Raw genomic sequence first — 255347 nt, 5'->3', positions numbered from 1 at the left:
ATGCTCCCTGTGGATTTTGACATATAGCTCTAAAATCAACAAAGCTAATGCTCCCTGCTGATTAGATAGTTTGATCTCTGAATCAGTAAAGGGAGCCTTCCAGAGAGAAACGTCTGTTGAGATTTAAAGTGCTTGTAAACCCTCACCTTGTAAAACGTATTCAGTTTAAAATAGAAATGAAAGGTAAAACATTTGTGTATAGATATAAAAATATTATATGCAGCTTTCCTCCCTTTTTTATAAGTGATCACATTCCTTATATTGTCTATTCTAAGCTGCATAAGAGTTGAGGGTGCTGGGGAGGAGAAACAGCAGGACACTGATCTTCCCAATGCGTGGCTGTGCAGGGGTGTGTGTCAGGACATGCCTGAGTTCACAGCACAGCTGGAGAACTGGCCATGGTGTGCTTTCCCACCTAGTGTGGTCAGTTTTTAATAGGAAAGCAGAGGGACTGGCAGGAAGACCAGGGATTTCACACAAAAGGAAGCAATACAACGAAAACAGGTTATGTTTCCATACGAGTACAAGGGATAGCAGGCACATATCAAAATGTGAAATGTTGGGTTCAAATATTCTTTAAGGGTTGGCAACTCATCATGTCATAGTCAGGTATCCTGTATATCAGGGGTATTGAATTAAAATTCAAGGAGGTCCAGTTACTAAAATTTTCTTCCGGCCGAGGTCCGAATCTCATGTTTATGCTATAACTCAAAAAGAGTGTAGTTATGCCTATCAAAAAATGATAAATGTACAATATCCATAGCAGCTCAACAATACAATATCTATTGTCCAGTTTCAGTTACGACATTAACCATGTGAACAGTTGGAACTAGGATGGCTTTACATTTGCTCATGTGTTTGTATGGAACACAATCAACTGTCTTTAATAGTAGTGATGGGCCAAACACCCCTCTGTCTGGTTCGCGGTCGAACATTCGAACCTAAAGAAAGTTTGACCGTGAACTTTGAACAGATGGGACAATTCACTAAGCAGTATCGTACCACATCTGAGTATGCAGTAAGATATCGCACACCTACTAAAAACATTCTTTAATGTTTCAGCTGTCAGCGGGCTTCCCCTCTGACAGCTGAATGTAAAAGAAATTGCTAGCATTGCCGGGCAATTACATTTTTTTTTAAATGCATGGGGTCCCCCCGTCTATACCAAGCCCTTCGGGTCTGGTCTGGATTTTGAGAGGTACCCTCATACCAAAATTTGTTTTTTAATTGTGTGGAGGTCCCCCTCAAAATCCATAACAGACCTTTTATCTGAGCATGCAGCCCAGCATGTCAGGAAAGGTGGAGGGGGGGGGGTTGACGAGCAAGCACCCACCCCCCTCCTGAACCATACAAGGCCACATGCTCTCAACATTAGGGGGTGCTCGGGGCAGGGGGTTTCCCCCCAAAGCATGGGGCTTAACAACCACTAAATATTTAATTGTTAAGGGGCAGATGGCATCACATCCTTAACCACCATGACTCATCTGCTTTCATGAATAACAGCTTTATTGACATTGTGATCATTTGATCACATAGGAATCACATGATCCTCCGTCTGCTCAATGTGGCTGGCTACCAGGAACCATAATTTACTGTGTCCTGTGGACACAGTGGCTACGGGAGTGGCAATCTGCTCACCCCAAGGGGCATGCCACTGAGCATGTACCAGGCAATGTATATTTACAATGCTGAGCCTGACCGTGTTGCCCGTCCACAGTAAAAGTACTGTGGGTGGGAGGGAAGTGGTTAATGTAATTGTAAACCCACACCTTGTAAAACAACCCATTCAATTAAAAATTGAAATGAAAGGCAAAAAATTTGTGTATAGATATAAAAAAATTGCATACTTTTTTCCCTCTTATTTAGGAGTGACCATATACCCTATGTTCTCAGCAGCACAGAGAGGTGAGGGAGGAAAAACAACAGCATGCCGATCTTTCCAGTGAAAGCCTGTCCGGGGGGGGGAAGGCAGTAGGCAGATCATTGGAGGAGATCACACCGAGTTCCCAGCATAGCTAGAATACTGACCACACAGTTCTCTCATGCCCAGTGTGATCAGTTTTTAATGGGAAAGCTGAGGGACTGGCAGGAACATCCGGGATGTCACACAAAGGAATGAATACAAAGAAAACAGGATACTTTTTATACAAGTACATGGTACAGCAGGTACTGTAGATATCAGGAATATTAAATGCTGGGTTTACATATGTATTTTTAAATAATCAGGAGGAATAGGTTAACTAGCAGGGTAGCCCCAGTTCACCATTAGAAGTACACAGCAGGTAGATAAAGGAAAGGAGCAAATATCATTGTAATCTCTGAGTTTATGAGCTTCACCTCAGATATACCTCTTGTAGTTACACCCTAGAATGCAATCCTGTAGAGGCATGCAGTAATAGGGAGGTTCCATCTAAGAAGGTTGCCAAGAACTATGCTACGTCCTTTCCTAAAGAGGATCATCCGTTCTGTTTATTTAACTTTCATCAATATGCTAGAGCTCACTGTTGTGTAATATTTAATCGTTTAAAAGTATGGAAAACATTCAGATAGGTTTGCTACTTAGAGCTTGTTGAGATGGCAGAACAAATACACCTTGAGAACTATTGCCAAGAATGAACATGTCGGCCTGTATTTTAACCAGTTCAATACTGAATACTTTTACCCCCCATCCCTTTTCAGATTTCACAACTGACACATTTTGAGTGACAATTACTCAGTCATGCAACACTGTACCTAAAAGAATTTTTAGCATATTTTGTTTAGACTGAAAAAGCTTTTGGTGGTATTTAATCCGCACTGGGCTTTTTATTTTGCTATATAAATAAAAAATACAGAACGTTTTGGAAAAAAAAAAAACATTTTTCTTAGTTTCTGTTATAAAATTTAGCAAATATATATATATATATATATAGTATCTCACAGAAGTGAGTTCATGCCTCACATTTTTGTAAATATTTGATTCTATCTTTTCATGTGACAACACTGAAGAAATGACACTTTGCTACAATGTGACGTAGTGAGCGTACAGCTTGTATAACAGTTTAAATTTGCTGTCCCCTCAAAATAACTCAACACATAGCCATTAATGTCTAAACCGCTGGCAACAAAAGTGAGTCCACCCCTAAGTGAAAATGTCCAAATTGGGCCCAAAAGGTCAATATTTTGTGTGGCCACCAGCTTGTATAACAGTGTAAAGGTCTCTAACATCCACCAGCTCCGTGATGTCGTCATGGAGGAGTGGAAGAGGACTCCAGTGGCAACCTCTGGTGACCTCCATGCCCAAGAGGGTTAAGGCAGTGCTGGAAAATAATGGTGGCCACACAAAATATTGACACTTTGGGCCCAATTTGGACATTGTCACTTAGGGGTGTACTCACTTTTCTTGCCAGCGGTTTAGACATTAATGGCTGTATGTTGAGTTATTTTGAGGGGACAGCACATTTACACTGTTATACAAGCTGTACACTCACTACTTTACATTGTAGCAAAGTGTCATTTCTTCAGTGTTGTCACATGAAAAGATATAATAAAATATTTACAAAAATGTGCGGGGTGTACTCACTTCTGTGAGATAATGTACAGTACATACACATACCATAATTTGTAGACCATTCACAGATATTGCACAGTAGTAAGCAAGGTGTCATGAATGATAGTCTTGCTTACTACTGTACCTGTGATCACTGTGATTGGTCACAGCAATCACATGGTACCAGGGATGCTCACAGCAACCCAGTACTGTGATCAGCTGTGTCCCAGGGACATACCTGTAGCAGTCAAAGATCACGGCGCTGCGTGAATAAGGGGGCATGCGCAGCACACTCATCGGGGAGGACTTACTAGTATGTTCCCCTGGAACAAAAGAGAACATGCCTGACCTTTTATGTACATTGGATGAGCAGGAAGTGGTTAAAGCAGTGGTATAGCCTTTCCACAGCAATACTGCTGCCTGAACAAAAAGGCTATTTACTGTATAAAGCACTGCAATGTGGGGAAGGAAGGAAGGAAGGAAGGAAGAAAGGAAGGAAGGAAGGACCTGAATTACTTTTATACTGACTTTTTAAAATAACAATTGCACTCCTTCCCTCCTCCGGCTTCTCGAGAGGTTTGGCTCACTCTCTGGCCTTGTAATCAATTCCCACAAATCTACGGCACTTAATATTTCCCTCCCCCCTAAAGAGCTGGCCCATCTGAAGCAGATCCTCCCATTTTCTTGGTCACAGCATGATATTCCTTTCTTGGGAATCAAACTTACCCCCAACATATCAGATCTTTATGCAGCTAACTATACTCCTATGCTAACTCATCTAACTGCTCTTATGACTAATTGGTCCTCTTCACCACTCGCATGGCTAGGCAGAATAGCAGTCATAAAGATGTCAATCCTTCCAAAGATTTTATATTTATTCAGAGTACTCCCAATCCCAGTGCCCTCCCATTATCTTCGCATACTACAACGTTGTATTTTCTCCTATGTATGGGGCACTGTCCACCCCCGTGTACCCCGCTCCACCCTTTACTGATCCAAGCTCAGCGGCGGTCTTGGTCTTCCCGATATCAGTAAATATTACCAGGCGGAACACTTAGCACAGTTACCAAAATACCATGCGACCTATGAAATTCCTCAATGGGTTGTTCTTGAATCCATAGAATGTGACCCCCTGTCCACAGCTAATTTACTTTGGCTAAGACCAATTGACCGCCGCTCAATAACAAATCCCCTCACCTCCCACTTTCTATCATTGTGGGACAAACTGAGGACTCACTATCTTCTCCAATGATTACATAACCCCTTATGTTCGCATCTCAAGAACCCAGCTTTTCCCCCAGCATGGTCATCGCCAACCTCATTCAAAATATGAACCTCTGCAAACCTTCTCCGCACCCATCATTTCCTGCAAAGGAACAAACTCAAATCCTTCACCTCCTTACAAGAAACACATAGCCTACCAGCATCTGAAATATTCAGATATTTACAATTACAACACTTTTACGCCCTTACACTATAACATCTAACCAAACTAATACCATGTCTCCCGTTGAACGGGCCTGTCATAAAGATCCCCATAGACGCGGCCTCATTTCAAGCCTACATTCCCTTCTCACAACTTCGGCCACCACATCCCCCCTCCATATACCCACAGATGGGAAACGGACCTAAACAGACAATTAGATCAATCTGATTGGGACCACATCTGGGCCAACACGAAATCATCTTCACAGAATATTGTAGCCTTGGAAACCAACTATAAAGTTTTAACTCGATGGTACTTGGTTCCAGCGAGAATTGCAAAATACACCCCTAACTACTCCCCTAACTGCAGACCCGGGAACACACTATCACATATGGTGGGACTGCTCAATAGCCCATACTTTCTGGGCTGAGGTCTTTAATATGATATCCAAACTTTGCGCAAACCCGCTTCAACCTACCCCGACAACAGCTCTTCTCAATCTACGTCCCCCCCTGGCGTAACTACATTGCAATTCAAACTCATCCTGCAAGTAACCACGGCAGCTAAGCAGGTTATTGCAAAATCCTGGAAATCCCCGACTCAGAGCATTGCTGCTGTTAAAACTAGAGTAACACAAGCCATGATACACGCAAAGGTGGAAGCCACAATCCTTGATACAGTCCCTAAGTTCCTGAATGTTTGGAATCCTTGGGTAGAATGTTTCCTCCCACATAATTTTGATGAATCACTTCTTCTTCCCTAATATGCAAACTGTATATTTTTAGCACTAATCTGGTGCCACTTCTAACTGAAGACGCAAATTACTACATTCTTCCCTGACAACCATGGAGTCAGCCCCGTTGCCACCCTCCCATCCCCCTCCCCTCCCTGGTCCTCCTCTGTCTGCCCCTAACCCCCCTTGCAGCACGGTAGAGTCATTACCCCCGCTGATCATTCTCATTCCGATATGTTAATTCCTCGTTAATAATTTTTGTTTACCTGACATCTTAAGCTGTGCTGCATTGTTTTCTTGACCCTTTCTCTCCCCCTCTATATAAGGACATCGACACTGTACATACTTTTCCCCTGTATCTTGCTGTCAATATAATGTCCAATGCCTACTGTTAATGTTTTTCTCCCTATGTTATAATGTCAATAAAACATTTGAACAAGAAAATACCAAATGCAATAATATAGAGGTTAGATGAAGAGTTTAGTGTAATTGCAGGAACAATGTACGAAGGGCTTCAGATGTTCCACAGAAAACATGACCACAAAAGAAAAAATCAATATTGTACAAAAAATATCTTTATTCATATGATTGTACCCTAAAACCCTAACCTACAACTAAAAACAATTAAAATGATAAGAACTGACCACATCCCGTGGGAGGAACTGATGAGCAGAGTTGTATTTAAAGAGCTATTACATCTGAAAGCAAACATTTACTACATTGCAGCTTACAAATTCTTAGATGAGATGGCTGCATTAGTTTTATTTTAAGACATTCTTTCATTTATTTTCACCCAGTGATCTGGGCAGTAAGCCTGTTTTTCAAAAAAACAAGCTCTCTTGCAAATGTACTGTAGCAATTAGAGGAATGATGTAAACCATTTACAACAGACAGGAGTGCTTACAATGGTCAGCCTTTAAGTATCTGTAAAACCTTTATCCTAAAAGGAAAGAAAAACTGTTGTTGTAACTGCTTATAAAGTACTGTATTAGCTGGAATGTGGCTTCAGTTTACTAGTACATCTAAATATTCTATCTAGTACATCTAACACTCACTACCCCCCTCCCCCCAGACTGACAATGTTGCTTTTCAAAGGTGCCCCCTGTGCTCCTTCATCCAGATTGGAGGCACTCTAATACAGCACTCTAATACAGCAGGTGTGTTACTGGCCAGATCACCAGGTAAAAACAGAAACTAAAAAAGAAAAACTAATGCAGCCACCACATCTAATGATTAGCAAACTGCAAAATATATTACATTTTTGGTTTGGGGTTTAATACCACTTTAACAAAGCAAAAATAAAAATAAAGAAATAAACTAATGAAATTACATAAAAATATTGTGACCTAAAAAAACGCTTACCATGCTGGGTTATGTTCAGGGCATAACTGAAAAATAATAACCAAAAAAAATGGACCATTCATAATCCTCACTGCAAAGAATACCAATAGGATTACAATGAAGCAATATAATGATCCTGCTGGAATATAATCCAAAAACAGTCTCAAAGAAACCAATAGCTTGATAGATTTTGAGCACTAAGTATAAATAAATGTTGCATTTAAAGTCAAGGGGGTGGAAATGAACTAGACCAGGGGTCTCCAAGCTGCGGCCTGAGGGCCAAATATGGCCCTTGGCTACCCTTTATCCGGCCCTTGGGGCACTGTTCTTCCCACTGAGACCAACAATGGGGCAGCACTTCTTGAAACCAATTATGGTTTACTATACTTCCCACTAATACCAATGATGGGGCACTACTCCTCCTACTGACCATCAACCCTGAGGCCATGTTTATTCTCACTGACGCTGGGGCCAGGACAATTTCTATCCTTACTGTCCCTAATCTGGCCCTCCTAAAGTCTAAAGGAATGTATACTGGCCCTTTGAAAAGTTTGGAGACCCCTGAATTATAGAACAATGGTGAATCAAACAAGCATTTATTTATTTAAATAAGTCCCTACAACTGGCACACTTGGCTTTTGGATCTTACAGATCGGGCCCAAGAGGGATAAACCACCTGCCATCCTCATGTACATGAGTAATTAAACATGCACCCATCGAAGTATACTCCAGAATGTTCAATGGAAAAAAACAAAAGGACATTAAATAGAAGACATCACAATGGGTTACCATTCCTTATGCTCTAAATATTGGGCCAAATGAACCCATATTGGTCAGCAAATACACCTCGTAGGGTTAGAGCTGTGTTGCAGCAGTATAGGAAGGAAAGAGTGTCCAGCAAAATCAATAATGAATCAGATCATGTACCTAGGAAAGGCCTCATGCTGCTGGGCATAAACATAAGGTATACCATTGGAATATACAGGAGTTGTTATACTTCATACTCTGTAATTGGAAAACATTCAACGCAAAGTGAACCACTTTACAGCCACCCTATAGCAATTTTACTGCTACAGGGTGGCTCTCCTGTGCAAAATCATATACATGATTTTGCACTTCTGCCTCACTGGGGCACATCACTTCTACTGTGAACTGTCACAGCAGAAGCCGATATGCGAGTCCAGGCAAATGGACCTTCCGGCAGGGAGGAAAAACAGAGCTGTGCCTTTGTTTACACAGTTCTGTTGTGACGGGGAAAGTGATCGATTGCGTGTCCCTGCAGAGCTGAGAACACAATAGATCACTTCCTCTTGTACCAGTGCCATCTAATGTACACCAAGCACATAGCTAGGCACACACAGCCCTTTGATCACCCTAGATGTTAACCCCTTCCCAACCAGTGTCATTAGTACAGTAATCACTATAAATGTTAGTTAGTTTAGAAATATCGCAATATTGACGTCCTGCTATGAGTTGCTGATCGCCGCCATTACTAGTATAAAATATGAATAAATAAAAAATTCCAGTATATGTCCCAAAATCACAAAAAATGGCCTGGTCAGGAAGGGGGGTAAATCTTCTGGAGCTGAAGTAGTCAGAGCCAGATGAATATACAGTATTGTACTTCACCCCATCCAAAGTAGAGACCATGTCCAGACTGTCCACTCATATAATAGGAAAGAATCAAGGAGAAAATCATATTTGTTCAGAAACTAAATCCAAAAAAGAGCAGCCTAATGGGTCTCAAAGGATACAGCCGCTACACCAGCCCAACAGAGAAAGTCACTGCATGGCTGACAAAACGTGTCACTGTTACTGAAGATTCCATCCTCAGCCAAAGCCTTTGGGATATACTTTGTATGCCAGTTGCAGGAACCTAATAACTTCTTAACACCAATGCGGGCTAACATACCTGTACATCAGCCCACATCAGAAGCTCCTGCGCAGTTTGCAGAGTGGGCACCTGGGAGCCCAGTGATCCATGTGTCACCAGGACACAACAGATCACATTACCACTGTGTTTGGGTGGTCACTTGGTATTTTACTATGTAATTGCTGTGTCCAATCACAGCAATCACATAGTAAAGAATACCAAGTGAAAGTAAAAATTGGTTCTCTCTGCTCTGTGAGAGCAGAGAGAAGCTATGCTGCGGCCTGTGAGTGTACAGCAGCCTGTCAGGTCGTAGGTACACTCACAGACTGCAGTGCCAGCCTTTTCTAGTGTCCTTGATCACTGAGGCAGTGTCAGGGGTGGACTGACCATTTCAAAACTCGGGCACTGCCCGAGGGCCCGGGGTCAGTAGGGGGCCCCGTGAGATGCCCCTGGTACCTTTTTCATTGGCTTTTTTGAGTTTGGGCAAGGACACAGGGGCCCCATGATCCCCCATTGCCCGGGGGCCCCATGAGTTGTCAGTCCGCCCCTGGGCAGTGTAGTCCCTAATAAAAAATGCAGCCAGTCCCTGTCAACTGTCCCAGTGCCCACAAAAACATTTCCATACACCATACCAATGTCCTGATCACCGCTGTACCCCATGCCAGTGCTATGATCACTGCCATATGCCATACCAGTGTTCTGATCATCACCATACCCCATACCAGCATCCTTATTGCCACCCTACAGCCATGATCACCGCCATAGCCCATACCAGCATTCTGGTCACCCCATATGTTATACCAGTGTCCAGGTCACCGCCATATACCGTACCAACGTCCTGATTGCCACCCTACACTATACCAGCGCCCTGATCACTGTCATAGCCCATATCAGCATCCTGATCACCACCATAGCCCATACCAGCGTTCTGGTCACCCCATATGTCATACCGGTGTCCAGATCACCGTCATACACTGTACCAATGTCCTGATCACCGCCATAGCCCATACCAACGTCCTGATCACTGCCATAGCCCATACCAACGTCCTGATCACAGCCATAGCCCATACCAATGTCCTGATCACTGCCATACGTCGTACGAGTGCCCAGAATTTTGGGGTCTCAACTGATCAATTTTCAGATATGTATACCATAGTCTGTAGACTCTGTAAGTTTTAAACAAACTAAATAATAGACGGCTTGGGTTTTACCCAAAAAATGTAGCAGAATACATTTTGGCTTAAATTTATGAAGAAAGATTTTTTTATTTGCAAAATTGTATAACAAAAACTGAGCAAAACAGGTTTTTTTTTTTCTAAATTGTCAGCATTTTTTCATTAATATAGCAAAAAATAAAAACCCAGTAGTGATCAAATAGAAAAAAAAATCTCTATTTCTGTGAAAAACATTATTTGGGCAAAGTATTGCATGACCACACAATTGTCTTTCAAAGTGTGACAGCGCTGAAAGCTGAAAATTGTCCTGGACTAGCATGGGGTGAAAGTGTCCAGCCTTGAAGTAGTTAGATAAATGCCTGTTTGATTCATCATTGATGTATAGTTCATTTCCACCACAAGACTTTATTATATGCAACATTTAGATATGCTGTATGCTCAGTAACTATTAGGCTATTGGTTCTTTTGAGACTATTTTTGGATTGTATCATTATATTGCTTTATTGTAATTCTATTTGGTTTTCTTTGCTATTTTATTTGGAGAGGAATTTATGAATAGTCTATCTTTTATAGATATTGTTTTTCAGTTCTGAACTCTACATAACCTGGCATGTTGAGTGATCTTATAGTTCACAATATTTTGATTTAATCTCAGTATTTTTTTTATCATGATTTTCTTGGTCTCCTGATTATAATTGTTCTACTCATCAGCTCCTTTTAGGGAATAAGGTCAATGTTTATCATTTTAATTGTTTTTAACTGTGGTTCAGGTTTTTGGGGTACAATCATGTGAATAACGATTTTTTTTTCATTATTTTCGTTTTTGTGTTCATATGTTTTCTGTGGAGCACCTGAAGCTTTTCATACATTGTTGAAAAATTCAGGAGGAAATAGAACGGATGGATTGGTTCCAAGTAGGGACAGTCTCACCAAACGGGACAGTTGGGAGCTATGAGCTTGAGAGACCCTGTGATCAAATCTACTTGGCATGCTGTAATGGACTTTGACTGATCTTGTGATCGCCACCATTATTAGTATAAAATTTTTTAAAAAATCCCAGTATCTTTCCCGCCATTTGTAAACGCTATAACTTTCATGTAAACCAATTAATTTACACGTTTTAGGATTTTTTTTTTTTTAGCAAAGACGTTGCAGAATGCATTTTGGACAAAATTTGTGACAGAATTTGATTTTTTTTATTTTTTTTACTGGACATGTTTTATAGCAAAAAGTCCAAAATATTTATTTTTTTTTTCTCAAAATTGTCAGCCTTTTTTTTTATAGCGCAAAAAATTAAAAACGCACAGGCAATCAAATACCACCGAAAGAAAGCTCAATTTGTGGGAAAAAAAGGATGTAAATTTAATTTGGGTGCGGTGTTGCATGACCGCGCAATTGTCAGTTAAAGTAACGCAGCGCCGTAACACAAACCTCTTCTGTAACCGCTTCCTGACTGCCCTATAGCAGAAATACAACTACAGGGCGGCATGGGTACGCAAAATCACACATATATATATATATATATATATATATACACACGTGAGTCGTGCTCCTGTGGTTTTCACACCCCTCCCAGACAGCGTCAGATTGCTCGTCAGTACACCAGTCATCACATTTAACCCCTCGATTGCCAGGAACACGCTCATGTACAATAATCCTCCATTGCTAGTATAGCGTCTGAACTGGTCAATATCTTTGATCAGGTCAGCACTATACCAGCGTTCACATTAGTATAGCGTCCCCAAAAACACAGCGTTAGCAGGATCAGCCCGGGCACCTGCCAGCACTTGCGTTTAGCCCCTACGCTTACCCCCCCTTCTCCCCCAGCAAGTGCAGTGTCAGTAGGACACTGTCACTTGATACATTGCACACAAAACCGCAGTGTTCGCAGAATCAGGCCTGATCTTTGTTAGCACTTGCCGGTAAATTTTGATGACATTCATATGCAGCAGAGTGCCAGTACTAGTACCGCTCTACCTTTTGGTGAACTGGCGAGTACCAGCGGTCTAGTACATCCTGGTCTTTCACATACCTCCTTGATTTTTGGAGCTGTTTTTCACGGAATATCTGTATGCGTTGATTGTGGATCAAAGCAATTTATATGCACAACAATTTATCGCCGCCAACCCAAATTCAAACCTTGCCAGACCATTCGCGTGGAAACTCATTACGGTTTTCAAATTTGCATTTTTTTTGGGCCTAACCCTCAACATGGGCATTACTAAAAGAAATGAATTGCGGTTGTATTGGTCCGCAGACCCGATTCATCATATACCGTGTTCTCTGCTGCCATGGCCAGGCATAGATATGAGAGTATAATGTGTTTTATGCATTTCAGCGACAATACACTCTGTCATCCTCGGGGTAACCCTGAATTTGACCGGCTCCACAAAATTCAGCCCCTCGCAAATCACCTTAACCTAAAATTTGCAGATGTCTATACTCCCCAGCAAAACATCTGCGTTGGTGAGTCCATTCATTTTTCTGGCCGCCTTGCATTCAAACAATTTCTCCCCTGCAAGCGTGCCAGATATGGGGTCAAGATGTAGAAGACCTGTGAGAGGACAACAGGCTATACTTATAAGTTTCGGATTTACGAGGGAAAAGATAGTCACATGGAGCCCGCCCGGATGCCCAGACTATATGGGGAGCAGTGGCAAGATAGTTTGGGACTTGGTGTCATCATTTCTCCATATGGGGTACCACTTATACATGGACAATTTTTATTCAAGTGTGCCACTATTTAGACATTTATTCAATCTTGGAACTGGCACTTGTGGCAAAGTGTGACCTAATGTGTGCCCACCATTAGAAGTGGGTGGATGCAGGGTAGTATATTCTAATGGTGGGCATACCACACACTTTTTCTGGCAGAGATTTCTTCTCATTTTTTCATTCATTCCACAGGCTGCATACAAAAAAAAAAGAACATAGCATATATAACCAACAAGGACCAGCGATGTACTGGTACATCACTGGATTTGAATGGTTATACCAGGATGATTCCTACAGATGCAGGCATCATCCTGATATCGTTTTTTTCAGCCGGTGATCGGCTTTCATGTAAAAGCAATCCTAGTGGCTAATTAGCTGCAAGATTGCTTTTACAAGCATTGGGAGATGATGTCCCCCCTCCCCCGCTGCCTTCCACGGCCTTCTCGGGCAGTCCTGTGCCATCAGGGGAACCTGAGCATGCAGCCGATGTTTCTGCCAGCTGACCATAGAGCTGATTGGAGACCAGAGTGGTGCCAATCATCTCTATATTCTAAGAATTTGGAAGCTACAAGCATTTCATCACTTCAGTTTCGCAGGATATAAACAGCGCCATTTGTAAATTGGGAAAGCATCTGATCACACTGATTTTGGTTTGATTAGATAATGTAAGGGCAGAGGAGATATCTAGAGTCTGATAGACCCCAGATTTCTCAAAAAAGAATATGACAATGCCCATTGAAGTTATAGGGGTTATTTGCATTCCCTGTTATAGCATTAAAAGTGATAAAAAAAAAAATGAAAGGTACAATGTAAAAATAATAATAAAAAAAAAAAAAAAATTGCCCCTCCCATGCGCGCACACCTGTGTGCACAAGCCTTGACCCTGTGCCGTTATGTAAACAGCGGTTGCACCATGCATGTGAGGTATTGCCGTGAACGTCAGATCAAGGGCAGTAATTCTAACACTAGACCTCCTCTGTAAATCTAAAATGGTAGCTTTTAAAGGCTTTTAAAGCTCTACCTATGGATATTAAAAAGTTTGTAGTTTGTCGCCATTGTACGGGGCATGCGCAGTTTAAAAGCATGTCATGCTTGGTATCTATATACTCGGCATACTATTATCTTTTATATTTTACCAAACAATTGGCCAATATATTGTGTTTTTGTGCATTAAAAGTAAAAAAAGTGTTTTTTTTTTTAATTTGCTTTTGAAAAATCGCTGCGCAAGTACTATTTGCCATATAAAATTATAGTACCCACCATTTTATTCACTAGGGTGTCTGCTTTAAAAAAAATATATAATGTTTGGGGGTTTAAATTAATTTCCTAGCAAAAAATACTGATTTTTTTCATGTGAACAAAAAGGCTTGGTCTTCAGGTGGTTAGAAGAGTGAGTGATGTGTGGCATAAACTTCTAATGCTGGGCATAAAACGCCCCCACCCCCCAAAATGACCCCTTTTTGGAAAGTAGTCACCCCAAACTATTTGCTGAGAGGAATGTTGATTCAATAGAAGAATTTATTTTTTTACCACAAGTTTTTGGAAAATGACAAAAATAAATATTTTTTTTTTTACACAAAATTGTCACTTAAATGATTTACTGCTCACACATGCCATGGGTATATGTGGAATTACTCCCCAAAATACATTTTGCTACTCCCGAGTATGGGGGTACCACATGTGAGAGACTTTTTGGCAGTCTAGCCAAGTACAGGACCTCATAATCCAATAAGCACCTTCAGGCTTAATGCCAAGGAGCAGACGTACAACGTTGGGCAGCAGGTGTATGTTCTGCTCCCCTTGCGGCAGAACAAATTGCAGGCTGCCTGGGAAGGTCCGTACCCCATCACCCAGCGCCTGAACAATGTAACCTATCTGGTTAGGTTGGGCGAAGGAAGCAGACGGCAGAAGGCCTTCCATGTTAATATGATCAAGGCCCACCACGAACGTACGGCTTACGTCATGCCAGTCTGCAGCCAACAAGAGACCGAGGAGGCTGATCCCCTCCTAGACCTACTCGCGGACACTAGGGAAGGGGAGTCAGCCCTCCCGATCAACCCCCTCCTTACCCCCACCCAGGTACCTGGGCTGGAGAGAGTGCTGGCAGGATATGGGGGTAGGTTTACTGGGAAGCCTGGGAGAACCCACCTCGCTACCCACAAAGTAAACACAGGGGCCTATCCTCCTATTAGACAATCCGCCTGTCTCGTTAGAGGTGCTGGCAGATATGAAAAGGGAGGTGGAGGAAATGCTGCAGTTGGGGGTGATTCAGAAGTCCCACAGCGCCTGGGCGTCCCCTGTAGTCCTGGTCCCCAAAAAAGACCGGACGACCAGGTTGTGTGGACTATCGGAAGCTGAACGCCATCACCGCTGCAGACGCCTACCCCATGCCCCAGATCGATGAATTGTTGGATAGGCTGGCGGCGGCCCGCTATCTCACAATAATGGATCTGAGCAGGGGGTACTGGAAAATTCCTCTAGCGCCCGAGGCCTGGGAAAAGTCGGCCGTCATCACCCCATTCGGCTTGTTCGAATTCGCGGTCATGCCCTTTGGGATGAAGAATGCCCCAGCTACCTTCCAGAGGGTCATGAATGACCTGTTGGAGGGACTGGAACAGTGCGCAGTAGCCTACCTGGACGACATCGCCGTGTTCAGTCCCACCTGGGAAGAACATCTGGTGCATCTGTCACAAGTTCTGGACAGGCTGACCGCCGCCAATCTGACAGTCAAACCCAGCACGTGTCAGATAGGCATGACAGATGTCCAGTATTTGGGATACCAGGTAGGAGGAGGCACCCTGAGGCCTGAAACAGGGAAGGTGGAGGCCATCCTGGCCTGGCCTACCCCACAAACCAAGAAGCAGGTCATGTCATTCCTGGGGACAGCTGGCTACTATCGGAAGTTTGTAGGTAACTATAGTAGCCTGGCGGAACCCTTGACTGACATGACGAAGAAGAAACTGCCCAAGGCAGTGTCGTGGACACCCGATTGTGAGAAGGCCTTCCAGGCCTTGAAGGAGGCGCTGGCCAGTGCGCCTGTGCTACAGGCTCCAGACTTCACCCGTCGTTTCCTAGTGCAGACGGATGCATCTGCATATGGATTGGGTGCAGTCCTGAGCCAGGTTGATGGTTCAGGAGAGGAACATCCCATCCTCTACCTGAGCCGGAAGCTGCTCTCGAGGGAGGTAGCATACGCCACGATCGAAAAGGAGTAGCAAACACAAATGCTCCTGCGCTTGGGGATGGACTCGATGCAGGTGTCAAGGTCCTACCTTTTCCCAGAGGTTATGTTACTCCATGTGCTAGCATCCATCTTGGATTTCTGCTGAGCATGATGGGAATCTTTTATGCCTTCAGGTCTCTGAGGTCCATCCCCCAGAGGGGTGTGGCTGAGTACATATAAGCCTGGGATCTGCACATGCTCTTTGCACTTGTGTCTTGTGTCTTTGTCTTGCTACAGCTCTGTGTATACGCTCGTGACTCTTCTGGTATTCTGACTCGGCTTGTGACTAAGACCATTCTCTGCGTTTCCCTTTGATCTGACCTTCCGTTGCTGAACCCGGCCCGTGACCTGTGATTCTCTGTCTACTGTTCTGTACTGTTTTGTCCCGTTGTTATTGACCCGGCTTGTCTGACTACGCTATTGTCATTCTCACCAACTACACGCCATTGGCGGCGGCCATTACCGCAGCTGGGGTGTCTCGGGGGCCGCGACCTGGTCCCTGGTTGCGTCAAGTCCATCCCCACCATCAGGGGCCCTGGTGAAGGGCAGCCTGGGACTTAGACTCCGCGCCCTGAGGGACTTCAGTCTGTTGGTGGTGGTTGTCGTCAGCCAGTGCGTTACCCTGCCACTAGGCCTACCTGTCCGTTCCACAGCCCTGCCCTGACAGCAGGCTACAACCACATAAGGAATGTCCTGGAACATGCACACCTTGCTGCCCTCAAATGGACCGGGGAAATCCAAATATACTGAATGAGGAAAGAAAAAAGAGTGCCTGGCGATCGTGTGGGCGCTCCAGAAATTACAAACGTACCTTTATGGGCGGCACTTCACCGTGATCACTGATCACAATCCCCTGAGCTGGCTAAATCGTGTGGCTGGGGAGAATGGCAAACTACTACGGTGGAGCCTAATTCTCCAGCAATACGATTTCACCATACAGCATAAGAAGGGCAGCACCCATGGCAATGCGGATGGGTTATCGCGACAGGTCGAGCCAGCAGAAGTCGGTTGCGTCAGGAGGGAACCTGTAGTTCCCTCCCTGGCAACCACCTGAGGGGGAGGTGTAGCAAACTAGCTCATCAGAGTTGGACGCGGAGTTCCCCTTTTTCTTTTAGTGGAAGTATTCCTCAGCCCTCATTCCCTACCCCCCTCCCTTCCTGAGAGGCAAACGTTATCTCCTGAGTGACAGATGGTGGGGGGTCAACACAGGTGAAGGCATCCCTGGTTTGGTTCCAGCAGTCTGGGGAAAATGTAACCTTTCTCACCTGCGTTCTGATAAGGCCAGCATTTCTCAGAGAATTGGGAAGCACAGACCCAAAACTGTGTAAGCCCCCACATCATAAAACTGACCAGCAGTAATTGAACATTCCTCAGGTCAACTGTATGTTTTATCTCATGGAGTATGAAGCTGGTAGTTTAATTCAGAGTTCCCCTGACCCCTCCCAACACAGCGTAGTGAGAGCAACCCCCCTTTCAGAGGGATTTTTAAAAAGGACAGGCTGCAAGCCTGAAAGTTGAGTTTTAACAGATCTCCTCAGCTGAACATCGTAACAAAAGGAGATCAACGAATCATCCTGCTCTGCAACTTGGATCTGCTACCAAGGCATATGGGCAAGTAACTTAACCCTGTAATTTCCTTCCTATTATCTCTTCGCTGTACCTTTATATACATATATAAATACATTTTAGTGACATCCCTTTGTAAATATTTTATTGCACCTGTTTAACTCTTTTAGTAATAAATCTTTCTTTCTGAAAGTGTTAAACTGGTTTTAAGCGCCTATTTGCAATTCACGAATTCCTTCCATTTGAAGAGACGCTACTGTGTTTGTTTTCTCCCTGCACAATTGGCCTGTAGTTGACCATATTGGACAGGTGACTTTTCAATCATTATAGTGTATTTCTGACAGAGTTTCCGTCTTCTCTGTACCAAAGACGGATGGTGGCAGTTTGAAAGGGTTAGTTCCGTAATTAACCCGACCCAGTAACAAGAGCATTCAGGCTGCAGGCACCGATTGTAGCCCATTAGCCGGACAATCGCTGTGCAGGGTGCAGCTGGGTGGGGCCTTGTTACGCGTGTCAAACTGCGGTTTTAGATCGGCCGGTCCTTCGGTCACGAGTTGGTGAGAAGGTCTGGGGTCTGACGCCGCGGGACGTATTACTGTTAGTCGCGGTCGTGCGATTGTCGCATATTGGTGGCGGCGACTGTGCGATCGTGACAGGGCCGGCCTTCATTTCCACTGCAAACTGCTTATCGGCACAGTTGTGCACATTCTTCTTTCCAAGGCATTTCCACAGATTCTTGAGCGCCACCACAAAATGGGTGAGGCTTTCATCTTTTTGTTGTCTGTGAACAAAGAACCTCTGCCTCAGCTTGGGGACTGTAATTTTTTTCCCCAAACAGATCCTCCAGGCACGCCACAATCTGTTCCAGGCTAGACCAGGCATCTTCCAGAAGCACCATCACCGCTCTGTGGGCATCATCCTCTAAGGAGTTGATGACCAGCTCCGCGATCAATCAGGCAGAAACCTTGAATAGGCGGTCAGCACTCACTAGTCTCTCCTCCTATTTTGAAAGAAATGTTGGACCCCAACTTAGGTACCAAGACCAGAGCAACTCCTAATGGTGCCATAAAGGTCCACGTTCCAGCTGCGAATAGGGGCATACCCTGTCAACTGGCCCCAAGTGTTGGATAAGTGCAGCTGCAGTAGTCACACAGAGGTTCGGAATGCAGTATATGATGTATTGAAGAACTTGTAACAGTACAACAACTTCGTGGGTAAGCCCACCAGACTGGGAACTTACAGTCAATAGAACTGTTTAGCCCCAAATACAGAAACTGTCCTCACTCTGAAAAGCGAGTGGCCATGCTTTTGCAGCACAAAAGGCCACAAATTAGCAGATCCTTTTGTCAATACATAATTATATAGGGCGAAAGAGAATACACTATAGCAATTAACAGAAACCAAAAAAGCAAAACACCATAATACAATCTCACAGGGGGAGATTCACACATCTGTTAAATATCAACCCAAAATGCCCCACGTCACCACCACCATAGCCTAAACCCCCCATGTGAGTAATTTTTAAGGGTAAGTGTTATCTATATCTGTATACTGATTGTATGCTTTCAGTACACATACGTTAATGTGTGCCTCTTTTTTTATCAGCTGTACCCCCTGAAGAAGCTCAACTTGCAAAACGTGTTGGGATATTACACCTCTTCACAATCTCTTAGTATGCTATATGTCCATGTGGTTAAAATGTACCTTCTGTATGAATATTAGCACATTAGAGGAAGATATATAGGGTTTTTTATTCTATTATTATTATATTTTTTAGATCTGGTTTTTATTGCTTTGTGTTACTTTACCCATTTTTAATATGTGATGCTTTAATAAAAATCTGTGATTTTATACATACAATGTCTGTGTGTAATTTCTTGAGGGTGATATACATACACCTCTAAAGTCCCATATATCCATTTTCTTTTTGTACTATGTTCTATTTGGGATGTGGTGCTGGACGTTATCAGTCATACCTGTTTTTTTCCATTTTAATTGTATTGTTGCATGGTACCTGTGGCACCTGTAGTAGCATAAGTAATCTCTTACTAACACGTCACTTTTGGTGAATCAAACCCATACTGGGCAGCAGAAAAAAGGTGATGGTTGGAAATACTTTCCTTTTGGTGATTTTGTGTATTAGACTAATAACGGAACTAAGGGAAATTCTGCTTTGAGTTAATCGTCCACAGTTTGAGCTCCATGCACGTTTTTTGGCTTTTGCTAACTAAAGGGCACAGGTTGAGTTCATGTCCCATGCTGAACACATAAAAAGGCAGTCCTTGTTTGTACCCACAGAGAGCAGACATGTGGCTCTACAGTGCGGTGCTCTTCATTGTTCTGCTGTGTCTCATTTTTATACCATGGAAGAAAGAGAACAGCAAGGATGAAACTCTTCTGCCACCCGGTCCTCCCCCACTACCACTGATAGGCAACCTTCTCCAAATAAGGCCAGATAAGGTGCTGGTAACACTGCAAAAGGTAAGCAAAATTTATAATCATACCAATACTGAAAGTATAGAGTTACCTGGGTGATATTTTTTATCTATATCCATTTGTCCTGAGAGCTTACAGTCTCATATCCCAACCAGAGCTGTACAAGCATACTTCCACTAGGAAGAAGGAGAAATCAATCATTTTGTTTAGTAGCATGTTTGAGGAAGCCAGAGCACAAGGCTACCCATACAAACTCCATGCAAGCACAGTCCCTGGTGGGAAACAAACTAGGTATTTACCATTACATGTTAAGAGGGTTGATCACCTAACAATCTAGGATCAGTATGACTCTCCTCCCTACTAACACTCCCAGCTGTATTTTACCTTTTTTTAAATTACAGCTGAAATGATTTTTAACTGTTTAATTATATGTAAACTAAAGAAGCTTATGTACATTTAAACTGCTTGTAAACTCAAGAAAGAAAATGTAATATAACCAGTTCATTAGTGTTTAAATATAGAGGTAGGCTGCATAGCACATGGCCACAGAGAGCAGTCAAGCCAACCCTCAATGTCGCTGCAACAGTCCAAACTCTGCACACTCAGCCAAGGTGCTCCTCATAGTCTCAGTCAGGGCTGCTGTTAGAAACCATGGGGCCCCATACAGCCACCTGACAGGGCCCCATCCCCCCAAAAAAAACACTTTACTATACTTCAGTTATGAATGAACACAATGAGTGATTGTTACCAATCACTCATTGTGCTCATTCAGGAAAGGGGCTGGTAAATGTGACATTTACTGGACCCTTCCCCCACTCTCCATCCTGAAGGATCCTATTGTGTGCTTGCAGCTGCTGGTAGAAAGAAGAGGAAGGAAGCTGGCAGCACTGTGGGAGTGGGGGCATGCAGGGGGGCCTGGACAGTGGGGGAAACGTATGGTGCACAGGAAGGATGATGGGTGCGGTGGGGGGGGCAATTACTGGAACCGATCCCCTGTATGGCTCTCTCTAAAGCAGCTGAAAGCAGGTGTGAGGGAGAGGAGAAGAAGCCAGCTTACAGCTGCTGCAGAGAGAGCCATACAGGGGATCGGTTCCAGTAACTGCCCACCTCGCTGTGCCGATCACCTTCACTGTTCATACCGATTCACCCAGTGCTCACTCAATGCAGCTCTCTTCAGACTGAGTAATCTTCAAAAAAACAGAAAAAAATGCACAAAAGGCTCAAACACCTAGCGCATTACAACCTGTCAGAACTGTTTTATAAAGAAATATACATATTTTATCATTTTTCATTTTGGACTATAGGAATATTATAACCAAGATAGAGACATGGTCCTATTGACGTTTAACCAGGTTTCAAACAAGTCAAGGGACAGTGTGAGCTTAAGCCTGGCTTTACCAAGAGGCAGAAACTAAACTAATTTAGACTGTAAACAAGCTTGCTTACAGAACAAATTCTCTGGACCATGGGTCACTGTTATCCACACACCTGAAGCCTAGGAGAAACTCTTCTTATTGTTCTCTGTTTGGCAAGCTTTGGACCTAGCAAACATAGGCCAACATCCAGGGGTGTATGTACCACAAGGCAAACAAGGCACTTGCCTAGGGCAGCATTTTTCACGGGGGCAGCACCTTCCCGCAGAAGAAGGGATGAAAGAAGGGACACTTGCGCCATGGTAAGCAGGTGGGATCCGAGAGAGGCTGTGGGCTGATTGATGGTGTATTTAGAGCCTGACTCTTGTTCCCGGGGATTTCCAGAGCTGTGAAGATGAGTGGTGGGGGGTGGTAGTCAAAGGCTCCCTGGGTGGGGGGCAGGGGTCAATGTCAGGCTCCGTGGGAGGGGGAAAGAGGGGGTGGTGTTGGTCAGTGTCAGTAGATGAATTTTGTGTTGCATAGGGCAGCACAAAACCTACATACATCACTGCTAACATCCTATGGCAAGATGCACATAGGAGTTTATTTACTAAAGCTTGAGAGTGCAAAGCTAGGTTTACTTCTGCATAGAAACCAACCAGCTTCCAGGTTTTATTGCAAAAGATTAATTGAATAAGCTGAGTTTAGAAGCTGATTGTTTTCTATGCAGAAGTCAGCCTGATTTTGTACTCTCCAGCTTTAGTAAATAAACCCTAGACTGTCTTTCTCTCTATTGTACTGATTAGCAGGACAAACAAACCTTGCATACATAGCTGGCAATTGATCACTGAAATGAAAGACACTGAGAGAATATGTTAACCATTATCAGTTTGCAAGCAACTTTTTGGTAGGGGCTTGAAACCAAATTAAAAAAAAGGGAATTACATTTTTCAGAATTATTTAAAAATAAAACTTGACACTTCTGGGACAGTATTTAGGAAACGACTAAAATAAATATAAGTATCAAGACACTTATCTATATGTGTATATGTATATATATATATATATATACAGTTGCAAGAAAAAGTATGTGAACCCCTTGGGATTACGTGGAGTTTTGCATGAATTGGGCATAAAATGTGCTCTGAACGTCATCTAAGTCACAACAATAGAAGAACACAGTCTGCTGAACATAATGCTACACAAGCATTAGATGTTGCCATGGTTTAATTGCACATAACATGTAAACATTCACAGTGCAGGGAGGAAAAAGTATGTGAACCTTTGGACTTAATAACTGGTTGACCCTCCTTTGGCAGCAATAACCTCAACCAAACGGTTCCTGTAGTTGCAGATCAGACTTGCACAACGATCTGGAGTAATTTTGGACCACTCCTCTTCACAAAACTGTTTCAGTGTAGCAATATTCTTGGGATGTCTGGTGTGAATCGCTCTCTTAAGGTCATGCCACAGCATTTCAATCGGGTTGAGGTCAGGACTCTGACTGGGCCACTCCAGAAGGCGTATTCTGTGCTGTTGCAGCCATTGTTTTGTTGAAATACTTGTATGCTTTGGGTCATTGTCCTGTTGCATCACCCATCCTCTGCGGAGCTTCAGTTGGCGGACAGATTGTCGTACGTTTTCCTGCAAAATGTCTTGATAAACTCTGGAATTCATTTTCCCATCAATGACAACAATCCATCCAGGCCCTGAGGCAACAAAGCAGCCCCAAACCATGATGCTCCCTCCGCCATGTTTCACAGTGGGGATGAGGTTTTGATGTTGGTGTGCTGTGCCTTTTTTTCTCCACACATAGTGTTGTGTGTTCTTCCCAAACAACTCAATCTTGGTTTCATATGTCCACAGTATATTTTGCCAGTAGTGCTGTGGAACATCCAGGTGCTCTTTTGCAAACTTCAAACGTGCTGCAATATTCTTTTTGGACAGGAATGGCTTCCTCCGTGGTGTCCTCCCATGTACTCCATTCTTGTTTAATGTTTTCTTTATTGTAGATGTGTCAACAAAAATGTTAGCATGTGCCAGAGATTTCTGTAGGTCTTTAGCTGACACTCTGGGATTCTTCTTTGCCTCATGCAGCATTCTGCACTGTGCTCTTGCAGTCATTTTTACAGGATGATCACGCCTAGGGAGAGTAGCAACAGTGCTAAACTTTCTCCATTTGTAGACAGTCTGTCTTACCGTGGACACATGAACATCAAGGCTTTTGGAGATACTTTTGTAACCCTTTCCAGCTTCATGCAAGTCAACAATTCTTGATGGTAGGTCTTCTGAGAGCTCTTTTCTGCGAGGCATGGTTCACATCAGACAGTGCTTCTTGAAACCAGTAAACCCAAAACAGGTGTGTGTTTTTTAAGGGCAGGACAGCTGTCAGCAACACATCCAATATCATCACACTGATTGGAGTCAAGGTTGGCTCACTCCTGGCTCCAATTAGCTCTGGGAGAAGTCATTAAGCTAGGGCCTCACATACTTTTTCCTCCCTGCACTGTGAATGTTTACATGTTATGTGCAATTAAACCATGGCAACATCTAATGTTTGTGTAGTATTATGTTCAGCAGACTGTGTTCTTCTATTGTTGTGACTTAGATGACGTTCAGAGCACATTTTATGCCCAATTCATGCAAAACGCCACGTAATCCCAAGGGGTTCACATACTTTTTCTTGCAACTGTATATATATATTATATATATATTCAGGGCGAAATAGCACATTATCTTAAAATAATCTATTATCTATTAAGCTTACTAGTTATGGTTGTTTATTTGTAATCATTATTTTAGAAATATGTGCTTTATAATGTAGTCATATCCAAATAAAAAGTATATGTAGTATAGGAATTTTATGTACATCATTAATATTTGATTATAAAATCATGCCATTTCTGTAGTTAGAAGAGCACATTTGAATTTTTAAGTTATTGTAGCAGTGCACATTTGAATACTGCTACACTGAAAGAGTAATGATCATAAAGTAGAAATCACCAGACTCTCCTAGCCATTTTATATATTTTAGATAGAATTACCTAGTCCAGCTTGTTATAGTAAAATAATAATTTGCCCTATAACAGATTATTTTATAAAATACATAGCTACGGGAAAACTGAAATAGTAATTTCTGGTAGCCAAGTGAGTTAATACATATGCAAACACAGGGTTGATGATTAGATTGACCCACCAATCATAGAGGAGGGTACACCTTCTTGGGCAGTTTAATAAAATGTTATGAGTGTATTGTTTGCCGCTCAATAAAATTGCAAGTCAAGTAGACAGGAGACATGTCACCTCATCTGTTCACCACATCTGGACATGACCATCACACATCATCAGATTTCACCATCAAGGGGGACACACAGACATCATCTGACCACTGAAGCTGGACACATAGCTTCAACCTAACTAGACACCATTTTGGTGAAGATCAACTCTGCCCATTAATCGGCAGCCATTTTAGGAGAGTCTGGCCAAAAAGCGATTTTGAAGGGTAACTATTGTATGTTTTTCATGCTTATTGATTTGTGGAAGTACGTCATGTTAATTGATTTGCTACCTCATTAGGTCTCCTAACATGTCACAATTTGGTCATTCTAATTTGCCTTATTAGCATAACTTTAGAAAACTTCAACCAGTAATTCTACTTCAGCGGATTCAGGGGTCAAGTTAGTCAAACACACATTATTATCTGCCAAATTTTATCCAGTTGGTTAGGATATCTACAATAGGGGAAATTACATATTTAGTTCAATCCAACAGATTTACCATGGCTTTAGCAATTCATTGTCAGTTATAGTATCTGTGTCAACCTATTAATTAAACTGTTAGTGGTGTTTGTAAGTGACATATTATAAATAAATATTGATTTATATTTTATATTATTATTAATAATAATATTTTATATCGTGCAGTCTATACTTACATTGATCTTATTGGTTTATTCAAAGATTACTGCTTGGCAAAACTAACTCAAAATAATTAGCTGAGTCAGTTAAATTGTTTTAAATTATTTTGTATTGGAAGCAACGTGGTTTGTTCGATTTAGCTGTCTAAATTAATTGTTCAGGCATTCCTGGACACACCATTAAAATGTATGTGAAAATATTATATTATAATCACAAACATGAATGTAAACAGACATATCAAACGACAACATCTCCAGCCAAGGGAACCCTTGGCTGTAATTGCTGCTGTTTAATATGCCTGCTTTTCATTCATGTTTGTGAGTATAATCTAATTTTTGTCAACTACATTTTAATGGTGGTAATACACTATGCGTTTGCACCCTTTTGTGAATTTTTTTAAAACCTAGAAAGTAGAATTGACCTTCAGGGCAATATGATTCCTTTTCCAACAACTCTCCCCACTGTGTGGGTGGTGGGCAGAGACCGACCCCTGATCCACCCTCCTGGTTGTGTGGCTTTGTCCCCTCACTCCCAGGGGTTCCAAACGCAGGCCTACCTTTTCCAAACCTGACAGCCAGGGAACACCAGTAAAACTTTCTCTCACATTCTTCACAGCTGCATTCGGACCAGTAAAGGCACCATGAGCCTGGATGTGGTTCATGTCTTTACTTGAAAGCCTCAATTATAAGCATGGCTTCAATGGGTCTCAGACCCCAACACATTTCCAACAAAAACAAAGACTCTTGGTCCCAGGCCTGGTGGTGGCTGCTCATCACCCTGTAGGCCTGTTGTTTGTCCTGGGCTAAGGAGGGAAGGTACAGAGGGGTAGTCTAACTTTTAAAGTCCTCTCCTAGGTGTGCACTGACCCACTGTCACTGTCTCTACTTCTCTCCACAGGCTAGGATGGTGAGCCACAGGCACCCCCATGAGGGGGAAGACCAGAAGTACAGCAGATAGATGTTGCCTCTTTCTTTTTCCTCTGCAATCTGCCTCACCTCCCTCCCTGTCTACATGCTGCATTTGTTTATTTTTATCACACTTTTCTTTTCTTTGTTTTCTGCTAGTAACACACTTCCTGTCCTAGGGTGACAATGTTCACTTTCTGTTCTGTGTCTTTGAAGGAACAGCATTGTTACTCAAGGATAGGCGTAAAGGACCTCAATTGGACAGTAGTTCTTGTTAAGCTGGTCCAGGTCCTGCCCTGCTTCTTCTCCAGATGGGATATGTACATGCAGTACCTCTCTTTATGTAGATACTCCACCATATTGCATCAATCACACTCCAGATCTGAATACCACTGTCATGTATCATGGTAGGAGGCCCTGAAGGTGGTGACTTAAGTATAAGGCTCAAAGAAACACAGGTGCTGCTATCTTGGGAGCAGGTAACTTCCAGGGTCAGATGCTTAATCAGGGTGAGCCTGGGTCATACACAATCAGGCAGAAGCGTGGTCAGATAGCAGGCCGGGGTCAATATCAAAGAAGCAGGCAGAGTGAGGTCCAGTAGCAGGCTGAGGTCAGAACAAGGGAAGCAGGCAGAGAATAGTCAGAGGCAAGCCGATGTCAGTATCCAAGTCCACAGAGTAAGGTCAGGAGTTGGCCGGGTCAGCAACGAGAGATGAGTCAGCATTAGCAGGAACACAGGTCATAGGGGAGCTGAAGAACATCCAGCAATTAGCACACACCAGAGTGTCCTTCAAATAGACAGCTTGGCGCCAATGCATGGTGGCACGCACAGCTGCATCTATGTTTCAGTGCACGCTGGGTATTAGCCTAAGTTTGTTTGTGTGCTGATACATGTGCATGAGCATTAGCTGCATGGGAGTGAGCATTAGCTGCACAAGAAGGAGCATTAGTTGTGCTAGTATTAGTCCTCTGACAACCATCTTTTTACATACTCCCAGTCAGAGGCCTGTTTCCTGGAATAAAGAATGTCCACTCAGAATGCTTTTCAAGGCTTTACTATGAAATAATTGAGGCACACCATATCACACCTCCCTCATTGAATGCAGTCTTAGTGCAGAACACTTCAATGCCATAACACAGAACATCAGATTCCAGCCATTTTTGCAGCAATCGCTTGTTGGTCCCCCCAGCTTTGGTTTCTCAAGACCCAAGCCCCGAAGGCCTACAATACTCCAAGTAAAAGACCTGCTATACAAAGGTCAGGGGTTTTCTGTTCCAAACTTCCCTGGAAGCTCTGTGCCATGTGACCTGTTTGCCACATGGCCATTAACAGAAAGTGGGGATAGAAGACTTCACCACTCTGCTGCATGGTTGTTTTGATGGTTAGAGGTCTGCTCTAGTTGCTGAATTGAGCATGTCACCACCTAGCTTTAGGACTTTGGAAATTAGTTCAAATCCCATGGATATTTAAACAGCTGGGAGGTATGTCTCCTGGCTGGTGAAACTCATACATACTACTGATCTCTGCAATCTGCATTTACTCCTGATCCCTGTACTCTGTGTTACATACTGCTGACCTCTGAACTCTACAACTACTCACCTTTAAACCCTGCATTACTACCTATGCTCCCTGCATTACATACTATTGACCTCTGAACTCTGTGTTACATACTACGGACGGCTACTCTAGGCAAAGCAATGTACCCTTATGTCACTGCTCTCTTCCAGGTATAGGGCACGTTCATTCGTGCCCCCCGCCGGCATCTGCTGTGTTGTACACTAAGAGAACATGTTAACAAGTCCCAGCTAATGATTCACAGTTGGGAGCTGCCGAGCTCTGTAGAGCTCTCTACATAGGGAACAATCTCTCTGTTTCTCATCCCTAAAAAACAGGAATGAGAAACTGAGAGATTATTAAAAAGCAGCAAACGCTGCACATAGTAAACATTGTTAGGCACACATTTAACCCCTTGAACGCCCTAGATGTTAACCCCCTCCCAGCCAGTGTCATTAGTACAGTGACAATGTATAATGTTATCACTGATCAATGTATTAATGTCATTGGTGATGTCAGTGGTAGTTAGACAATACCCCCTAGTGTCAGTTAGTGCCAGATTGCCTGCCACAGTATCGCAGTCCCGTTATAAGTTGCTGATCACCGCCATTAGTGGTATAAAATAAATAAGTAAATAAATAAAAATTCCAATATATCCCATTGTTTGTGGACACTATAACTTTCACACAAATCAATCAATATACACTTATTGGGATTATTTTACCAAAGACATGTAACAGAATACATTTTGGCCAAAATATATAAATAATTTTATTTTTTTTATTAGGTATGTTTTAAAGTTGTTCTGTCTCTCCAATCTAAGCATTCATAATGTGAACTCTGTAACTTACAGTTGTGATGAGATAGCAATAACTTCAACCTCAGTTGGATACCACAGTCAGTGATTCAATCGATAAGACATCTTGTAGATCTTGTGAAGTTTATTCCATAAACTGAGAGAATCTTACAACAATGAACATTCGATAGGGCAAAAGATCATAATGTTTCCTGCTTCATGACATGAGGCTAGAGCTGCAATGCATTTCTGGGAAAGGGGGAGGGCTATCTATACAGCATTAACTAAACCAAAGGAAAAGGAGAAGCAGAAACAAAATATAGAAAACACTTAAATGCATATGACAGTCAATATGACAGTCATGTAAAACATGACAACAGCAGAAAGTAAAAAATATTTTTTTTTCAAAATTTCTTGTCTTTTTTTGTTTATATTGAAAAAATAAAAAACCCAGTGGAAAGCAAATACCACCAACTGAAAGATCTATTTGTGCAAAAAAAAAATAATATAAATTTTGTTTCACTGTAGCATTGCATGACTGCGCAATTAGCAGTTAAAGTAGTATCAGTAGCAGTGCTAAATAGCAAAATTGGTCTGGTCATGAAGGGGGTAAAATCTTCCGGAGCTGAAGTGGTTTCAGACTCTGTAAGTACAAAAAAATTGCCAGAAAAATCCTCAGCTTCTTAATTTCTCTGTAGACTTAAAGTGCCAGAATTGGTGTCAGGGCGCGGGTGTTCTGTAGCATCGTGCCGGGCGGCGCATGCGCAGAACACCGACACGCTCTAGCCGGCGGGCGACAGGACCTGGACGAGCGTGGCTGCAGCGATGGCCATGCATGCGCACTCGCGATCGCGGACACGCGCCTGGCACCAATGACATCTCAGGGCAGGCTATTTAAACAGAACAGAGGTATGTCAAAATTGCCGTTTGGTCTTATCTGCTCTGTTCCTGATTCCTGATCCTGTGATTATTCCGTTGCCGACCTCTGCATTGTACCTAACCCTGCTGACTTCTCCTGATTAACCCCTGGCTTGCCTGACCATCCTTCTGCCTGATCCTTCGTACTAATTGCTGAACCTGGCTTGTGACTCCGACCATCCTCTGCTTACTCCTCTGGTACCTCGCTGCCCGCACATTACTGACCTGGCCTGCCTGACTACGCCTCACGCTACCCAGACGATCCATCCATCCATCCCGCATGGATCGCTCCCTGTCAGTAAGTCTGCCAGCCTCTTCACATCAAACTCCGTTTCTCGCACACCCCTGACGGTGCTCTCTACCATTGCCGGACATACTCAGGGGTCGCGACCTGGTCTCAGTCTGCACCAAGTCCATCCCCACCATCAGGGGCCCTGGTGAATAGCAGATTGGGACTTAGACCCCGTGCCCTGAGGAACTCCGCGATGTGGGCTGCTAGAGACACCGCCTGGCGGATCATAACAATTGGTGTCAGCCCTGCCCTGTTTTCTACTGCTAAATTATGTAATCTAGCCTATTCTCCACAGGATAAGAACTAATTGTTCTATAGTGCAAGATAAAAACTGGGCGATCCCCTTAAGGTAACAGGAGAGGTTTAATATACCATTAATATATATAACAGCTAAGAGTAGCTCATTGTTAGAGTTTACATTTAGTTTACGTTACTAATGTTAATTGTATAATAGACATCCTATAAACTGCTCCTTCTCTTCTCTTCACCTCTTTCTTTTTCTTTCTCTTTCTCTTCTCTCACTTACCTGCAGTTTCAAAAGAAATATGGTCCAATATTTACTGTACATTTTGGAACTCGGTGTACAGTAATATTATGTGGATATGATGTTATCAAAGAGGCTCTGATTGACCAAAAATATGTATTCAGCGGAAGAGGGAAGATGTCATTATCTGAATATGTTCTGAAGGGATATGGTAAGATCATTTTTTTTCTTTGTGCCATTTGTACATTTATTATTTTCGGCTCTTTGACATAGAATGTTGAATTTCAGAAATTTGCACACTCTTCACTTGTTTCTTTTACTGACTTGCACTCTCTCTATGCAAATTGGCAACAAGTGAGATAGGAAACATTATGCCTTGATGCACCTAATGTGATCATGTATCTCCTAGGCATTACAGCTAGTAGTGGAGAACGCTGGCAACAAATGCGAAGGTTTGCTATTACTACGCTGAGGAATTTTGGGATGGGGAAGAGGTCAATCGAGGAGAGAATGCAGGAGGAAGCTCGGATTCTAGTGAAGGAATTTGGCAAAACTCAAGGTACAAAAAGAATTTGAATATTTTGTTTTATTCAGTAGTCAGTGCATCAATGGTGATGATCAAAAAAAATGTGGCAAACCAGAGGAAAAATTCTGATTTACATTTACTCATGTCAAACAAGTTAAAGATGAGCTTTATCTTGTTCTATAGATTTCTGCTCTTTGATCTTTACTCTGCTAAAGCCCACTCCTATTTTATAGTGTTTTTTCCATCTTTGTTACCCTGCTTTGGGAGAGACATACTCTATTTGCATCAATAAAATGAGATGTGCAAAGTGCAGTGGCTCATAGAAAGTAGTCAGCAATCATTTTTCATTGTTCTGATGCCTCTAAGAGTGTAGTCTGATGTGGCACTTTGCTTGCCCTTAAAAAAAGCTTGTAGCATAAATTTTCCCACTGACAGTAACAATTCCTCTTGCCACCAATGATAAGGCACAATTCCTCCCACTGAAATAAACTCTGAGGCACTATTCCTCCCACCGATGCCAACAAACAGCAATGATGGGGCACTATTCCTTCCTCTGACACCAAAATCAGACATTATACATTTCAATTGCACAAAGGGACATGATTCTTTTCCGGACACCAACAATAGGGCACTATTCCTTTAATTAACATCAAATGAAAAAGCACACCGACGATGTGGCATAATTCATTCAACCAACACCAAAGGATGAGGCAATATTACTTTCACTGAAATCAGCTATGGGGCACTATTCTTCATCCCACTGACTACGGGCACTAGGCAATTTTTTTTAATGCCAATGACCACATATACTGGCGAATTTGCAACTTACACTATATACAGTATGGTCCCTCTAAAGTTTGAAGGACGGTACACTGGCCCCTTATTTAAAATGTTTGAAGACTTCTGTTCTCAGCAGATAAACAATTTAAATATTATTGACTGTTATAGACTACTGCAGGTTCTACATCATTATTGCCCTTTGCACTATAGCATCAAAATAACACTCTACTTCATGTTCTTTTTATCTTCTATTTATCTATTTATTTTTTAATTTTTTTATTTAATTTTTTCTTTGAAAGAGGCATCTCTCATTAATGGGTCAATAGTCATCGTTTAAGGATTGAGATTCTATTTCTTTGTAATTAAGTGAAAATATGACGACATATGCCTAACTGCTGAAGTAATAATGTTCAGTTTACTGCTGTTAGGATATAAGAATGCCTATTTTTTTTAATTTATTTTCTCTTGATCTATTTTTTTTATATTTTTTTTTTCACTTTGTTATCTCCGAATGGATTTGAGAAGTCCATTCTGTTATATTTTGTTTACTTATATTGAAAATGAATAAAAAAAACAAAAAAAAAAACATATATATATATATATATATATAAAATAACACTCTATTCAAGCATTAATACCTAACATTTAAAGTAAATAATTAAAAGTCCTCCTGCGCTTCTATGGATAACCCCCCTCCTAATAAATAAGCTGCTGACACTCAAACCAATAACCTAATCAGTGTAAATATTATATATGAATTAGTGTAGCGCTTGATTATAAATGAAACAAAACCATTAATAATAAAATATATAATAATAATAAATGTGACTCGTGCTGTGATCTTCTCAGTGCTCTTATACCACTATTAGCACTTAAAACAAAATGAAACAAAGACCCTAAATAGTATAATACTAATAATAATATTTGTGACAAGTGCTGTGATCTTCTCTTATACCACTAAATGACACTCAATTATAAATGAGATCATCAATCAAAAAATATTTTGTGATAGTGTCACTTCAAACAATAAATAAATAAATAAATAAATAACGGGTGACGGTGCCACTTCAACTTCATTCAATGTCCAATATTCCTATTGACATCCATCTATTCAAAGTGTTCTTTATAACCATGCATAGTGTATGTATGTAGATAGTGCCACTCGTGAACCAACACACTTCTATCCACTTCGGCTGCAATGCCTGCTCACCTCCTTCCTGCGACCCCAAGGGGCCCACAAGCCTTTAGGATCACCCTGGATCCTCAAGATTCCTGGTTTTGGCGCCTTCCTGATATTCCTCCTATCAGGCCTCCTCCACTGCTATGCCTCCCAGGTTCCTCACCAGCGGTTGTCTGCACGCTCTCTCTCACAAAGATAGTGAGTGAAAAAACAGATCCTCCATTGTGTAGTATTTCCAATCAGTAGGGTTTATTCATAAATAGCAACAAAAGGTGACTTACATACGGTTGTACAGTCTTAGTGCGTCCCTCTCTGGGTAAACTGCAACCTCTGATAGTAACTTCCTGATAACCAGGAAAATGGCGTCCCACACCGGAAGTGCGACACTCCGGATACCGGAAGTAGCGTCTACGTTTTGCCTACGCGTTACGTCACGTACCTCGTGACTTCTTCTGGGACCCAGAAGAAGTCACGAGGTACGTGACGTAACGCGTAGGCAAAACGTAGACTCTACTTCCGGTATCCGGAGTGTCGCACTTCCGGTGTGGGACGCCATTTTCCTGATTATCAGGAAGTTACTATCAGAGGTTGCAGTTTACCCAGAGAGGGACGCACTAAGACTGTACAACCGTATGTAAGTCACCTTTTGTTGCTATTTATGAATAAACCCTACTGATTGGAAATACTACACAATGGAGGATCTGTTTTTTCACTCACTATCTTTGTGAGAGAGAGCGTGCAGACAACCGCTGGAGAGGAACCTGGGAGGCATAGCAGTGGAGGAGGCCTGATAGGAGGAATATCAGGAAGGCTCCAAAACCAGGAATCTTGAGGATCCAGGGTGATCCTAAAGGCTTGTGGGCCCCTTGGGGTCGCAGGAAGGAGGTGAGCAGGCATTGCAGCCGAAGTGGATAGAAGTGTGTTGGTTCACGAGTGGCACTATCTACATACACTATGCATGGTTATAAAGAACACTTTGAATAGATGGATGTCAATAGGAATATTGGACATTGAATGAAGTTGAAGTGGCACCGTCACCCGTTATTTATTTATTTATTGTTTGAAGTGACACTATCACCAAATATTTTTTGATTGATGATCTCATTTATAATTGAGTGTCATTTAGTGGTATAAGAGAAGATCACAGCACTTGTCACAAATATTATTATTAGTATTATACTATTTAGGGTCTTTGTTTCATTTTGTTTTAAGTGCTAATAGTGGTATAAGAGCACTGAGAAGATCACAGCACGAGTCACATTTATTATTATTATATATTTTATTATTAATGGTTTTGTTTCATTTATAATCAAGCGCTACACTAATTCATATATAACATTTAAAGTAAACCTTCAACTTCAGACATGAAATAGGAATGAAGCATATCCTGCTATAGTGTGTCTTAGATAAGGGCACTAAACAGGGGCGGACTGACCATTTGGAAACTGTGGCACTGCCCGAGGGCCTGGGGTCAGTAGAGGGCCCCATGAGATGCCCCTAGTACCTTTTTCATAGGCTTTTTTGAGTTTGGCAAGGACACAGGGGCCCCATGATCACCTATTGCCCGGGGGCCCCATGAGTTGTCAGTCCGCCCCTGGCACTAATTATCATTCCTGTCTGCTGCCCCATTCTCTTCTATCTGTATGAGTCACTTCTGACATGTTTTCCTGACACCAAGATAAAAATGGTGACAGGGAGGGACCTCCAGCAGATTGAAAGGCTCAGGTGTATTCCTGTGAGCTCTGTGTTGGGTGTGTGTCTCTTACCTCCACTCAGCTCTCAGAGCTCCACTGAGTTCTGCAGTGTGTAGTTTCAGCTCTCTGCCCTCATTTGTCTGAACTCTCAGACACAAATTCAGCACTTTGAAAGGCTGTAAAAAAGAGAAGACTGCAGATAAACATTTACAACACATGTAGGAGGATTTGTTTTATTTATGTGAATCATCTGAGACCAGTCACTTCACTGGGTATATGAAAGGGTTACTACTTTGTGTCTTGAAAAGGTCATAAGACAGTGCCAGTATAGACTTTAGCTGCAGTATTGATTAAGGGCTTGAACCCCCCCCCCACACACACACCTCCTGCACTTCAAGTGCAAGACGTAGGAAGGGCATAGCCAGGCTTCACCTTTATTATATCTTAAAGCGGAGCTCCACCCAAAAGGGTAAGTTCCGCTTTAAGGACTGCTCCCCCGCACCCCATTAAGGGTTGGCAACTTTGGGGGGTGGGGGGGGGGAGTGGGTACCCGAATTTGACCCGCTCCCACTTCCGGTCTGATTGCCCTAGGCCAGTGGTCGGCAAGCCGCGGCTCGCGAGCCACATGCGGCTTTTTACACGCTTTAATGCGGCTCTTGTGTGCCGGGCGGCAGGGACTCTGCAGCGTGATCCAAAAGAAAAACAGCCAGGGCAGCGCGCTCAAATGCAATGATTGGCCAGTCTCGCTGCCACTCACATCCTGATAGCCAGTGATTGGCTGTCAGGATGTGTGTAGGCGGGGCAGCATGACGAACGTGAGAGGAGCTAGGCTCCTCTCACAGTCCGCCCTGAAGACCGGAACGATGCGGGAACACGGCGAGAGGAACGCGCGGAGCAAAGGTAAGTGAATTGACACAGGTGGGACTTGGCTTACTACTTGCTACTTACTTACTACTACTATATGAGGGATGAATTAATATGGGGGATGAATTACTATGGGGGATGAATTAATATGGGGGATGAATTACTATGGGGGATGAATTACTATAGGGGGGATGAATTACTATGGGGGATGAATTACTATATGGGGGATGAATTACTATGGGGGATGAATTACTATGGGGGATGAATTACTATATGGGGGATGAATTACTATTGGGGGATGAATTACTATATGGGGGATGAATTACTATGGGGGATGAATTACTATGGGGGATGAATTACTATGGGGGATGAATTACTATATGGGGGATGAATTACTATGGGGGATGAATTACTATATGGGGGATGAATTACTATATGGGGGATGAATTACTATGGGGGATGAATTACTATATGGGGGATGAATTACTATATGGGGGATGAATTACTATGGGGGATGAATTACTATATGGGGGATGAATTACTATGGGGGATGAATTACTATATGGGGGATGAATTACTATGGGGGATGAATTACTATGGGGGATGAATTACTATATGGGGGATGAATTACTATGGGGGATGAATTACTATATGGGGGATGAATTACTATATGGGGGATGAATTACTATGGGGGATGAATTACTATAAAAACTTATTGAAACTAAAAACAGTGTACCATCCTATGTATTTTCAGTTTTAAAAATGTGGCTCTCAAAATAAATTTCAATCGTGGTTTTGGCGAGATTTGGCTCAGTTGAAAAAAAAGGTTGCCCACCACTGCCCTAGGTGATCAGAGACAGAAGGTGTCCTCCCTCCCTCCCTCCCTGTAGTCTTTTGGGACACATGACAGGTCCCAGAAGACTACAGGACCCTTCATGAAGCGCAGAGCTACTCACGCATGCGCAGTGGGTACCCAGCTGTGAAGCAGCCGGGTGCCCACACTGAAGATGCCGGACTCAAGCAGGAATACAAGAAGGTTGGTGAAACGGACTGCAGGGGACACACCGCGGTACCGAGGGACAGGTAAGTGATTGTTTTTTAAAAGTCAGCAGCTACAGTTTTTGTAGCTGCTGACTTTTATTTTTTGACAGGGTGAGCGGAACTCCACTTTAAAGAAGCTGGTTACACAGCACATGCTCATGTTAACAAGTGGCCATAGCTCTACCAAATAGAGCTGTAAAAGCCATCTGAATTTGCTATGGATTATATAAGAAACAGATTAAAGTAAATTGAGAGAGATTTCAAAGTTTTATTATTTTCTGGATACAATCAGCAATTTACTTTTCACTTTTGTTTTTCTGGAGACATTTTTAAAGAATGCTTTTAATACTTTCATTATCCTTTACAATTTAAGATAATATTTTGTTTTTTGATAGGAAAGCCATTTAACCCTACTTTCCTGGTGAGCTGTGCTGTATCCAACATCATCTGCTCCATCGCATTTGGGAAACATTTTAAATACAATGATGAACATTTCTTAAAACTTCTTCATAATATCAATATGATCATGCGATTTATGAACTCTGCATGGAGTGCGGTGAGTGTATACGTGAAAACATCTGATACCATGAATGCCTGGTGCCCCTAAACACACCATACCACCATTTCACCCTATTCCTAATCCGGCCCTTTAACACTTTATCTGATAACTAACAACAGTTAACCCCCATCCAACATTTTATCATATAGTCAAACTATTTTACTTTAGTTGGCTTCCCTCTTCGAATTCCTGTCAAGTTTGTATTGCTATCTGTGTCCTTACTGAGTAGATTCACCTTCTTGATAATTGTAAAAGGAGACAGAAAGTGAAGAGAAATCCAAAATGTTATGTCACCAGAATAAGAAGTAAGGTTATATCTTCCAATCAAAACACTTGTCCCGGTGACAGTTATCAAAAGGGGAATTCCATTCACTTTGATTTTCCCTTACTTCTTATTGCATCTCAAGGGCAAGAAGTAAAGTTTAATTTTGCCAACAGGACACAGACTTGCAGGAGTTTCACCCCCCAATCTATCCAAAACAAAAAAACGAGAGGTTTTGACTAAACATGCACTTTAACCCTTCACCTAATTCTTGATAGCCTGGCCCATCAATTGTAGATACCTTTGCCATGCTCCATCCTTGATCTGCTGCTGGAACCCTTGAAAATACCTCAATGTGTGGGGAAGCCTTCTCTTTTTTTTCTGACTACGGTAGCTGAGTTTCCAAACACAAGGCCCAAGCATTGTCATATGCGTATGGAAAGGTCATTACAGATTGCAAGGGAGTTTAAATAGGGCTACCCTCTTGGTTCCCTGGCAGACAATTAGGGTTTAAGGGAAAATGGGAAGGTTAGTATCAATAACATAGTAGTGTTGGGAAGAAAAATGTAATGACCATCAAATCTGTTGTTGCTTCTTCACCAATCACCAAACTGTGCTACTTTACTGCAGCAGAGAAAATCAAAGTCACCGTCAATGTACTGGTTTGGCTGTATAATTTTCTGTACAATGTATGCATTTCATCTGTGTGTGCTTTATGTCTGCTTGGAATCCTCACTGAATACGTTTTCTAATATTTTAGTTTCTTTACAACTTCGTTTGGCTCATGCCGTATATGATAGGACCTCCCAAGCGTGGGGCACAATATCTGTCTGAGCTCAAGGCGTTTGTTGATGAGAAGGTAGAAGAAAGTCAAAGGACCCTGGATCCAACATCTCCTCGACATTTTATTGATTGTTTTCTAATAAAGATGCAGGAGGTAATGGAATCAATATGCCCACCCACAAGTAAATAATTTGTTTTTCTGTTTAATGTGTTTTTTATGACAGTTCTTTGGTGTGGTGTTATAAGGCTTTTAAAAAGACCATTAGAATCAAAGTTTCCTGAAAATGGCAACCCCCCCAGAAAAAAAAAAAAAAATAAAGTGTGGAAGAAATTCTTTTTAACCACTTTACCCAGTTAAATAATGTCCAGTCAGACATGAGAGTATTGCATTCATAGGATAAGTTAATTAAAAAAAAAAAAAAAACTGCACCTCCCTTCCTAGCTCCCCAAACATTTATTCATTACAGGTACTAGTGTCAGTTTACGTAGTGCCAGGGGCGGACTGACAACTCATGGGGCCCCCGGGCAATAGGGGATCATGGGGCCCCTGTGTCCTTGCCCAAACTCAAAAAAGCCTATGAAAAAGGTACCAGGGGCATCTCATGGGGCCCCCTACTGACCCCGGGCCCTCGGGCAGTGCCCGAGTTTCCAAATGGTCAGTCCGCCCCTGCGTAGTGCTTTACAAATGTATTATACATTCACATCAGTCCCTGCCCTCAAGAAGTTTGCAATCTAAGGTTCCTATCTCACATTCATACATACACATACTAGGGCCAATTTTACCAGCATCTCTTTGTAGCGTGGAAAGAAAACCGGAGTAACCGGAGGAAACCCAAGCAGGAACAGGGAGAACATGCAATCTGAGACATCCTTCACGAGTGCCTGTTTACTTCAGCCAATGGAATTGTCTGCAGCCCAGCCAGTACAAATCTACTGTGATCTATTCCTGCACACTAATATCCAATAGACTTGTCTTCAACAGGGAAACAGACAAAACAGATTTTTAGCAGTTTGAGGAAAGATTAAAACTTCTGACAATGCTTTTATTGTTGTCTCTTCCTTCCCGGTAACAACTGTTCCACCCATTTCTGGTTCATAGTTCCTGTACACATCTCTTGCCCCCATTTCTTGGAAGATAGAGTGTTTACTGTGAGTGATATGCCTGTTTACCTTGAGTGGTATGCCCATGTGACACCATTGTAGCTAAACTTCACTGGAGAAATAATACATATTTCTATGCTTTTTGTACACATTTCTCACATGATATGGGCAGCACAATGGCTAAGTAATTAACACTTCTGCCTAATAGCACTAGCACCATTGGTTTGAATCCCAACCATGGCACTACCTGCCAGGAGGCTGCATGTTCTCCCTTTGCCTGTGTGGGTTTCCTCTGGGTAGTCCGGTTTCCTTCTTCACTCCAAAGACATGCAGGTAGGTTAATTGGTTCCTGTCCAAATTTGCCATAGTATGTGTCTGTATGTGAGTTAGGGACCTTAGATTGTAAGGTTCTTGAGGGCAGGGGCTGATGTGAATGTACAATATATGTGGAAAGCACTGCATGAGTTGACGGTTCTATATACGTACCTATAATAAATAAACAGAGCAAACTTAAAATGGATTGTACTATGTAAGTTAAAATATTTATATATTCCTAAAAATCAGTAATTGCAATTTGAAACAAGCCCTAATTTACCTCTGTAGCTCTAAGCAATATGAAGAAATTTATTTTCAAAGTTCACAACAGAAACAATGAAATATCAGCTACTGAGAGCAGATCTTTGTATCCTGGCAGCCATCTTATGTAAACAAACACCAGGTGCTTGTACAATGGTAGAAAAGGACTGAAACTTGATTTAGAGTTTTTTTTGTTATGTTTTAGGAATATTCCACAGTACAAGCAGCTAGAGGGGTCAATGAGGGTTTGTTTTAAAGCTCTTTTACTGCTGGTAAAGGTTATGGATGTTTTTGTTTCCCAATACCCATATGATATTTGGTCCAACTTTTATATTCAACTGCAACCATGGTAAGCCATGTAAATGCTTTTAATATGTGTTACCATAGAAATCTTGCTGGGTCTATTTGAATAGCAAACTATACACTTATCACTAAAAGGCAGCTAAATAAAAACCTGGTCTGCAATCAACAAATATAAATAATTTGTCAATGGTATTATACTGTACAATACCGTGCTGCTGTGTTTTCTTGCAGGAAAAAGAAAATCCTAACACAGAGTTTCACATGCAGAACCTTGTGGCTTCGGCTTCAAACTTGTTATTTGCTGGAACCGAAACTATCAGCACAACTGTTCGCTACGGCTTACTCATCCTGCTCAAATATCCAGAAGTTCAAGGTACAGTGGAAATCATATGTTAGATTGTACACCTGGAGCCTGGTGATGTTTCAGGAGATTTACCCCTATATGGGGGGGAGTTGTTGATAGGGAGGTCTGTTTCTTGTGGGGTGGCTATTGTTGCTGAGGAGGGGTCTTTTGCTGCTGGCTTCACTGGTATCTACTTCACTGCTTTTCTTGTTATCATGAACAAATTCCATAGCACCACAAAATCAATGGTTCTGTATTCTCTAAAAGGAGCAGTTCTTGGAGGTGGGCAACCAAGGGATGGTGCTTAGAGGTGGGTAGGGGGGCGGAGACAAGGGGTGACTTGGAAGGAGGGAGTACCCGCTCCTATTCTCTGAGATAAAAAGCTCTGCTTTCAGGTGATAGGCACAGTAAAATTGCATCCCCTCCACGGAACTTGTTGATGTGCTACTTCTGCTTTGGCAGAAGACTCTTACTGGAGTGTAGGATTTTACATTGTTTGGCTCTTTTTTCAGAGTCACTGGTTGTGTGGGAGTTACAGTACAGGTAGTGTCAGAACAAGGTGACAAGCCATAAAGTAGAGACAAGGCCAGAACAAGCTGGAGGTCAGGGCTAGTAGTAGATAAGCATGGTCGATAAACAAGCTGAAGATCAGGGCACGTAGGCTGGTGAGCATTAACCAAAATTAGTCCAAGCTGTAATCAGAGGAAACCAGGACTACCAGATACCAAAAATGAGCCAAGAGACACATGCTTAGAACAGGCCCAGTTGTACCAGATAATCAGAATTACATACGTAATAGCAGCCTTGCAGGTCAGGATTTAGACACACTGACCAAGTGCTCTGTTTCCAATTTAAACTTCTCTGATTGAGACCAGATGTGGTGCTGTAGCATGACTTTTACAGTGCTGAATATCATTAAGCAGATGGTTAGGGCAAGCAAGTCCAGCAGGTTTGAACACCTCTGCAAAACTGATAATAAATACACAACTGTGGATAGATTTTCACAAAATCTGTCATAAATTGCCACAATGCACTGCTTCATTTAAGGGAACCATAGACAATGAAGTCAAGCTGGAAATACAAGCACAATTCTGCCTCCACCAGCCACTTGAGTCTGTGGAGTTAGACCAGCCTCTTGGTGCGAAACCTGCACCCCAAGGACCACATGCAGTCCTTTGGTTCTTGTTGTAAAGGGGTAATAACAATGATTTTTACAATCCTTACACAGCATATACCAAGTCTCTTGCTGTCTTCTGCAGCATGGCAGGAACCAAAACCTTTACCACAGTCTCAGACCATCATTTCCTCTTGGACGTCCACAGCTGAACAGGATGTCCAATCTCTGAACATCAATAGGGGCAGATCCGCCCAACTTTGCTTACCTTTGTTATGCTGGTGCTGGAAGTATAAATAAGGGAAGATAAGTTCTCAGTCCTAAATTCCATGTTATCATAAAAGCAAATGAAAAATATAAAGTCATATAGTAATCAACTACTTGGACACAGTGGAGAGAGAAAAGCTGTGGATGTTTACTGTCCTTATACCCATACTATATGCCTTAATTACAGTAGCATCGGTGAGAGTCTCAAAGATACACATAAAGCTCAAGACAAACTTCCAATTTATACAGTATATAGGTTTCTACGTCTTGAGATTTATGTGTATCTTTGAGACTCTCACCGATGCCATGGTATCTAAGGCATATATTGTGGGTATAAGGACAGTAAATATTCGCAGATTTTCTCTCTCCACTGTGTCCAAGTAGTTGGTTACTAGATGACTTTATATTTTTAATTTGCTTTTATGATAACATGGAATTCAGGACTGAAAACTTATGGGTAGAAAGATAGTAAACTTCCAATATACACTCACTGGCCACTTTATAAGGTACACCTGTTCGATTGCTTGGTAATTGTTAATCAGCCAATCACATAGCAGCAACTCAATGCATTTATGCATCTAGATGTGGTGAAAAGGACTTGAAGTTCAAACAGAGCATTAGAATAGGGAAGAAAGGGGATTTAAGTGATTTTGAACGTGGCATGGTTGTTGGTACCAGAAGGGCTGGTCTGAGTATTTAAAAAACTGCTGATGTACTGGGATTTTCACACACAACCATCGCTAGGATTTACAGAAAATGGTCCAAAAAAAGAAAATATTCAGTGAGCGGCAGTTGTGTGGATGAAAATGCCTTGTTAATGTCAGAGGTCAAAGGAGAATGGGTAGACAAATGTTGCGAAATTCAGATTCAGGTAGGGTCAGAATTTGGCATAAACATAAAAGCATGGAACATGAAGGCTGCAGGAAGTGTACTTTGCCTTGGTGTTTGTCCATGTCTTCCTGACCTGGGTCTCTGCATCCTAATCCTGACCTGCTCTTTGTGATGATCTCCCATATATGACCCTGGCTTTCCATGATTCTCTGGTTTGATTAATGCAGTTCTGATATATTAGAGGTGTGTTTATAGTTCTGTTATTCACCTATTCTTAATTAATTACATTATTTTACATTATACATGTGCCTGGTGTTCTCTGTGAAAGTCCACACATGTCTGTTTCACAGGATACCAACACTTGGTATCCCTGACATAGCACCAAGGCCAGGAAAGACCAGAAGTGGCTGCACAGGGAAGCCATCTTGGCTCTGCTGTTTTTTGCTGCAAGATGCATCCTGAGGAGGTATATTATGCTTTTGCTAGTGACAGAGGAAAGGGAATATTGCTGCCAAATACTAAAGGAGTGGACCAGGGATCACCCGTTAGACTACATTTGTCTGGCTCATTCCCTATTTGATCATGGCAGGATGTTGTTTTGTGATGTTCAGCCTTTGATTCATGTTTGTACAGAGCTGGCTTTGTGCCGTATTCCTAAGGATAGTGATGACTTTTCTCCTCCCTTTAGTATGGCTCAGGCGAAATCGATGGTTGGAGGATGATTCAGATAATTTCTGTAAACAGTATTCAACATGTTCCCAACAGGTGCTAGTGGATTGTATTAATACAGTGCAGTCTTGAGTCAGATAAGAGAGTGTAAACTGAGTTTTGTTCAACCATCACTTCAAGCCTGGTCAGATCTATTGCACTTTAGTCGCTTGCAGTAACCTACTCCTGCTGCTAGACACCCGCTTTCTTAAGTATCTCCCTCTTTGTCACCCACAGCAACCACCCTTGTAGCCCAGTATACTCTGCTTCCAACTTTTTGTCAGTACTATGTTTCCACTCGCTGCACCTTCCCTGCCCACGACAACCCCTCAGAAATCCTACTTAGCAACTGCTCCCTCTTTTTTCACCATCCCTCAGTTCTGCTCTTTCATCGGCTGCACCCTCTGCTCACAGCCCTACTATCACATGTAAAACATCAGTGGCTAAACCCAAGAAGAAATGAAAGTTTTTCCTGACACACACAATTCTACCACTATCCATGCCTGCCTCCACACCAGCAGATCTGGTCGAGCCTGCCTCTACTCTGGCCGAATCGGTCCAGCCTGCCTCTATGCCAGCCGATCCAATCCAGCCCGCCTCTATGTCAGCTGATCTGGTCCAGCCTGCCACCATGCTAGTGGCTCTTGTCCATCCCATGCCAATCATGCCTTCTGGCTTTTCATACTTGGAACTCTCAGTAACCAAGCCTCACCCTACTGCAATTATATTTGTTCAAGCCTGTGTTAGGTGTTTTATCCCTCCTTGGGACAGACTGACTCATTTGGCCAAGTGGCTACTATGCATCAAACCCATATTCCAGCTTCCCAGTCTGATTCTTCAACCTGCTACCCAAATCCAGGCTGATTTCGTTGATCCTTTGCCTGACCTTGCTGACCCTCTGACCACTGTCCAGCCTGGAGGTCCTGTTCTTGATGTCTAGCCTGGTAGTCCTGTTTCTGATGCCCGGCCTGGTGGTCTGCTGCCTGTTGCCCAACCAGAGAGTCCTGTGCCTTTTGCCCAGCCAGTGGGTCCTGTGCCTATTGCCCAGCAGGACGGTCCTGTGCTTGATGTCCCATCCACCTCTGATGGTCCTGTGCCTGATGACCTGAGTGCCTCTGACAGTCTTGTGCCCGATGAGCAGCCTGCCTCGGACGGGCTGCTTTGCCTGTTACCCAGCCTGGTTTTACTGGTTTTACTGACTTTGCATCTACTGCCCAGCTAGATTCCATTAATTCTATGCCTGCTACTCAGCTGGATTTTAATGCAAAGGATGAGTGTCCACCTGCTTATGGGTCTGAATTCCTTGAGTCTTCACATGCCTTATATGAATTACCTGCTTGGCCTGAGATTATTTTTATGGTTGCCTCGGTTGAGCAGTGTGTTGCTCCTAGGGTGCCAAAGCTTGCTGGTCCGGACACACCCTAATAACTGGTAGCAGCATTTCCCTTCATGGTCCTGGTAGTGGTGAGCTTTCGGAGAATGTGCCCTGTTATGATCTGTATGTGATTGTCACAACTCTGGGGGCACTAGGGGACCAGGGTTGGGTAGCTAGTGCCTTGGAGAGACCTAGGGGGCTGTTGATATGCAGAGCAAGTCTGGGAAACCAGGAAAGCTACATGATTATGACAAGATATTTCAGTGTCAGAGTTCTGGTATTGTCATATGACCCCAGGGCAAGGCTTGCAGATAACCCATGGGACCCCAGTATTGGAGTACCTGCTGTTTTGAGGGATTCAAAGTATCAAATGTTGTACCTCTCCAATAATCTGGCCAACAGGACACCCAGTCGGTTGCTTGACCCCAGCGGTGGAGTACCCATTAAGTCACTTTACCCAGGGCGTGGGACACTTTGTCTATTGGTTGATCTTGGCAGCAGGGCATCTCACTTGGAACCCAGCACTTCTTCAGCCTATGAGGAACTTTTTCTCTGGACTTGTTAAACAGATGGTTATCTTTCATGGACTCATTCAGCTATGGCTGGTTGGAGAATCCAGAGGCCACTCCTTAGAGAGGGGGAACTGTCAGGAAAGTGGTTCCCCTGCTGGTGACACTGTGGCTCTGAGTCCGGTGTCCACCAGTGGCTGTCTCTCAGCAGCCAGAAGCTCATGGTAATTAGGCATCACCTGCTGCTTGCTGCAGGAAGTGTATTTAAACCTTCCCTGGGCTTCTCCTCTTTGCTTTGGTGTTCACCCATGTTCCCCCGACATGTGTTCCTGCATCCTGATCCTGATCCTGGTTCTGAGCCTGCAACCTGATCCCTTACCTGCCTGCTTGTTCTTTCTCCTGTTTACCCTCTCCCTGTCCTGGCTTGCTCCCTGCTCCTTTTGCCTGATCTCCCATGTATGACCCTGGCTCTGACACTGACTGTGCTTCTCGTATCTTGCTGTTTGTATATATTTGGATTGGGCAGTTGCCCATTGTTTGCTCATTCACTTATTACATTCTCTGGTTTGATTTACACAGTTCTGATACATTGGAGGTGTGCTTATATTTCTTTTATTCACTTTTTCTTAATAAATTACATTATTTTACATTATACTTGTGCTTGGTGTTCTATGTGCAAGTCCAGACATTTCTGGTCACCCCTGCTTCACAGGATACCAACACTCGGTATTCCTGACAGCTTTAGGAGGCTGTTCATTTCACTGGGTATAAGTAAGGGTTTACAACCACCTTAAAGTGGAATATCATTAAAATAGATGAGGTCTGGGGACAACTTGCCACCAATAACTGTTGAAAAAATTAACACACATGGCAAACATGTATATAATGCACAGCACAGTTTGAGTGCATTAACCAAGATTATGTTACATACAGTACAACGTAACCTACAGAATGCAGTGTTCAGGAGTAGTGATTATCACTTGGATGGCTTGGGTGTACCACCAGCAAAAGCAAAAGTACAGTCAGGTCCAAAAATATTGGGACATCGACACAATTCTAACATTTTTGGCTCTATACACCACCACAATGGATTTGAAATGAAACAAACAAGATGTGCTTTAACTGCGGTGAACGGTGTAGGAATTACAACAGTTTGCATATGTGCCTCCCACTTGTTAAGGGATCAAAAGTAATGGGAGAGAATAATAATCATAAATCAAACTTTCTCTTTTTAATACTTGGTTGAAAATCCTTTGCAGTCAATTACAGCCTGAAGTCTGGAATGCATAGACATCACCAGACACTGGGTTTCATCCCTGGTGATGCTCTGCCAGGCCTCTACTGCAACTGTCTTCAGTTCCTGCTTGTTCTTGGGGCATTTTCCCTTCAGTTTTGTCTTCAGCAAGTGAAATGCATGCTCAATCGGATTCAGGTCAGGTGATTGACTTGGCCATTGCATAACATTCCACTTCTTTCCCTTAAAAAACTCTTTGGTTGCTTTTGCAGTATGCTTTGGGTCATTGTCCATCTGCACTGTGAAGTGGCGTCCAATGATTTCTGAAGCATTTGGCTGAATATGAGCAGATAATATTGCCCGAAACACTTCAGAATTCATCCTGCTGTTTTGTCAGCAGTCACATCATCAATAAATACAAGAGAACCTGTTCCATTGGCAGCCATACATGCCCACGCCAAGACACTACCACCACCATGCTTCACTGATGAGGTGGTATGCTTAGGATCATGAGCAGTTCCTTTCCTTCTCCATACTCTTCTCTTCCCATCACTCTGGTACAAGTTGATCTTGGTCTCATCTTTCCATAGGATGTTGTTCCAGAACTGTGAAGGCTTTTTTAGATGTCGTTTGGCAAACCCTAATCTGACCTTCCTGGTTTTGAGGCTCACCAATGGTTTACATCTTGTGGTGAACCCTCTGTTTTCACTCTGGTGAAGTCTTCTCTTGATTGTTGACTTTGACACACATACACCTACCTCCTGGAGAGTGTTCTTGATCTGGCTAACTGTTGTGAAGGGTGTTTTCTTCACCAGGTAAAGAATTCTTCAGTCATCCAGGTCTTTTGGTGTTGCTGAGCTCACCGGTGCGTTCCTTCTTTTTAAGAATGTTCCAAACAGTTGTTTTGGCCACGCCTAATGTTTTTGCTATCTCTCTGATAGGTTTGTTTTGTTTTTACAGCCTAATGATGGCTTGCTTCACTGATAGTGACAGCTCTTTGGATCTCATCTTGAGAGTTGACAGCAACAGATTCCAAATGCAAATAGCACACTTGAAATGAACTCTGGACCTTTTATCTGCTCATTGTAATTGGGATAATGAGGGAATAACACACACCTGGCCATGGAACAGCTGAGAAGCCAATTGTCCCATTACTTTTGGTCCCTTAACAAGTGGGAGGCACATACGCAAACTGTTGTAATTCCTACACCGTTCACCTGATTTGGATGTAAATACCCTCAAATTAAAGCTGACAGTCTGCAGTTAAAGCACATCTTGTTTGTTTCATTTCAAATCCATTGTGGTGGTGTATAGAGCCAAAAATGTTAGAATTGTGTAGATGTCCCAATATTTATAGACTTGACTGTACCAGCTTAACAAATTAGGACAGCCAATGTATATTAGGGCTGAAACAACTAATCAACATAATCGATTATGAAAATAGTTTTCAACTTCTTAGGCACAAAAAAAATAAACCCAACAAAAAGCTCTGAAAGAACAGATCATAGGCTATATACTCTTATCTTCTGAACAATTAAAAAACACAGTCTTTGTAAGGAGCACTTGGTCCCCTTAAATGAACCTTTTCAGACCCCAGATGAAAATCTCCTCAACCACCTGCCTGTATTGAGAGTATCCCAGGGCAAGGGATTCTGAGATACACAAGGAATGTAGTCCCAGGGAGAACTAGTTGAGTATTGCACCTTACCACCCTCTTTCTTCTTTGGTCTGGGGGGTGTAAAAGTACTCACACTGTCATGTTCCTGAAGATTTAAAGGTTGAAGATGCATTTAGGCCTTATACTGGGCTGGCTACTTTCCTGCAGACAGGCTGTCTTTCCCCGATAGACTGTGGGACAGTGGAGTTCCTTGTGTCCAGCTTCAGCCTGTAGGCACACCTCCCTCCTCTGAGGCCCCCTCCCAGGCTCCACAGCAGCAGCACTTCCTCACTCCATCTTCCACCCGACTCCCCTGCTGACCAGGCTCTCTCATATTTAAGGGCTGACCTAGACACCATGCCAGGCCTCCTGCCTGAGGATCGGCTAGATTAAGAAGATGTAAGAAAATGGAAAAGCACACTGGAAAGATACACAGAAATGTGACAGAAAGGCTTCAACTCTACCTCCTCCCAAGCCAAGTCCCACTAACGCATTTTTCTCACTCGTGGACTTAGTTGTAGAGGCTCATAGACCTCTATAACTAAGCCCATGAGCTGGTGAAAAGTGTTAGAGCGGAGTGACTTGGGAGGAGGTAAAGCTGAAGCCTTTCTATCACATTGGAAACTAGGCACCTTTCCGTGGGCTCTTCTAGCTCTTTTCTCTCATAATAAGGTTTGCAAACATATACAACTACAGAAAACCTGGCTACAGATCATTAAAAATGAAGACAAAACCTTTCTTTTAAGAAAAGGTGGGTATGTGGTGTTGGTAAAAAATAATGGGAAATAATAAGAAAAATAATGTTTTGGTCTGGATTAGAGATGAGCGAATCGAACCAGGCGAACCGGAATTCGATACGAATTTCAGGAAAAATTCGATTCGCTTCGAATCCGAAAATTTGCCTACTTCGGGTGCGCGAATCAAATTTTTCCCGATCAGCCGGCAAAAGTGTCCCTGCAGAGAGCTCCGCTATTTCTGACATTTCTCTGACAGTTCCTTCACATGTACAGCGGTTGAAACATTGTATCTATTAGTTTCCATTTAGGATACAGATGTTTCAACCGCTGTACATGTGAAGGAGCTGTCAGAGAACTGTCAGAAATAGAGGAACTCTGCACATACACTTTTTGCCGGTTTGGAATTCTTATTTTCATCCTACTTCTTCTTCTTCTTCTTCATCCTCATCCTCATCCTCAGAAGAAGAAGAAGAGGATGAGGATGAAGAAGAAGAAGAAGTAGGATGAAAATAAGAATAATTCCAAGCCGGCAAAAAGTGTATCTGCAGAGCTCCTCTAAGTGTATCTGCAGAATAGAGGAGCTCTGCAGATACACTTTTTGCCGGCTTGGAATTAATCTTATTTTCATCCTACTTCTTCTTCTTCTTCTTCTTCTTCTTCTTCCTCTTCATCCTCATCCTCTTCTTCTTCTTCTTCTGAGGATGAGGATGAAGAAGAAGAAGAAGTAGGATGAAAATAAGAATAATTCCAAGCCGGCAAAAAGTGTATCTGCAGAGCTCCTCTATTCTGCAGATACACTTAGAGGAGCTCTGCAGATACACTTTTTGCCGGCTTGGAATTGTTCTTATTTTCATCCTACTTCTTCTTCTTCTTCTTCATCCTCATCCTCATCCTCAGAAGAAGAAGAAGAGGATGAGGATGAAGAAGAAGAAGAAGAAGAAGAAGTAGGATGAAAATAAGAATAATTCCAAGCCGGCAAAAAGTGTATCTGCAGAGCTCCTCTATTCTGCAGATACACTTAGAGGAGCTCTGCAGATACACTTTTTGCCGGCTTGGAATTAATCTTATTTTCATCCTACTTCTTCTTCTTCTTCTTCATCCTCATCCTCATCCTCAGAAGAAGAGGATGAGGATGAGGATGAAGAAGAAGAAGAAGAAGTAGGATGAAAATAAGAATAATTCCAAGCCGGCAAAAAGTGTATCTGCAGAGCTCCTCTAAGTGTATCTGCAGAATGTCATTTATAGAAACAAATAGATACAATGTTTCAACCGCTGTATGGAGTGAATGTCCCAGAACTGTCAGAAATAGACTATTTCTGACAGTTCTGTGACATTCACTCCATACAGCGGTTTCAACCGCTGTATGGAGGGAATGTCCCAGAACTGTCAGAAATAGACTATTTCTGACAGTTCTGTGACATTCACTCCATACAGCGGTTTCAACCGCTGTATGGAGGGAATGTCATAGAACTGTCAGAAATAGTCTATTTCTGACAGTTCTGGGACATTCACTCCATACAGCGGTTGAAACATTGTATCTATTTGTTTCCATAAATGGATCCATTTATGGAAACAAATAGATACAATGTTTCAACCGCTGTATGGAGTGAATGTCCCAGAACTGTCAGAAATAGACTATTTCTGACAGTTCTATGACATTCCCTCCATACAGCGGTTGAAACATTGTATCTATTTGTTTCCATAAATGGATCCATTTATGGAAACAAATAGATACAATGTTTCAACCGCTGTACGGAGTAAATGTCCCAGAACTGTCAGAAATAGTCTATTTCTGACAGTTCTGGGACATTCACTGCATACAGCGGTTGAAACATTGTATCTATTTGTTTCCATAAATGGATCCATTTATGGAAACAAATAGATACAATGTTTCAACCGCTGTATGGAGTGAATGTCCCAGAACTGTCAGAAATAGCCTATTTCTGACAGTTCTATGACATTCCCTCCATACAGCGGTTGAAACCCTTTTTATAAGTTATCTTCGTAGCGAATAAATTCGCATCGAATCGAATTTCTTCCTGAAATTCGCCGAATCAGCCGAATCGAATTTTTGAATACTTCGCTCATCTCTAGTCTGGATGTTTTAGTTTATGCTAAGGATGCTTTAGGTACCAATAATTTGGTGACATGTAAAAAAAAGCACCAAAAATTGTATCAATTGACATTGATGCTAAAACAACTTTATCACTGCAATAATGTTCATATCTGTAACAACCGATGATGTTAAAATGATTGTGCTGGAATTTATGTGGCATAACTTCTGGTGCCAAGACAACTAAGCTTTCTAAAGTTGAATATATATTCTACCAAAACATTTCTTTCATTTTGGAAAGATGTTTTCATAAAAAGAATGAAGAAAAGCAGAAGTAGAAGAAAGTAAGATGAGCACTTGGATCTTTTTGAGTGTACATTGGAAGCAACAGCAATAGAACAAAGTATGGTTGAAATGATCAGCTGTTTTCCCCTCTGTTGGTGGTTGGTGAGGGGTGCCATTGGTAGACATGAGAATCCTCAACTAAACTGCCTGAAACTGCACAGACTGAACATTGATTGTTTCATACAGTATCTATATGTACTTTTACTACTGCATTGAATTCCAATCCACTTGGTGGAATAATATCTTAATTGTATTGTTCAGTTAAGGTCCAGCTTGAGATCGATCAAGTGATAGGTTCACACACTCCATCAGCAGAAGACCGAACCAAGATGCCTTACACTGAAGCTGTAATCCATGAGATACAGAGATTTTCTGATATTATCCCAACTGGACTTCCACACCGTACAACAGAAGACACATTCTTGAGAGGCTACTTCATCCCCAAGGTAAAAACCATGAGATCATGTAAATAAAAGCAAAGCACCAGTGGCGTCACTAGGGTTGGTGTCACCTGGTGTGGTAAAACATGGTGTCACTCCCCCCCTCATAATTAATTTTCATATAACACTGCAATTAAAGGCAATGGTTGTGGTGTTAACAACTCTCAAGGAGTATGGTGGTGATCAGGATGCTGGTATGGCATATGGGGTCATCAGGACACTGGAATGGGGCATGGTGGTGATCAGAGCACTGGTATGGCATATGGCAGTGATCAGGACATTGGTATGGGGTATGGCAGTAATCAGGATGCTAGAATGGGGTATGGCAGTGATCAGGATGCTGGTATGAGATATGGCGGTGATCAGGACACTGGTATGGGGTATGGCTGAGATCAGCATGCTGGTATGGTGTATGGCGGAGATCAGGATACTGGTATAGGGTATGGCGGTGATCAGGAGAGCTGGAGCAGCTATGAGGGAATCAGGGAGACATCGGAGATGGGAAAACAGTCAGCTGACAATACTAAGTATGGTGTTCTTGGAGCAGACAATGCAATGTATAGGTGATCTGGATGGGATCAGAACTGACTTGAAGATGGTTTGTCTGTGGAAATCTGGATCTTGATAGGATCATGATGGCCCAGGAAGATGCTATGGGTGCGAACCCATGATGCTGTGGATCTAAGCAAACAGCCTGGCAACACGCCTGGATGGATGGCTGCCTGGCATCAGTGATGTCATTGGCCTCCCGTATCCTCAATAGACAACTGTTAGCAATCATGGGGCTCTCTACAGACTACCTGATTAGGCCCCCTCAACCCCACCCCTGACCCCGCCCACTTCCTAATATGCATTTAGGGACCCTGCCACACCCATATTACATATTGGGACACCATGGCTGTGTCCCAATAGAAATGGATGGGACACTGACATGGGGATGCATGCAACACTTTCTGCATCTCTGTGCTGGTTAAAGACAGCCCTGCACAGGAGATGCATATATGTAACGCCATGTGTGAATGGGCCCTAAATGAGGCCAAAGGATGCATTTCACTGTTCTTATATGATCATCATTATTATCATCATGATAATCACACAATACTATGGTGCTATGGTTCAATGCACCGCCAGTGTGTGATTATTAAGATGATAATGATGATCAATCTTAGCTGTATCAATCATGGGCAACAGGGACATAACATAGGTGTGAAGGGGGTGTGTTTCTACTCGCTTTACCTTTTATGAAGACAAGATGACTGCAGACTTGCCTGAAGTGTGGGATGGGTGGGAACCTTGGTGAACCACAGTAGCCGGGATTCCTAAACTGGAGCCACCGCAAACTCCTCTTTGTAGCACCACTAAGAACTCTCAGGAGCACCCTCTGGTGGTCAGAGGGTGGCAGTGCAGGCTGTGCTGGCTCACTCTGCCTGCCACCAACCCTTACTACACGACTCGGCTCCTAGAAAGCCACGGTCCACGGCCTGGAGGTTGTGGACCCTTGATTTAGACCACCTGGGACAATGGTGATATCTTCTTATCGGCGACTCTGCCTCCACATCACACAAGCTCAGTCAGCCTCAGCTGAACCCGGGTGGGGAGGATTCAGTGCAGACTTGGGGGAGAAGTTCTGGCACACAGGGGTATATAAACTCCAATTCAGAAGAGGCGGAGAGGGCAGGGAAACAAATAGTTAATGGAGTATAAATATCACAAATATGCAAGTCTATGAAGGATAATGGTTCGGGTGCATATCGCAACAGCACATGATAAATACATATATAATATATAAGTGGAATGAATAAAGTCTGATAACAAAATCTCTGGGGCCGGCGTGATGGTAGCAGCAGCCGTGCTTAGGAGCAGGGCCAGCTCCGTGTGAAAAGATCTCTCCTGATCTTTTCAGTGCAGGCTCAGCCATGGTGCCCGGAGAGTTGAGCTGTCACTTCTAAATACAGAAGCTTCTGTATTTACTGTAGAAGTAACAGCAGTACGAGGAAAACACAGGGCTAGCGTCAGAGAACCTGTGAGCGGGCCTCAGGATGGTGTCACCCCTCCAGCGGGTGACACCCCCATAGCGACACCACTGCAAAGCACCTATTTCAACCATAAGTATGTTCAGTACAGTAAAAAGTTACTTGAGACAACGTTTGTTTTTTTCTTAATGTACCATTTGGAAAAAGAGAAATATTCTCTTAATTAAAGTAGTGGGAAAAGAAGTTTCCCTCAGATGGTATCCTACTTCACTGGATTTCAGACAACAGTTACTCACTGGGGTTTATTTAACAAAGGTGCATAAAGTGTTCATTTTGAATACAGGCAGCTGGAGCATCAACAAAACACTTTCCAAGCTACCTTGTAGCACTCCTAGTTGGGGTTTATCTTCTTTCTGCCACCACTCCTGTCTGCCCTCTAGGTAGTAGAGAGACAGGACTGATCTTCCACCTATATAGTATAAATATACAGTGGGGATCGAAAGTTTGGGCACCCCAGCTAAAAATTTGTATTAATGTGCATAAAAAAGCCAAGGAAAGATGGAAAAATCTCCAAAAGGCATCAAATTACAGATTAGACATTCTTATAATATGTCAACAAAAGTTAGATTTTATTTCCGTCATTTACACTTTCAAAATAACAGAAAACAAAAAAATGGCGTCTGCAAAAGTTTGGGCACCCTGCAGAATTTATAGCATGCACTGCCCCCTTTGCCAAGCTGAGACCTGCCAGTGTCATGGATTGTTCTCAATCATCGTCTGGGAAGACCAGGTGATGTCAATCTCAAAGGTTTTAAATGCCCAGACTCATCTGACCATGCCCCAACAATCAGCACCATGGGTTCTTCTAAGCAGTTGTCTAGAAAACTGAAACTGAAAATAGTTGACGCTCACAAAGCTGCAGAAGGCTATAAGAAGATAGCAAGGCGTTTTCAGATGTCAATATCCTCTGTTCGGAATGTAATTAAGAAATGGCAGTCATCAGGAACAGTGGAAGTTAAAGCAAGATCTGAAAGACCAAGAAAAATATCAGACAGAACAGCTCGCAGGATTGTGAGAAAAACAATTCAAAACCCACGTTTGACTGCACGATCCCTCCAGAAAGATCTGGCAGACACTGGAGTTGTGGTACACTATTCCACTATAAAGAGATACTTGTACAAATATGGTCTTCATGGAAGAGTCATCAGAAGAAAACCTCTTCTACGTCCTCACCACAAAAATCATCGTTTGAACTTTGCAAATGAACATATAGACAAGTCTGATGCATTTTGGAAACAAGTTCTGTGGACCAATGAGGTTAAAATTGAACTTTTTGGCCGGAATGAGCAAAGGTACGTTTGGAGAAGAAGGGGCACAGAATTTAATGAAAAGAACCTCTGTCCAACTGTTAAGCATGAAGTTGGATCAATCATGCTTTGGGGTTGTGTTGCAGCCAGTGGCGCAGGGAACATCTCACGAGTAGAAGGAAAAAAGGATTCAATAAAATTTCAGCAAATTTTGGATGGTAACTTGATGCCATCTGTGAAAAAGCTGAAGTTAAAGAGAGGATGGCTTCTACAAATGGATAATGATCCTAAACACACCTCAAAATCCACGGGGGATTACATCAAGAGGCGTAAACTGAAGGTTTTGCCATGACCTTCACAATCTCCTGACCTCAACATAATTGAAAATCTATGGATAGACCTTAAAAGAGCAGTGCGTGACAGACAGCCCAGAAATCTCAAAGAACTGGAAGACTTTTGTAAGGAAGAATGGGCAAAGATACCTCAAACAAGAATTGAAAGACTCTTGGCTGGCTACAAAAAGCGTTTACAAGCTGTGATACTTGCCAAAGGGGGCAGTACAATATATTAACTCTGCAGGGTGCCCAAACTTTTGCAGACACCATTTTTTTGTTTTCTGTTATTTTGAAAGTGTAAATGATGGAAATAAAGTCTAACTTTTGTTGACATATAATAAGAATGTCTAATCTGTAATTTGATGCCTTTTGGAGATTTTTCCATCTTTCCTTGGCTTCTTTATGCACATTAATACAAATTTTTAGCTGGGGTGCCCAAACTTTCGATCCCCACTGTATATACACATGATGCAACCCGTACATATCACCTTCCTAGATACTGTAGGTGCTAGGTTTGGTTAGTTGTAGTTCTGTTTTGGTATTTAAACGCATATTTAGCTCACTGTATCAGTGATGCCGGGTTCTACTGGAGAGGTTTGGTCAGTGTGTTCTGCTGCTGGCAGGCTGGTATAGCTCCCTCTGCATTCAGAAGTCTTGAAGTTTCTGAATAGTAGGTGTGGAGCTATACAGGTGCGAACATGAATATTGATACAGCCCCAGCCAATTCCAGGGATCTGGGCCCTGAGGCATGTTGGGTAACTATATATTTAGCTCTGGCTCTGGGTCTTTCCTGCCCAGGATTGTTCCAGCTTAGGAAAGGACATGTTGCCCTTCCAGGCATCTGCCGCCATAGGCCTCAGGTGGGCAACCTGAGGGCCTGAATGCTTAGATCCAGGTTCTACTAAAGCTGACTGAGGGGATGCCTACTGGAGATCTGGTCTGCCATCTGCTCTTGGGTCTTGTGAGCAAAGACACCCTAAAGGATCTTAGAGACTACAGTATATGCTATTTAACCAGCGCCGGTGCTAGACTATTTTGCAACCTAGACAAGACCAGCTACTTGCGCCCCCCCAAAAAAAAATAAATCAAAAATAAATGAAAACTTAAAAAATTTAAAAACAGTAGAAAATATGAAATCAACAAAACATGAAACTGCTAGACTGGTCATTGAAGGAAACACGCAAATTGTGGCACAGCGGGAACCTTTCTTCTGATGACAAATGTCTGACCATCTGGGTTTTCCTTACTTTATAGAGATTTCCTTTTACTTCTTGTTGTCTCTCAGGGACAGGAAGTGAAGCAAAATCTCAATGGAACACAGAATGCAAAGGTTCTGATCCATCCCTGCTCTATCCTAAACTGAACAAAAAGTTTTGCCTATATACAGGTGAAACTTGAAAAACTGGAATATCTTGTAAAAGTTCATTTATTTCAGTAATGCAGCTTAAAAGGTGAAACTAATATATGAGATAGACTCATTACATGCAAAGCAAGATAGTTCAAGCCGTAATTTGTCATAATTGTGATGATAATGGCTCCCTGTTCCCATTACACTACGTCACTGACAGCAGCTGCCAACCACAGCCTGCTGGTATGTACAATGACAGCACTGAGGTTGTGTTGAGGACACCGTGCTGTCATACTACATATTCTGAGGTTACTATGTACCTGTGTATCAAGACTTGCCTGCAGTTAGGATCACAGTTTGCTGACATTGCTTTTATCTCTAAATTACCTCAGGGCACAGATGTGTTCCCATTACTGACCACCTTACTAAAGGACCCGGAGCAATTTCAAGATCCAGATGTGTTCTCCCCCAACAGGTTTCTGGACAATAATGGAGACCTAAAAAAGTATCCTGCCTTGCTGCCTTTTTCTACAGGTACCAAGTTTACTTTATTTTGCACCATGGGAATTTATGCAAATCGTGTTGTCTAATTATAGTACAGTGGACATGTGGCTTAAGACAGTGTCCCAAGGTGCAGACCCTAGCTCGCCACCACGTAACATGCATATGGAAGAAGGACTGGCCACACACCAGAGGAATGATAAAATACGTGCATATGATTTATTGATCCATAGGACACCAAAAGCACCAGGACATGTGCATGGATGTTCACACATTTCACACGATCACGTGCTTAGTCATAACCACCTATAAAGGAAAAAAAAAGCAAAACCAGCGCTCAGGTCCTTAACCACTTCCCGACCGGCCGTTGTATATAAACGACCAGACGGTGGCACTGCAGGGTCGAGTGGCCGTTTATAAACGGCCTCCCCGCACCCTGCTTGTGCGTGCTCCATGGGAGCACGCAGCACCGCGATCCAGTGCCCGCTGTGTCCTCTGGATCGTTGGACGGAACCTCTGTATGAGGTCCCAATCATGTGATCACTGATTGGCCAATCAGTGATCACATGATCAGGAGTAAGCAAGATGTCACTTCTGACATCATTGCTTACTATGTGTGAAATCTGTGAATGATCACAGAGGTCACATGGTACAAGGCTATTCACAACAGCCTTGTACCATGTGACAAGCTGTGACCAATCACAGCTCACTCAGTAGTTCTCAATGGCTGCAAGAATGCAGACAGAGAGAAAGAGAAATGATTGCTTTTACATCCTATATGGGTTTAAAAGCAATCAGTGTAAAAGAAAAAAATCTCCATCACCCCCCAAAAGTAGTACAGTGTCACCATAGTGACACTGTACTGCTAGGGTGACAGTATGTTAAAAAATAAATAAATAAATAAATAATAATATAAAAGAAAAATAAAAATGTAAACAAAAATGTTTAAAAATTATAATTTTTTGGTTATAAACTAATTTGGCTTATTTTTTCTTTTACTAAAAAGATAACGGAATAAATTTTGGCCAAGATTTATGATGAAATATTATTTATTTGCAAACTTTTATAAGAAAAACACTTTTTTTTCAAAATTTTTGGACATTTTCATTTACATAGCAAAAACAATAAAAATCCCAGCGGTGAATAAATACCACCAAAATAAAGTTTTATCTGTCTCAAAAAAATGGTAAAAAATTCATATGGGTACAGTGTTGCATGACCGCGCAATTGTCATTCAAAATGTGATAACGCTGAAAGCTGAAAATTGCCCTGGCCAGGAAGGGGGTAAAAGTATCCGGACTTGAAGTGGTTAAGCATCCCAGGAACACGGTTACAGTCACTCACTGAGGTGCGGCCCTCTAAAGATCAGGGAATCTTGATACTACTGGAAGAAAGCAAAAAAGGGTGCACTCTCCTCGCGCATTACCGTGAAAAAATAGGATTTATTGAAAGTGACAAAAGTATATACTCACAAACCAAGGGTCATGTAAACAAACAAGGAACCAATGTGACAGTCCCAGGAAATAGTAATCTTGCGACAGGGTATGCTAACGCGTTTTGGGAGATAAACTCCCTTCCTCAGAGCTCAGAGGAAGGGAGTTTGTCTCCCGAAATGCGGTAGAAACCCTTTTGTATGTATATATGACCCTTGGTTTGTGAGTATATGCTTTTGTCATTTTCAATAAATCCTTTTTATCACGGTAATGCACGAGGAGAGTGCTTTCTTCCAGTCATAACCACCTATGACTAAGCATGTGATTGTGTGAAATGTGTTAACATCCATGCACATGTCCTGGTGCTTTTGGTGTCCTATGGATTAATAAATCACATGCATGTATTTCATCTTTCCTCTGGTGTGCAGTCAGTCCTTCTTCCATATGCTTAACTGAGTGCAACATGTTTTAGGGCACTGTGGAGTTTCTGGAACTAAGCTGAAGATGTGTTTTAAACACTTAGAGGTTTCTTCCCTGGACTCCAGAAACTAGTTTAACTCACATTGGGGCTGACTTACTAAAGGCAAATAGACTGTGCACTTTGTAAGTGCAGCAGTTACTCCAGAGCTTAGTAATTGAGGGGAAGCTCTGCTGATTTACATCCACCAATCATGTGCAAGCAAAATGCTGTTTTTTTTATTTTCCTTGCATGTGATTAGATATTCTTTGCAAAGTGAAGCTTCATCTTATTTACTAAGCTCTGGAGCAATTGCACTTGCAAAGTGAGCAATCTATGTGTCTTTAGTAAATCAAACCCAATGACTCACAAATTTCTTTATAGTATAACTGCCCTTCTCCAAATACTAGGTCTAGTACTCACGTGTTTGAAGTTTCTTCAACCTCTTTGGGGCTGCATAGCTCTTCTTAAAATCATACTTTTTTGGTCTGTTTATGTGCGTCATGATTTTTATTCAATCTTAAGAAGAGTTGCCAACACTGAGAAAACACTGGCATCTAGATGTTTTGCTCAGGAAATGTTTCTTATAACTTCTTTCCCTACATGTAATCCTTAAACTCAACCTAGCCTCATAACCCAACCTCATTTCCTAATAGTTATTGATATAAAAACTATTATAATAACTGTGTTCACTATATTGCCAGATATTTTTTTAACAGTTCCTGATTAAGACCACTTTCGCAAAGGGTGGACTCCGGTTTGCTTGAATCTGTCAACTGTCCATTTATGAAAAATAGACACAGCCCGCTCCGCACTATGGGCAGCCAGGTGTAAATGGACCAACTGTCTGTTTACACCCAACTGCCCTCCAATTTGCTAGATGGAAGAAGAATGGGTACCCTTCCATTTTTTTTATCCAATTGGAGGTAGGTGGGTGTAAATGGACACAAGTCTGTTTATATCCACTGCTCCACAGAAGTGAGTGGAGGGTCTGATCAGGTCTGCCTGAAAAACGGACAAGCGGATCCAATCGGACCAATCGTGTGAAAGGGGCCAGTCTAAAGCTTGTTACCTTCTGCCTTACACACTTTCAAAGTAGTCCATCACTGGGATACATAGGTGATCAAGGTAGGAGGGGTGAGGCTTATTCAGGATAATATCCTGTAGTTAAATACAGTTGGTGTTGTTACGTAGAACTACTAAGTACTGTGAGGGCCCAGGTACCCAGCACACTGCAAAGTATGTCAGATGCTGAAGATTCTAAAGCCACCTTGGCTTTTGAAGACAGAAAAGATCAGTGCCATGGATAGCAGGACTGGTAAGTAATAACTCTTTTCTTTGCTGGAAAGCCTTCCTTTAAAATTAAATTTAATATCAGAGGCGTTTTGAAAGAGAAGTATTGCAAAAGCCATTTCAGCCATACTTCTCATCTGGGTCACAAGAGTCACAGAGCAGATCATGGCTCTGAAAGGATCTCGACTTTAAGGTGAAGATCCATCCAGATGCCTGACTGGGAGCTGACTCAGCCTCTCAGCACACTGCTGAGAGGCTGAGCCAGCCACTCTCTTCCCTTCCACAGAGGGGCGCTCCAGGGAGTGCTGAAGGGGCAGAGCAGACAGCCAGTGATTGACAGTCACTGCTCAGTGAACACCGAGGCCTGAGCAAGCAATGGTCATGTCATCACTCAGTTCTTGGTCTTAGAGCCGGCAGGGAACAGCTGCAACATCAGATTAATGCTGCAGCCATATAGGTGAGTATGTAGGTTTGTCTTTTTTATGTCCTGCACTTCTCCTTTAAGGTTTACCTATAGACTGTCTGTTGCTAGCATCCACCAACTTTATTTTCATTTGAACGCCACCATGTTAGTTACAATTAAAAATACTTTATATTCCTTTCAAATTATTTTTTTGTGTCAATTTCCAATTTCATATGGTGTCTTTTACCCCCACAGGAAGGAGGATGTGCCCAGGAGAAAGTCTGGCTCGAATGGAGCTCTTTCTGTTTTTTACTACCCTCTTGCAGAAGTTCACCTTGACCACGACAGTGCCCCGAGAAGATCTGGACCTAACCCCCGAGGTCAGCAGTGCTGGACACCTGCCTCGCTCCTACAAAATGTGTGTTATTCCCCGTAATGGCAATTTATTGTCTGAAAGTTCAAACTAAATTTTTACTTTTTTTTTATAGTCTTGCAATAAACTAAATTAAACTTTTACTGTTTTTAACTGACTGTAATGTGATTTGTATAAATACAGTTTCAAAAATAAATATGTCATCATGCTATATTTTACTTATGTATCCCATTTTAAAGGCAGAGGTATAGACAGTGATCTGGAAGGGTGGCTACCACCTCCTGATAATTCACCATTGCACAACCTAAGGTTTAAAAATGGCACACCAGTTCTTAAAAATATTCAAAATAAAGATAACGATAAACTTGCAAAGGTATATCTACCTTTATATCTATAATGTTAATAGATCCACGTGCCAGTGGGAAGAAGGACTGGACACTGCATAGCTTGCACAGGCAAAGCTATGAAGCAGCTGAGCAGTCTTTGCTTCATATGTATATAAAAATGCAGCTCTATCTGGTATTACTATATCATAAATGGTGATATTAATAACTATAGGCCACAGTCCAGTAAAAAGGTGCTCATTGATTCCCAGTGCAGATGGTAGAAATGTGTACTAACCAGAAGCGTATTGGTAATACGCATGTGAGTAAATATCCTGAAGATTCCCCTCTCTTTTCTGGTCTGATCACGGGTAAAAACTGGAAAAAAGTGAAGATGAAGCGCCCTCGAGTGGTGAAGATTTGGTCCAGCAGGTCAGAGAAATCTTTGCCAAGATGTAGTTCCCCCTCTCAGGAGCTGACACAGGAATCACTCTGGGGCTGTAAAATTGAAAGAGCTCCTCGCAGGAGACACAAGGAAAAACTCATAGTGTAGTAGGTAACTGACTTTATTAGAAAAGCAAGGGTGTATAGTAAAACCGCAATGGTGCCAGATATGGGTGAACAGACTGACCCTTTGAATACAAAGATAGCCGCCGGGCCTCCATGTGGCACCGGCGGCGTGGTGTCAACAGCGTCCTGGGCTCCAACTGATGCGTTTCGTGAGCACGCACTTCTTCAGAGGTAGAGCTCTCTGCTCTACCGTCAAATCTTGGGTGAGAACCTTCTTCCCTCAGCCAAGGCATTGAAAATGGGTCGTGCATGAGTGTTCCAGCATGACAATGACCCAAAACACACGGCCAAGGCAACAAAGGAGTGGCTCAAGAAGAAGCACATTAAGGTCCTGGAGTGGCCTAGCCATTCTGCAGACCTTAATCCGATTAAAAATCTGTGGAGGGAGCTGAAAGTTCGAGTTGCCAAACGTCAGCCACCAAACCTTAATGACTTGGACAGGATCTGCCAAGAGGAGTGGGCTAAAATCCCTCCTGAGATGTGTGCAAACGTGATGGCCAACTATAGGAAATGTCTAAACTCTGTGATTGCCAACAAGGGATTTGCCACCAAGTACTAAGTCATGTTTTGTGAAGGGGATCAAATACTTACTGTATTTCCCTCATGAACATGCAAATCAGTGCATCATTTGTTAGACATGCATTTATTTTGAATTTTCTGTTGCTATTCTGTCTCTCAGTGTTATAATACACCTACCATTTGATTTTTAGACTGATCATTTATTTGTGAGTGGGCAAACATTCAAAATCAGCAGGGGATCAAATACATTTCCTTCACTGTAGGTCAGAATTGTGAGATAACAACACAGAAATCTGACATATTATCTCTGACTTTTACGATTCATCTCAGAATGACTGAAGTTTTTTTTTTTTTTTGACCCCAGTGCTCTTCCGTACAAAAGACTTTAAAGGAGATGGTTTTAATAACCGGAAGAAGTAATATAGAGGGGACAAGGAGCAGAGGGTGGAACAGTAGAGATAAGATACTACTATATATTATTATACACAATAAGGCAGATTCACAATAGCAACCTGTCAAATAATAACACATCAGATATCCTAGGCATATAATTACAGCACAGTGACAGACTAAGGGTTAAGAGAGGGTGTGACAACTTGTAGGAAATACTCCTCCATGCTCTAGCCCTGGTCTGCTGTATATATATACTTCCTGAGTGCACAGCCCTGCCTTGCAGTGTGTGGTATGTGAACACACAAATATGGCGTGGACCCTGTACTTCCTTATAGTTGTACTGCTACTGTTGCTTGTCAGGAAGGTGTTTGGTAGACGAGGGAATCTCCCTCCAGGCCCCACACCTCTACCTGTCCTGGGAAACCTTCTACATCTGAAGAGCCGAGAGACACACAAGCCTATACTAGAGGTGAGTTATGACAAAACTAATTGGTTAATAGGTAACCTAGAGCATGCACTTTCTGATTTAATACACTGGGGCCAACTTGTTTGAAAAAGTGAAAAATTATATCCTGAATGTAATGGGTGGCTATGCACAGCCTAAACATTATTCCCCAGTTTATATGTATACTGCATGCACGTTAGAATATGTTTTTCAAAGTAAAAGAGTTTACAGAACTAGAGTGTGACAAAGGCAGCCCATACATTCATTTTTATTTTCATTCAGCCATTGGGTTGAACCTGTCAGGGACCATCGCGACGCATGGGTCTGCACATGCGTAGGTGTCTGTAAAGACATGCAGGCATCAGGGCACTAGGACCCAGGCGCACCTGTCGCCTATGACGGTGCTGGGCAGGCACTAGGACCTAGGCTGTGCCTGTCAGGTGCAGGGCGGGCTACTTAAATCAGCCCTGCACAGACACAAGTTGCCGTATGGTCTGATCTGGTTCCCGTGTTCCTGTTGTTTGAGATTCGTTGCTGACCTGCCTGGACCTGACCTCTGCTGACTTCTCCTGCTCTGACCCCTGGCTAAGTTTTACCTCTCTTTTGGATATCCCTACCTGATCTGAACTACTGGTACTGACCCCGGTGAGTGACCTGACTATTCTTCTGCCTGCTGCCTTGTACCTTGCTGACCCCTCTGTTACCGACCTGGCCCGTTTGACCACGCTATTGCTCAACCATCCATCCGACCCGCACAGATTAGCTGCTACTCTCCAGACCTTTCTGCCTCTTCACGTCAGGCTCTCTACCTGTCATTACCTCTGGTGATTCCTCTACCTCAGGTGGGTGTACTCAGGGGCCGCGACCTGGTCACTGTCCGCTCCAAGCCCATCCCCACCATCAGGGGCTCTGGTGAACAAGCGGACTGGGGCTTAGACTCCGCGCCCTGGGGAATCCTGTCCTGGGGACTGCTAGAGTACACCAGGTGGTCCATAACAGAACCAAAAAAATGACTTAATTCTCCTAGCTACACATTCTATTTGGCTGGATTTCAATTCCCAGCCATCAGAATACACTTACAGTACCTTGAAAAAGTATTCACACATACTGCAAAAGACTTGAGACCAGAGGTTCACCTTCCAGCAGGACAACGACCCTAAACATACAACCAGAGCTACAATGGAATGTTTCAGATTAAAGCATATTCATGTGTTAGAATGGCCCAGTCAAAGTCCAGACCTAAATCCAATTGAGAATCTGTGGCAAGACTTGAACATTGCTGTTCACAGACGCTCTCCATCCAATCTGACAGAGCTTGTGCTATTTTGCAAAGAAGAACGGGCAAAGATTTCACTCTCTAGATGTACAAATCTGGTAGAGACATCCCCAAAAAGACTTGCAGCTGTAATTGCAGTGAAAGGGGGTTCTACAAAGTATTGACTCTGGGGCGCTGAATACAAATGTACGACATACTTTTCAGATATTTATTTGTAAAAAAATTTTGAAAATCAATTATCATTTTCCTTCCACTTTATAACTATGTGCCACTTTGTGTTGGTCTATCACATAAAATCCCCCAAAAATACATTTACGTTTTTGGTTGTAATGTGACAAAATGTGGAAAATGTCAAGGGGTATTAATACTTTTTCAAGACACTGATTGAGCGGAATTTTTCAATCGGTAGATTGACTTCTGTACAATGTGCCTGCCCAAACATGGATCAAAATTCGGCTGAACCAAACAAATTTTGATACTGAATCTGTATCCTGCTGCTACTAATGGCCTGTACGCACATTAGGAAAATTGTAAAATAATTTCCGTATGAGGAACAATCTGCAGATTATCTTGTTAGTATAGTGCTTTCAACAGCCGATTCTATAAAATTCCAGAAAATGTTTATCATACGCGAACACAACATCCACTATTAGTTTAATGTGTACAGTAATTGTATGGAAATAATCGAATAGGAAAAAATTTGCATGATCAGAAGCATAACCCTACACTTCCTCTTCTATTAGGCGGGGTGCTTAGAGGTGGGATGGACTCTCCTATTGGCTAATCTTGCAAGTACTATGTCACGGATCAAGCCGCATGCCCACAGTGACTAGCTAACCGAGGCGTGGTCCGTGACTAGGGTAAAGAGGGAATGAGGGGTACTTTGAGCAAATAAGACTAGGCGTCATACACTTTCACGTCCTGTACTACCTCTGGTCACCACTACAGGGACACTCTACTCCAATCCATCTGGCTGAACACACACAGGCAGATTCAAATCTTACATACAATCTGGTGTACTCTAAGGGTTGGGGAGCAGCCTAGCAATTAGCACACCCTTCTAGGATTGCTCCAGCTATCCTGCAAGCTAGAACCCCAGTGTTAATCACTCTTCCACTGTCCACACCCCCCCCCCCCCCCACACACACACACAGCCACCACACAACAAATGGTAGCTTGCCATCACCCAACAGTTTTTCTGCAAACTGGTCTGCTGGGCCACCACACACACAGATCTTTACCTGGCATATCTGCTACTTTACAATCTGCATGCAATCTGCCAACACACAGTGCAATTGCATACAGATTGGAAATCTCTAGACTGAGCACATAGACACTACAACAATCTCTCTGGAGATATGAGCCCAAACTTAAGTTCACAGAAGTCACTTATTAATTTTATGATTTAATATCCCGAAACTGGGCAGTGCATAAAATATGTACAAAGAAAAAACGGTTGCAGAAAATACAAAAAGACACACAATTGGCTATTCCCTATGAAATAAAAAGGGAATAAAAACAGAAATAAAAGCTTTACCAAGATTTATCCTGTGACTAGAGCAAGTCAAAGATTTGCCAGTCATATGGAACCGGCTCCGTACGAATCACCCCATCCATATCTCAGTGTCCTCAATTTATTGAAATATGAATGTGGGCTTGACTTTAGCCCTTGGCCAATCAACCCTGGGGGGTGTTCCTGTACCAGCCCACAGGATGTTCTGTGTAATGAAGTGCCCAATCTCGAATATGCCAGAAAGGTTCTCATCACTGGGTCAGGGATAGGATTTTCGACACCAGTGCATCAGTTCGATTGCGACAGTACCAGTTACTTTTCAGCTGTCGCAATCAGGTGCTATATAACCATTTTGGGCATTTCTCTGGGATTCCACAGAGGCTACAAATACACTTTTACATGTAGATGTAGCCTAAAATGTGTCCAATCAGAAGAAAGTATTTTCATCTCTCAACTAATATTTTAGCTTTTATGAGAGATGAAATTGATTCCTCTGATCTGTGGATATAAATCTGGCAGACATTTCGGAGCCCTCTCCCGGTCCCCTGTGGTTTCTTGAAGCCAAAATGGCTAGAGCTCTTCTTTTAGATTTCAAGAAGTTGGTAAACTCTGGCTACATAGATGACGTTTTATTGGCATCTAGGTATCATCTCTAGCCTAGAAGCTGCTCTGTCCTTTCAGATGCTAATTGGTGAACATATGTCTCTGACTGAATACTGAAAACTTATCTTTCATTAAATGGAATGAAACTAGATCTACAATTACATATTTCTAAAGATCACATTACATCTCAACTAATTAACTCTTACATTTACGTTACATACTACACACAAAAGATCTTGCTACCCTCTTAGGACTGTGGGTATCCTTTTACAAGCTACAAAACAATAAGAAAGAGGGAACACCGACCTAGTGCATCACCATAGCTAATTTTTATTAAAATATATAAAAACAAGTACTCACAAACATATGTTGTACACGTGCATATCAAAAGACACAGATGAGACCACCTCCAAGTCCACCATACACGGCTGATGGCATGGGAAGACCTCTAAACGACCTTAGATGGCTAATGGGTTTGAATGCTCAAGCCCTCTTCATCAGGGCTCTGTTTTTATACATTTTAATAAAAATGTAGTTATGGTAATGCTCTAGGTTGGGGGTTCTTATTGTTTTGTGACTAGAGATTGCATCCTGGAGCCTAACTTTTTGTCAGTCGTCTGCTGCCAGGCACTGGGACACCGCTTCACTGATCCAAGGGATTTGAAATCCCCATGGCTTAATTTCCTATCTGTACCTCTCAGTGTATGGACAAAAGGCAAATACAAGGACTAAAAAAGGTTAACCAAAGGGATGGAACAGCCGATATAGAAGGGATTAAATTCAAGATCACCCAGTATTAATATCGGCTACCATATGATCGCTGACTCACCCATGAAAAACACAAATAAAACTTAATGGGTGTGGTCACCGAAACTCATACTCCATACATGTTTTCATAGGAAAAAGCGTTCCCCGAACAAAGATAGTGTCATGTGGAACCATGCAGCTTTATCAAAGGGCTTTTATTAGAAAAAAACAAAACAAATGTGCATTGCACAAGTGTACACACAGAAACTGAACACACCACCACCGTAACTCCACCAAACTAAAAAGACAACGTTTGTCTCGTCACCTTAGCAGCTGCTCATACAACCTCCAACATACACACTTAGGGGAAGAGGGCGAGAAAGGCTAAAGGTGCAACTTGGGAACATATGGGACAAGAACCCTGTATGGAATGTAAGAGTTGGATGATAGTCATTCAGTAGTGTCCCATATAATAGAGATAGGAGTCAAGTAGAAGACCGGTTGTCCCATAACCAGATATAATGAATAATAGGACGCCTGAGAATCCATTTGCAAGTGAGGCTTGCCAGTCATAATCTGGATATGAATGTCCCATTAGTTGGCCAGTTTAGGCCACATAATGTGCCACCGTCCACTCCATTAATACATAGTTACCAAGTAGCCAGATTCATGTTTCACCCAATGAGCTTGGGCTTCTTCCATCCCTGAATTACCTCTTGTGAATAAACATATCACGGTGTAGGAGTTATTGGAACAGGGATTACTGATAAGCTAGTGATCTTATCTTGATTGTAAAATTACACCTCTTGCTTCCACACACAATGAAAGCTTCACCCTTCATTATTACATTTATATCAAGGTGACTGTTCAGGTCCTTGGACATCACTGGAGATTATATAATTGCATGGTTTAAGCTTTAATGCTCTCTATGATTTGTGTTGGGTTCTGTTGCTTTATTAGGTGTTTCTAAAGTAATTTCAACTACTGCTGGAGCACACAACGAAAGTCGAACTGTACCACCACATCACAAGCAGTGTATATTAGAGACAACCATTCGAGGGGTTGTGCATTCACCTCTTCCCTCAGTTTAGCCATTCACAAAGCCCATGTTGTGATGACATAACCCATCACTGGAGCAGCAGGACGCACCACAATACTCATTTGGTGGCCACAGCAGCAAACACACATGACTATGCTCTATCACTCCTCTACATATTAGAATGAAGAACTAAGCTCACTCTCAAGAAGATTTAACCAACGGGCACTTCCAACCAAAATTTAAACAAAGGCACCTTCAGTCTTCAACAGATATTATTATTATTATTAATAATAATAATATACAGGATTTATATATCTCCAACAGATTGCCCAGCCCGTTACAAAATACAGGTGGATAGTACAGTTACAATACAATTCAAAACAGAATGGTTAGGAGGGCCACAGGAGCTTACAATCTAAAGTGAGGAGCAAGCGATACAAAGGGCATTAATATTGAGGGATGTGCTGATGTAGAAATAGATGTTCCATTTTGGGTGGAGGCAGGATAGGGTTCACCTGAAGAGATGGGTTTTCAAGAAGGTGGATAGGTAAGAAGATAGGAAGACAGATTGGGGTTGGGGGTTCTAGAAAATGAGAGAGGCTCCAGAGGCTGGAGGTGACGAGGTGGGTGGAGATTGAGAGGTCTTGAGAGAAACAGAGAGAACCATTTGGGTAATATTTTGAGATTAGGTTGGTGATGTAGGAAGAAAGTGTTGATGCCGCTGGCTTTGTTTGTTATTTTTAGCATCCTGAATTTTATTTCTTGAGCGATTAAAAGCCAGTGGGGCAGTACCAAACATTTGTTAAGGGAAATCATTCAGATACACTCAAGTGATAGTCTTTCAGTGAAAAAGTCTATCAGACCTTTTGAATTATGTTGATTACTAGAATATTGTTCAGCTATAAATGCTAAATATTTGGCATTGCATTCTAAAGATTCCATTTGGAGACAAATTTCTCCATCTACAATACAACATTTTGAAAATTAGAATTGTAAATGGATATGTAGCTAATGTTTCCCTTCTTCCAGCTCAGTAAGAAGTATGGACCTGTCTACACGTTGTACATCGGGCCACAGCCTGCAGTGGTGTTGGTTGGATACAAAGCCGTGAAGGAAGCTCTAGTTGACCATGCAGAGAATTTCAGTGGCAGAGCAGAGGTCCCAATTGTGGATATTACCAGCAAAGGATATGGTCAGTTCTTTTCCAAGGCAATCATTTTCCTGAGCTCTTTATTGATTACAATGTGATATAAGAAAAATTGTATTTATTGCCTTTTCCTGTGCATGCCTTCTTATTTAATTCCTTTAAAGTATGTGTGTGTATATATATATATATATATATATATATATATATCATTAAAAATTCAACAGGAAACCTTAAAGTGATTGTAAGTGCTAAATTTTTTATTAAAATAACAAACCTTCTCGACTTACTCATTGTTCATTGACATACAGATCGTGGCTCAACACCCCCCCCCCCCATGCTTCCCCCTCACTGGCTGTGATTGACATCAGCCAATGGCTACAATAGCATGGTAGGGGAGGTCCCTGCATCATACATTATTTGTTTTGCTGGGAAACTTTTCTTTTTTTGTTCAATCCGGTGATTGAGCAGAAAAAATTGAACATGTATACCCTGTTTTATAATTGCTAGGGTTGACTATTTTTTTTTTGCTTTGTGCTAGGAATTGCTTTTAGCAATGGTGAACGCTGGAAGGAACTCAGGCGGTTCACTTTGATTACCTTGCGCAACTTTGGAATGGGTAAAAGGAGCATTGAGGAACGTATACAAGAAGAAGTCCAGCATCTTTTGGATTTTTTTCAGGAAACCAAAGGTGGGCAGACAGCTTTCACACAAGCTTAAGTGTAAAGCTCAAATGCAGGCAATATGTGGTAGGCAGTGCCTGGTGATTTACACTTAGTATGATGTCAGAATTACACTTTCATTGATTTAAGACTTGGTCCACCCATGATGGCTGTGGGAGCCTCAATCTGCATCAGATATGAGTGTTCCAGGTAGGAGAAAATCACCTGTATCTTTAGTAATGACAACAGAAATAGTTGGTTAAGGGCCCTGTAAACATTCTGATGCAGCTCTTAAAAAAATTCCATGCAATATATGATCTAAGCAAAGAACAAGCATGTCTTAATTGAGCCTCTAAGGAGTCCTTACAAAATTTGGCCATGGCTTGTCCAATTAGACAAAGGGGTTTCTGTTGCAAAGTGATTCCACAGAGGCTTTAAAAGCAGCAGATTCATCCTACGTAAGAGCATGTTGGTGAACCAAACGTTCTTTGGAGATCTCCATTCAAAGTTTATAAGACCTTATGGTCTGGAAAAGTTTAAATGGTGTTGAAATGGATTATGCTGTATACTATATGTGCTAAGCATCTGAAAGAAATATTGCTATATTGAATAATGACACTGTAATCCATCTAGTTTTTACACAAAATTAGAAACTAACTTCGAACGGTGTCTCCAAAGAACCTTTTTAGCTGGGTAATAGCGATTACCTTCCAATTACCTACCCATGTGTGGCTGCCTGCTATCATAGCTAGTAATATAGATCAAAATGTTTACATTTGTAATGACAAGACAATTGGATTGGCCTATAATATTACTGGCTAAGAAATTTAACTAGATACAATAATAAATGGAAAAAAAAAACATGACTTGAATCCGATGCTTGGTGAAAGGTAAATGTGAAGTCTGATTACTGCTTACATTCTCTGCCATGAGAAGATGCCTACCACTGGTGATGCAGAAGATTCATAAATATCCAGTGGTGCTGCTAGGATTGTGAAAGACTGTGGAGACTTATGGGCACTTAGAAGATAAAGAAAGAGCCATGTCAACTATTAGGCGTGGCCAACCTGTGCTAAAAAAAAACAAGCCACTCACTATATGCACATATGCTATAGTTCTTGTATCCACAAAATATGCTTTAATTGCCATAAGCAAGAGTCTAAGTGACTTGTACAAACCTAAAAAAAACAACAACAAAACTCTTCCATTACTTTTCTGCACACAGCCCACCTTAAAGAAGAAATGTATTAACATAGTCAGTAACTGTTTAGCATCAGTTGAAATCATAAACACCTCTGTCAGTTATATGTAATATACAATAATATAGCATAGAGAATGCAGAGGTCAGGAGTATATAATTTACTTAGAATGCAGTGGTCAGGAGCATGGCGTACACAGCCCATCATACAGAGTGCATTGGTCAGGAGTATGTAATGTACAACAGTGTATATAGTGTTGGGTTCAGGAGTGTGTAACACAAAAGCACAGGAGTACCTAAGCCACAGAGCAGAGGGCTCAAGAGTTTGTTTTGCACAACATGCAGGGCTCTAGAGTATGTCATGCAAAGGCCAGTATACAGAGTATACAGTATACAGAATACAATCAAATTCCCTCCCTCCTACAAGTACAAATCCCCTTCAAGCCCAAATCCCTCCAGTACAGATCTTCCCCCTACAGCCCCAAATCCTTACCCATTTCAAACTTTCCCTCATCCCTAAACCTCCAGCACATCCTGCCCTCCTTAGTTATAGCTGTTATTCTTACAGTTTTCATTCTGAAGATTGATATATATATATATATACAGTTGCAAAAAAAGTATGTGAACCCATTGGGGTTATGTGGAGTTTTGCATGAAATGGGCATAAAATGTGCTCTGAACGTCATCTAAGTCACAACAATAGAAGAACACAGTCTGCTAAACATAATACTACACAAACATTAGATGTTGCCATGCTTTAATTGCACATAACATGTAAACATTCACAGTGCAGGGAGGAAAAAGTATGTGAACCTTTGGACTTAATAACTGGTTGACCCTCCTTTGGCAGCAATAACCTCAACCAAACATTTCCTGTAGTTGCAGATCAGACCAGCACAATGATCTAGAGTAACTTTGGACCACTCCTCTTCACAAAACTGTTTCAGTGTAGCAATATTCTTGGGATGTCTGGTGTGAATCGCTCTCTTAAGATCATGCCACAGCATTTCAATCGGGTTGAGGTCAGGACTCTGACTGCGCCACTCCAGAAGGCGTATTCTGTGCTGTTGCAGCCATTGTTTTGTTGAATTACTTGTATGCTTTGGGTTATTGCCCTGTTGCATCACCCATCCTCTGCGGAGCTTCAGTTGGTGGACAGATGGTCATACGTTTTCCTGCAAAATGTCTTGATAAACTCTGGAATTAATTTTCCCATCAATGACAACAATCCGTCCAGGCCCTGAGGCAGCAAAGCAGCCCCAAACCATGATGCTCCCTCTGCCATGTTTTACAGTGGGGATGAGGTTTTGATGTTGGTGTGCTGTGCCTTTTTTTCTCCACACATAGTGTTGTGTGTTCTTCCCAAACAACTCAATCTGTCCACAGTATATTTTGCCAGTAGTGCTGTGGAACATCCAGGTGCTCTTTTGCAAACTTCAAACGTGCTGCAATATTCTTTTTGGACAGCAATGGCTCCCATGTACTCCATTCTTGTTTAATGTTTTCCTTCTTGTAGATGTGTCAACAAAAATCTTAGCATGTGCCAGAGATTTCTGTAGGTCTTTAGCTGACACTCTGGGATTCTTCTTTACCTCATGCAGCATTCTGCGCTGTGCTCTTGCAGTCATTTTTACAGGACGACCACGCCTAGGGAGAGTAGCAACAGTGCTAAACTTTCTCCATTTGTAGACAGTCTGTCTTACCGTGGACACATGTACATCAAGGCTTTTGGAGATACTTTGTAACCCTTTCCAGCTTCATGCAAGTCAACAATTCTTGATTGTAGGTCTTCTGAGAGCTCTTTTCTGTGAGGCATGGTTCACATCAGACAGTGCTTCTTGAAACCAGTAAACCCAAAACAGGTGTGTGTGTTTTAAGGGCAGGACAGCTGTCAGCAACACATCGAATATTATCACACTGATTGGAGTCAAGGTTGGCTCAGTCCTGGCTCCAATTAGCTCTGGGAGAAGTCATTAAGCTACGGCCTCACATACTTTTTCCTCCCTGCACTGTGAATGTTTACATGTTATGTGCAATTAAACCATGGCAACATCTAATGTTTGTGTAGTATTATGTTCAGCAGACTGTGTTCTTCTATTGTTGTGACTTAGATGATGTTCAGAGCACATTTTATGCCCAATTCATGCAAAACTCCACGTAATCTCAATGGGTTCACGTACTTATTCTTGCAACTGTATATATATATATATCAGATGAATCTGCTGCTTGGCCACTATTTTGGCCATGCTCATTTGTGTACCTACTCATATTTCTTCTTACAACTTATAATATACGTTGTTAAATTCTTGAATACTGACTTACGATATGCACCTACCCCTGTTGGTATACCATTGTAACACACAATGAGAAAATTCTTACATATTGTCATGAAATGTGTACGTAACCCTGTTTGTGTAACATTATAAACCAATAAAAACTTTACTGATTAAAAAAGAAAAAGTGAAACGACATACAGTACTACCTCTGCAGCTGCACTGTGAAATCCTACCTCTAATTTTCTCTTCTCTGTCTCGTCTTCTTTTTTGCCTTTGCTGTTTGATAGTAGATTAGCTGTTATGGAAATTAATTTTTGTAATTTAAAGTCAACACCAACAACATGGACAAAGAGAAAAACTTGATTTTGGATCTTCAAAGTGTTGACACTTCACATTGCACATACATAAACTAAATTATTTAATTGTGCGGGTTTTTTATTAAAGCCAGCCAATGTTATTGCCATTCATAGGGTATAACTGTTTTGTTCATGGTGCTGTCTATGATCTGTATTACTACCCAACCTGTAAATGACTGACTAAAGCTTAATATATCTATTTCTTTGTAATGCTAACATATGTAGACAAATTACCTCCTTGACTCATTGGACTTAGTTTTGAGCTTCACATTCTATTTATCTGTTTTTAGGTTCTGTTTTTAATCCAGCATTCTTTATCCGTCGGTCAGTCTCTAATGTAATCTGTTCTGTCCTCTTTGGGAGACGGTTTGAGTATACAGATCCAAAGCTGCAGACACTGCTGGACCTGATGACCGAGAATCTCCGAAGGGTGGACAATATCTGGGTTCAGGTAAAAACTTGTGTTATTGTAGACAAATCCTGGGAATCATCAACTGAGCTGACAGGCGGATAACTCGACTACAATAGAAACACTGGAACACCAAATGTTCTACTGTCTTTTTCTGACTCGGCTAATGTGTGGATATGGAATGTGCACTGTTAAAAGATTTATTCTCCCTTGTAGGGAATAATCAATATCTTACAGAGATTTCATGTTGGAGTTTGTCTTGTTTGTGATAAGCTTTTACAAAGCTTATGGGGTCTTTTTTTTTGCTACTTTCTAGTTTGGGTGTATCTAAGGCCTAAATATTTGAATTAGTTTTAGTATGGAAGGGTTGGGAGGATGTACACCGAATTCCCTGCATGTCACCAATCTTTCTTTCCACATGTGTTTATCCTAAGTGCCAGTTGAAATGCAGTTCATATTAATCCATGTTTTTAACATGGGTTGCTATGCATTTTGTAATTTTACTTTTTTATGATGTTATTGTGAAACATTGCAACAATTTAGGACAAAAAGAGTATTGTTTCACAATGTATAACAAAAACACATTATGCACTATTTAATTATATTAGAACTTTAATGTACATTATTGAATAATCTGCTATTCTGCAAGCAAATCTGCAGATGCAAACAGACTTTAAGTGAGGAATTCCTTTGTTTACAGTGGTGGAATGTGTAACCGGATGTATTTATCATTCTATGCATTCCATACTGTCTGCCTGCCACCTTGTGGAAGTAAGCCAAATTTCCTGGATTTTAAGGTATTTCAATCATGATTCAACCAAATTAGGAGTGTGAGGAATCAAATATAATGGGTCTTTTATTGTGCCTTAATAGGAGTGTTCAACACAAAACTGTTAGAATACAAAATATTTATTACAATAATTAAATACATTAAAAAAATGTGAACCAGAGTATATGAAATGTCATATCATTAGTATTTACCATAGATGAGCACATAGATACAAATGCAAAGATAGCGTGATGGATCAATGCGTTTCGCAGTGCAGTTGCTTCCTCATGATCCACGTCTGTATTTTGAAGATCGGCTGTCTTGGGACATTGGGGGTGAGTGACCTTTGGGGGGTGGAGGTGATGGGGCAGGGGTGTGGGTTGGCAGAGGGCTGTTAAGTGTTTGAAGTGCAGGTGTTTCTTCTCCTCTCTTCTTCTCTTTTCATCTCTTCTTTTCTTCTCTTCTCCTCTCTTCTCCTTTTTTTTCTCTTTCCTTCTTCTTTCTTCTCCTTTTTTCCAACAGTGGAAGCTGTTTATGTTCTATATTGTATTGAGTTGTCCTGTTTATTTTTGTTATTGATATTTGATGTATGATGTTTTTGTATAGCCATACCAATCTTCCAAATATAGGCAAGGACCTTAAAGAACAAACTGCATTGTGAAATACGTCGATCTATCACGCCATCTTTGCATTTGTATCTATGTGCTCATCACATGTACTAACAATTTGACATTTGATATACTCTGGTAATTTTTTTTAGATTATTGCAATAATATTGTATTTTAACAGTTTTGTGTTACACACTCCTCTTAAGGCATAATAAAAGTCCCATTATATTTGATTCCTCCCATTCCTAATTTAGGAGAATTGTGAAGAAAATTTCTTGAGATTGGGGATGATGACATAATGGGAGATTAAGGGACAGCTCCACTCACATTTATTGTATGTACAGTAATTCCTGGATCTTACATTTTATTTTTTATCTGTGTTCTCATTCCTACTAATTAGAAGCCAAACACTACATTAATGTCCCAATACAGGTGTACAATTTCATACCGTCCATCCTGAAATATATTCCGGGGCCTCACTATAAACTTGCCGAGAATTACCAAGCACAGCTGGACTATGTGGAGGAGATAGTAAGAGAACATGAAAAGACTCTGGACCCTACCTCACCACGAGACTATGTTGATGTGTTCCTACTGAAAATGCAACAGGTTAGAATTAGCATTTGTCATAATCAAGGTACCTGTATATGCTATTCTAGAAAAAAATGACTTATTAAAAGTTATCTAAATTATGAAGAATTCCTTGGGTCTCGGAGAGGTCAGTTGGACAGTGTTGGAAGCTTGAAGGCCTTCTTGAGTTAGTTTCTTATTGCTACATCTAAATCTTTCCAAATGTTTAACTGAACGCTTAACAATCTCTGAGGGAAGAACATGCTATATTGCCTATTAAAATGAATCCGATTAAAAGATGTACTAGAAAGTATAATGTGGATATACTCAGGGCCGTCTTTAACTCAGGGCAAAAGGGGCAGCTGCCCTGGGCCCTGTAATTATTCTGGGGCCCAAAACAGTTGCTCCTTGAGCCCGTGCTGCTCACAAATAGTTTCCAAGTTGTATCGGGTGCAGCCGATACCCCAATTGCTCTCCCAGCTGTGTTAATAAAAGAGGCACACTGTAACAGGGGAGAAGCAGAGCTGTGGGCTGTATGTGCTGCAGCCTCCCGCTTCTCCCTCTGTCAGGAGCTGCAGGACCAGAGCGACATGGAGTCAGGCAGAGTGGCTTTCTACGTTCCACCGCCCCCACCCTCGCCTGTCAGACTTGTGTAGCACACAGCTGAGTGAAGTGTTCTGGCTATGTGCTACAGGTCTGATAGGCAGAGACTGCAGAGTATTGGAGAAAGAGCCCGCGCACACCTAGCAGAGCGGTGCCTGCTGAAGCTTCTGTAAACAGGTGAGAGAGAACAGTGGAGGGAAGGGGGGGGGGGTCACATGTCCAGAGAATCAACTGTGGGGAGGTTGGAGGTGTAGTGCCGAGGTGCCAGATAGGGGGTGGAGGGATTTGTGAAGAGATGAGGGCTAGGAAAAGGAGGGAGGGTAAATTTGTGAAAAGGGGGAGATTGGTGGATTTGTAAAAAGAGGTGAGAGCTGTAAAAAGGTGGAGAACTAAATTTGTGAAGAGGTGAGAGCTCTGGGGGGGCATTTGTGAAAAGAGGCGAGAATTGTATAGGGCGAGGGGCAGGTTGTGTAAACTGCCTCTCATCCACAGCGTGGGGTGTAAGCTGTGGATGGGGGGAAGAGTTGAGTTGTTCACATTGGGTACAAAGACAAGCTGTGGACAGGGGGGCAGAGTTGAGCTCTAAATTGGGAAATAGGTGAACAGTGGCAAGAAAAGGTGGGCTGTGGACGGGAGAAAAAGTGGTGAGCTGTAGATGGGGGGTGGGGTGGTACAGAGGTGAGCTGTGGATGGGGAGATGGTACAAAGATGAGCTGTGGATGGGGGAGGTCGAGAGGTGAGCTATGTATGGGGGGGGTAGAGAGGTGAGCTGTGGAAGGGGGGCTACAGAGCTGAGCTGTGGATGGGGATTGGTACAAAGATGAGCTGTGGATGGGAAGGTACAAAGGTGAGCTCTTGATGGGGGTACAAAGGTGAGCTGTGGATGGGAAGGTAGAGAGGTGAGCTGTGGATGGGGGGCTACAGAGCTGAGCTGTGGATGGGGATTGGTACAAAGATCAGCTGTGGATGGGAAGATACAAAGGTGAGCTGTAGATGGGGGGTTACAAAAGGGAGCTGTGGATGGGGGTACAGAGGGGAGCGGTGGATGGGGGAGCAGAGCCCACATATCTGCTTAGATAAAAAAGTATGCAGAGGTGTGCTGGGGAGAGAATCCAAATTTACCAAGTGACTCCTTTGGGGGTGGCGCTACACTTGCTTTTGCTTTCACACACCGCAATGTGTGGACACACAACACATAGCCTCCACCCTGGAAGTCTACAGCATCCTACCAAATCAGCAGCAGCCCAATGGTAGATGGACAGTGCAAAGGGCCAATGAGAATGGTGGTCTGGCTTAGACAACAGGGTGCCACAGTCAGTGTTGGCAGGGCAGAGGGTGGGGCTCCAGAGTGCTGCTGTGCCTGGCCAGGTCTGCGCTGACTTGTGTGGGTTGAGGTGGTGGTGGGGAAGGAAGGTGACAGTGGAGGAGAGAGAGGTGCTGGCTGCCTCTGGACACTCGGCAATGAGCTTCACCAGAAGGACAAACTTTATGTAAGTCTCACCTTTCCTGAATGACTTCTCTATTCCTGGCTGGTCCTTCTGCTGCTGGTGGCATGACTAGTTATTTATTCCTGGCAGCCCATCCTCGGGGATGCTACTCACATTGGGCTCTGTTCCTACCTAACCTTTATAGTTGTGTGTGCTCCACTCCGCTCATTGCTACTAACAAGCTCTAAAAGTGTTCTTCTGTCTATTGGTAGGTCTCCTAACCTCCCTAGGTCATAGTGTACTGTCTGTGAGGAAATGATGTGCTGTAACCTTCAGCAACCAATTACTGAGCCATAATGATGTGCTATAACCTCTAGCAACCAAAAAGTGGTAACGATGTGCAGTAACCTATAACAACCAATCCATGAGCAATAATAAAGTGCAGTAACCTTCAGCAAACAATCAGTGAGTAGTAATGATGTGCAGCAACCTCTAGCAACCAATGAGTGATCAGTAAGGATGTGCAGTAACCTCTAGCAACCCATCAGTGAGCCTGGACCAATAAGTGAGTGTGGACCAGTTCTTTATGTTTATACTATTACATTTTTTTGCATAAGTTTATGTGTGTGTTTTTTGTGATGTTGGGGTGCAGACCGAAATTGCATGGGGCCCAAGAAAATGATTGGACAGTGGGCAAACAATATTAAAGACGGCCCTGGATATACTGTAAGTAGATACAGTATAGGTAGAAACATGGCTAAGTGTAATGTGGGCAACAAAGATAATTTTCCTTTAACATATATTTTGCCATGCAGACTTACTGTATAATCCTTTACTTGACAACTTGACTTCCACTGTTGCCAAGCAAAATATTTTATCATTAAAAATGATTGTTGTACGTACTATATATTTGCAAGGCTTTCAGTACTCACAACTACATCTACCCACATCTAATGACATTCTTGCCGCCTGTGAGGGGATGTCATCACCACCTCTATGCCAACGACACCCAAATCTACCTCTCCACCCCCCACCTCACCCCCTCACTCTCTGCCCGCATCGCCCACCTCCTAAACGACATATCAGACTGGATGTCGCTCCATTTCCTCAAACTTAACTTATCCAAAACTGAGCTCCTGGTCTTCCCCCCACCCCGTGCCCCCCCCATCCTCTCCATCACTACTAACAACGCCACCATCTCTCCCACCCAACACGCCAAAGTCCTGGGTGTCACCCTGGACTCCCACCTCTCCTTCTTACCCCACATCCAACTGCTATCTAGATCTTGCAGGCTCCACCTCCGCAACATCTCCAAGATACGCACATTCCTCAACCCAGACACCACCAAACAACTCGTACACTCCCTCATCATCTCACGTCTGGACTATTGCAATTCCCTTCTCACCGGCCTACCAAAACGAACGCTATCCCCACTCCAGTCGATCCTAAACTCAGCGGCTATACTCATCCACCTCACCAACCGCTCCACATCTGCCTCCCCCCTCTGCCAATCCCTTCATTGGCTCCCGATTGCCCAACGCATCAAATTCAAACTGCTAACTCTGACCTACAAAGCCATTCACAACGCTGCCCCAAACTACATAACTGACCTGATACCCAAATACTACCCTACCCATGCCCTCCGCTCCTCACAGGATCTCCTACTCTCTAGCTCCCTGGTCTCCTCCTCCCATGCCCGATTGCAGGACTTCTCTAGGACTTCCCCCATCCTCTGGAACTCCCTACCCCAATCCATCAGACTGTCACCTACCCTCCTCACCTTTAGGCGCACCCTGAAAACCCTCCTCTTTAGGGAAGCCTACCCCGACCTCACCTAACACCTGACCTCACCTAACTAACCTCCTCCACTCCTCCCATCACTCCCCCACAGCCATTTCCTCCTGTACCACCTTACCCTCCCTCCTAGATTGTAAGCTCGAAAGAGCAGGGCCCTCGAACCCTTGTGTATTGTATTGTTACTGTCTTGTCTCATGTTCTGTCCCCCTTGCTACTGTACAGCGCTGAGCAAACCCTGTGGCGCTATATAAATACTGTATAATAATAATAATAATCACTGTGAGCCTCCAGTGACTTTTTTTCTCCTCACCCCTAAAGCCCATGGTAGTGGTAGCATGCTTTAAGGAAGTTTTTTGACACATGGGCCAGAAGACTTTCCATGCCTGCTGTGTATATGTGGACTTGAGAGCTTCTACTGACTACAACAGGCCTCAATTAAAAAATGTATCAGAAGGATAGCCTTATACATATGCACAGCTAGGGGTTAGGTCCTTGACTGGGCTGGAGACAGCCAATTGGCTAGTTTGACCTAGAGGGTGAATGAGTTGGAGGGGCACCTTCTACTTTGAGATTCAGTACAAGTTGTGGATATTTTGAGGTTTACTTTTGTGCTCTCCTTTGCTGTTTGTACCTTCAATTCTACAGTATATAACTGATAACTGCAGAAAGAATATTTAGCTTTTTTGGTGTTGCATAAAGTGGGGAGAGGTTAGAACTTCAATCAGCTTGTTTTTAATAACTTTAATATATACTCAGAAATACAGCATATGCTATAGCCATACTGGACTCAGACATTGTATTGTAAAGTGCTGCGCAACAATTCAAGTGAGTTTAGAAAGCATGATACATATGGGCCAAAGCATTGTTTAGAAGGGGTAGCGTATGCTGTTTAACACTGGAAGCTTGCCTAGGTAACTCATTGGAGTATGGCTGAAAATGTAAATTTGGGGCAAGTTTAATTTTGGGAAAGCCAATGGTTGTGGGAAAGGCACTATTAATAAAGTAATACGGGAAAGATACATAGCCAGAAAATGTATACAGAGGAGGATGAGAAGAAAAAATTTCCATCAGCTTTTTACTGCTGTCTATTTCTCTTTGAAAGATTTCCCCTCACTTTCTCTTCCAGGTATGCACTTGATAGAGCAAGAAACATAATTTCAATGGGGGACACAAATAGGAACTAAAACATGGATATGTAGAGAACAGTAAGGGCACCCCACCAATGTTGTTAGGGTCCAGAGAAGTCTTTTATTCAGTATTCAGTAGAAAAGGAGAACCAACAAGTTTAAGGGGTTTACACACTCCTTTAATCAGGGCTTGTGTAACTTCAGTGATGCTTGGGCTCAGGGAATTGAAAATTCTTGTAAAAACATTGTCAAGTTTAAGCACCAATATTAGCTGCAGCAACTGTTGGCCATAATGATTATTTACTAGAAGACTTCTTTAAACTCTGGAACCATTGGTGGGAAACCATTATTGTTTTCTAAATATCTGGATTTCTCTGAGGACCCCCTCTTCTGTTTGAGGTCACTTTGGTATATGGGAAAAGCCTCACCAAATTGATTTAGCATAATCAATAAGATGGTCTCTTACAGCATTGGACATTAGTAATAGGAGACCTAGCACCTCTTATACATATACTTCTAGGAATTAAAATATGACAATTAATAAAAACTTACTCCACCATGTCTAAAACAAAAAAAAACCCCTGAAAAAACACTTTGGCAGGGGATCCATTTTACAGTAACTTTATTTATATTATATTAGCAAATTGATAAAATTGGGCCATGCTCTATACAAATGTCTCTATTTGTGTCATTATGGTGGGGGTTCCAGATGTGCATCTTATTGAAAAGTACAAAGTTGACAATTCTTTAGCAAAGGAAAGTCCCTGATTCTTAAATCAACCAATCAGATATTTTCTTTTATTCCCCCATATATTTCAGGAAAGCAACAATCCACACACAGAATACAGTCTACCAAACCTTCTCTCCTGTGCACTGGACATATTTTTTGCAGGACAGGAGTCCACCACCAGCACGTTGTCTTGCACATTGCTCTTTCTTATGAAGTATCCTCATATTAAGGGTAAATATAGCTTTCTGAGAATGTGAAACAAATTATTGGCTAATTTCTGCCAGAATCAAAGCCACAGTTGTTATTTACAGAGGGCAAAGAATTGGTCTGGTGGGTTCTTACAGGGACTAATGTCACCAAGCTCCACCCCTACATGTTTTGTCTCAACTGAACTTTACCAAGGGTGCAAGCAGGGAAGGTGCAAGGAGCTTGAAAACAAGAAGGCCTTCAGGGTGCATGCCCAAAGGAAAACTGTTGGGTTAAAAGTTGCTTATTTGTTTTCAAAAGCGCAAGTTCTGATGTTCTTTCTTTTTTATTTGGGGAATCAATGACCTAGAACAAACATATACAAGTAAAATTTCCAACAACTGCTATGTGCGGGTTTGTTTAGTGTGAAAGGTATACAAAAAAGTAAAATAGTGAAGGAAGGAGACTAGTGAACATCCATTCAGTAACTTTTATTTCTCCTCACCCCTAAAGCCCATGGTAGTGGAAGCATGCTTTAAGGAAGTTTTTTTGACACATGGGCCAGAAGACTTTCCATGCCTGCTGTGTATATGTGGACTTGAGAAATTCTACTGACTACAACGGACCTCAATTAAAAAATGTATCAGAAAGAGAGCCTTATACATATGCACAGCTAGGGGTTAGGTCCTTGACTCAACTGAACTTTGCCAAGGGTGCAAGCAGGGAAGGTGCAAGGAGCTTGAAAACAAGAAGGCTTTCAGGACGCATGCCCTAAAGGAAAACTGTTTGGTTAGAAGTTGCCGCTGCTTACTTGGTTTCAAAAGCGCAAGTTCTGATGTTCTTTCTTTTTTATTTGGGGAATCAATGACCTAGAACAAACATATACATGTCAAATGTCTAACAACTGCTATGTGCAGGTTTGTTTGGTGTGAATGGTATACAAAAAAGTGAAATAGCAAAGGAAGGAGACCAGTGAACATCTATTCACTGATCTACTCTACCTAGCAAGAACCCAGAAGCTACATGAATAATGTTACTTACGGTTTCTGCTGGTCAATCTGCCCTCCATTAGCTTTAGTGAATGGCAGATGAGACATTAAGGTTCTAATCAGGGGCGGACTGACAACTCATGGGGCCCCCGGGCAATAGGGGATCATGGGGCTCCTGTGTCCTTGCCCAAACCCAAAAAAGCCTATGAAAAAGGTACCAGGGGCATCTCATGGGGCCCCCTACTGACCCCGGGTTTCCAAATGGTCAGACCACCCCTGCTTCTAATAGGCCCTGATGTATCAATAAAGAAAACCTGTCATTAAAAAATAGTATCACATATGAGACATTTGGTCCCCTATGTGATAAAAAAGTAACATTTGGTGAAAAACTTGAGCACCCATTTCCACATAAAAGCACGTAAGGATGCAAACACACGTTTGGGGCGCCCATGTACAAAAACATTGTTTGTGCTATACATGTTACATATCGCCATGCACTCCAGAGTGAGAGAGATCATTCTTGAGCAATTATTCACATTAATTTGTAACTGATTACCTGTAGGGCCTTTTAAAACATTACCTATGGAAAATTTAGGGTACTAAAGTTTGTCGCCATTTCATGGGTGAATCTAGTATCTATTCACTCATCTTTTATTCTTTACAAAAAAATGGAATATATATTGGTTTTTTTTTAATGCCCTAAAATTAATTTTGGTGTTTTTTTTCTGAAATTTTGCACTTGATAATAATGTTCACAAAATTGTAACTACCATAATTTTATTCTTCAGTGTCTTCGCTTTCAAAAAAATATGTAATGTTTTTAGGGTTTTAGTTAATCTACAGGCCTACAATGATTTTATAAACGTGTTAAAAAAAATAGCAAAAACGGCTTTAGCAGTGAAAGGGTTAAATCTCTACTGCAGAGATGCAACCCACTAATGACAAACAATTTGCAATGCTGTTGCCCAAGCCGTAGGTGTATAGTCCACTGTGTACATGTCTCATTGGCTCTTGTCTCTTGCACAATAGAGAGATACTGAGGGCACGTTACTGAAAATCGCAGCCAGGAACACTGAGCAGTTGCCAACAGCATTCAGTTAGGTTTTGGTAGATTAAATAAATGAAGAAATGTGGAAGGATGAAAACTGCTCCATAGCAATCAATCATGATTAATTTGTCATTTTTACTCATTTAAAGTTAAAACCCAACTCTAGACAAAATATTTTGTTTAGTTTTGGATAGAGTGAGAAAGTTTTTTACAGCCTCTTGTGTTCCTACTGGGAAGATTTCAGGATAGGTCAAATAAAAGGATTGTGGGTGCAATATCAGGCTCCTGCAGAAACTGTCTGCCTCTACCTCCCGTAGAGGCAGGCAGTTACTTGAGAGCAGGAAGACCAATGAACTACGAGAGCAGTCATCAGCACCCTCATAGTTCATTGAGAACTACAACCCACCAGCCACAATGGCTAACAATACTTATAAACTATTAATTTACAGGAAACCCATCAAGGAAGCCCCTCGAGGCTACACTGTTTTTAAAATTGTGACAGTAGGTGCGGGGAGAAGATCAATGGGGTGGGGGTGCATGCTGAACATGTTACTGTATATGTTACACCCTAAATACGGGTGTAACATGTAATGTGCAGGAAGGTGAACTTAGCCTTTATCTGATTCCTGACCACCCTATAGCAGAACTACTGCTACAGGGTGGCAGGGCTGCGCAAAATCACGTGTATATATACGTGATTTTGTATTTCCAGGTAGGGGGTCCGAGCCGGCATTGACAGCTACAGCTGTCAATCCCCTGCCAGCACCCGGCAATTGCCAACTATCACTGACAGGTCACAGGGGAGAGTTCTGTATGTAAACAATACAGATATCTCCCCTGTCAGCAACAGCATGCTGCTTTGTATTGCTCTACATAGCAGAGCAATACAAAACAGCATGCCTCCCTAGTAAAGCACACACACAGGACGCAGTAAAACAGCACCCCAGATGTTAACCCTTTCCTGCCCAGTGTCATTAGTACAGTGCTTTTTATTAGCACTGATCACTGTATTAGTGTCACTGGGGATATCAGTGACAGTTAGTCAGTTCCCCCCTAGAGTTAGAATGTCCTGCTATAAGTCTCTGATAGCCGTCATTACTAGTATGAAAAAAAAATGTCCAGTATATATACCGCCATTTGTAAACAGTATAACTTACACGTAAATCAAATAATTTATACGTATTGGGATTTTTCTTAGTAAAGACGTGTAGCAAAATACATTTTAGCCTAAATTTATGATGAAATTTGATTTTTTTTTTAAAAATTTTACTGGATATGTTTAATAGGAAAAAGTAAAAAATATTTTCAAAATTGTCTGTTTTTTTTTTGTTGTTTATAGCACAAAAAATAAAAAACACAGAGGCGATCAAATATCACCAAAAGAAAGCTCCATTTGTGGGAAAAAAGGACATCAATTTCAGTTAGGTGCAGCATTGCATGACCGTGCAATTGTCAGTTAACCATCAGCCGCCCGGCCTATAGCCGTTTGGCGGCCGCAAAAATGCTTCAGCTTTCCGGGTGCACACCATTTGGCGTGCTCCCGCACATGCGCAGTTCGTGCGGTTGCAGAGCCGCGCAGTGGCGCGATCTGTCACCAGCCGTGTACCTTGGACACCAATCACACCAATCACAGCAGATCACATGACAGTTGTATACAATGGATGGCTTCATTCATGGCATCCATTGTATACTAGTGCCTAGCTAGCTGTGAATGGTCACAGCAGGTCACATGCACATGTCATGTTATTAGCTGTGGCCAAATCACAGCAAAGCACAAAAAAAAAAAAAAAACCTGAATGAATAGATTTCATTCAGGTAAATGCTTGCTTATAGCAAAGTAATTCTTTGCTATAAGCAAATTGTGTAAAACACAAAAAAAACAAAATACTGATCACTTCCCCAAAGTAGTACAATGTTACTATGGTAACATTGTACTACTTTGGTCATAGTAAAATATGAAAAAAAATCTTAAAAAAATAAAAAAAAATGTAATAAAAAATTAAAAATAATAATAAAAAAAAAATTATATATATATATATATATATATATATATATATATATATATATATATACTGTATTTTCCGGCGTATAAGACGACTTTTTAACCCCTGGAAATCTTCTACAAAGTCGGGGGTCGTCTTATACGCCGGGTACTAGGTTGAAACCTTACCGTACTTCCGTGCTGATGCTTCTGCGCATGTTTTCGGCAGCAGTAGACGATCGCGGATCACCATAGCTCGCAGAACTGCATGAGACATCAGATGCAGCAGTGCTCGATTGAGCTTGACTGAAACTGTGATATGCAGAGAAGGGATACACATCGGGTAGCGGCTTCTGCGCATGTCACAGTTTCAGTCACGATCAATCGAGCACTGAACGGCTGCATCCGACGTCTCATGCAGTTCTGCGAGGAATTGTGATCAGCGATCGTCTACTGCTGCCGAAGACATGCGCAGAAGCGTCAGCTCGGAAGTACCGGTATGGTACTGCTGCATCCGACCTTGTCCCCTTCATTTCTATGACATACGGTAATTAATTATTAATATTATAATGTGGCAGTTTTGTGCAATTTATGGTACCGCTCGGATCATCTTGGAGACAGGCAGGGCTGGGCAGGCAGGGAGAGCTGACCCACCCAATCCAAGCAGGCTTTGTATGCAGTGTGCACAGAAAATACTGGTACATCGCTTGCCGTGATTGGTTGGTAGAGGGGTAGTCTTATACGGCGAGTATAGCCCAAACCCTATATTTTAACAGGAAAAGTAGGGGGGTCGTCTTATACGCCCAGTCGTCTTATACGCCGGAAAATACGGTATATATATATATATATATATATATATATATATATATATATATATATATATATATTTTTTTTTTTTTTTTTTTTTTCATACTGTCACCAGTCAGTGTCCCTGTTCAGCGCCATGCCAGTTATATGATGACGCTGTACTGCACTGGTGACAGTGTGTAAAAAAAAAAATAGTGAAAATAATTTTTTTAATTTTTTCATTTTCCGAAAAATTATGACAAAAAAAATACAACTTCAAAAAACTAGCCATTCCTCTTATGAAGTACGTCCAACTGTCTGCTCTGCAAAAAGGGGTCATTTGGGGGATATCTGTACTATTCTGACATTCTTGGACCTCAAAAAATTAGATTGGCTGTCAGTACTTCAGGATTGATCAATTTTCAGATCTATACCATAGTTTGTGAACTCTATAACTTTCCTACAAGCTAATTAATACATCCTAATTTGGGTTATTTTCACCAAAGACATGTAGTAGAATACATCTCGGCCTAAATTTATGAAGAACAATTTATTTGTAAACTTTTATAACAGAAACAAAGAAAAACTTGTTTTTTTTCAAAATTTTTGGTCATTTTTTGTTAATTTAGCAAAAAATAAAAACCCCAGCGATTGATTAAATACCACCAAAAGAAAGCTCTAGTTGTGTGAAGAAAATGATAAAATTTTAGTTTGGGTACAATGTTGTATGACCGCGCAATTGTCATTCAAATGTGAGAGCACTGAAACCTGAAAAATGGGCAGGAAGGTGTAAAATTGCCCGGTATTGAAATGGTTAAAGTAATACAGCACCGTATCACAAAAAATGGTCTGGCCAGGAAGGGGGGTAAATCCTCTGGAGGGCAAGTGGTTAAATAGCTTTCAAGCCAACTTCCTATTATTAGCCAACATTATTACGAGCTATGCTGTGCCTTAATGTGCAGTGCATTAAGGCAGCCTATTAAAAACGAATAGGCTGCGAATGCATCCAAATGTGGTAAAAATCATGTATGACCCCATGCATGTCTTATGATGATGCAGAAGTGTAACTGGGCCCTCAATATTAAGCTTCTGTAATACTAGAATAACAGAAAACAGATTAATAATAATAAAACAAAATAAAAATGATCTTTGAATAAAATGCAGGATTTTTGATTATTTTCTAAACTGAAAATGTAGAGGTCAGCTGTATTAATCTTTCAATATGGCATGCGTCCTATAGCAATGTTTATATATTTACATTTATATTTTACCAGAAAAGGTCCAGGCAGAGATAGAGAATGTCATAGGTCGAACCCGTAGGCCATGTATGGAGGATCGAACCAAGATGCCATATACTGATGCTGTAATGCATGAGGTTATGAGATTTTTTGACTTATCACCACTTGGAAGCCCTCATTCGGTGACGAAGGATACTGTCTTCAGAGGATATAATCTTCCCAAGGTACTCACAATCTCCCGACTAACCAAATATATTGTTGACTGTTCAGACAGTTCATCTTTCTTTCTGCCCTGTGCAGGGTACCATCATCTTCCCTATCCTGCACTCTGTGCTGCATGATGCCTCACTCTTTGAAAAGCCCCAGGAGTTTTATCCAGGACATTTTCTAGACCAGCAAGGATTGTTCAAGAAAAATGAAGCCTTCATGGCATTCTCTGCAGGTAAGATATTGTATAGAATCCTATGAGATGTGTAATGTCTTCTTTCATAGTAGCAGGACAAAGGGGTCATACACTTTCTTCATGTGTGATATAGTGGTAGAGCTTGTTGCACCCAGTGCAGCAACTTAGGGGATTTGTTTTGGGTCAGCAGGAGGTATGGCTTATTAACCACTTCCAGACCGGACACTTTTACCCCCTTCCTGACCAGGGCAATTTTGAGCTTTCAGCGCTATCACACTTTGAATGACAATTGCGCGGTCATGCAACACTGTACCCAAATGAATTTTTACCATTTTTTTGAGACAGATAAAGCTTTATTTTGGTGGTATTTATTCACCGCTGGGATTTTTATTTTTTTTGCTATGTAAATGAAAAAGTCCAAAAATTTTGAAAAAAAGTGTTTTTTTTATAAAAGTTTGCAAATAAATAATATTTCATCATAAATCTTTGCAAAATGTATTCAGTTATCTTTTTAGTAAAAAAAAAATCCACATTAGTTTATAACCAAAAATTATAATTTTTAAACATTTTTTTTTACATTTTTATTTTATTTTTTTATATTATTATTATTATTTTTTTTTTACATACTGTCACCCTAGCAGTACAGTGTCACCATGGTGACACTGTACTACTTGTGGGGGGTGATGAAGATTTTTTTTTTTATTACACTGATTGCTTTTACACCCATATAGGATGTAAAAGCAATCATTTCTCTTTCTCTCTGTGTGCATTCTTGCGCTCATTGAGAAGTACTGAGTGAGCTGTGATTGGTCACAGCTTGTCACATGGTACAAGGCTGTTGTGAATAGGCTTGTACCATGTGACCTCTGTGATCATTCACAGATTTCACACGTAGTAAGCAATGATGTCACAAGTGACATCTTGCTTACTACTTTGCATGTGATCACTGATTGGCCAATCAGTGATCACATGATCGGGACCTCGTATAGAGGTCCCGTCCGACGATCGGTGTTTCACTGTGTCCGGAGGACACAGCGGGCACCGGATCGCGGTGCTGCGCGCTCCCAGGGACACTTTCAAGTTTATCTACAACCAAAGTCTTTTCTTTAATTTTATTTTTGTATTGTTATTATTCATGACGAGCATTTACCAATTATCTACAGTGCTTTACGTTTACATAAGCCCTTCAAGGAGCTTACAATCTAAGGTCCTAATCTCCCATGCAAACATACATATACTAGAGCCAATATAAATAGGAGACATTTAACCTTTCAATATGTATTTGGAGTGAGGAAGAAAACTCACACAAGTAAGAGAATAACATGTAAACTCCATACAGGTGTCCTGGTTGGTATTTGAACTAAGAAACCTAGTGCTGCCCCATATGAAAGAAAAATATATTGGAAATATATTTTTTTTAAATATTCTTCCCAAATATATTGACATATATTTGAAATGCTACAATTTTGACCGTATTAAATATATTTAAAAAAAAAAAAAAAAATATATATATATATATATATATACACACACACATGCTGTATTTGTAAATGCATTCCAAAGATTTGTATTTTTAAAGACATACAGTATATTTGAAATGTATTTTTAAAAATATTTTTCATATAGTTTGTAATAAAAACGCATCTCAACATGATATATATATATATATATATATATATATAATTTTATTTTTTTTAATATATTGAATATGGCCAATATTGTAGCAGTTCAAATATATGTCAATATATTTGGGAAGAATATTTTTAAAATATATTTCAAATATATTTTTCTTCCATGTGGGGCAAGACATTATTGTAAATCTCTGAAATAAAAAATGTACAAAGCATATCCTTCTATAGTGTGTACTTGCGTCAATCCAGAGCACTGAATGTGCATTCTGTCTGCAGTCTGCCCCTGTTATCTTCATGAGTTATTGCTGATTCCAAGAGATCGAGGGGGATGAGTGAGGCACCCTCCAGCACACAGCCTGTGAATGACAGCCTCAACTGTGCATGTTTCCTTATGAGATTGTGTAGGGGGGGTGTCCATTCTCTCCAATCAGGTCTCATATTGCACTCACCTGTCCTCTCTGAGCTGTTGTCACGTACCTTGGTTGAAGGCCGAGTTAATGAGAGGGTTTCTCTTGCGTCAAGGTGAACCAGTGTCATACACAGTGAGCCAGCAGCATGGTCAGGAGGCAGGCTGGGGTCGGTACCAGGTTAGCAAGCAGAGTAAGGTCCAGTAGCAAGGAGATCAGGCAGAGAACAGTCAGAGGCAAGCCAAGGTCAGAATCCAGAATCCACAGAGCAAGGTCAGGAACAAGCCAGGTCAGCAACGGAAGATCAGTCAGTACAAACAGGAACACGGGTCACAGGAAGCTGAGAACATCTAGTGATTAGTACACAGCAGAGTCAACTTTAAAAAAGACAGCTTGGCACCAATGCAGGAAGATGTGTGTGCCGATGCACGATGGTGCATAGAAATGTCTGTGTGCTGATCAGGGGCGGACTGACCATTCGAGCACTCGGGCACTGCCCGAGGGCCTGTGGTCAGTAGGGGGCCCATGAGATGCCTCTGGTACCTTTCATTGGCTTTTTCATAGGCTTTTTTGGGTGTGGGCAAGGACACAGGGGCCCCATGATCCCATATTGCCCGGGGGCCCCATGAGTTGTCAGTACACCCCTGGTGCTGATATACATGCACAAGAATTAGCTGCATGGGAATTAGCATTAGAAAAAGAATTTGCATGAGCTGCAGAAGAATTAGCTGTACTAGTTTCTTGACAGCTGCGCAGTGTGTGACATCAGATCCTTGTCCCCTGCTTCCAGAAACTGGTTGAACCATGATGTTACTGCCCCTCAACCACCCACCTAAAATCTAAAATAGGGTGCTGTTTATATACAAATTTGTGCAGCATGTTGAGGATATATGGCACCTTCTGTCAAACTTGGCTATTCAAGTCAATGGGGATGAGACACAACTGAGAGCCAAACATTTGGCTTGTGGTTTCATAGCATTATCCCAATGTAGCGCTATCCCCTAAGGAGCCGCTTTTATTTTTGTCCAGGTCTCCCCATTCTTCGCCCCGCAGCCAGGCACAAAGTGCTTTCCACAACCAGGTGCACACATTCTTCCACTCATTGTCTCCAATCACCAGTCTAGGGGATGTTTCTTTTTGGAGCTTTATTGTAGAATTAGGGATGGGGATTCTAGTAGGATACTCCAAAATTAAAACTTTTCACATCAAGGTCATCTGACTGATCTCTTAGCTAAGTACTGTTGAAGTCCTTGCTGAGGGCAGATAGAAGACTTCTCTTTAGAATACAGAAACAAGTAGTTTAGAATTGAGCAAAGTCCCTTGCAGTAACAATGGTCAGACAAGCTCTTCAGAACACTAGCCATTGCTCCCTTTTCTCAGACCCACACTGACTACCAATAACCATAGGGGTAGCCAAGCATACAGAGTCCCCAAGATCTCTGTGTCTGTACTCACAGGTCCAAGGACAGAATGGAAGCCCCCCTCCAATCTTCCAAGCGAAACCCTCCAGTGATACCAGACAGATCTTTTGCCCACCTGAGGCCGCATGGCCGCAAGTGTCAGGCGAGGCAAGCTTGCCTCCAGCTTGGCTTGATGCAATCCTCTCCAGGGAAAGACACTGAACCCATGTGCTCATAGAACATAAAAACCACTCCCAGCATGCAATGGGACCTCCCCTGTAGTTGGTCAGGTCTGTATCCATATTCATGCTGGGATTTTTTTTGCTTCCTAAGTTTTGGAAGGCTCTCATAGCTTCCTGAAGGCAAGTGGAGCTCAAGACAAGCTTAAACCGCATCAGAGCATCATGAGCAGACCCAACTAATCAATTGCAGCACTCTGTTAAGCAGAATACCACTGTCAGTGAATGGGAAGATCGCTGCGGCGATCGAATCCGCACATGCGTAGAGTCCTGACAAAACGTACGGGCACTAGGACCCAGGCGTGCCTGTCACCAATGACGGCGCCGGGCAAGCACTAGGACCCAGGAGCGCCTGTCAGGAGTCGGGCGGGCTATTTAAACCCAGCTCTTGCAATGCTCAAGTGCCGTATGGTCTTTCCTGTGTTCCTGTGAGTTTACTTTGCTACTGACCCTGCCTGATCCTGATCTGATCTAACTAGGAGGATGCTACACCAATAAAAAAAACAGGTATTCAGGAGTTGGCAGGATCAGCTCCTGAATGCCTGACAGCCACTGCTTAGCCACACACTGAAAATGTGTTTTTGTGTTCTTTTTACAGATCAATGTCCCTAGGCCTGGACATTACTAGACACATGCCTCAGACCTCCTTTCAGGTTCCTCAAGTCTACTTCTGTAACTCACATCCATTAATTGCAGGCCAAGCCTCAGAACCAACAAGAAAGTGGGGCCATGTGTAAATATATACAGGGATGTATTTAGTTATCATTACCATCACCACCACTTAGTCACATGTAAACTAAGCAAACCTTTTAAATGAAGAGCATTTATATGTATCTTTCCGGTGGCCAAAGTCAGCAAACCCTACTACCTTGCTGGTTTCCAGCTGCTGTAGTTGTTTCACACTTCTGGATGTGTTGAATAACTGCACCCTCCCACCACATACTGTGGTTTCTCCCAACCATTGGATCGTACACCCTGTATGGAATACCTGCTGAAGCCAGAGATCATCAAAGCACTGGAGTTTGAACACATGGGCCACTGGAAAGGTAGGTATAGATCAGGGGTTTCCAAACTTTCTAAGAAAAGGGCCAGTTTACTTTCTTTCAGGCTTTAAGGAGGTGCAGACAGTGGCCTTGGGAGTAGAAAATTTCCCAGCAGCAGTGAGCATAAACAATGCCCTTTCATTGGTTTTAATGGAAGGAAGAAGGCCTCATTGTTGGTATCAATGGGAAGAATAGTGCCATCCATGGTGTCAGTTGGAGGAATGGTAACCCATCATTGGTGTCATTTGGTGGAAAAGTGGAAAAGGACCACATCTGGCCCCTAGGCCAGTTTGGAGACCACTGGTATAGATGTTCTTCTTTTCCATGATGACCTTAGTTTACAGGTGAACCTGGGCTGCATTTAAATTTAGGGTCCTGTGGACCCTTTCCAACATGCCTATTTTCTCAGTGACCATAAGTGACCATAAGCCAGACCCTCAGATGTCATACAGAGAAGAAGGTTGTCTATTTGTATTTCAGGTCGTTAACCTCTGTGTCTTCCAGGATCCAGGTATATTAGGAAAGTTGATACAATAATATTGGCACTCCAGACTCAGCATCTGATGTTACGTCAGGTCAGGAATGCTGATAAACTGAATGACGCACAGTCTAGGAATTAGGGCAGTTCTGTCCCCTTTCCCCATAGGACAGGATGTACCTGGAGATCTTCTCTGTCAACTAGAGAAATCTTTTTTTTTGCACAGTTCAAGTTCAGCTGTATATTTTACTTAGAAGTGAACATTCAGTGAACTTCTAAAAGTCCACATTGCATTTTAAACACAAGGGGGTTGCTTTATTAATGAACAGTAGGCTGTTTATTTTTGTAAGAGAATTTTCCCCAGAACTTAGTGAAGGTGGAGCTCTGTTGATTTCCATTATCCAATCATATGCAAGCATAAATTCTGTTTTTTTAATCATTATTTCCCTTTAGCCTTTAAACTACTTTAACCACTTACCAGGCACTTTCACCCCCTTCCTGCCCAGGCCAATTTTCAGCTTTCAGCGCTGTCGCACTTTGAATGACAATCATGCGGTCATGCAACACTGTGCCAAAACAAATTGTTATCATTTTTTAGAGACAGATAGAGCTTTCTTTTGGTGGTATTTAATCACCACTGGGTTTTTTATTTATTGATAAACAAACTAAAAAAGTTTTTCTTAGTTTCTGCTATAACATTTTGTAAATAAGTAATTTTTCTCCTTCATTGATGTGTGCTGATGAGGCTGCACTGATAGGCTGCACCGATGGGTACTGATAGGTGGCATTGATTGGCACTGATAGGCGGCACTGATGGGCACTGATAGATTATACTGATGAAGAGGCACTGATAGGCGGCACTGATGGACATTGACAGACATCACTGATGGGTACTGATAGGCAGCACTGATGGGCACTAATAAGCCCATCTGATAGGCAGCACTGATAGGTGGCACTGATAGACTGCACTGATAAGGAGGCACTGATAGGCAGAACTGATGGACATTGACAGGCATCACTAATGGGCACTGATATGTGGCATTGATGGGCACTTCTATGTGGCATTGATGGGCACTTCTATGTGGCATTGATGGGCACTGATCGGTAGCAATGATGGGCACTGAAAGGCAGCACTGATGCGGCTGCACTGATAATCAGCATAGATGCCACTTACGGCTCTCCTCTCCTCACCCACTGTCAGCATAAGGAGAGGACTGCCGATAACTGGCATTTCCTGTTTACATGTGATCAGCTGTGATTGGATACAGCTGATCACATGGTGGAGGCTACATCATCGGCTCTTTACCACGATCGGTGATCCGCTGTGTCCTAGGGACACAGCTCACCACCGATCACCGTGGGGGCGCACATGCGCAGCTAGAGTGGAAGTCAGGGGCGGACTGACCATTTGGAAACTCGGGCACTGCCCGAGCGCCCGGGGTCAGTAGGGGGCCCCATGAGATGCCCCTGGTACCTTTTTCATAGGCTTTTTTGAGTTTGGGCAAGGACACAGGGGCACCATGATCCCCAATTGCCCGGGGGCCCCATGAGTTGTCAGTCCACCCCTGGTGGAAGTACATCATACAATGTCCTCCAGAACAAGAGAGCTCTCTGTCCACCCGTCATTTCCATATATGGCAGGCAGGATGTGGTTAACCACTTGCCTACCAGGCACTTATACCCCCTTATTTACCAGGCCAATTTTCAGCTTTCAGCGCTGCTGCACTTTGATTGACAATTGCGCGGTCATGCAACATTGTACCCATATGAAATTTTGATCTTTTTTTTCTCACAAATAGAGCTTTCTTTTGGTGGTATTTAATCGCCACTGGGCGCTTTACTTTTTGCGCTATAAATTAAAAAAGTGCAAAAAATGTGAAAAAAAAAAAGTTTCTTTGTTTCTATTATAAAATTTTTCAAACAGGTAATTTTTCTCCTTCGCTGATGTACGTTGATGAGGCAGCACTGATGGGCACTGATAGGCAGCACTAAAGGGCACTGATAGGCAGTACTAATGAGGTGGCACGGATAGGCGGCACTGATATGCAGCACTGATAGGCGGCACTGATAGGTGACACTGATGATGGGCACTGATAGACGGCACTGACTGGCATCACTGCTGGGCACTGACTGGCGGCACTGACTGGCACAACCGCTGGGCACTGACTGGTGGCACTGACTGGCAGCACTGCTGGGCTGCACTGGTGGGTGGCACTGGTGGGCAGCACTGGTGGGTGGGCACAGGTGGGTGGCACTGGTGGGCACAGGTGGGTGGCACAGGTGGGTGTCACTGCTGGGCACAGGTAGGTGGCACTTCTGGGCACAGGTGTGTGACACTGCAGAGTGGCACAGGTGGGTGCATTGCTGGGCACAGGTGGGTGATCTGCTGGGCACAGGTGCATGATCTGCTGGGCACAGGTGGGCGGAGCTAGTGGGCGCACTGCTGGGCACAGGTGGGTGGAACTTGCGGGTGGCACTGCTGGGAACTGATCATCAGGGCACTGATCATCAGTGCCCTGATGATCGGTGCCGATCCCCGCTCTGACAACTGCCGGTTCTCGGCAGTACTTTCCTCACGATCTGACAGCGTGAGGAAAGTGCAGCCGAGAACCGGCACTTGCATATCCCTCTGATCAGCGTGTCATTGGACACCGCTGATCACGTGGTAAAAGGCCGCTGTGATTGGCCTTTTACCACATCACGTGATCAGCTGTGTCCGTAGGACACAGCGATCACGGAGATCGCCGGGTGCGTGCCCCCTGGGGCGTGCAGGAGAGCGCGTTCTGGGAGGATGTCATATGACGTCCACCCAGAACTGGCCGGCCGCAGTGCAGCCGTCATTCGGCTATCTGCGGTCGGCAACTAGTTAAGGGTTAATATGAGCTACAACTTTTCTTATGAGAAAACGATAAAAAAAAAAGAAAAAAAAGGCTTTGAATTATAATCAAGTAAAACTGACTACGTATCTTTTTTTTCAACTTATTAGTTTCACAGTGTGCCTTTTTCATGCAGAAATATATTTTGAAGATACCATATCTTAAAGCAATAACTTTGAACCTTAAAAAAAAACTTTCTCTATGCAAGGTAAAGGCATCTGCTAGTATGCATTACTGTATATACTATACCAGAATGAGAGACATATCTTAAAACAAAGCCCTCCAGCAGTACTCTGTCACCGCTGCAGAGGCTTCCATCTTCAACCGGTCTTCCTTCTGGGATCGTGGGCTGTGACCGCTTGAATGGTCAAGCCACGATGACATCACACCCGCGCATATGTGAGGGAGTCACAAGCACAGCACAGAGCTCTGAAGGAACGGTACGTGTATGCTGTTCCTTCAGAGTGCATGAGCTGGCTACCAAAAAAGTGATTACCTCCTAAATGGTGCACGTTTAGGAGATATTCTTTTTACCTGCAGGAAAGCTTTATTAAAAGCTTACCTGCAAGTACAAATCCAAATTAGAAGTTTACTACCACTTTAAGCTAAACTCCAGGCATGTATAAAAGACACAATTTAAAAAGGCATGAATGCCAAAAATGAAATACATTGCAGCTTATCAACTCTCAGATGTTGTGGGTGCATTAATTTTCTGTCTTTAGGCTTTTTCACGTTTTTTTTCATCTAAATTTGCTAGTACATCTAACATTGCCCTCTCACCAGATTGACAATGCTGCTGTCCAAAGGTGCCCCCATTGTTTCTCCATTCAGAGTGGAGGCACTCTAAGGCACGAAGTGTTACTGACTGGATCACCAGATGAAAATAAAGGAAATAAGACTAAAAAACAAAAGTAATGCAGCCACTACCTTCAAAGATTGATAAGCTGCAATATATTACATTTCTATCTTTCTGTATAATATCCCTTTAAAGTGGTTCTAAACTCAAAACGTTTTTTACCTTGCTGCATTCCCTGCATTAAGGTATAAAACGCCTCACTACCTGGTCCCCCAAAATTCAATACCAGACACTTCAGTTGTTGGACAAATTTTAAGGGGGAACGCCATGCAAAAAAAGTTGGCTTTGGGAACCCCCAAATCAAAACCAGCTCCTTATCAGAGTATGCAACTTGGCAGGCTAGGAAAGTGGGAAGGGGGACAGTCATACTTCACCCTTTATGAACTATACCAGGCCCCGTCCTCAACGTGTGGAGGGACCCATGTTAATAAGGATAAGGGCCTCTTCCCCGCAACTTTGAGCCAGTGGTCGTGGGGGTGTTAAGATAAGGGGGGCACCAGATATCTGGCCTCCCCCTTATATGAATGAGTACGGGGTACATAGAGCTCTGGAGTGCTGTTATAAAGGTTTTTATGGAGTGGAGTGAAGTAGAGATGTGGGACATCCCTGACCAACTAAGGGCATGGCCATATTTGGTCAGTGATGTCACCTCCAACCAGCCTCTTTGCTTTTGGACATGGACATGGATTCCTGGTTATGTAAGTGAATGGGACCACTGATATCACTGGTTTTTAAGGACTCAGTGATGCCTATTTCATCTAAACAGTCGAACAGCCAGGATTGAGTCCGAGCTTCATGTCAGAACAAACCTTTAGCATATCCCTACCCCTCTATCCAACATTATAAAAAAACTGAGCTTTAGATACACTTTAACATTAGTTAGAACACACAATGGGTACATTTGATGGCCAATGGCTGGGAAACTATGCGTAAGTGAGCTGATAATTTGAATTATTTGATGCGTAAGTGAGCTGATAATTTGAATTATTTGAAAGTATTGTTAGAGAAGGTTAGACAGTAAACACACTGCGTGGAAGGTACTACTTTATTTGCCTTCCGTTTGGCATCTGAAGTGTTTTGGAGGAAAGGGGATGGAGTAAATGGGGTCAGAATGAAGTCAATATCCCGATCTGCACTTTTGTTCCAGGTTAATCATTCAGTAAGTAATTAGACAGAGGATTAAATGTTAAATTATAAAATAGTTTCAACAGCATTAGAAAAGTCCTGAGCGACCAAAAACACTGATCATAAGGGGTGATGTCATCACGCACACCAGAGAGGGTGATTTATAATACTAAATGTACGAGTGCTTATATATGACATGCTTCTGAATGCAGTTGTATATCACGTTTTTACTGACTTTCAGTTAATTTTGATGATTCATAGTAGATGTTGTCACGGACGCACGATCGCCACCCTCAACATGCGACAATCACGCGACCACGACCAACAATACGTCACGCCCGCGGCGTCAGACCCCAGACCTTCTCACCAAACGCGTGACCGAAGGACCGGCCGATCTAAAACCGCGATGTGACATGCGTAACAATGCCACACTCAGCTGCGCCCTGCACAACGATTGTCCAGCTAATGGAACGCAATCGATGCACCGGCAGCCTGAATGCGCTTGTTACTGGGTCGGGTTAATTACGCAACTAACCCTCTACTGCCACCACCACTTTTTGTACAGAGTAAGGGGAAACTCTCTTTATCCAATATACACTGTAATGGTTGAAAAGTCGCCTGTCCAATACAGTCACTGCAGGCCGATTGGGCAGAGGATTAAACAAACACAGTAGCGTCTCTTCAAAAGGCAGGAATTCGTAAATTGCAATTAAGCGCTTTAGAAACAGTTTAACACTTTCAGAAAGAAAGATTTATTACTAAAAGAGTCAAACAGGTGCAATAAAATATTTACAGAAAAAGATGTAACTAAGATATATATTTATATATACATAGAAAACAGCACAGCAAAGAGATAACAGGGAGAAGTTAAAAGGTTAAGTTACTTGCCATGTTCAGCCTTAAGGTAAGGAGATCCAAGTTGCAGAGCGAAGGGTCTTTGATCTCCTGCTGTTACGATGTTAAAATTGGGTGATGTGTTTAGCTTAACTTTTTAGGCTTGCCAGCCTGTCTTTTAAAGTCCCCCTGCAGGGGGGGGGTGGCTCTGAGTACTGGCCAATACCCTGTTTTGGGCGGGATCGTCGGATGGATTATGCATTAAAACTGACAACTTCATAATCCATGATATGAAACATAAGTGACAGCTGACCTGAGGAATGTTCATTTAACTTCTGTCACCTGGCTGATAGGGTTTATGAGGTTCCAACTTCTTTCAAGTCCAGGGAAAAAACTACCTTATCTTGGTTAGGAGGTGTGAATTTACACAGGCCTTGGGACAGAGAGTCTGCTGTCTCTATGGAGGGGCTTTGTAGTGCTTGGCCCCCTGCTGCTCCAGCCTGCCAGCAATTTTTAACACACACACATCTGTCCCTGTGCCTCTCAGGAAGGGAGGGGGTAGAGAATAAAGGATTGAGGAATACTTCTAATAAAAAAGGGGAACTCCGTGTCTATCTCTGATGAGCAAGTTTGCTACAGATGTGTCTGTTTATTCTGCCTAATTTAGGGGATTTATCAGTTTGTGGGAAACTAGCTGCAGAGAAGTCCTTGAAGGACGCAGTATACTTCTAAATCTTTTTTGTAGGGCTTTCTTGGCCACTTTTATTTAAAAGAACATTTATTCAATACAAACACGTTATCATGTAGGGGCGATTCAGATTTTTTTTTTTTTTTGCTACAACTACTCTTTTAGCTTAATGGCTTAGTGTTGCAGCACTACTGCTCTGGCCCTCAGGCCTAGGGTGCCTCTCTGTTCCTCCACAGTCTACTCAAACTCCAATTCACACATGTACCTCTGACTGCTCCTTTGCAGTCATATGAACTCCTGGATAGGATGGATCCCTGAACACTAGTCAGCATCCCAAACCATAAGAGCTATACACAGCTGAACAACCAGTGGGTGCTAGTCTCCGCTAAAATGTGGACCCAATACTTTGTAAATGTAGTGCTCACCCCCCAGAGGATCTGATGAGAATATACCCAAGTCTCCCTTGCTAGTACTGAGGCTGCCCGTCACAAGCACAGTTTCATGTACACCGACACTACAGTCTCAGTGTAGGGCATGTTTTTTGTAAAATTTATTGCTGAATAACTTGAACAGGAGAGAGGTTTAGGAGTTCAAAATACTGCAAACATTGGAGAAGTAACAAAAGGACAGCTTCTCAATAATCTTCTCTAAGCAGCCTTTTCTGGAGGTAAAAGGGAAAGACCAGTATATCTAGGCCTTTATAAGAGCATTGTCAATTCATATAGCATTATCTTGCACCAAAGCAAGGTCTTCTCCAGACCAGAGCTCCAGGATAATGCCCTCAAGAAAATATTCATTTAGCAATCTTATCCAGGTCTTCAGCCAGACCCAAACTGGCCATAAGGCACACCAGGCATTTATCTGGTGGGCTGGGGCCGATGGGCCGCATGTCTGGGCTGGACAGCGATAGGTAAGCAGCAACCATGGTCTGCTGCGCACCTCCCGCTATGTGGCCATGCTTGTGTCTGTGAGCTGGAGTCTTCTCATATTAACAAGTGGGTAATCACCGCTTGTCAATATGAACCAGATCAGCAGCTCATCCCACCCCCTGCCTTGCTGATAGGCAGGGCTGTCTTTACCCTCAGGATAATACAGGGTGATTGGTTGTCTGCTGGATAGAGGAGCAGGGCTGGCAGTGGGGTAGTTCAGTAGATGGAGATGTGGGTCAGGGATGCCAGCTTCTGATCAGTGTGGTATACAGTGGATTCCGGTGATCGGCGCTCTGCTCTCTGTGACTGACATGGAGCAACAGATCAGAAGTCAAAGGGTGGCGGGGCTATGGTCATGCCTGAGTCCTTCCCCTGGGTCATTCCCTCTTGGTGCTGGCTCACCTCCGCAGCCAAGTGGATGTTCCACAGGAAGAGACCAGGCTCTGCTGCTCCTCAAATTGTAAGTACCAGCTTCCCCCTCCCTGCCCAGCTCCCAGCTCTGATCAGTACAGAGGGTTCTGATCCAGGATCCTTCTGATCATTCCAGGTTATTCATGGTCCCCTCTGACACTGTTCTCTGCTCTGTACTCCTCCCCTGACCCTGTGTGGGAGCACTCTACTGTTCTTGCACCCCCCATCTACACTGCACCCCTCGCCCCATACTGGTCTACTCTACAGAACCCTGCACCCCTCACCCCACACTGGTCTACTCTACAAAACCCTGCATCTGTCACCCATACTAGTCTACTCTACAGAACCCCGCACCCCTGACCCCATACTGATCTACTCTACAGAAGCCTGCACCCCATACTTGTCTACTCTACAGAACCCTGCACTCCTCACTATACACCCTGCCCCCACCCCATAGAACATGGCACCCATCACTGTTCACCCTGACATCACCCTTCACTATTCATCCTGACCTGCCCTATAAAACCTTGCACCCCTTGCTATTCACCTGCCCCCACACTGTATAGCACTGCACCACTCACTATTCCCCCTGACTCATTCTATTAAGCACTGCACCTCTGACTAGTCACCCTGCCCCCACTCCATACTGCTCCACTCCATATATCAATTCATGCCTCACTATTCACCCTGCCTCCACCCATACTGATCCAGTCTGTATAACAATAACACTGTACCCCTGCCTATTTAACCTACCCCTATGCCATACTGCTCCACATAATAAAAAAGGGCACCCCAGCTGTTTACCCTTCTCCAACCCCATACTGATCCACTCTGTTTACCATTGCACCCTGATAATACGATCCATCACCAATCATCCACATGTATAACGCTGCACCCATCGCTATGCTCCCTTCCCCCCCGCCCTATGCAGCTGCTTTCCAGTACTGGCATGGCAAGGCCCAATTTGTATAGCACTGCACTTCAGTATTTTCTTTTAATCATTACAGTGCCCCTTTACAGCGCAGTCCCCTTAATATCACAGTGGGGGAGACCTACTTTGTGAATATCCTGTCACCAACAGACCCTGCAAAATACACCCGCCCTTCCATCCCCTTCCCCCAGTTCCTGGAAAAATTGGCTAAACAGTCTAAAATGCCTGGGCCTATTTTTTTGTTCCAGTCCAGGCCTGCCCTCAGTCCAGCACCTGCTGAGGCCCAGGCTGCAGTTCCTTGTCTTGGCTTGGCTTGGAACTCTCCCTGGAAATGAAAGAACCTCTGGAAAAGCCTCCCAAACCTTTGTCACCTCCCCAGCCAATTTGTGGATGTCTCCTTCCAGGGATTAGCTGGGGCATGATAAATATTCATAATGGTCATTTGACACTCCCAGCCTTATATTCTGGAAGCTTCTTTCAGAACCATGTGAGAGAAATCAAACACTCAGCTAACCCTGACCACACAAAAACAATCAATCTCTGCTCCACTGACTGCACAAACTAAGATTGGCCTAGCAGCCTAAGTAGAGGAGGGCACTGCACAAAGCTTCCAAACTCCAGGACCGAGATCAGGCTTTACCATAGCCAGGGAAAATTGCCAAGCCAGTTTCCTGCATTAAAAACAAACACTCTGGAGCTCCTCAACATGCATGGTTGAGAGCCCTAAGCGACAAAAAAAACCTCTCTACCCTTGCAAAACTTGCACAGTGATTACCATTTTACCACACAACTTGGTGCAGCCCTTTCACACCTTTATAAATGGAAGTGGTAGGACAGATTAAAGAAATAAAATGGCTTTATGGATATAAGCATTATTTGTCAGTTTTACCCATGTTCATCATGATTAAATGTTGCAATGCCCACCCTCATCCAATTTGGTTTACATGAACCTCTCTGGCTGGAGGTGGCAGCCCTATTCTTTGTAAAAATACCCAAACAGCAGCTGTATCTGCTTGGATGCAGCCACTGGTCAGGTAAAAATTTTCCAGCAGACTGCTTCAATGTTTGTTGAGCAGTGTGGGATTTTCAGGGTCATCCACTGAGAATTTTGGCCAGTTCCTGAGGAAATTCACACAGTGTAAGGCCAGCTTAAGGTAGGTATACAAGCAAGGCAGGTCCAAACAGATTGTATGAGCAGATTATTTTGTGAGGCAAAAAGATTGACTGTCTTTATCATCTTTGTGTAGGAAAGAGGGCTTGTCCTGGAGAAGGCCTAGCACGTATGGAACTTTTCCTCTTGCTCACGTCCATTCTTCAGAAATTTGAAATCTGCTCTGATAAATCCCCCGATGAGATTGATCTCACTCCAGAATACAGCGGACTTGTAAAAATGGCTCCCAAATTTCAGATGTCATTCATCCCCTATTAGATTCTCTTCAAGCATCCATTTCACCAAACATAACACGGACGACTTCGGAGGACTTCAAATCTACAGTATATGATGTGGCACAAATCTTTGTTTTGATGTCATTTTGCATGACTTTAATTCACATTTTTTGTAATAAATCACATTTTATAAATATATGTCTCTGTGTGTTCATTGATATCATCTAGCATTAATGTTGCTAGATGCTGTTTCCTCTCTGACAGGCAAAATTTTGTAGGACTATTGAAGAAGTGAAGGTTGTCTTTAGCAATCATGTTGCAGGTGAGTTGCTGCCAGCCCCTGGATGGTTAGTGTGACCTGGCCTTTTTATAGCAAGGCCAATACAATTGTTAAATCTAAATGTAAATGCAATCAGTAAATTCTCCTATAATCTAAAGGGGAACTAAATTCACCGATTAAAGAGCACCAATATGAAAGCTCATCTTACATACATTTTATATATAGCGATCAAAGATCAAGGCAATAGAAAATATTGCATTGAGATTTTCACCCAAGTTCTCATGCCACCATGCAGCCCATAAGCAGTCTCTATTATATTCTCAGCATCTTTCTAGTGATGGAATTTTCCCTACACTCTTGTGGGGTAATGTCAACTCTCACCCTAAGCCTGAAGTCCCTGCTCTCATGAGCCTCTAGCAGTCAACTTTAATCGCTGTGCCTTGGAGGCTTAGATTTTTTTTTTTTTTTACAGTGGGTATGTGTAGGATATAGTTGTAATGGTGGTCAGTAGCTTCTGCCTTAAAGGAGCAAACAGCACTCACCATATCCAGGTGTGTAATCGATATGTGAGGAGGATTGGTGCTACGGCTGGCATTCCCATAAGCCCAATACACATACATACTATAAGGTAAGCTGGCACTCCACAATGGAACTGTGCCGAACACTTTTATTGTAAAACAAGGTAAAACATCACATGTGCGGTTCACCTACCTGCTTCTGCTCGCAAGGGGCCTTAATCATAGCTATTATTAAGGCTCCTTGTGGGCAGAAACTTGTAAATGGACCACCCTGTTTTGCAGTAAGTGTTCCATACAGTACCATGGTGGAGTGTTGGTTTACTTTACAGGCTGCCTTCGAGGAAGTGGAGCTGTTTATGCAAGATAGTATTGACTTCAGCACGAACTGTAGATGGCTGTGTGGCCTGGACTAGGAGATACTGAGCCATTGTGAAGTGGTAAATAAAGTAACATACATGAGTCCTTGACTCTTTATTGCCCCCATCTAAAAGGGCCCTTGGATTTAGAGTGGCACCTACATCTAGTCTCTATGTATCTAACCTATTTCTTTTTTAAAATGAATGTAAGTCCATTCTTGTAGATGTAGTGTTTTAAACACTTTATTGCAAACTTAGTTGAAGGACAGGACAGATGGAATACCTGAAAAACGTCAAGGGCATCTATGGCCCCTTTAGCTAGCAGTTGCTGGATGGGTTTCAGTTTTGCAAGATCCACAACTTCTGCTGGAGTAATGCAGCTACAAAACAGGTTCTTCTATAACTCTATTTCAGCTTTTTTACCCTAATATCGATTATCAGTATATAGAATTCAGTCTATACAGAGGCTCACACCCTTTAAACCCAGGCTCCAGCCTTTGCTCCTTTCGCCACATCTAAGTTCTTTGGTTTGGATACTCTTTAAATTGATTTAGCTAAATTGAAAAAAAGATTTCAAGCAGAACTCCAGAAAATATGTACTTTTTGTAGAGCGTGGGAAGCTACACTATATTACATTTTTGTTATAAATTTTTGGTTAGTGTACAATACTTAAAATATAATTTTTGCAAATGTAAAGCCCTCCAGGTTAGTTAGATAGTTGTTTTTTTTTTAGATAGAGGCTGGGTAGCAGCCGGGGGATGAGTCAACCTGGGAGTGAGGTAGTGAGGTTACCTCAGGAAAGGATAAGAGGTTCTAACAGGTCAGGGTTTCTGGAGCCCTCCCACCTTTCCAGAAACCTGAGAGCCTGAGAGTGGTGGAGGGGTGGAGGAGGCCCAGATCTGCATGTCTGAGGGACTCTGGCCAATCCCCTGGCAGGAAGTCTGGGCATGGTGACCAAGTCAACCATCAAATGTGACAGAGCCTGGTAGAAGGTGTGCAGTGTAAGCTGGAAGATGGATTGAGGAAGGCTGTAATGTGGGATGGGGGGGACCACCTATAGGCAGGTCACTGGGAAAGAGGATCTCCACTGCCTCAATGTCTCCCAGGGAGGACAGCCTATGCAGCAGCGAAGGAGCCAGCCAAGTGTAAGGCCTGAAGGCAGCCACCAACCCACTACGCTAACAGGAGAGCACAGTGTGAGTACTCTTGCACCCCCTGTGCTGGATAAGGGAAGAGGGCAGTCAGGTGCAAGACCCAACTAGCTCCTCATCTGGGACTGCTCTAAATTAACAGCTCTTGGGCCCCCTTACCTAGGGAGTACTCTCAGTGCAGCTGGGTGAAAACATGGAATCATCCAGGGGCTAAAGATGTACACTAAAAGAGCCCTTGTTGTTTTTCAAGGAAATAAACTGTTGCTATACACATTTTTGTACATAGTTGCTAAGGAATTTGTCCTCAAGTTCTGCAGTTCCTCGGGCATCCCATATACCCCTATACCACATCCACATTCTTAACCCCTTAATAAAATCACAAAATCAAGCTCAAGGACTGTTCTTTGACTCCAGTGTGCAAAGTGTGGGAAATGCATGTTGCCTTGCCATGCAGAGTATAGGGGGACCCAATTGAAATCCAGTAGCCCCTAAGGGGTAATGCTACACAAATAAGCAATTAAACATACATCAATGTGTACACTGTGAGGTCATCCAATGGCTCTCTAGAGGACAGGTCACATTGCAATGATAATGAATCTGCAGTAGATCATTGACCGGTTACCCCTGGCTTGCCCCCAGCATATTGGGAAAGCAGGCATTCCTAACCTTCTAAACATATTGTATTACACAAGGTTAGAAATATGCACGAAAAACTAACATATATACCTTTTACAATATAGGTAAATATGATTCCGCCAGAAAAAAGGATGCCATTTCATCACAGGTTATCTCCTGTGTTACCATTATTTACACAGAGTTCTATATTTTCCACCACGTAAACTCCAGGCAAAGGTACAAACCTCATATATTTATAGTACAATCTCTGTTTGCAATTATTCATTCTTGTTTGTATCTAAATTGCACCAATCCCTGTATATAAGATGACATTTCACAATTGGCATTGACAGATGAAATGGTAAAAGTGGGTGAAGTAGGGATGGTTGGCATAAATTCTGTCCAAGTGGTCAGATATCCTTTTGCTGATCTAAGGGTTGATTTACTAAAGGCAAATAAACTATTCGCTTTGCAAGATATGTTGCACTGACATTTGTACGGTTTAGTAAATGAGGGGAAACTCTGCTGGCTTCCATCATCCAATCATGTGCAAGCAAAAATGCTGTTTTTTGTGATTTGATATTCTCTACAAAGTGATTTTTTTTTTTTACAAATCCTTTTTATTAAAAATTTTCAGTTTTACGGTACATAAAAACTATATATAACCAAATTTTGTGAAGACCTCCATCAATAATTTTCCAGGAATACAAGCGTTTACAGTGATAATAAGGAAAAGTGGCAACAACAGTTGGTGTCACATGAAGTGATATAAAAGCTACATAAGATATTTTTTATAATGTTACTATTTTTCATAAATGTAATAAACTGTAGAAGTGGGCTTCTTCAAAGTGAAATTTAACCACATACATTAAGCCCCAAGTAAATTCCCTTGAAAAGTGCAACTTCCCATGCAAAGTAAACAGCCTATTTGCCTTTAAGAAATCGACCCCCTAGTGCCCCATCTAAGCTTGGATGGGACGAGCGTTAAACCTGGACTTCAGGCAAGCAGTGAAATACATAGTTGAAATATACATATAGTATATGCTAATTGCTTTACCTGCCAAATCATTTGCAATTTATTTCAGTCAATTTTGTGAACTAGACACCCCTGCCAGTCTACACAGCCAAGTCCTTGACCTGTATATAGACAACAGTGCAGTTACGGTGACCCTGAAGTCCACAGAGAAACACACCATTTCCAGGGGTGTCCAGCTAACTCTGGTTTCTCCAGCCGACCTCCATGTCATTACTGAGTTCTGTAGTGACTTGGAGGTTGGTAGAAGGAACCTATGAATGCGGATGGGTACCTGGGGGATTGACACTCCTGGAACTGTTGGTTTTCCTGCAGACTTCAGGAGACCATTTCTACTTAATAAAGTCTTGTTCAACTTGTAGGCGTGCCCCAGGCCCAAGGTACCCAGTCAGGGAGAGACCACACAAAGTTCTTGATTGCTGTAATTATCTAGTATATTGCATATAAAGGATAACAGTAATAAGTGATGACAGTTCTTGTAAGCACTGGTATAAAGCAACGCTGCAATTTGTGATTTTAAAGTATTACCAAGCTTATGGCCTGTAGCACCAAAGGCTGGCTTGTGCTGGAGTGTTGGCAGTTTACGATGCACTGGTCAGCAAACTGCCACATGGCCAAGTGGCTATTCTGGATACCGGGGTGTTTCCTCCTTGCAAGTGTAGTCTCTGGTCTGACCCTACTCATCGGGAACCTCCCCTTGCACAAACCCCTAATCACTTTCCTTATCCAGTGGCATGTCTATCCCTGACCTACCACTCGCTCCAGGTGCACCCAAATGAGGCAGGAGACCCTATATATAGGGTTCCTGGTCAAGCTGCCCGCCTGAGGTCTCAAGAGGTTGCAGCATCCAATCGCACAGTTGGCTTCTCTGAGATCCTGATAAAATCCATAAGGGGACAAGTCCCTTTTTAGACTCCTCTCTAACTGTATCAGTGGCACAGTGCCACCTAAAGGCTGGAGGAAAACCAGCACCTGACTTCAAGTAGTGCAGGCGGCAGGAAAGGTACTTACAGTCTTCTTTTACAGGTATTGCCTGTAGAGAGTATTATGCAGGCAGAGTCAGTGAGAGTAAACAATGCTCCATCATTGCTTTTAGAGGAATTAATAGTGCCTCCTTTTTTGTTTCATCGGGAATAATAGTGCACCATTGTTGATAACAATAGGAGAAATATCACCTCATCATTGGTGTCTGTGAGAGGAATAGTGCCCCATCAATGGTGTCAGTTGTGGATGAAATAGTGCCCCAAGGGCCGAATAAAGACAAACAAAGGCCACATCCAGCCCCTGGGCTGCAGTTTGGAAAGCAGCTCCTCACCCCACCCACCAATTTGTTAAACAGCTACACATACTGTTGGTGTGGAGGCTACCCTCATCTCTGCCCGGGTCCAGTCAGTGTTTTGAGCTGAAATCCCAGGGTAATGGATCTTCCACATAGCCATATGTAAGGTATATGGACATACTAAGTAAATTATGATTGTATTCGCCCCATTCACAGCTACAGGAGATCTCTGACCATAGGTGCAAAATAAATATGCAAAAAACGCAGTACCCGGCTATGCACACATACACGCATCACTCACATTTACACATGTATGGGTGTATTTTTGAAAATGTTAAACTTTAAGGATTGCAAAATATGCCCGTACGTGTGCACGCATAGGGTTTTTTAAAATGCATGAGCAAAAATACACTGCAGCTGTAGCTCCCAGGCATCACAACCATCAGCTGTAAATTACTCTGTAAGCCCAAATGCCTTAAATAGGGCCATGTGCAAAAGCCCAAACACTGCAGACACCTCCAAGAGCCTGTATACATGATTACTTTGTTTTCACAGCTCCCAAACCTAGGAAGCTCTACTGTGCATCTAACTATAGTGGGCTGTCAGGGCCACTAAAGCCGGCCATACATGGGTTGAATTCCTAAATAATTTTTTTTCAAAAATCTTTTGTAAGAATTTTCATTCGAATTTCGCACCATTAGTGGGTAATAGAAACGGCCGATTTTTGTGTGACCATTGAATTTAAGTGATCGGGCATGTTAGAAATTTTTTGAAAAATGAACGAATTTCGAATCAATGATGGGCGAATTGTGCAAGAAATATAAAGCTGTGACCTGGACAGAAAAGAAAATTCATGGCCACAACATGAGGAGAAATTAGAGGCTTGGTTGGTTCAATTTCAAAATCAATGGTGCCGCTATCGCATCACAAAACACACAAAGTTTGCGATTTTCTAAAGAAAACTCATTCAGAATTCGACCCATGTATGGCCTGCATTAGGCCTTCTCTGCTGGCCCAAACACTGCTTAAACTATCAGAATCACTGACTTACATTTTAATATATTTCTTCCACAAATGTGTTATTTCCAATATAATTTTATATGGGTATATATACACACATATATATAATTTTAATGGATACCTATGTATTATATATATATATAGATATAAATATTTTTTTTTATTACTATATACATTTTTACAACAATTTTCTACATTCCCTTTTTACTATTTTCATTATCTTATATACATTAATGTCTCTCCATACGAGATAATATTTTAAAAATTATAATTTTTAAAACGTTTTTTTCCCTCCTCCTCTACCCTTCTTTTTTCCTCCTTTCACCCCCCCCCCCTTTTTTTCTGTTGTTTGCTTTTTTAATTTTTTTCTGATTTTTTAATTTTTTTCCTAATACCATGCTTTTAACATTACCTCTAAGTGTCTCATATTGTTATCAACATTCACTATTTAATTCATTTTATATATCCCTCCACCAGTGTCACTAATCTTCCTGTTCACAGACAGCTTGTCTGCTGCTCTGTGACAGTATCCTCCTTTTTTTCCCATCCCTGGCCCTGTCCATCATCCGCCCCTTGCTCTACATAAGGCTCCTTCACCCAAAGCTCTTCCCTGCCTGATGAAAGAGCGCACCTGGACTCCTCTCATCCAGCACATGCTCAGAAACGCTTTGCATTTTGATGATGTCAGATGCCACACGTGCTGATCCCGGACATCTTGGAGACTCTGCCAGGCTTCACCATCTATGCTGCATATGCACAGCACCATCTGCTGGCAGACACCTTGGAGATTCCACCAGGCTTGCCATCCATGTTGCACATGCACAGCACCACCTGCTGGCGGATTCAATTGATCTCCTCTCTGGATCAGTCACACAACATCTGGCTATAGACATCTCACCCTCTTACCCATGAGCCTGTTTTTAAATTCCAAGATGTGAGTTACTACTTATTTTTTTATTAAATACCTTCACAGTACACACTTAGAGGCGCTGTGTTTCTTTGTTTCCCTTTTGCAGAGTTATGCTTCGCTCCTCCGCAGCTTGCCCTTAGTACCTACTGGACTACCTTCACCCTTGCCTATTTGGAACTCAGCAAACATACATGGACTGCCACACCATGTGCCTGTTATCCCTTTTGTTATTTCCAATATAGTTGAATCTCTTCATTTCATAGCTTTTCTCTTGATTTTGTTGCTTCCAGTATTGTATGTTTATGTTAGAGATCTTATCCAACCATATTTCAGCCATGATAGCCATGATTGCCTGGGTCAAAGAAATCTGCCTTGAGGCCTTCAAAATCAACAGTGCAGGTACCTGTACATTACAGTAAATGGCAATGAAACTATAGATTTAACCAACTGGTATCCAATCTGTAGCCCGGGAGCCAGATGCAGCCCTTTGCTTGCACAATTTCATCCACTGATACCCATAATAGGGGATAATTCCCTCCACTGACACCAATGAAGGGGCAAAATTCCTCCCAATAACATCAATGATGGGGCACAATTTCTCCAAATATCACCAACACTGGGGCTCAATGACACCAATGATGGGGCACACTTTCACCCATTGACAACAAAGTTGGGGCAGACAATGTCTTAAAACATATGCCAGAAATATGACTGGCCAGATTTGACTTTCAGCATTAGTCTCCATGGTGAAAGAAAGGAACTTATTGTTGGAACTGAAAGACACAGATAATCAGTACAACAAAGTGATTGAACTCTTTCTGAGGAAAGAAAGGAGGATGGATTTTATGTACTAATGATCAGTAGTTTTGGTGAGTATAATGCATTTTATTTACATTTTTTATACAGTCAAACTGGTTCCAGGCCCTACTTTTTCCATGTCCCTGTTTTTTTCCATGTTGAATTTTTAAGGTTACAGCTAAAAATTGCTGATTTAATACAGGTAGGACATCACTGAAGACCTAGGTGTGAAATGCACGGCCCCCACTGGCATGTAGCCACTTGGGTTTAGATGCATCTTAAATTGCATTATCTAAACTGAACAATGATTTTAACCAGGACTCCAAGTGGAGAGCTACAATAAATTTCAAAATTTGTTCTAGTGTTTTGCTGAGTTTACACTACTTAAAATAGCAGTTTTGCAATACATACATCAGCAAAGCATACATCAGTGTATAGAATTTCATGGCGAAGTCATCCAATGGCTTTCTCGGAGAACAGGTCACAATGTGACGATAATAACTCTGCAGCAGATCATTGACCGTTACCCCTGGCTGGCCTCAGATATATTGGGAAAGCAGGCATTCCTAACCTCCCAAATACATTACGTTACCCAAGGAATGTCTACCTTTTACAATATTATTATTATACAGTATTTATATAACGCCAACAGTTTGCTCAGCGCTGTACATTATAATGGGAGACAGTACACGAGACAGCACAGTAACAATACAATACAATACATGAGGGGTTCAAGGGCCCTGCTCCTTGGAGCTTACAATCTAGGAGGGAGGGCAGAGTGGTACAGGAGGAAATAGCTGTGGGGGATGGAGTGGTGGGAAGAGCGGAGGAGATCAGCAATTAGGTGAGGATGGGGTAGGCTTCTCTGAAGAGATGGGTTTTCAGGGTGCGCCTAAAGGTGAGGAGGGTAGGTGACAGTCTGATGGATTAGGGTAGTGAGTTCTAGAGGATGGCGGAAGCCCTGGAGAAATCCTGAAGATGGGCATGGGAAGAGGAGACCTGGGAACTAGAGAGTAGGAGGTCTTATGAGGAGCGCAGAGTGCGTTTTGGGTGGTAGATGGCTATCAGGTCGGTGATGTAGTTTGAGGCAGTGTTATGAACAGCTTTGTACGTCAATGTTAATAATTTGAATCTTATGCGTTGGGCAATTGGAAGCCAGTAGAGGGATTGGCAGAGGGTGGTGGCGGATATGGAGCGGTTAATAAGGTGGATGAGTCTGGCCGCAGAATTCAGGATAGACTGAAGCGGGGATAGCCTGTGTTGAGGTAGGCCGGCGAGGAAGGAGTTACAGTAGTCAAGTCGTGATATAATAAGGGAGTGAATGAGTTGCTTTGTAGTTTCTTGAGTTAGGAACGTGCGTATTTTGGAGAGGTTGCAGAGGTGGAGTCTGCATGAATTTGTCAGTGATTGGACCTGGGGCTGGAAAGACAGATTGGAGTCTAGAATGACACCTAGTACTCTGGCTTGTGGGGTGGGACTGATGGTGGTGTTGTTGGTCGTGATGGCGAGGTCGGGGGGGGGGGGGGGCGCGGGCTGGGGGTAAAACTAGCAGCTCGGTTTTGGCAAGGTTTAATTTGAGGAAGTGAAGTGACATCCAGTCTGATATGTCGTTCAGAAGGCTAGTGATTCGGGTGGAGACTGAAGGGGTGAGGCGAGGGGTAGAGAGATAGATTTGAGTGTCATTGGCATAGACATGGTAGTTGAAGCCGTGGGAGTGTATCAGTTAACCAAGGGAGGAGGTGTAGATGGAGAAGAGAAGGGGCCTGAGGACAGAACCTTGGGGGTCTCTAACAGAGAGGGGGAGTGAGGGGGAGGTGGCAGCGTTATAGGTAACACTGAAGGAGTCTTGGGATAGATAGGAAGAGAGCCAGGAGAGAGCGGAGTCCCTGAGACCAAAAGAGTATAGTTTTTTGAGGAGGAGGGGGTGGTTGACCGTGTCAAAAGCTGCATAGAGGTCGAGGAGTAGTAGCACTGAGTAGTGGCCATTGGCTTTGGCGGTTAGCAGGTCGTTGGTGAGTTTGAGTAGGGCGGTTTTGGTGGAGTGTAGGGGACCGTTGTTGTCGGTGAGGTGGGAGCTTAGGCGATTATAGGCTAAGCGCTCAAGGAGTTTGGATGTAAATTGCAGTAGAGAGATGGGTCTAAGGTTGTTTAGGTCGGTGGGATCCAGGGAGGGTTTTTTAAGTATGGGAGTGATGTGCGCGTGTTTCAGAGGGGAGGGGAGAGAGGATACGAATCAGGGTAGTCATAGATCCAAATCAGTACTAAGTGGAGAAGCTGACTCCTACGTTCTTCCTTACGCCCAGGAAAATGGAAGGAAATCTCCAGCATGTAGTAAAGAAATAAGTCATAGTCCTTCCATCCCTGCTGTCAGGGATCACGGCGCCGGAATCCTGCATCACGGCGCCGTCCCCCCGCGCATGCGCACTGGCGGCGAGCCGCGGCTGACAGGACGCCGCGCATGTGCAGTAGAGAGTCGAGGGTGCGCCTCAGGCGTCCAATGACAGCCGGGGGCGCGTCCCAGCCAGCCAATGACAGTGCAGGGTGCACTATTTAAAGATGCCCTGCACTGTCACCCATTGCCGCAAGGTCTTATGTGATCCTGGATACCTGCTCCTGTTCTGTGACCCTGTTTTCAACCCTGACTACGCTGCCTGCCCCTGTGTTTGACCCGGCTTGTCCTGACTACTCTGCCTGCTCCTGCGTTTTGACTCGGATATCCTGACTATTCTACGGACTGATTTACCTGGCTGACCCTGCATGTGACCTGACTACTCCTTGCCCGCTGATTTGGTACCCCGCTTACCCCCCACGGAACCACTATCCGTGCCACCCTGCTGGGACCGTCATCCGCCTCATATCTGGCTCTCCCGGTACCTACACGCATCCCCGGAGGCCTTCCCAGCCGCTGGTGGGCCCGCCCAGAGGTTGTGACCTGGCCCGGGACTGTTTCAAGTCCATCCCCACCATCAGGGGCCCTGGTGAAGGCACAGCCCGGGCTTAGACCCCACGCTCTGGGTTGGTCTATCAGTTGGCAGCCGGTAGGCTCCGCCTGGCGGATCATAACAGTACCTTGCGGCCATGACAGAGCCAGGAGGTGGACCGGCGTCCCTAGAGGATATTTGCCAGCACCTGGCAACTTTGACCCAGGCCTTCCAGAACTTCCACAGTCGCTGCGCCCGACTGGAAGACCGCATGGAGACATTAGCCCCCCAGACTCCCCCTGCTCAGAGTCCCGCGTCTGGGGAACCTCCCGCTACCCCGACTTCCGGAGCGGTTGCCACACCCTTAGCTCCTGAGCCCCGCGTTCCCCTGCCGGAACGGTTCCGTGGTGACCGGAGCCGCTTCCGAGCCTTCCGGAATGCTTGCACACTATATTTTGACTTGCAGCCCCGCACATTCTCCTCCGAGACCGTCAGGGTGGGGTTTATAGTCTCTCTCCTTCAGGATGAGCCCCAGGATTGGGCTCACCGTCTGATGGAGAGGCGTGACCCCCAGCTTGACTCCGTGACCAAGTTCTTTCAGGCCATGGCAGTATTGTATGACGACCCTCAGCGGGCTGCCTCCGCAGAGGCTACCCTATACTCGCTGCGGCAAGGCCGCCGGGCAGCCGAAGAATACGCGTCCGACTTTAGGCGATGCATGGGAGACACCAGATGGAACGATGCGGCCTTATGTCACCAGTTCCGCATCGGGCTGTCTGAGTCTCTCAAGGACGAACTAGCACGAGTAGGCCTACCAGACTCCCTGGAAAGACTGATTGAGTTGGCCATCCAGATTGACCGTAGGTTAAGGGAACGTCGGCTGGAAAGGAGCAACCAGGGTCAAAGGGTGGCATGGATCCCACCGAGAGACACAGCTCCAACCCCAGGGAACCATCCCCGAGGCACGGAATCGGGGGACAACCCGGAACCCATGCAGCTGGGACTGGCCCGTTCCCACTTGTCGGTCGAGGAACGTCAAAGGAGACGATCGCTGAACCTATGCCTGTACTGCGGGGAAGCTGGTCACCAGGTGCGCTCCTGTCCTGCAAAGATGAGTAAGTCCGCTTCCTTTTCTTTTACTTTACCCGCAGGAAGGGATGATCAGTCCAATTACCTGGCCATACCTGTGTCTTTGCAGCTCCCGGGAAGAACACTATCGGTGACCGCAATCGTTGACTCTGGAGCTTGTAGTTGCTTTGTCGACCTGACTTTTGCCCACCGGCAAAAAATACCACTGCAGACCAAAGAAAGGGGGTTCAACATCTTCTTGGCAGACGGCTCCAGTATAAAATCAGGGGTGGTGGACCAGGAGACACCACCCATTTTTACCACAATAGCAGACCATCACCAGGAGTTCCTCCGTTTGGATGCCATCGCATCACCCCTATTTCCAGTCATTCTGGGGCTCCCTTGGCTGCGGGCCCATAACCCCCAGATTGACTGGGAAAGGGGAACGATTCAATTTAGGTCACCCTACTGTTTGAATCACTGCCAGGTCACGGGATCCGTGGGTCCCCGGTTCCTCCTGTGCTTGGACGGTGATGCCAATCTATCCCAGACTATTCCCCCGGCCTACCATGACTTCTTGGACGTTTTCAGTAAGCGGGGGGCTGACGTTCTTCCCCCACATCGTTCTTACGATTGTCCTATAGACCTCCTACCCGGATCTGAGATCTCGTTCGGCCGGATCTTTCCCTTGTCAGAAACGGAATCGGGTGTACTGAGGGAATATATTGACGAGAACCTGCGGAAGGGGTTTATTCGTCCTTCCACATCCCCAGCCGGGGCCGGGCTGTTCTTCGTAGAGAAGAAGGACAAATCGTTACGGCCCTGCATAGACTACCGTGATCTAAACAAGATAACGGTAAAGAACCGTTATCCCTTACCGTTAGTCCCCGAGCTCCTCCAGAGATTGAAATCGGCAATGATATTCACTAAACTAGACCTGCGGGGGGCCTATAACCTTGTCCGTATCAGGGAGGGGGATGAGTGGAAGACGGCCTTCCGTACGAGATTCGGTCACTACGAATATCTAGTGATGCCATTCGGGCTCTGTAATGCACCGGCAACCTTCCAGCATTTCATCAACGATGTTTTTCGTGATTTCCTCGATGTCTTTGTAGTAGTTTATTTGGATGACATCCTAATTTTCTCCCCTTCACTGGAGGTTCATCGAGGTCACGTAGTCCGGGTATTAGAACGGTTGCGTCAACACGGGCTATACGCCAAGGCAGAAAAGTGCTGTTTCGAACAGCGCGAAATCACGTTCTTGGGACTGGTTCTCTCTTCCGCGGGGGTCGCGATGGATCCCCAGAAAGTCACGGCGATCTTAGATTGGCCAATACCCGCCGACAAAAAGGGGGTACAGCGTTTCATCGGCTTTTCCAATTTTTATAGAAAGTTTGTTAGGAACTTCTCCGGTCTGGTCTCCCCGATCACGCAACTGACGAAACAAGGGGTCCGTTTTAAGTGGACTTCCGAAGCCCAGACGGCATTCGAGAAGCTCAAAAAATTATTCACGTCTGCGCCCATCCTCTGCCATCCGGATACTTCCCTCCCATATGTCTTGGAAGTGGATGCCTCTGAGAACGCGGTAGGAGCGGTTCTGTCCCAAAGAAATGGAACCAAGGAACTACTGCACCCCGTGGCGTTCTTCTCCAGGAAGTTGACGCCGGCTGAACGTAACTATGACATTGGAGATCGGGAGCTCCTGGCCATCAAATCCGCTCTAGAAGAATGGAGGTACTTACTGGAAGGAGCCACACACCCAATCCTAGTCTTCACTGATCACAAGAACCTGGAATATTTAAGAACAGCGAAACGACTGAGACCTCGCCAGGCAAGATGGGCTCTTTTCTTCTCGCGATTCACTCTCCATATTACGTACCGACCCAGTACTAAGAACACAAAACCAGACGCTCTGTCCCGCATGTTTGAGGACCCCGATGACACAGTGGCACCTGACACCATCTTACCTTCCGGAAGTTTCCTTGCTCTACAAACAGAACTTCGTTCCAGACTCCTCGACGCTTCTACAGGACTACCAGTTCCGTCGGGGTCACCCCTCCTGAACCACGGCGGGCTGTTTTGGAAGGAAGACCGGATCATGGTCCCAGAAGAGGTGCGAACCCTGGTCCTAGGGCACTGCCACGACCATCGAATGGCAGGTCACTTCGGGGTTGCGAAAACTCTGGAACTACTACGGCGCTCGTTCTGGTGGCCGAACATGAATAAGGACTGCGAGCGTTACGTCCAGACCTGCTCCACCTGTCAAAGGAACAAGCCCTCCAGGAGCCGGGCATGGGGATTGTTACGTCCATTACCAATACCCAAGCGGGCCTGGCAAATGATTGCCATGGACTTTGTGGTCGAACTCCCACCATCCCAAGGCTACACAGCAATAATGGTGGTCGTGGACCGCTTCTCAAAGATGGCACATTTTATACCCCTGGAGAAAACCCCATCGGCACCTGAAACGGCACGGATCTTCATTAAGGAAGTAGTCAGGCTTCATGGGGTCCCCGAAGATATAGTGTCAGATGGGGGAGTCCAATTCACCTCCAGGTTCTGGAACTCCTTGTGTAAAGCACTAGGAATCAAGCTGTCGCTTTCATCCGCCTACCACCCGCAGACCAACGGCCAAACCGAGAGGACCAACCAAACGCTGGAACAATACCTGCGATGTTACACGTCCTACCTTCAGGATGACTGGTTGACGTTGTTGCCGTCCGCAGAATTCGCGTACAACAACTCGAGTCACTCTGCAACGGGGCAATCCCCGTTCTTCGCCAATTACGGGTATCATCCCACATTTCTCCCTGACCTGATGCCTGAAAACCCGGTACCGGCATCTCAGGACGTCTTAAACTTCTTCTCTGTCAATAACAAGACAATTCAGGAAGCCATCGCCAAAGCCCAAGGGGACAGCAAGAGGGCGTTCGACAGGAAAAGAAGAGGAGAATTACTGCTTCAACCAGGGGATCGGGTATGGCTGTCAACGACCAACTTGAAGATGCTGCATCCTTCGAGGAAGCTGGGACCCAAGTACATTGGCCCATTTCCGGTAAAGCGTGTAGTCAACAAGGTGGCCTACGAGCTTGAGCTTCCGCAGACCTTCAGGGTACATCCTGTGTTCCATGTGTCTCTCCTGAAGCCATCCAGACCGGATCCTTTCCCGGACCGTGAGTCCAGACCTCCCGAGGCAATCTCCGTAGATGACCAGGAGGAATACGAAGTGGAGACTATCCTCAGTTGCCGACGGAGGGGGAACCAGACCCAGTTCCTGATAAAATGGAAGGGTTATGGCCCTGAGGAGAACTCATGGGAACCCGCCCAGAACATTCACGCTCCCCGGCTCATCCGGGAATTTTTTCGTGGACACCCGCGGTGGAGAGATCAGTGGGGCTCCCGGAGGGTGCCCATTGGGGGGGGCAGTGTCAGGGATCACGGCGCCGGAATCCTGCATCACGGCGCCGTCCCCCCGCGCATGCGCACTGGCGGCGAGCCGCGGCTGACAGGACGCCGCGCATGCGCAGTAGAGAGTCGAGGGTGCGCCTCAGGCGTCCAATGACAGCCGGGGGCGCGTCCCAGCCAGCCAATGACAGTGCAGGGCGCACTATTTAAAGATGCCCTGCACTGTCACCCATTGCCGCAAGGTCTTATGTGATCCTGGATACCTGCTCCTGTTCTGTGACCCTGTTTTCAACCCTGACTACGCTGCCTGCCCCTGTGTTTGACCCGGCTTGTCCTGACTACTCTGCCTGCTCCTGCGTTTTGACTCGGATATCCTGACTATTCTACGGACTGATTTACCTGGCTGACCCTGCATGTGACCTGACTACTCCTTGCCCGCTGATTTGGTACCCCGCTTACCCCCCACGGAACCACTATCCGTGCCACCCTGCTGGGGCCGTCATCCGCCTCATATCTGGCTCTCCCGGTACCTACACGCATCCCCGGAGGCCTTCCCAGCCGCTGGTGGGCCCGCCCAGAGGTCGTGACCTGGCCCGGGACTGTTTCAAGTCCATCCCCACCATCAGGGGCCCTGGTGAAGGCACAGCCCGGGCTTAGACCCCACGCTCTGGGTTGGTCTATCAGTTGGCAGCCGGAAGGCTCCGCCTGGCGGATCATAACACCTGCTCAGAGAGAAATGAAGAGAGACTCACCTGATTCAGAACAAAGTGGAAAAAGAGAACCAGATAATTCAACTCCCTTATGTCATGGCAGTGGTCACGAGGATGTTACAACTGTTGACCCGGCAAAACCTCAGAGAATATTTCTCACTAGACTTCCTGTTCCGGAACCTACTATATTCTCCAGAGACGTACTGAAGTTTATAGAATGGAAGGCAAGTTTTGAAATGATCATTGAACATAATTGCTCCCGTCCAGTGGACAAGTTATTCTACCTCCAGCGGTATACTGGCGGAGAAGCAAAAAAGGTTCTTGAAGGTAACTTCTATAGGAAAGATGAAGAAGCCTACAAGCAAGCTTGGGAAAAGTTAAATGCAAGATATGGTCATCCCTTCTTAGTACAAAGAGCTTTCAGAGAGAAGTTGATAAACTGGCCTAAAATAGGTCCTAAAGAACACTTCAAGCTCCAACAGTATGGCGACTTCCTGCAAGCATGCAGCAATGCTATTCCACATGTTCAAGGACTAGAAGTATTGAACGACTATCTAGAAAACCACAGGATGCTAGCCAAGCTACCAGAACAAGTGGCTTCTGGATGGAATCGCTATGTGACTAAACAGTTAGATCAAGGCAAAAACTTCCCAAGTTTCAAAGAGTTCTCTGAATTTGTCAATGAGGAAGCACGAATAGCGTGTAATCCAGTAACAGCATTTAATGTCTTAAAACCCTTAGAAGAAAGGCCTACAAGAGAGATAAGACGTGCAAGAGCAACTAGCTTTGCAACCAACACAGCTACTAAAGGTCCAGATGCCCAGGAGAGCAAGTTAAACATCACTACTGGGATCAGTAAAGAGTCAGAACCGACAAGTCTTCAGACTACCTTCAAATGTATGTTCTGTGAAGAGAATCACTCCATACATAAGTGCCAACGATTGAAGGAAAGGTCTCCAGACGAAAAAAAGAAGTTTGTGTTTGATAATCAGCTGTGTTTTGGATGTTTAAGAAAAGGCCACATTACTAAAGAATGCAAGAAAAAGGCCACTTGCAGCGTTTGTAAAGGACGTCATCCTACACCACTACATGAAGAACGTCCAAAGAAAGAGAAATCCTTAATGCCCAAGGACACTGAGGAAGAAAATAAAGCGACAGTATTCTCTTGCAGAGTGAGAGAAAGAGAAATCAATGGCACGTCAATGGTTGTACCGGTGTGTATTTCAAATCCTAAAAGGAAGAACAAGAAGATATACGCCTATGCGCTACTGGATGCCCAGAGTGACGTCACCTTCATTGATCAAGAAATCTGCAAGAAATTACAAGTGGCTACAGGACCAGTGAAACTCAAACTCACCACAATGACAGGAAGAGACACATTGGTGAACAGTCAAAGAGTCAAAGGACTGAGAGTTAGAGGACTCCACTCAAACTGCATATTAGATCTACCTCCAGCTTATACAAAAGACGACATACCTCTAGATCGAGATCGCATACCTACCTGTGAAACAGCCAACAAATGGGAACACCTATCTGTCATATCTCATGAAATGTCCCCGCTGAAGGAATTTGGTGTTGGACTGTTGATAGGCTATGACTGTCCCGAGGCGTTGGTGCCACGAAAGATAATCGCAGGAGGAAAGGGTGAACCCTACGCAGTCCAAACTGATCTAGGATGGGGTGTTGTTGGAGGAAAACGACAGATTGCAGATTCAGGACAGGTGACAGGATTGTGTCATAGAATATCTGTCCAAGAGTTACCAACTGTAAGTCCAGCGAAAGTACTCAAAATCCTAGAATCCGACTTTGCAGACGTAAGTTGTAATGAAAAGAGTGTATCCCAAGAGGACATAAAGTTTGTACAAGTTCTAGAAGATAATATTCAGCAAAATCAACAAGCTTATCTTGAAATGCCCCTACCTTTTAGAGAACGACCTCATCTGCCAAATAACAGAGATTTTGCTCTGGCAAGATTGAAAAGCTTAAAGAAAAGGATGGGAAGAGATCCCAAACTCAAAGACGATTATTTGACATTCATGGAAGAAATCCTCAAAGAAGGGCACGCAGAGAAAGTTGATGGTCAGCCTAAAAATGGAGAAGTGTGGTACATCCCACATCAAGGTGTCTATCACCCAAAGAAACCGGATAAGATCAGAGTAGTTTTTGATTGCTCAGCAAGGTACAATGATGTTGCATTGAACGATCATCTACTAAAGGGACCAGATCTTACAAACACTGTACCTGGAGTACTCTGTAGATTCAGAAAGTATCCCATAGCAGTCATGTGCGACATTGAAAAGATGTTCCACCAATTTCACGTGAAGGAAGAAGATAGAGACTTCCTGAGGTTCCTATGGTGGGAAGACGGAGATACAGATACAGAGCCAGTGGAATACAGGATGAAGGTACACTTGTTTGGAGCAGCATCATCCCCAGGTTGTGCTAATTATGGTATGAAGTATCTGGCCAATCAGAATGAAAAGGATTGTCCATCAGCAGCAAATTTTTTGAAGAAAAACTTTTATGTAGATGATGGTCTTATAAGCCTAGAATCCTCAAAATCAGCAATTCAGTTGGTGAGAGAGAGCCAAGAGTTATGCGCAAAAGGAAACCTGCATCTTCACAAATTCATCTCAAACGGCAGAGAGGTACTAGAATCTATCAGTGACTCCGAACGTGCATCAACAATGAAGAATGTGGATCTTAACTATGATCCTCTTCCAGTTCAGAATGTACTCGGATTGGGATGGAATGTAGAAAACGACAATTTTTCTTTGAAATATCCATGGAAGAGAAAGTTCCAACTAGACGTATCATTCTTTCCACAGTAGCCTCAATATATGATCCGTTGGGATTCCTATCACCAGTAATCCTCAGAGCAAAAGAAATACTGCAAGAATTATGCAGACAGAAGTTGGGATGGGACGAACCCATACCTGCAGGCTTGAGGCCAAGGTGGGAGAGTTGGATAAGAGACTTGCAAAATTTGAAAGAAATTCGCATAACCAGATGTTTTGTACCTCCTGATTTTGGAAAGTACAAGAAAATAGAACTTCATCACTTTTCAGATGCCAGTAGTCATGGTTATGGTCAGTGCTCCTACATCAGAGCAGTAGGAGAAGGAAAGATACACTGTGCCCTAGTTATGGGAAAGGCCAGAGTAGCACCCAACAATATTCAGACAATACCAAGACTCGAACTAACGGCAGCCGTCGTTTCAGCATCAGTAAGTCAGTTTCTGAAAGAAGAATTGGAACTGAAAATAGATGAAGAGCATTTTTGGACAGACTCACAAGTTGTCCTAGGTTACATAAACAATGAAGCTCAAAGATTCCACACCTTTGTCGCTAACAGAGTTCAAAAAAATTGAAAAGCAACTAATCCAGAACATTGGCACTATGTTGACACAAAGCAAAACCCGGCAGATCATGCTTCAAGAGGCCTAAATGTAACAGAATTGAAGAATTCAAACTGGTTCACCGGTCCAGAGTTCCTTTGGGAAAGGGAAATCATACCCAGTGAAGGTTATACAGAACTGTCTATGGGTGATCCAGAAGCAAAGGTAGTTCAAACATTGAGCACTGCTGCCAAGTGTCAAGATGACATACTTGAACGACTAGCCAGATGTTCAAAGTGGAATACAGTCATAAACATTGTAGCTCGAATTCAACGCTTAGCAAAAGGAATCAGAAAGAAAGAATCGTTGAATGTAGAGGAAAGAGTGAAAGCTGAAGAAACGGTTATAAGACTCATTCTTCAAAGATTCTACAGTGAAGAATTGAAGAGACTTAGTCAAGAACCTAAGAGACTTCCAAACAACCACCCATTGTACAAGCTTAATCTCATTCTGCAGGATGGTATACTGAAGGTGGGAGGGAGGCTGGAAAATGCGTCGCTACCTAACAGAGTTAAGCATCCAGCAATTCTACCCAAAAATTCTACCTTCACAAGATTGATTATCAATCACTACCACAACAAATCCTTGCATCAAGGAAGAAGCTTTACTTAAAGCTGTTTGAGAGAAGGTGGTTACTGGATAGTGAAAGCAAGCAAAGTTATAGCGAAGTACATACAGTAAGTAAATGTGTAATCTGTAGAAAGACACGTAGACTTACAGAAGAACAAAGAATGGCTGATCTACCAGCTGATCGTGTAAACCCATCACCACTATTTCTTTATAGCGGAATGGATTGCTTCGGCCCACTTATCACCAAACAAAACCGCAAGGAGTACAAGAGATATGGACTGATATTTATGTGTCTAAGCTCCAGAGCAATTCACCTGGAAATGTTGGAAGGTATGTCAACCGACGCCTTTATCAACGCCTTAAGATGTTTCATAGCCATTAGAGGTACTGTCAGAGAACTTAGATCTGACCAAGGATCTAATTTTGTTGGAGCAAAGAACGAATTGAACAAGGCTCTAAAAGAGATTGATAAAGAAAAAGTTACTGAGTACTTGTTAGAGAAACAGTGTGATTTTCACATGAATGCTCCACATGCAAGCCATACAGGCGGAGTCTGGGAGAGGCAAATCAGAACTGTAAGAAATGTACTAAGTTCAGTGTTGAAAAAGAACGCCGGAAGATTAGATGATGCTTCACTTAGGACACTATTCTATGAAGTAATGTCTATTGTTAACAGTCGTCCACTTACAGTCAACAACATCAACGACCCAACAAGTTTGGAACCTCTAACTCCCAACCATCTACTTCACCTTAAGTCTGATTACATACAGCCACCACCTGGCAACTTCACCAAAGAGGATTTATACGCAAAGAAAAGATGGTGAAGAGTTCAATATCTATCAGAGCAGTTTTGGAATAGATGGAGCAAGGAGTACTTAGCTCATCTCATACTAAGAAGTAAATGGCAAACGCCTAGAAGAAATGTTCATGATGATGACATAGTGTTAGTAAAGGAAGACGACTTACCTAGAAGTCAATGGAAATTGGCCAAAGTCCTAGAAGCTCGAAAGGACGAAGAAGGACTAGTAAGAAGAGTTTTGTTACAAATGGGAGACTCAAAACTGGACAAAAAGGGAAAACGTCTCACAATTCCACTCAAGTTGGAACGTCCAATCCAAAAGTTAGTTGTTCTGCTTGAGAGTAACAAAGACACTTGAGAGTTGAGAAACTGATGGAAAATTCCTCAAATTTATGTTCGAATCCTATTACTGAGAACATAGAATTATAGGTAATTTTGGTGGGAGTGTAGCTGGCCAGCTAAGACCAGTCCTAGGTTGTTAATATGGTTCACATATATGTGTATACCAAACCTGCCAATAACCTCAGTATAGTATACAGTGGGGATCGAAAGTTTGGGCACCCCAGCTAACAATTTGTATTAATGTGCATAAAGAAGCCAAGGAAAGATGGAAAAATCTCCAAAAGGCATCAAATTACAGATTAGACATTCTTATAATATGTCAACAAAAGTTAGATTTTACTTCCATCATTTACACTTTCAAAATAACAGAAAACAAAAAAATGGCGTCTGCAAAAGTTTGGGCACCCTGCAGAATTTATAGCATGCACTGCCCCCTTTGCCAAGCTGAGACCTGCCAGTGTCATGGATTGTTCTCAATCATCGTCTGGGAAGACCAGGTTATGTCAATCTCAAAGGTTTTAAATGCCCGGACTCATCTGACCTTGCCCCAACAATCAGCACCATGGGTTCTTCTAAGCAGTTGTCTAGAAAACTGAAACTGAAAATAGTTGACGCTCACAAAGCTGGAGAAGGCTATACGAAGATAGCAAAGTATTTTTAGATGTCAATATCTTCTGTTCGGAATGTAATTAAGAAATGGCAGTCATCAGGAACAGTGGAAGTTAAAGCAAGATCTGGAAGACCAAGAAAAATATCAGATAGAACAGCTCGCAGGATTGTGAGAAAAACAATTCAAAACCCACGTTTGACTGCACGATCCCTCCAGAAAGATCTGGCAGACACTGGAGTTGTGGTACACTATTCCACTATATATAAAGAGATACTTGTACAAATATGGTCTTCATGGAAGAGTCATCAGAAGAAAACCCTCTTCTACATCCTCACCACAAAAATCATCATTTGAACTTTGCAAATGAACATATAGACAAGCCTGATGCATTTTGGAAATAAGTTCTGTGGACCGATGAGGTTAAAATTGAACTTTTTGGCCGGAATGAGCAAAGATACATTTGGAGAAGAAGGGGCACAGAATTTAATGAAAAGAACCTCTGTCCAACTGTTAAGCATGGGGTTGGATCAATCATGCTTTGGGGTTGTGTTGCAGCCAGTGGCACAGGGAACATCTCACGAGTAGAAGGAAAAATGGATTCAATAAAATTTCAGCAAATTTTGGATGGTAACTTGATGCCATCTGTGAAAAAGCTGAAGTTAAAGAGAGGATGGCTTCTACAAATGGATAATGATCCTAAACACACCTCGAAATCCACGGGGGATTACATCAAGAGGCGTAAACTGAAGGTTTTGTCATGGCCTTCCCAATCTCCTGACCTCAACATAATTGAAAATCTATGGATAGACCTTAAAAGAGCAGTGCGTGACAGACAGCCTGTCAGGGCAGGGCTGTGGAACGGACAGGTAGGCCTAGTGGCAGGGTAACGCACTGGCTGACGACAACCACCACCAACAGACCGAAGTCCCTCAGGGCGCGGAGTCTAAGTCCCAGGCTGCCCTTCACCAGGGCCCCTGATGGTGGGGATGGACTTGACGCAGCCAGGAACCAGGTCGCGGCCCCCGAGACACCTCGGCTGCGGTAATGGCTGCCGCCAATGGCGTGTAGCTGGTGAAAATGACAATAGCGTAGTCAGGCAAGCTGGGTCAACAACAACAGGACAAAACAGTACAGAACAGTAGACAGAGAATCACAGGTCATGGGCCGGGTTCAGCAACGGAAGGTCAGATCGAAGGAAAACACAGAGAATGGTCTAGTCACAAGCCGAGTCAAATACCAGAAGAGTCACGAGCATATACACAGAGCTGTAGCAAGACAAAGACACAAGACACAAGTGCAAAGAGCATGTGCGGATCACAGGCTTATATGTACTCAGCCACACCCCTCTGGGGGATGGACCTCAGAGACCTGAAGGCATAAAAGCTTCCCACCATGCTCAGCATAAATCCAAGATGGATGCCAGCACATGGAGTAACATAACCTCTGGGAAAAGGTAGGACCTTGACAGTGCCCAGAAATCTCAAAGAACTGGAAGACTTTTGAAAGGAAGAATGGGCAAAGATACCTCAATCAAGAATTGAAAGACTCTTGGCTGGCTACAAAAAGCGTTTACAAGCTGTGATACTTGCCAAAGGGGGCAGTGCATGTTATAAATTCTGCAGGGTGCCCAAACTTTTGCAGACGCCATTTTTTTGTTTTCTGTTATTTTGAAAGTGTAAATGATGGAAATAAAATCTAACTTTTGTTTACATATTATAAGAATGTCTAATCTGTAATTTGATGCCTTTTGGAGATTTTTCCATCTTTCCTTGGCTTCTTTATGCACATTAATACAAATTTTTAGCTGGGGTGCCCAAACTTTTGATCCCCACTGTATATGTGCATATGTTAAAGCCAAAAGCAGAATCGTTGCTGTAATTTATGTCTTTGATTGTTATATGACATTTATATATTCATTGTGTTAGCAGAAGCAGAAAAGGAAAATATGTCTTTAAGAGTTAGTTAAAGATGAGCCAATCACAGACAGCCTCACACTGTACAGAGCCTTAACCAATCCCAGCCAGTTTCACATTTATGCCTGTGTAAAACTCCCTGCTAGGATTTTCTAGAGACACATGCTCACCAGACAGAAGAGGAAACAGACAGTTCCAATCAGAAAAGCTTTATGGAAGCAGAGCAGGCCAAATAGGTATTTAATGCACTTGTGTGTTCCTCTATTGTTTAACAGTGCAGGATCTGTATGTTAAAACTGTTGTGTGTGTTTACTTGAAGTTCCACCGAACTTACGAATTTATGAACTTACAAACTTATCGAATATAACGAATTTATAAATCCAAGTGAATTTATCAATCTATCGAAATATACAGAACAAATTTATCGAATCTATTGAACCTATCGAGATAAGCTATCGAATCAAACCACTGTAATATGAAAGAAATAAGCTACTGTATGATAAATAAAACAAGCCATTGTAAGCAGTTATATGAAGAAGATTGAAGTTATTAAAGAAGTTGACTAAAGTATTTGGTGTGCTCTTTAAACCTACTGCATCCATAGAGCGGCATTGGAGGAATTACAGAGTAAAGTCAGTCTAATCAAACAAAGAAACAGCAATTGCATAATTTTTCTAATGCCACAGCGCACTAGGCACCAAAGGGTGCTGCGCCTGCCACAAGGAGTACAAGTAGCATTTTAGGGAGGTAGAAGTGGCAGACAAGTGAGGTGGACAGCCTTTCAGGGAGCTTGGTTGTAGATGGTCGGTTTTCAGTGGCGTATCTCGTAGTTGTAACTTTCCGTGACAAGAGTTCTCGTGCTTAGGATAATTTAAGTAAATATGATTCCCTGGAAAAAAGGATGCCATTTCATTACAGGTTATTTCCTGCATCACCATGATTTATCTATTATTATTACTAGTGCTTATACAGCGACATCAATGTACACATGCTTTACATATCTATATTGTTCATTCACATCAGTTCCTAACCCTCAAGGAGTGCACAATTCAAGATCCCTAACTCACATTTACATACTAGGATCAATTAACCTGTCAGCATGTCTTTGGGAGGAAACCAGAGTACCTGGAGGAAACCCAAACAGGACCAGGGAGAACATGCAAACTCCAGGCAGGTAGTGCTGTGGTTGGGATTCAAACCAACAACCCTAGTGCTACCAGGCCAAAGTGCTAACCATTTAGCCACTGTGCTGATTTACACAGAGGTCACTTTTTTCTATCATGCAAACTCCGGGCAAAGGTACAAACCCTCATTTAATTAATTCAAATAGTCAGAGAATAATAACTAGCTGCAATTATCAGTCATATTTATTTGTATCTAATTTTCCCCATGTCTTTGATAAAAATAAAAATACCAATACATGTAAATTAATTGGTTTACATTAAAGTTATAGCGTCTAGAAATGGCGGTATTATATTGGAATTTTTATTTTTTTATCCTAGTAATGGCGGCCATCAGCGACTTACAGCGGCACTGTGGCGGGCATTCTGGCACTGGGTGGGAACTGGCTAACTGCCACTGACATCCCAATGACACTAATACAATGATCCTAAGGCATCGAGAGTAACTCACTCTTTGTCCTCAGGATGGTTGCTTCTACTGTACCACTTGGTCATTTGCAACTTCAAGAAAATGCAAGTTGTTTCCTTTCTTGCCTACTCTAACCTTCTTACAATGCCATCCAAATACTGCGCGATAAGGGCTCTCGCACCTTTGCTGTGGACCCTCTGGAGATTGGCTTCCTCCTTTCTTTGTACACCTTTGAGAACACTGTGCTAGATAACTGAATTGACTCTATCAAAGTAAATTCAGTCACATTGCAAGTGAATAAAAAATTAATAAAACAACCCAGAAGGAGCTGGTCAGCAAAATGCGTCAGCCAGAGCCTAAACGGTGACGTCTTCACTGTCAGGGATTTTTTTTTTCTCAGTAAAGTATTCGTTGAAACATTTTTTTCCACAAAAACAGGATAATAGCACTTTTTCATTTTTAAAGCACTTTTGGGCATTATGCACTTGTATCTATTATTGCATGGCACATGTATATATTTTGTATGAATTTTGTCACATTAATTAGTTATTCATTGATTTTGCCTTTATGGCATTGCCCTTTGATTCAGATTTTGACATTTAAAGGTATAGCTCACCTAATAGGTTGTAAGCAATTAAAATATATGATTTTTCTATAATTTGCCAACAGTTTTTAAGTTGGTGACAGGGTCTCTTTAAGTACACAGCCAGTGTGTTCAGGATCCAAATCCTTTGTTTACTTTACTTTTTACCTAAACCTGCCCCTTGAGTAAATAGGAATACACATTACTTATCTACCTTCAGATCTATGGTATTTGAATACACAAGAAACAAAACGGATGTTGCTGAACAGCAATGTGAGTTCACTATTTCAAAATAAGAACATTTTCTGCTAATTTAATCAAATGAAGTATTTTGTCCAACAGTGACTATTTCTAGCCTGACCCACAGGTCACAAGTTGGGTTCATAACCCCTGCTACAATGCATAAAAGGGAAATCCTGGCCCATAGGAGACACACAGACAGGCATCATGTGGTTCTCCAGTGCTGTCCTGGTCCTTGTCCTGATATGCCTGATATGCCTAGCATGGGTGAAAGGGAGAAGCAAGAATACAACACTTCTGCCCCCCGGACCTTCCCCGCTGCCACTGATAGGTAACATTCTCCAAATCAGGCCAGATAAGTTGCTGGTGACATTGCGGAAGGTAAGACATTGAGTTTATCCCAATATTTGGGCGCCCTTTAACTTGAACTTTTCTTTCTAGCTTTGGATAGAGTAGGAAATCATTAGAACCCCTGTTTGATTGTTTTCTGTTTACTCTCTCTTTTTTTTCCTGGTGACCATTGTCACAAAAGACAGGCAGTGATGGGAAATCAAAATTGTTGAGTTGTCACCACTTCAAGACCGCAATACGTATATTTTCATGGCGGTTTGGATGTGGAATACCGGGGTTATGGCTGCAGCTGGATGCCCTAACTCTGGTATTAAAATTTATAGCAGCTGACACTGTTTCTTGCTAAAAGTGATCCGAGCTGCTAATCAGCTGCTGGTCCAGTTTTAGATGCGGCGGAAGGGGTTATCTCCCACCCCCGGTGGTTCTCAGGCTTACCTGACTGACTGGTGAGCCCGGGAACTAAACCAGCAATTGCGGCAGCAGGTCATACAAATTAGCTGAGGAAAGATGGCCTTAACTAATCTGTATGACCTAGGAGGACCAGAGCGACGTCATGATGTCACCAGTTCCAGCTAAATAAGATCAATGTTATTTTTTTTAATCTAATGCTTTCCATTGTAGAGGAAAGATCTGGGGTTTATAAGACCTCAGATCTCTCCATAAAGAGGACCGGTCATGATTTATTGTTATTGCAAGAGATATTTAAAGTGTATTTTTTTGCGTTTTACAAACCGCTGTGCATAAAATTGCAACAATTGCCATTTTATTCTCTAGGGTCTCTTCTAAAAAAATATATATATATATATATATATATATATATATATATATATATATAATGTTTGGGGGTTCTAAGTAATTTTCTATCAAGAAATACTGTTTTTTACTTGTAAACAAAAAGTGCCAGAAAATGCCTGGTCTTTAAGTGGTTGATTGTAGATCCATACATATACCCAGTGAAGTGACTGACCTCAGCATATACACAGAGCTGATCCTCCTACATAAGTTGTACCTGTTTATCTGCGGGGTCCGTTCAAAGTCCAGAATTTATAAAGCTTTTTTGAGCTGTCAGAGAAAAGGGGGTGGGGAGCTGAAGTTATGCTCTGCAGAGCTCAGTGAGGAGAGCCCTGAGAGCTGATTGGAGGAAAGGGACACACCCGCCTTCACACAACTCATAGGAACAGAGCTGAGGCTGTCAATCTACTGGAGGTGCCTCCCCTGTCACCATTTTTTTCTTGGTGTCAGGAAAATTTGTCAGATATGATTTATGCTGCTAGCAAAGGAATGCAGCAGCAGACAGAAATTACACTTTTTGATCTTAATTGAGACAAGTACACGCTATAGAGGGATATGCTTTGTTCATATATCATGTCTGTGGTTTACCATCACAGTTGCTGATTGCCTTTGTTTTTTCCATAAAGCGTGTCTCTCTTTATCATCTGCCATCTTTCACTCTTGCTTCTGTCACTCTATGTCTGTTATCTCCTCCCTTGTCTCTCACTCTCTCTGGTATCTCTCTCTCGAATCTCTCTCTGATATCTCTCTCTCTCTCTCCCTAATCTCTCTCTGATCTCTCTCTCTCTCTCTCTCTCTCTCTCTCTCTCTCTCTCTCTCTCTTTCTCTCTCTCTCTCTCTGATATCTCTCTCTCTCTCTCTGATATCTCTCTCTCTCTCTCTCTCGAATCTCTCTCTGATATCTCTCTCTCTCAAATCTCTCTCATGTCTCTCTCAAATCTCTCTATTTTGTCTTTCTCATGTCTCATATCTGTCTCTCTCTCTCTCTCTCTCTCATCTCTCTCTTATGTCTCTCTCATCTCTATTTTGTATCTTGCTCATCTTTCTCTTGTCTCTCTCTTATCTCTTGTTTCTCTCATGTCTCTCTTATGTCTCTCTCTTCTCTCGTCTTTCTTTTGTATTTCTCTCTCATCTCTCTCTAATCTCTAAAGAGGCTCTTTTCTCTTGTTTCTCTGTCTCATCTCTTGTGTCTCTCTCTTGTCTCTCTCATCTCTCTCTCTCTTTTTTTTCTCACCTCTCTCATTAATCTCTCGTGTCTCTCTCTTCTCTCTCTTGTCCCTAATATCTCTCTCTTATCTCTCTCTCTTCTTTTTTTCTCTCACCTCTCTCTCTTATCACTCTCTTTCCCCTAATATCTCTCTATCATCTCTCTCATTGCTCACTCATTTCTCTCTCATCTCTCTTGTGTCTCTCTTGTCTCTTGTCCCTTTCATCTCTCTCAGGTCTCTCTCTTTGTTGTCTCTCTTTCTCTCATTTTTCTCTTATCTAGCACTCTTTCTCTTGTCTCTCCTCTATATCTTTCTATTGTCCTTCTCTCTAATCTGTTGTATCTGTCATCTTTCTCTCATATCTATCTCATCTCTTTCTCTTGTCAAATTGAAATTGAAATTCAAATGACCTTTAATGGTAGGACCAAATAACATTTTAGCATTGCCAAATCAGTTTGTATGGAAAAGGGGAGTGGTAAGGGGTAATATAAAGGGGGATAGGGGGAGAGTCAATGTAAAGTTGTCTCTCATTTCTCTCTCTCTCTCTCTCTCTCTCTCTCTCTCTCTTGTCCCTCTCTCTTATCTCTCTCTCTCTGTTGTCCCTTGCTCATCTCTCTCTTTTCTATCTGCAGTTTCAGGAGAAATATGGTCCTGTCTTTACTGTATATTTTGGGTCTCGACCTGTAGTGATGTTATGTGGATATGATGTGGTCAAAGAGGCTCTGATAGACCAAAAAGATGGATTCAGTGCAAGGGGGAAGATGCCAATGGTTCACTACGTTATGAAAGGTTTTGGTAAGATGTCTTGTTTTATATGTTTTTGTTTTTGCTGTCTTCTATGTATTTTAAGTGATGCGGGACATGGTTAAAGTACTCCTGTGCCCAGACTATGGATATAAAATGTTATAAATATCCTCAACAAGACCTCTCTAGCTGCTTGTACTGTGAAGTGATTCATCCTGAAAAAGATATGATTGTTAAGCCGGCCAAAGATGGACTGAATTTCGGTAGGTTCAGCAGGAAACCAGATGAATTTTGATCCATGTATGAGCAGGTTGGTTGTACTGAAGTTGATCTATCAATTGACTTCAGTATAACCACTCTGTTTGTTTTTGTTTTGTTCAATCACTGACGGCAATTATGGGGAAACTTCCCACTGTCAGAATACAATAGACTTGCCAGAGAGAATCAAGCAATTTTCTTTCCCTCAACGCGTGGTTGTATTTCAGTCAGTTTCTCACACAACCTGCTTTGTGTTTACATTAAAAGGCTGTCAGACTGTCAGGATTCTGCTGCCAGATAAAATAAGGGGAGATAAAATGTGATTTGGGTGCCTGTTGTGAACTACAGTATAAAGAATATTTTCTCCATAATGCTTTTAGATACAAAGATGAATGAGAGCTTTTACATTGCTGAAGTGATTGATTTCAGTTATTTTCCAAGGGGTGTGCTACCAAATATTAAATTGTGGGTGCCAGTAATTTTATCCAGTCCATTTTTGGGGTTTTGCATGGAACGCGTCAGGTTTGGCTGTTTGTTTCTCCACTTTTTTGTGTCATACCAAAACAAACAAAAGAAATAAACATGAGAATGCCTAAACATTTGTAATGGCAACAATTTTCTAGGTGAAGTGGTGCATTATCTGACAGAAATGCAGGGATGCCAATATTTTTGGCCATGACTGTATGTGGATGTACCCAGCACGTGTAGGCCCTGGAAAGGGTAGGAGACTGGGAGGAGTAGACCTGAAGTCAGGAAGAGCCAGCTGTAGTCTTTCTGTCCCTTATGGAGGTGAGGACTACGGTGGATTGCAAAAAGGTCTTTTAGGCTAGGCCAAAAGTTCCCTGTGTGAGGATTTCTCCCTGGAGGGTCCCAGGAGAGGTATACATAGCGAGGAAGTGACTACAAAGAGCAAAGTCCTGTGAGTACTAATGACCCTGGGGAGAGGAGACACTGTGAAAGAAAGATGACTGCTGAGGTGCTGCATATGCTTTCACATGTGACTTTGGTGGATCGTCCACTAAATGTGATTGACTGTGTAATGTCAAGTGACTCTGGATTGTATGTTGATTGCTGGATTGTGGTTTGAATGTTATGCCATTTTCAGAATTCCATCAGTAAAGTGCAGTAAACTACTTTATGTGTAGACATCACTTTCTTTAGGGATGTAAAGGTTAATGGCCGAGAATGTTGTGTGGAGACCTTTAACATGGAGTGGGGCACAAATGGAGGAGGGTTTGGCCTCAGCATGGGAGGACATTGTTCTAGCAGGACAGGAGCAGGGGTAGGGACATGTGCTCTTGGCACAAAATAAAGGCAATCATGAAGCTCCTCCTACACAGGTTCACTTTAACCAGTTGCCGACTGCCCATAATTTTTAAAGCTACAGGGTGGCCGCTCTGTGCAGAATCATGTATATACAGTTGTGTCCAAAATTATTCAACCCCCACTGAAATTGAGTGTTTTGGCCAGTTTGACATTGCTTTTGATCATTCAGTCATCTTGCTTACATTTACATTAAAGAGGCACTTGTAGGTCAGACAAATATAACATAACAGTTATAATGAAATAACCACAAATGTCTTTTCTGTGCTCACAGCATTATCAGTTTTATTCAACCCCCAAGTGACATTCAATCTTAGTACTTAGTACAGCATCCTTTTACAGTTATAACAGCTTTTAAACGTGAAGCATAGCTTGACACAAGTGTCTTGCAGCGATCTACGGGTATCTTCGCCCATTCTTCATGGGCAAAGGCCTCCAGTTCAGTCACATTCTTAGGCTTGCGCACTGCAACTGCTTTCTTTAAGTCCCACCAGAGGTTCTCAATCGGATTTAAGTCTGGTGACTGCGATGGCCACTCCAAAATGTTCCAGCCTTTCCTCTGCAACCATGCTCTAGTGGACTTGGAGGTATGCTTGGGATCATTGTCCTGTTGAAAGGTCCAACGTCTCCCAAGCCTCAGGTGTGTGACGGACTGCATCACGTTTCCATCCAATATCTCCTGGTACTGAAGAGAATTCATGGTACCTTGCACACGCTGAAGCTTCCCTGTACCTGCAGAAGCAAAACAGCCCCAAAGCATGATTGACCCTCCACCATGCTTCACAGTAGGCAAGGTGTTCTTTTCATCATAGGCCTTGTTCTTCCTCCTCCAAACATAGCGTTGATCCATGGGCCCAAACAGTTCTAATTTTGTTTCATCAGTCCACAGAACACTATCCCACAACTTTTGTGGTTTGTCCACATGGCTTTTGGCATACTGCAGTCGACTCTTCTTATTCTTTGGAGACAGCAAGGGGGTACGCCTGGGAGTTCTGGCACGGAGGCCTTCATTACGCAGTGTGCGTCTTATTGTCTGGGCTGAAACTTCTGTACCCACATCTGACAAATCTTTTCTCAGTTCCTCAGCAGTCACACGGGGACTTCTCTCCACTCTACGCTTCAGGTAGCGCACAGCAGTCGAAGTCAGCATCTTCTTTCTGCCACGACCAGGTAGCGTTTCAACAGTGCCCTTTGCCTTGAATTTGCGAATGATGCTTCCTAAGGTGTCTCTTGGTATGTTTAACATCTTTGCAATCTTCTTATAGCCATTGCCCTTCCTGTGAAGAGAAATCACCTCTTCTCTTGTCTTCCTGGACCATTCTCTTGCCTTCACCATGTTTGTAACCACACCAGTAAATGTCTAGAAGGAGCTGAGTATCACAGTCATTTTAAAGCTGCCTAATTGGTGCTTATTATGCTTGATTGCTGCTCGGTGACATCCACAGGTGTTTTCAATACCTGATGGAAAGCACCTGTATGAACCTCTGTTCTTCAGAGTGGTAGTCTTTAAGGGGTTGAATAATTGTGGCAATGAAGAAACCACATAAGAACCATTTACTACTGTATTACATAAACAATTGATGTCATTTTAGTTGCATTTGGGTAGTTACAACGTCCTTGTAGGATTTGATTCTGAATACAATTCCAAATGTACACTATAGTCCCTAAACCCCTTTACAGCATTGGGGGTTGAATAATTTTGGACACAACTGTACATGTGATTCTGCACTTCCGGGTAGGGGGCGTGCACACACCTCCAGCGCTTTGCTTCTGCTGTGATTAGTCACAGCAGAAGCCGATCAGCGGCTGACAGCCAATGGATGACCTCCAGAACCTGTTGATCAGTGAGGAGACACACTGGACAGAGCTCTGCATATGTAAACAATGCAGAACTCTGTCCTGTCAGCGGATATGTGCTGGATTTTGTTTCCTTGCAAAGCAAGGAATAAAATCCAGCACATCCCATAGTGAAAGAAGCAAACCGTACACACAAAAACATTGGTTAGACACACAGTTAACCCTTTGACCTCCCTAGATGTTTAACCCCTTCCTAGCCAGTGTCATAAGTACAGTGACAGTGTATATTTTTAGCACAGATCAGTGTCACCGGTTCCCACAAAGTGCCAGTTAATGTCCTCCACAATAATGCAGTCCCGCTATAAGTCGCTGATCACCGCCATTACTAGTATAAAAATAAATAAATAAATAAATAAATAAACAAAAATTCCAGTATATATCACATAGTTTGCAGACACTATAACTTTTGCAGAAACCAATCAATATGCGCTTATTGGGATTTTTTAAACTAAAAATATGTAGTAGAATGCATATTGGTCTAAATTTATGAAGACATTTGATTTTTTAATTTTTTTTTATTGGATATGTTTTATGGCAGAAAGTAACAGGTTTTTTTTTTCAAAATTGTCGGGGTTTTTTTGTTTATAGTACAAAAAATAAAACATCCAGTGCAGAGGCTCAATCCACCATGTGATCAAATACCATAATAAGTAAGCTCTATTTGTGGGGACAAAAAGTACATAAACTTAATTAATGTATTAGTGTTGCATGACCGAGCAATTGTCAAAGTAGCGCAGTGCCGTAGAGCAAAATGACTTGGTCATGAAGGGGGGTAAATTCTCTGGAGGTCAAGTGATTAAAGTGCAAATATTGTCAAAACTGTTTTGTTTTGGATGGAGCAAGGAAGGGTTAGTACCTCTGCTCTGTCAGGTTTTTCTTGTGGACTGTGTCCCCTGTAGGAAGATTCATCCTCTCTGTCTGTCATGGTGTCCATTGTTACCAGGGCAGACAGTAGTGGGAAATCCAAATTTTTTTGAGTTCACAGACAGGGATAGAAGGGAAATGTTCTGATGACAATTGTTTTAATCCTTCTCCATTTATGAGGACTCTCTAGTTATTTGCACTCTGCACTGTCTTTCTGTCTATCTAGCAGGGGCGGACTGACCATTCAAGCACTCGGGCACTGCCCGAGGACCCGGGGTCAGTAGCGGGCCCCATGAAATGCCTCTGGTACCTTTTTTATAGGCTTTTTTGAGTGTGGGCAAGGACACAGGGGCCCCATGATACCCTATTGCCTGGGGGCCCCATGAGTTGTCAGTCCGCCCCTGCTATCCAGTCAAGCCTTTCATAACCTCTTTACCGCAGAGGAATGCCTAAATAATTTTCAGGTCTCAGGCAATCCTTACTGAAATCAATGCATCTGAAGGCAATGGAAAAAATACCTTATACTGTACATTCGTAGTCAGTAGGAAGAATAAAACCATTACAGTGGTGGTCAGCATGTCAACCTTAAAAAGACATCATTAGTGTCATGCAGATGGCTATGCCAAATTACGTTAGTCCTGGGTCTAAGCAGGCACCTTCAAATAGGAGGTCAATTAGCCACAGCTCAAGGAGCTCCTAGCAACCTCTGGAGGAACCCTAGAGTTCCATGGAACCCTGGTTGAAAATGGCTGTCCTCGTCCCTTTTAATACATTTTTAACACACTGTATGCTAAATAGGAAAGATTTGAACTTTCCGATCATTTTCTCTTTCTCTTAAAAATATTTCTTACTCATTTTATGTAAAATGGAAAGCTTTTTGCCCTATTGCATAATAATGGTTATGTCTCTTCTAGGCATAACAGGTAGTAACGGAGAACGATGGAAACAAATGCGTCGCTTTGCTCTTACAACATTGAGAAATTTTGGGATGGGGAAGAGATCGATTGAGGAGAGAATCCAAGAAGAAGCTCACTTTCTAGGGGAAGAGTTCAGCAAAACTGAAGGTAAAAACCCAAAACCTGTTTTGCACAGTGACAGGCAATCATTGATCATTACAACCAATCAGCTTTCACATAGTGACATCACATCTGTGAAAGATTTAAATTGGTTTGTTTCAGTAGTTTTACGCACTTTACACAAGTAATTTTCTGTATCATGAGTTTTTCATTCTTCGATGTTAGCCTGTATTGGGAAAGAGAGATTCACCCTACTGTAATAAAAATTGTATTTATTTTTGTAGTTATTGGCCATGCTAGCTAAATTGTTGTGAAGGTGAAGAATGCATCCCAATATTTAGAGGATATGTATAGGGCGCATCAATGGAGGAGGCTGTGGACCGAGAGATGTCAGCCGGGGATGGAGGAGACACTGGACAACTTGCACCGGGCAGGACTTCTAGAAGTTGAAGCAAACTCTGCATATGGAAGAGGATAGAACAAGAAAGCACTTATAAGTGCAGTTTATCCAAAAGAATCATTAATAATGATGGTTAGAAACACTTACAAACTCGTGGTTAAAACAGGCTCAATAAAATCGTGCAGGGTGCAGAGGCTCAATCCACCATGCGAAAACCCACTGTGCCAGCCAACAACTGCAGGGGGAGCTGAGGATCAGATGTCCAAGATGGCCGCCGCATGTTCCAGAATCGCTGGAACACATGCTGGAGTGCACGGTGTTAGGAATGGGCAATTGTAAGTGTTTCTAATCATCATTATTAAAGATTCTTCTGGATATACTGCACTTGTAAGTGCCTTCTTGTTCTATCCTTTTCCATCCCAATATTTAGTATCTTTAAAGTGCTTTTAAATCCAAAAACAAAAAATTTTATTTTTTGAAGCTTACCAATCACTAGATGTGGTGGCTGCATTAGTTTTCTTTTTATTACATTAGTTTTATACCTGGTGATCCCGTCAGTAACACAATTCCTGTCTTAGGCTGCATTCACACTTAGAAGCTCCTAAAATGCAGTCAGAATTGCATGTTTCCACCCACATTTTCAGAAACGCACGACATGCTTGTAGTGCCATTATTTCTTAATGGCACCCTAAATACAGTGAGATTCTGCCATGCTTTTTGCATGACAAAACACTCGAAATCTAACACATCTGGCTTAGTGCCAAAATTTGGTACATGAACTTCTTTGGCACAATAGTTGTGCATTGGATGTCCTATACCAGGGGTCTGCAACCTTTAAGACATAAAGAGCCACTTGGACCCGTTTCCGAGAGGGAAAAAAAGACTGGGAGCCGCAAAACCATTGCAACATTTAAAACAAATCCGACACTGCATATATTGCAAAAAGAGCTCTGGTCATGAAGGGGGTTTAAGGGCCCAGTAAGCAAAGGGTTAATCAGGGCCACAGTGTATCATCATAATCACAATCATAGCCTTAGGTCAGTGGTGGGCAACCTTTTTTTTCAACTGAGCCAAATCTCGCCAAAACCACGATTAAAATTTATTTTGAGAGCCACATTTTTAAAACTGAAAATACATCCCCCATATAGTAATTCATCCCCCATAGTAATTCATCCCCCCTATAGTAATTCATCCCCCATAGTAATTCATCCCCCATATAGTAATTCATCCCCCCTATAGTAATTCATCCCCCCTATAGTAATTCATCCCCCCTATAGTAATTCATTCCCATATTGTGTCAATTCACTTACCTGTACTCCGCGCGTTCCTCTCGCCGTGTTCCCGCGCAGTTCTGGTCTTCAGGGCGGACTGTGAGAGGAGAGGAGTTCGTCACGCTGCCCCGCCTACATCCTGACAGCCAATGTTTGCCACGCTCCGCGGGCCGGATTATAAGGTCCGCCGGGCCGTAGTTTGCCCATTGCTAGGCTAGCTGCAGAGTCCTGACTTTTGGGGCGGCCGCCCGAGAGGAGGGAGGGGAGCGGGCGCCCGGCACACAGAAGAGCTGCATTAACCTCCCTGGCGGTATGATTCCTTCCGATTTTTTGTGCTGAAAGCAGTACCATTTTTTCGCATGGAAATAGTTTTTTATTGTAGGCTGTAATTTTTAGGAAAATTTCCCCACAAATCATTATCACTCAATTCTGCAAGTGGTTCTGATTTACTATCGCTGTTCTCTAGCCGGTCTAAAACCGCTTTTGACCTAAAGGGACGCTTTTTGGACGCCATGGACTTTTCTAAGTTTCCAGGCAGAAAGAACAGACAAAATGCAGGCAGGGCACAGGACAAAGCACTAGGGACAAAATGTATGTGAAATGGGATGAAACAGCAATGTTTTACTATTGAAAATTGAAAAAAAAAAAAAAAGACATTTTTTAAATTTTTTAAATTTCCCGCCGCCGGCGGCGCCCGTACGTCCCGACGTCACGGGGACCGGAACACAGAAGCCGGATGCCGGCATCGGCCGGAGGAGATGGCTGGGGACGCTGCAGGGGACACATCGCGGGAACGAAGGACAAGGTAAGTGCTGCAGGGACCCCCAGAGCAGCGCCGCATGGTAAGCCCGAGTGTAGCTCGTGGTATAGAAATTCTACCACGAGCTACACTCGGGAAAACCGCCAGGGAGGTTAAAAGAGCCGCGGCTTGCCGACCACTGAGCTACGGCAACCCTATTGCCTGTCACTTGGTGGGCAGTGTGCTCCGGAGCCGCAGCAAAGGTGAAAAAGAGCCGCATGCGGCTCTGGAGCCGCGGGTTGCCGACACCCGTCCTATACTGACAGGTGGAAATGTGTGAAAAAAAAGCAAAGCAAAAAAAAACAAGCAGGAATATGTGTTCCCGCTATGCGAAATGTGAATGGGGCCTTAGGGTGTCCCCACTCTGGATGGAGGAGACACCTTTGGAGAGCAGCATACCCTTGAAAAAGGGTAGTGTTGGATGTAGGAATAGAAACTGGAGATTGTCAGCTCCCCTGTAGGTGTTTAATGATTTGTTTCAACCCTCTAATTGCCTTTTTTGCTGGACAGCTTGATCTTTTAAAGAAAGTAAAATAATTACAGATTTCCTGGCCAGATCACCAGGTAAAAATAAAGCAAAAAAACCTAAACAAAAGAAAACTAATGTAACCACCACATCTAAGATTTGGTCATCTGCAATATAGTACATTTTTATTTTTTGTTTGATACTATGGTTAAAGTTGAATACCAAGAAAAAAAAGGTTTACCTCTAATTAAAGAAGTGACACTGTATTCGGGTGCGCACCTGGCACCCGAATAGCTGTGTTAGTAGCTGCCATTTTGCTCAGGTCACAAGTTTTCCATGCCATTTTGTCAGAAGAGAGAAATGGCCACAGTAAACTCCCCCTCTCTCCGATTTCCTCCTCCTTTCAGCTCATACAATCCACAATTTCTTAGCTGCTTCCAGATATTTCTTACCAGTCTGGTAATAGAACTAGCAGGATCTAACCCCCCAATACACATCACAGGATCCATAAAAGTGTCTGACTTAGCAGCTTTAGTGACTAGAAAGTTAATAGACATTAGGCTGTAAATACCTTAGTTTTAATCCATAGAATACGCATATCTGTCTTTCGGTTGAACCCACACCCTAGTATGTTCAATAACTTCTGAAATCATGACAGTATAGTCAGAATAAATTCACCTTGATTAGTTATTGAGTATCATTTTTAACCCAAACACTCCTATGCTAGGAGGTACTAGAGTGGATTAGGCCTCCACACCCCTCCTATGAGAAGTAAATATCCGAGACCTGTCATATCTATATCCATTGTGAAGCTAATTTCACACTGGAGAGTAATATGCAGGGTAGCTGGCTGTGTCCTGCAGATATTCAGAGTTATTCAAACTTATAGAGAACTGTATCTGGGACTGGTTCATAAATGAGTGAGCTCCCAGCAACCACCCCTTAAACTGGATGATTGCTCAGATGGACTCTGTCAACAGAAAACGAGAATGCCAGGACACTTTAACAACTCTCGTTAAACATCAACCAAGGAACATCTAACTGGACTTGAGAGAGCCACTGTATCATCTTTGCTTATCCTTTGGACTCTGCAAACCAGGACATTGTTAGGTATTCTTCATTTTCAACGCCTTTTTATATCTCTGTTGCCTTGTTGTCTCTTTATTTCCTTGTAACACCCTTTTGCTGCAAATATTTTATTTGCACCATTTTGACCTTTTCATTATTAAACCCTATTTTGGAAAGTATTGAATTTTCCTCTAAGACTTTTAATTCAAACTAAAGAATCCCTGTCTCTTGAAGAGTGCTACTGTATATTATAAATCTCTGGATATACCTGTCTGTGGTGACAGTGTGTGTACAGACATTTATTTTTCATATTTGCTCTTGCTAATATTATGAAGGGTTGATAGGCCCAATGCTATCTGGTGTTTTCTTTGTGCAGCGTGCAGCTGAGAGTGGCATTGTTACAGCACGGTGTGAGATTGGCCAGTCCTTTGTCACGAGTTGGTGAGAAGGGCAGGGTCAGGCTCCGCAGATATCACCATCAAACTTCTAGAAGAGAATCTGGTAGTCTTTGGTCTACTTCACTGATCATAGTAAGTTTGCTCGCTGTACACCTCATCCATTCATAAAATGTCTTGCATTCTTATGGTACAATGGCACAATTATTATGGTCCAATCTTCTCTCCTCCATTCACAAAATGTTTATTTTGTGAAATATATGCAAGACATTTTGTGACTGAAGAAGTTGTACAACGAGAAATGCACTGCAGTCAGTGTTGTAGAGCCGAGACTGTAAGATTCTGGGAAGTTTAGTAGTTACACTGGAATCTGCTGAATGAAAGTAGGACTTCATGCACACTTTCGGCTTCTCGGTAAAACCAGACAGTTGAGATGCGGTTTTACCGCCCCATACCCCCGCTCCCCCAGCAGTCAGCCTGAACCTGGGCATGCCATTGCTCAGGGCTATACATATGCCATGGTCACAATGCTGTGTTTCGTTGCTGTGGCAAAAAATAAACAGCACTTCACACTCAGTGAGCGTTTCCACCCTTAAACATGAACAATGCAAGTCTCTTGGGCTGCACTGCAACTGCCCTTCAATGCACACAAATGTGGTGCAGTATTGCAGCATTTACAGGGTTAAATCAGGCAGTGAGACGGCAACACAAGGAAGAGATGACCAACAAGGATCACTCTTCAGAGGTCACTGCAAATGTGAATGAGCCCTAAGAACTTTACTGAACACAGCAGCAGCCAGTGATGGGGCGCCTATCATTACAGGTAATTTATTTACAGCAGAAAAAAAAAATCCCAGAGTTCAGCTTTAAATACTGGAGTTTATTAGTAAAGGTTTGAGTACAAAATAGTCAACCTGTTTCAAGTTTCTCCTCTTCTTCAAGCCTAAAGACTTAAATGTGATATACACTGCTCAAAAAAATGAAAGGAACACTTTTTAATCAGAGTGTAGCATCAAGTCAATTAAACTCCTGGGATATTGATCTGTTCATTTAAGTAGCAGAGGGGGTTGTTAATCAGTTTCAGCTGCTTTGGTGTTAATTAAATTAACAACAGGTGCACTAGATGGGCAACAATGAGACGACCCCCAAAACAGGAATGGTTTTACAGGTGGAGGTCACTGACATTTTTTTCCCTACTCATCTTTTCTGTTTTTCACTAGTTTTGCATTTGGCTATGGTCAGTGTCACTACTGGTAGCATGAGGCGATACCTGGACCCTACAGAGGTTACACAGGCAGTCCAACTCCTTCAGGATGGCACATCAATACGTGCCATTGCCATAAGGTTTGCTGTGTCTCCCAGCACAGTCTCAAGAGCATGGAGGAGATTCCAGGAGACAGGCAGTTATTCTAGGAGAACTGGCCATTGCCGTAGAGGGTCCTTAACCCATCAGCAGGACTGTTATCTTCTTTCTGCAAGGAGAAACAGGATGAGCACTGCCAGAGCCCTACAAAATGACTTCCAGCAGGACACTGGTGTGAATGTCTCTGACCAAACAATCAGAAACAGACTTCATAAGGGTGGCTTGAGGGCCCGACGTCCTCTAGTGGGCCCTATGCTCACTGCCCAGCACCATGGCGCTTGATTGGCATTTGCCATTGAACATTAGAATTGGCAGGTCCACCACTGGCGCCCTGTGCTTTTCACAGAGAGAGCAGGTTCACTCTGAGCACATGTGACAGACATGAAAGAGTCTGGAGAAGCCGTGGAGAATGTTATGATTCCTGTAACATCGTTTAGCATGACCGTTTTGTTGGTGGGTCAGTGATGGTCTGGGGAGGCATATACATGACAGGATCCACAGACCTGTACAGGCTGGGCAATGGCACCCTGACTGCCCATTGTCAGACCCTACGCTGGTGCAGTGGGTCCTGGGTTCCACCTGGTGCACTACAATGCCCGGCCTCATGTGGAGAGAGTATGCAGGCAGTTCCTGGAGGATGAAGGAATTGATACCATTGAATAGCCCCCACACTCGCCTGACCTAAATCCAATAGAACACCTCTGGGATATTATGTTTTGGTCCATCCGACTCTGCCAGGTTGCACCTCAGACTGTCCATGAGCTCAGTGATGCCCTGGTCCAGATCTGGGAGGAAATACCCCAGGACACCATCCATCATCTCATTAGGAGTATGCCCCGATGTTGTCAGGCATGCATACAAGCACACGTGGGGGCCATACAAACTACTGAGTACTATTTTGATTTGCTGTAATGACATTTCAGCAAAACGGACTAGCCTGCTGCATCATTTTTTTCACTTTGATTTTCGGGGTGTCTTTGAATTCAGTCCTCTGTAGGTTGATCATTTTCATTTCCATCAAATGATGGGGCATCCTTACATTCCTAACATATTACCCCGTCCATATCAGTATAGATATCCAGCATATTTTTCCCCATTGAGATCTGATGTGTTTTCAAAGTGTTCCTTGAATTTTTTTGAGCAGTGTATTATGATGAAACAGGAGTGGGAGAAGGAACTTTTCATTTGGAGAAGCAAAGGTTGGTTCTCATTAATGCATTCCAAACCTTTCTAGCTAAATTGTGAATTATATTATAAAATAAATATATTGGATATAAAAAAATAAAAAATGTTTCTAATGCTATTAATGAGATTTCCACTTACATATTATATGTTGATATTGTTTATAGGAGAACCATTTGACCCAACGTTCTTGCTAAGCTGTGCTGTATCTAACATCATCTGCTCCATCATATTTGGGAGGCGTTTTGATTATAACGATAAACGTTTCTTATCGCTTCTTCGTAATATTAATGGGATCATCCGCCTTATGAACTCTGCTTGGGGCTTGGTAAGTAAACAAGTGAGATATTTTAACCTCATTTATTATCTGATAGCAAGTTATCTGATCCCACAGTTCAGATGTGGTCAGTCATTTATAGTCGGGACAAACAAAGTCAACTTTCACTGACGTAAAATGAATCTGTGTGAAGCAGATAAAACTTTTTAAACCATTTACCTTGGAAAGCAAAGGACTCTAGGTTACTCCGGGGCATAATAGTGATGCAAGATTGGCAAGAGGAACCCTCAGCTCCCGGAGGGACACACACCTAAAATTGTTGGGTAGCAGAGGTGGGTTAGGCTTGTCAGAAGACCTGACATATTGTCCAATGGGCATCTTTCTTGGGGTTGCACTATTTCAGTTTTTGTGTTGAAACAACTGATTTTCTTTAAAGTGATATTAAAGGCATATTTTTAAAAATAACAAACATGTTATACTTACCTGCTTTGTGCAGTGGTTTTACACTGAGCAGCCTCGACCCTCCTATTCTCAGGTCCCCCGATGGCGCTCCTGGCCCCTCCCTACTGCCTAGCTGCTTGCTATTGGGGCCCCTGAGCAGGCTTGTTCCCGAACAGTTGTTCCTACTGTCCATTGAGACACAAAGCGTGGCTCAGCCCTGCCCCAACTCTCACCTCATTGGCTTACTGACTGTGATTGACAGTAACGGGAACCAATGGCTTCTGCTTCTGTCCCAGTCAATGAGGAGGGAGAGACCTCGGAGAGTCCCTGATCTCGTGCACATTGCTGGATTGGGATCAGGCTCAGGTAAGTATTAGGTGGGCTGGGGGGGCTGCTGCACACAGAATGCATGAAGGTAAAAAACACCTTGAGCCTTTACAACCACTTTAAACTCTCCCAATTAAAGTGCATCTGTGCCCCGACTATGGACATTACAGTATTTACGTATTATTAACATGTAGTAAAAGAGCTTTTAAATACGCCATCCCTCATCTATCTAGCTGCTTGTACTGTAGAGTATTCTCAAAGGTCACAGCAAAAACTTTGAAGTTATTTTTCAGTCTGTTCCAACAGCTTAAAGCGATATTAAACCCAAAAACAAACATTAAATATATTGCAGCTTACTAACTCTTAAAATGTGCTGGCTGTATTATTTTTTTTCTTTACTTTTTCACTTTCACCTGGTGATCCTTCCAGTAAGTCTGTTGTTTTTCAACAGAACAAGCTGTGCTGCAGATGTAGCAGTTAGAGGGTAGATGCAAACTACTTACAACTGACAGTGGTGCTAACAATGGTCAGCTTTTTAAATGTAAATCCTTTATTCATAAATGAAAAAAAATGTTGTTTTAAATGCTTAAAAAGCGTGAATTGGAATTTTACTTTAGTTTGTTAGTGTATTTAAATCTGCTAATGCATCCAACATTCCCCTCTCTCCACAATGACAATGCTGCTGTCTAAAGCCAGAGTGTATGTACTCAATACAGGAACCGTGTTACTGGCTGGATCACCAGGTGAAAACAGAGGGAAAAAAGCCTAAAAAAAGAAAACAGATGCAGCTACAGCATTTGAGGATTAGTAAGCTGCAGTATATATTACATTTTTGGTTTTGGGTTTAATACCCCTGCGGTCGTATTAGTTTACTTGCATCAAAACAGAGTACAGTCTTTGATAATTCATTTTTTGGCACTAACAGTTAAATTCTCAGGACAAGCTGGTACTTCTTGGACTGAGAAGGAAAAACCCAGATAGCCTGTCCAGAAAACGTACCCGTATTTTCCGGCGTATAAGGCGCCTGGGTGTATAAGACGACCCCCTAATTTTCCAGTTAAAACATAGGTTTTGGGCTATACTCGCCGTATAAGACTATCCCCCTTCTGAGGCAACACTATTTAACCCCTAGCCTACAGGGCACTTACACCCACTTCCCCCCCAGGCCACTTTTCAGCTTTCAGCGCTGTCACACTTTGAATGACAATTGCACGGTCATGCAACACTGTACCCATATGAAATAGGTGGCACTGATGGGCACTGATGAGGAGGCACTGGTAGGTGGCACTGATGGGCATTGACAGGCATCACTGATGGGCACTGAAAGGCAGCACTGATACATGGCATTGATAGGCGGCATTGATAGGCGGCACTGATAGGTGGCACTGACTGGCACTGTTAGGTGGCACTGACTAGCACTGTTAGGTGGCACTGACTGGCACTGATGCGCACTGATAGGCGGCACTGATGCGCACTGATAGGCGGCACTGATGCGCACTGATAGGCGGCACTGACTGGCACTGATTGGCAGCACTGATGGGCATTGACAGGCATCACTGATGGGCACTGATTGGCGGCACTGACTGGCACTAATAAGTGGCACTGATTGGCAGCACTGATAGGTGGCACTGACTGGCACTGATGGGTGACACTGAAAGGCAGCTCAGATGGGCACTGATATGTGGCATTGATGTGCACTGGTAGGCACTGATATATGGCATTGATGTGGCACTGATGGACACTGACAGCTGGCACTGCTGGGGCTACACTGATCATCAGTGCCTGATCAGTGTACATGTCCCCTCCTCTCCTCTGTCAGCGTGACAGCTCGAGAGGAGAGAAATGCCGATAACCGGCATTTCCCTGTTTACATGTGATCAGCTGTGATTGGACACAGCTGATCACATGACCGAGCGGACATCTTCGGCTCCTTCCGTGATCGGTGAACGCTGTGTCCGAGGGACACAGCGCATCGCCGCGCATGCGCGGAGAATGGGAGGACGTCATATGAGCCAATCACGGCAAGTGATGTATTCTATTAATGAATACAGAGCCTGCTCAGATTGGTTGTGTCAGAGAGGCGGGCTGATGATGTCACAACTTCAGCCAATCCGAGCAGGCTCTGTATTCATTAATAGAATACATTGCTCGCCGTGATTGGCTCAGCCCGGTACACTGTATGTAGCTGAAGCTACCATACAGTATTACCGCACATCCAGCGTTCTATACCCGGCGTATAAGACGACCCCCAATTGTTGGGGTATGTTTTTAAGTAAAAAAAGTCGTCTTATACGCCAGAAAATACGGTAAATTTTGGTGCAAATATTGTTTTTCCTAACAGCTTAGAAGTATGCTCTGTATGTTTGCTCTTCATAGAAAAAAATTGCTAAAACATCAGAGCCTTTTTTGTGACATTTGAAAATGCATTTTTCCACAATGCCTATAGCTACTGAGCAAATGGGGATTTGTTTTAAAGTTCTTTTACTGCTTGTTTAGAATCAGAATGTGCAAATACATAAATGTGGGCACAGATTCACTTTAACTCCTAATCTAAACTTTAGTGATGATTCCTAACACTTACCCGTTCCTTTTAAAGTAGCAATATCAGCCCCAAATCTAATGTATAGGCACTGGTGCAGAGCAGTAATAGCCTGGTGTATGGTGCCAAACTGCTGAAATGTGACAACCCGTGTAACAGGAATCAGTGGCCTAGAGAAGCCAGACAGCATTACAAATTCTTTTTTGGAAATCTATTATGGTAAAATCCTCTTGTCGCCTTTTGTCCCACAATTATCATATTAGTTCCTGGGCAGTGATGCTGACCCTCTCCAGCTTCACTGTGACCAGTTAATGGGCAGCTCAAGAGTCAGATAATGGGAGCTTCTGACAGGTATTGTACCTTGTGACAATATTATTATTATACAGGATTTTTTTAGCGCCAACAGTTTGTGGAGTACTTTACAATATACAGTAAAGGGGGGACAGTACAGTTACAATACAGTTCAATACAGAAGGAATAGGAGGGCCCTGCTCATGGAGCTTATAATCTAAAGTTTTATTAAAACCTCATGAACCTTGAATACAAGAAGCTACAGCTGATTTAGGTATGTATTGTAGAATGAGTGCACTTGGACTTTACCTGTATTGAAAATTAATTAGCAGTTGTCTTTCTCCTACTTGATACAGCCTTTAAATACTGTATATATGGAATATTGAATTTGTTTGGTAAATAAACATTCTACTTATATTTTAGGTTGTTTACAACTTTGAGCGGCTCATCCGCTATGTTCCAGGACCTCCTCAGCAGGGGGTGAGATATCTATATGAGCTTAAAGCATTTGTTCATGAGATGGTGGAAGAGAGTCTAAAGACCCTGGACCCCGATTCCCCCCGCCACTTTATTGACTGTTTTCTGAAGAAGATACAACAGGTAAGGGAGACAGTAGGCTCAACGGCAAGAAGATATTTTGGTCTTGTTTTCTAAACATAAAGTACTATATTGAGATGGAAATAAATATGCAACACCCTCCAGGTTAGCTAGATAGGTTTTATTGTTTTAATTTTTATATAGAGGCTGAGTAGCAGCCTGGGATGAGTCAGCCTGGGAGTGAGGCAGGAGTTCACCTCAGGACAGGATGGGAGGTTCTACAGGACAGGGATTCTTGAGCCCTCCCACCTTTCCAAAAACTCGAAAACTTTCTGGAACAGGGGTGGGGGTGGGGGGGGGGCAGATCTGCATGTTTGAGGGACCTTGGTCAAGGAAGCAGGGCATGCTGACCAGGGCAACCCTCAAATATAACAGAGCCTGGGAATTGTGGGGAGTCAGGTGGAAGATGGACTGAGCGGAAGGGTGGAGCCTGGGAGGGGGCCCCAGGGAGGGGAGTCTACCTACAGGCTGGTTGTTGGACATCAGGATCTCCCTTTGGAGGATATCCTGAGCAGCAGGGAAGGAGCCAGTCCAGCAAAAGGCCTTAAAGCAGCTACTAACCCACCACACTGACAGAATTGTGTGAGTACTCCTACACCCCCCCTGAGCCGGATAAGGGGAGAGGACGGTCGGATGCAATACCCAACTAGTCTTCACCTGTGACTGCTTAACTGTAAGCTCTTTGGACCCCCTTGCTCAAGGATACCCTCAGCATGGTTGGGTGAAGAGGAGGATTCATTGATGGTATGGGGAGATACACTGAAAACGGAACAGTGCTTTATTTTTTCCCGGTCACCCTTTTTGTAAGAAGTTTGTCCTCACCTTCTACAGTTCCTTGAGCATCCCATATACCTCTAGACCCCATCCAAGTTGTTAACCCCTTAATAAAAACAACTAAAAACCCAGCTCAAGGAATGGGTGTGTAAAATGCACGGTGCCTGGCAGTGCAGGGCTTAGGGGGACCCAATCAAATCCAGAGGCCCTTGCAAGGGTAGTGCTACAAATACATAACTCTCAAGAAGGGAAGAGAGAAAAATAATGAAATTAGGTGTTTTAGTAAATAATATCATTGTATTTTCTTGCAGAATAAGGAAATTCAAGACACAGAATTTCATACGGAGAATCTTGTGGCTTCAACAATAAACTTATTTACTGCTGGGACAGAAACTGTCAGCACAACTCTTCGCTACGGCTTTCTCATCCTGTTGAAATATCCAGAAATTCAAGGTAGAAATTCAAATTAAAAAAAAATAGTGTGTACTTGACCCTAAATTTAACAAACATGAAGTAGAAGCTTACCCTCCACTTGTTCTGGCAATGTCATTCTTTTATTCTTTTTTTTTTTCTTCAATTTACATTTGTCAATTTTCCAGTTTCTTAAAGGGGAACTACACTGCATCTGAGTTCCACAAATCAAAAGCGCTATTTAATTTGTTTTTAATATTCAAAGCAAACCCCCCCCCCCCCATCCATCCATGATTCCATGCTTTATTTTGCTGAAAAACAGCCCCCTAGCAATTCTGGCTGTGGCCATCTTGGCTATGGGCAGATGATTCATGTAGCATGTACTTCCTGGAATCCATCTGCCCCATAGTTCAGGCATGCAGGCAGGAGGGTGTGCTTAGTTCATAAAACCCCTCCTCCTTCCTTCCTTCCTGAAGACTTCTGGGATGTGTGACATAATTTGCCTAGGCATGGAAACTAGGAAGTAACAGTTTAAAACAAGTAAATATAATATACTTTCCTATCTATTTACTAATGGTAGCAGCATAAGGATTACAAATAGTCAGTGTTGACTGAGAGAGTGAAGTTCCACCGTAACATCCTGTCCTAGGGTGACAACACTCCCTGAGGGGCACCCTGGGCAGGTGCAGTGTTACCCTAGAATGAAATGTAGCTGTTCCAGTTCAATACATCTGTCTCTGAAAGCTAAAATGGACCATAGACCTGTTATAAAGAATTACAGATATGTCCAATCAATAGCCAATCTTTCTTTCTTTGTCAAAGAAGGGGGGTGCTCAGTGAGAAACATCAAAAATCTACCATGCCTATAGGTACACTTACTACTACTTGGAATTACTCTTACTTGGTAAAATTATTCTAATATTTATCCTTCAGTTAAGGTTCAGAAGGAGATCGATCAAGTAATAGGTCAATGTTGTCCGTCAGCTGAAGACCGAATTAAGATGCCTTACACTGAGGCTGTAATCCATGAGATCCAACGATTTGGTGATATTGTCCCAACTGGACTGCCACACTGCACAACAGAAGATGTATTATTCCGGGACTATGTAATACCCAAGGTAAAGAGTTAAGGATACTACATCTGGAAAGCACAGTTAAATTAATACAGTAGGCAAAACATAGAATACACCAACAAAAACATAATTATCTATTTACCTGCATTTTCTTTTTGATGTACACATAACTAGAAATAAAAAATTGTTCTAAACATATTGAGGCCTAAAGAAGCAAATCAAGCCCATCTCTGACAAAGAACCAGTTAAACACCAGCAGGAGGAAGGAGTCCTGATTCCTCTATATACAGGAGATCTTTAATTAGACCTCATTTAGAATACTGTGTCCAGTTCTGGAGACATCAGATTGATAACAGAGAACAGTGAAAGGTCTGAGGGATAAAACATAGTAGGAGAGACTTCAGGAACTTAATATGTACAGTCTGGAGGAAAGAAGGGAAAGGGGAGACATACTGTAACTGACTCCTTTAAATACATCAAGAGGTGGCTAAGTTTCAGAAGGGAAGCATTTTCAGTATGAAGCCAAGATCAAGAACACAAGGACATGACCTCAGAATAGCAGGAGGAAAGCTCAAAACTAATCTTAGAAAGTATTATTTTGCCAAAAAGGTAGAAGACTTCCAGCAGAGGTAGCAGGTCAGTCAACAGTAAGTGTTTTCAAACATACTTGGGACAAACATAGATCTATACTCTATAATCTATACTCGTAGATTTGTTGGACTACTTGTTTTTTTATTTCTTCTTCCACTTTTCTATGTTTGAAATTTTGTAATAAGTACAGTGTAGAGAGGAGAGCTCCATAAATTCAGTTAAAAGTCCAGTTAATTTTTTATGGATCACAACAGTCACAAAACGTATCTAGAGCATTTCAGGGGCCTTCGCTGATCACCCTCCTATAGCATCACGAGACCATGACCTGAACAAGATTTTAAACACAAGTGCAAAAATAAGATAACTTGCTCTTGGTCCAGTTACCTTCCTCTACAAGCATGATGAGGGGAATCAGTGAAGCCCTTGAAATGCACTAGTTACGTGTTGTAATTGCTGCAATTAATAAAAATTAACTTGACTTTCAGCTACATTTATGGTGTTCTTACCTCTGGTTTTTATTGCTGATGTTCTGAAGACTTTTTTGGGACCATCAGATTCTGGAGAGCTGCTTATGACTACTACAAATCTAACGTTAGAATACCTATCTAAATCATAGTTCATCCCTCCATCAATATTTCTTTAACAAAAGGATTACTTTTGTTATAGTGTGATGCTTGCCAACAAACAAAAGATTTAAGTGGTTCTAAAGGCTGAAGATATTTTACCATGCATTCTATGTATGCAGGTGAAAAATCTTCAAGGTACAGCTCCTCATCAGCACCCCTAATACTTACCTGTGCCAGATCCCAATCCAGCGATGTACATGAGAGCCGAGTCTCTATCAGGACTCTCTCTCCTGATGGCTGAGACGCAGCAGCTGGAGCCATTGGCTCCCATTGCTGTCAATCACAGCCAGTGAGGAAGGAGAAGGGGGAAGGGACTGAGCCATGCTCTGTGTGTCCCATAGAAACAAGCAGCTTGCTTTGGTGGCACTTGGCAAGGGGCAGGGGCCAGAAGTGCCTCCAGGGGGATCCGAGAAGAGGAGGATTACTGCTGCTCTGTGCAAAATCATTGTACAGAGCTGGTAAGTATCATGTGTTTATTATTTTAAAGAAGAAAAAAAAAAAAACTTTAGAACCACTTTAAATCAGGCTTGCAAACTGATAAAATGGAGGTGGTATTTATTTTAACTATACTTACAGAATCGAGAGAGCTCAGGGAGGGTATTATCAGAGTGGTGATGTGTGCTAGTTGCCCAGATCAGGTGGTAGAGCACTGATTTCCATCTCTGATACTTGGCAGTCATATATAAAGGTAGGGGTAAGTGAAACACAAGACTATGTGCATTACCTTTATACGTTTGGCAAACACTTTCTATATGTGTATTACATTTGTGCCCTTTAGGATCACAATATTCCAGCATCACCTTTTTTCTCTTTTAATTTATCTCAGGGCACAGATGTGTTCCCATTACTTACCTCCATACTGAAGGATCCCACCCACTTTCCAGATCCAGAAGTGTTCTCTCCAACAAGGTTTCTGAAAAGTAACGGAGGTCTAGAGACAAAGCCAGCCTTGCTGCCTTTTTCTGCCGGTAATAACTGTGTTGTATTTTGTGAGCAGCTATTTGAAGTCAATCTGTCATATCCTGTCCAAAGAAAACCTTTGAGTGCCTATACTTACCTATACCACTATTAAGATACCTACCACTGCCTGTCCAAAGTCGCCAGTGATCTCCAGCACTTGTCACTAGTATTGCCATAATTTGCACAGTGGCAGTACTAAAACACTGAAACATGGGCTCTACATCTTTGGGAAGCAGGTGACACATGCTTTCCCATGTCATAGAGGGATTTTTAGAAACGGAGGCATAGATAATTAAAGGCAGTAAAAGTTGAAAGGGGGTAAGCTTTGTTGTGACCTATGGGTCAGATTATTGTATTATTTTAAACATAACCTTAAACTGAAACTTCATCTTTATAAAAAAGCAAAAACAAAATTGTCCTTTTTCAGATGTTACAATATAGCAGCCATGTGCTATCTACTTGTTATATTTTCCTGTCAGAGCAGCTCTGGACTGAAAACTGACACTGCCCGGGCTGCAGGAGAATAAGAAGGCTCCTTCCTCACTGGGTGGAAGCATCTTGAATCCACTTGCTCAGTGAAGCATGGACACAGCCCGCTCAGCATTATGGGTGGTTGGATGTAAATAAAGGCCTCTGATCCGATTCACCCAGACAGAGAGGACCCTTCCTTTTTTTTTTTACAGATAATATTGGATTGGAGGTAGGCAGGTGTAAATGGACAGAAATCTGTTTACATTCGCCACTCCATAGAGGAGAATCGAGGGTTCGATCAGGTCCGCCTGAAAAACGGATAGGTGGACCTGATTGGATGGATCATGTGAAAGGGGCCTTCAACTGCCAATAATAAAGCCTTTAGTTTTCTTCCATCCAATCTAATCCTGACAGCCCCGTTGTTTAAAGTGGTTCAAGGTTTTTGAATGTATGAAGGTAAAAAACCTTCTCTGTGCAGCATCCCCCTTAAGCCCCCCTGATACTCACATACGCCCACTCTCGATCCAACGATGTGCACTGGAGTCTTGGCTATCCTGGGAGCCCCTCTTCTTATTGGCTGAGATAGAACCGAGAGCCATTGGCTCCCACTGCTGTCAAGCACAGCTAGTGAGCCAATGAGAAGAGAGAGGGGCGAGGTGGGACCCAGCCACGGCTCCGTGTGTGAATGGACATGCGGAGCAGAGGGTGCCCCCATAGCAATCTGCCTGCTATGGGGCAACCCAACAGGAAGGAGGGGCCAGGAGCTACAGCAGGGAACCTGAGAAGAGGAGGATCCGAGCTGCTCTGTGCAAAACCACTGCAGAGAGCAGGTAAATATAGACATGTTTGTTATATTTTTGTTTAAAAAAATAAGCCTTTAGAATCACTTTCATGACAGTTTTCTGAATACAGTATCTGCTATCAGCATTGAGCTTAGGAACTTGATAGAACCGTCTTACAGCTCGATACTCAGCTTGACACTGCTGCTCTGACAGGTAGAGAAAACAAGTAAAGAAAAATTATTCCCTGAGACTGAGATAAGGCTTTATTTCTCATAACAATTTCAAAGTCTAAATGTAATTATTATTACGTATGCTTTTTTCTGACTGTCCTCTATAAATTGACAGTTGAATATTACCATATTGGATACTTGAAAATAATTTTTGAATGTTTTAGTATGCGTCAAACTTGTTTTTTTTTTTTTTTAATTTCTAGAGTAAGGGAGAAACCTTTGTCAGGTTTTTTTGTCATCTGTGTCCCAGTAGAAAGATTTTACTTCTTTTCCTGTAGACACAACAGGATGTCAGAGGAAATCTATGCAATGTAAGGGAAACCCCTTTAGATCATTGTGCCTGAAACTAGTGTCCCCATTGGAAGAGTCCTCCTTTATTTCTGTTCTGGTAACAACACAAAATGTGGGATTTTCTTTTACCTTCAGTCCTAATGGCAATGGTCACCATGAAAATTTGAGAGTGTGAATCTCCCCAGGAGGAACGCAGACAGCAATTCTAACCTTTCGCGACTCTATCCAAAACCAATAAATATATTTTATTGTACTGTTTCGACACCTTAATATTATGTTTTGTATACTTACAGGGAGGAGGATGTGTCCAGGGGAAAGCCTGGCCCGCATGGAGCTTTTTCTTTTCCTCACCTCCCTCCTCCAGAAGTTCACCTTGACCTCCCCGGTACCTCGAGAAGAGCTGAACCTGGCCCCTGAAGTCAGCAGTGCTGGACACTTTCCTCGCTTCTACAAAATGTCTGCCATTCCCCGCACAAACACTATATAATCTTCAATTTGTTTCTTGTATATCCCCATTGTAAATTACATTCAACTTGTATTCTCCTTTTATACTGTAATAGCAAAATAAAAACATATTTATTGAAGCACTTTACTGCATTGTCATGATTTAAAAAAAAACAACTTTAAAAGAATAAACTAAAACTGCTGTTATGTATTCCTTCAAAAGTCCAGTCTGGAAAAACTAAGTATGCATATGCCAAATCTGTGGGTGCACTGTGGAAGCGGACAATCTCTCTAGTGGTTGCCGGGGCTTTTGTGTGCTTCTGGGGAGTGTTCTCCAGTAGACAGAGTATAAAGGTACAATATATCGGGTTAGGAATATTTATTCTGCCCTGGCCTATCACTGAGGGGTTTATGCGAGTTATGCGGGCTGGGGAACAGGATAAATATGTGGGGAGACCTTCCCTCCTTCTTTGTAAGAGTAATTAGGTAGCAAGGTCCAGTCCTTCCCTCCCAAGATGGTGCCTGGGAAAAGTGTAGCTCCCGAGATGTCCAATTTGTGCCTCCAAGGCCCTTTGCCTGCAGGTGGGGAAAGCTGAAGCTAAATAAGAGTTCTGTTTATATTGTTGCCCTTCTTGGCTTTAAGGTCCACAACTGAGTGAGAGAGGTCTGAAGAATCCTAACCTGGTCTTTGGCAGATGCTGAAGATACTTAAAGGTAGCTTGGTTGGACCTGCAGAGTTCGCACTAGCCTGTGGCAGAGGCATGAAGGTTCTACATTAGCTTGTGGAAGGCTTTAAGATACTGCATAAAAACATACTAACATAGAAGAATGACAGCAGAAAAAGACCATGTGGTCCTTCTAATCAGCCACATTTTTTAAAATGTATACTTGTGTAGCGCAGACCCCTGGCAGGCCCCACTGGTTTGCCCTAGGTTCTCTTCCAAGAATGGGAGTACAAACAGCCAAACACAAAACAACTCAGTCTCTCATGGCCAGGTCTTTTTATGCTTTAATGTTTGTTGAGCTTTGATGGGGTGCAGGGTAAGCTTTGGGATACTCCACATTTTAGTGTACAAAGTAACTGGAGGACATTTATTGCCCTGTCTACTCTCTTCAGGATAACTCTCCTCTTGGCAAACAACAGGAGAACAGTAACCCTAGGATTCCAAGTAAAGGGAAGGTCCCAGTTCAGCAGCGCTGGAACAGATATTCATGGGGTTAAAGCAGCAAATAGTCACTAGGATCCCACATCCAGGCCTATACTCACAATGTACCCATATATGTTGATGCCTCCCTCCAATATCAGCCAGACATGTCTCTTGTGAGTCTCCAGGCCAGTTCCTTAGTGAGTCCCCCTGATTTGGCTCCAACTATTTCCAGCAAATTGGCCCCTAAGCTCTCACATTGCTTGGACCTTGATGACCTGCCCAGCAGGGTAGCAGCCCTCTAGGCTGTGATCTTTTCCTCCTGGACAAGAACCCTGCTGAGCCAGGCCCCAAACTATTTATGCACTCCTCATCCACCCAGTGGGCACCCCCTAGGGTGATACAATATAAATATTCAGGCAAAGGCTCTGCCTCTTCCCGTCCATTACATTCTAGAATCCACTAAAAGGCAGGGGGGAAGAAGTTGAACCAGCAGCCAAAAATAGTCACACACCACTCCAATGAGGACCTGAAGAGCTAAATTTAACTGAGCCTCTCTAACAACCTATTCTAGGGGGGCACTACGCATGTTGTTTTTTTTTCCTTTGTTTTCATCAGTGTATAGATCTATGTTTGTTGACTTACTCACTACATCTGCTGGAAGTCTATTCCAAACATCAACTTACCTGGGAAGATACTATAAAATAGAAATAATTTTTGCTGCTGATTTTAAGTATCCTGTACCCCTAACCATCTCTCCCTAGACATCTGGGCCAATGCATTATTGAAAAGAAGATTGGAGGCCTAAAAGTCTTTTCATCAGCCACCATTGGTGGGTCAGTGAAAGCCTGGGAACAGATAGTAGGCAGGTCTCCAGCAGGGAAAGCAGGAGAGCCCATTCAAATCCAGCAGCTCTCAAAGGAGTTATTTCTCTCTCTTTTTTTCATATATATGCACATTATTGAAATATGAGGATCCACTGATCTCCAGTGAAATTAGTGGTGGATTTTATCGGCAGGCTGAGAATGGGCTGTCATCCAAATTCGATTGCTTTACTGCAAAAGAGAATTGTGAAATTGTTGCCTTTACTATGCTAACAGGGTAGCCTGTATTGGCTGAGCAGAACAACAAATGTTTGAACAGATATATACACACACATCATATAGAGGTTTTTTTTTAGCTTCTGCTAAAAATAGCTGTTCTTTGCTACTGCCTTATGTTATTCAACATACCGGTGAAACTCGAAAAATTTGAATATTGTGCAAACGTTCATTTATTTCAGTAATGCAACTTAAAAGGTGAAACTAATATATGAGATAGACTCATTACATGCAAAGCAAGATAGTTCAAGCTGTGATTTGTCATAATTGTGATGATTATGGCTTACAGCTCAAGAAAACTCCAAATCCACAATCTCAGAAAATGAGAATATTGTGAAAAGGTGCAATATTCTCGGCTTAAAGTGTCCCACTCTAATCAGCTAATTAAGCCATAACACCTGCAAAGGGTTCCTGAGCCTTTAAATGGTCTCTCAGTCTGGTTCAGTAGGAATCACAATCATGGGAAAGACTGCTGACCTGACAGTTGTGCAGAAAACCATCATTGACACCCTCCATAAGGAGGGAAAGCCTCAAAAGGAAATTGCAAAAGAAGTTGCATGTTCCCAAAGTGCTGTATCAAAGCACATTAAAAGAAAGTTATGTGGAAGGGAAAAGTGTGGAAGAAAAAGGTGCACAAGCAGCAGGGATCACCGCAGCCTGGAGAGGATTGTCAGGAAAAGGCCATTCAAAAGTGTTGGACTTTCACAAGGAGTGGACTGAGGCTGGGGTCAGTGCATCAAGAGCCACCACACACAGACGGATCCTGGACATGGGCTTCAAATGTCGTATTCCTCTTGTCAAGCCGCTCCTGAACAACAAACAACATCAGTAGCGTCTTACCTGGGCTAAAGAAAAATAGACCTGGTCTGTTTCTCAGTGGTCCAAAGTCCTCTTTTCTGATGAGAGCAACTTTTGCATCTCATTTGGAAACCAAGAACCCAGAGTATGGAGGAAGAATGGAGAGGCACACACTGCAAGATGCTTGAAGTCCAGTGTGAAGTTTCCACAGTCTGTGTTGATTTGGGGAGCCATGTCATCTGCTGGTGTTGGTCCACTGTGCTTCATTAAGTCCAGGGTCAACGCAGCCGTCTACCAGGAGATTTTGGAGCACTTCATGCTTCCTTCCGCAGATGAGCTTTATGGGGATGCTGACTTCATTTTCCAGCAGGACTTGGCACCTGCCCACACTGCCAAAAGCACCAAAACCTGGTTCAAAGACCATGGGATTACTGTGCTTGATTGGCCAGCAAATTCGCCTGACCTGAACCCCATAGAGAATTTATGAGGCATTGCCAAGAGAAAGATGAGAGACATGAGACTGAACAATGCAGAAGAGCTGAAGGCCGCTGTTGAAGCATTCTGGTCTTCCATAACACCTCAGCAGTGCCACAGGCTGATAGCTTCCATGCCACGCCGCATTGAGGCAGTAATTGCTGCAAAAAGGGCCCAAACCAAGTACTGAGTACATATGCATGCTTATACTTTTCAGAGGTCCGATGTTCTATGTACAATCCTTGTTTTATTGATTGCATGTAATATTCTAATTTTCCGAGATTGTGGATTTGGGGTTTTCATGAGCTATAAGCCATAATCATCACAATTATGACAAATCACGGCTTGAACTATCTTGCTTTGCATGTATTGAGTCTATCTCATATATTAGCTTCACCTTTTAAGTTGCATTACTGAAATAAATAAACTTTTGCACGATATTCTAATTTTTCGAGTTTCACCTGCATATCAGACTTTTTCCACCAGGATCCTGTAGTTTATAGTTACAAGCTCATGTCTCATGTGTTCATTACAAAATTAAGTTTATTTAGCAAATATTGTTCTTAACAATCACAGAGGCTTTTATAACTCGCATTGTAACACACACATTATACAGTACTGTCCATTAAAGGATACATACAGTAAATATGAAACAGATCCTTTTCCCCACAATGGTTACAAAATCAAGTAAAAACAAGTCAGTAGGCATCACAAAACTTTCAAAAATCACAAGTTTCTCACTAATACACAATAGAGGTACAGCCTGCTGTTTACATTGCAAGTACTATACAGAGAGGGCTATAGTAACATTATATATATGTATGTGTGTAGAGGTGCAGTTTTTGAAGTGTAAGGCAGATGTGTTGCTATGCACCAACATGCTTTTCCTTTGCACACTGACATGCATTATTATGGATTTTTGATTTTAAGATTTAGGTTGGATAGGGTAAACAAACATCAACCAGGGCTTGCTCATACTTGTTACTAAGACATCAACACATTTGTTCTAAAGTTTCACTAAAAATGATCAATGAATACTGTATTACATGGTGTTCATACTCACTCAGTCACTATGGGATTTGTTTTCTGTAGTCTTCAAAAAACCTGGTTGATCCTGCTGTTCTCTGTCTCCCGCTTCTGTCCATGTCCCCACTGCAGAATTTGCAGAGCAGTGTTGGCAGCTAGTGCACATGCTCAGTGTTCAGTGTATTTCTACCTTGAGCATTTCCTCCCTTTCACATCTGAGCAACCCATGTGACTACAGAGTCACACATGTGGGTGTATACACAGTGGTAAATGACAGCCTACTCCCTCCCTCCTCTTTCTCATTAATCAACTAAACACAATGGAAGTGTGATATTACATCTTGATTGATGGAGGCTTCATCAATCAAGGGTGTAACACAGCCTGTGACTGGCAGAAATCTGGCCACACCAAAAATAATACGGATTCCATTTCAAATGTATGCTTGTATGACAATTTAAAGCAGTTCAATGACATTCATTATTTATTTTTACTCTTTCTTTACCTACTTATTACTACACCGGCTGTTGCCAGTGTCATGTGACCAATCACAGCAGGTCACATGTCAATTGTATACAATGTATGGCTTCCTGTAATGCCATCCATTGTCTACAATTATGTTGTTAGCTGTGACTGGTCAAGGCAGTCACATGATACAGACAGGGTCAATCACAGCCCATCTGTATCATGTGATCAGATTTACCCAATCACAGCTAATCACAACAAAAGACTGAATGAATCAGTTTCATTCAGTAACAATGATTGCAAATATCAATGAAATACATTGGTATTAGCAATCATCATGTGTTAAAAAAAAAATCCTGATCACTTGCCCAGAGTAGTTCAATATTACTATGATAACATTGTATTGCTTTGGTCACAGTGTGCTGAAAAATAAAATAGTAAAAAAAAAAAAATTAATAACAAATAAAAAAAATACTAGAAACATTTAAAAAAAAAATACAAATTCAATTATTATTATTTTCACCAAAGATATGTAGCAGAATACATTTTGACCTAAATTTATTAAGAAATGTTATTTATTTGAAAAATTTTATGACAGAAACGAAGAAAAGTGCATTTTTTTCAAAAGTTTCAGGTGTTTTTTGTTTTTTTTAGCAAAAAAATAAAAAACTTAGTGGTGATTAAATACCACCAAAAGAAAGTTCTATTTCTGTGAAAAAAATTATAAAAAGGTCATATGGGTACAGTGTTGCATGGCCGCGCAATTGTCATTCAAAGTGCAACAGCGCTGAAAACCTAAAATTGGCCTGGGCAGTAAGGGGGTGAAAGTGCCCGTTATTGAAGTGGTTAATGTTATAGTAATACATAGGCAAGCTGGAATTTAGAAAAAAAAAAGTGAATAAAAGTGAGCTCATCCTTTAAGCAGTTTGATATGCTGCTATTGGCATCTAAGGGACTCCCAATACTCCAAACTGTAAAAGTGCATTGGGGGCCCTTAGAAGTCAATAGCAGTGCATCAAAAAGCATATAACATGCTTCTTGATGTGTTTTGATGCGTTGGCAATTATAAGAAGACTTGGCCACTGGTTGTGTATCCTATCCACTCCAAATTCCAGATGAACAAAAACACTGGAAAAACGCATGAATCACGCATAGCAAATGTACAAAGGAAATGCACGTTGATGCATGACAACGCAAACATCTAACAGTCCAAAAAAATAAAAATACACATCTGTGCACACACAGATATAAATGGGCCATCAATGTTTTCAGAATTTCAGAATTTTGACTTCACTCTGACCTTCTAATCAGAACATTGGAACATACTGAAGTCAAAGACAGACATTTTTACGCTTGATCATTATGCCCTCTACTGGGCATTCTGCTAAATTTTCACTAATACTTCCTACAGCGATGATATTTTTGGATTTCCATTCACTTTAAATAATGAACTCAATAATTATTATTCCAACTTCATGTATTTTTGTAGCCCCGATGAAGGGGGGTTTTTGGTCCCCAAGACACATTGGGGGAGTTTTACAAAATCTGGTACACACTGAATCTGGTTCAACTGTGCATAGTATCCTCCCGTACCACTATCCCCTCCCTCCTAGATTGTAAGCTCCAAGGAGCAGGGCCCTCGAAACCCCTCGTGTATTGCATTGTATTGTTATTGTACTGTCTCATGTATTGTCTCCCATTGTAATGTACAGCGCTGAGCGAACTATTGGCGTTATATAAATACTGTATAATAATAATAATAACCAATCAGCTTCTAGTTTTTATTGTCAAAGCCTAATTGAACAAGCTGAAGTTAGAAGCTGATTGGTTGCTGTGCACAGTTGCACCACATTCTGTGTGCTTTCCTGTTGTCACCTGTGATACCCATAAAGGACTTTGCTCTTTTCAGCATGTGTCTGCATATACAGTGGGGCAAAAAAGTATTTAGTCAGCCACCAATTGTGCAAGTTCTCCCACTTAAAAAGATGAGAGAGGCCTGTAATTGGCATCATAGGTAGATCTCAACTATGAGAGACAAAATGAGAAACAAAATCCAGACAATCACATTGGCTGATTTGGAAAGAATTTATTTGCAAATTATGGTGGAAAATAAGTATTTGGTCACCTACAAACAAGCAAGATTTCTGGCTCTCACAGACCTGTACCTTCTTCTTTAAGAGGCTCCTCTGTCCTGCACTCATTACCTGTATAAATGGCACCTGTTTGAACTTGTTATCAGTATAAAAGACGCCTGTCCACAACCTCAAACAGTCATACGCCAAACTCCACTATGGTGAAGACCAAAGAGCTGTCAAAGGACACCAGAAACAAAATTGTAGACCTGCACCAGGCTGGGAAGACTGAATCTGCAATAGGCAAGCAGCTTGGTGTGAACAAATCAACTGTGGGAGCAATAATTAGAAAATGGAAGACATACAAGACCACTGATAATCTCCCTCGATCTGGGGCTCCATGCAAGATCTCACCCCGTGGGGTCAAAATGATCACAAGAACGGTGAGCAGTAATCCCAGGACCACACGGGGGGACCTAGTGAATGACCTGCAGAGAGCTGGGACCAACGTAACAAAGGCTACCATCAGTAACACACTACGCTGCCAGGGACTCAGATCCTGCAGTGCCAGACGTGTCCCCCTGCTTAAGCCAATACATGTCCGGGCCCGGCTGAAGTTTGCTAGAGAGCATTTGGATGATCCAGAAGAAGATTGGGAGAATGTCATATGGTCAGATGAAACCAAAATAGAACTGTTTGGTAGAAACACAACTCGTCGTGTTTGGAGAAGATAGAATGCTGAGTTGCATCCAAAGAACACCATACCTACTGTGAAACATGGGGGTGGCAACATCATGCTTTGCGGCTGTTTCTCCGCAAAGGGACCAGGACGACTGATCCATGTACAGGACAGAATGAATGGGGCCATGTATCGTGAGATTTTGAGTGCAAACCTCCTTCCATCAGCAAGGGCATTGAAGATGAAACGTGGCTGGGTCTTCCAACATGACAATGATCCCAAATATACCGCCTGGGCAACGAAGGAGTGGCTTCGTAAGAAGCATTTCAAGGTCCTGGAGTGGCCTAGCCAGTCTCCAGATCTCAACCCCATAGAAAATCTTTGGAGGGAGTTGAAAGTCCGTGTTGTCCAGCGACAGCCCCAAAACATCACTGCTCTAGAGGAGATCTGCATGGAGGATGGGCCAACATACCAGCAACATACCAGACTTAAAGGAAACGTTTGACCTCTGTCATTGCCAACAAAGGATATATAACAAAGTATTGAGATGAACTTTTGATATTGACCAAATACTTATTTTCCACCATAATTTGCAAATAAATTATTTCCAAATCAGCAAATGTGGTTGTCTGGATTTTTTTTCTCATTTTGTTTCTCATAGTTGAGGTCTACCTATGATGCCAATTACAGGCCTCTCTCATCTTTTTAAGTGGGAGAACTTGCACAATTGGTGGCTGACTAAATACTTTTTTGCCCCACTGTATTTCTCAATTTGGATGACCCCCTTATCTTTGGGATTCAATGCTTTGAGAAGAGCAGCCACTAGGCTCAATTAAAGGCTCATTTGGATGGTTTGAACATGTGAATCCAGCGCCTCACCTACATCATCTTCTCAGACTAACATTTTTTAGCAGAATCATCGAAAAATTAGTTAATTCCATGATCAGTGGGAAGTGTCTTAACCCATTTAGGCCATAACGCAAAATTAAAATTTTGACTTAGGGTCCTTTCACACGGGCATTCCGTTTTTTTTTCATTGGCTCGGTCACATTTTTTACAAGAAAAAACAGATCAGTTTCTCATCATTTTATTTCAGATATTTATTTATTTCAGATACTTGTATAGCGCTGTCAATTTACGTAGCGCTTTGCATATATATATTGTACATTTATGTCAGTCCCTAACCCTCAAGGAGCGTACAATCTAAGCTCCCTAACTCACATTCATGCATACATATACTAGGGCCAATTTAGACAGGATCCAATTAACCTACCAGCATGTCTTTGGAGTGTGGAAGAAAACCGGAGTACCTGGAGGAAACCCACACAGGCACAGGGAGAACATGCAAACTCCAGACAGGAGGTGCCGTGGTTGGGATTCCAACCAACAACCCTAGTACTGCCGGGCAGAAGTGCTAACCATTTAGCCACTGTGCTGCGCATTTTCTCATCAGTTTTTACATTAGTTTTTTATATCCTTTACCAATGCAAAAAGAGATGCAAAAACAGATCGTATATCCGTTTACATCCCTTTACATCTGTTTATAGTCTGTTTTTTTTTTACAGAAGAAATACAGGGTTTTCTTCCGTTCAAAAACTGAATGTTAACGGATGCGGACATTAACGGATGTAAACAGATGATCATCCATCTACATCTGCTAGTTCATAGAAATACATGGGTGTCCGATTTTCATTAGTAAACGGACAGATGAAAAATGGCCATACGGAACGCCCGTGTGAAAGGACCCTAAAGCAGTGTGTGGGCAAAGTACACCTTTGATCTTCCTGCCAGTAGCTACCACTATCTTTTGGAAACAATACAGGGATGCTGATATGATATGCCTGCATAATTTATTAGGGGTACAGAGTAACAGGAATGGTTGGGACAAATAAGGTATTACCATAAATACTAATATACTAAAAATTAAAAAAAGTAAAATATATAAAAATTAAATGACAAAATGCCACAATATAGCAATGGTGTGCCGAAATAAAGTTCTCAATTAATTGCATATGCAGTCTATAAGTTTATCTCATAGTGAAGATTTATGACAAATGTAACTGCATATCCATGCATGCATACAATTCTTGAACCCAGGGGCGGACTGACAACTCATGGGGCCCCCCGGGCAATAGGGGATCATGGGGCCCTGTGTCCTTGCCCAAACTCAAAAAAGCCTATGAAAAAGGTACCAGGGGCATCTCATGGGGCCCCCTACTGACCCCGGGCCCTCAGGCAGTGCCTGAGTTTCCAAATGGTCAGTCCACCCCTGCTTGAACCATTAAAGTGTTACTAAACCCACAACAGTAACATCAGTCTGTATATGCAGCAGGGGCAGACTGACAACTCATGGGGCCCCTGGGCAATAGGGGATCATGGGGGCCCTGTGTCCTTGCCCAAACTCAAAAAAGCCTAGGAAAAAGGTACCAGGGGCATCTTATGGGGCCCCCCACTGACCCCGGGCCCTCGGGCAGTGCCCGAGTTTCCAAATGGTCAGTCCACCCCTGATATGCAGTAAAGCATGCTTGTTATACTCACTGTGGAACCTAAGGGGTTAATCCTCTGCACTGCGTAAAAAGGCTGTTTGATCCTGTTTTCTCTGATCCTCCCCTTCTTCTACTGCCCCCTATCCATCTACTGATAGTACAGAGCTCTAGGAGTCACTATGCACATGCTCAGTTTAGTGTGTATTGTTAGAGAGTTTTTTTTTCTTTATGTGATCAGCACAGGGCCAATCAGCACTGTCCAGACAGAGGTTAGGGGTCCCGCAGCCTCATAGAGGAGCATGAAAACTCCTCCTGCAAGTTTTAACCAGTGTTCTGCTGCACACTGATAGATGTCACAAGACTGCTGATGAGAAAAGGTATTTAGCAGTTTATATGGAAATGGAAATGGAAATTGCATTTCCATGTTCTGTGTACTGTGGGAGACCAGATATAATGAATGCAGGGTCCGGGGAGACCAGATATAATGAATGCAGGGTTCTGGGTTTAGTAACACTTTAAGTGCTGTTATCCCAAAAAACACTGATGCTCATGCCCATGCCAAAATTGTGATTCCTCCCGTGTCACCACAGTGCTCACAATGCTCTCACCTTAAACATATGACCCACATACAATGTAAGGTCATATAATGCGTGCAGTATGTGGCATTTTAGCAATGATTTTGTTTATTTCACTTTTTGTAATTTTTAGTATATTAGTTTTTATGGCGGTACCTTATTTATGCACAATACTGTTGTTATATGTGTATACGTGGAGGTTGTTATTTCAGTCATGGTAGCACAGAACCATTTATAGTGTGCAGTTTTAGTAGTCTTTGTGGGAACACAATAGGTGTTAGCAGCTGCCATATTATTATTTTATTTATTATTTTGGTTGTTTTTTTGGTAGCGCAGGAGTTAGTTCTTACTCTATTACTAATAAGAGCCTGTTGCAAAGAGCTGGACTTGCTGCAGTGATAATTTATTCAGCGCTTACTGGGTAAGTCCACCCAAAAATGATATTTTAGCTATATGTTAAGCTGGTTGGCTGAGACAACCCCTGGTTTGTTATATGTTTTGGATACTCTGATTGTGAGATCTCCTTGCCATAATTCCTAACTACTTAAGAGTTTTGAGTGTTCTCCACCTTTGCAAATTTTAGAACCACCATTTAAATCTAATAAGAGTAGATTAGAGTATGGGAACCCCATAATTGCTACAGCAGGTGTTCAAACCCAAGACCAAGAGGTCTCACCACTAGAGTTCCCAAGAGATATATAAAATGGACAGGTGGTTTAACTCTCCAGCTCTACCAAAACCTGCAACATTAGTTCTGGTGGACTTTTACTTGCAGGAATGTTTCTGACTTCGACTTAGACCAATGTTCCTGTAAGCTCTTTTGCTGAATAGGTCACATGAAGATTTTATGAATACTTCAACATGTCTGCTACTGGCTCATTCACACCAGGTGCATTGCTGTTTTTGACATCACATTCTCAGTGCTGCTAGTTTTATGAGCAAGTCTTTGAAGGTTTGGAAAGGCTGCTTGCAGTGGTTTAACCACTAGGATTAAAGTTAAAATATTTTAAGGGTTCAAATAAATGTTAGGGGTTTAGGTAGGGGGAAGGTGTTTTAGAGTTAGGGACATCTTTTAGCTGGTTGAATCTTGAAAGAGACAGTTCTCCTTTCAGAAAGGTTAATAACTTAAGAACAATATGTTTGCTTCACACTAAAAGAACCAATCAATAATTAATCCACCACAGTCTAGAACAAATATTTACCTCTGTAAAAAAAAAAAAAAAAAAGAATGACACATTTTTCCAGGGACGAGAAGCAGTTCGGCCACTGTCCTTTGTCCAATATCAAGTTCCAAGAACAATGTAGTCTTATTTTGGGGGTTACAAACAGAAATGGCTTAAAAGGCAAATCCACCAAAATCAAAAGCATTGAAATCCTGGTCCATGCCCTCAAAATCAACATCATACTGGCCGCCCTCTACATCTGCTGAGGGGTGATACCCTAACTCCCGAAAATCTGGAGACGCAGGTTCAATAACACGGGACCCATGACTTGAGGTGACCATGTATCCCAGGGTTGGTCCAGCTGCAGCTCCACCCATAAGCACACATGCCGTCTTCACACCCCAGTGCAGCTGGGAACCATGGCGGAGGCAGTGGGGTGGGCACTTCTGTTTACAGTGAGCTGTCCTACCTGTAGGAAGCAACAGGAGTTAATGAGAGCTGCTATGAAAAAAAGAGACTCGCAGTAAAGGTATCACTTACCTTCCTTCTCTTGACTTTTATCCTTACTCTGGCCAGAAACATCACTAAAACAGCATCTTCGGATGGGTGATGTAGTGTGGAGCATACAGCTGGTTGGGGAGAGTGGAGGCTGGTACAGACTCTAGAAGAAAGTTTACAGGTTTGTCTTCTACAAAAAGACAGTAACTACAAAAAGGAAAGCTAACTATTAATATGCTAAAAATTCTAAAGAACAAATGCCAATGCTATTTTTATGTAAAAAAAAATTAAATTGAAGCACCACACCATTGCTAAAGAGGCCACATACATTTTTATTCCATTAAAAGTCAGGGGTACAATCCAAAAACTAGGCAACGTGCTTCAGGGGTCAAGAGCACCTCCTTCCTCAGGGCTAGAAGGAACATAAGAAGATCTGCATAGCATTCTGGTATCAATGTCACAAGTTAGCTTGCAGCCTCTTGTGTGTTTATTCTTACCTCCTTGCTGCTCTTGATTCCTTCACATGTGTGTTTGTCTGTGCTCACCTGCGGGCGCCGTCTGCTATTCCCTGGGTATTATGTCCTTCCCTTTCATCACTTCCTGGGCCTCCTACTAGCTGGCTTGTCTATTTAAGACATGCTCAGTCTGTCCCACTTTGCCTGAGCAACTTCATGTTGTTGGAGCTCCCTTGTGTTTCCGCTGTGAAGCTTGTGTTGTATATCTGTGTACCTACCCCGGCTTTGTTTGTGACCTTGCTTGTTTTCCGCCTGTCCTGACCTCGGTTTGCCCATTGGATTCCCTGTGTCTTCTCCCGTTGTACCCTGCTCCCGCTAGTGATCTCCTCCACCTCAGCCGGGTGTACCTGGGGGCTGCGACCTGATCCCAGCCTGCTGCAAGTCCATCCCCACCATCAGGGGCCCTGGTGAACAAGCAGGCTGGGGCTTAGACTCCGCGCCCTTGGGAACCCCAAGCTGTGGACCTATAGAGCTCACTACCATAGGCGTTGACAGTCAATACAATATCCCTGGGGTCATAATTAAAACCTATTCAATAGTATTGAATATTACTATTGAATATTAGGTTTTAATTATTATATTATTATATTGTATTGATATCAGATTGATATGGAGATGTCATTTATAGCCCTAATGAAAGGGGGGCTTTTGGATCCCAAAAACAGCATTGGCTACTTTTTGAATTGTACCCCTGAGAATAAAGTTGTATCTGGACCTCTTAGCAGTGGTGTGGCGCTTCAATTTAAATTTTTGCTATATCATACTACAAGCCAAGTTGGCTGTGGAGATCCTCTGGGATGTAGAAGCCGCCTACCTGGGAACCAGATCATTTGCACCAACATCAATACCTTAAGATGTATTTTCTCAGGTAAAGTGCACTGAAGTTTGGTGTAAAACAATTTGCTGCAAAAGAAGGCTAAGAATGGTAGGCACTGCCTCGTGGTGCCTACAAGTACCTGTACTAATCTTAAAATCAGTTTCTGTGTCCTTATAGAGCTCCTTGTTTCTCAGGCGTAAGACGTACACAGTATCGTGACTTCTGCTCGATTGTCTGAGCCTGACACTATGTTAGAGTGTCAAGGGTCTGATTTCACCTTAAATTGGGCCTTCCACGACAAACATGACATGGCTATTTATTGGTGGACCCCTCCTAAATACCTAAATGCTACATTAAAATTTAATAAACTATGGGTATAAAAGTTAGTTAACATACTCACTTCTCCCCTGGCATCCATAATGCACCATTTATCTGAAATAATCCTGTAGAATGACGAGTAACATAGATGTTGCCAAATGGAATTTTTTCAATTTTGCCCAACTATGAATTTAATCAACTATGAATTGCTAATCAGGCAACCCACTGCCAACATCTCCTGTTAAACAATTAAATATTGATGTTAGATCAAAAACTGGTTTCAAATGATTAGGGCCCATTCACATTATGTGCGGTAACCTGAATTAACCTGCACAGATCAAAACAGGCTCGGGCACAAATGTTTCCTATGTTCTCTGTTCACATCACAGCGTTGCTTTGATATAGGTTGCATGCTGCATTTTTCTGCAATGCACCACAGCTCATCTGAAGTCACCTTTAGGCATTGCAGTGCATTGAATGACATTTCTGAAAAGGTAAAAACCAAGGCAAGGCACCACCCTTCACCACCATACACAATGGACACCAGTCTGCACAATAAATCAAACCGTCTGACTGGGGTGAATGATCCCTTAACTACATGCCGCCCAGCCACTGTACATATATGGCGGCAGGGCGACACTCACAGGCAAAACCACGTTTTAAGACTTGTGTTTTGTAAACAAATAGGGGGCGTGCGCGAGGCGCCGCCCTATCTGTCCTGTGGATCACCGCCGCAGATGTCAGTTGCCGGGTCACAGCCGCTCATTAGCGGCTATGTTCCGCCGATCGGCGGCAAACAGTGACAGACAGCACAGCTGCAGTAGCTGTGCTGTCTGTCACTTCCCTGTCAGCTCGAGGATGAGCTGATCGAGAAAGAACAGTTTCTCTTTTTCAAACAGCCTTGTCCCGCCCAGTACACCCCCCGCCCCCTAGTAAAACACTCCCCCCACTCCTATAACCCTTCCCTGCAAAATAAAGTTAACCCCTTCCTCCCCATTGCCATTAGTACAGTGTCGGTTTTTTTTTTTTTTGCACTGATCACTGTATTAGTGTTTTTGGGGATGTCAGTGACCCCAAGTCAGTACCCCCCAATGTCAGAATGTCCGCCGCAGTCCCGCAGTCCGGCCATAAGTCACTGGTCGCTGCCATAAGTCCCTGATCGCCGCCATAATTCGCTGATCACCGCCATTATTAGTATAAAAAAAACCCCTAAAAATCCCAGTATCTTTCCCGCCATTTGTAAACGCTATAACTTTCACGTAAACCAATTAATTTACACGTATCGGGTTTTTTTTTTAGCAAAGACGTGTCGCAGAATGCATTTTGGCAGAAATTTATGACTAAATTTGATTTTTGCATTTTTTTTTACTGGACATGTTTTATAGCAAAAAGTCCAAAATATTGTTTTTTTTCCTCAAAATTGTCAGCTTTTTTTTTATAGCGCAAAAAATAAAAACCGCACAGGTGATCAAATACCACCAAACGAAAGCTCAATTTGTGGGGAAAAAAAGGATATAAATTTCATTTATGTACCATATTGCATGACCGCGCAATTGTCCATTAAACTAGCGCAGCACTGTATAGCAGAAAAATGGCATAAGTTGCAGTATTTATACCATAGTTTGTAAACGCTATAACTTCCACACAAAGCAATCAATATACACTCATTGGGATTTTGTTTACCAAAAACATGTAGCAGAATACATTTTGGCCTAAATTTATAACCAACTTTGAGTTTACTATATATTTTTTATAGCTGAAAGTAAAAAATATTGTTTTTCTTCAAAATTTTTGGCCTTTTTATGTTTATAGCGTGAAAAATAAAAAGCGCACAGATGATCAAATACCACCGAAAGAAAGCTCTATTTGTGTGAAAAAAAGGACGTAAATTGTGTTTGGGTGCAGCATTGCATGACCGCGCAATTATCAGTTGAATTAGTGCAGCACTGAGTAGCAAAAAGAGGCCTGGTCATTAGGGGGGTAAATCCTCTGGAGCTCAAGTGGTTAAGCCGGCTATATATGGATTGAAATTAGATTAAGAATCGATCCATGCATGGGCAGGCTGATTGTACCCAAATTAAGTACCCAAGTCGATCCATCAATCAACTTGAGTACAACCAGCCTGCTGGATTTTTCTGCATACACTTACTGCTGGTGGCTATAGCCGCTAACAGTAATTGTGCTCTGCCAGCTGGGAAGGCTCCCTGAGCAACACCCCCTCCCCAATCACAACAACAAGAACAATAGAGCTGTGGGAAGCATTCAACATGTTGATGGGGGAATGAAGTGATTTTCTATCCTTCCACCTGTGGTGAAAGAAAAGACAATCAAATTATCTATGGGCTGCCTTACATGGGCTGCCTTACAGTTACAGTAATTGCTGCCAGAATTAGGGGATTATATATAAAATGCGGTCAAAATGCTTTGTCCAAAGCAAGAAATTAGCTTCAAACTGTCATTTCTCTAGTTCTGGTCTGAAAATGAGCCAATGAATTTGAATAGTTGCTATGGGCATCAAGAAAATTTACTGTTAGCAAGCTTTGTACCCCCACAAAAAAACAAAACAAAATGTACTGATTTTCTAAATTTCCATTAGGGTTACCGGTATGTTTTGACAAAAGAATACTTAGCTGAGTTATTCTGTCAGAAACTGTCACCCAACGCCACTGCCTATGTCAACTTTCCAGAAAGGCAAGTCAATCAAATGCTATACTTGGGGCAGAACGTATTATAGGACAAAGACACACTAATACACACGAGTACGATTTACAAAGCTAACAGACGAGAATAATAATACTTCTTTTCAAAAAAGCAACAGTTATTTTCAGCCCTAAAGCTGAGCCCAATAAGATTTAAAAATGAAAGTCACAAGTTTAAAATAAAGGTTCTTGTTCATGTGATACAGCATTGTCAATTGACCCTATAATCGAAAAATATATATTTTGAAAGTGGAAACAAAGGCTACAGTTATTTAGCATGGCAAAAATGTGGTTTTACTGACCTCTTTCACTTTCCGCAGGATATTTATCCATTTGCTACAAAGGAAACAGTAAAAGGACTAAATTCATTATTGTAAATCTCTTAAATCTATTAACAGAACTGTTACTAAGCCATATACTATGCACGATATTCTACAAATTCTACTATCTTAATACAGTATTGATGCAGGATACGGATATATATAAAATTAAATAGCCAAGTGCTTGACTACAAAAATATGGGGAAGGAGACATTGTTCTCTTTATAGTTAGCTTACTTTTACTCTTTACGGAAATGCTGGATAATGTGATACACTGTGCCCTCCAGCCAGCAGGGGAGAACTATTAACAATCCTTAAGATTTCTATGCAGGACACTGAAGGTCATAGGAATTGAAGTCTGGGACATCAATAACAGAATAGGATTCATGAACTTGCATACTACAGTCCCACAGGACCATGAGGAGGAAGGGGAGGAGCGATATAGCTATTAAGAGATTGAATGAAAAGTTTTGTGCAGTAGTTTTATGCCGCTGTCGTTATCATTCATACCCTTATCTTTTCTAAAGGAGCCCCTAGCAACCTGTGGAGGAACCCTGATTGAGAAAGGCTACCCAGTCCTCCCCACCAATCTATATGTAGCAATACCTCTGTAGGAGTTGCTGAAGATTTGGCCTCCCCTATAGTCTTGCATAGCCAGGCAAAATGCATTTCCCATACAGACTTGCATCCAGGAAACAGTAACCAGTCCTTGAGCTTCTTTTTTGGGGGGGATTTTATTGGGGGTATTGAATTTGGATGCGGTAAGGGGTGTATGGGAAGCCCAATGGTATGGCACCAAAGGACAATCTTCCTGAACTATGTACAAGTCTCTTTAACAGCAAAGAACATGCTAGCCAGCATCTCCTGTAGTACCACCCCAGACCCTAGATACTCCTTATCCACCTGTTCTGGGTGAATCCCTGGGCAGGGGATCCAGTGCCTGTCACTTTAAATACTAGACAGCCCCGGGTAGCAGCTAATCCATTTTCCCACCAGTGTGCTCCTTCCCCTTCCTGGACCAGGGGGTGCAGGCCTACTCACTCAGTCCTCTTCCTATGAGCTGCTGGGTCTGTGGCTACTCTTAGGCCTTCTGCTGGGCTGCTCCTTCCCTGCTGAATAGGTGGTCCTCACTCTGAGAGCTGGTGAAGTCCTGAGCTTTTCTCCTTCTAAGATCCTCTGACTGTAGTTGAGCCCCTCTCCATCTGGGCCCCCTCCCAGGCTCCTGCTCTCCTGCCTCACTTCTCTATCTTCCACCTGGACTCTCTCCTGCCACTGAGCAGGCTCTCTCACTCTTAAGGACTGTCCTGGCCCCAAGCCAAGCCTCCTTTTGGGGATTGGTCAGGATCCCTTGAAAGTGCAAATCAGCAACTCCTCACTGGGTTTTCTCTAAAACTCTAAATCACGGGGAAGTCCCAGAGAGCTGTTCTGCAGAGCCTCTCAGCCCCTGACTGAAATTTGACCCCCTGACTATTACACCTGGGCTGTTACTCAGCACTTCTAACGGAGAATTAGAACTCTAGCTCCCCTTAGCTACATTTAAGCAATTAGATGAATAGTCCAGGACTACTAACAATCCAAATACCTGCATTCCTTTGAGTCCGGAGCCAGGAGCAGTAGTGTTTTTCCATCGCTCAGAGACAATCCTAAACAGCTGCTCTTCTGCGTGCCAGCTGGCAGCTTGGGCATTTCTCCCAGCTCATTGCCCTCTAATATTGCTTGGCATCGAGAAAGTAATGGGATCTCCAGGTCAGCTGAGGAATCGGCATCCCGGGACACGAGAAGGCTACCTTCCTGTGTAAGTTGGAGATAACGTTCTTTCCACTGCTTGAAAAGAAATCCACCTATGGAGAAAAAAACATATGCCTTCAGTTGACAAGAAACACATAAGTGAACTAACCCATACCAAAATGTCAGAATTTATCTTTAGGAGGTCCAGGTGTATAGAAGTTTTTTGACCTTACCACAACCATACTGCTACTTAAACAACACACACACACACACACACACACATAGCACAGTGGTGTGCTTCCTAAATGTTCTTAGCATATCTAAATTTTTTGCTATCTTGGATGGTTGTGGAGTATATGTGGATGATCCCGCACACAGTCCAAGGTTCCAAAAAATATTATCCACACAAAGGCATACGTCTAAAAGCCTGCATATGCTAAGACCTCAGATCTTTACTGAGATTTTAGTTTTAATAGCAATATTGTTTGTGCAAGTGACGCTGTTATTACAACTAAGAGTTCAGTAAAGATTTGAGATCTGTAACCTCTGGCATGCTGGTCCTTTTCAGAAATTTGGATTCTCACTGTGGGGGTTGTTCACCCTCTTTAAAGCATGAAAGGGGTGGATTTTTACTCATGGTTTTATTGCTGTCTGTGTCCCTACTGGAATTTTTTGTGATCTCTATTTTTCATTGTCACTGATACGTGGAGCCGAAACGTACTTTTGTGGCACTATACAGTGCAAATTTTGTAGCACATATATGTTTTTTGTCTATTCTGGTGTGATGCCTCACTGCAATTCATATGCAATATGCATTAAAATGTTACACACAGAGCAATGATGCAAAGCACAAGAACAGCAAGCTGTGAACAGGCCCTGAAAATTAGAGAAAAATCTAAAATTATGAGCTGTCACAAAAACAAGAATAAAGGAGAAATCCTCCAACATGGACTCTTCTGGTGTATGTGTGCATACGTGTGTGCGTGTACAATGAGATATAGAGTAATAGAAGAAAAAAATTTTTAATAAGAGACCAAATCTACTGGATGAAATAAACACTTTAATATACAATATTCCTTATGTAAAAAAAAGAAAAAATTTTCCAAAAATTTTTTCTTGTTTTGACTATAATAAATAAACAAAGGTAACGTGTACAAAACCGCTATACATTTCACATAAAACCCTATTTCTGTGTACGGTCCATAAGTATTGATGTATATGGGACAGCCCTTTGATCCTCTTATCTCACTGCTGATTGACAACAATTTTTATTTGTAGGCAGAGAGTATGTGACCTAGACTGACTATGATAGGAGATTTAATTAATAGCACAATTAAGTTGTTTTTTTTTACCTAAAAAACATTTGATTTGGTAATTCTGACATGTGCCCTACTGATTCAGGTGACATATGAATTTTAGATCCACCAAATTCTTCAATTTATTTTTAATTTATGTCATCAACCTCTCTCCACCCCATGTAAAAAAAAAAAAAAAAAATCCAAGTTCTGTGCATTTTCAAGTGGACCTTTTAGGATGCCCGAGCCTGGACGCAGCTGATTTCATCCAGACTTGAACATCCATTCAAAACCGCAGCTATCTGCTCTGTGTGTGGACACAATAACGGTGGCTACTGTCAGCCTGTCATTAGTTTAAATAAGCTCAGTGGCCACTGCTATTCATATGCCCCTGTCGTTGCAGCTGCATGAATTCGCTGATTCTTGCTGTTGGAATCCACAGGCTGCCTATAACCGGCCGGTTGTATATGGTCTAACTCAGGGGCGGACTGACAACTCGTGGGGCCCCCGGGCAATAGGGGATCATGGGGCCCCTGTGTCCTTGCCCAAACTCAAAAAAACCTATGAAAAAGGTACCAGGGACATCTCATGGGGCCCCCTACTGACCCCAGGCCCTCGAGCAGTGCCCAAGTTTCCAAATGGTCAGTCCGCCCCTGGTCTAACTGTAACAGATGCAAAGTTAGAAGCAATAGCACAAACATAGACTCTTTACTGCAATGTCCCTGAGACTCACTCAGGGTATTGTGGCTGCATAGCATAGTTTTTATAAGACTTTATAGCAACAGAGTCAAGCTGAGGATCTCTACTTCAGTAAAACAGTTCAGAACGCTGTTACTTGCCCTTATCCTCATAAACTGCATCTCTTTTAGTGAAGTTCAGGGTATCTCTGGTAACACAGGTGAACAGCTGGAGAGATCCAAAGCCTAGGAATGAAGCACCACCCCACAGGAACTGCAGTACTCTGTTAGCAATCGGGAAGTAGTTGTTCCCCACTGGAGAAGCTGTGTGCTACTAGGCTCCTGCCCAGCTGCTTGCATGCCAGTTCTGACAGTGGAGAATCTCTTACCTAGCTGCAGATCATTTTCCTAGGTACCTCTGTTTCAATAGGTGTGGCCTCTCTGAACTGCTGAGGAAGGGGAGCAGAGAAACTTATCTTCCCTGGACATGTCTAGGAACCAGGGGCGGACTGACAACTCATGGGGCCCCTGGGCAATAGGGGATCATGGGGCCCCTGTGTCCTTGCATAAACTCAAAAAAGCCTATGAAAAGGTACCAGGGGAATCTCATGGGGCCCCCTACTGATCCCAGGCCCTCGGGCAATGCCCGAGTTTCCAGATGGTCAGTCCACCCCTGGTAGGAACCCAGGAAGTTGTGGGAAAAGGAATTAAATGGGCCTGCACCTGCATCTAAACATGATGAGTAAATGGACACTCTGCTACATTTTACCCCTCTTGAAGTTGCTGTCCCTGTCAAGTTTGCAGACTATTCAAATTCATCTTGTGCAAAGTATACAAGGGACCTCCTAAAGTTAGGTCTCTGGGAGCGTATCAAGAGTTAAATCTCAGTTTCATCTGAGGAAAAGAGGTTCTACCTTTAGCATGTCCGTGGATGGTGGGTCAAAGGGCTTCACAGCAGGAGCATAGACCTGAGCAGTGAGACCATTGGGCTGGGTTTTGACAGGATACATGGCATCTCCAGGGGGCCTTAGATATAATAATGAAATAGTAGGAGGCAGCCACTATCTGTGAAACCCATTATGGATACGTGAAAACCCATTATGTGCCTCTCTGTGGGTGTCAGTGAGTTGGAAGATTTTATGGTGTTGGAGTCTCGGGTTTTCCTTTCTTCTAGATATCATGGAGTAGCATGCCTGGAATGGGCTGTTGTAGAGCAACTCCAGGGACTTCTTCCTATGGTGTTTGCAGATTTTCTTGCTTGTATGCTGCCTTACGTCAGCCTAGTGCTCTGTCCCCAGATTTAAATTCAAAGTTTAATGTTTACAAATCTCTCTGCTCCATTCAGGACTAACCTGATATATACTGTTGGACCACAGAATTGTTTCTACTCCTGAATACAGAAAATTGGAGTGTGTTTAAATTTCTGTGCGCACTGCGGTCCATCAATCTGTGGGTCCCACAAGTGTATGGCCAAACATAACATGCTAAGGGGAGTGGCCTGATGCCAAACAGACTATATGGTTATATTTCCAAACCACTGCAGGTAAGTAATGGGTCAATTTCCTTAATTTCCCACAAGCTAAGCCTCTTAGCAGTTGTATTATGGTGCAATTGAAACTTTCACATGCCCCACTGCCTTGTGGGTGGTACAGAAGGGTAGTGTGCAACCTATTAATGTCAAGTGAGTGGCATCATTCTTAAAATAACACACTTTCAAAACAGGGTCCCTGGCATGAAGGCATCTTCTGTGGACAGCCATAAAAAGGCAATCGTATTTCCACATCACCTGGGTGGTGGGTTTGTTTTTTGATCATGGGTTTGTACTGGTAAAGTGGTCCACCCTATTTATAATGTGATGGTATCTGTCACCTGAAATGTCCAGTGTAAGAAAGTTGATGGTCAGTATTTCCATGTGTACCAAGTCAGAGGTGGAATTTTTGCCCCAAAACTCTTTGACAGTGAACAGACCACACAGTGTCTGCAGTTATTCAACCATCTTGGACATGATATGTTGCCAGCACGCCAACATGCTTATTTCAAAGTGCAAAGCTCTTATTTAATCAAAAATACAATGTTTCAGGCCAGCTCAAAGGCATATGGTGTGGTCTGGGAGGTCCTGAAATGGATTCTTATATGATTGTTGTTTGCAGAGTGGATTTAGTTTTTCTGACAGCAGATGATCTTGGTAATTGTAGTCCTATAGCCAATACATCCTGTATTCCTGAGTGTTGATTGAACTGCAACTACCAGAGAGCTGGGGAACAAGGAGGATGCTGGCAAAGCAGTTATATTTTACAACAAGGGACTGGATCTTGGCACAGGATTCAGAGCTGAAAACAGGGGGACTGCCGTTCTCCTACAGAGATAGATTGCTGGCCTACTGCTGCGGGACTCATCACTCTGGGACCGTACCAGCATCTCTGCATCGGGACTGTCATTTTCCGGTCTTCACACAGACATATCTGCTCGCCATAAGGCTGTAACTCTGCACATCACTGCAAACAGCCAAGAGCTTGGCCAAGAACTCTGTTCCTAGTAGACAGAAATGAAGAAAATGTGTTTTTTGCACAAACTTTTCGGTCTTTTTTCGTTAATTTAGCAAAAAAATTAAAAACCCAGTGGTGAATGAATACCACCAAAAGAAAGCTCTAGTTGTTTGGACAAAATGATAAAAATGTATTTTGGGTGCAGTGTTGCATGACCGCACAATTGCCATTCAAAGTGCAAGAGCCTGGGCAGGAAAGGGTAAAATTGCCCGGTATTAAAGTGGTTAACATTGTTCACTGCACCTGCCTGCAGTCTAGCACAGTTCAGGAATCTCCAGAAAACAAAAGTATTCTTAGGAGAACCTCTCTTTTGACCTTTTATTCCTCTTTTTTTTCCTTGTCCCTGCTCACCTGGAGCACCACTGGCTCACATAGAAAATAAGTATTTATTTCCTATTATCATTAGCAACACCTAGTGGCAATGCAGTATTTATTTTCCTGATTTTTTTTGAATGAAGAACACCTGACATAGATAAAAAATAACCTAGTAAATTTTGATTTTACCAGCATCTGTGCAGAACAAATGTACGTGCAAATTTCCAGGATTTTGATCCCTTTAAGTAGAAAGTTTTCCAAAGGAACTCAACTCTCTGTAATGACAAGACATAATGGAATCCCAGGTCTTTAGACTAATTGTGAAATATTCATTAAATTCAGCAGAGGTCTGTCTGTCCCAGACTTATAAGACTCGGACTGCCCTCTCATTCTCATATTTAGTCTGAGCTCTCGGACATGTGTGGATTACAGGACGTTCCCAGAGCTCAGGAACAGTTTCTATGGATTAAAAAGCAATTATATCTGTAGCAGCAACACTAATCTTCAGCAGGACACACAATATACCCAGGCACTGAACAAGGGTGGAGAGATGATACCGGATCATGTACTATTCCTCTAGAGAAGCGATGGTGTGTAAAATGATTGGAATTAATACCATGGATACGTTTCATTTTTAAAAAATATGAGAAATGTTGACAAATAAAATATGAACCCCGTTTCACCAAGTGTGCGTTATATACCTAAATATATTTCTAAATGGTACATCAGTCTTTATTTCTAGTAACTGCACCCATGACAATGGTTTTGCAGAGCATTGTGGGTTTCTTAAAAGGACAGCACAGCAGTATTTGGCTGGTACACTGTTCACTTCTCCCTGAGATTGACTAAAATAACCACACTGACAACAAAGATGCTTTTAACTGCGTTGATACTTTATTATTTAACTTCCCTAGCGGTCTGATTATGTCAGTATTTCTGTGCTCAAAGCGGTACATTGTTTTCAATGGAAATATGCTGTTTTTTATTGTAGGCCTGTAATTCTTAGGAATAGGAACAAGAAAGGCAAAGTGAGTGCTACAATGAAGCTGCTGGGACACCAAATAGGTACCAAAAAACCTCCTAAGTCAATAATAACAATAAAGTGGGTGCAGCGCTGAGATCAAAATAGAAATAAAGTGCTACATAAACAACAAGTGCTGAATCATTCAAAATCAATTGCCAATATTATAAATAATTAAGTGCCAATAGGGCTATTGGTGACCATAAATAAATCATGAAATATAAAGTGACAAACGTGCTTGTGTAATGATCATATACAAAAGTCCAATAAGTGATCCAGTGTGTATGAATCTGGAGAGAACCGCTCAAGGTGGCTAAAGTGCTAATTGTGTGAAAGTCCAAATAATGAATGTGGGGATCCTCCAAGAGATCTCAGAATACGTGGTTCAACCTCCTATCTCCAAATAATAGGTGGTATATCTGGTAATAGAAAAATTGCGCACTCACCAGATCCCAAGAAAAGGATGCCACATAGTGTGATACTGTTAACAGAGGAATGTATTGCTTTCCAAAACAGGGTGTACAGGTAAGAGTAAAACAGACTGCATACCCCCTATGACTATGTGCTAGAGCACGAAATGTGTCAGAAGAATGTATTGCTTTCCAAAACAGGGTGTACAGGTAAGAGTAAAACAGACTGCATACCCCCTATGACTATGTGCTAGAGCACGAAACGCGTCAGGGAGGAGCTACAGAGTCGTGACGTCACGACGCCGAGGCGGCCATCTTTGGAAACACATGGTTAGTCTGTTTTACTCTTACCTGTACCCCCTGTTTTGGAAAGCAATACATTTCTCTGTTACCAGTATCACACTATGTGGCATCCTTTTCTTGGGCTGTTTGTGAGTCTAATCATCCATAGAGCCATGTAAAGAGAAAGCTAGATGTGCTGTTACCTACGGAGGATCCAAAGGGGAACCGTGACCCGGCTGTACATACCATAAGAGGATCTGGCTAACCTGATGAGACAGTTGTGTTCTCAAATGCGTGATGATATTGCGCATCTGGTGAGTGCGCAATTTTTCTATTACTAGATATACCACCTATAATTTGGAGATAGGAGGTTGGACCACCTATTCTGAGATCTCTTGAAGGATCCCCATGTTAATTATTTGGACTTTCACACAATTAGCACTTAGCCACCTTAAGTGGCTCTCTCCAGATTCATACACACTGGATCACTTATTGGACTTTTGTATATGATCATTACACAAGCACGTTTGTCACTTTATATTTCATGATTTATGGTCACCAATAGCACTATTGGCACTTTATTATTTATAATATTGGCAATTGATTTTGAATGATTCAGCACTTGTTGTTTATGTAGCACTTTAATTCTTATTTGATCTCAGAGCTGCACCCACTTTATTATTATTAATTCTTAGGAATAACTGAAATCTGTCCGAACAAGAGTCTAGTAAACATCCCGGGAATTATACAATTTGAAACACGAAATCGTAAATTATAATATAATAAACAATCATAAATAATAATAATAAGTTTAATTCATTAATGTAATCAAACCAAAAACACTGAAATTTTAAATATAGCGCCAAGTTCGCACATCACTGAGCTCAGTTGCAAAATCGTTTTCAGTGTCTGATGACGAATTTCCCCACAAATCATTATCACTCAATTCTGCAAGAAGTTCTAATTTACTATCGCTGTTCTCTAGCTGGTCTAAAACCGCTTTTGACCTAAAGGGACGCTTTTTGGACGCCATGGACGTTTCTCAGTTTCCAGGCAGAAAGAACAGTAAAAATGCAGGCAGGGCGCAGGACAAAGCACTCGGGAAAAAATGTATGTGAAATGATTTGATACAGTAATGAAATACTATCAGATTTTAGTGTATTGAGTGAATGTCAAGTTTTTAAATTTTTTAAATTCCCGCCGGTTCCGTCCCCCGTACGTACCAACGCTCGCGGGGAATGGAACCCGGAAGACAGATGCTGGCATCAGCCGGGGACGCTGCAGGGGGGACATCGCGGGACCACAGGACAAGGTAAGTGCTCGAGGGATCTCAGAGCAACGCTGCAGTGTATTCCCGAGTGTAGCTCAGGGTTTGCCACTTCTGGTACTGAAAGTTAACCCCCGAGCTACACTCAGGAATACCGCCAGGGGGGTTAAGTATCAGCCACAGCTTGATATCTATAAATGAACAATCAACCAATAGAACGTATCTAACACCAAATCCCTGTTAGCAGTGCTGAGTGGCTTATCTCCTCTTTTCTTAGCAAGAGCCAATTCAGCCCACAGCCGTCCAGGTTAGGCTCAAGGGCTTACTTGAGCCTCCTGTTACCAATTCCACCGCCTCTACCAGCCACCTCAGCCCGCAAAAGGGATAAACGCCAGCTGTGACAAAAAATACAGCGCGACAACAAATATACATGACTGGAACCAATAATAACAAATTGTCTCTTTATTAATTATTTTGTATTTATTTATTCATTGTCCTGTTAGAAAAAAACTGCACTTTTTTTTTTTAATTAATGTATGTATTCTTTTTTTTTCCAATTATTTATTTATGTATTTATTTATTTTTTTATAAATGTCATAAGCAAAGCCACAACAACAAAACCCAGGAACAATAACTTGGGAGGGTGGGGACTTCTTTCTTCGTGGAAGCGCGCCGACTGAGTGACCAGTATGTCACGGGACTTAACGTGATGCAGGAGTCCCCTCCTTTTTCTTCCTCCTACCAATAATCTGCCAAATCACACCCCTTCACAATCCCACCCTTCCTCCATCACTTAACCTCTTTATTACCCTATTACCAGGGGCGGACTGACAACTCATGGGGCCCCCGGGCAATAGGGGATCATGGGGCCCCTGTGTCCTTGCCCAAACTCAAAAAAGCCTATGAAAAAGGTACCAGGGGCATCTCATGGGGCCCCCTACTGACCCCGGGCCCTCGGGCAGTGCCCGAGTTTCCAAATGGTCAGTCCGCCCCTGTACCCTACAGACCAGTCTGAAGGGACCATCCCCAGTCATGATGCCTGCTGTGTTTATAACACAGGGCATTGCTTTCTCCCTTTGAGACTTTGGCCCCTTTCACACGGGGTGGACTCTGCTTGTCTCTGCTATGCTGAATGGAGGATCTGTCCGCTGATCTCCCACTGAACAGAACAGAGCAGAGCAGGTCAGACGACAGGTCCAGATCAGCTCTGATCCAATCCGCCCCTAGATGGATCCCTTCATTTGTTTTTAGCAGATCGGACTGGATTGGAGGTGGGTGGGTGTAAATGGACACAGGTCTGTTTACATCCGCCACTCCATAGAGGAGAATGGAGGGTCCGATCAGGTTTACCTGAAAAAAAGACAGGCAGACCCGATCAGAACCGAATGAACCGATCATGTGAAAGAGGCCGGTATCTTTATCACTGAAACTACATGAAGCTGATTAGAGCAGAGAGAGAGGGGCGATGAAACACTGAGTCCTCAGCTGTTTGTATAATCTGAGCTTCAGGCAAACAGGTTTTTTTTCCCCCCAGCAAAGCAGTTAAGAATATCCTGGTAAACACGTGAAAAGCAGCCTAAAGTTCTTGCTTACTGAAATTTTTTGTAATATTAAAGCCGCATTGAACCCAAAACCAAAAATGCATTATATTGCAGCTTACCAGTTATTAGATGTGGTGGCTACATCAAATTTCTTTTCTTTGGCATTCTTCCCTCTGTTTTCACCTGGTGATCTGGGCTAGTAACACACCTCCTGTGTTAAGTGAGACACCACTCTGGATGAATAAGAACAGGAGGCACAGCCAACAGCAGCATTGTCAGTTTGGGGGAGGGTAGGGTTAAATGTATTAGCAGATTTAAATACACTAAACAAATTGAACCCAAACTCCAGATCACACTTTATAATCAGTTAAAGCAAACATTTTTTCCCTTTTTTGGGTTTTGCATGAATAAACAAAAGCTGATCATTTTAATCACCCCTGTCAATGTTAAGTCGTTTGTCTTATCCAAGTAAACTGATACATTCTGCTGGAGAGCTTATGCTTCTGAAAAACAACAGACGTGCTGGCCAGATCATCAGATGGAAATAGAAGAAAGAAAGCCTAAAAAATAAAACTAATGCAGCTATCACATGTATGATTTGGTAAGCTGAAATATATTAAATATTTGCTTCTGGGTTTAATATAGCTTTACAAATTCATATATAATATTCAGTCCCTGGCTAAACAAAAGTTAAAGGTTTCCAAATGTTTAATTTTAGTTCTAAACAATATAAATAAAATTATACATTATTATCATAATAAATTATAATTGGATAGAAGCTTATGAATATGGCTACAAAGGCCTCTTATGCCTGGGTAGGCAGCTGCAGTGTACAGCCACACATAGTAATAAATAACTGTAAGATAGTTGGACGCAGGTATAAGCCGCCTTTTTTTGTAAACTTGCACACGACCACGGCATAAATCCCAGGATCTGCAAAAGCCAAGTTTTAAAAGTATTGCCTAAAGTATAGCTGCAGGGAAATAATTAGAAACCAATCTAGAATCCAATTATCTCTATGAGTTCCCCATTATGGTGATGTTCATTCAAAATCCGATGATCAAGTTGAAGAAAGGGAAACTGCTGAGGTGCCAACCACACTTGACAATCTAGTGTGGGAAAAGTGTGTGACGCAAGCAACTGAACAGAATTACAAATACGGTATTTTGTCAGAAAAAACAGCCTACGTACATGTGTCTCAACTGTGCATTTAGCTGTATGGAATTAGCAGGCTGCATGGCTAGAGTAAGCAGTGATGACTGGTAGAGGACAGCAACCCAGAGATCCTGGCATCAGTTCTTAAGAGTCAAGATAATGACATTGATTGCTGGCTGATTATTATGAGCTATGGCACTTTGTGATGGTCCTTATGGTGACCATACACACATAAATTATTGATTTATTTTCTAATGAATCTCTCCCAATAGAATTAATTGATCTATAGCTGACAACCAGTGGCGGAACTAGCAGGCTGTATGGCTAGAGTAAGCAGTGAAGACGGGTAGAGGACAACAACCCAGAGATCCTGTCATCAGTTCTTAAGGGTCAAAATAATGACATTGATTACTGGCTGATAATTCTGAGCTATGGCACTTTGTGATGGCCCTTATGGTGACCATACACACATAAATTATTGATTTATTTTCTAATGAATCTCTCCCAATAGAATTCAATGATCTATAGCTGACAACCAGTGGCAGAACTAGCAGGCTGTATGGCTAGAGTAAGCAGTGAAGACTGGTAGAAGACAACAAACCAGAGATCCTGGCATCAGTTCTTAAGAGTCAAGATAATGACATTGATTGCTGGCTGATTATTATGAGCTATGGCACTTTGTGATGGCCCTTATGGTGACCATACACACATAAATTATTGATTTATTTTCTAACGAATCTCTCCCAATAAAATTCAATGATCTATAGCTGACAACCAGTGGTGGAACTAGCAGGCTGTATGGCTAGAGTAAGCAGTGAAGACTGGTAGAGGACAACAACCCAGAGATCCTGTCATCAGTTCTTAAGGGTCAAAATAATGACATTGATTACTGGCTGATTATTCTGAGCTATGGCACTTTGTGATGGCCCTTATGGTAACCATACACACATAAATTATTGATTTATTTTCTAACGAATCTCTCCCAATAAAATTAAATGATCTATAGCTGACAACCAGTGCGGAATTAGCAGGCTGCATGGCTAGAGTAAGCAGTGAAGACTGGTAGAGGACAACAACCCAGCAATTCTGTCATCAGTTCTTAAGGGTCAAGATAATGACATTGATTACTGGCTGATTATTATGAGCTATGGCACTTTGTGATGGCCCTTATGGTGCCCATACACACATACATAATTGACTTCTTTTCTAATTAATCTCTCCCAATAGAATTAATTGATCTATAGCTGACAACCAGTGGCGGAACAAGCAGGGTTGCACCATGGAGGTGCCCCAAGATGACAGGAAGGGGGCCCACTGCAGAACCATAATAAAGGGTCCTGTGGTGGGAGTAAAAAGCCCCAGAATCAGTGGGAAGGGCCCTGGACCAGAAGGGAAGGGCTCCAGAATCAGTAGGAAGGGCTCCAGGCCAGGAGGAAAGGGCCCCCAAAATCGGAGGGAAGGGTCCCATGACCAGAGGAATGAGCCCCGGTGGGGCAGGGGACCCATTCATGGTTTCCTGCACCAGGGCCCTGAAGATTCTAGTTATGCCTTTGCTGACAACCCATTCAGTTGATGCGACACCAGGAAGTGGATTTTGAACAGCATTTGGAAGATACAACTGTAAGTTATCAATCTTTTCAACATGTAATCCCATAATCTGCTTGATCAACATACAATCAAATTCATGAACAAAGAATCTCAGTGCTGCCAATTTATGCAACACAATCATTTTCCGTACTGAACAATCAACTCGGTTTGATTGAAACCAATCTAAATCAAGTCCAAAATAATCAGAATGGAAGTTATGCTTGCTCGATTGTCTCCTGATTTGATCATTTTAATTAAATTACATGCTGATCGGATAATAAAATCGAAGCATATAAGGCCACTGTTAGAGTCATTAAATAAACGTGGAGCTTACAAATGATTCACAAGGGTAGTTCTGAATGTCTGGTCTATATATTATGTTGAAATTCTGTTTCAAGGTACCTCAGGGGAGGTACTTCTCAAAAACATAAATGGAACTGCAAGTCAAAACATCTACCAGGCAAGTTGAGAGTAGAGACCTTAATATATTTGAAAAACAAGTGATGGGCTCAAGGTTTGACCACCAGCCTAGATAGAAAAGATATGAAATTTGCAATAACTAAAAGCAAACCTGCATCAGACTCCTATACAGACCCAAAATTCAATGTTTTTCATTTACAGCAGTTGCAGGTCATGGAAAATGTGGATTGAAATAGGACAACATGGTTCTAATGAAAATCAAGGACATACCTACTACCCCTGGACTAGATGGGACTAGTAGTTCTTCCATCACAGAAAGGCCCAAGGATACCTAATCTGATATGTATTAATAAATATTTTCATTCCTAGATGTGCATCCCCAGACTAGTCTGGATAATATTAGTTCAAAAGTTAAATTCTCAGACCAGCTGGTATCCCATGAAACATGGATATTTGGGTCCCCTAAATAAAAAAAGTTGTTCTCAACATGATAATCACAACACTATGCAATAAGCAGTGTAGACATATACACAGAAGAGTAATATCTGATTAGAGTAATCACAATGATCAGTATCCAGGGATGACCTCTTACTAGCACACTCACCATATTTCTTGAGGTAGCCTTGGTGTATGGGGGACGAATCCATCTCCATTCAGATCTTCCATCAGAGACAGAGAGAGACAGATGGGAGCGGGGGGCAGCACAGAGATACAGCAATGTGATTTATCTCTTAATCCCAATGGCATCCTATCAGAGAGGAAACACATCACCCCCCCTACACTGCCAGCCTGATTCACATCAACACCGCACACAGCTGGATGGATGACATGTCACTACTACTAAATATCTGCAACCCATGGGAAAGACTTATGGGGACCATTGCCTGGCTGGGTCTACAATGAGCATTTGAAAAAATATAGTCAAACTTTAATGGTACCTTATAGAAAAAAACTTAAAATCTATATATTTATCATTTTAAGAATCTAAGTAAAAACAATACAAAAATTAACACATGATATGTACACTAGTACAGGATAAACCACTGTTCTTTACATCACAAACAACACTGTCCCATATGTACAGTATACATTCAATTGCTATTCTAACCCATCCAGTGTGATTTGGGAATATATTACATTTATTTGAAAATGATATCCCAGTATTAGACTTAATGGTTAAATAATGGACTTTATGGTTAAATAAACCATTTTAAACTATATATATATATATATATATATATATATATATATATATATATATATATATATATATAAAAGTAATATTGGGATATCATTTTCAAATAATTGTAATATATTCCCAAATCACACTGGATGGGTTAGAATATATATATATATATATATATATATATATACTGTATATATATATAAATATATATATATTAAGTATATATGTTAAATATATATAAGTATATGTTACTTGTATTCCCAAACACTGTAAGCAATCCAGCTCCTACACCAAGCAGACTCCACACTTACTGCTCCAATATAATAACAATTCAGGATGGAGCCATCATTGGCTTTAGAGGATTTTAAAAGGATTCTTTTAATAGCATGTAGGTAGGTTGACTGCAAGTTGGATTCTATTGTACACTAGTTAGTTAAAGTGGTTGTAAAGGCAGGTTTTTTTACCTTCATGAATTCTATGCCCCCCTAATACTTACCTGAGCCCCATCTCGATCCAGCGATGTGCACAAGAGCCTTGACTGTCAATCACATCCAGCGAGACAAGGAGGAGAGAACAGGGGTGGGCTGAGCCATGGCTCTATGTGTCTTATGGATGCATAGAGCTGGGCTTGAGAGTGAGCATGCACCAGTGCCCACATAGCAAGCAGCTTTCTATTGGGGGCACTGGTCAAGAGGGAGGAGCCAGGAGCGCTGACTGGGGACCCGAGAAGAGGAGAATCAGGGCTGCTATGTGCAAAACCATTGCACAGAGCAGGTAGGTATGATGTGTTTTTTTTTTTTGTTTTTTTTTTAGACAAACCTTTAATACCACTTTAATCTGCCCAGGTGGGGAAAGGGTTAACTTCCCTCGTCTCCTTTCCCGGGCTTTTCAGGTCCTGTCTTCCATACCCAGTGTGATATAAAAAGGGGGAAGGCTGGGCCACTCACGCTCTGACCTGTGCATGCTGCAATAGACTGGAGGCAATAAAGAATCTTTAGCGAAACACCAGACACCGGAGAGCTACCATTCTGTGGGAAATGCCAATTATGGAATTACTCCTATGACAAGGTATGCCTGGGCAGCTTTTGAATGTTTTGAGCCTGGTCTGAAGTTATAAAGGGGTGCATGGTAGATTTTGGCATATCAGAAGAACAGGACCTGTAAAGCACTATGGGGTATGAAGAAAGGCCACTATAAAAGGTTAACTTGGCAAGTACAGTAGCTGCAATAACCAGTAACTAGTGCAAAGTATACAGCAGCCAGTCAGAAGCTTGGTTACTGGTGTAGGTAATTGGCCCTCTGGTAGCAAAGGGGTCTGTGCGCTGGCTCCCTCCTTTAGCAGTTGGTTCCCCTGAGTCAGGACCAGGAGCGGATTGACCATTTGGGAACTCGGGCACTGCCCGAGGGCCCTGGGTCAGTAGGGGGCCCCATGAGATGCCCCTGGTACCTTTCCATAGGCTTTTTTGGGTGTGGTTTGATTGTGGGCGAGGACACAGGGGCCCCATGATCCCCTATTGCCCGGGGGGCCCTTGTGTTGTCAGTCCGCCCCTGGTCAAGACTGAACCCATATGGAGGCTCACAGCCCAGCTGCATGGTATAGAAGAGTGTAAAGAGTTAATTGGGAGCATGCATGTGGTCCACGCAGGTGCTTGGTGGGACCCCATTCTGTCACTGGGAGTGAGGTGGCAGAGGTACACTGGACTGGTGGAGAGGGCAATGTCCCTCCTAAATGCAAACACTTAACGGCAAGGTGTGCAGTGACAAAGGATAGTACATTCACAGAGGAACACTTTAGGTCATACAACTGCACACAGTGAATATCTTGTCTATTAAGTAGGAGTGCCGCCATAATGTCGCTTGCACATGAACGCGGCCCCACCTGATCCTAGGCATTGACAAGCTCGCACACAAATCAAAGATACCCCCACATGTACAGGTGAAGGTAGGCCCCACTCACAAGCAATTTTGGACTACAGGGGAGCCCTGATTTGAAAGCAGGATTAGCACACTATGCTGCTTTATCCACATGGGACAGCATAGTGTGCTTTTTTGTAAAGCTGAATTTATACTTTAAGTAGCGCCATCCATGGTGTTAACTGAATTTGTCCTCCAAATAATCTTTTAACATCTTGCCACAAACTCAAGGCCACCATATCTGCTTATAGGTACCATTGTCCAAGCAATTTTAGGTGTCATTTGTAATGGCAAATTGTCTTTAAACAATATTTTCCTGTATTCTATGTGTAGTTCAATAAATGACCACAAGATGGAGAAGACAGATAACCAGAAAACGGCTTCTACAAACACAAGCAAATCACATAGTGCTGACCGCTGTCTAGCCAACGCTCGCCTGTTTCCTATTATGCACATCTAACAAACCCTTCAGTGCCCATTGTACTATAAAAATGAGAGGAGTCATGTAATTGCTGGCTGTGGGCGACTGCGACTGTCACTTTATTTTAGTTAAGTTATTAAAGGGAAATTAAATGGAAATTAAATTAAATTATTTTAGAAAGTTTTATTTTAGTTGTTTGGATTACAGTTTTTTAATATCTAACAGAATCTAATATATAGGTGAGCGCTGGTGATATCTGGGGAGCAGCTAGCACACAAGGTGAAGGTAACAATCCCCTACAATAGTATATGTAAGAAAGTGCAGCACTAAAAAAAAAAAAAAAAAAAAAATATTGCGAAATGGTAAAGTGCAACACATAAAAGTGCAAAAAACATTAGCAAATGCGAAATCTAAAAATCAAACAATATGGTAAAGTGCATCATAAATGTAATGAGCTGAGTGAAACAGTAAAGTACATCAAGTAAAAGCAGCTAAACAGCTCAAAAAGCAAATGCCAAACAAAAAAGTGTATCACGGGCAGAATCTAAATACAATAATGTCCGTGGTGATCTGTGAAGTAAAGTGCAGTAGTAAATGATGTTACAATAAACATATAAAATCTGAGATATAAATAGGATAAATCTCTACATCAATGTCCGTGGCTAAACTTGTTATTTATATAGTCAAATGTCCATAAATGGAAGCAATTGTCCATAAAACCATAAGGCACAAAAAAATGAAGGTGCAGAGTGCAAATGTGCTGATGGTCACACAAAAGAATCCACCACCTCTCTTGGATGTACACTCACCAGATGAAAACTAGTAACAGGCAATCAAGCATTAAACATCTGAGAAAGGTGGCTAAAGGCTTAAACCCGACCAAATTCATCCTAGGCACTTGGATGGGAAGTCAGCCCTTGTCCTAGAGGGAATATCTCACCACAGAAGCCAATAAAGTTGCATATAGTGTAGTATTTATTGGAACAATAGAAAGTATCCACGTTGAGACAGAAATCAAAAAGCATAAAAAGTGTACCAAGATGTGCACTGCTCTGACCATTGGCAGTGGCAGCATGATGTCAGCAAATGGCGGCTCCACCCAACACGTTTCGTGCTCATGCACGTCTTCAGGGGTACGCCTTTTTTAATATCTGTTTTTACTACACGAAGATGAAAACTACTGTATGTTTTACAAATACATTTTTAATATACAGTACATATTAAAAGGTTCCTAGAGCACTTTAAGTTAGCTGAAGAGGTAGCTCAGCAGGCACTGTCTGTCTTGCAGCTCAGTTTATCTAACCCGGGGGTCAGCAACCAGTAGATCTTGGCCAGGTGACTGGTGGATTTTAGTGCAATGCAGAGGAACTACTTGAAACATTTTTACCACCCCCCAACTTTACATGTGCCCTTAGGGTCCCACTGCCGATTACAACTAAGGGCTCATTCACAGGTGCAGTAGGCACTGCTGCTCCTCTGCAAAGTGATCCCAGTGTGTTTGACAGGTGGTGAGGAGGCAACATGTTGCCTCCTTATCATCTGATTTAAACCCATGATTGCTGTGCAACGTGCACAATTGTGGCACGGTAATACAGCAATTAGTGGTTTAAATCAGATGTGAGGAGAAGACACTGTGCCCAGTGATCTTTGACTTCTCCCATGTTGTTCAGGTAGATCTCCATCTCTTTAAGGTTGCTTATCCCTAATCTAACCCAGTTATGGCAAAAGCAGTCACCACTGATGAGTCATCAACTTATGTGTGTATTACATATTGAGCTATGGAGTCTGTGAACAAAAGGCTTTTTTCATGATGCTGTAAATAGATAGAGATGCATATGTGAAAAAACACTTATAGATCCACCTGCTGCCTCAAAAAATGCAAAATTTGAATAGTTACTGCTTCATAATTATCCGCCAGATTACAAAAATGGGAAAGAGTTGTAAGAGGGTGTTAGGTGGCAAACAGTGCAGTTCCCTGTTTGGCCACAGGAGGCTGCCATGTCCCCTTATTGAAGTATATAAATATAGCTGCAGGGACTGGTTGGGTGGTGCAGGAGTATAGGTGCCTGGGGAAGGAGGAGGAAAGTTTTTTCCATGGCCCCCATGGCTTGGGTCCTGCTTAACCACTTTCCCTCCAGAGGATCTACCCCTCTTCCTAACCAGGCCGTTTTTTGCAATACGGTGTATTACTTTAACTGGGAATTGCACGGTCATGCAGCACTGCACCCAAATTAAATTTATGTCCTTTTTATCCCACAAATTGAGCTTTCTTTTGGGGTCATTTGACCACCTCTGCTATTTTTATTTTTTGTGCTATAAACAAAAAAACACCGGCAATTTTGAAAAATAACTATATTTTTTACATTTTGCTATAAAATATATCCAGTAAAAAAATTTAAAATATCAAATTTCATCATAAATTTAGCCCAAAATCTATTCTGCTACATATCTTTGCTCACAAAAATCCCAATACCTGTAAATCAATTGGTTTACATGAAAGTTATAGCATCTACAAATGACGATATATAAAGTGGAATTTAAAAAACAAATTGTTATACTAGTAATGGAGGCAATCAGCGACTTATAGCAGGACTGCGGGACTGACAATGGGGGGGAACTGACTAACTGTCACTGACATCCCCGGTGACACTAATACAGTGATCAGTGCTCATAAAAAGCACTGACACTGTACTAATGGCACTGGGCAGGAAGGGGTTAACATCTGGGGCGATCAAAGGGTTAACTGTGTGCTGTGTGTGTTTTACTATGTGGCTTGTGTGTGTGTGCTTTACTATGTAAGCATGCTGCTTTGTATTGCTCTGCTATGCAGAGCAATACAAAGCAGCATGCTGGTGCTGACAGGGAAGAGATCAGTGTTCCTCGGCGATCACCGGGTGCCAGCAGGGAATCTCCGACTGGGACGCAGTGATCGACCCCTACCCGGAAGTGCAAAATCACGCATATATACATGGTTTTGCGCAGCCCTGTCGCCCTGGAGCATTAAAGAGCATGTAGTATTTTTGGGAAAAAACTTTTTGGCCATACTTCACATGTGGGTAACAGTAATGCACTTACTTTTATTCTCCTGTGACCCAGAATCAGCTGACAGTGGGCTATAGCCTACTATCAGCTGAAGTGGCGGAGCTCTGCAGTGAGTGCTGCAGGAGCAGAGTAGAAGGTGGTGACTGGCAGTCACCACTCTTTGCTGTGAGGAGACGGAGAACTGAGCGATCAGTGATTATGCGATCACTCAGTTCTCGATCTTAGAGCCTGCATAGGACAGCTGCAGCATCACACCAATGCTGCATCATAGGGCTGAGTATATATGATTATCTTTTTGCAAACCCAAACTTTTCCTTTAAAAGTATATTGGACCATGTTTAGATATGAGAGATTTTAAAACTGATAAAAAAAAAAAATACACACACAAGAACAGTTCCCATCACGAGCCTTACATAGGTTGCTAAAAGCCTGACGAGGGCTACAACATTTATTGCAGGTTCAGCTGCGTACTCTGGAACATGCACAAAAGATTTGCCAAGAAAAGTTTTCCCAGGCACATTTTCTGGAAAGATTTGAAAAGCCTCTATGGGCCCCAAGTAACACAGCCACACTGCTGAGTCCAATTAAATAAACACCAATAGTAACAGAAAATAGTTTATGGAACAGAGAGGGATAAAATCACTTAACTTCCTTTTCTTATCGTCTACCACTAAAGCTGGTCATAGAAAGATTTTTTTTTGTTAATTGAGTAAAAATTTGGTACTGACCAATTTTTGGAACCATTACTAAAGTTGGCCATGGATGGTTGAAATCTTGGCTGGTTCAGCAGGAAACAGCTGAGATTGGAAGCATGTATGAGCAGGCTGAATGTACCCAAGTTGATCAACCTGCCTGCCTGATTAAATATGTGATTATTGCTAGCACCTGGTAAAATCGCTAGCAATACTCTCTACAATCTCCCAGCAGGGATCGCACGCACGCACGCACGCACGCACGCACGCACACACACACACCTCCAAAGACAAGATTAAAAAGAATGCAAAAGCAGCTTGAAATGGGCCAGAAGGCGGCTGGATGGACTAGTTTGATCCAATCAAAATCTGAGTGCTGTGGAGGCATCAGTTGGGTGGTGATGGCAGATTCTGCAGTTCTTATTATCTAAGGGAACAGTAATTTTGATTTGGATAGGTTTTCCTACTGCCAATCAATGTTCTTCCTATGAGCGGTTGGCCTGCAGTCATCTGCCTGCTACCATTGACAACGAGATAATTGTTCAACTCCAACTGTCAACCTATGTCTTTAGAATACTTAAACCTTTCATGACCAAAAGTCATACCTAGATTCTGGCAATGGTAAATTTGGCAATGGTAATAGGCACCAATTAACTTTATAATAACTCTATGAATACCAAAATTATTTTTAGATTTTTTTTTAAGGATATAAGGATTTTATTTTTTTATTTGTTTTTATCATCCACTTGAGCTCTAGAAAGTTTTACCCACTTCATGACCAGGCCATTTTTTTGCTATTTAGCAACTTCTCTATTTCATCTGACAATTGCGCAGTCATACAATGTCGTACCCAAATGAAATGTATTTTTAAATTATTTGTTCACACAAATAGAGCTTTCTTTTGGTGGTATTTGATCACAGCTGGGTTTTTTATTTTTTTTATATAAACAAAAAACATTTTTACTTTCTGTTATAAAGCATATCCAATAAAAAAAATGTAAAAAAAAGTCTTCATAAATTTAGGGCAAAATACATGTCTTTGGTAAAAAAAAACCCAACAAGTGTATATTGACTGGTTGGTGTGAAAATTATAGCATCTACAAACTATGGTATATATAGTTGCATAGTTACATAGTTAGTCTGGCTGAAAAAAGACAAAAGTCCATCCAGTTCAACCATTAAAAAAAAAAGTTATAACCCTATACCCACAGTTGATCCAGAGGAAGGCACAAAAACCCAGTAAAGCATGATCCAATTTGCTCCTGCTGGGAAAAAATTCCTTCCTGATCCCCCGAGAGGCAATCGTATATTCTCTGGATCAACTTTACCTACAAATGTTAGTATCCAGTTATATTCTGTGTATCTAAGAAAGAATCCAGGACTTTTTAAAAGCAATCCACTGAGCTTGCCAAAACCAACTCTTGAGGGAGTCTATTCCACATTTTCACAGCTCTCACTGTGATATATGCTGGAATTTTATTTGAAATACTACTAATGACTGTGATCAAGCGACTTATAATGGGACTTCAACAGTGTGGAAGGCAATGTGACACTAACTGATGCTGGGGGCAGCTGACTAACTGCCACTGACACTACCAGTGGCATTAATACAGTGATTAGTGTTAATATTATACACTGTCATTATACTAATGGCACTGGCTGGAGTTAACATCTAGGGTGATCAAGGAGTTAAATGTGTGCCTAACTATGTGTAATATGTGTAAAGTGTGCTGCTTTTACTAAAACATCTCTTTGGTTCTCATCCCTGCTTTGCAGGGATGAGAAACAGAGAGATTGTCCCCTCTGTACAGAGCCCTGCGTTGATTTTCAACACAGAGCTTTGGGCTGTTATTGGACACATCCGATCAGCAGGTCCCGGCCAAGAATCATTGGCTGGGACTTGCTGACAGACACCCACTGTGTACAATCACAGTGAGTGTCAGCGAGGGGGTGCATGTGCCCTAAACTCGGAAGGAGGCAGAGACATATCAGTACACCGCTGTGCCTGCACGAGGCACTCGTCCGCATTACAGTGCAGGTGGGTGGTCCAGAAGCAGTTATAGTCACCCCTGATGACGTCTTTTTGATGACGAAACGCGTAGGATGGAGCCTCGACGTGTGACGTCATTGCACTCTGGAGGGACAGCGGCCATCTTGTTGGTTAGAAACATCTTGTTTTTACCATGCTAGTTATTTTATTTATTCATGTACGGGGAACCTAATTAAACTGATTGATTATAATCTTAGATGCTACACTATGAGTTGCCTTTCTTCTCTATGCATTCGTTTACCAACTGCACTTTAATGATTTTTTATTTGATTATTTATTGTATTTATATTTCAATATATTTATTAAGAATTTTTAGAAACATTATACAGAAAAACAGGAGATGCAACCCACCAACATGACGAGTTGCAAAATATAAACAATAAGACAGTTAATTCAAATACAATGTGTAGCAACATAACAACACGATCGACCAATAAAGCGTAAGTGTAACGAGGAATACATTGGTAGCATAAACAAAGTTTGGTCGATTATAAACAAATTGCTCCATAAACAAGGTGGTATGAATAATATCATTAAAATAATAGACAAAAATATAGAGAACAAAAAAATGAGGAAAGAACTCAAGAAGAAAATAAAGAATAAAACCCAGAAAAAAAATAAGAGAGGGCCAGCCAAGAGTCCGTTAAATAGCAGAAATATACCGAATCCATGGATCCCAAGTGCTCTCACATTTAGAAGTATTGTTGTTGAGTATACTAGTAAGTTTATCGTTAATCATAATCCAATTAAGTTTCTGCTTAACTAATTCCAGCGAAATTGTTGACTGTTTCCAACGTTTGGCTATCGTAATTCTCGCCTCCAACAGGATATAAAGAATCAGTTTAACCGATTTCTTAGGAATATCAGTGGGCAATAAATGAAATGGAGCTATTTCAGGGGATCGACGAATATTAACCCCCGTTATCGAATAAAGTAAATTAACCACTTGACCTCCAGTGGATTTACTCCCCTTAATGACCAGGCCTCTTTTTGCTACTCGGCACTGCACTAATTCAACTGATAATTGCGCGGTCATGCAATGCTGCACCCAAATTAAATTTATGTCCTTTTTTTCACACAAATAGAGCTTTCTTTCAGTGGTATTTGATCACCTGTGCGCTTTTTATTTTTCACGCTATAAACAAAAAAAGGCCAAAACCTTTTAAGAAAAACGATATTTTTTACTTTCAGCTATAAAAAATATATAGTAAACTCAAAGTCAGTTATAAATTTAGGCCAAAATGCATTCTGCTACATGTTTTTGGTAAAAAAAATCCCAATAAGTGTATATTGATTGCTTTGTGTGAAAGTTACACACTATCACAAACTGTGGTATAGATACTGCAATTTACGCCATTTTTTTGCTATACAGCGCTGCGCTAGTTTAACGGACAATTGCGCGGTCATGCAAAACGGTACATAAATGAAATGTACATCCTTTTTTTCCCACAAATTGAGCTTTCTTTCGGTGGTATTTGATCACCTGTGCGGTTTTTATTTTTTGCGCTATAAAAAAAAGGCTGACAATTTTGAGGAAAAAAAACAATATTTTGGACTTTTTGCTATAAAACATGTCCAGTAAAAAAAAATTTAAAAATCAAATTTAGTCATAAATTTCTGCCAAAATGCATTCTGCGACATGTCTTTGCTAAAAAAAAAAACCAATACGTGTAAATTAATTGGTTTACGTGAAAGTTATAGCGTTTACAAATGGCGGGAAAGATACTGGGATTTTTAGGTTTTTTTTATACTAATAATGGTGGCGATCAGCGACTTATGGCGGTGATCAGTGACTTATGGTGGCGATCAGCGACTTATGGCGGCGATCAGCGACTTATGGCGGGACTGTGGCGGACATTCTGACATTGGGGGGTACTGACATCCCCAGTGACTCCAATACAGTGATCAGTGCAAAAAAAAAAACACTGACAAAGTACTAATGTCACTGGGGAGGAAGGGGTTAAGTTTATTATTCAGGCAAAGGGTTAACTGTGTGAGGGGAGTGTTTTACTAGGGGGTGGGGGTGTGTACTACAGGGAACACCACTGATCGGGAGAGAGAAACTCTTCTGTCCCGATCAGCGTGTCCTGGAGCTGTCAGGGAACTGACAGAAAGCACAGCTACTGCAGCTGTGCTCTCTGTCAGTGATTGCCACCGATCGCCGGGACATAGCCTGTAACGACCGGCTGTGACCCGGCGACTGACATCCGAGGCTGTGATCGGCGGGACAGGTAGGGCGCGCACCCTACCTGTTTTAAAAACACACGTTTTAAAACGTGGTTTTGCCCAGCCGTGCCGCCCTGCCGCCGTATTTCTACAGTGGCTGGACGGCAAGTGGTTAAATAAACGGATCCAAAACCTAGTCACCACAGGGCATTTCCACCATATGTGGAGCATAGTACCCTCTTGTCCACAATGTCGAAAATCCTTTACCATCTGATGGGAGATTCTGCCATTTGGAGGTTTATTGAAGCTGGAGAAGTTACTTATCATTCTGGAGGGGATTCTATTGACGATTCATTGCTGCATTTGAGGATTTACCATACTGCTCATGTTGACTGAACTTTTGTGTGGTCAAACTGTCTGGTAAGAGGCCAATTTGTTTGGGTGAATGGTGTCGGCTTTTGGACCAAATCTTTCCTCTTATGTACCTACTTCCATCCATTTTGGAATCTATATGGACTTTATTACATATAAAGTGCTATAAGATCATTGTATAATTAGGGCTGCATTTATCTATTTATATTATTATAGAGGATTTATTATCATGATAGTAATAGGATTTATTATTTATTTCATAATATTGCCTTCAAATGTGGAAGCTGCTTTTATTTATTCTTGTTGTTTAAATTCTGAGCGCAAGTGTTCATTTATATATAAAGATACATCAATTAGTGTAAAACCACCATAAACAGCTCTGACTACTAAAATACAATTCCATCCATAAATATATGTGAAACATAAAAAATATTCATAAATAAATAATATATAAATATTAAAAGTGCAAAAATAATACAACAATATGAAGAGTCATGTGACCTCCACCCCTTTGGGAATGCTAGGATCTGCACTGTCTCATGTATATGGGGCTCGGGGAATCCTATTGCAGAGATACTTTTACTTTGCCATGCATGGCCAAGGTAACATTGCCTGTGTAAGAAATCATTGTGACCACAACTGCTTTGCCTAGCATGAAGAATTTCCCTTCCCAGAAATCTGTGTCCTCTGCCTAGGAATTGCAGGGCATTATCGCAATTGGGTGTAACTGTTGTTTTACAGTCTGTCTGAAGTGACGTTCTGAAGCTGGATTGCTGACCCACCCGCATGACATAAGGGAGACCCTTGCAGAGAATTAACCCTGCCCCAGCCTGGCCACTACCAGACAGGGACTGCTGTCATTATGAAACTGGGATTGCCAGACTGTGAACTTTGGAGCCATCACAAGACATCTTTTCATACTAGTTTTCCAGTCCTTAGATGTGGTAGTTGCATTAGTTTTCTTTCTACAGACTAAGACAGAAGATGTGTACCGAGGGATGGTAAAAATAGGTGGCTGAGTTGCTATTTTACTGCCAACTGGTCGCCTGCCGCAAATTAACACGGTCAGCAACCATGTCAGTACAGGTTGTCATGGTTGCAGTCAGGGGCGGACTGACAACTCATGGGGCCCCTGAGCAATAGGGGATCATGGGGCCCCTGTGTCCTTGCCCAAACTCAAAAAAGCCTATGAAAAAGGTACCAGGGGCATCTCATGGGGCCCCCTACTGACCCCGGGTCCTCGGGCAGTGCCCGAGTTTCCAAATGGTCAGTCCGCCTCTGGTTGCAGTGCATCACAAATTATACCATCTGTCACATTTTGCTGGTGGAAATGTCGTCAATAGTGGTCCTTTCAAGTGCATAGGACTGCATCAGAGCTGCTCTACAACAGGGTATAGTGCAGTCTGTTGCAGCTTTTCAGTGGTTAACACAGGCAGTGAGGAGGCAACATATGGCTTTCAAGCAGTCTAATAATTTCTGCTGCAAAGCTATCCACAACAGATCGCTTTTCAGAGGGGTGGTAAACACCGTTGCATGTCTAAACAAGCCCTAAAGGAAAAAAGCCTGAAAAAAGAAAACTAATGCAACCACCTCATCTAAAGGCTGGAAAATCAAATATTATTATTATTATACAGGATTTATATAGCACCAACATTTTGCTCAGCGCTTTACATTATAGTGGGAGACAATACAGTAACAATACAGTTCAATACAAGAGGGATTTGAGGGCCCTGCTCCTTGGAGCTTACAATCTAGGAGGGAGGGGTGAATGGTACAGTAGGTAGTCACTGTGGGGGATGGACTGGTTGGAAGAGTAGAGGATTCCAGAATTAGCAGAGGGCGGGATAGGCTTCCCTGAAGAGAAAGGTTTTCAGTGATCGCCGAAAGGCGAGTAGAGTAGGTGATAGTCTGATAGATTGGGGTAGGGAGTTCCAGAGGATGGGTGACGCCCTGGAGAAGTCTTGGAGATGAATATGGGAGGAGGAGATAAGAGAGCTAGAGAGTAAGAGGTCTTGCAAGGAGCGGAGAGTACGGTTTGGGTGATATTTAGAGATAAGATCGGTTATGTAAATTGGGGCAGTGTTGTGGATGGCTTTATATGTCATTGTTAGAGTTTTGAATTTTATCCGTTGGGCAACTGGGAGCCATTGGAGGGATTGGCAGAGAGGGGTGGTGGATACAGAACGGTTAGTGAGGTGGATGAGTCTGGCAGCAGCATTCATATAAGACTGAAGAGAGGATAGCCTGCGATGAGGTCGGCCAATAAGGAGAGAGTTACAGTAGTCAAGGCGTGATATGACAAGGGAGTGAATAAGTTGCTTAGTGGTTTCCGAGGTTAGGAACGGGCGTATCTTGGAGATGTTGCGGAGGTGAAGTCTACATGATTTAGTGCAATGTGACTTATATATGTAAAATATATAGTGCAATGTGACTTCTGTGCTACCCAATATATCTAAAGTGTAAATGTGAAAGAGGAGGTGCAGCGCTATATAACTAGACACAATAATAAATAAACCACTAGTGATACACAATAGTGATAAACAGTGACTGAAATTAATACCGCCACTAGATGGTGGCCATAGAGTGAGGAGAGTGAAACAGTCCAATGAAGGAGTGCTCTTGAGATCCGGGACGATCTTCAAACGTCCTATATAAAGGACCAACAGGTGATAAAATATGAAGACTGCGCACTCACCAGATACGCAATCTTTATGCGCATTTGTGTAAAATATCACTGGACCTCCTGTATCCTCATCCTGGTCTGGTCAGATCTGGTCAGCATATCCCTCAAGGCCTGGTATCCACATAGATGTAGCTTTTCCGTAGATTTGGCCGGTTTTCACCAATGCTCAAATAAATAGAAAGGGCCACATAGTGTAATATCCTCAGGTGTCTTTATTAGAGGTACAGGATAGCAGGAAAACTGACAAGCAAAAGTATACTGACCAAATGAAAATCAAAGATGGCCGCCGGGGCCCCTCGTGGCGCCGGCGGTGAGGCGTCCGACCTGCTGTAGCTTTTCTGACGCGTTTCGAGCAATGGCTCGTACTCATAGGGGTGCAGCTTCACCCCTATGAGTACGAGCCATTGCTCGAAACGCGTCAGGAAAGCTACAGCAGGTCGGACGCCTCACCGCTGGCGCCACGAGGGGCCCCGGCGGCCATCTTTGATTTTCATTTGGTCAGTATACTTTTGCTTGTCAGTTTTCCTGCTATCCTGTACCTCTAATAAAGACACCTGAGGATATTACACTATGTGGCCCTTTCTATTTATTTGAGCATTGGTGAAAACCGGCCAAATCTACGGAAAAGCTACATCTATGTGGATACCAGGCCTTGAGGGATATGCTGACCAGATCTGACCAGACCAGGATGAGGATACAGGAGGTCCAGTGATATTTTACACAAATGCGCATAAAGATTGCGTATCTGGTGAGTGCGCAGTCTTCATATTTTATCACCTGTTGGTCCTTTATATAGGACGTTTGAAGATCGTCCCGGATCTCAAGAGCACTCCTTCATTGGACTGTTTCACTCTCCTCACTCTATGGCCACCATCTAGTGGCGGTATTAATTTCAGTCACTGTTTATCACTATTGTGTATCACTAGTGGTTTATTTATTATTGTGTCTAGTTATATAGCGCTGCACCTCCTCTTTCACATTTATGCTATTGAAGGTCTGATAGGGTGCCTTTGTTTGGTGTACAGCTGCTGCTCATTATACATTCACACAAGCGCTCACTTATCTTTTGCTTTAAAGTGTAAATGTGTTAGAAAACTGGTGAAAAATTTGTGATCAGGTGCAGCTCACATCAATGTGCATTCCCACACTTAATAGAAATTAAAATTAAAAAGATATATGCGGCGCTCCATTCACATCTAAACTAAATCATAATAAATGCATGTAACATGAACGCATGTGCTAATATATTAAATGGAAATACAACCCCAAGCATTGTATCAGGGACACCCTGATGAAGTCATGAGGGGAGGAGCTGGGTGTTGAAGTGCTGAATCGTGGTTGTACACATAGTTTTGTCTTAACCACTTTACCGCCGCCCATAGCAGAACTACTGCTACAGGGCGGCAGGGGTGCGTAAAATCATGTATATATATGTAGGGGGCATGCGCGGGACGTGCCATAACCGCACTGCCATTCGCGGCCTCGGCAGGAGGGCACAGTAAGGGGGGAGGGTCAGCAGAGTACAGTACAGAGGGGGCAGGAGGGCACAGTAAGGGGGAAGGGTCAGCAGAGCACAGTACAGAGGGGGCAGGAGGGCACAGTAAGGGGGGAGGGTCAGCAGAGCACAGTACAGAGGGGGCAGGAGGGCACAGTAAGGGGGAAGGGTCAGCGGAGCACAGTACAGAGGGGGCAGGAGGGCACAGTAAGGGGGAAGGGTCAGCGGAGCACAGTACAGAGGGGGCAGGAGGGCACAGTAAGGGGGGAGGGTCAGCGGAGCACAGTACAGAGGGGGCAGGAGGGCACAGTAAGGGGGAAGGGTCAGCGGAGCACAGTACAGAGGGGGCAGGAGGGCACAGTAAGGGGGGAGGGTCAGCGGAGCACAGTACAGAGGGGGCAGGAGGGCACAGTAAGGGGGGAGGGTCAGCGGAGCACAGTACAGAGGGGGCAGGAGGGCACAGTAAGGGGGAAGGGTCAGCGGAGCACAGTACAGAGGGGACAGGAGGGCACAGTAAGGGGGGAGGGTCAGCGGAGCACAGTACAGAGGGGGCAGGAGGGCACAGTAAGGGGGGAGGGTCAGCGGAGTACAGTACAGAGGGGCAGGAGGGCACAGTAAGAGGGGAGGGTCAGCGGAGCACAGTACAGAGGGGGCAGGAGGGCACAGTAAGGGGGGAGGGTCAGTGGTGCACAGTACAGAGGGGGCAGGAGGGCACAGTAAGGAGGGAGGGTCAGCAGAGCACAGTACAGAGCGGGCAGGAGGGCACAGTAAGGGGGAAGGGTCAGCAGAGTACAGTACAGAGGGGGCAGGAGGTCACAGTAAGGGGGGAGGGTCATTGGAGCACAGTACAGAGGGGGCAGGAGGGCACAGTAAGGGGGGAGGGTCAGCGGAGCACAGTACAGAGGGGGCAGGAGGGCACAGTAAGGGGGGAGGGTCAGCGGAGCACAGTACAGAGGGGGCAGGAGGGCACAGTAAGGGGGGAGGGTCAGCGGAGCACAGTACAGAGGGGGCAGGAGGGCACAGTAAGGGGGAAGGGTCAGCAGAGTACAGTACAGAGGGGGCAGGAGGTCACAGTAAGGGGGGAGGGTCATTGGAGCACAGTACAGAGGGGGCAGGAGGGCACAGTAAGGAGGGAGGGTCAGCAGAGTACAGTACAGAGGGGGCAGGAGGTCACAGTAAGGGGGGAGGGTCATTGGAGCGCAGTACAGAGGGGGCAGGAGGGCACAGTAAGGGGGGAGGGTCAGCGGAGCACAGTACAGAGGGGGCAGGAGGGCACAGTAAGGGGGGAGGGTCAGCGGAGCACAGTACAGAAGGGGCAGGAGGGCACAGAAAAGGGGGTAAGGAAAGCACAGTACAAAGGGGGAATAAGAGTTCAGGGGGCAGAGGAGTACAGTTCAGAGGGGACAGGAGGGCACAGTATGGGGGAGACAGGAAGTACAGTATATGGTGGTCAGCAAGGCACAGTACAAGGGGGAGCAGGAAGTACAGTACAGTGGGTCACTAGGGCACAGTACAGGAGGACACAGTATAGGGTGTCGGGGAGTTATGTCATCCCAATCCAGTCAATTAAAATGTCCTAAGACTCCAAACCCAGAAGAAGCCTGGGTCAAGATGAAAGTGATGGCAATATGAACATCTTGAGGGGTCTGCTTTCCTAGGTAAGTGTGTCATGATGTGCAAATATGCTGTGCATGAGCTGGACTTACAATATGTCATTCCAGCCAGGCAAGTCTCTGACTCTTAACCAAGAAGAAGACTGAGTAAAGATGGAAGCGTCATCACTGGAGGACATCACAGTGCTGGATAGCTCCACTTTGCCAGGTAAGTGTGTCATAATGTGTAAATACGCTATGCACACTTGCAAATTATAGCGAAAAGCTTCTTGGGGCCCTATTTTTTTCTTAAGATCTACTTCTGCTTTAACTACTTGCCCTCCAGAGGATTTACCCTCCTTCCTGACCAGGCCATTTTTTGCAATACGGAGCTGCATTATTTTAACTGACAATTGCGCGGTCATGCAACGCTGCACCCAAATGAAATTTACATCCTTTTTTTCACACAAATAGAGCTTTCTTTTAGTGGTATTTCATCGCCTGTGCATTTTTTATTTTTTTTGCACTATAAACAAAAGAAGACTGATAATTTTGAGAAAAAAACAATATTTTTGACTTTTTGCTACTAAACATGTCCAGTGAAAAAAATGTTAAAAATCTAATTTTATCATAAATGTAGGGCAAAATGTATTCTGCTACATGTCTGTGCTAAAAAGAAATATCAACATGTGTAAATGAATTGGTTTACGTGAAAGTTATAACATCTACAAATGGCGGTATAGATACTGGGATTTTAATTTTACCTTTGTTTATACTAGTAATGGCGATCAGCGACTTATATGCGGAACTGCTGCGGGCATTCTGACATTGGGTGGGAACTGATTAACTGCCACTGACATCCCAATGACACTAATACAGTGATCAGTGCAAATAAAAAGTACTGACACTGTACTAAGGACACTGGGCAAGAAAGGGGTTAACATCTGGAGCAATCAAAGGGTTAACTGTGTGCTGTGTGTGTTTTACTAGGGAGACATTCTGTGTAGAGAAATACACAGCAGCATGTCCTTGCTGGCAGGAGAGAGATCTGTGTTGGTTACACACAAGTCTCTCCCCTGTCAGTGTTACTCAGCGATCACCAGGTGCCAGCAGAGAAACTCCGCCGGGACCCAGTGATTGACATCCGTAGCCTCCGATGGCAGTGTGCGTAAGATGGCGCGTGTGCCCCCTACCCAGAAATGCAAATCACATATATATATACGTGATTTTTCGCAGCCCTGCCACCCTGTAGCAGTAATTCTATTATAGGGCGGTGGGCAAGCGGTTAAATACATATTTTGCATTCCTACATTTTTGTTGTATGCGTATGAACTTTTTTGCTACTGTTAAGTCATGAAATGTTTTGGAAGAATTTAAGAAGCCCAAGTCTGAATAGACTTGAGAACCACTGGCCTAGAGACTTTCAATTATTATTATTACACAGGATTTATCTTATTATACAGAATTTATATAGCGCCAACAGTTTGCGCAGCGCTTTACAAAATGAAGGTAGAAATTACAGTTACAATAAAATTTGGTACAAGAGGAAACAGAGGGCCCTGGTATAAATACAATATCTATGCTTTGTTACATACTGTCATAGTAATCATTTCTTGTCTCTGAATCTACTGAATGTACTTTTTTTTCCTTATCCCCTGAAATCCAGTGTTTGGTTTCTGTTTGGGAGGTAATTCACTGAAAACAAAGTCTGTTCCTGATTAAAGCTGTTTACCTTGGTTACTGATACTCAGAGCTCCAGAGTGAAAAAGCATGACGTACAGTAGTGGGAATCTGGTGTACTGTATAGTGATTTGCGTGGAAAGGTGTACTGAGAGGTCATGTAATGATGCAGTCATCTGTATACTGGACCCAAGCTGTGTGTAGAGGGCGGTGTATGCAGTCGAGGGTATTGCGGCATTTTCGACTTGGGCACTGTGTATGCAGGTCATGCTGTAGTAGTGTGTATACTAGTTTGGATGTAGCAATACTGTATGTAGACTGGGCTTGGGCTATTTATATACAGGTTATGGTGTAGATCTGTGTTTAGTGGGCCTGAGCTTTTTGCATTGATGTCTTGGAGGTTTCTTTTGTGTTTTTGACCAGGTAGGTGTATATGCCGGCCTTTCTCAACCTTGTGGAACCCCAGGGGTCCTATGATTGTTTCTGGGAGTTCCTTCAGCAAAGAACAGCTTCTGCCTCCCAGATAAGTAACAACTGACACCAATTTCCCTTTTAGCTACATTATCTGTAGGGGCATTCTTTTAAATGAACACCAATTTAATGGGTATTCTTTTCACTAACCACCAATGTAAGGAGCATTCTTCCCAGTGACCACCAATGTAAGGGTCTTTTTTCCCAGTGACTACCAGTGTAATGTGATCCTTCTTCCTTTGACCACCAGTCTACGTGGGCCTTTCTCCCACTGGCCACCAATGTAAGGAGGTTTCTTCTCAGTGACCACCAATGTAATGTGATCCTTCTTCATTTGACCACTAATGTAAAGTAATCCTTCCTCTTTTGACCACAAGTCTACGGGGGCCTTTCTCCCACTGGCCACCAATGTAAGGAGGTTTCTTCTCAGTGACCACCAATGTAATGTGATCCTTCTTCTTTTGACCGCCAGTGTACAGGGGGGCCTTTCTCCCACTGGCCACCAATGTAAGGAGGTTTCTTCTCAGTGACCACCAATGTAATGTGATCCTTCTTCATTTGACCACCAGTGTAATGTGATCCTTCTTTCTTTGACCACCAGTCTACGGGGCCTTTCTCCCACTGGCCACCAGTGTAAGGAGGTTTCTTCTCAGTGACCACCAATGTAATGTGATCCTTCTTCATTTGACCACCAATGTAAAGTAATCCTTCCTCCTTTGACCACCAGTCTACGGGGGCCTTTCTCCCACTGGCCACAAATGTAAAGAGGTTTCTTCTCAGTGACCACCAATGTAATGTGATCCTTCTTCTTTTGACCACCAGTGTACAGGGGGACCTTTCTCCCACTGGCCACCAATGTAAGGAGGTTTCTTTTCAGTGACCACCAATGTAATGTGATCCTTCTTCATTTGACCACCAATGTAATGTGATCCTTCTTCCTTTGACCACCAGTCTACGGGGGCCTTTCTCCCACTGGCCACCAATGTAAGGAGGTTTCTTCTCAGTGACCACCAATGTAATGTGATCCTTCTTCATTTGACCACCAATGTAAAGTAATCCTTCCTCCTTTGAACACCAGTATATGGGGGCTTTTCTCCCACTGACCAAAAATGTAAGGATCATTCTTCCCAGTGACCACCAGTGTAATGAGATACTTCTTCTTTTGACCATTTCTGTATGAGGGGCCCTTTTGACACCAATTTAAGGGGACCTCCCAACTGTGTAAGGGGGCTCGTTACTGACCTGCAATGTATGAATTCACTTTTCCACTGATCACCAAAGGTCTTTCCCCCACTGACCACCAATCTTTGGAGCCCTTCTCTGCTTTATAAAGAGGCTCTTCAGTGATATTCAATGTAAGAGGGCACTTTTCCACTGATCATCAGTGTAATTAGGCATTAATCCTCTAACCACCAGTGTGAAGAAACACTGCAATGCTCTCTATATGTTTCTATTTTTTTTATTATTATTTGTTTTATTGTATTATTGTTATTGAAAATAAATTTACTAATATCTACGACTTACTGCTCTCTGTAATCTACCATGAGGTATAGATAAAATATTTAACAGGATTCCCTAAACCTGAAAGTTATTTCAAGGGTTCCACTGTCTTAAGAAGGTTGAAGAAGGCCAGTACACACAGAACTGTTTACTTGGAACTGTGAATCTTGCTCCAAATAGGTGTCAGAACAGGGAATTCAATGTGTTTACATTACAGAACAGGAGGATGACAAGCTCACAAATCTTTGCTAAGAGTGGGAGAACAGAGTGATCAAAAAACATTTTTTGATCTAGTGCTTTAAAAACAAATGTCATTGTCTACCTTGGCCCGGAACAGAATTGACGTCTTGACTTCACTCCAGTCCTCCTAGACCAGAGGTCTTCAAACTTTCAAAACAAAGGACCAGCTTACTGTCCTTCAGACTTTAGGGGGGCCGGAGTGGCCAGTGGGAGTAGAAAATGTCCCAGCGAAAGTGGGAGTAAAAAAAAAATTACACAGTGCTTGTAGTCAGTGAAAGGAGGAATAGTGTTCAATCATTGTTATTATTTGGAGGAATAATGCCATATTACTGGTATTTGTTGGAGGAATAGTGCCTTATCATTGGTATTAGTGGGATGAATAATGCCCCAACATTGGTGACAGTGGGTGAAATAATGCCCCATCATTGGCGTCAGTGGAAGGAATAGTGCCTCATCATTGGTATCAGTGGGAGGAATAGTGCCGCTTAATTGTTATTGGTTGGAGGAATAGTGCCCCATCATTGGTGTCAGTGGGATGAATAGTGCCCTATCATTGGTATCAGAGGGAGGAATAGTGTCCCATCATTGGTATCAGAGGGAGGAATAGTGCCCCATCATTGGTATTAGTTGTAGGAATAGTGCCTAATTCTCTATATCAGTGGGAGAAATTGTGCCCCATCATTGGTGTCGGAAGGAAAAATGCCCGATTATTGGTGTCAGTGAGAGGAATGGTGTCAGGAATGGACTCAGCACTGGTGGTGGGACTCACCTGCCGTGTGGGCTGCAGTACCAGGGCTGACCAGCGGGTGCTCTCAGCAGCCAGAAGCTCACTCCTGCAATCAGCCAACACCTGGGGCTGATTGCAGGAGGTGTATTTAAGGAATGGCCAGACCTGCAGTCAGTGCCTTGGTGTATGTTTCCCATGAGCCCCTGTACCTGGTATCCTGTGTTCCTGCCTATCTGCCTAGTTGCTGACCCTGCTTTGATCCTGACCTCTGCTGACCGTCTCCTGTTGAACCCCTGGCTTGCCTGACCATCCTTCTGCCTGATCCTCTGTACCGCTCTGCCCGTGAGTTACTGAACCCAGCCTGTGACCCTGACTATTCTCTGCCTGCTCCTCCGGTACCTCACTGCCCGCACGTTGCTGACCTGGCCTGCCTGACTACGCCTGACGCTACCCAGACGATCCATCCATCCAGCACGGATCCAGTCACTACTGTCCAAACCTGCCAGCCCCTTCACATCAGGCTTTCCCCCGATACATACCCTCGGCGGACCCCTCTACCACAGTTTGGTGCACTCAGGGGCCGCGACTTGGTCTCAGTCCTGCGCCAAGTCCATTTCCACCATCAGGGGCTCTGGTGAAAAGGCAGACTGGGGCTTAGACTCCACGCCCTGGGGAATCCTGTTCTGTGGGTCACTAGAGATCCCGCCGGGCGGTGCCTGACGGTACCTTATGGCCCGCCTGACCATTCCACCTCTCCAGCCCTGACTACGCCTGTGTTCCTGAAGCCTGCTACTTCCCTGTGTCAGTCCACACATTTCTGGTCACACCCGGATCCCTGACAAATGGTTCCCCACTGTCAGTGCCAGTGCAAGAAATGGTGCCTTCTTGTTGGTGTCAGGGGGAGGAAAAGTACCCAGAGGACCGGACAGAAGCAAGCAAAAGGAGCATTCGTCCGTGGGCCGAAGTTTGAAGGCCACTGTCCTAGACCATAGGCCATCTTTCCTCAGTTAATCTCTATGCCCAGCCACCGTGATTGCTGGATCGTTTCCCGGGCTCCCTGATCATGCAGGTAAGTCTGGAAACCACTGGAAAGCATTGTGGGGAGCAACACCTCCCGCCACTTCTAAAAGTGATCTCAGCGTTGGATTAGCTGAGAATCCCTGACTGAAAAAAAATACCATGGTTATGGCTACAGCAATATGCCACTTCCAACCGAGGACGTCTTCTGTTTGGTTGGGAAGTGTTAATTTTATTAATATTAATACATTAATATTATATTAACGGTCTATTTATATAATGCATTATTAATTATATATTGTAATATTAATATACAGTATATAATAATCCCATTGACGCTGGTCAGAGCCATAGGCCATGATGCCTGGAGATGGTAAGTGGGGATCCTGACCTTGCTGCACTGTGATTGGCTGCCTACTCCTGATTGTCTGTAGCTAGCTGTAAGCTGTCTGTGACAGTTCAGTCACAGTACTAGGGGTGCTGATGGAGCATGCCCCAGAATGACAGCAATGCAGTGGTTGGATGACAGCAATGACAGCAATGACAGCAATGCAGTGGTTGGATGTTACGATAAAGAGATTAATAGGGGCCACAGATCATTGGAGTGAGAAAAAAAGTGCACGTTCGAAGTTCATCTAGAGATGAGTTTGGAGGACGCTGGAGCTCTTTTCTATATCCATCACATACTATGACAAACAAGCATACTCATGTATTTAACAAGTGCACTATCGCACAACTGACAATCACACACAAACACACACACTTGCAGGATATATACATACGCTAATACCTAGTACACACGATGAGAAAATCTGACTAAAAATACTGTTTTTCTGTCCTGACAGAGGATAAGTGGCTGGCAAGCTTAGACGTAGAGGCCCTAAATAGTAACAGAGAACGCGGTCTAGGATTACGAGCCTGTGAATACTTCCTACAATATTGTGGAGCAGCTTTTCAACTGCACACTGATTTCATCCTTAGATTATTAAGGTTTGTTCTTGAACATAACTTCTTCATATTTGATAGTAGAATATATAAACATACAAAAGGCACAGCAATGGGCACATCTTCTGCCCCCACTTACGCCAATTTATTTTTAGGTTGGTGGGAAAAAAACAGTTGTATTCGCTGACAATATGGAGAACTTTACATCAAAAATATTACTTTGGGCCAGATGCATTGATGATGTATTCATTTTGTGGCAGGGAGTGGAAACAAATTTCCATGATTTAGTTAGAACTCTTAATGCCAATGACATAGGTATGTACTTTACTAGTGAAATCCATAGGGACAGCATCAACTTTCTCGATTTGTGTATAACAAGGGATAATGAAGGAAAAGTAGTTACTGCACTAAACCGTAAGCCAACCTCTACAAATAATCTCCTACATTGGAAAAGTCATCATCCTGACCCCCTCAAACATGAGATCCCAACTGCACAGTTTTAAAGGGCCAGGAAGAATTGCTCCTCAGAGGAAACTTTTCAAATAGAAAGCACTGAATTGTATGAACGATTTAAGAAAAGGGGATACAAAATGCTGGATCTTAAAAAATCTTACGATAAGGTAAGAAGCATCCCCAGAGAACAGTTTCTTTTTCCCAAAAGGTTTAAAAAGGTGAAATGAGGATAATAGGAGCCTGGGGAGGACTGACCATTCAGATACTCGGGCACTGCTCGAGGGCCCTGGGTCAGTAGGGGGCCCCATGAGATGCCCCTGGTAACTTTCATAGGCTTTTTTGGGAGTGGTTTGAGTATGGGCAAGGACACAGGGGCCCCATGATCCCCTATTGTCCAGGGGCCCCATGAGTTTTCAGTCCACCCCTGATAGGAACATATTGTAGACAATCACAGGCAGATCTATAATATTGTAAAGAAGTATTGACATATATCGCTTGACGATAAAGATCTATCAAATATATTATCAAATGTTCCCTTGTTTACATATCGAAAAGGAAAACGCCTACGAGACTTGTTGGACCATAGTCATATGGAAAGAATATCTCAGCCATGGCAAACACATATGTGGCTGCCAGACAAACCTATTGTAAGCCATAGATGTGGTCATTGTAAGGCTTGTACCTATGTCCCTAAGATAAAAGAGTTCACCAATCCAACACACGGTGAAATTATAACCATTAAACATTTTTTAAATTGTAACACAAAAGGTGTAATCTACTGTATGTGGCAAAATGTCCCTTCCCTTATTTATTTGTTGGAAAAACGATTTGTCTATTAAGACGTAGAATATTGGAGCATGTGAATGACATCATCCTTAAAAAAGATAGTCTGATAGTGAGACACATTCTAGAGAAACACAATGGTAAAACAGAGTGTTTATCATTCTGGGCAGTACAGAACGCTAGATTGGGTCCCAGGAAGGGAGACCTGGATAAAATCCTATTGAAATTAGAAGCAAAATGGATCTTCCGGCTGGGGTCTATATCCCCTCATGGTCTTAAAGAGGGATTTACCTATTTGCCATTTGTGAATGGTTAATACATGAAGTAAGATTGCTTTCGACATGTGTTTGGGCCAGGGGCGGACTGACCATTTGGAAACTCGGGCACTGCCCGTGGGCCCAGGGTCAGTAGGGGGCCCCACGAGATGCCCCTGGTACCTTTTTCATAGGCTTTTTTGAGTTTGGGCAAGGACAAAGGGGCCCCATGATCGCCTATTGCCCGGGGGCCCCAAGAGTTGTCAGTCTGTCCCTGGTTTGGGCACCTCTCTTTCATGGATATATGTATATACTAATATGTGGGATGTGTTTTGGGTTCAAAACGTGGTATTAGATAGATTGGAATCTACAAGAAATGTATGTGGGCTTACTGTAGGTATTCAAAATGGTGATATTCAGTATTGGGCAATTTATGGAGGGCTGGAGTAGAAGGAATGGTGTAGAACTTCAAATTTATGACATGTATCTTCCTCTACAGAAGCATGCCGATACATATATAAACAATCACCGGGGTGTGAAAAAAAATACTTTGATAAATTGTGGAGGTACGGGGATGCCAAGGTTACGGTGTGAGTCTATGCCACTTTGCCTATGTGAGAGATTATATCACTAATTGATTGGCACTGATGCTGTAGTGATATTCAGTGTTGTTAGTGTCATTTGATATTCTTTCCACAAGATCGCGTCATTACGCAGTGACATCACGACGTATGGGTGCAGCACGATGACGCAGCGGCCATCTTTGAAAGGGGAGAATATAAATCCCAAACAAACAGTCCAAGCTTTGAACCATGTGCTTTTGCTTGACACAATATGGGGTGCACATATATTTACTCCTGACAAACTCCATTGTAAGAGTGAAACATGTTGAGGTTATTTATTTCAGGTACTTATATAGAGCTGTCAATTTACACATATATATTTGTACATTCACATCAGTCCCTAACCCTCAAGGGGTGTACAATCTAAGGTCCCTAGCTTACCTTAATACATACACATACTAGGGAGAATTTAGACAGGAAACAATTAACCTACCAGCATGTCTTTGGAGTGTGGTGAGAAACTGGAGGAAACCCACACAGGCAGAACATGCAAACACCAGGCAGGAGGTGCCATGGCTGGGATTTGAATCCACGACTCTAGTACTGCCAGGTGGAAGTGCTAACCATTTAGCCAGGTTCTTTTTCTTTTTTTGGGTTTGAGCACTCTTATTTTCTATATGATTTAGATCACTTTATAGTTGTTTATAGGATTGAGATCAAGCAACCTTTGCCTATCCATTGATATTGATTGGGATCAAGATAACATCAATATGCCTACTTATGCATGATTCCTTCCGGGAAAGAGGCATTAGGAGTTATAGGTATGGGTGAACTCTGAGATACAATGTATAGAGCTAGAAAATCAATCCCCCCCCCCCCCCCCTCCCTTTTAGAAATAGCTTATAGCTGCAGTCTTCAGTCAGAGACAAATTGGGGAATAGCCTCCTCCATGAATGAACATATATGTACATACATACAGTGACAATGAGAATGGTTGAAGAGAAAACATTGCTGAACGGTGAAGCTGAAAACACTGATAGGTGAATAATATTTAATTCAGTTATTTCTTGTCCACAATGGATCTCTTAAAAAGATGACTAACTATACTTATCGTGGATATACGATTTACCATGATGAGAATAGGGATATATTGTAATAGTCTCCTAAGACAAGCAGTATATTGCTGTTAAATTTTGATCCCTGATGAAAATTGGTGTGGCTTTGATAACACAGTAAGAGGTCATCTTTCTTCTTCATCTTCTTCTTCATATTATTATACAGGATTTATATAGCGCCAACAGTTTGGGCAGCACTTTACAAAATGAAGGTAGACATTACAGTCACAATTTGGTACAAGAGGAAACAGAGGGCCCTGCTCATTAAAACATACAATCTCTTATGATATCGCTTTTGAAGAAGGAATGGACAATATGTGTTTGATCTCTTTCTTTAGGAAAATTTGAACACAAGATTTATTTCACTTATTACAGGTATTTATATAACTCCATTAATTTATGTAGTGCTCAGGGGCGGACTGACCATTTGGAAACTCAGGCACTGCCCGAGGGCCCGGGGTCAGTAGGGGGCCCCATGAGATGCCCCTGGTACCTTTTCATAGGCTTTTTTGAGTTTGGGCTAGGGCACAGGGGCCCCATGATCCCCTATTGCCCGGGGGCCCCATGAGTTGTCAGTCCGCCCCTGGTAGTGCTTTATATGTATATTGTACCTTCACATCAGTCCCTAACCCTCAAAGGGTGTACAATCTATGGTCTACACTATGGGTTCTGTCTGTTCTTTATTCCTTTTCTGATTGCCAGATGGGAGATTCTTGGAAGTTTAATGAGTTTAAAGTGGACAGTTCTTCGTATATGTGCAAGAGGATTTCCTTTGTGGATGGCCTGCCATTCTGAGTCTCTACTATATGGTGCTTACTTACTGGTGTTATTGGGGGGTTTTCTTAGCGGAATCATTATCCTTATCTGGGAGACGATATCCATTGGAAATTATTTGCCACATGTATTCCTCATTACACTGTGCATACCGACCGCTATATATATGGTCAAAGTGTCCGGTAAGGGGCCAATTTTTTCCTGGTGTATGAGATCCAGACCATTCTCCTTCATCTTGTCTTATTTCTTTGAGGGCTTTTAAAGACTTTAAAATTTTCTAATTTTGAGCTGCAATTTTTCAGTTTATAACCTATGGTCAGTAACTTACATTCATACATACACATACTAGGGCCAATTTAGACAAGATCCAAGTTACCTATTAGTATGTGTTTGGAGTGTGGGAGGAAACTGGACTGCCTGGAGGCAAAAGGAGAACATTCAAACTCCAGGGAGGTGGCACCACGGTTGGGGTTTGAACCACCAACCCTAGTACTGTGAGGTGGAAGTGCTAACCATTTAGCCACTCTGATCTCTGGCTCTTGCCTATAAAAATCCTTATTATCAAATTAGGTTAACTCGTTGGGTCCCATTGGTTTTGGTACGTGGGCATGCTTACCCCCATTCATAGAGGAATAAAAATACTGTTTTTGGAGCAATTGCCCAATAATCTGATCTTTAGTACACAGCTTTTGGCAGCCGATCACAACGAAATTATCCAAAGGGACAAACACAAAACTTTTACTTGTACGATAACAGAATGAACAATTTTTGTTTAATCAGTACAGTAAGAAAATCGAAAACCACGCATACTTGGAAATGAGAGAATATTATTTATTTTACTTATTTCAGGTATTTATATAGCACTGTCAGTTTATGCAGTGCTTTACATATATATATTGTATATTCTTATCAGTCCCTAACCCTCAAGGAGTGTGCAATCTAAGGTCCCTAATTCATATTCATACATAGACATACTAGGGCCAATTTAGACAGGAGCTAATTCATCTACCAGCATGTCTTTGGAGTGTGGGAGGAAACCCACGTAGGCACAGGGAGAACATGCAAACTCCAGGTAGAAGGTGCTGTGGCTGGGATTTGAACCAATGACCCTAGTACTGCCTGGTGGAAGTGCTAACCATTTAGCCACTGTGCTGCCCAGGTTACATTCCATTACAATACAATACAATATATTACTGATCGTGGGAAGTTGTATTCTGTCTTCTGCGAATTTTTGGAACTCTAGTAACCTATTGGTTTTAGCATGCAAAAAAAGAAAAAAAACAGACGATCGCTTGTATGATATTAACATCGTGTGTACCAGGCTTAACATATACTGTGTATACAATACTAAACACACCACATACAATCACAAATGAAAAATGCAACATATGCATAGTACACATACTGCATTCTCCTGTTTATGAATGATAGGCACACAAATCTTATACAGCAGACACAAATTGCATTCTTTTGTTTATGCCAGCTACTCTCACATGTACCTAGATTGTAAGCTCCAAGGGGCAGGGCTCTCCTATCCCTCTTGTATTGAACTGTATTGTTGCTGTATTGTCTCCCATTATATTGTAAAGTGCTGAGCAAACTGTTGGTGCTATATAAATCCTGTATAATAATAATAATGATGTACCAAATATACACAACATATACACTGACATATACACCATATATACTCATACAACATACATCCGCATGCACACACAGCACTCTGTTTTCCTGCGCTCTCCCTCCCCGCTCGGCCCCCTGCTCCTTTATTCCAGGCTTTTTTTTCTCATACTCTCCCAACATACTGAGGAATTTCTAGGTCAGATCTGTGCGTCTCGCTCTCGTTCTCAAGCCCTGTGTTATTATCACCCCCCTCCTTCCCACCAGCCTCCACCCTGTGTGTGTCTGCCCTCCTCTTTGTTTACCTGCTCCCATGCCCATCAATCCTCCTTCTTGTTTTTCTAGTAGCCCTATATGCCCCCTGATTATCCCCTGATCCTTCTCCTAGCATTCATCACAAATGGGGAGGAAGGGGGGGGGATACAGTTAAAGGCGCAGCAAATTTATTGCAGAGGGCTGAATATGTGAATACGGCCCAGTGTTTTTTTTAGGTGTGTTAACACTGAATACCATATAACGTGCATTTTCAAAGAGGCAGCGCGCAGGGACTTCCCCTAAATTCGACTGAAAATGCACAGGTGTGATCAGGGTCTATAAGGCCATAGAACCACCTCTATGTGTTATATTTCAGGCACTTATATAGCGCCATCAATTTACGCAGCGCTTTACATATATATTATACATTCACATCAGTCCCTAACCCTCAGGGTCGGTTCAGACCATAGAAATGCAGTCCAGATGCATTCCGGATGTGTTTCTGCATGCATGTCCTTGGCGCGTTCCAGTGCATTTTTTATGTTTTTGATGTGTTCTGGTTAATTTTTTCCCCTCTCTGTTTCTTCAATTTCAATAAGGATGTGTGTGTTCCAGTGTGTTTCTAGTGCCTTTGGTGCGTTCCAGTGCGTTTTGGTGCGTTCCGGTGCATTCCAGTGCATTTGTGATGTTTTTTTACTGCGTTCCAGCACAGTTCTGTGCAGGGAAAATGAAGCCTGTTCTACTTTTTTTTTCTGCAGCTGAAACCTGCTGGAACTGCAAGCACTGATGTGAACTATGGCACTGACAACCATATAACCTACTTTCTGTGCATTTTGGATGCAGGAAAAAAAGCTCACTGAATGCATGTAGTGTGAACTAGCATACAATCTAAGGTCCCTAACTCACATTCATAAATACACATAACAGAGCTAATTTTAACAGGAGCCATTTAACCTACCAGCATGTCTTTGGAGTGTGGGAGGAAACCCACACAGGCAGAACATGCAAACTCCAGGCAGGTTGTGCCTTAAACCAATGACCCTAGTGCAGCTAGACAGAAGTGTTAACCATTTAGCCACTGTGCACCTCTATGGAGTGCAATCTCAACAGCTGCATGTGTGTCTTTTGCCTTTAAAGTGTTACTAAACCCACAACAGTAAAATCAGTCTGTATATGCAGGAAAAAGAATTGTACTTGCTATACACACTGTGGAACCTGAGGGCTTTAATCCTCTGCATTGTGTAAAAAGGCTATTTGATCCTGACTTCTCTGATACTTCCCTTCTTCCAGTGTCCCCCTCCTATCGCCTAATAAGACATATCGTGTGGAGACACTGTGCACATGCTCAGTTTGGTGTGTATTGCTAGAGTTTTTTTTTTTTTTTCTTGGGAGAGTGCATGTGATCAGCACAGGACCAATCAGCACTGTCCAGAAAAAGGGCAGGGGTTCTGCAGCCCCCAGAGCAGAAAGAAAACTCCTCTTCCAAGCTTTAACCAGTGCTCGGCTGAGCACTGATAGAAGCCAACAAGACTTCTCTAACTGCTGATGAGAAAAGGCATTTAGTAGTTTATGTTTACTAAAATAATTGCATTTCCATGTTCTGTGTACTGTGGGAGACCAGATATAGTGAATGCAGGGTCCGGGGTTTAATAACACTTTAAGTACAATTGGACACATTCCTGCTGGTTCACACTGCTTCCAACTTGTAGTTTATGTCACAATTATGTGTAGCGCTACCCCATAAGGATTTTGGGTCTCCCTTTGTCTGCACAGCCAGGCAACATTTCTCATCTTTTTCACAGAGTCAGTAACCATTCCATGGGCTTGTATTTTTGTTTTATTAAGGGGAAATAACTTGGATGGGGATGAGGGACTATGGGATGGCCAACTTGACTTGGCAGAACAATTTGAGGACAGACTTCCTTCATTATGTACATGAAATTGCAGATCCTGGACTGTATTTCCTCCAGAATAACATCAGTCTCTAAAAGAACAATAGCAAAGGTTCCTCTTTTAGGAGCTCTATGTTCCCTGGGTGAAAGTCGTAAAAATTCCCAATACTTGCAGAAAATATCAGCCCATCTGGCTGCCTTGTAAAGTTTTCCAGAGCAAGGGATTTGGGTTAGCTGTGACACTGTTCCCAGGAAAGCATGATGGATATTGCATCTGGCAGCCTTCTCCCTTGTAAGCCCTAGGGGATGTACTCACACTGTCCTTTGTATCCTGCGGCTTTGGATAAGACTGCTGTTGAGGCCTTCTGCTGTGCTAGTCTTCCCATGCTAGACAGGATGTATCTTGGATAAGACTGTGGGTTAGTGAAGATTCCTCTCTCCAGCTTCTTCTCCTTCCTTCCACAGCTCCAGCCTGAAGGTAGAACCCACCTTCCTGAGGGTCCCCTCTCAGACCTCAAGACCCTCAGCACTCCATCTTCCACCCAACCACACACTACTCCCTCTGTCCAGGCTACTCAGTATTTATATGTCCAACTTACCACCCTCCTGGGGATTGGTCAAACACTTATAAATATTCAGATCCTTGCCTCTGCACCTCCGCCCACTAGTTTCTAGACGTTTCCATGGACCTCCAGAACCAGGGGGAGGTGATAGAGGTCTGATCTGCAGAGCCTTCCAGCTTGACCTAAAGCTGAGCCCACAACAATCACCCAGACTCATGATTACTGTGAATCAGCATAAATTTACCTAACCTAACTACACTAGAGGGTACTAAAGATGCACCTTGTGAGTCACTTCGTATGGAATATGAAGTGAATGTGAATACATCACAATCTCTTCCCGAATATGTTTGTGTGTGTATGCAGAGAACTCACTTTTTGTGGAAAAAGTACACAACTATGCAATGTGAATGGCGGCTGGTCTTCTGTAGTTATTTGTTCCTTATTTATATTTTTCTTCATTTTTCCAAGAATATTTAGGCTTCATATAGACTTGCCCTTGGGGCGTGGCAAAAATGCATGGTTTAGCCGCTTTTTGCAGCTCCATCATCTGCACCCCCTCCTTCTTAAAGTGTTACTAAACAGTAAAATCAGTCTGTATATGCAGTAAAGCATGCTTATTATACTCACTGTAGAACCTAAGGGGTTAATCCTCCACATTGTGTAAAAAGGATGTTTTATCCTGTCTTCTATGATCCTCCCATTCTTCTACTGTCCCCGGTCCATCCGCTGATAGAACGGAGGCTTGGGGGAAAGCTGCACATGCTCAGTTTGGTGTGTATTGCTAGAAAGTTTTCTTTTTGGGAGAATTCATGTGATTATCACAGGGCCAATCAACACTGTCCAGACAGAGGGTCAGGGCTCATGCAGCCTAATAGGACAGTCATAGGAGAATGAAAACTCCTCCTACAAGATTAACCAGTGCACTGATGGACACTGCTAGAAGTCACAAGACTGCTATATACTGCTGATGAGAAAAGGTATTTAGCCATTTATATTTACTAAAGTAATTGCATTTCCATACAGCACAAACTCCACCCCAGAGGGGAATCTGGTAAGGTGCATAGTTTGAAGGGTGTGAAGTGTGGAGTGCACCAGGTGGATGGTTTACACATTTGGGGTGATTATATATATGTTTTTTCTTTGCGGGGAGTTCATTTGGAAGAGAGAAAAAGGGAAGAAAGTGGAGGTACATATTATATAAAGAAAATCTTTGGAATGAGGGTAAGGCCACTTTATTAGGTACACCTGTTCAATTGCTTGGTAACACAAATTGCTAATCAGCCAATCACATGGCAGCAACTCAATGCATTTAGGCATCTAGACGTGGTGAAGACGACTTGCTGGAGTTCCAACCGAGTATCAGAATGGAGATGAAAGGGGATTTAGCTGACTTTGAACATGGCATGGTTGTCAGTGCCAGACAGGCTGGTCTGAGTATTTAAAAAACTGCTTAGCACTCCCATTTCTCCAGGCTTTCAATTCATTAAACACTCCGGGGCAGTCCATGCGCAATCTTTCCGAGGCTCACATTACGGTTATACCCAAGGAGAATAAGGATCCAACGTCCCCAGCGAACTACCGACCAATTTCCCTATTGAATGTTGATCTGAAGATCTTTGCCAAGATTCTGGCTAATCGTCTACTACATGTTATAGAATCCATCATATCTCCGGATCAGGTGGGTTTTGTTCCGGGAAGAGAAGCCAGAGATAACACAATAAGGGCCATAAATATACATCATTGGTTAACCCAAAATCAACAGTCCGGATTCTTTCTCTCTTTAGATGCCGAGAAGGCGTTTGACAGACTAGCTTGGGATTACCTAGAGGCAGTTTTGATTGGCATTGGACTGCCTTTGCGCTTTTTGACCTATATTATGTCTCTATATAAAGCCCCCACAGCGCGAGTGCGAGTGAACGGACGCCTATCAGACTCTTTTCTGATCAGCAACGGGACCAGACAGGGATGCCCTCTGTCACCTCTCCTATTCATTCTTACACTGGAACCCTTATTGAATTGCATCAAAGATAATGCCAACATTAAAGGGATTTTGATCAACGGCAAAACGCATAAAGTGGCAGCCTTTGCTGACGACATACTGCTTTTCCTGACAGATCCTCATATCACGATACCTAATTTGTTACAGGATTTCAAATTATTTCAGTATTTGGCTAACTTCAAAATTAACTTTTCTAAATCCCAAGCGCTTAATGTATCATTAAAACCGGAGGTGGTTAAACAAGCGACATCAAATTTTCCCTTTACCTGGCAACGAGAAACTATCACTTATTTAGGTATCCAACTACCATCCCATCTTACCGAACTATATGCAACAAATTTTCTACCCCTCTTACGTAACATTTCCAAAGACCTTCAGATGTGGAATAAACCTTGGTTCTCTTGGTTTGGTAGAGCAGCCATACTTAAGATGAACGTGCTCCCCAGAATATTATATTTACTACAAACAATACCAATTCAATTACCAAATTCATTCTTTCAATCATATAAAACGCTCTGCTCCTCCTTTCTTTGGTATAATAAACGCCCAAGAATCAGCTTCACCCAACTCACTATGTCCAAGAAGAATGGAGGTATTGGATTACCGGATATTTCTCGTTACTACAGGTCTTGCCACCTAGCCAGATTAGTAGACTGGACCACGAATCACATTCATAAGATCTGGGTCGGTTTGGAGGCTGATTTTTCGAAGATACCACTTTCCACCTCCCCATGGCTGAAAACCGCCCATGTCCCTTCTGAATTTCGGATGCACCCACTTATAGGTCCCACTTTACGATGTAGCGCGCAAGTGTTTCAGGAAAAAGTACTTTCTTCCTCTCCGAGCCCTTTCACTCCGATCAAATTGAACCCGGACTTTATTCCAGGGATGTCTACGACCTTTCTCGCTGGGTATAGACGGGAAGATAACCTAACAGTACGTCACTTTCTCAAAGATTCTAAGCTCCGATCTAGAGAAGACATTACAAAGGCGTGGCCAGCCCTTACCTTAACGCCTTGGATGTATAGACAAATCCACCATTTTCTACGTAACTCCCCACATCTAAAGGATTATTCAAGACCGCTTACTGCTTTCGAAAAACTCTGCTTTACAGATCTCCCACAGAGGCATGTAATATCCAAATTATATTCCCTATTGGAAAGTTCCAATACATCTCACTCACTGAAGGCCTGTGCAGCCTGGCAGCATGATCTAGAAATTTCAATCTCACCTGAGGAATGGAACCACATTTACGATCACATGCATAAAGGTTCCATATGTGTTTCTACACAAGAAAGCAACTACAAAGTTTTTTCCAGATGGTATAGAGTTCCATCTGTGATTCATAAATTTGATCCTAAAGTGCCAGATTTATGCTGGCGATGCTCCCAGGCAAATGGTACTCTTCTCCATATATGGTGGGAATGCCCGCTGTTGCAGCCCTTCTGGAGACAAATTTTGGACATCATTAGACAAGTAACCACTTACACCCTAGACTTTACACCAGCACAATGTCTACTCCATCACTCCTCCCTTCCGGTGAGGATTTACCGTAAGTCCCTTGCATTACACATGTTAAATGCGGCAAAGCAGTGTATCCCTGTTCATTGGCGATCAGCCTATATTCCCACCGTACGAGAGTGGATTCTTAGGATCCAGAGGATTGCTGAAATGGAGGAACTGATCTCAGTGGCAAAAGATCACCCCGAGCGATTCAGGAGGACTTGGGCATGTTGGACCCACTTCCAAACTACTGATACTTACCTTGGCTTGCTGAGGGATTGAACGAGAAAGATTTGGAGACACCGAAGGCCTCTAGAACTTTCACCTCGGCAATAACTCCATTAACGGTCATTCACTGAATTGTATCGCTAATTAAAAAGATGAATTAGATACAGCCAGGCTGTTACGAATAGATGTAACTGGTTTGGTTATGCTTATTTAAATATGAACCTGATCATCCAACCACTTCCCCCCCCCCCCTCTCTTTTTTTTTTTTTTTTTTTCTCTCCATCTCTCTCTCCCCATTCCCCCCTTCTATTTGTCATGTGCGTCTCCTCCCACCTCATTTTGATATCTCATCTCATATTCTTCCTCCATCCCCACGCTCCTCTCTTTCTTTTCTTTTCTTTCTCTCATTTACACCCTCTTTTCTCATAGTCTAATTAGCTATTATTCTCATTCGGTACGGAACACCCATAGCTATACAGATGTAACAATATTCTACAACAGTAACCCACATTTTTTTTTTGAGATGGAAATATATGTCATAGATGCCTTGAGAGGATACTTTTGACGACCTCTTCAGAATCCGCTTATGTATACTTTCCTTACATAGAGCCTAGTGTATACCATAATTATCGAAAGTACATGCTACTGTCAGTATTGCTATGGTTACGTCTATCACTTTTGCCTTACTGTGGAACTCCGTCCTCTGATGTTATACAAATTAATATATTGTCTTGATCCCGTCTGCGTTACGGGAGAACGTACTAGAAACTTTGCACGGACTGCGATCCGTATCTGTCTATCATTTGTTTACCTTTCATACTTCAATAAAACGTTTTTTTTGGAAAAAAAAAAAAAATAAAAAACTGCTGATATACTGGGATTTTCACACACAACCATCTCCAGGGTTTACAGAGAATGGTCCAAAAAAGAGAAAATATCCAGTGAGAGGCAGTTGTGTTGATGACAATGCCTTGTTAATGTCAGAGGAGAATGGACAGACTGGTTCAGCTGTGACATTCAGATGGTAGGGTCAGAATTTGGTGTAAACAACATGAAAGCATGGATCCATCCTGTCTTGTATCAACGGTTCAGGGTGGTGGTAGTGGTATAATGATGTGGGGGATATTTTCTTTGCACTAGCAAGGTGTACCTAATATAGTGGCCTCTCCATGTATGACCTTGGCTTCCATCCTGACTATACTTCTTCAATCTGGTCCAGCCAATCTGACCACACCACCACCTCGGTTGCCATCTTGTTTGTGGATGCTGCCTTGGTCTTGCTTCATCTCCAAGGGCAACAGGAGTCCTGCTATCAATCCTGACTGACTAGCTGACAACTATTTGGTGGACTCCGCTGCAAGCAACCTCCAGCAGAGCTACCTAAAAGGCACCCTTGCTTCTTTGGGCCTTGTAGTCCCTGTTCTCACCTTCAGGAGTCCAAGGGAAGCCCTGTCACCAAGCCAGCCTCCAACCAGGTATGTGACAGTATGTCCCCTAAAAATATGTCCCTCTTCTTACCTATAGTAAGTTGTTAGGTAGTTCATACCAATTTGTTAGGCTGAAGAACTTTTCTCCAGAAAAGAAAGGTTGAACTCCACATTGTAAGCTTGCTGTCAGCCTTACATAAGACCTGAGACGCCTCTTGGAAAGGATGTTTGCATTGGAATGCCACAGTTAATTCATCCCACCAGTGATAATAAGATTTAATGCAACCTAGTGTCTACAGCAGCTGGCAGATCCTTCCAACAATTTCAAACTATGTCTAGAGGCAGGGTGGTCCTCTCTCTAGCTGCTGTTTATGACAAATGTTAAGGTGACCACGCATTTAAAGATTTGTGATGCACTGAAACTTGATTATATGGAGAAATTTGAATATGTGTGATTTACTCCACCTCCAGCCAAAAAGTTATATTTTGGTTATGGATAAAGAAGGGGCTACTGTTGGGTTTTAAATAGTTCACTCCAGGCTCAGCTACCCCCATAAACTGATCACATCCTCTCCCTCCCGGGAGTCAACCCCCACTCAGTATATTATCCTAAGTTTTGAAAGATACTCGCATTTTTTCAAAGATTTTAGGTTGGTCACCTGGCTTTCTAGGTTCTTTTCAGTCTTCCCTGGGGTGTGGGTGGTCCACCAGATGTAGAGATCAGCACTGACATCATCACTCAGCTCTCTGCATGAATACACTGTGAATGATGGCCACCTTATTCCATTGCTGGGCGTCTTGCAACCCAGAGGAATGAGGGCATCTTCAGGCCAACAAGAAGCAAGCTTCAAACACCCTGTGCCCATTCTCTGTCCCCTTGTTGTAGGTGCCCATGGTTGGCATGGAGTGTGAAATGTACATGCATGGCCAAGAAGGCAGCTAGAATGTACTTGAATATGCATGATGTGTTTTTCGTGTCAATTGTAGGTGGATAATGGACATGTTGGAGCACAGTGTGTCAGAGCAGACATGAAGCAATGGCCCACTGGTTGCCAGCACTGATCTGGAGTGTGTGTGCAGTAAGGAGGTACCCCTCCCCCTCCACTGCACCAGGTGGGGGGTAGCACCTACTGTAAGGACCCGGTACTGAATCTGCTACCTCTGCTGTGTCTGGTGATGTCTCTTCTTTCTGATCTAACCAAGATGCTGGACAGTACCCTGTCTGATCTGGTGGATATTCTTGCCTTGTGCCTTGTTTCTGCTGAACTTTTAACTCTTTGCTGCTCCTCTGAACTTCCTGTTTAAGCCACGCCTTTGCACTTCCCGTTTGCCAGATTATTGTGCTCTCTCCAGCCAATATCTCGCTCTTGTCACTCCTGCTGTCATCCATCTCTCTGCTATCGCTCGTTACCAACCTTTGGCTTGTTTACTGACTACACTTCTGCTATATCCCTACCTGCTATATCTGCTATTGGACCTCAGCTTGCTCACCTCCTGGTGGGTTGATCCAGAGGACTGTGACCGGGTCCTAACATGCAGCAAAATCTATCACCACCATCAGGAGCTTTGGTTAGTGCTTAGACTCCACATCTCAGGTGAGCCTGCATCATCCGCCAGGGTGACCTGCTGCTGCATGTATCCAGCTGGTGGGTGGGAGCCTCTCTACTGCTATAGCTACTGCCCTCCAAGCTTGGCCCCTGACTGTGACAGAATTATCTTGCCCAAACATGGAGTCTGCTATAGCACATGTTGTGGCTCCTTACAGGTAGAAATTGCAGAGCTTCAAGAGTTCATTGTTACCTATCAAGACAAATTTGCCAAACTGGAAACTGCAGAAACAGTTGTTGGACTTACATTCTCGAGATGATGCTAATGTACGTATGCCTCTACCACTCAAATTCAATGGAGACCTCCGCCATTACAGAGGTTTCCTTAATTGGTACATATAAATCAAAATGCAACCTGCTCTATTTAATTCTGAGGAAAAAAAGGTACTAATTGTTATCAACCTTCTAACTGAGGAAACCCTAGCTTGGGCCTCCCCTTATGTAGAACAAGACAGTGCTACTCTGCATGATTGCTGTGAATCATGTTTTTTATCTCAATGATCTTGAGATCTTTCATTTAATTTTGTATCCAAATTGGTCAGAGGCTTATGTTACAGGATCATCCATGATCTGAGTGTGATTTATGACAAAGATGCAGCCTGCAGTATCTGTATCAAGAGGAGAAGAGAAAACACATGTTGCTCACTTGTTCATTCCAAGTTTAATGTGTTAAACAGAAATGGTTCACAATATACAGAAAATTACTTTTATAGTGTAAGCTCAAGCCACATGGAAAAGCGCATTAATTTGTATTAGAGAATTACCATTACTAACATATAGGATACTAAACAGAGAAAGTGAGTGTCAGAACAAACACAAAACTGAACAAAGATAACACAAACCAAGTGTGACTAACCTGTATCAAGAGGACAGCACAAACATATGTTGCTCTCTTGCTCTTTGAGATTTTAATGTGAGCTTGTTGGTATTAGTCTCCTGAACTCACACTACAAATCATTTGAGTTCCCTCTAGCTGCAGTCTAGGAATAGCATTACTGGGAGGTTTATTAATTTACTTGCTACACTTACAGAGAGGAAGAAGGAGAGACTGTGAATGTTTGGAAGTGATGGTAGCATGCATTTCTCTGCTAGTCAAATTGTTCAGAAGGATCAAAAACTTACTCTGGATTTTAACACTCCTGAGCCTATGCAGGTTGATGCTATTAAGAGATCCATTTCTACTCAGGAGAAAGAGAGATGTTTAGAGAACTTATGCTTCTATTGTGGGGATTCTGAGCATTACACAGTGAATTGCCCTAACAAAGTCAAAAGGACAATTGATGTGACTGATGTTATAGTGCCTGAGCAGAGTTTTAGAGAAGTCTCTAGAACTCAGTAGGTGGGGGTGAGGAGGAGCTGGTCTGCACTCTTAAGGGATCATGACCAATCCCCAAAGCAGGAGGCTTGGCAAGGGGTCAGGACTTAATAGTGACTGAGCCTGCTCAGTAGCAGGGGAGAGTTTGGGTGGAAGATGGAGTAAGCAGTATGGAGTTTGAAGCCTGGGAGGGAGTCCAGGAGAGGAGCCTACCTACAGGTAGAGGAGCTGGAAGGGAGGATCTCTCAGCCTCTTTGTCTCCTGAGAGAGGACAGCCTTGGAAGCAGAGAAGGAGCCAGCCCTGCATAAGGCCTGAAGGCAGCCACCAACCCACAAGCTTACTGGAGAGGAATGAGTGAGTAATCCCACACACCCTGGGCCGGATAAGGGGAGAGGGCATTCTGGTGGAAAACTTGACTAGCTCCCATCTAGGACTGCTGATCTTGGTAGCAGATTCTAGGTCCCCTTGCCCAGTGATTCTCTCAGCCAGCTGGGTGAAAAGGAGATTTCATCTGGGGTCTGAGGTGGTATGTCAGGATTGGCTGGATAGCTCTCCAGAAGAGAAACCCTTCTGAGCATTTGTACATGGTTCCAGGAAGTTGTCCTCAGTTTAACAGTTCCTTGGGCATCCCATGTACCCTCATCCCTATCCATTTTCAAATCTCCTAATAAAATCCAAAAAACAAGTTGAAGTACTGTTTACTGTCTCTGGAGTGCAAAGCTTGTTGGAAATGTTTGTTGCTTGCTGTGCAGGACTATAGGGGGACCCAAATCTTTAGCAATTCTTAAGGGGGTAGTGCTACAAATACATTCTCTATTTCTCATATTGTCATCCCTATTAAATTTATCACAGAGGGCAGTGAAATTCTTTGCTCTGCTATGCTGCATTCTGGGACCAGGGAACTTTATAGACCTTACACCTAAAGTACTCTGCTCAAAAAAATTAAAGGAACACTTTTTAATCAGAGTATACCATCACGTCATTTAAACTCCTGGGATATTGATCTGGTCAGTTAAGTAGCAGAGGGGGTTGTTAATCAGTTTCAGCTGCTTTGGTCTTAATGAACCTAACAACAGGTGCACTAGATGGGCAGCAATGAGACAACCCCCAAAACAGGTATGGTTTTATAGGTGGAGGCCACTGCCATTTTTTTCCATACTTATCTTTTCTGACTGTTTTTCACTAGTTTTGCATTTGGCTAGGGTCAGTGTCACTACTGGTAGCATGAGGCGATAACTGGGCCCTACAGAGGTTGCACAGGCAGTCCAACTCCTCCAGGAGGGCACATCAATACGTGCCATTGCCAGAAGATTTGCTGTGTCACCCAGCACAGTCTCAAGAGCATGGAGGAGATTCCAGGAGACAGGCAGTTACTCTAGGAGAGCTGGACAGGGCTGTAGAAGGTCCTTAACCCATCAGCAAGACCAGTATCTGTTCCTTTTGTGCAAGGAGGAACAGGATGAGCACTGCCAGAGCTCTACAAAATTACCTCCAGCAGACCACTGGTGTGAACGTCTCTGACCAATCAGAAACAGAATTTATGAGGGTGGCCTGAGGGCCGGACGTCCTCCTGTGGGCCCTGTGCTCACCATAGAGCTCTATTGGCATGTTCCATTAAACACCAGAATTGGCAGGTCCGCCACTGGTGCCCTGTGTTTTTCACACATGAGAGCAGGTTCACCCTGAGCACATGTGACAGATGTGAAAGGGTCTGTAAAAGCCGTGGAGAACATTATGCTGCCTGCAACATCGTTCAGCATGACTGTTTTGGTGGTGGGTCAGTGATGGTCAGGGGAGGCATATCTATGGAGGGACACACAGACCTCTACAGGCACCCTGACTGCCATTAGGTATCGGGATGAAATCCTTGGACCCATTGTCAGACCCTATGCTGGTGCAGTGGGTCCTGGGTTCCTCCAGGTGCACAACAATGCCCAGCCTCATGTGACGACAGTATGCAGGGAGTACCTGGAGGATGGAGAAATTGATACTATTGAATGGCCGCCACGCTCTCTGACCTAAATCCAATAGAACACCTCTGGGATATCATGTTTCGGTCCATCCAAAGCTGTCAGGTTGCACCTCAGACTGTCCAGGAGCTCAGTGATGCCCTGATCCAGATCTGGGAGGAAATACCCCAGGACACCATCCATCATCTCATTAGGATCATGCCCCGATGTTGTCAGGCATGCATACAAGCATGTGAGGGCCATACAAACTACGGAGTACCATTCTGAGTTGCTGCAAGAAAATTTCAGCAAAATGGACTAGCCTGCTGCATAATTTTTTCACTTTGATTTTCGGGGTGTCTTTGAATTCAGTCCTCTATAGGTTGATCATTTTAATTTCCATCAAACAATGGGGCATCCTTATGTTCCTAACACATTACCCAGTCCATATTAGTATAAATATCCAGCATAATATTTTTCGCTATTGAGATCTGATGTGTTTTTTTTCAAAGTGTTCCTTTACTTTTTTTCAGCAGTGTACAATTCCTATCAGGAGTTCAGATTTTGATATTGAGTCAGCAAGATTTTGGGACATTTGGGACAGTATTGGGTATTAAAGTAGGAGGTTCCATCTTTGGATCAAATGACATTGTGTGCAGTGTATACATGTGTCTATAAAGCATTGGGGTGTGAAGTTGTTTCAGAAAGAGATTTATTACTATTGCTGCTGATAATTTATTTAAAATGTGTTTAAAGCAACATTAAACCCAATACCAAAAAAAAATTGTAATTGCAACTTATCAATCATTAGATGTGTTGGCTGCATTGGTTTTCTTTTTTTAGGATTGTTCCCCTCTGTATTAGGTCGCATTCAAAACACACTGCAGATGCGATCTGAAGCAGGTGTCAGTGTTGAATTAATGACACCCCAAACGCAGGTTACAAACACAGTGCGATTGTACACCGGATCGCTTGGTACAGAAGTACCATGCAATGTGGTTGCAGTGAGCTTCCAAAAGTAGTGCATGTACTACTTTCAGTGCGGTGCAGTGCAATTTTAGCCTATTCAAAATTAATAGGCTCAAATCGCACCACATTGAACCGCTGCATGTTCCTGTGCAATTCCTAATGTGAAGCAACCCTAAAGCTGGCCATAGACGGTTAGAATCTCAGCCGGTTCAGCAGTGACCAGCTGAGATTTGATCCATGTATGGGGAGGCTGAATGCACCCAAGTTTGTCGATCGAGCAACTTGGGTACAATGTGACTATAGCTAGCGGCAGCTCCCTTTGCCACCCTCCCTGACAGGAGAACACAATAGCTTTGTGGGAGGGATTCTCCCATCAACACTGACTGTTTTGTTCAGGGCCAGATCTAGCTGATGTTATATGGGGGTGCAGTAAAAAATGTCAGGGGGGCAGAGGATAGGGTAGCATGTGAAAACAGGAATCAGTAGCGGAGTGTACTGGGGGTCAGCAGGGCAGAGGACAGGAATTATCAAAGCAAAGGGCAGAGATCAGCAGTTGTAGGGCAGTGTACAGGGGGTCAGCAGGGCAGAGGATGGACAGTCAGCAAAGAGGAGTGTACAGGGGTCGGTATGGCAGTGTATAGGGGTCAGCAGTGTGCAGGACATGTTTTTATGTTTTTAAAGGCAAACTTAGCATCCAGACAGTATAAACAATATGTATAGCAGTCAGGATGAGCATCACATTGGGGTGTACACATGCTGCCACTGTGATGTTTTGTAGCCATGGCAGAAATTATAATCTATGTTGAATTCTGTGGGCACAGTGCCTGCTGAATGTGACCCAGTCAAGTGAATGAGGCTGCTCTGCGAGCACCCCACAATTGCGTGCAATGAACATGGTGGTAGTGCACTAGTGTGGGGTTCTAGGGGTTAAAGCAGGTGGTGAGGAGGCAATACAGCATCTCCTCACTGCCAACCAACTACTCTCTGAAAAGTGATCTGATTTCAGATCGCTCTTCAGAGACCAAAGCTCATAGGAACAAGCCTCTAAAGGGATGCTGGGTCTGGGCAGGAAGGAGTTAAAATAAGGAACACAAACTTTAGAGAAACCTCCATCAGTTTATCAAGCCTTCAGATTGTCAGCCATCACCAATAATACTACATTTGTCTCTAAGTGTTAACTAGACAAGAACAATGAGGGGGAGATAAGGGAGGGAAATGGGGGGGGGGAAGGGAGGGAGAGAAGAAGGGAGTGAAGGAGGGGAAGAGAGAAGGGAAACAATGGAGGGGGGATGGAGGTGGGACAGAAGGAGGGGGGAAATGGAGGGGTGAGAGAAGGGAGGCAATGGAGGGGGGAGAGAAGGAGGGAGATGGAGGGTGGAGGGGAGAAAGAAGGGGGGAGATGGAAGGGAGAGAGAAGGAGGGAGAGAAGTATGGAGATGGAGGGGGGAGAGAATAAGAAAGGAACTGGAGGAGGGAAAGAAGAAGGAGGGATGTGGAGGGGGGAGAGAAGAAGGAGGGAGATGGAGGGGGAGAGAAGAAAGAGGGAAATGGAGGGGTGAGAGAAGAAGGAGGGAAATGAAGGAGGAAGAGAAGGAAGGAGACTGAGGAAGAAGAGAAGGAGTGAGATGGAGGGGGGAGAAAAGAGGGTGGGAAATAGAGGAGGGAGAGAAGGAGGGAGATGGAGGGGGGAGAGAGGGAGGGAAATGGACAGGGGAGAGAAGAAGGAGGGAAATGGAGGAGGAAGAGAAGGAAGGAGATGGAGGAGGAAGAGAAGGCAGGAGATGGAGGGTGAGAGAAGAAAGAGGGAAATGGAAGGGGGAAAGAAGAAGGAGGGAAATGGAGAATGAAGAGCAGGGGCGGACTGACAACTCATGGGGCCCCCGGGCAATAGGGGAACATGGGGCCCCTGTTGTCACGATTGCGGGATTGCCGCCACCAACATGCGAGAATCTCACGACTGCGACCACCAATATGTCATGATCGTGGCGTCAGACCCCACACCTTCTCACCAAATTCGTGGCCAAAAGACCGGCCGATCTAAAACCGCTATGTGACGTGCGTAAAAAGGCCACACCCAGCTGCACCCTACACAGCGACTTTCCAGCTAATGGACTACAATTGGTGCCTGCAGTCTGAATGCGCTTGTTACTGGGTCGGGTTAATTACACAACTAACCCTCTACTGCCACCACCCCTTTTTGTACAGAGCAAGGGGAAACTCTCCTTATCAATTAATACACTATAATGATTGAAATAATGGTCTGTATAACACGGTCCGCAGGCCCGTTATACAGAGATTAAAACAAACAGTAGCGTCTCTTCAAAGGCAGGAATTCGTGAATTGCAAGTAAGCGCTTAGAAACAGTTTAACACTTTCAGAAAGAAAGGTTTATTACTAAAAGAGTCAAACAGGTGCAATAAAATATTTACAAAGAAGATGTAACTAAGATATATATATATACATAGAAAACAGCACAGCAAAGAGATAACAGGGAGAAGTTAAAAGGTTAAGTTACTTGCCATGTTAAGCCTTTTAGGTAGCAGATCCAAGTTGCAGAGCGAAAGGGTCTTTGATCTCCCGGGTGGTATATTGATCTTAAAATTGGGAGATGTGTTTTGCTTACTTTGTAGGCTTGCTAGCCTGTGTTTTAAAGTCCCTCAGGGGGGGGGGTGGCTCTGAGTAACTGGCCAATACCCTGTTGAGGGAGGGATCATTGGGTGGACTCTGCATTAAAACCAACAGCTTCATAATCCATGATATGAAACATAGGGGACAACTGACTTGAGGAATGTTCAGTTAGTTCTGTCACCTAGCCGCTAGGTTTTATGAGGTTACAATCTCTTTCAAATCCTGGGAAAAACTACCTTATCTCTGTTAGGAGGTGCGAGTTTATGCAGGCTCTTGGACAGCCTGTCTCTGAGAGGCTCTGTTTCTATAGGGGGGCTTTGTAGCTCTGGGCCCCCTGCTGCTCTACCTGCCAGTAACTTTTTTAACACACACACATCTGTCACTGTGCCTCTCAGGAAGGGAGGGGAAAGGAGAATAAAGGATTGAGGGAGAAATGTATGCTCTTATCAAAATGGATGTGCCTGACAAAATGGTGGCACTGCGTCCATCTCTGAGCGCAAGATTGCTACACCTGTGTCCTTGCCCAAACTCAAAAAAGCCTATGAAAAAGGTACCAGGGGCATCTCATGGGGCCCCCACTGACCCCGGGCCCTCGGGCAGTGCCCGAGTTTCCAAATGATCAGTCTGCCCCTGATGAAGAGAAGGAGGGAGATGGAGGAGGAAGAGGAGGGAGATGGAGGGGGATAGAAGGAGGGAAATGGAGGGGGAAGAGAAGAAGGAGGGAAATGGAGGAGGAAGAGAAGGTGGGCAATGGAGGAGGGAGAGAAAGAGGGAGGTGGAGGAAGAAGAGAAGGAGGGAGATGAAGAAGGAAGAGAAGGAGGAGGGAGATGGGGAGAGTTCAGCTGCAGTGCAGAGCTCAGCTCACTCACCCAGGTTGGTCTCTGCAGGCTCAGGCAGAGGAATCAATCTTGCAGCCACAATGTAGTTGTCGGCTGCAGTGCTTGAACTTTCCCGCCCACACATCTTCTTAGGCTCAGCACTGGTTAGGATTTGGGGGGGGCATAGTCCACCCCAGCACCCCCCTAGATCTGGCCATGGTGTTGATGGGAGAATTAAGTGATTTTCTTTCCTGCAACCTATGGTGGAAGGAAAGAAAAAAAAAATCATTCCATCTATGGCTGGCTTTAGAGTGCCCCCATTCTGGATGAAGTAGCACAGGGGGCACCTTTGGACAGCAGCCTTGTCAGTCTGGAGGGAAGGGAGTCTTAGATGTACTAGCGAACTGAAGCCAAACTCCAGGTAATACTTTACAGACATTTACAGAAAACTGTTTTTTTTTCCTTTTGGGGTAAAGGTTTTATGTAAATAAATAAAAGCTGATCATTGTAAGCACCCGCTGTCAGTTTTAAATGGTTTGTCTCAACCTTCTAACTGCTACATCTGCAGGGCAGCTTATTCTATTGAAAAAGAACAGACATACTGGCCAGATCACCAATTGCAAATGACAAAAAAAGTCTAAAAAGAAAAAGAATGCAGCCCTCATATCTAAGAGTTGATAAGCTGCAATATAATACATGTTTAATCTGGGGTTTAATACCGCTTTAAATTTATTTAAACCGAATAACACATGAAAGTTACAAACAGATATAGATAAACTCTAACGAGCCCTCTGAATCCTCCTGAATTATTTCTATTGTAATTGTACTTTCTGCCCTTATGTAGCTGGCCAGCTAAGACCAGTCCTAGGTTGCTAATATGGTTCACATATATGTGTATACCAAACCTGCCAATAACCTCAGTACAGTATATATGTGCATATGTTAAAGCCAAAAGCAGAATCATTGCTGTAATTTATGTCTTTGATTGTTATATGACATTTCTATATTCATTGTGTTAGCAGAAGCAGAAAAGGAAAATATGCCTTTAAGAGTTAGTATAAGGTGAGCCAATCACAGACAGCCTCACACTGTACAGAGCCTTAACCAATCCCAGCCAGTTTCACATTTATGCCTGTGTAAAACTCCCTGCTAGATTGTTCTAGAGACACATGCTCACCAGACAGAAGAGGAAACAGACAAGTTCCAGTCAGAGAAGCTTTATGGAAACAGAGAAGGCCAAATAGGTATTTAATGCACTTGTGTGTTCCTGTCAGGAATGGACTTGCCAATAGTGGTGGGACTCACCTGCCTTGTGGGCTGCAGTACCAGGGCTGGCCAGCAGGTGCTCTCAACAACCAGAGGTTCACTTCGGCAATTAGCCATCACCTGGGGCTGGTTGCAGGTGGTGTACTTAAGGGATGGCCAGACCTGCAGTCTGTGCCTTGGTGTGTGTTTTTCCATGGGCCCCTGTATCTTGTAACCTGCATTCCTGTTCCTGTTTCTGCCTGACTTGTTGCCGACCCTGCCTGATCCTGACCTCTGCTGACTTCTCCTGTTTGATCCCTGGCTTGTGACCCTGACCATTCTCTGCCTGACCCCCTGTACCTACCTGCCCGATAGTTATCGACCCGGCCTGCCTGACTACGTTGTGCTCTATATGTGTATGTACCTGTGTATCTATATCAGTTTAGGTTTGGGTTTGTTTCACCTTGTTGTATGTATTTGTGTTAGCTTGGGGTTTGGTGCACTGCGTTTATGTTTGTATTGTTAGTCTTAATAAATTATATTATTTACTATATCTGAGCCTACGTTTCCCTGTGTCAGTCCACACACTTCTGGTCACACCCGCATCCCTGACAGTTCCTCTATTGTTTAACAGTGCAGGTAGATCTGTGTGTAAAATCTGTTGTATGTGTTTACTTGTAGTTCCACCGAATCTAACGAATTTACCGAATTTAACGAAATAATCTAATGAGATAAGTAATGTAATCTATCGAAATATACAGAACGAATCTATCAAGATAAGCTATGGAATCAAACCACTGTAATACGAATTAAACCACTGTAATATGAAAGAAATAAGCTACTGTAAGATAAATGAAACAAGCCATTGTAAGCAGTTATATGAAGAAGATTGAAGTTATTAAAGAAGTTAACTAAAGTATTCGGTGTGCTCTTTAAACCTACTGCATCCATAGAGCAGCATTGGAGGAATTACAGAGTAAAGTCAGTCTAATCAAAGAAACAGCCTTTGCATAATTTTTTTAATGCCACAGCGCACTAGGCACCAAAGGGTGCTGCGCCTGCCACACCTTATGTTGTAAAGCTCTGCGTAAACTGTTGGCTCTATAAACCCTGTGTAATAATAATATGATCAATTTTTAAATCTCAGGGAAAAAGGTTTATTAAGCCATAGCAATTTATCAAATATTTTTGCAGAGTCAGGAAGATTATTACTGATTGGCTGCAGCAGGTTATTGATACATATATTATTCATTTTTTCAAGTTACATTATAATGCTGTAATAGACATCTCTTTGTCTTTTTTTTTTTTTTTTGCAGCATTTCTGTGGAGTTCCGTTGATGTCCCTCTGGCCTGTGGGAAAATATGGGCAGTGCTGAGTGTTTGACTCGGTTAGTGGCATTGTCCCAGTCAGCACACATCCAGGAAAGCTGAGTCAGAGGAGACGCATGTGAACCACCACCGAGTCACCCTTCTCCTTTCACCCCACAGCCAGCCATGGCCTTTGTTTATTGTGCTCCCTGCCCACAATTCACCTGAATGTCAGAGGAGCAGTTTCAGCATCCATCTCTCCAATTCCCCTGCTCCTGACCCCCCCCTAAGGATAATAACTCAGGAAGACACTCTGAATTCACTAGATACAGAAACAAGTTTAAAGCTGACCATGTCACTCTCTTAACCACTTGCCCTCCAGAGGATTTACCCCTTTCCTGACCAGGCAATTTTTTTTGCATGCTATTTTAACTGACAATTGCGCAGTCATGCAATGCTGCACCCCAATTAAAGTCACATCCTTTTTTCCCCACAAACAGAGCTTTCTTTTGGTGGTATTTGATCGCCTCTGAGTTTTTTAGTCTAGAAACAAAAAAAAAGACAACTTTGAAAAAACCCCCAATATTTTTTACTTTTTGCTAAAAAACGTCCAGTAAAAAAATTTAAAAAATCAAATTTCGTCATAAATGTAGGCCAAAATGTATTCTTCGACATGTCTTTGCTAAAAAAAAATCCCAATATGTGTAATTAATTGGTTTACGTGAAAGTTATAGCGTCTACAAATGATGGTATATATACTGGAATTTTTTACTTTTTTATACTAGTAATGGCGGTGATCAGCGACTTTTAGCGGGACTGCGGCGGGCATTCTGGAACTGGGGGGGAACTAACTGCCACTGACATCCTCAGTGACACCAATACAGTGATCAATGCTAATAAAAAGCACTGACACTGTACTAATGACACTGGGGAGGAAGGGGTTAACATCTGGGGCGATCAAAGTGTTAACTGTGTGCTGTGTGTGTGTGTTTTACTGTGTAAGCATGCTGCTTTGTATTGCTCTGCTATGCAGAGCAATACAAAGCAGCGTGCTGGTGCTAACCGGGGAGAGATCTTTATTGTTTACATACAGGTCTCTCCCCTGTCAGTGTTCCTCGACAATCGCCGGGTTCCGGCGGGGAATCTCCGGTCGGGACCCACTGTAGCCACCAATGGTGGAGCGAGTAGGGCAGCTTGCGCACCCCTTACCCGGAAATACAAAATTGCGTATATATACGTGATTTTACGCAGCCCTGCCGCCCTGTAGCAGTAGTTCTGCTATAGGGAGGTCGAGAAGCGGTTAAGGTGCCCATTGTACAATCTCCTTTAGGCCCCATTCACACCTAAGCATATCGGAATCGTGGACAGAGTCACATAATTCAGCCCACGATTCCAGAATTGTGCCAAAACACACGTCACTCTTGCGGTACCATTATTTCTTAACTACTTCAGCTCTGGAAGATTTTACCCTATTCATGGCCAGGCCATTTTTTGCTATTTAGCACTGCGTTACTTTAACTGGTAATTGCGCAGTCATGCAACACTGTACCCAAACTAAATTTATGTCATTTTTTTCACACAAATAGAGCTTTCTTTTGGTGACATTTGATCACCAATGGGTTTTTAAATTTTTTTTGCAATATAAATGAGAAAGGACCGAAGATTTTGAAAAGAAAAAATATTTTCTGCTTTCTGCTATGAAACATTTAAAAAAATTTTAGAAAATCAAATTTCTTCATACATTTTCGATAAAATGTATTTTGCTACATATGGTATATACACTCTATTGCCAAAAGTATTGCTACGCCTGCCTTTACACGCACATGAACTTTAATGGCATCCCAGTCCTAGACCATAGGGTTTGATATTGAGTTTTCCCACTCTTTGCAGCTATAACAGCTTCAACTCTTCTGGGAAGGCCGTCCTCAAGGTTTAGGAGGGTGTCTATGGCAGGGGTCTCTAAACTTTTAAAACAAAGAACCAATTTACTGTCCTTCAGGTTTTAGGGGGGCCGGACTGTGGTCATCGGGAAAAGAAATTGTCCTGGCATCAGAGGGAGTAAGCAATTTTTGGTATTAGGGTAAGGAATAGCACCCCATGGTTGGTGTCACTGGGAGGAATAGAGCCCCACCATTGGTGTCAGTGGGAAGAATAATTCCCCATTGCTATTGTCAGTTGGAGGAATAGTGCCGCATTGTTGGTGTCAGTGGGAGGAATGGTATCCTATTATTGGTGTCAGAGGGAGGAATATTGCTCTATTGTTGGTGTCAGTGGAAGGAATAGTGCTCCATGATTGGTGTCAGTGGGAGGAATAGAGCCCCATTATTGTTCTCAGTGGGAGGAATAGTGCCTTATCATTGGTGTCAGTGGGAAGAAAAGTGCCTTATCATTGGTGTCACTGAGAGGAATAGTGCCCAGCTGTTGATGTCAGTAGAAGGAATTATGCCCCATTGTTGGTATCAGTGGGAGGAATAGTGTCTTGTATTAGTGGGAGGTAAAAGTGCCCCGGGGGGGGGGGGGCAGATAAAAGCAAGCAGAAGGCTGCAGCCACAGTTTTGAAATCACTGGTCTATGGGAATGTTTGACCATTCTTCCAGAAGCACATTTGGGAGGTCAGGCATTGATGTCGGGGGAGAAGGCCTGGCTTGTAGTCTCCACTCAACGGCTAAATTGGTAGCACTTCTACCTGGCAGTTGAAGGGTTTTTGGTTTGAATCCCAACCATGGCACCACCTGCCTGGAGTTTGCATGTTCTCCCTGTGCCTGTGTGGGTTTCCTCTGGGTACACCGGTTTCCTCCCACACTCCAAAGACATGCTGGTAGGTTATTTGGATCCTGTCTAAATTGGCCGTAGTATGTGTATGTATGAATGTAAGTTAGGGACCTTAGATTGTACGCCCGTATAGGTTTAGGGACTGATGTGAATGTATAATATATATGTAAAGTGCTGTGTAAATTGACGGCGCTATATATGTACCTGAAATAAAAAAAATAATTCATCCCAAAGGTGTTCTATCGGGTTGAGGTCAGGCCTCTGTTCAGGCCAGTAAAGTTCCTCCACCCCAAACTCACTCATCCATGTCTTTATGGACCTTGCTTTGTGCACTGGTGTGCAGTAATGTTGGAACAGGAAGGGGCCATCCCCAAACTGTTCCCACAAAGTTGGGAGCATGAAATTGTCCAAAATGTCTTAGTATGCTGACGCCTTAAGAGTTCCCTTCATTGGAACTAGGGGGCCAAGTCCAACCCCTGAAAAACAACCCCACACCATAATAACCCCTCCACCAAACTTTACACTTGGCACAATGCAGTCAGGCAAGTACCGTTCTCCTGGCAACCGCCAAACCCAGACACGTCTATCAGAGTGCCAGACAGAGAAGTGTGATAAGTCACTTCAGAGAACACGTCTCCACTGCTCTAGAGTCCAGTGGCGGCATGCTTTACACCACGGCATCCAACACTTTGCATTGCACTTGGTGATGTAAGGCTTGGATGCAGCTGCTCAGCCAGGGAAACCCATTCCATGAAGCTCTCTACACACTCTTGTTGTGCTAATCTGAAGGCCACACGAAGTTTGGAGGTCTTTAGCTATTGCCTCTGCAGACAGTTGGCAACTTCTGCGCACTGTGTGCTTCAGCATATGCTGACCCCACTCTGTCATTTTACGTGGCCTACTACTTGGTGGCTGAGTTGCTGTTGTTCCCAGTTGCTTCCACTTTGTTATAATACCACTAACAGTTGACCATGAAATATTTAGTTGCAAGGAAATGTCATGGGTGGACTTATTGCACAGGTGACAATCTATCACGGTACCACGCTTGGAGTCACTGAGCTCCTGAGACCGACCCATTCTTTCACAAATGTTTGTAGAAGCAGTCTGCATGCCTAGGTGATGATTTTATACACCTGTGGCCATGGAGGTGATTGGAACACCTGAATCCAATGATTTGGATGGATGTCCCAATACTTTTGGCAATATAGTGTATACTGGAATTTTTTTTTATACTACTAATGGCGGTGATCAGTGACTTATAATGGGACTGCAATAGTGCAGTGGGAAATCTGACACTAACTGGCGCTGGGGGAGGAAACTGACTAACTGACACTGATACTAATACAGTGATCAGTGCTAATACTATACACTGATACTGTACTAATGACAGTGGCTGGAAAGGGGTTAACATTTAGGGTCAATCCAGGGGTTAATTGTGTGCCCAACAAGTAATGTGTGTTACTAATAGATCTCTTTGTTTCTCATCCCTGTTGATCACAGCTGATCACATGACTAGGTAAAATGCCAATCACAGCAGCCTTTTGCCATGTGATCAGCTGTGTCCAATGACACTGCAGATCACAAAGTAAATACAGTTGCTGGTTATCGGCAGCATTTTCCTCACACTGTCACAGAGCAGATCTGCACTGATAATCAGTGCACAGTGCCACCCATCAGTGCCACCTATCAGTGCTGCCCAGCAGTGCTGCCCAGCAGTACCACTCATCAGTGCCCAGCAGTGCCACTAGTCAATTCCGTCAATCAGTGCTGCCAGTCAGTGCCGCCCATCAGTGCCACCTATCAGTGCCCATCATTGCTGTATATCAGTGCAGCATAATGAGTGCCTCCTCATCAATGCCCACCAGTGCCACCTCATCAGTACCACCTCATCAGTGCAGCATATCAGTGCCCGTCAGTGCTGCCTATCTGTGCCACCTCATCGGTGCCCATCAAAACTGCCTATCAGAGCAGCCTCATCAATGCACACCAGTGAAGCAGAAAAATTACCTGTTTGCATAATGTTATAAAAGAAACAAAGAAAAACTTTTTTTTTTAATTTTTTGCTCTTTTTTTGTTTATAGTGCAAAAAATAAAAACCCAGCGGTGATTAAATATTACAAAAAGAAAGCTCTATTTGTGTGGAAAAAAAAAGATAAAAATCTCATATGGGTACAGTGTTGCATGACCGCACAATTGTCATTCAAAGTGCAACAGCGCTGAAAGTTGAAAATTGGCCTGGGCAGGAAGAGGGTAGGCAAGTGGTTAATGGCGCCCCAAATGTGTTGCGATTTTGCCGCATGACAAAATGTGCGAAAATCATGGCACAACGCGGGTTCAAAAAATGTGCCGGGCTCAGTGACAAAATTTAATGCTCGAGTTTCTTTGGTGTGTTTTTTGAGTAGAGGGAGGCCCATTCAAAATGACTGGCGCAGCTCCTACATGCGCTACAAAAGCACGCAAAAAATGTAACATGCAGTGTCACTCAGATTTGACCGGAGCCTCAGATCTTCCATCAGCTATGTACTGTAGTAGAATAACCTGTCTGATTTTATACTATTTGAATGAATTTTTCGGTGTGTCCTCATGTGACATAGTTTTGCTAAATCTAAAGGAGATTGTACAATCAGATTGTATAGTGTATGGTGACCTTTAGGCCTCATACACACTGAACTTTATAGGTGTTTCACGTTTTTTTTTTCCCAGCCTGTAAACGCATCTCTATGTCAGCCTATGTGGCCATGCACACATAAGCATTTTCAGGCATATTAGAAGAGGAACATTTAGAGGCTGAAAAGAAAAATCACTTGCGCAGTCAGAAGAGGAGCTTTAGGCCAGAAAAAATGCTAAACGCATCTAAACGGGCCTAAACACTAGGCACATTTAGCGCTTAGGCATTCATTTATTCCAACAGCCAGATTAAAGTAATATTCTGGCCATTGAAATAAATGAAAACCCAAATGCTTGCCGTGCCTAAACACGCCTAAAAGCATGTGAAAAATGCAGCTTTAGGCATTTGTTTAGGCTGCTATTTTCCTACCAGGAGCAAAGGCATCCAGGAAAGGAAAAAAAAGTCCTGTGTGCATGACCCTAGGTTCACATCTGTGCGGGTGGTGCCGCTGCAGATCCGCACGAAAATCCGTGCAGCTGCACCACCCACACAGAGAAATGCGGACCCGCGGGCGGGTGCTATTAGTTCTAATGGCACGCCGCCTGCACTGGAAAAAGCAACCGTATTGGGAACCAAGGTTCCCGTGCTTGCTGCGTTTTCCAAAGAAGTGCAGGGACTTCTTCCCTGCATGTCACGGGGCGTGGGAGTCCATTCAAATGAATGGGCTCTTGTGTCCAAGCGAAACGTGGCCCGAATGGCATATATGTGAACTGGGGGTGAGACCTTAACCCTAGGTTCACATCTGTGGGTGGTGCTGCTGCGGATCCGCATGAAAATCTGTGCAGCCGCACCACCTGCACAGAGAAATGCAGACCCGCGGGTGGGTGCCATTAGTTCTAATGGCACGCCGCCCGCACTGGAAAACGCAACCGTACTGGGAACCGAGGTTCCCATGCGGGCTGCGTTTTCCAAAGAAGTGCAGGGACTTCTTCCCTGCGTGTCATGGGCACAGGAGTCCATTCAAATTAATGGGCTTTTGTGCCCGTGCAAAACGTGGCCTGCACGGCCGCATATGTGTGAACCGGGGGTAAGACAGAATTAGGCTAGTTTCACACCTCTGCGTGTTGCGATTGATGTGTTTTTCCAGCGTGTTTTGGATTTTTGAACATACGTTTTTGATGCATTTTGCTGGGGTTTTTTGCCAATAGGAAAGTATTGACTTTGATGAGACTTTAGATGAGTGTGACTTTGGTGTAACTTTGGATGAGTATGACTTTAATGTGACTTTGGATGCAGCTTTAGTCGGGTATGACTTGGATGCGACTTTGATGCTACTTAAGTGCAAGACAGTGTAAAGTTGCATCAAAGTCGCACTACATGAACATTACTGTCATAATTTCCTATTAGCTAAAAAAAACAAAATGTCACACCCATCCAAGGTTGCATCAAAGTCAATACTTTTCTATTGGCAAAAAAACCCATAATAACCGCACTGCATGCATTTCTGCCGCGTGTCCATTGAAGTTTATTGAATTCAAAATGCACCATGTAGCCTTTAAAATTATCCCTGAGCCCGGGTTCACATATGTGCAGTGCAGTATATCACATGCGAATTGTGTGTGGTGTGATTGGAGTCATACATTTTGTATGGCTCTATTCGTACCGTACCCACACCAAAAACGCGCAGGACCCTTTTTTGGCTCCGCACTAGAATCGGATTGTATTCACACCTATGCGATCCCATTCTGCACATCGCACCGCGTTTTGTGGACTACTTTCAGGGTGTTGTTAACTTACCATCAGGGGCGGACTGACAACTCATGGGGCCCCCGGGCAATAGGGGATCATGGGGCCCGTGTCCTTGCCCAAACTCAAAAAAGCCTATGAAAAAGGTACCAGGGGCATCTCATGGGGCCCCCTACTGACCCCGGGCCCGCAGGCAGTGCCTGAGTTTCCAAATGGTCAGTCCGCCCCTGCTTACCATACACACCCGCAGCTGTTCGCATGAACGGGGTGTGATTCTGATGCAGTGCGGAATTTGCACTGAAAATGCTGCAAATTCCGCACCACATCAGTGTGAACCAGGGCTGACCCTTTCACTCAGTGGCTGAAAAAAGCATAGATGTGAACGTGTCCCATAGGAAACCATGTTAAATGGACTATAGTGCGTTTCTGCAAAATGAACAAAAAAAAACGCATTGGTGTGAGCCAGGCCTTAAACTTCATTAATTTTTTTGCGGAGGAGACATGCTATATCTGACTGCTGTCAGTCTTCTATTGAACACAGCATGACCTGCGCATGCACAGTTCAGTATTCATTCCCGGCGTACTCCGGCTGTGCCAGAATGGGGGACTGTTGCACAGGATAACATCTTTTCCCCACCGGCCAATCAATAGACTGAAAATCAGGCATCCGGAAGTAGCAAGGTAGAAGATGACAGTGGCCAGCAAGGGATTTAACTGCTGCATCTCTGCAACGAGGAGGTGAGTATTTCTGGGAGTTTAGTTCCGCATTAAAGGTTCAACCTGAAGGTTCCCTGCAAGAGAAACAGTGGTCCATGTCTCCTGCCTACTCTCCATTCCATCAATGCATACACTGTCAAATCATATTGTATATCTGTAGTATGTACAATCTCCAACTCCAAGCCTTATAATATAAGGACATAGCTAAACAATCCATCCAATTTGCATCTAATCTGGAAACCCCTTGCACTACATAATTAATTGTAGATCTAAAGGACATTGTACAATCAGATTGTATATTGTATGACCAGCTTAAGACTCCTGGGTGCTAAAATCTTCTCAGGAGTGTCAGTTGCTTGAATCATTAGCAACAGGGCCTGACATCATCCATAACTCAATATTGTAAAAAATAATAATATTGTAACTTTCCTAAATCCTATCTCTGCAAAGTACTAACAATAACTAAGGGTGTTCTGTTTCAAATGCCACTTTATACATTGATATACGTCCATAGACCCATTATTTCTGGACATTTTGGTCACTTGCTGACTTGGTAGCATCCATAGGCAGCTTAACTCTTCAATAAGAAGTTGAAGCCAACACAATTTTACTTCCTATAATTGCAGTGTGGAGGATGATTTTCTAGTCCTTAGAAATGTAAGAAGACAGCAACTTTCCTAAGCCCTGTTTCAGCACATTACTAACACCGACTGAGGGAACATGGATGAAACAGGGAAGGTCTAGCTAGATAAAAAAGCATGAGCAAATGAATGCTGAAACTCCTGCGCTGGACGATGAGCGTCACAATGTCAGTCACCCCACATGGAGTACTTTTTGGGAATGCAAGCCTTACTACCCACACCGGACCAGGGAAATCCAAAGGAGCTGTGTGCAAAGAAACAAACAGAGGGCGCACGAGTCTAGTACAATATAATATCATTCAGAAACTTGATGCGTTTTTTAATGAGTTTTTATGGGGTTTTTTTGCAGGGCAGATGATAATTGCAAAACGCATCAAAAACATGTCATTTACACACTACATGTGTTTTTTCAGCGTCTCAATTGAAGTCTATTGAACCAAAACGCACCGTTTTGTGTTTATAAAAAGTCCCTGATCCTTTCCAAAAATCGCAATAGTTGAAAACACAGGGATCTGAACTTCACCCATAGGAAATCATGTTAAATGGACTGTAGTGCGTTTCTGCAAAACGCACTTCAGAACACTTAGCCTCAGTTACTGCATATTAATTGTGAGAAACGTAGGATGCATGCAATATCTTTGCAAGAAGAAGAGGATCTTTTTGTTATTGATGTAATCACTGGGCACATTTCCTGTCCTATTCGGAAAGATGAAATTACTGAATGTGCTCTAAACTGAAACTGCTTAAGGCTCCGTTCACCTCTGCGCTTTTACAAATGTGCGACAAAGCACATAAAACATGCATTTTGCCTTGCATTTCGAAAAGGCGCTGCAATTAGTTGTTAATGGCTCCCCAAGCGGAAGTAGGAGATGCGCTTTTTGCGGCGAGTTTTGTTGACATGAAAATGTACAGTAAAAAAACATGGCAGGCTACACTCCAAAAAAGGTTTCAGAGCTCCTAGGGCATGTGCGTCGCACGTAGGGCAGCCCACTCAAGTGACTAGGCTGTCCTATGCACCACAAGCAGAAATGTGCAAAAATGTGCAAAAAACAAAAATGTAATGCGTAGATGTGAACTGGACTTTAGGATCCTTACACATGGGGCAGACTTGTTTAGTGGATCCGCTTGCTCAGCGGAGGATCTCTCCGCTGATCCCCGCTGAGCAAGCGGGTGACAGCTCTGTGTCCGTTCCGCTGCTGCAGAGCAGACACAGAGCTGCTTGCTCTCCTCAATGGGCGGTTGGATGAAAATGAACCACCTGTCCATTTTCATTCGCTCTGATCCAATGGATGGAAGGAGAATTGGATCCCCAGCAGTCCCTTTTTGGTGAATCAGATCAGATGTCGGCGGGTGTAAACGGACACATGTCCGTTTACACTCGCGGCTCCATAGAAGAGAATGGAATAGAAGAGTTTCTGATCGGGTCGTCCACGTGAAAGAGCCCTTAATCTCTGCAAATTACATCACCAATCTTGTCTCCAAATGTCACCCAATCCGTACTCTTCACTCCTCGCACGACCTCCTACTCTCCAGCTCCCTTGTCTCTTCCTCCCACGCTCGTCTCCAGGACTTCTCCAGAGCTTCCCCCATCCTCTGGAACTCTCTACCCCAATTTATCAGACTGTTGCCTACTCTGCTCATTTTTAGGCAATCTCTGAAAACCTATCTCTTCAGGGATGCCTATCCTGCCCTCAGCTAACAATGGAATCTTCTACTCCTCCTACCAATCCATCCCCCACAGTTATTACCTTTTGTACCACTATTATTATTATACAGTACTTATATAGCACCAAAGGGTTTGCTCAGCGCTGTACAGTAGCAAGGGGGACAGAACATGAGACAAGACAGTAACAATACACTACACGAGGGGTTCAAGGGCCCTGCTCTTTCGAGTTTACAATCTAGGAGATACTAGCCCCTCCCTCTTAGATTGTAAGCTCCAAGGATCAGGCCCTCCTATCCCTCTTGTATTGAACTGTATTGTTGCTGTATTGTCTCCCGTTATATTGTAAAGCGCTGAGCAAACTGTTGGCGCTATATAAATCCTGTATAATAATAATAATTAATCATGGGAGGTTCCGCAAAGCGATTCCAGTAAAGAAAATGAACAGACGTATTCCATGCATTGTATTTGTCTCAGTTGTATTGATAGTTGGATTCCTGATGGCTAACAGACCTTTCTTGTCAGACGGGTCCAAGGGATTAAGTCCTGAGAGTGCCACACATGATGTCCCCTCACTCATTAGCTAGTTAGGAGATCGAATAACTGAGATGCCTCTTCACTTCCAGCCTGGACACTGACTTCCCTCCACCTCTAGGGACCAGATCAAAGGTTCTTCCTTGCTGCAGGCATCTTTCACACCCTTTGCTAAGGGAGTTTATGATGTTGACATAACCTACAGGGTCAAGAGACCAGTGTCACCTGGTGAGAGGGTCTGTCCAGAGACAGCCACATAGTGTCCTGCTTAATAGATTAACTTCACTTTTTAACTTGGACATTCAGGACACATGCTGGCCATACACAATCAAATTTTCATTGGCCTAATAAACCAATTTGTTCCAGCAACTGTTTAAAAATAAGCCTGTCCTGCTGGACCTAACTTGATGTGTTGCTTAACTGATTGCCAACCTGACGCTGTACATATACTGTGATGGGGCAGCTCCTACAGGCACAGCAACGTGGGAGTTTGTCAGCAGATCCTGTCCAAGGATTCATGGCCAGGACCTGTTGATCAGCTGTGTTGAATCGCCGCCCAGAGCCCTGTATTGATAAGCAATATAGCACTCTGTACAGAGGGAAAGATCGCTTTGTTTCTTTTCCCTGCAAAGCAAAGCAGGGAAAAGAAACAAATTGATCTCTAGTGAAAAGCAGCACATATTACACACTTTACACTTAGTTAGGCACACAAATAACCCCTTGATTGCCCTGAGATGTTATCCCTTGCGCAGCCAGCGACATTAGTACAATGACAGTATGCACTCGCCGGCCACTTTATTAGGTACACCTGTTCAGTTGCTTGGTAACACAAATTGCTAATCAGCCAATTACATGGCAGCAACTCAATACGTTTAGACATCTAGATGTGGTGAAGACAACTTGCTGAAGTTCAAACCGAGCATCAGAATGGGGAAGAAAGAGGATTTAAGTGACTTTGAACGTGGCATGGTTGTTGGTGCCAGACGGGCTTGTCTGAGTATTTCAAAAACTGCTGAACTACTGGGATTTTCACACACAACCATCTCTAGGGTTTACAGAGACTGGTCCAAGAAAGAAAAATATCCAGTGAGCAGCAGTTGTGTGGACGAAAATGCCTTGTTGAGGTCAGAGAAGAATGGACAGACTGGTTTGAGATGATAGCAAGGCAACAGTAACTCATGTCAATATGGACCAAAATCTCTGAGGAATGTGTCCAAAACCTTGTTGAATCTATGTCATGAAGAATTAAGGCAGTTCTGAAGGCAAAATGGGGTCCAACAGGGTACTAGTGGACGGTGAGTGTATAATATTAGAACTCCTCACTGTATTAGTGTCACTTGAGATGTCAGTGGCAGTTACTTTCCACAAAGTATCAGCACTATCACAGTCCCACTATAAGTCGATGGTTACCGCCATTACTAGTATAAAAAAAAGAAAGAAAAATTCCAATATAAACATATCGTTTGTAGACCCTATATTCACACAAATCAATCAATATACATTTATTGGGATTTTTTACCAAAGACATGCAACAGAATACATTTTGACCTAAATTTATGAATAAATTATATTTTTTATAGAATATGTTTTATAGCAGAAAGTAAAAAATATTTTTTTCCCAAATTTTTGGTCTTTTTTCATTGATATCGTAAAGAAATAAAACCCCAAATACCACCAAAAAAAAAGCTCTATTTGTGTGAATAAAATTGTACAAATTTCATTTGGGTACAGTGTTGCATGACCGCGCAATTGCCAGTTAAAGGAAATGGTTAAAGGAAGTCTGTACTTTGCCCATGTAGGGTGTTAATGGTGGTCAAACCAGAAGCTCTCATTCCCTTTGCTTCTTCACAGTTAAGAGTGAAGAAAAAAAATAGTACTTTCGGATATGATGAGTATTTACCTGTCCCTCCTTTTCCCTTGACAGCTCTAGTGCTTTGTGTTTGGCCAGTTAGGCAGTTAGGCACCCAGTACAGTCACATGGGGTGAGGGGAGAGTACTTAGTCCTGTGTATGCCCAAATTCAAGACTTGGAGCTTACACTGGGTAATTTCTCTTCTCTCCTGGTGGCCAAATGCGGTGGCAGGGTGTGAATGGAAGGTAAGTGTAAGTTGCTGGTGGGGTTACCTGCATAGACAAAGCATAGGTTTACTTTGAAAGAAACATGTACTGGGGAAATATGAAGGCTACCATTCCTAACTAGTAATGAGGTAAAGTTCCAGTCAAACCCAGTTCGGCACAACATAATTGTAGCTGTCACATGGTAGCAGGGAAGGCCCAACCAGCTGCGGCTGTGAAACTGCCCGAAGACATATGTAACAAAGGTTATGCTGGCTGATATCATAATCCAAATATGGCCATATTTCGACAGTATCATTGACCACATATGGCCATGTAGCCATGTTAGGTCAATTATGTCACAACTATCTCTACCATTTTGTTCCTCGTGCCGTGGGGGGTAGGGAACTCTCTAAGCTGTTTGGGCCAGTGTCCTGCCATTATCTAATAGCTTCTCATGGGTTCAGACCGAACCGTAGCACATCACTGTTCTTGACCTCTTCTTCTGAAAATGCTAGTTATCTGGATGTCTTGCTGATCCATTAGATTTAGTACTTTCTTTGGCATTGACCAGGAACACATCAGAAACTCTGGCTTCCCTTGGTTTCTATGCTTGGATGGGGTCATCAAATAAGAAAGCATTAAAGGAAATCTTTCCTGGGAAAACACGGAAGCTATCATTGCTTATATCTCATATTGCAAATGTCCATTGCCTTGGTATCATCTTGACCCTTTAGCTTCAGTACTTTGAGTCACAGGCCTGGAACAAGCATGCAGGTCAAAAATTCTAACTTTGTAGGCAAAAGGGAAGATATGATCATCAAACTGAAAACCAGCCTGTAAGTGGAAGTTCCTTTAGCTGGTATAGAGATGACTCAAAAGGAGAAGTTGGAAGATAAAGGAAAACAAGTTGCATGAATGAATTTCATTTACTCATCAGCATATTTCACAACTCATTCATCAAGTTCTCTGAAGACAGAGCTGACAAACATTACGTACCTCCTAACTTTCCATGATGACAACGAATGACACCCTTCAGTAAAAAGTATGTAAGCAAATGATACCTCCCTACCCCACCCCTGGTTAACCACTTGCCTACCAGGCACTTATACCCCCTTCCTTACCAGGCCAATTTTCAGCTTTCAGCGCTGCCGCACTTTGATTGACAATTGCGCGGTCATGCAACATTGTACCCATATGAAATTTTGATCATTTTTTTCTCACAAATAGAGCTTTCTTTTGGTGGTATTTAATCGCCACTGGGCGCTTTACTTTTTGCGCTATAAATTAAAAAATGTGCAAAAAATTTGAAAAAAAAAAAAAGTTTATTTGTTTCTTTTATAAAATTTTTCAAACAGGTATTTTTTCTCCTTCACTGATTTGCGTTGATGAGGCGGCACTGATGGGCACTGATAGGCGGCACTGATGGGCACTGATAGGCGGCACTGATGGGCACTGATAGGCAGCACTAAAGGGCACTGATAGGCAGTACTAATGAGGTGGCACGGATAGGCGGCACTGATAGACAGCACTAATTAGGGGTCACGGATAGGTGGCACTGATATGCAGCACTGATAGGCGGCACTGATAGGTGACACTGATGATGGGTACTGATAGACGGCACTGACTGGCATCACTTCTGGGCACTGACTGGCGGCACTGACTGGCACAACCCCTGGGCACTGACTGGTGGCACTGACTGGCAGCACTGGTGGGTGGCACTGGTGGGTGGCACTGGTGGACAGCACTGGTGGGTGGGCACAGGTGGGTGGCACTGGTGGGCACAGGTGGGTGGCACTGGTGGGCACAGGTGGGTGGGCACAGGTGGGTGGCACTGCTGGGCACATGTAGGTGGCACTGCTGGGCACAGGTAGGTGGCACTGCAGAGTGGCACAGGTGGGGGCACTGCTGGGCACAGGTGGGGGCACTGCTGGGCACAGGTGGGGGCACTGCTGGGAATGGGTGGGCGGGGCTAGTGGGCGCACAGCTGATCGGAACTTGCGGGGGTCACTGCTGGGCACCGATCATCAGGGCACTGATCATCAGTGCCCTGATGATCGGTGCCGATCCCCGCTCTGACAACTGCCGGTTCTCGGCAGTACTTTCCTCACGATCTGACAGCGTGAGGAAAGTGCAGCCGAGAACCGGCACTTGCATTTTCCTGTGATCAGCGTGTCATTGGACACCGCTGATCACGTTGTAAAAGGCCGGTGGGATCGGCCTTTCACCACATCTCGTGATCAGCTGTGTCCGTAGGACACAGCGATCACGGAGATCGCCGGGTGCGCGCCCCCTGGGGCGCGCAGGAGAGGGCGTTCTGGGAGGACGTCATATGACGTCCACTCAGAACTGGCCGGCCGCGGTGAAGCCGTCATTCGGCTATGCGCGGTCGGCAAGTGGTTAAGCAGACAAAGAAGAACATTTGTACAAAACAATAAATGCAATATTTTAGATGTATAAAAAATTCAGTGTCAGAAAGATTTTTTTAGAGTTCTTTACGACAGATGGGACAGTCTCTTCAAATAAGGAGCAGTTGGCAGCTATAAAATTGCTGTATAAATTCAACTGATTAGGAATCTTGGACTGCAGAGTAATTACAGTTGCAAGAAAAAGTATGTGAACCCCTTGGGATTACGTGGAGTTTTGCATGAATTGGGCATAAAATGTGCTCTGAACGTCATCTAAGTCACAACAATAGAAGAACACAGTCTGCTGAACATAATACTACACAAACATTAGATGTTGCCATGATTTAATTGCACATAACATGTAAACATTCACAGTGCAGGGAGGAAAAAGTATGTGAGGCCCTAGCTTAATGACTTCTCCCAGAGTTAATTGGAGCCAGCAGTGAGCCAACCTTGACTCCAATCAGTGTGATGATATTGGATGTGTTGCTGACAGCTGTCCTGCCCTTAAAAAACACACGCCTGTTTTGGGTTTACTGGTTTCAAGAAGCACTGTCTGATGTGAACCATGCCTCGCAGAAAAGAGCTCTCAGAAGACCTACGATCAAGAATTGTTGACTTGCATGAAGCTGGAAAGGGTTACAAAAGTATCTCCAAAAGCCTTGATGTTCATGTGTCCACGGTAAGACAGACTGTCTACAAATGGAGAAAGTTTAGCACTGTTGCTACTCTCCCTAGGCGTGGTCGTCCTGTAAAAATGACTGCAAGAGCACAGCGCAGAATGCTGCATGAGGTAAAGAAGAATCCCAGAGTGTCAGCTAAAGACCTACAGAAATCTCTGGCACATGCTAACATTTTTGTTGACACATCTACAATAAGGAAAACATTAAACAAGAATGGAGTACATGGGAGGACACCACGGAGGAAGCCATTGCTGTCCAAAAAGAAGATTGCAGCACGTTTGAAGTTTGCAAAAGAGCACCTGGATGTTCCACAGCACTACTGGCAGAATATACTGTGGACAGATGAAACCAAGATTGAGTTGTTTGGGAAGAACACACAACACTATGTGTAGAGAAAAAAAGGCACAGCACACCAACATCAAAACCTCATCCCCACTGTGAAACATGGCGGAGGGAGCATCATGGTTTGGGGCTGCTTTGCTGCCTCAGGGCCTGGACGGATTGTTGTCATTGATGGGAAAATGAATTCCAGAGTTTATCAAGACATTTTGCAGGAAAACGTACGACCATCTGTCCGCCAACTGAAGCTCCGCAGAGGATGGGTGATGCAACAGGACAATGACCCAAAGCATACAAGTCATTCAACAAAACAATGGCTGCAACAGCACAGAATACGCCTTCTGGAGTGGCCCAGTCAGAGTCCTGACCTCAACCCCATTGAAATGCTGTGGCATGACCTTAATAGAGCGATTCACACCAGACATCCCAAGAATATTGCTACACTGAAACAGTTTTGTGAAGAGGAGTGGTCCAAAATGACTCCAGATCGTTGTGCAGGTCTGATCTGCAACTACAGGAAACGTTTGGTTGAGGTTATTGCTGCCAAAGGAGGGTCAACCAGTTATTCAGTCCAAAGGTTCACATACTTTTTCCTCCCTGCACTGTGAATTTTTACATGTTATGTGCAATTAAACCATGGCAACATCTAATGTTTGTGTAGTATTATGTTCAGCAGACTGTGTTCTTCTATTGTTGTGACTTAGATGACGTTCAGAGCACATTTTATGCCCAATTCATGCAAAACTCCATGTAATCCCAAGGGGTTCACATACTTTTTCTTGCAACTGTATAGTGGCCACCTCCATGAACAATATAAGTAAGGCTGGCCATACGTTGATAATTTCTTTCCTTCAACCAGACGGTTGAAGAAAAAAAATGAGCTGATTCCCCCAGCCACACTTTCGATGTGGATTGCGGAGTCACTCCTGCTGTGCCATTGTGTTCTGAAGGTGGGCAGTCTTCTCTACCATCATAACACGTTGATCAGTCTTGCTGGCTATAGCCAACAGCACTGATTGTTCGGGAAAAACCCCACAGGCTGCTTGTACAGAAGTTGGTCCGCAGATCAACTTCTGTACAACCAGCCTGCCCAAACATGGATTGAAATTCGTCCAGTCCTTGTCAGCCCAATTGGCCAGATTTCGGTCCATGTGGCCTTAAGTCACTTTAGCTGGCCATTGACGGATGTTCTTTTTTTTTGATCTGCCAGCAGGCTGATTGAAAACACTGAATGGATTCCCCATCCACACAAGCAAAGTGGGTGGAAGAATCATTCCTACTCTGTTATTGAATTCTGACAGCAAGGACTCCTCCACAGTCAGAATACACTGATCAGTGCCGCAGCCAATCAGCTGCAGCACTGATCAAACACAAATTTTCTAACAAGCCCAATCGTGAGAAGTCAATCATTAGTTCGACTTCTCAAGACCGGGTATGGCCATAGATGGATCGAAACCTGAACTGCACGAATTTCGATCCATCTATGGGCAGCTTGAGCCCTGGTTCACACTGATGCGGTGCAGAATTCTCAGCATTTTTCAGTGCGAATTCTGTGCCGCATCACAACCATACCCAGTTCATACGAACCGATGCAGGTGTGTATGTTAAGTTAACAACACCCCAACATTGGTCCACAAAACGCAGTGCAATGCACAGAATCGGATCGCATAGTTGTTTATACCCATGCAATCTGATTCTAGTGCGCACCAAAAAAGGGTCCTGCACGTTTTTGGTGCGGGTGCGGAGCGAATAGAGCCATACAAAATGTATGGCTCTGAACGCACAGCATACAGATCGCATGTGATTTTTACAGGAATGCGTTGCGGTT

At 42.9% G+C, this 255347-nt stretch overlaps 4 protein-coding genes across 4 annotated transcripts; 3 read left to right on the top strand and 1 right to left on the bottom strand.

Annotated features, from left to right (window-relative positions):
- The first annotated feature begins 19888 nt into the window (after nucleotides 1-19888).
- On the top strand, nucleotides 19889-61099 carry LOC149456982 (cytochrome P450 2G1-like). The gene is made up of 9 exons (XM_089684271.1): nucleotides 19889-20062; nucleotides 30285-30447; nucleotides 30646-30795; nucleotides 36717-36877; nucleotides 37903-38079; nucleotides 40137-40278; nucleotides 51340-51524; nucleotides 56874-57015; nucleotides 60824-61099. Exons 1-9 carry the CDS (start codon nucleotides 19889-19891, stop codon nucleotides 61033-61035), a joined length of 1506 nt encoding a protein of 501 aa, XP_089540397.1. The 3' UTR covers nucleotides 61036-61099.
- Nucleotides 61100-62826: 1727 nt separating this feature from the next.
- On the top strand, nucleotides 62827-104104 carry LOC149456981 (cytochrome P450 2B2-like). Its single transcript, XM_089684269.1, has 9 exons — nucleotides 62827-63215; nucleotides 69399-69561; nucleotides 70055-70204; nucleotides 74296-74456; nucleotides 76224-76400; nucleotides 82135-82276; nucleotides 88310-88497; nucleotides 88574-88715; nucleotides 103772-104104. Exons 1-9 carry the CDS (start codon nucleotides 63054-63056, stop codon nucleotides 103951-103953), a joined length of 1467 nt encoding a protein of 488 aa, XP_089540395.1. The 5' UTR covers nucleotides 62827-63053; the 3' UTR covers nucleotides 103954-104104.
- Nucleotides 104105-130205: 26101 nt separating this feature from the next.
- On the top strand, nucleotides 130206-156640 carry LOC149456980 (cytochrome P450 2G1-like). Its single transcript, XM_089684270.1, has 9 exons — nucleotides 130206-130399; nucleotides 133002-133164; nucleotides 138330-138479; nucleotides 145543-145703; nucleotides 149674-149850; nucleotides 150933-151074; nucleotides 151966-152150; nucleotides 154149-154290; nucleotides 156350-156640. The coding sequence occupies exons 1-9, from the start codon at nucleotides 130226-130228 to the stop codon at nucleotides 156541-156543; spliced, it is 1488 nt and encodes a 495-aa protein (XP_089540396.1). The 5' UTR covers nucleotides 130206-130225; the 3' UTR covers nucleotides 156544-156640.
- Nucleotides 156641-166089: 9449 nt separating this feature from the next.
- LOC149456979 (uncharacterized) lies at nucleotides 166090-220179 on the bottom strand. Its single transcript, XM_089684229.1, has 5 exons — nucleotides 220110-220179; nucleotides 175230-175488; nucleotides 173630-173663; nucleotides 169021-169141; nucleotides 166090-168949 (listed from the first exon to the last, which is right to left on the bottom strand). Exons 1-5 carry the CDS (start codon nucleotides 220177-220179, stop codon nucleotides 168654-168656), a joined length of 780 nt encoding a protein of 259 aa, XP_089540355.1. The 3' UTR covers nucleotides 166090-168653.
- Between the last annotated feature and the right edge of the window lie 35168 nt (nucleotides 220180-255347).

The sequence above is a fragment of the Staurois parvus genome, unplaced genomic scaffold (assembly GCF_062004578.1).
Source record: "Staurois parvus isolate SC_StPar_1 unplaced genomic scaffold, SC_StPar_1.0 ptg000340l, whole genome shotgun sequence".
Classification (NCBI taxonomy): Eukaryota; Metazoa; Chordata; class Amphibia; order Anura; family Ranidae; genus Staurois; species Staurois parvus.
Note: the sequence above shows the minus strand (reverse complement) of the source record. Positions and strands in the feature narration are given on the sequence as shown.

Coding starts and splice junctions, on each gene's coding strand:
- LOC149456982 (XM_089684271.1), top strand. CDS start 19,889: ATGTGGCTCTACAGTGCGGTGCTCTTCATTGTTCTGCTGTGTCTCATT. Junction 20,063..30,284: donor TGCTGGTAACACTGCAAAAG/GTAAGCAAAATT, acceptor ACTTACCTGCAG/TTTCAAAAGAAATATGGTCC. Junction 30,796..36,716: donor GGAATTTGGCAAAACTCAAG/GTACAAAAAGAA, acceptor GTTTTTTGATAG/GAAAGCCATTTAACCCTACT.
- LOC149456981 (XM_089684269.1), top strand. CDS start 63,054: ATGGCGTGGACCCTGTACTTCCTTATAGTTGTACTGCTACTGTTGCTT. Junction 69,562..70,054: donor TATTACCAGCAAAGGATATG/GTCAGTTCTTTT, acceptor GCTTTGTGCTAG/GAATTGCTTTTAGCAATGGT. Junction 74,457..76,223: donor TGGACAATATCTGGGTTCAG/GTAAAAACTTGT, acceptor GTCCCAATACAG/GTGTACAATTTCATACCGTC.
- LOC149456980 (XM_089684270.1), top strand. CDS start 130,226: ATGTGGTTCTCCAGTGCTGTCCTGGTCCTTGTCCTGATATGCCTGATA. Junction 138,480..145,542: donor AGAGTTCAGCAAAACTGAAG/GTAAAAACCCAA, acceptor TATTGTTTATAG/GAGAACCATTTGACCCAACG. Junction 152,151..154,148: donor GGGACTATGTAATACCCAAG/GTAAAGAGTTAA, acceptor AATTTATCTCAG/GGCACAGATGTGTTCCCATT.
- LOC149456979 (XM_089684229.1), bottom strand. CDS start 220,179: ATGGGAAGACTAGCACAGCAGAAGGCCTCAACAGCAGTCTTATCCAAA. Junction 175,489..220,109: donor CGCAGGATACAAAGGACAGT/GTGAGTACATCC, acceptor TTTTCTCCATAG/GTGGATTTCTTTTCAAGCAG. Junction 169,142..173,629: donor TCCTGCGGAAAGTGAAAGAG/GTCAGTAAAACC, acceptor ACTTTCTTCTAG/AGTCTGTACCAGCCTCCACT.